At 47.4% G+C, this 288358-nt stretch overlaps 4 protein-coding genes and 1 long non-coding RNA gene across 12 annotated transcripts; 2 read left to right on the top strand and 3 right to left on the bottom strand.

Moving 5' to 3' along the window:
* Window positions 1-64644: 64644 nt before the first annotated feature.
* EZR (ezrin) lies at window positions 64645-112178 on the top strand. The gene is given in 16 exon segments (XM_059083534.2): window positions 64645-65034; window positions 65037-65262; window positions 65265-65329; window positions 66230-66316; window positions 88949-89032; window positions 93435-93530; window positions 94365-94639; window positions 95206-95289; window positions 96234-96380; window positions 103033-103129; window positions 108535-108698; window positions 109005-109135; window positions 109789-109949; window positions 110234-110326; window positions 111372-111623; window positions 111720-112178. Coding segments are annotated over 16 exon segments (2502 nt in total). The 5' UTR covers window positions 64645-64659; the 3' UTR covers window positions 111885-112178.
* A 1358-nt stretch (window positions 112179-113536) lies between these two features.
* On the bottom strand, window positions 113537-195074 carry SYTL3 (synaptotagmin like 3). Its single transcript, XM_067011109.1, has 15 exons — window positions 194499-195074; window positions 191490-191708; window positions 179542-179606; window positions 150394-150445; window positions 149283-149352; window positions 147552-147624; window positions 146057-146181; window positions 141376-141510; window positions 128697-128875; window positions 121914-122016; window positions 118776-118946; window positions 116607-116712; window positions 115589-115694; window positions 114443-114648; window positions 113537-113692 (listed from the first exon to the last, which is right to left on the bottom strand). Exons 1-15 carry the CDS (start codon window positions 194606-194608, stop codon window positions 113595-113597), a joined length of 1818 nt encoding a protein of 605 aa, XP_066867210.1. The 5' UTR covers window positions 194609-195074; the 3' UTR covers window positions 113537-113594.
* Window positions 195075-206510: 11436 nt separating this feature from the next.
* On the top strand, window positions 206511-213761 carry DYNLT1 (dynein light chain Tctex-type 1). The gene is made up of 5 exons (XM_059083551.2): window positions 206511-206603; window positions 209370-209411; window positions 212431-212554; window positions 212939-213016; window positions 213319-213761. The coding sequence occupies exons 1-5, from the start codon at window positions 206577-206579 to the stop codon at window positions 213387-213389; spliced, it is 342 nt and encodes a 113-aa protein (XP_058939534.1). The 5' UTR covers window positions 206511-206576; the 3' UTR covers window positions 213390-213761.
* LOC136792391 (uncharacterized) lies at window positions 212003-216892 on the bottom strand. Its single transcript, XR_010836114.1, has 3 exons — window positions 216791-216892; window positions 216425-216550; window positions 212003-214374 (listed from the first exon to the last, which is right to left on the bottom strand). It is a non-coding gene; the product is annotated as an uncharacterized lncRNA (long non-coding RNA).
* A 19-nt stretch (window positions 216893-216911) lies between these two features.
* On the bottom strand, window positions 216912-285696 carry TMEM181 (transmembrane protein 181). Of its 8 annotated transcripts, XR_010836112.1 has the most exons (18): window positions 264348-264518; window positions 253742-253845; window positions 242069-242124; window positions 240300-240390; window positions 238916-239037; window positions 236170-236280; window positions 227407-227487; window positions 225623-225722; window positions 224957-225087; window positions 224633-224724; window positions 223589-223646; window positions 222843-222945; window positions 222211-222262; window positions 220165-220247; window positions 219088-219177; window positions 218303-218369; window positions 217536-217937; window positions 216912-217122 (listed from the first exon to the last, which is right to left on the bottom strand). XR_010836112.1 is itself a non-coding variant. In XM_067011108.1 (17 exons), the coding sequence occupies exons 1-17, from the start codon at window positions 285533-285535 to the stop codon at window positions 217859-217861; spliced, it is 1599 nt and encodes a 532-aa protein (XP_066867209.1). In that variant the 5' UTR covers window positions 285536-285696; the 3' UTR covers window positions 216912-217858. The 8 variants fall into 8 exon arrangements, 6 of the variants coding, with proteins under 6 accessions (XP_066867209.1, XP_058939526.1, XP_058939530.1 ...); XR_010836113.1 differs by lacking the exons at window positions 253742-253845; window positions 264348-264518 and adding an exon at window positions 285405-285593; XM_067011108.1 differs by lacking the exon at window positions 264348-264518 and adding an exon at window positions 285405-285696 and having other exon boundaries at window positions 216912-217937; window positions 218303-218417.
* Between the last annotated feature and the right edge of the window lie 2662 nt (window positions 285697-288358).

Raw genomic sequence — 288358 nt, 5'->3', positions numbered from 1 at the left:
CCCACCAGCCTCTACCAAAGCAGGGAGGGGCTCAAGTGGCTTCTCTTCTTTTCTTTCTTCCTTTTTTTTTAAATGAAATATTTCAAACATATGGAAAGACGTAAAAAGGCATACAATCAATACCTTTTACTCCCCACCACCAACTTTTAAGAAATAAAACATTTCAAATAGTTCCCAGTGTAACCCTAATTCTCCTCTCTCCCTTCAAGAAGCAACTCCTGTCTTGAATTAAGTGTCCTCATTTCCATGTTCTTCTTTTACTAAGCGTGTATATACTACTAAACACTAGTTAGGTATTATTTTGTACATTTTCAAGACCCATCTGAATATGTCACTGCGGGGCTGCCCCAAGATGTGCAGGGTCCTGGGCAAATATTTTTTGCGGGGTCCTTGAGTTGCCCCAAATCGTGTGTCAGCACCCTGCAGGCAGCCCAGGCTTTTGCTCTATGAAGCTCACGGCCAGCAGGAACCATCTGTCCGCAGCGCCAAGGAGGCACAGTCCAGAGCGCCTCAGGGCTTCCGGTCAACCTTACACGCTGTGCAGTAGGCTGTGGGAGAGGGCAAGTCCATGGTCTCTGCCTAAGCTCAGAACGCCCTGCCCAGAGACCTGGGCCCAGGCACTGGAGAGGCGGGGTGGAGGAGTCCCTCCAAAGTGCAGGGACACCTAGACGGGAGGACCCAGGTCAGGGGCCCAACTTGCCCCAGTCTAAGACTGGCACTGGTTTACTGCATGTCCACTTCCGCAACTCATGTTTGCCACTCAACCCTGTGAGATCTCTCCACGTCGACCACCATAGCGCCAGCTCATTCATTTTCATTGCTATTTAATGAACAGATAATAATTTCTTTATCCATTCTCCTGATGATGACATTTCCTTTGTTTCCAGTTTTCCACTATAAAAAACTCAGTGTTGATTCAAACCTCAAACTCCAAACCCATACAAGTGGAGATGTGTGGTTACAAGGTCTTGGAAGCTATTTATTTTCCCCCCACTCAGAGCAACGGCAAAGACAAATTTCCTTATTATTTCTCTTTGCTAAAAGTCGGATTTTTGTTTTTCTTCAATTCAATTCAATTCAATTCAATTTCTTTCAATTCAATTCAATTCTACGTCCTTTCCCAGAGGACGTAGCCCTTTGAGGGTCTTGGAACTATGTGGAGTTCTCTTTTTTGTCTCCCTACTTGCATGGGCCCCCAAGACATTGTTTACGAAGCTCACGGCTCCAGTCCAAGCATCTAGGTTACCAGATTGGCAAACACTCCCCCCATGGCAGTAGCTTCAGCATTTGCTTACAACTCCCATTTCCAGCTCCCTTTCCATTTGTGACCCCTGGAAATTTCCTTGACCTTTTTCTGACCTCAGATAGCTATTGAAAAGGATATACGTTACATTTAACCTATAGCATTTCTAGGTATTTTGTGTTTGGGTTGTTTCCACCTGGTTGTGGTTTGTTTGTTCTGGTGGTAGAATTAGCAGAGGTTCCAGTTTAGTTAATAGCATTGTGTGTCTTGGGAGCAGGGCACAGGGCATTCGTTTTTGCTGGTAAAGTTCTAGCAGACCAAGCAGGGCTCAGGTTCAACCACTGTGGCAGTAGCTGCCCAACATCTAGAGTGAAGCTGACTGGGGCAGAAGTAGCAGCGCACCAGAGGCGCCGGTTCCGGTTCCGGGGTGCTGTTCTCAGAGCCATTCTTGGAAGCCCCACGTGGGTCCTGCTCCTTCAGTGACCTGGTCAGAAGCTAATTCCCTTTGTCAAAACTCTTCCTCCTTAAAACAGGAAGAGTGCTATTTGTTATCTCGAGCTGAACCCTGCCTGACACAGACATCAGGAGCCTAAAGATAGAAGTGATTAAATATATAAAAAAGGAATCAGCCATATTTGTAATTGAAGAAATGCAAATTAAAACAAGATACATTTTTAAAAATTTTCCTATTATTTTTTTAAAGATACATTTCAGCTATCACATTGGCAAATATTCAAAATATAATGCCCAGGAATGGTAGAGACTTGAGGAAGCAGAGATATCATACCATCATTCACTGCTGCTGCTAATACAGAATTAGTACAATCTTTCTGGACAAAAAAGCTTTAAAAATGTGTATGACGTCGGACCTAGTGATTCTACTTCTGAGAGTTTATCCTAAAGGAATAATTAGGATGTACACAAAGATCTAATTGCAAGAATGTTCAATGAATTGTAGGCTACCTTTTTTAAAAGGAAATTATGTCATGTTGAACAATTGGGGGCTGGTCAAATAAATTATGGCACGTACGTAATATAGAACACTATCCAGACTTTAAAAAACTGATAGTAGAAGAATGCTAACGACGGGAAACTCTTGCCAATATATTAAATGAGAAATATCAGTTGTAAACAATGGGCACAAGAGGATTCCATTTTTGGTAAAAAAATAAGTTGATAAAATAATGATTTCAAACTATTAACTAATAATATGGATGAATCTCACAGAAATCCTTTTTTTAAAAAACACATTTTAAATATTTATTTATTTTTGGCTGCGTTGGGTCTTCGTTGCTGCACGCAGGCTCTCTCTAGTTGCGGCGAGCGGGGCCTGTTCTTCGTTGCGGTGCACGGGCTTCTCACTGCGGTGGTTTCTCTTGTCGCGGAGCGCTGGCTCTAGGCACGTGGGCTTCAGTAGTTGCGGCTCACGGGCTCTAGAGCGCAGGCTCAGTAGTTGTGACGCACCGGCTTAGTTGCTCCGTGGCATGTGGGATCTTATTGGACCAGGGCTCAAACCCGTGTCCCCTGCATTGGAAGGCAGATTCTTAACCACTGCGCCACCAGGGAAGCCCTCCCAGACCATCATTTTGAACAAAAGGAGCCAGATATTAAAAGTGTACATTAAAAGAAATCAAAGTGGTGTTTACCTTCATGTGTGGGAGGCAGGGGTGCAGGGAGAATGGATGTTGACTGGGAAGGAACATAAGGGAAACTTCCAGGGTGCTGGAAATATTTTGTCTTGAGCTGGGGTGTCAGCATATAGGTGTCCACAAAAGTAAAACTTCTTTGAGTTGTGCACTTAAGATGAGGGTTCTTCATGCACTTTATTGTCTGTATGATAAACCTCAATTTAAAAAAGTAAAAATCTTTCTGCTGATGTGTCCCCTGCCCTGCCCCTAAACACCGCTACCACCATGTTGGAGCATCCAGTATGGTCAGTCACCTGTTCATCGTGTGGAGAGAGGTGTGAGAGCGCGGCAGTCCGAGCCGCAGCAGAGATAACGCCCAGGGCGTCCGTTAGGCCATCAGCGAGGTGCGGCTTCACACTGAGGCTCCGCTTAGTCTCCGACCCTACCCGTGACGATAACCCCACCTTAAACTGTCCTAGGGTATGAAAAGATGAGAGGAGAATATGCCCCAGGAGAGGAGGGGGGGATGAAGGTGAGAGGTGGGGAGCAGAGACACTGAAAATATCTAGTTCATGAGATTCCTAAGCAGAGAAAGTGATTAAATGCCTCCCATTGCAAAGGTATAAAGGAAGGAGGGAAGGAGAGAGGAAGGAAGGAAGGAAGGAGGGAGGGAAGGAGGGAGGGAGGGAAGGAAGGAGCAAAAAAGACTTAAAATATGTAGCTAAAATATAATTATGGATAATTTTTAAAATTTTCGCTTGTCTGTCTGTATTTTCTAAATTTTTTTTTTTTTTACAATTGTGTATTATTTTTGCAATAAGAAAAGGAAGCTGTTCGTTCGTGCTTCATGTTACTTACGCTGCATGCCGTGGTGGCAAGTCAACAGTTCCCAACAGGTCCTATTCAATTTTGACCTTAGGTCAATCCACCCTGGTTTTACGTGACCTCAGGTGGTCCCACCCTTGGCTATGAGCATCTTGGGTAATTTATCACCTTTAGGATTGTGCAAGAAACACGACTTTGTTGGGAGTCTTTTTTCCTGATGACAAATTACTGAAGACATAACCCAGAAAGAAAGTGTGCCGAGGCGCACGTACGTATGCACAGAGCAGGCTGGTTTCTCTCCAGCGCTACACGCAGGTGGGCCGTGGGCACAGAGCCGCAAAGGAGGGGGTGGGTTACCTTAGGCCACCAGGGCCTCGGCTTTGCATGCTTCTTCCCGCTTTCAACACTTGTTCCCAGGAAAGGTTCTGTAGTCTCTTTCATACTGAATTTAAAAGCACTTAGAAAGAGATCAGAGCTCTCAAGGGGCTCCAGAATCTAAGATCAGAATCTAAGCAGAGACGCTCTAGTTGCAGATTTCTGCAAAAACAATCAACCGCTGCACAGATGTTTTCATGATAGAACAGGAAGCCTGCATCAGCCCTTTAATAAAAGCTGCCACGAACGAAGTCTGCCACTCTAAGACCCTGACCCCACCCCATCTCCCACCCCAGTCCCTGCTCCAAGTTCCCTGTTCCTGCTTGGGATGGCCCGTGGTTGTTGGCACATTGTAAAGCCATGTCAACACTGACTGGACCCTATTCTACATTCAGTTTGGTGACCAGATGCCACTGAACAGAAAGTTTGAGGCAGGCTGTATTGCCCCAAGAGGCTTCTCTGGGGGAGGTGGGCTCATCAAGTAGCAGAAAGATGCAAGTACAGACGGACCTCAGCTTACAGTGGTTTGACTTACAATTTTTCCACTTTATGATGTTGCAAAAGTGATACACATTCAGCACTCGCTGTCACTGCCCAGCACCACGAGAGAGGATGGTCCAACATTTCCCTGGCCCACGAAAATATCCAAGTTCCAAACTGAAGTACGATTTCTATTGAATGTGTGACGACAGTCAACAAACCAATACCTTACAACCACTCTGTACCCAGACAAGCATTGTTTTTCACTTTCAGTACAGTATTCAAGAAATCACATGAGACATTTCAACACTTTATTATAAGATAAGCTTTGTGTTAGATGATTTTGCCCAACTGTGAGCTAATGTAAGTGTTCAGAGCATGTTTAAGGTGGGTGAGGCTAAGCTATGGTGTTTACTAGGTCGGCTATATTAAATGCATTTTTGACTTAACTATATTTTCCATTTACAACGGGTGTCTCAGAGTGTAACCCATTGTAAGTCAAGGAAGATCTGTAGTTGGGACCGGTAGGGATAGTTTGCATAAGTGATTGAAGGCAGGACAATGATGAAATTCATGTGGCTGGAGCAGAGACTCCTAGATGGAGCTCCTTCTCCCCAAAGGCTGGAGTAGAAACTGAAACACACTTCTTGATGGACAGATGGGATGGTAGGATATCAAAGAGTGAGCTGATTAATTTGTATGTTATCTTAAAAGTGATAGTGAGTCAAACAAATGATTCTGAGCAGCCCAGTGATAAGTTGAAATTGTACTTTAGAAAGATGTATCTGCAGGATGGATAAGGAAGGGAGAACCGGTGATGAGGAAGCTAGGCTGTAGCCTACTCCCCCGGAGAGAGAGCACTTAGGGAGCCAGCCACAAAAACAGACATTGTGAATTAAGAAGCATTGGACTTTAGTGCCTCGTTGCGTGTGAAGGGCTCAAATGAGGAAAGAATGGAAGACAGTGCTGAAATATAAACCTGGAGAAATTTGATACATCCCCTAGCTCTTCCCATTCATTCACTGAACACCAATTGAGCACTCACCATGTACAAAGAGCTAGAGATTTTTAAAAGATGGGTAAGAGAGACAGCATGTACTCTTGAGAAGCTCATAGCCTAGCGCGAGAGAAGACAGAATCAACAAAATGATGTGAAGATGCAGGACTTGCACTTGGCCTTGGGTGCTGCAAAGCATGGAGACGGGTCTTTAATTCTCATGACAGGTACTCTCATCGACATGAACCCTGCTCCCCCATGCTGGCTCATTCCGTCATGGCTTTAAATAGAGGCAAAGGCTGGAAAATTCCTAAGGGGCTGCGGGCGGGGGGGGGTGGATCTCTGGGACCAGTGAGAAGGAGAGCACTGCAGATGGGAAGGAGCCCCAAGAGGCATGTCTCCCTTTCCTGAGCACAAGGTGTGGTGAGTGGACCCCAACGGTACCAGGTCACCTCACATTTGGTTACATCCCTGCTTAGATTCTCATGTATTTTTCCTCTCACTATTCTGCAGATAACGCTGAGAGTCCTTGATGCTGGAGCTGGAAAAGATAGTTTAGTATATACAGCCTCATCTGTAGATGAAGAAAACTTCCCTTTCAGTGTTCCTTGTTCTTCAGTCCTCTCCATTTGCTCTCACTAACAAGACTTAACTATGCTGGGTCATTAGAAAGCTAAGTGGGGACTTCCCTGGTGGTCCAGTGGATAGGAATCCTCCTGCCAATGCAGGGGACACGGGTTTGAACCCTGGTCCAGGAAGATCCCACATGCCACGGAGCAACTAAGCCTGTGCACCACAACTACCGAGCCTGCACTCTAGAGCCCGTGAGCCTCAACTGAGCACGCAAGCCACAACTTCTGAGCCCACCTGCCACAACTACTGAAGCCCATGCGCCTAGAGCTCATGCTCCACAACAAGAGAAGCCACCACAAGGAGAAGCCTGCCCGTGCACCGCAACAAAGAGTAGCCCCCGCTCGCCACAACTAGAGAAAGCCCACGTGCAGCAACAAAGACCCGATGCAGCCAAAAATAAAATTAAATTTTTTTTAAAAAAAGCTAAGTGATAAGTATACAATAATTTTTTTTTAATTTATGGCTGCATCGGGTCTTAGTCGTGGCATGCAGGACCTTTCGTTGTGACACTCGGTCTTCTCTCTAGTTGTGGTGCTCGGCCTCAGTAATTGTGGCGCGCGAACTTAGTTGCCGCGTGGCATGTAGGATCTTAGTTCCCTGACCAGGGATCAAACCCACGCCCCCTGAGTTGGAAGGCAGATTGTTAACCACGGACCACCAGGGAAGTCCCCATAATAATGTTTTAATGAAGTCACAGAATGGTGTTAAGAGCTGGTAATGACTTAGTGTGTTTTTCCTTCTAGGGTCATTTACATTTTATAATAGAAAGCTCTTAAACACCCTTAACAACAACAACAACAAACCCCAAACAAATATTAATAAAAGCCAACAAACAAAATGAAAACAGATGAAGGTACACATGCCCCCAGGTGGACTATCAGATTAGAGCAGCAGAGGGTAGACAGGCTTTCTGCAGAGGGGAGTAACAGCTTCTCAAATTTCACCCTCCAAACCCAGGTTGCTGCCCCCTTGGCCTTCTATGAACGCAGCTGACCCTGTACATACAAATTCTTCTCACATGGACCAAGATGATGGATGTATGATCTAACTGGGAGAAAGGGGCAGGTGGGAGATAACAGTATGAAGGCAAGAGGACACCAAAGAAACACAAGACATGAGTGATGATAATCCCTCACTCCTCTTTCCTAATATTGGGATTTGAAATTATTTCACAAGCAATGTAAGGTATGTAATGTCACTTGCATATCAAAAATTTAGATCAGTGATTTGGGGTCAGAATCTCTAGGAATCATGAAAAGACAGGCCCTCTATTTTCAGTGCTGATGCTGATGAGCTGGGACCCACCTTCCCACAGGAGGTTGACTGTGTTCTCCAGTCTTCTGGCCTGACTTCCTCTCCAAACAATGTAGAAATGTGTGCACTGTACAGAGGCCCAGCCAAGGGGACAGAGAAGCTGAAATCTGGCTCATGCTCTGCTCACTAAGCCTTGAATCATGGGCAAGTCTGCACTGCACCAGACTTAGTGGTCTGACCAAAGAAGTGTCCGTTCCTAATTTGAACACAGGAATATGTAGGTTAGGGGCATCTATCTACTTTTTGTCTCCCTGGAACCTACAAAAGACTAAATTGATGTCTTTGGAAATAAATAAGGTACTCTCGGTCTCTCCAAGGGTCCATGTCAGACCATGCCAAACAAAACAGTGCTGAATTTAAAAGAATACTGTGAAGAGGAATCTCCCTTATCTTTCCAAGTCCCTTGAATGAGTGTCCACTATTACCCCATCTATTCAACATTGTACTGGAGGTCCTAAACAGTGCAATAAGGCAAGAAAAAGAAATAAAAGGTTTAAAAACTGGACAGCAACAAGTAAAACTATTTATTTGTAGATGACAGGATTATATAGAAGAAAATGAACAAATTATTAGAATTAAAAATAAATTCAGGGCTTCCCTGGTGGCACAGTTGTTGAGAATCCACCTGCCAATGAAGGGGACACGGGTTCAAGCCCTGGTCCAGGAAGATCCCGCATAACATGGAGCAACTAAGCCCATGCACCACAACTACTGAGCCTGCCCTCTAGAGCCCATGAGCCACAACTACTGAGCCCACATGCCACAACTACTGAAGCCCACATGCCTAGAGCCCATGCTCTGCAACAAGAGAAGCCACCATGATGAGAAGCCCACGCACCACAACAAAGAGTAGCCCCCACTCACCACAACTAGAGAAAACCCAATGCAACAGAGATGAAGACCCAATGCAGCCAAAAATAAATAAATAAATAGATAGATAAATAAATTCATCAAAGTCACTGGCAATAAGGTCAATGTACAAAAATCAATCATATTTCTAGATACAACAAAAAAATTGAAAATGAAAAATATTTAAACACCATTTATAATAGTATCAAAAATATAAATACCTAAGAATACTTCTAACAACAACAACAACAAAATGTGCCCAATCTCTACGCTGAAAACTGTAAAACATTCCTGGGAGAGAAATTAAAGAAGAACTAAATAAATAGATATTCCAACATAAATGAGGGAGAGTAATCTATATAGTAATAACATTTCTATATTCTACTTAAAGTGATAAAATATTAGTTCTAATTAGACTGTGAAATATTAAGTATGTACATTATAATCCCTAGAGCAATCACTAAAAACATATACAAAGAGATATAATTTTAAAACTCAATGAAAATTAAAGTGGAATACTAAAAAATGTTCAAATAATCTAAAACAAGGCAGAAAGGGGAAATAAAGGAAAGAAAAACAGAGAGAACAAACAGAAAAGAAATAACAAAATTTTAAAACAACCTAAATCCAGACATATCAATAACTACACTATTAAATGCAAATTATCAAAACCACAGGTCAGCAAACTTTTTCTATCAAGTGCCAAACAGTAAATATTTGAGGACTTCTCAGCTATATAGTCTCTGTTATAACTACTCAGCTCTGCTTTTGTAGGGGAAAAGCAACCATAGAAAAGATTTAATCAAATGAATATGGCTGTGTCTCAATAAAACTTTATTTACAAAAACAGGCAACTGGCAAGATTTGACCCACAGGCATAGTTTGCTGGCCCCTGGTCTAAACACATCAATAAAAAGATAAGAGATTTTCAAAGTGGATTAAAAAACAAGACCAAACTATATGCTGTCTATAAAACAAAACAAAACAACACATACACACACCTTGTCTTAAATAATAAAAGGATGGAAGGAAATGTACTGTTTAAATACTAACCAAGAGAAAGCTGGAGTGGCTAGGTTGATATCACAAAGTGGACTTCAGAACAAGAAAAATTACCAGGCATAAAGAGGAACATTTTGTTGAAAGACAATTCTGCAAAGGCTCTAACATTGTCAACATCTTGTGAGCAGAGGCAATGACTGTCTTGGATCTGGAGTATCTTTTCAAGGATGTTTGTATAGTCAGCAGCGCTGGAAGTAGAAATGGCCCTTCCCTCCTTAGCAAGGGGCTGGTTTGTTTTCATTCTAGTAGAATAAGGATAATGTCTCCCTTTGGATCAAAGGTCAGGAAAGTCTGCTGCCCATTATGATATTTGGGTGCCCTAATCTCAGGGATCCTCTGCTGTGATGCAGCCCACTGCATGTACAGGTGCCATCTGGTCCCCTTTGCATCATCCAGTGGGAAATGGGGCTCAAGGCAGTAGTGCACATGCTGAAACTGTGGCTACCGCTTTAGTGGCTAATAAAGTCCTGTGACATTGACCTGGGAGCCTGTGTCTTCTGTCGGTACCCATAAAACTGTGGCAGGATAGCTTGTTAGTTTGCAAGTAGGGTAAAACCTCAGGCCCTTCACTGTTCTTACAAATGATAAAAAGGGTCACCGTGATAACACAGCCATTCTAAACGTGTATGCACCTAACAACAGAGCTTCAAGATGCCTGCAGCAAAAAGTGATAACACTGAAAGGACAAATCCACAATTACAGATGGAGAGTTCAACACTCCCCTCTCAATAATCACTATAACAAATAGAGAATTAGCAAGGATACAGAACTGAAAAACACCATTAACCAAATAACCTGATTGATATTTCTCGACTATTTCACCAAATACATTTTTCCTGAAGAACATTCATCAAAAGAGACCATATCCAGGTCATAAAACAAACTTTGATAAATTTAAAAGAAATAAAATCATATAAAATATGTCCTAGGACCATAATGGAATTCAGAAATCAATAAGAGAAAGATAACTGGAAAGGGCGGGACAACTAAGCCCACAGGCTGCAGGTAGAGAGAAGCCTGCACGTCGTCCGTCCGTCCGTCACCAGGAAGACCGAGCGCAGCCAAAAATAAATAAATAACCCGACAACCCTCTCGCATGTATTTAATCTACAAAAATGAAAATGTATCTTTACATAAGAACCTGTACACAAATGTTCACAGCAGCACTAATTATAATTGTTAAAAAGTGGAAACAACCCAAATTTTCTTCAACCAGTGAAAAAACAGTGGTACATGCAACAACACAGATGAATCTCCCAGGCATGACACTGAGTGAAAGAAGCCAGACCCAAAAGGCTACCCATTATATGATTCTATTTATATAACATTCTGGAAAAGGCAAAACTATAGCCACAAAGAATAGATTAGTGGTTCCCAGAGGTTACAAGAGGGGCAAGGATATAACTACAAAAGGGCAGCACAGGGGGTTCTGGTGTGATGGAACTGTTCCCAATCCAGATTATGGTGGTTACACCCTACATGTGTCAAGTCCCGTAGCACTGTAATTTTTTTTTTTTAATTTAAAAAACTCAATGTTACTGTATGTTCACTTTAAAAACAAAACAAAATAAAGACACCATAAGAAACTTAACAGGCAAGACACAGACTGGTAGACTATATTCATGATACACGTGCCTAATAAAAGACTCATATCCAGAAAATATAAAACATTCCCATAAATTGCAGGGAAAAGACAGACGAACCCATTAAAAAATAGAAGATCTGGGCTTCCCTGGTGGCGCAGTGGTTGAGAATCCGTCTGCCGATGCAGGGGATACGGGTTCGTGCCCCGGTCCGGGAAGATCCCACGTGCCGCGGAGCGGCTGGGCCCGTGAGCCGTGGCCGCTGAGCCTGCGCGTCCGGAGCCTGTGCCCCGCAACGGGAGAGGCCACAACAGTGAGAGGCCCGCGTAACACACACACACAAAAAAAAAAAAAAAAAATAGAAGATCTGAACAATCATTTCACAAAAATAAGTAACCTAAAAGGCCAATAAGTTAGTAAAGGGGCTCAACATCATTATTCATTAGAGAAAAACAAATGAAAACCACAAGGAGATCTTGCTACATACCAAGAAAAATTTTTTTAAACTGTTAATGCCAACTGTTGGCAATGATGTGGAGTAACTAACTTTCATACATCAATTCAACTTTGGGGGGGAAACTGCTAAGCAGTGTCTATTAAAACGAAACATATACTTATCCTATGACGTGAAATGTCCACTCATCTGTATAAACCCAGGATTGTGTGTATTTACTCACCAAAAGACCATATGAATGTTCACAGCAGCTTCACTCCTAATAACTGAAAACTGAAAACCAAAATGCCTATCAATGGTGGAACGGATAAATTGTTGTATATTTCATACAATAGGATACTACCCAGTAGTAAACAAACTACTGCTATATGCAATACCATGGATGAATCTTACAGATATTATGTTGGGTGAAAGAAACCAGATGGAAGAAGGCACACTGTTTGATTGCAATCATATGAAGTTTAAGAACAGGCAAAATTAATACATAGTAATAGAAGCCAGAATACTGGTTACCTCTGGGGTGGTAAGTATTAACTGGGAAGGAGCAGGTAGACACCTAGGGTGATGAAAATATCCTGTATCTTGATCTGGGAGCTGATTACATGTGTAAAAGTTCACCCAGCCGTTCTCTTAAGATCTGTGCAGTGTATTATGTGAACGTTATACCTCAATTTTTAAAAAGGAAAGAAAGATGAGGAATGAAGGAGAAAAAAAAAGAAAATGAAGGAGAGAATGAAAGGGAGAGAGGGAGGGAAGAAAACGAGACAGAAATGAATATGATCTCCAGGGGAGCTCCTCAAAAGTACGTTATTGGGTAGGTACTGTTGTCTGCATCTTAAAGACGCGACCACGCCAAGGTTTGCTGATGTGTTCAGTGTTCAGTGTCACAGAGCGGGTGTGTGACGCGAGCAGAGGCTGGAACCCAGTGTGCACGACGCCAAAGCCTTTGTTTTTCCACCTCCTATCTCAAGTCACCTCCTGCTAGAAGGGTGACCCCAAGAAATGCCTCCCTGAATTGATCATTTCTTGGTGGGAAGGATGTCTTATCTTACATCCTTTTCGAACAGGAAAGCAGTTAAGAGGAGTGTAGCGCTGAGTTCTGTTGAAGTGGACCCCGTCAGCGCTGCGTCACTCACACAGAAACGCAGATTCCGCGGCTGCTGACGAGCCGTTGCGCACCACCCTCCCCGCCTACGACAGGCGGAAGCTGGCGCGCGAGGGCCCGGCCCTTGCCGCCCCTCCCCGCAGGTGGTAGGGCCCCGGCAGCTCACCTGCGAGCGCGCGACTGTGAGCTGGCCGCTCAGGCCCGCACGCATTTATAAGGCGCTATTTTGGTCGCGCGTCCTGATTGGCCGGCCGCGGCTGAGGACACGCTCGCGCGCGCCGCAGGGCGAGGCGGGGCCGAGACCCGGGGGAGGGGCGCTTCCGGCGGCCTGGAGGTCTGGGGCGGCCGCAGGGTGCGGCGTGCGGAGGTACCGACCATCCCCGAGGGTGATCTGGGGCCGACGTGGCAGTCGGTCGGTTGGTTTACATTCTAACGAAAGAGCCTGTGTCACCGAAAGGGGCTGCTAAGAATCAATTGATTCACGCTTTTGGAGGGAGTTGCCGGAAGCCCTGACACTCACAAGTCACATGGCGGGAACTGCGAGAAGCTTAGCAGACGCGAGCCCGAAGCCGCTCGAGTGTCAGTTCCTGTGTGAACGAGCGCTTGCCAGCTCCCTCTGCAGACCTTTCTGTCATTCTTACCTCGCCCTTTGCTAAACCAGCCCTCTGCGGCCGCCAGCCCTCTGAGGCCGTCGTCCGACCGCGGCCGGTGATCCATTCCTCTCTTACCTCGGTGCTGTCATTTACCCTTTTCAGAAGCAAGAGGAACAAAACACTCCCTAGACGTCGCAGGTGGATCTCATTTCCACCACATTCCCCTATCATGGTCAGAGCCACGTCTGGCCTTCCCTGCTTTCTGGCTGTCCATCAATCGGGTGGTATTAACTTCTCTGAGTTTCAAGGTTTTTTCTTTTGGTGACAGGCTGGTTTGAGCTTCTTTGGTGTAAGTTACTAAATAACTACAGAGTGTGATTCACGGAAAATCCTATCGTGCTTAAAAAGATAAGCAAAAAGGACCATCTGAAGGCACCACTACCTATTGGATGGGAACTTAGCTTGAAAGGGATTCTGTTTAGGAGTTCTGTTACCTCATTAGAATCACAAATATTACCTCTGGTTGCAAAACCCTTAAAGGCCTTTGAGATTTCCTGAGCTCACAGCCTGGAAAATCATTTGCATTCAGATATGTAGAAAGAATATAACTTAGTAGCTATTGAACACATCAATAAAAATTATCATTCATTATCTTTTTTTAATTGGGCTTTCTCTAGTTGTGGCGGGCGAGTGGGGGCTTCTCATCGTTGCGGTGTGCGGGCTTCTCATGGCGGTGGCTTCTCTTGTTGCAGAGCACGGGCTCTAGAGCACAGGCTCAGTAGTTGTGGCACACGGACTCAGTAGTTGTGGCTCGCGGGCTCTAGAGCTCAGGCTCAGTAGTTGTGGCACACAGGCTTAGTTGCTCCACGGCATGTGGGATCTTCCCGGACCAGGGCTCAAACCCATGTCCCCTGCATTGACAGGCAGATTCTTAACCACTGCACCACAAGGGAAGTCCCTCGTTAAGTATTTTCAATAAGCCAGGCATTGTAAATGCTTAACAGGCATTTCTCTTAATGCTTACAATATCCCCATGACTTAGGTACCATTATTACTCCCATTTTACAGAGAGGGAAAGTAATGCCAGAGGGATTGAATAATTTGACTGAAGTCACATATTAATCTGATGTCAGTGCTGGGATTTATACCCACGATGGTCTGATTCCAATGTTTGTGCCCTTAAGTACTAAGCTCTGTAGTTTCTTTTTTCCTTGTCTTATCTGATTAGGAATTCAGTCTTGTCTGGCACAAAAGGAGTTGAGGTCAGTCAGTAAGTGCTGCAACTTCTCAGGAAGATGTTTGTCCGGCTGCTGGCTTAAGAAAAGGATTGCTAGGAAGGGAAAATAATGGTGCCAGGGGTCTTAACATTCTCTGCTTCCTCTGAACAACAGACCGTATTCAACCTGGAGTACAGAGTTTTGGAAAAGATTTTGAATTCTATTGTGCCCCTTGATATGCAGACTGGACTGTTTACAAAGTGGCCTCACTTAGATCCACTTGGTTGGTTAGGAGCCAAGAAGCAAACTGGCCTTAACGGTGACTTTCAAACATTTTTCTACACATTCCCCCACAGAGCTACCAAAACCACCTGATGGAAGTTAAAAATGCAAGACCCGCAGTGGCTCCAAGGCTCCAAATCCTCAGCCCACCGCCCTCCTTCTCTGTCTGATGTCATGTGGGTTTCCAAACTTCTCTGAAACTCATTTTTCTTATCTGTTGCAAGGATTAACTGAGATCTGTGAAGTTCCTGGATTAGTGTGTGGTGTATATAGATACTCGATGTTTGTTCTCTTTCTCGCCCTTCTGCTTGACTGTTTTAAGAAGGAAAGCACCTAGTTGTGACGATTAGCCCTTTATTTCTTTTACAGAGCTACGTGGACAGTACTAAATTTCGTAGTCAAGTAATAATTTACATTAAGACCATTTATTATCATCTATAACTTAAAAAATCCTTATTGAAATTTCAGCAACATCATTTCCAGATAGCTTTCAGCTTTCTTTGTGTCTGTCATTCATTTAACAGATAGTTACTAAAAATCTATTAGGTATAAGACATGGTTATTCTTTAATAAGCTTTCTGAAAACATTTCAACAAAATAGCCTGTTCACAAGTAGGCATTAGGGAAATAGGCTGTATTTTATGGTAATAATAGCTTGTTCTTTCTTACTGGTCCTAAGCTTCAACTCTGACCTTAACTCTTATTGAAAACTATTTGGTCTGACAAGACAAAAAAAACCAAACAAACATAAAAACCTAAGAACAGGAACAACTAGGTGTTAACAAAAATTAAAGGCATGTTTAAAAAATATATAATGCAGAGGATGTTTCCCCTTAAAAGCCAATTCATTTTTGTTGATTGATCTTGCATAATCAATTAACAGATCGTTTTCATCACTGCTGATCAGTCAAAGAGACGCTTTTAAGTCTTCTTTTCAAATACAAAGTTATAAAATGTGCTGTGTTCGTGGTGTGTTGCACAGCGAGGTGGCAGTGGATATTACTACAAAAATGCAAACTTCACGAACCATTACACATCCAAATATGTTTTAAGTAAACTGAGCCTCCAGAAACTTGCAAAGCATTATGTTTAACTAAATGGTTTGAATTTAAGTGGAGCTACTTTTTCCTAATTCAGAAGGGTGTGTATTAGGCAACACGTACTTGATACACAAATACCTGTTTGGATTATTTGATTCAGTGAAACGAGCAGCCAATTCAGTTGAAAAGAAATGAGACAAATCCACTTTTTTGGGCCACTTTATCCTATACTTTTAGACTTAGAAGTCTTTAATAGAATTTGTGTCTTAGGGGTGAGAAATTAACATACAATTATATATGATATGAGAAATTAATATATACCATAATATACAAGATCAGCTATTGAAAATAACTAAGTTATTAACTGCAAAAATGTAGTAATATGAACTGAGCATGTAGTGTAATAGATGCCGAATGCCAATATTGCTTAGTATAATGGTTTCGATTCATCCTTTTAACTCCTTTCATTGCCAGCAAGAGTAATTTAGGGTGTGATTGGCTCAGATTACTTTTTTGCTCCAATAAAGGGCTCCTTTTGAAAACGTGCCTGTCCCCTAACTCTTTACTGTTGCCCCAATACAACATCTTCTGTTGACAAAACTGGGATACCAAACAGTAGCAGGTAATGGAAGTGCCCTCTACTATTGCAAAGCAAGTGAACATAGCCTCCACCACCCTGGAATCTCACCCAACGAGAATTTACATTTTAAATGGCCTTCTGAAGCATTCATTCACTCATTCATTCAACAAATAATTCTGGGTCTCTTTTTATGTCCCAAGCATACAAATAAATATGACAGTCATGGTAACTGCTATAACTGGCTTGCAGTCTAGAGGAGGTGAGACATGAACAAGCAAATAACGCAGCTGAGAACTAATTTCTACCACAGAAGAATTTAAATATGTGTGCAAGAGCATAGAATTGGAGAAAGCTACAGAAACTGTTGGCAAGACCAAACTCAAAGGCTTAGGCTGTGGGGGTATTGGGAGATGAAGACAGTCAGAGCACAACAGCCTGAGATCCACACTAAAGCATCTCATCACCAAACTGCAGGTCGTGTGGAGTCCAAAGGATTGAAGAGGATGTCAGAAAAGCTGCTTCCTGAAGTCTGCAGACTGGCTTTCCGTGCTCCACCAAAGGAAGAAAAATGGAAGACTTGGATCTGGTTTACGGTTCTCCTGAGTGGCGGTATTGCCCCGAATACATGCCACGGTTAAGGTAATTTACTATCTCTGCTTTACCCAGGATTAGAAGTTCAGCTGAACTTGTGGGTTTGGGGGGAAATTATTTTGCCAGACATCAGTCCTTGTTCTCTGAGAGTAAACGAATGGTTCCAGCAGCCTGAGGGATAATTGTCACAGTTAATACACACCATTATAATATGTTTAGACTTGGACTTTTGTCTGAAATCTGCGAATTTAAGGATTTTTACCGACATTGTTCACTTTACCGTGAAACGCGTGATAAGCCCCTTTGCTTTACTTGGGGGTTTGTAGTAACGCTCGTTCACGGTCCTATAGCCAGTTTGCATTCCAGGATGCCGCAGTCATGAAAGGGACACATTTTAACTAAGCACAGTCGATAAGATGAAGGCTGAGTTCTCCTGCCAAAAGAATCAGTAGAGCACAAGAAACGCACACGGTGGAATGAACACCTGGAGGTCAGGTCAGAGGTACCTCTGAGCTAGGAAAGGTGCTGGGTACTGATTCTGCAATGGCTGTGTTCAAAGACTGTGTAAGTCCAATTCTGTCAGAATGAAATACAGAAATGTTCCTCGCCATTCACTGTGTCTTGCGCTGGGGAATCTTGATTATTCCCTTGACAGTAAAACTAAGGAATTATACCGGGTGGATCTGGGCAGGATGGTTCATGATGGTAGCATTTTATAGCAGGAATCCTAAAAATGCCTGGAATGCAAGATAAAACCCTTCTCTGGCTAACATCAGCAATCATCAGATAGCTTCACATGGTCCTTGGTCACAAGCCCCTTCTTCAAAGCTCACTTCAGATGACAGAGATCACTGGCTGAAACATTGTGATGATTGCTGTGGGAATCTTGACTAAAGGGAGATAGCTAGTGAGATAGCTAGCGAGATAGCTAGGTAGATAGCTAGTGAGATAGCTAGGGCAGCTTCACCAGGTGCATGAAAAGCCTTTTAGGAAGGAGCTGTTTCACACCACTAGGGATAGGCTGTCAAGATGGGCAGCCTTTGAAAAAGCCTGATGTCTAGCCATTTCCTAGGCATTCTCCAAAAACTGGAAGTTTCCAAGGAAGAGCCAGTGGCATACATTCTAGAACTGGCTACATGACAACTCACTTGCCAGTAGAAGTGTAACTCTCAGAAGCATGCTGGTGCCTGCAGCCCCAAGGCTCTCGAGCTCTGCTGGCCAAAGACCAAGGACAAGACTCAAAATAGGCTCCAGCTCCAGTTCTGGCTCCAGCTGAGGCCTCCTAAAGGTGGCTATGCACCATAAAGGTCTCCGTGTGCCATGTGAGGAAAGAAGGACTGGTGTCTTCCTGGGCTGCTGTCTGCATGAGGCTGGCATCCTCCTGTGCTATTTGTACAAATAAACCTGAGGCAGGCGCTGTCAAAAAGAATTAATGTCACTGATAATGGGACAAAGAAAATTATGTGTCACCTGATGGGATGCGGTAAGAACATGAAGCACTTCTGTGAAATTCCTACCAAAAATGCCTAATCTGAATCTAATTGTGAGAACATTTCAGACACACACAAATTGAGGAACATTCTACAAATTAACTGACCTATAACCTTCACAATGTCAGTGTTTTGAGAGACAAGGAAAGACATATCAACCATTCCAGACTGAAGGAGGTTAAAGAAATTTGACAACGAAATGAAGTGCCTAATCCTGGATTGTATCATTTGTCTCTAAGGAATGCCATTTGGACAAATGGTGAAGCTTGAATGGAGTTGGTAGTAGTTGTAATGTTCCAACGTTGATTTCCTGGTCTTGATGGCGACGTCGTGGTTATGTAGAAGACTGTCCTTGTTTGTAGGCCATCTGCAGTAAAGTTTTTAGGGGTAAGAGGAAATCATGCCCGCAGCTTACTCTCAAATTGTTCAAGAACTAACAAGATCTTTGAATTATTTTTGCAACATTTTTGTATTATTTTTAAAATTTATTTATCTTATTTATTTATTTTTGGCTGTGCTGGGTCTTCGTTGCTGCACGCAGGCTTTCTCTAGTTGCGGCGAGCAGGGGTTACTCTTTGTTGGGGTGCACGGGCTTCTCATTGTGGTGGCTTCTCTTGTTGCAGAGCGTAGGCTCTATGAGCACAGGCTTCAGTAGTTGTGGCACGTGGGCTCAGTAGTTGTGGCTCTCAGGCTCTAGAGGGCAGGCTCAGTAGTTGTGGCACACGGGCTTAGTTGCTCCGCAGCATGTGGGATCCTCCCGGACCAGGGCTTGAACCCATGTCCCCTGCATTGGCAGGTGGATTCTTAACCACTGTGCCACCAGGGAAGCACGTATTTTTGAAATGGTTAAAACAACACAAAAGGGCTTCCCTGGTGGCGCAGTGGTTGAGAGTCCGCCTGCCGATGCAGGGGACACGGGTTCGTGCCCCGGTCCGGGAAGATCCCACATTCCGTGGAGCGGCTGGGCCCGTGAGCTGTGGCCGCTGAGCCTGCGCGTCCGGAGCCTGTGCTCCGCAACGGGCGAGGCCGCAACAGTGAGAGACCCGCGTACCGCAAAAAAAAAAAACAAAAACAAAAAAACACCACAAAAATCCAAGGACTTCAAGCATGCTAGGGTGAATACTTTGTATTCTACCATTCGTTCATTTACTACCATTTACTATTATTTACTACTATTCATTCAATTACTGCCATTCGTTCATTAAACATTTAGTAGACACCCACTAAGTGTGAAGCAGTCTGTCTAGTCGTCCTTGCTGAGCCAATTGTGCCCCACTTAAAAAAAAGGATTCTGAAAAGTTGGGCCTGGTAGCACAAATTTACTATTTATGGCTGTGTTGGGTCTTCGTTGCTGCGCGCGGGCTTTCTCTAGTTGCAGCAAGCAGGGGTTACCCTTCGTCGCGGTGCGCGGGCTTCTCATTGCGGTGGCTTCTCTTGTTGTGGAACACAGGATCTAGGCGTGCGGGCTTCCGTAGTTGTGGCTCATGGACTTAGTTGCTCTGCGGCATGTGGGATCTTCCCGGACCAGGGCTCGAACCCGTGTCCCCTGCATTAACAGGCAGACTCCCAAGCACTGCACCACCAGGGAAGACCCCAAATTTACCTTTTGAGATCAAGTGTCTATTAAAGTCAGAATCTGCAACACAGTGAACACAGCCCCTCATTCTTTCCACTGAAGCATCCTTACAGTTAGGAGCCATCTTGAATCATAAAATGCTTCCTTAAAAATTGCCAAGGCTCTAACTGCTTACTGCTCAAGATTAATGTCATCTTCAGATTGGAAATACGCCCAGGGGCAGGTCCAGGTTTTATTTATGCCCCCCCTAGATAAATAATAAAAAATTATGAATTAAAAAATTGGCACGGACCTTTGCAGGGGGCCAGGCAAGTGAGGTGCCTGAAACTAATGCTCCACTCTCTCCATAAATCCACCCCTGACTCCACACAAAACAGACAGACCACCCTATTCATGAGAGTCAAGAGGTCACCTGACTGAGTGACTTCCTCTGTGGTGGTGTCTTTTAAATCTAGTGAATCAAGATTCTTCTAGGACTTTTGTCTCCAGATAAACCTGAGCTTTGATTTGGGCTGTCGCCTTAGACACCCTCTTGGTATCAACAGAATGGCCATACCCACATGTGAAGGAGACTTGTTCAGTGGAATGCCAGAGTTCTCATGGGTTTGTTCACGGGGGGGGGGGGGGGGGGGGTCATGCTTCGTGCACAGAGGTCGTATGATAAGGCCACAGAGAACGACTGTGGACTTTACAGTGTAATTTGTATAGTCATTCTGGAGAAAGTCACAAGGCTGTTAAGTAGAGTAACCGTTTACTGCAGTATTTTTCTCACCTTTACCACGTAGGGAGTGTCACCTACATAATGAAACCTGCCAAGTGCCTGGGCACGTGTGGTACTTCATGAGATACTACGGACCCTTCTCAACAGGGAATCCCTAAGCCTCGGCCTTATGTGATCCTCCATGACACGTCCCCACCTCCGTTCGATTCTCAGGGTCCCATCATTAGCGCCACCGTGGTCCCCATTTAGCTCCTTACTGCCCACGGGTCAAGGTTTTGACTCCTTGGATGCACACAGGCCCTCACACCAACCTCCACCGTGCCTTTCCCGCCCCCCTCCCCTTGGCCCCATTCCCTCCTCCACCCCAGCCAGCCCGGATGCTCTCCCGAAAGAGGCCCCATCCTTTCACACCCACCACCTATTTGCCTCCACATTCTTCTCGCAGTGCCCAATGCATCCTTTCACCTCTTCTCCCTCCGGAGCCCTGAAGAAACAGCCTGTCTTAGTCGGCTCAGGCTGCTATAACAAAATACCACAGACTGTGTGGCTTATAAGTGATGGAAGTGTATTTCTCACAGCTCTGCGGGCTGAAAGCCCAAGGTCAAGTGGCAGCATGGTCAGGTTCTGGTGGGAGCCCTCTTCCTGGTTCACAGCTGAGGCTTTCTTGCTGTGTCCTTATGTGGTGGGAGGGGTGAGGGACGGCTCCAGAGCCTCTTTTGTAAGGACACTGATCCCATTCATGATAGTCCTTGCCTCCCAACCTGAGCACCTCCCAAAGACCCCACTTCCTGATACCATCCAACCCTTGCGCACCCCCAGGGATATCTGGCAGGCCGCTCCTGCCCTTGAACCGGGAGCGGTTGCTATACGCCATGAGGGTTGCCCAGGTCACCCACTGCCTTATGGCTGATCCGGGGTATTTTTACTCTCCTTCCCATCCATCTCTATCCCTCATGCTCCAGGAAACCTCCCTGACTCTACCAGGGTCCACTGACCAACCCCCCTCCAGAGCTCTCTAGTACCCCAAAACTCAACATATGAGTTTTGGGGGGGACACATTCAGACCATGGCACAGCCCGAATGTCACCTCCCCTCTCAGAGAGAGATTGGGCACAGAGTGTGCTATTCTTACTTCTGCCTCCATCACCTTCAGTTTAATAATGCATTTTTGGTCAGTTGTCCACAGTGGCCCGGAAACAGCCAGAGGCAGCAGGGACCACATCTTACCCATCTCTGTACACTCAACACCCTCACACCGCACCTGGTGTATGTTTGCTACTCGGTTGTTTCAGTAAGCTTCAGCTATTAATAACAGCAGCAAGTATTCTATTCACTGACTGCTTATTCTCTGCCAGGTTGAACCAATACATGCAGCTGCTAAAATGCATATGTGACCCGAGGAGCGGGTGGGGCCTCTGGGAGGCCTCCTCCCTCCAGTAAATGAGGGTGAGATGACTGAATTGTCATCTTGGACTGAGACCTGGGATCCAGAGGTCCACGGGTGGGAGGGCCTCCCAGCTGGCCAACTTTGGTCAGCCAGAGGCCACTGTGGGAGGCTCCCAGATTAGGGGGGGGTGCTCCCTGAGGTGGGGCTCCTCAGGAGGGCAGGGCAAGGAGAACAGGCCATAGGTGTTAGGGCTCTCCAGCCAGTGCCGGGGAAAAGAGGAGACACAAGAAGTGGCCTTGGGTCTCTTTACCTCTACAGCCAGGAAACATCTTCGCATGTTGGCTAAATCCTTGAAAGAACAGATGAAGAACTGGAGTAGCGTTGACGCACTAATAAGGACCATGTAAAAACTTCATCGTTTCACATACAAATCCACCTGAGGAAAGCGCAAAGCTCAGCCAAGTGGCCTTAAAATTGCTCGTCGTGCCCTGTTAAAGAGAAAGGGAGGAGGAAGAAAAGGAATGAAAAGTGACAGAGACTGTGGAAAATAAATCATTGCTGTTTAGATTCTGCCCGTTTCATCAACATTCCCTGTTGCTCTTCCAGAGAGATCTGGCCTAGCTGGAGCTTGACATTGCCTGATACCTTCCATTTATCTCTTGGTTTATCTCTCAAAGGGAAATATTTGGGAGAAGTGAACTCCACACTCTCTGCTGAAAGTGCCTTAGTGACTGCATTCAGCGCGGCTCTCGCTGTCGTGGAGGGCTAGCGCATGTGGCTTAGCAGGGCCTGGAGATAACCAGCATTAGAAAACCTGCCACTAGGACATTCTGATCCTGGATCTGGTCACACCTTGGGTTCGAACATGCCCAGGTCCACTGTAGCTGAAATAGAGTCGCTGTATGGTGACATTTCAAGGTAAGGACAGGGTTGTTTAGAATATTTTAAAGTCACTTTTTCCACCAGTAGATTAGTCCTGAGCACCTTTCCCCTGTTTATGTCCAGGAGCAGGCACAGTCTCAGTCCTTCCTAGGCCCTGGGATCGAGGCCCGTCTGCCCTCTTGTCAAGACCATGCAATTCTCCCACCCATCCCAGCATTCTGGGCTACCCCGCACCCTGAGGGCCACTCATGGAAAGAACGGGGCTCCTGCTTTACTTGGGAGCCCTCCGTTTCGGGATATGTTGGCCCAAGGCTCAGAAATAAATAGGAGACCTAAACTCTTCTGCTTCAGCTAATAATAACAACAACAACAATATTAACAAGTGTTCTAGCTACAGATTGCTTGTGCTGTGCCCGGCTTTACACTAAGCCCTTTATATATCATCTCATTCCACCCTCCCTCCAGTCCTAGGGGATTGGTGTTACTATCCTCATTTCTCAAACCTACCTAGTCTCCCAGCTACTGAATGGCAGAGTCCAGTTTCCAAGCTCCTAGCCTCTCCAACCCTTGCGCACCCCCAGGGATATCTGGCAGGCCACTCCTGCCCTTGAACCGGGAGCGGTTGCTATACACCATGACGGTTGCCCAGGTCACCCACTGCCTTATGGCTGATCCGGGGTATTTTTACTCTCCTTCCCATCCATCTCTATCCCTCATGCTCCAGGAAACCTCCCTGACTCTACCAGGGTCCACTGACCAACCCCCCTCCAGAGCTCTCTAGTACCCCAAATACTCAAAGTGTGATCCACAGACCAGCAGCCGGGCACCGACAGGGCGTTATGTGGGCCTGAGACCCTATATCCCAATCCATGTTGTAACAAGACTCCAGGTGACTCCACTGCATTTAGGCTCTCCGTCATCTATGTCTTCCTCACTTATCAATGGCCTTGTATGGTTGTAGAGCTGTTTCTTAGGTGGCCCCTTTGTCTTTCTGGAGAGATCGTAAGTGCAACGTGGGTTAGCCGCAATCACCGGAGGCAGTCTAAATTGGATAGCTGGAACAGAACAGGTAATTTGGGGTCCTTGCCCCCAGAGTGATCGTATCGTAAGCCCTGTTGAATGGCGTCTTATACATCAGTATTATCCCAAGGATCCCAGTGGCCTTTTGGACACCACCTCCCCTTGACTTTTGTTTGGGTCCTGGAGGTGCATAACCATTCATTGATTTATGTAGGGGTTTTCGGGCACTGAGGTTCTTGGAAGAAGTGACACTTTGTTTTTTTTTAATGCTGAAAGAACCCAGCCCAAACTCTGGAATTCTCCCCTAGGGCTGTCTCTCTGACCCCACGTCTCAGGTGTCCCAAGTGCCCCAATCCTTACTGCATACTTGGCAGCCCAGCTACGCTGAATCAAAGAGGAAGCCACCTCCTGCGGGCTCTGGAATGTCAAAGCCCTGTTCATAAAAGAGTTCATAGGAATCCTGCGGTTTCTACCGGGCTACCACCAGGTCCCCTGACACACTGTACTCCTCCAGAGCTGTCACTACCTCTTAAACAGCTCTCACTTTAAAAAATCACCTATTTAACATGTGCATCAGTGCTGAGAGAAAAACTATATATATATATATATATTTACTCTTTCTCACTTCCTGGGGGAAGGGTGGGACCCACGATGACTACTCTTTAGCAATTGCTATGACTCACTCTGGGAGTGAGAGCCTTTTAGCAGGGAGGGAAATGATTTGTGTGGTCTTTGGAATGCAGGTATGGGCTGTACTTTCAGGAGTGTTTGCTGATAAAGGATAGTTGTGAGAGGCAAACCTGTTACCTAAAAGCACGTAGTGTGTGTGTGGTGTGTGCCTGCCCCCAGCCCCCATCCCTTGGAGGAGAGGGCAGTTTATGTTAGGGCAGCCTTTGGCAGGGCTGGAGTGCCAGAAGGTTCTCTCTGTAGTGAGAGTCAGTGCATCTCCTTGGGCGCAGCCCCAGGCCTCTGCCCTCGCAGGGAATGCCCCTCCTCTTGGCAGATGCCAAGTTAGACGCTCTTGAGGCTGTAAGTATGCAACTGAGGCAGGTGGTGTCAGAGCACCTTGCCTGGCTCTCCACGAAGACCAGTCCCAGGCTTTCAGGGCGCAGGTCTGGAGCGCCGAGGATCAACTCAAGGCCAGGGAGAGGCCCGCTCACCCACCGCGTAGGCTCAGCTCATGGACAAGGGAGCTCTGGGCTGGCTCTTGCATCCACGAGGTTTGCAAGACCCTTGAGCCTTGGCGCAAGTGAGCCAGTGGCCTTAGAACAGCCCAGAACAAGGCCAAGGAGAGTGCAGTTGCGGAAGGCAGCAGTTGGGTGGAGAGGCCTGGTGTGGTGACGATTTGTGTGTTGGGCCATCCTTTCCCCTTCTCTGTTTCAGAGGTGTGTCATAGAAGGGTTAGGACGGTGGAGTCGAGCGAGCCTGTCAGGGTTCCAAACTCAGTTCTGCTGCATACTAGACGTAGAGTCCTTAGGCAAGTTACCAAACCTCTCTGTGCCTCAGTTTCTTCCTCTGTAAGATGGACCATAATAGCATCCACCTCATACAATTGTTGTGAGGATGGAAGGGGTTAATTCATGTAAAGAGTTTAGAACAGTGGCTTAATGAGTATACCATTATTCTCGGGGAACAAAACTCAACGTCCTAGAAGGTGGCAGGGGTGGGGTAGGGGGAGCATTTTAATCTTCTGAAACCTAAGAGACAAACTTCACCCATAGATTTTTCTATACTGTCAAAAAGAAAGACCAGCACATATGTCACTTCCTATTGTCAGGGATACCATTTCAGATTATGTTGTAACATGGTAGCAAAGCCCTAACTCTGCCTTAGGAGAAATCATACCTTAAGAAAAAAAAAAATTGAACATTGAACATGGGGCTGGCTCTCAAGCCATTTCCATTTTTAGAATTAACTCTATGGTCTCTTAAAATTAAAAGAATATCAGTGTTCTGAATCTATAGCTGAGAGGTTTTGATGGATATTTCTACGTAAAACATATGGTTTTATGGAGGAAAGACAGGTCTTTAACTTAAGTGTATTTAGATTTCTGCCTCTTTTTACAGTACCTGTAATACCCATCACCACTTCACTTTTTTCAGGGTCTGCCCTGAATCTATTGATTTGTGCATCTATCTATTTGTGCATCCTTTCATTCATCTGATATTCAGCAAGCATTTATTAAGCATCTACTACATCCCAAGTTAGATGTTGTTATCACTGTAAGGATGCAAGAGATCCAGGGACCTATCTTGGGAGACTATAATACAACAGCACACAACACACATACACTAAATGAGGATGGAATCAGTAAAAGAAGGAGAAATATAGAAGACACCACAACATGTTCACATCAGGATTAGCTAACTAGTTTAAAATTATAAAATCAAATCCAGTAACATTTCCAAATGTAGACATGTTCTCTGTTGAGTAGCTCAGAAGCATACTGGCTACTCAACCCAAGGAGTTTAGAGGCTTGGAGAGAATCACAGTCACAGAAACCACAGCCAGACAAGCCAAGCAATGGTAATCGGATGAGAAAAGGAAACATCATGTCTCTTTAAGCAAAAGATTTCGCAGGTGGCAATGAAAAGCAAACAAAAGAACAAAGATATAGACTAGCATTCCCTTTCATAAACACTGTTTACTATAATTTTACGAATTAATATAAACTCCATGTGTACTTCTTGTACTAAGAAAATGCTTTCATGAAACAAAAAGAGCGTTCTGGGTTTTTTAGAGAAAGGGAATTGTTGTCACATAAAACCTATTGCCTAGCAACAAAACAGCAACTCATCACACCTTTCTCCCAGCCATAGACACACACATTTGTAAGTCATGCCTCCTGACTTACAAACACAGGATTCTTTTAATAGGATCTGTGGTTACGGTAACTGGGTGTTAAGGTTCTAGTTTAAAACGCAAATCAGTATGAAGTCCTGCCAATTGCTAAGAAGTTAGTCATATAGTCAGAGCCTCTGAAAAAGCCATGATGTAATAAAACTGGGTTCCTTTGGACTGGGTTCCCTTTCTTTTTCTTTTCCTATACTGAAAGTTTCTCAGAAGTGTCTCTCTCTCTGTCTTGCCCCTTAGCCAGGGGCACTGGGATGGTCCTTCGTCTCTGGCTCTCATGCTCTGTGTGAAAATGGAATCATGCAACACAACACCTCTCTTCAGAGTCTAAATCTATTGCTGAAAACCCAAGCCCATTTCAATGTCAGATTTGTTTCATTGCCTGATGCTAAGTCAAAATGAACAGCTCATCTCACTTTCAAATGTTGTGTATAACAGAACCAGTGGACTCGAAGTTTGGAAGTGAGTTGCTTACCAACATTCTGTAGAATAGAGTGTATTCAGTGATATGACTCACAGATAAATTACTTCACCCTCATGGACCTCAAACTAGGTGCGCCGTTTGCTGTAGATTAACTCAGTGCTTAACCCTTCCGGGTATAGAGAATTTCCACTCACCTTCTTTCTCCCAAAGTCTCAAATGTTTCTGAGAGGTGACAAGGGTGTCCGTGGGAGGCACAAACTGCTGGCTTGGGAAGATGGTGGCACTCGGGGGCCACCTCACCTGAGAGCTGGATTCATTGTTTCTCACTATGTTCCAGCTATCAGTAGGGGCATTAATTACGGGAAAATGCAAATCTCAGCAGTTTGGCAAGTAGGGGTAAACACTGGAATACCTTTCATCTCTAGCTGTGTAGGCAGTTTTACATTCAGGAAAAGTTCAATATTCCATGAGATGAAGCACGTTATCCCATCCCATTTATTGCCTTTTTGAAATAAACATTTAAAGTGTATTTTTCTTGTCAGCATTCCAAGGTCTTAAATCTCTAATGCTAGCTGAAGGCTGTGAATAGGAGGGAGAAGTCTGTACACCTGCTCTGTGTGTGCCCCATCTAAATGTTTATAAATGTTTTCTTGTGCAAAGAAACGGGGACATTGCTGTGACACCAATAGGCATACATTCAGCTTCAGTCATCAGGGGCTTTGTGATTTGAGGATTTGTCATTTTCTTCCAATCTTTTTTCAACTTAAGATCAGTTACAGTAGGAGTCCAATGACTTGTGATAACAGCAAAGGTAAAATATTTAATCTGAGCTCTGAAATGTTGCGATAGTCTTATTACCGCTAATAGAGGGCTGATGATTTCTGCAAGAGTTTAGAAGAATCTAGAGTGACAAGCTGAAACAAGAGACTGAGAAAGTAGGGTTTTTATTTTTTTTTAAGACATTCATTTTTTAGAGCAGTTTTAGATCCACAGCAAAATTGAGGGGAAGGTACAGAGATTTTCCATATGCCCCCTCCCCCCACCCGACTCCCCCATTGTCAACATCCCTCACCACAGTGGTACATTTGTTACAACTGATGGACCTTCATGAACACATCATCATTACCCGAAGTCCATAGTTTGCATTAGGGTTCATTCTTGCTGTTGTACATTTTATGGGTTTGGACAAAGACATAATAACATGCATCTACTATTACAGTATCATTCAAAGCAGTTTCACTGCCCGAAAACTCCTCTGTGCTCCACTTATTCATCCCTCCCTCACCCCAAACCCTGGCAACCAGTGATCTTTCTACTGTCTCCATGGTTTTGCTTTTTCCACAGTGCCATATGGTTGAAATCCTACAGCCTTTGCAGGTTGGCTTCTTTCACTTAGCAATATGCATTTAAGTTTCTTCCACATCTTTTCATGGTTTGATGGCTCATTGCTTTTTAGTGCTGAATAATATTCCACTGTCCGAATGTACCACACTTTATCCACCACCTAGTAAAGAACATCTTGTTTGCTTCCAAGTTTTGGCAATTATGAATAAAGCTGCTATAAACGTTCATGTACAGGGCTTTGCGTGACATAAATTTTCAACTCATTTGGGTAAATACCAAGGAGTGTGATTGCTGGATTGTACGGTGAGAGTATATTTAGTTTTGTAAGAAACCACCAAACTGTCTTCCAAAGTGGTTGTATCAAAGTGAGGAAGGAGAGTTCCTGTTGCTCCACACCCTTACCAGTATTTGGTGTTGTCAATGTTTTAGATTTTGGCTATTCTAATAGGCGTGCAGTGGTATCTTATTGTTGTTCTAATTTGCATTTTCCTGATGACAAATGATGTGGAACATCTTTTCATATGCTTATTTGCCATCCATATATCCTCTTTAGTGAGGCGTCTATTCAGGTTTGGGCTGAATTTTTAGTCAGGTTCTTTGTTTTCTTATTCTTGAAAGAAAGTAGTTGTAAAGAGTAAGTTAGTCTCTTCATCACCTAAACACCCAGATATGTCACTGTGCCTCTGGACCCCATGGTGCAGTAACATTCCACCTTCCAGAACAGCCCTCATGCTGCCACAAAGGTGACTCAGAGGCTAAGGGGACAGCCTTGGAGACCCCAACTCTGTACCCTTCCTACTAGATGACCTTAGGCAAGTTAATTCACGTTTCTTACACTTAGGCTTCTTTTCCATAAAAATTAAGATCATAACAGTCCTTATGTCTAGGAGTTTGTACAGACTAAATAACATTGACAATGGTCTAGCACAGTGCCTGACACATAAGGTAAGGGCTCAGGAAATATTACTTGTTATTAATAAGAAGGGAACCATAGTATGGAATTGTTAAGTGAAACTGGGCTTTAAGAATAGGAGTGTTGGGCTTCCCTGGTGGCACAGTGATTAAGAATCCACCTGCTAATGCAGAGGACATGGGTTCGAGCCCCAGTCCAGGAAGATCCCACATGCTGCGGAGCCCCTAAGCCTATGAGCCACAACTACTGAGCCCATGCGCCGCATCTACTGAAGCCCGCGCGCTCTAGAGCCCATGCTCCGCAACAAGAGAAGCCACCACAATGAGAAGCCCGCATACCTCAACGAAGTGTAGCCCCCGCTCACTGCAACTAGAGAAAGCCCGCACACAGCAATGAAGACCCAACACAGCCAAAAATAATAAATAAATAAAAGTAAATAAATTTATTTTTTAAAAAAAGGAGTACTGTTTTATTTCCCCTTTGATTTCTTCAGTGATCTCTTGGTTATTTAGCAGCACACTGTTTAGCCTCCATGTGTTCGTGTTTTTTACAGTTTTTTTCCTGTAATTGATTTCTAATCTCACAGTGTTGTGGTTGGAAAAGATGCTTGATATATATGATTTCAACTCTCTTAAATTTTCCAAGGTTTGATTTGTGACCCAAGATGTGATCTATCCTGGAGAATGTTCCATGTGCATTTGAGAAGAAAGTATATTCTGCCGCTTTCAGGTGGAATGTCCTATAAATATCAATTAAATCCATCTGTTCTATTATGTCATTTAAAGCTTGTGTTTCTTTATTTCTTTTCTGTCTGGATGATCTGTCCATTGGTGTAAGTGAGGTGTTAAAGTCTCTCACTATTATTGTGTTACTGTCAATTTCCCCTTTTATGGCTGTTAACATTTGCCTTATGTATTGAGGTGCTCCTATGTTGGGTGCATAAATATTTATAATTGTTATATCTTCTTCTTGGATTGATCTCTTGATCATTATGGAGTGTCCTTCCTTATCTCTTGTAACAGTCTTTATTTTAAAGTCTATTTTATCTGATACAAGTATTGCTACTCCAGCTTTCTTTTGATTTCCATTTGCATGGAATATCTTTATCCATCCCCTCACTTTCAGTCTGTATGTGTATGTGTCCCTGGGTCTGAAGTGGGTCTCTTGTAGACAGCATATATATGAGTCTTGTTTTTATATCCATTCAGCTAGTCTGTGTCTTTTGGTTGGGGCATTTAATCCATTTACATTTAAGGTAATTATAGATATGTATGTTCCTATTACCATTTTCTTAATTGTTTGGGGTTTGTTCTTGTAGGTCTTTTTCTTTTCTTTTGTTTCCCACTTTGAGAAATTCCTTTAACATTTGTTGTAAGGCTGGTTTGGTGGTGCTGAATTCTCTTAGTTTTGCTTGTCTGTAAAGCTTTTGATTTCTCCATCAAATCTGAATGAGATCCTTGCTGGGTAGAGTAATCTTGGTTGTAGGTTCTTCCCTTTCATTGCTTTAAATATATCCTGCCATTCACTTCTGGCCTGCAGAGTTCCTGCTGAAAAATCTGCTGATAACCTTATGGGGATTCCCTTGTATATTATTTTTTGCTTTTCCCTTGCTGCTTTTAATATTTTTTCTTTGAATTTAGTTTTTGTTAGTTTGGTTAATATATGTCTTGGTGTCTTTCTCCTTGGGTTTATCCCGTATGGGACTCTGTGCTTCCTGGACTTGGGTAACTATTTCCTTTCCCATGTTAGGGAATTTTTCAACTATAATCTCTTTGAATATCTTCTCAGATGTTTCTCTTTCTCTTCTTCTTCTGGGACCCCTATAATTCAAATGTTGGTGTGTTTAGTGTTGTCCCAGAGGTCTCTGAGATTGTCTTCAATTCTTTTCATTCTTTTTTCCTTTATTCTGCTCCTCGGCAGTTATTTCCACCATTCTGTCTTCCAGCTCACTTATTCATTCTCTGCCTCAGTTATGCTGCTATTGATTCCTTCTACTATATTTTTCATTTCAGTTATTGTGCTGTTCATCTCTTTTTGTTTGTTCTTTAGTTCTTCTAGGTCTTTGTTAAACATTTCTTGTATTTTCTTGATCCATGCCTCCATTCTATTTCTGAGACTTTGGATCATCTTTACTCTCATTATTCTAAATTCTTTTTCAGGTAGGTTGCCTATTTCCTCTTCGTTTATTTTGTGTTGTAGGTTTTTACCTTGCTCCTTCATCTGTAACATATTTTTTTGTCATCTATTTTTTTTTTGATGGAGGGCACTGTGTTCCTGTCTTCTGGTTGTTTGGCCTGAGGCTTCCAGCACTGGGGTTTACAGGCAGTTGGGTAGAGCTGGGTCTTGGTGCCAAAATGAGGACCTCCAGGAGACCTCACTCCATTTAATATTCCCTGGGATCTGAGGTTCTCTGTTAGTCCAGAGGTTTGAGCTTGATGCCTGACCCCCAGCCCATGAACCAAGATCCTGCAAGCCACACAGCACAGCAAAAAAAAAAAAAGAAAAGAAAAAGAAAAGAAAAACAAAGGAGCAGAACAATAACAAAGAATAAAATATAAAATAACATTAGAAAACTAACAGGTATATTAGAAAAAACTAAAAATATAAATGAAACAGCAACTGAAAGGTAAAACAGAACCACAATAGAAAAAAAAAAAAAGCCTGGAAAAGGCCTTGGCTATGGGGGGCAGGGCTCAGGCAGGGGCAGGACCTAGGCTCAGGACCCACGTGGCCAGAAAAGGCCCTGCAGGGGTCAGGGGCAGGGCTTGGGCTCAGCACAGCCCGAGGGGGCCCTGGAGTGCCTTCAGCCTCGGGAGTGTAGAGGATCAGGCCCTGGACTTCTGCAGGCTTGCCAGCACCCAAGTGGGCAGGGGAAATTCCAGCCACATTTCCCTGATCCTCCAATCCCAGGGGGTCCCTCCTTGTTCTCCTCTATTCTTCCTCCCCACCTTGCTCCCTCCCATGCCCCCAGGACCCACGTGGCCAGAGGGGGCCTCAGAGGGCAGAGGACCAGGCCTGGGACCTAAATAGACATTTTTCCAAAGAAGACATACAGACAGATGGCCAATAGGCACATGAAAAGATGCTCAGCATGGCTAATTATTAGAGAAATGCAAATCAAAACCACAATGAGGTATCACTTCACACTGGTCAGAATAGCCATCATCAAAAAGTCTACAAACAATAAATGCTGGAGAGGGTGTGGAGAAAAGGGAACCCTCTTGCACTGTAGGCGGGAATGTAAATTGATACAGCCTCTATGGAGAACATTTTAGAGGTTCCTTAAAAAACTAAAAATAGAACTACCATACAACCCGGCAATCCCACTACTAGGCATATACCCCGAGAAAACCATAATTCAAAAAGAGTCATGTACCACAATGTTCACTGCAGCACTATTTACAATAGTCAGGACCTGGAAGCAACCTAAGTGTCCATCAACAGATGAATGGATAAAGAAGATGTGGTACATATATACAATGGTATATTACTCAGCCATTAAAAGGAATAAAATTGGGTCATTTTTAGGGACGTGGATGGACCTAGAGTCTGTCATACAGAGTAAGTCAGAAAGAGAAAAACAAATATCATATGTTTAATGCGTATATGTGGAACCTAGAAAAATGGTACAGATGAACCTACTTCCAGGGCAGGAATAGAGACACAGACGTAGAGAATGGACATGTGGACATGGCGGGGAAGGGGAGGGTGGGACGAATTGGGAGATTAGGATTGACATATATACACTACTATGTGTAAAATAGATAGCTAGTGGGAACATGCTATAAAGCACAGGAAACTCAGCTCAGTGCTCTGTGATGACCTAGATGGGTGGAATGCGGGGGGGAGGGAGGCCCAAGAGGGAGGGGATATATGTATATACATAGCTGATTCACTTTATTGTACAGCAGAAACTAACACAACATTGTAAAGCAGTTATACTACAATAAAAAAAAATAGGAGTGTTGGCCAGTATGGTCTGTATAGTAGTTTGCTAGGAATGTGATAACAAAATATTAAAGATGATGCAGCTTAAATAACAGAAAGTTATTTTCTCACCTTTCTGGAGGATAGAGGTCTGAGATCAAGGTGTTAGCAGGGTTGGTTTCTTCTGAGGCCTCTCTCCTTGGCTTGTAGATGGCCACCTTCTCACTGTGTCTTACACAATCTTCTTTCTGTGTTTATCTGTGTCCAAGTTTCATATTCTTATTAGAACATTGCTCCTATTGGATTAGGGCCCAACCTGATGACCTCATTTTAACTTAATTACCTCTTTAAAGACATTTTCTCCAAATAATCATATGCTGAGGTGCTGGGGGTTAGAATTTCAACATATGAATTTTCAGGGGACACAATTCAACCTATAACAGTCTGGAAAATTCATGTGCTTTAGTTGGGCTTTTCAGGGAAATGAGATACGTTTTGAAATGACCGGGAAAAAGAATTCTGTCTGCTCTACACTCTGAAGTCTGCTTTCTAGGGGTTAGCACGTGAGGGAGCTGGCACTGTTCAGTGGAACAAGCAGAAACTGCCTTGTCACATGGAATCCTCTAACACCAACTGGCCACCCAGATTCACAGCCCCATGTGTTATAGGTTGAAATGTGTTCCCCCCAAATTCATATGTTGGAGTCCTAATACTGACCCTAGTATCTCAGAATGTGGCCTTATTTGGAGATGGGGCCCTTCTAGAGGTAATCAAGTTTAAAATGAGGACCTTAGGGTGTGCCCTAATACAATATGACTGGTCTCAGAAAAGGGGGAAATTGGGACTTCCCTGGTGGTCTAGTGGTTAAGATACCGCTCTTCTACTGCAGGGGGCATGGGTTTGATCCCCGGTCAGGGAACTAAGATCCCACATGGCCACAAGGCTGAAAAATAGAAAAAAAAAGAAAAGAAAAGGGGGAAATCTGTACCCAGAAGCACACATTAGGAAGATCTAAAGACATATCTACGAGCCAAGAGGGAGGCCCAGAACAGATCCTTCCCTCAGTGCTCAGAAAGAACCATCCCTGCTGGCACCTTGATTTAGGACTTCTAGCCTCCAGAACTGTGAGAAAATAAATTTCTGTTGTTTAAGTAGTACTTTGTTATGGCAGCCTTAGCAGACTAATACACCATGCTTCCTTCATTTACTTGACAATCATTTAATCTGTTTTTACAGTGTGTTAGGCCTAAAGATACAATCATGAATAACGTACATTTCTTACCCTTGTAGAAAGCTTGCAGGCTTTGGGGAGGAGCAAGTACATTAAAAAATCAGCGTGGCTGGTGTTTCATTTCCTCGTTGGTTGGAAATACATTTTCAGCTTTTATTTTACTTTGGTGTCAAAACACTGATTTTGCTAAGAAGGAGTCATTCTCTGTGGGGTGGGGGAAAGGCTCGGCCTCCCTCAAGTTCCTGCCTGCAGCCCTAGTCCCCTAATGCCCCATCCAATCTAGCCACCCCCAGTCCTCCCTCCACACAGGATCTTTGGGAAGGCAAATCGCTCATGCCACAGCTCAATCCACGCCATCCCTCTCTGGCTGAAAGCATTTCGGTGACTTCCCATTTTCCCAAGATCAGCATCACTCCACTGGTCTCCTGCTTCCGCCACGTTGGCCTTGCTCCCCCAAAGGGAGCTTGGCTCGCTGTTCCTTCTGCTGGAACCCCTCTTCCCTCAGTTCTTGACCTGGTCAATCTACCTCCCTTCAGATCTCATTTAGTCATCATTTCTCCTAGAGAGCTTTCTTTGAGCACCCCACTTAGGACAAATCTCCCTTATAACCCCAGTACCATATCTATCTATATCCTTATCACCACTGAGATTTTTTTTTATTTGTGCAGTTGTCTGATATCTCTGAGCTTTGTAAAACTGCGTCCAAATCCATTCACTATAATATCCTCAGTGCTTGGACACATAGTTGGGGCTCAGTAAACACTGGTTGAGTAAATCAATGAATAAATGAATGAGCAGGTCAATACCGACCCCTAGAATTTTCAATTTGGGAAGCAAGCTGTAGTATTTGAAAAATAGTAAAGTATCAGTGAATATGGGCATAGTCAGTACAAATTTGAGTATTATTGTGGAAATAAACTTTTTGCAGTTTTTTAATGTTAAGAAGCTCTTCTTATCTCTGAAAATTAATTTCCTCCTATTACACTTGGAATAGATTTCCTGTATATTTACTAAATATTCTATTTACTAAAAAATCTCTCATACATGTTTAGAGAATTTTTAATTCTAATCCTCTCTTTTTAAAACAGTTGGACACCGGTTGACTGGTGACAGATTAGTAGATTTCATTGCTAGACTAAGGATTTTCAAGGTCTTCTGAGTTTAATTTAATTGAATATTGAATGATTTTGAAGGACTATAGAGCAAAGGTATTTCTGCTCCATAATTGATCTACCAAAGTTTATTGGCTTTTGCTGGTATAAAGAAGATTATGAGTCTAGAGGCCCAGCCCTGGAGGATTTGTTGATCTACCCCAGGACACAAAAATGTAAACAGATATTACAGTGCAGCAAGATAAATGCTCCCAGAGGAATGTACAAAATGCTATTAACTTCACACAGCAAATGGAAAATACAGATTTACACAATCACCCCAACTTTCCACATTTCAATAAGTATCACAATTGGAGAAGGAAATATGATGAATAGGACAAGACTTAATTACGCTGTTTGTTTGTTAGGACAAATGATTTTATATTCATCCTTTTTTACCTTTTCGCAAGAGTAAGCTTACATGTTTCTTTATTTTGTCGGCTTTCGTGAGAAAATCGCTTCCTTTCTTCTTGTCATTTCTCCCCCTTCCTCTGTCCGCCAGTGCCTTCCCCCATGTATAATTATTTTTTCACTTTATAGTTGGTCTTTTGGTACTGGGTTCCCTAAGGGAGACAAATTAGTATTCCCTAAGTCACCTGACTTTTCAATGTATCCTCCTCGATTTCTAGCTTTCTTAAAAATATAAAATAACTAATTTCTTATCTAGATATTTAAGAATTTGGAGTGAATGGGGAAGCTAGAATCTTAAGATACAAGTTCAATTTTTCAATTAGGTTTGGAGTATATATAATGCAGTTATCTAAACAACATGGAAATTGGTGTAGTAAATTAAAAATGTAACCCATTCAACATAACTTTTCTTTTAGCTACAAGCATAATTTATTACTAGCTGCTTCCGTTCTGACCCTACTGGGTTAAATTGTTCAGATGAGTCAAAATGTTTTCTGAGAAACATTTTTGATATATTTTAAAATCTGATATATTTTTTAATCTATCAGGTCCAATTAAGTTCTGAAAATATTAGCAAGTAAAGCTATTGTAAAGTATCTGCTTTCATAATTTATAGAAAGTAGAATATCTTGTTATGTAATTATTTAACAAAAGACACCCCTTCCTGATAGTAGAGGAGCTATATAGGTGACCTGCTGGTGGGTTATGGCCTCTTTTGCTCACTAGGTGGCTGTTTCCTTAGACCCCAGCAATGACTCTTTAGCCAATCATATATAGAGAGTCATATGATAAGCCAAATGGTCATTCATTCAACCATTCACTCATTCAACTAACTTTTATTGAGTTCCCTCTGTGCGCTATAGCCACTGTTCCAGGCCCTGGGGAAACAGCAGAGAACGCAGCTGGCTAAGTGCCTGCCTTCGTGGAGCTTACCTTCAAGTAAGCAAAACAGACCATAAACACATCAATAACCATATACTCTAAGGTCCAGTGACATTCAGTGTTACAAAGAAATAAAAGCAGAGGAAGGGGTCAGAGCTGATGAGAGGTGATGTTTTAAATAGAGTGAACAAGAGAAAGACAAATACCATATGATATCACTTATATGTGAAATCTAGAAAAAAAGCGATACAAATGAAATTATTTACAAAACAGACTCACAGTCATAGAGAATGAATTTATGGTTACCTGGGAGGAAGGATGGGAGGTGGGGTATATTGGGAGTTTGGAATTGACATGTACACACTGCTGTATTTAAAATAGATAACCAATAAGGACCTACTGTAAAATTAATTAATTAATGTAAAAAATGAAAAGATTAAAAAATAAAGAGGATAACATAGTATCTATCCCCCCAATAAATAAATAAATAAATAGGGTGAACAAGGAGGGCTCTCTGAGGATTTGACATTTAAATGGAGACCTGAAGGAAGTGTGAGCCGTTAAATATCAGGGGAAGAGTGTCCCATGGAGGGGATACAGCAAGCACAAAGGCAATGAGACAAGAATATGCTCAAGACCAAGTGCAGAAAACTTTTCTTTTTTAATCAAACCAAGAACAGCACATTCTAAGTTCATTTCAAACGACAGAAAACGTCTTCTCTTGTGAGTTACTCAATGATTCATTAATTATGAGACGAGTTCAATAGGGATTTGTCAACCTGGAGAGACTTAAAATATTTCTTTTCTACTAATTTATACCTTCCAACAGCTGGTATGTATGTATGTGCAGAGAAGGGTAGGAAATTAGAAGATATTCAGGACAAAGGGAGGGAACAGAATTTTCTAGGTGGAGCTGCTGAGTGGACTCTTTTAAAAGGGAGGCACTAGGGCTTCCCTGGTGGCGCAGTGGTTGAGAGTCCGCCTGCCGATGCAGGGGACACGGGTTCGTGCCCCGATCCGGGAAGATCCCACGTGCCGCGGAGAGTCTGGGCCCGTGGGCCGTGGCCGCTGAGCCTGCGCGTCCGGAGCCTGTGCTCCGCAACGGGAGAGGCCACAGCAGTGAGAGGCCCGCGTACCACAAATAATAATAATAATAATTTTAAAATTTAAAAAAAGGGACACACTCAGCTGGCATGTGCCTCTTGTCCTTTGCCCTTCCTCACTTTGTGTCCTGAACACAGACAGGTTGCTAGAGGTGGAGCATTTATCTTGCAACCACCTGGCAAGGAGTATGAGGGACAAATGTCACATACAAAGGAGCATGAGGGACAAATGTCACATACAATGGATTGCTAAACCAAAGGCTAGAAGCAGCCCAGGATCCTGATGGCTGCCCTGACCCACCAGAACCACCAATCCACAGGCTTCTTGTGTGCGGGAAAAGAAACCGAAAGAAGCCTGATGTGCTAAGCCAGTCCGTGCAGCGTTCTGTTAATTCTCAGCCAAGTGAGATGCCCATTTATATTACACAGCAAAGTTTTCCTCCAGATTTGAAGATGGACTTGATTATTAATAGAATGTGTGGGAGGGTTATTGAAAAAAGTCAGCCCCTGAATCAAAATTCACTGGCCACACTTCACCAGGAAGGAAAAAGTTCTTAAAGGGAATCTAGTTCTTGCTCTTCCATTTCCACACGGTCCAGGGAATAGTCATTTGTGTTGTGAGAATAGGGCCCTGGGGCCTGACAACCTTGACCTGGACCCTAGAGTTCCGCTTTGCCATCTGCAGATGAAAATGACTCAGGCCCAATTCTCCTGTTATTTTTCAGATATCTAACTGTAGCTCAAGGTTTAATATGATTCATGTATTATAAACCTGAATGTATACTTGTAGATACTTATAGCACTTTTGTCATGTTTAAGTCTTCAAGCTGTCTTTGCACAACTTTCCACATATGAAGAGGTTAGGAATTAAGGTCTGTTCTCACAAGTGCGTGAGATGAGAATCTTGCTATAAATGTCAGCAAAGCACTTTGAGATTATTCTGCATAATATTCCAGAAAATTCCTGGAAATTCTAGGTAATATATAATCAACACTCAATGATTTGTACCCCCCCCTTTTTTTAGAAGATGTTGGGGGTGTAGGAGTTTATTAATTTATTTTATTTATTTTTGCTGCGTTGGGTCTTCGTTTCTGTGCGAGGGCTTTCTCTAGTTGCGGCGAGCGGGGGCCACTCTTCATCGTGGTGCACGGGCCGCTCACTGTCGAGGCCTCTCTTGTTGCGGAGCACAGGCTCCAGACGCGCAGGCTCGGTAGTTGTGGCTCACGGGCTTGGTTGCTCTGCAGCATGTGGGGTCCTCCCAGACCAGGGCCCGAACCCGCGCCCACCACGTTAGCGGGCAGATTCTCAACCACTGCGCCACCAGGGAAGGCCCGACTTGTACCCTTTTTTAAAAGTTTCTCCTACTGCTCAGTCATTGCTCAGAGAATTCAAACTAATTGAAATCTGAGCCCAGTTATAAATTAGGAAGCTTATTTGCTAAGAGAAAAAAATAATAATCATGATGAAAACCAAGGGACATAACAGATGATCTTAGGCTTTGGACTATACATACAGTTAAATAATATGTGTGAAGTATGTAAAGAAGTTCAAAGTACCACAGAAATTTAGGTTTATTTTTATTGTTGCTTAGTAAATTCAAGGTCTAGAATATTTTTTAAAGGATAGGCTGCCTTTTATCCTTCAGATACCCTAGCAATGGAAGGAATATTGGCAAAATAGGATTCTTTTAAAATTAGTAATTTATTTTTCTAAGTGCTTTTCTTTCAATAAAAGCAGTGATATGCATTCTAAATGTTCTTTCATAGAACCTATCAGATGTATTACTTACATATCACAGTTTAGAATTTTTTAAAGAGGGCTACAAAATGCTCTGTATGTCCTGATGATGTTTCAATGGTTGTGTGATGATCCAAATTTACATTCAGGTTAATATCAGTCACAGTGATCTATAATTAGTTGAATTTTAAAGGCATTGTACTGCTCCGGATTTTTGGTGGTGATTGACAGAAAACCCAACTCAAAAGGCATAAGAAAGAGAAGGGAATTTCTTAGTTCACTTAACTGAAGGATTCAGGGGAATTGGCAGAGTTAGTCCCAGGAGTTCAAACAATGTCATCCAGACCCAACCTTTCTTTCTTCTCTTGGTTGTGGTTTCTTCCATTTTTACTTAATATTTGGCTGTGCCAATGTCACATCCTAATTGTAGGAAGTCCATTTTTAAGTCTCCCAAGAGTTGAAAATCTAAAATAAAATAACATAACCCAGAATTGAGTCCCATTGGAGGAATTAAGGATCACATGAAGCTAATCATTGTGAATAGGGGACTCTCACCTTCTTATTGGCTATGTTTGTGTCACATGCCCAAACTTGGAGCTAAGGTTTGAGTCAGCTCACCAAACCACATGGACCAAGAATGGGGAGTGAACAGATGTTCAAGGCAAGTATTGATTCTGTTACTGGAGGAAGGGGGAAAGAATGTTGGGTAGTTAAAATCAAGAAATGTCTGTGATTGGCTCAAATAGCACTTTGTGTATCCAAGACCTCTAATTGTACTGTTTTGTCATTTTTTTTTCTCTATTCCCTATTAGACTGTAAACTCCTTAAAAGAAGGAAACATGATTATTTGATTACGGCCACCTTTCCCCCTTTACTCTCTACTTTGGACAATGCCTAACATTTAGCTGGTACTCATCAAATGATTTTTGAATGAATGAATGAATAGCAATTGATACCAGCAAGAAGTATTTAAATTATTACAGCAAGTAGCAGTGAGATGAGTGCTATTAAAAGGTTTACTTATTTTCAGTTCATACCATTTACTGGTTCTCTGTAAGGCAAGTCTGAGCCTCCTAAGTGTAGTCTGAAATTATCTAACGTTTATAAGTTATATGATTCCTTTATAGGTTGTGTACACTTAATATTCCCCAAACATAGGACAGAATTAAATACCCATATTTGCACTTAATGACAGAACAAAAATAGACAAGGACAAGAAATATATTAGGGAATAACTTTACAAATTGTTTATTTTTTGAGGTTTTTAAAATTGTGGTAAAAAGCACATTATGTAAAATTTACCATCTCAACCATTTTTAAGAATATAATGCAGTATTGTTAACTGTATGTACATTATTATGCAACAGATCTTTACAACTTTTCATCTTGCAAAACTGAAACTCTGTACCTTGAAGAACAACTACCCTTTTCCCTCTCCCCCACAGCCCCTGGTAGCCACCATTCTACTTTCTGTTTCTGAATTTGACCACTTTAGATACCTTAGATAAGTGGAATCACTTATGTGTATTTGTCTTTTTGTGACTGGCTTATTTCACTCAGCATATAAAGTCTTCAAGGTTCTTCCGTGTTGTAGCATATGACAGGATTTCCCTTTTTTTTTTTTAAAGGTTGAATGATATTTGATATTTCATTGTATGTATATACCACATTTTCTTTATCCACACATCTGCTGATGGACATTTATCTTGCTTCCACCTCTTGGCTATTGTGAATAATGCTGCAATGAACATCAGTGTGCAAATATCTCATCAAGATCCTGTTTTCAATTTTTTTAGATATATACACTGAAGTGGGATTGCTAGATCATACAGTAAATTATGTTTTTGATTTTTTGAGGAACCACTATACTGTTTTCCATAGCAGCTGCATTATTTTATTTTCCCACCAACAGTGCACAAGCTTTCCAATTTCTCCACATCTTCACCAACACCTATTGTTTTCTTTTTCTGTTTTTTTCTTTTGTTTTGTTTTTTGATAGAGGCCATTCTAACAGGTGTGAGATATCTCATTTTGGTTTTGATTTGCATTTTCCTGATGGTTAGTGATGTTGAGCATCTTTTCATATGCTTGTTGGCCATTTGTATGTCTTTTTTGGAGAAATGTCTATTCAAGTTCTTTGCCCATTTTTAAAATCAGGTTGTTTTTCTGTTGACGAGTTATAGGAGTTCCTTACAGATTCTGGATATTAACCCCCATCAGATGTGTGGTTTGCAAACGTTTTCTTCTATTCCATAGGTTGCCTTTTCACTCTGTTCACTGTTCTTTGCTGTGAAGAAGTTTTTAAGTTTGATGTAGTCTTATTTGTCTGTTTTTGCTTTTGTTGCTTGTGCTTTTGGTATCATATTTGAGAAATCATTGCCAAATCCAATGTCATGAGGCATTCCCCTTATGTTTTCTTCTAAGAGATTTATAGTTTTAGGTCTTACATTTAGGTCTTTAATAGGTTATTTTTTGTATATGGTGTAAGGTAAGGTGTAACGTCATTCTTTTGCATGTGGTTTTCCAGTTTTCCCAACACCATTTGTTGAAGAGACTATGCTTTTCCCACTGTGTAGCTTTGGCCCCTTGTAGAAGATCATTTGACCATCTACACAAAGGTTTATTCCTAGTCTCTGTGTTACATACCATTGGTCTATGTGTCTGTCTTTATGCCCGTGCCTCACTGTTTTGATTACAGTAGCTTTGTAATACACTGTGAAATCAGGAAGTGTGAGGCCTCCAGCTTTGTTTTTCTTTCTCAAGGTTGTTTTCATTATTCAGTGTCCTTTGAGATTCCATATGAATTTTAGGATTGTTTTCTATTTCTGCAAAAAATGCCATTGGTATTTTGATAGGGATTGCATTGAATCTGTAGATCACTTTGGGTAGAATGGACATTTTCACAACATTAATTCTTCCAATCCATTAACACAGAATGGCTTTTCATTTATTTGTGTCTTCTTTAATTTTTTTTTTTTAACAATCTTTTGTAGTGTTAAGTGTGCTAGTCTTTCACTTCCTTGGTTAAGTTTATTCCTAAGTATTTTACTCTTTTTGATACTATTGTAAATGGAATTGTTTTCTTAACTTCCTTTTTCAGGTTGTTCATAGTTGGTATAGGAATGAAACTGATTTTTGTGTGTTGATTTTATATCTTGCAACTTTGTTGAATTTTTAAATTAGTTCTAACTGTTTGGGGGAAGGGAATCTTTAGGGTTTTCTACATATAAGATAATGTCATCTGCAAACAGAGATAATTTTACTTCTTCATTTTTATAAAAATTTTTATTTATTTATTTACTCTTTTTGCAGTAAGCGGGCCTCTCACTGTTGTGGCCTCTCCCGTTGCGGAGCACAGGCTCCGGACATGCAGGCTCAGCGGCCATGGCTCACAGGCCCAGCCGCTCCGCGACATGTGGGATCCTCCCGGACCGGGGCATGAACCCACGTTCCCTGCATTGGCAGGCGGACTCCCAACCACTGCACCACCAGGGAAGCCCTACTTCTTCATTTTTGATTTGCATGACTTTTATTTCTTTTTCTTGCCAAATTGCTCTGATTAGAACTTCCAGTACTGTGTTGAATACAAGTGGCAAGAGTGGTCATCCTTGCCTTGTTCCTGATGTTAGTGGAAAGCTTTCAGTTTTTCACTGTTGTATATACTGTTAGTTGTGAACTTTTCATATATGGCCTTTATTATGGTGAGATGATTTCCTTCTATTTGTAGTTTGTTGAGTATTTTTATCATGAAAGGATGTTGAATTTTGTCAAATGCTTTTTCTGCATCAATTGAGATTATCATGTAGGTTTTTTTCTTCATTCTATTAATGTGATGTATTACATTAATTGATTTTGTTATGTTGAACCATTCTTGCATTCCAGGAATGAATCTCACTTGGTCATGATGTACAATCCTTTTAATGTGCTGTTGAATTTGGTTAATAGTATTTTGTTGAGTATTTTTGCATCAATATTCATCAGGGATATGGGTCTGCAGTTTTCTTTACTTGAAGTATCTTTGTTGGATTTTGGATTTCAGGGTAATGCTGCCCTCATAAAGTCAGGTTGAAAGTGTTCCCTCCTCTTTAATTTTTTGGAAGCATTTGAAAAAGATTATTGTTAATTCTTCTTTAAATGTTTGGTAGGATTCTTCAGTGAAGCCATCTGCTCCTGGCCTTTCCTTTTTTCTTTATAAATTTATTTTATTTTATTTATTTTTGGCTGCGTTGGGTCTTCACTGCTGCATGTGGGCTTTCTCTAGTTGCGGTGAGGAGGGGCTACTCTTCTTTGTGGTGTGCGGGCTTCTCATTGTGGTGGCTTCTCTTTGTTGCAGGGCATGAGCTCTAGGTGCACGGGCTTCAATAGTTGTGGTGTGCGGGCTCAGTAGTTCTGGCTCGCGGGCTCTAGAGCATGGCTCAGTAGTGTGGCGCACAGGCTTAGTTGCTCTGCAGCATGTGGGATCTTCCTGGACCAGGAATCAAACCTGTGTCCCCTGCATTGGCAGGCAGATTCTTAACCACTGCACCAGCAGGGAAGTCCCCTGGACTTTTCTTTGTTGGAAGTGTTTTGATTACTGACTCACCTCCTTATTAGTCACAAATCTGTTCATATTTTTAATTTCTTCATGATTCAGTCTTATCGTTTGTTTCTAGGAATGTATTTACTTATTCTAGCTTATCTAATTTGTTGGCATATAATTGTTCTTAATAGTCTGTTATGATCCTTTTTCTTTTTGTGGCTTCAGTTATAATGTCTCCTCTTTCATGTATGATTTTTGTTATTTGAATCTTACCTTTATTTTCTTAATTAGTCTAGCTAAATGTTTTTCAATTTTGTCTTTTCAAAAACCAATTCTTAGTTTTAATTTTTTCTATTGTTTTTCCATTCTCTGTTTTGCTTATTTCTGCTAATCTTTGTTATTTCCTTCCTTTTGCTAAATTTGGGTTTGGTTTGTTCTTTCTGTAGTTCCTTAAGGTGTAAAGTTAAGTTGTTGATTTGAGATCCTTCTTGTTTCTCTAATATAGGTATTTACCACTATAAACTTCCCTCTAGTATTGCTTTTGCTGCATCCCATAAGTTTTAGTATGTTGTATTTCCATTTTCAGTTCTCTCAAGATACTTTCTAACTTCCCTTGTGATTTCTTCATTGATCCATTGGATGTCCAAAAATGTGTTATTTAATTTCCACATATTTTTGAATTTTCCTGTTTTCCTTTTACTATTGACATCTAGTTTTGTTTCATGTCAGAGGAGATACTTGGTGTGATTTGAATCTTCTTAAATTTGTTAAGACTTGTTTTGTGGCCTAGCATGTGATCTATAGTGGAGGATGTTACTTGTGCACTTGCAAAGAATGTGTATTCTGCTTCTGTTAGATGGAGTATTCTGTGTCTGTCTGTTAGGACCAGTTGGTCTATAATGTTGTTTAAGTCTTCTGTTTCCTTATTGATCTTCTGTCTGGATGTTCTACCCTTTATTGAAAGTGGGATATTGAAATCTCCTATTATTGTGTTACTTTTTATTTCTCCCTTCAATTCTGTCAAAAATTATGTTTGCTTCATATATTTGGGTGCTCTGATATTAGATCCTTATATGTTTATAATTTTTATATCTTCCTAGTGAATTGATCCTTTTATCCTTCTATAATGTCCTATGTATCTTGTGACAATTTTTATCTTAAATTCTACCTCTGCCCTCTTGGTTACCATTTATCTGGAATACTTTTCCCATCCTTTCATCTTCAACCTATGTATGTCCTAAAAGCTTTAGTGAGTTTCTTATAGACAGCATAAACTTGGATCTTGTGCTTTGTTTTGTTTTGTTTTAATTTATTCAGCCACTCTGTGTCCTTTGATTGGGAAGTTTAATCCATTTACATTTAAAGTAATTACTGAAAGGAATGAACTTACTATTGCCATTTTGTTCATTGTTTTCTGTTTGTTTTTTAAGTTATTTTGTCCCTCTTTTCCTTTATTGATGCCATATTTTGTGTTTTGTTGATTTTTTCAAGTGACATGCTTTGATTCCTTTCTCATTTTCTTTTGTGTATCTCCTGTAGATATTTTCTTTGTGATTAATGGAGATTATTGTTATAACAATCTATTTTAAACTGATAAAACTTAATCTGAATCACATACAATAATTCTACTCTTTGACATCTCTCCCCCAATTTATTGATGTCACAAGTTACATCTTTTTATATTTTGTATCCATAACATAGTTTTATAGTTAGAGTTTTTATGCTTTTATTTTTAAATTCTACAGTAGAACTAAATTGATTTATGTATCACCATTACAGCATTATATGATTTTGTATTTGTCTATGTATTTACCTTTATCAGAGAGCTTTATATTTTATATTTTCATATGTTTTCATGTGCTGTACAAGTCATTCCCTTTAAGAGGAAAGTTGTGTGTTTGTGTGTGTATTTTTTTTTAATTGGCAGTACTCAAAGTCCCGGTACTTTAGTAACCTCAAGGTTTGTTTTTGTTCTTTCTTATTGCTATTGTCTTTTTTAAAAAAGTATTATGATCTTTTCCTTTAAGCCTGAATCACTTTCAAGGTGCTTTCAGTCTCTTGCTGGATTTTTTCCAGCACTTCAAGAAACTCAAACCTAGTCTCTGAACTTAGCAGAGCTAAATCCCCATCCTCAAAAAGACCTAACAATTAAGGGTTTCAAAGCAGTTGTTCTCTCTCCAGCCTATTTCTCTCTTTGATTGTTCAACCCAGAATCCCATCAAAATGTAACATCTTCCAAAATCCATTTATAGTGAGCACTTGGCTGCATCATGCCTGACATGGTGCTCTGCAGTGGTATGTCCTGTCTCTAAAAGCAGAGGTCCTGGAACCCTGGAGATTTTCTGCAGGGGAGCTTTATGACCTCACTTCCTAGAGTGATCCCAGACTGGACAGTCCCTCATTTAATGCACCTTGTGGAACTCAAATGGGAAACCCAACTTTCTCAAAGCTTCAAAGCAATTACGTTATGCAGATAATGAAAGATTTACACAGTTTGAGTTACTTTTAGTCTACTTCAGATCACAAAGTTATAAATAAAAAACATAAAGGTTCAATGCTGAAAATATATTGAAATAAATTTCTAAAAGGTGTTGTCATGCTTACCGAAAATATCACTGTAGTATTATCATTTTTTAGGTTTTGAGGACCTGCCAACAGTAGAGTCCATTTTCTGGCTGCCATCCAAACTACACATGAAGTTTTAGGTACTTTTTACTGCAAATTAAACGCTCTCCAATAGTTTCTGATTAGTCATGTGGTTTACTGGTGAAATTATTGGACAGCTTTTGCTAATAATTATCTAGGCTTCTGAACTTAGAATTCAGCACTTTTACAACATTCTGTTATGGTTGCATAGCTCACTGGGCAAGATAAATGCATGCCCTGTATTGCAGACTGTCTTACCTGGGTAAATGCAAATACAATAAATAAATAGAGAATCAGAATGGAAACTGAATGTGGCAATCAACATACAAATTAGGATCCAAGCCATGCTAGTTAGTGCTTGATTTTCTACCCCGCATCACCTGCTTACTGAAGTTTTCTCCCTTCTCTTGATCCGGCCCTGATCTCTCCCGCATTGGAAAAAGGACATCAGGTACTTCTCTTATTGCCCTCAGAGGGTGTGAGCTCTTTATTCTTTGACCTCATCACATTCTGTACCTCTCACAGAGGTCCCCTGGATCTGTGCTGTGCCTTGGTTATCGGTGCGTTTCTTTTTCTTGCCTTCACCAGCTATGCTCTAAGATGTAAATTTAATAATAAAACTACCAATGTTTTGCAGTGTCTCTCAGTGTTTATCACCACACATGTCACCTGGTGCAATGATGTCTGACTCTTAGACGTGTGGTGCCTGGATGAAATTCCAGCATTTCCTTCTTTCCTAAAAATCTACAACTCACTTTGGTATATCTCCTTGAAACAATTTCCTCATAAACTTCAAGGAGGTGGTGATTAGTTTTTATGGTGGAAGTATTTGTCTTGTTTAAAGTCTAAGGAAGCCATATGCCAGGTCAGGGTTTGTTCTTAAGAAAAGGAAACCCCTTGAAACAGAAGCATAAAACCTCAGTTGTTAATGAAGTACGGAGCGGAGAAGGGATGCTAAGTTTGATCCTGTGGCAGAGGAATGTGTCCAAGCCTTAGACATATTCTCTTTTTTTCTTATAGTAATTTATAAATTTTTCACTTTTTGTTGTAAAAATGAATCAAAACAAAGCAAAGCTGTGGCAGTGCTTTGTAAATGCTGATGTACCCTGGAAATGTATCTCCAAGGGCTGGCAAGAGTGGGACATAAATACTCGTGGCTGGCCTTTGAATCCTGTTCCTATTTGATAGGGCAGGTTTTATCAGCCCCACCTGATAGAAGAGAAAACTGCATTCACTGAGGTCACCCCAGCCACTCCAAGGTCTATTTCTCTGTCCGACGCAGGTCTCTGATTCCCTTCTGCTTGTCTGTGCCCCTACCCGCCATCTTTCTGCAGGAGAATCTCGTCTTCACAGAAATCAGGAAGGTCCCCAGAGCTGGAGGTTATGCTCTGGCTGCCATCTTTCATTCCAGCCTGAATATATGCTTTCAGAAAAATGCTTGGCTCCCTCCCCCAGTGCGAGTACACACACACACACACAAACATACACACACACACACACACATACACACACACACACACACACACACACGGCCTAGAGGACGAAGAGCAGGGTGTGCAGTCCCCGCCTGCTCCACGTTCACACTCCCACAGAGCCAGCCAGGATTCCGTGCCATGGGGCTGGGGGCCAGAATCTCCCTGCCCTTCAAGCAGGCATGGGCAGCTGCCACATTGTCACCTCGGCAGTTCCCATGATGCCAGGAGATGGAATAGTCTCCAGGGCTTGTTGGCCACTGCTTCTCCTGCCCTCTGGAAAAAATCATCAGGTCTGCAGTCCTGCCACTTTAGTAAATATTTTTTAGAGGAAATGGTGACTAACATTTATTAATTGATCATCTGCTCTGTTCAACACACAATATTAATAATAATAATTACAGTTTCCTGGGTACTCACTGTATATGTGAACTGACTCTAATAAATATCACGATAACTCTAGGTATTATGGTTATTTTACAGATGAGAGAAGACTGATAGCTTGAGGATATTGCTCAGCTTATACCAGAGGGTGAGTGACCAACCGAGGTCTGTTTCACTCCAAAACCACCAGCTGTAGGCAAGGCGCTTGGGATATTGTAAAGAAGGTCGGCCTGTGTACATTTAACTACCATACCAGGTGTGATGGGTTGAATTGTTTTCCCCCAAAAGATATGTTGAAGTCCTCATCCCCAGTACCTCAGATTATAACCTTATTTGGAAATGAGGTCATTATAGATATAATCAAGGTAAGACAAGGTCAGGTTGAAGTAGACTGAACCCTTAATCCAATATGACTGATGTCCTTTTTTTTTAAATTTTTCAATTTTTTAATTTGTTTCAAAGTTAAACCCAAGACAAACTGACTTCATAGGAAATCCACTGAGAAATGTTTTTCTAGGCTGAATGTCTGTTTCCCCTCAGTCTCCCCCAACAGAGCATGTTCTGTTAATTACTTTCATTTTACAATCACTGCAGTCCTACCACTATACCAAGATCACCTAAACTGTGTGTGTGGTATTCTGAACGTTCTTAGTTATACCCTAATTTCACTAACTGCAAAAGATTTTCTGGAGTAAACTGTCACTTGAATTCTGTGGCTACTTTTGACGATGAAGTCCAAATAACTCTTTTTTTTTTTTTTTTTTGGCGGTACGCGGGCCTCTCACCGCTGTGGCCTCTCCCATTGCGGAGCACAGGCTCCGGACGCGCAGGCGCAGCGGCCACGGCTCAGGGGCCCGGCCGCTCCGCGGCACGTGGGATCTTCCCGGACCGGGGCACGAACCCGTGTCCCCTGCATCGGCAGGCGGACTCTCAACCACTGCGCCACCAGGGAAGCCCGGGAAGCCCCCAAATAACTCTTAAATGATCCTCCTTTGCAGAGGGGTGTTACTTTATAGGCATTAACAACTAGCACCTGGGACTGTGCTGGTCCCATTTGGCATCACTGGGAGACCACTTGTAAAACCAAAGAATCATTTGATGCAAGAGCCAACTAAGTGACTCAAAACTGAAGGTTAAATTTAAAGAAAAAACTCATTTAGAGGGAAAAAAAAGGCAGTCCTAGAGGAACTCATTCTAAGCTATCAGTCAATCATTAGGCGCACGCGCGTGCGTGCGTGCGTGCGTGCGTGTGTGTGTGTGTGTGTGTGTGTGTGTGTAAGGCACAACCAGATCAATTCAGTGCAGGCTGGTGGGTCCCAGGTGACTCTCCTCTTTGGAAGACAGTGGCCTGAGGGAGCAGAACCTGGCAAGTGGCCAGTAAAAGCAGCCATGAAGTACTGGGGACATGGACGCTCAATCCCCCTCTGGAGTCAAACCTACAGGTTCACTTGGGTCCCACAGAGCAATGACTGATGTTCTTACAAGAAGAAAAGAGACAGAGAAAGAAGGCAGCCGTGTGTTGACGAGGCCGAGACTCCAGTGAGGCCGTCTCAATCCAAAGAGCGCTCGGGGCCACCAGAAGCTGAAAGCAGCAAGGTAGGATGCTATCCTACAGCTTTCTGAGGGGCCACGGCCCTGCTGACACCTTGATTTCAGCCTTCTGGCCTCCAGAACAGTGAGACAATACACTTCTGTTGTTTGAAGCCACCAAGTTTGTGACACTTTGTTCTGGCAGCCCCAGGAAACCAATATACCAGGCAAAATGAGGAGTGTTTTAATAGGGGTATAGAGCAAGTATTATAGGAATTTGTCTGTTCTATAGGAAAACTGACTGGGGAGGCCTGGGAAAGGAAAAAGAAAAGCTTGCTGTCTTTGCACCTGCTCTTAAGGGAGAAGTGGTCTTCAGGAAGAGAAAGTGGTGGTTGGAGGGGCTGGAGAGCACACCTGGCCAGTGGAAAGGTGCAAACTCAGACCCAGAGGAAGGCACGTCTGGGATGGGCCTGTGAGAGGGAGTGAAGCGGGGGACTGGGGAGAGACGAGGGCGGTGATGCAAAGGGTTTGCAGCCCGGGTGGGGGGTGATGGTCAGGCTGCGTCTGCGCCCCAGCATCTGCCCGGCAGCCCTCCTCAATGAGGGGCCCAGGTCGCCCCCTCTGGGCCCAGGACCCATCTTTCCGTGAAGCGCGCGTTCCTCTGCTGGACGTGACGCCAAGCTAGCCTTGGTCCCCCCCCACCCACTTTCTGCCTCTTTTTATAACGGCCCTGCCCCGGTCCCCGGTCTCCATCTTGTCACACTGTCTAGCAGCTGGGTGTTCTGGGGCAGGGCCCTCCATTCATTCGCCGGTCCCCTCACAGGGACTCAAGCCCTTCTTCTGACCTGGCCAATGGGCCCTGGGCCTTCCCTCAGGCTGCTTGGCTCCAGCCCGGACCTGCATCCCCTCACCCGCAACCACCCCCCTCTGAGCCTCCGGGACACCAGCCCGCCTGGCTGTGCCCCCTGCCCTGCCGGGCCCTGCCCCTCTGGCCCCGGGGGAGGCCCGGTTCCAGGTGCCACCGCTTCCTGGCCGCTCCAGCAGGCTCTGCCCTGAGCGAGCCCCAAAGGTCTGTGAGCATGACACGGTCCAAGCTGGAGCTCTGGCTGCTCTGTCGATGCTGAACTGAAAAATCGATCCTGTGGAAGCTGTCTGACAGGAGCGGGCTGCTTGATGAGCATTTGTTTTGTAAATGGACAGATAAAGGGGAGACGATGTGAGGATTATAGTGATCGTCCGGGAGAGAGGCGCTGAGCACCCCTGCGTGGCCTTGTCCCGCTTCAGATGCAGACGGCAGCAGGACAGGGGGTTGAGGTGGGGACTGGGGGCCGGGGGTCTGTGACGTAGAGGGGAGGGCGAGGGCTTTGCTGTTCAACAGTCTGGCTTCAGTGCTGGCTCTGCTGCCTTCTGGCCTCTGAGCCTCAGATTCTTCCCCAGGGCATCCACCTCTCAGAGTAACAGGAACAGGTGATTTGTAACGTTTGTGGTGATCTGCATCCAGGAAATGGGTCGACAGGTGGTAGGACCCTCACCCCAAATTCTAATTCCTTGGAAGTGGAGTCAAACGAATAAGGCAGCATCCAGGTTCTCAAAGGGTCTGGAACACCTGGAGAAGGGGGTTAGCTGGCAGGCACACAGGCTCAGGAGATAAGCAGCACTGGTCCAGTGCCTTGCATAGGACTCGCACTTACTAAGTAAAGATGGAAACAGTAGAATATCGGACTTTCACCCAACAGTTCTCAAAGTGGGGTGCTGGGTCCCATAGAGGTCTCCATGACCCTTTCAGTGGGTCTGTGAAGTCAAAACTATTTTCATAGTAACAGTAAGGCCCAATTTGGCTTCTACACTCTCATTCTTGCATGAGCATACAAGGACTTTTCCAGAGGCAACCTGACATATATCATGTTGCAACAGATTGGATGGGGCTCCTGAAATGATTGTCAAATGATGAAAAGACACCTGCAAGCTTTATTCTATTGAATCTATTCGACTGAATGCAAAGGTGGAGATGAGAACCCAGCTGTCCTCTGCCCAGCTAGCTGTTAAAGAAAGTTGAAAAAAAAAAAAAAAGAATTTTTTGGGTAATTCTATCATTCCCTAGCATATTAATAAAATGGATTATTATCAAGGAAGTTTTAAAAAGATGGTTGAGAAGTAAGATCAGTTACACGAGTGACCAGATCTGGGGTGCAACACGAGAACAAGGTGTAGAAGCCCAAGGCCGGCTGGCCCACGCGGACGCATGTCGTGGCGCCCAGTCCCACGGTGTTGCGCGCACACTGACCCTTGGGGTCACAGGCTAGTGTGGACCCAGTGGCTCTAGCTGGGGGAGCAAAGGGCTGTAAAGGCTGGAAACTGGGCTGGGAAAATAGCAGTGGGTGTCGGGCTGGAACAGAAGAGATGGGTAAGGGTGGCATTGTCAGGGATTAGGCCAGAGGATGTGGGTGGGAAGGAGGAAAGAATGATTCAGACTTTATAACCAGTATGAGTCCCAAGCAGGCACTGAGTGCCCTCAGCGGTAACCTGACTTGTGGCCTGCCAGGCGGAGGTCTTGGAGGCGGAGCAAGGGTTCTCGTACCATTCCCAGAGTGACCGGGGCGCAGAAGGCTAGTCTGCTCGCCCGTTTATGCACACGATGGGCAAGCCAGGCCCAGTCGCGGTCCCTTAACAGCTAAGGTGCCCTTCTCAGGTGACACAGCTACATTCACCTTTTTAGAGGTTTGTGCAAAAAACGTTCACAACAATTGTAACTGAGTAGAAGTGAAATACCGCTCAGAATTCTATAACAAAAACTTAAAATTTGTAAAGAATCCTTCACATTTCATGCTCAAACGAAGACCGTGATAGTAAGAGGCCAAGGTTAAGATACAATATCTAAGTGGAGCAACTCCACCCATTCTGGATGTATTCCAGCAGAGATCTTTATGAGATTCATTTGTTTATAATGGGATCTCATGAAGACCTTTGTTGATAATAGGGGAAATTTGCCCTACGGGCTATTAAGATGCACTTACTACAAAGGCATCCTGCAGGAGGATGCAAGCACGCGCAGACTGATGGAGCCGAACAGAGAACCCGTAGACCCAGGAACGCAGGGGAACTTCACACACGATAAAGCTGACACCACAAGTCAAGGGAAAAGGAAGGATGTTGAACTGAATGAGCTGGGAATACTGCTTCTCTGGATGGAGAAAAATATAACTGCATCCCTATTAATTGCACGAAAGGGTGGACTCCACTTCCAGGGAGATTAAACACCTACATGTGGAAGGTAAGGCTAAAAAGCTAATGGAAGAAAATGAAGGAGAATGTTTTTCTGAAATTGGGGCAAGAAAGTGCTTCTAAAACTGAAGGTTAAGAACACAAAACTATAAAGGCAAGAAAACTGATGAGTTTGGTTAGAAAGAACACCATGGACAAAAATTAATTCAGCTGATGGAGAGCATATTCGCAATGTCTAAAACTGATAGGGGATTAATAACCAGAAAACATAGGACACTCTCGCAAACAACAAGAAAACCCCAACGAAAATAGGCAAAGGAAAGGACCGGTTTCCAAATAAGGAAATCCGAAAGGCCGGCAAACACATAGAGACGTCAAACCTGTTAGTGATCAGAGGGAATGCAGATTTCAGTAGTACTGGGGTATTTTATAGTTACCGTCATGGCACCAAATAAGTGTAGTGGGATGTGGAGACGTGAACTCCCCTGCCCTGCGGGGGGAGCGCAGGCGTGGGAATCATTCTGGGAGGTCCTTGTTCCGTGTACACGTACTCAGACCTTTTGACTAGAGTGAGCACGCATCTCTGTTTGCCCGAGACAGTCACGGTTTATGCTTCTTGTCCCCACGTGATTATTAATAGGGCTCCCTTTCGTTCTTCTAGACTGTCCTTGTCTGGATGATAAGTTACAAGACCATCTTCCTGGGATCCAACAAGTCCTCTTAGACCTGAAATTCTCAGGTCCACAGGGTTCTGTATGCAATATTTGTGGCATCGGTGGAGGTAACTTGAATGTCCAATCTGGGAGGGGGGACAGGTGACATGTGGTGGACACATGCACAAAGGATTATGCAGGTGCAAGGAGCAAGGGTTTAGATGAACCCGCAGCAAGCTGGGTGGGTAGTAAAAGCAGCGCCGAGTGGGGAAAAGTGAAGCAGAAGGAGATACACAACTTTATATCATTCATATAAATTAAAAGTCTGTGTACACAGAACAATATACATTGTGCAGAAAACACATATAAACAAAGAGATATGCATTGAACACATAAGCATGATGAGGAAATGGAAAATGGGAATAAAGAAGAGTGATTACAACCTAAAGACCTGGATTCCATTTTAATGTGTAGAATGTTCTGTGAAAGGTCTCTGGGAGAAATGTTCAGTGAGTCACGCATTGCAACATCTTGGTTGCTACTATTTGCTAAGAACTCTTAGTGCTACGGGGAGTCGCGAAACAAAACATCCTGGTCCATTCAATCACACTGATGGGAGAAAAGTGTAGATGCCAGGGAACGAGGACAAATGTCTTCAAGTTGCCATAACCAAGTTCCTGCCTCAAACTAAAACACTTTTACTAATGAAAAGTTCTCTTTGATGTAACTAGCCATAACATAATTATTTGGACCAAGTAAGTCTCAGCTCCAATATTTTGAGAGTTGGTACAGTATTTAGAGAGAACGGAGTCCAATTCATTATTCAGGGGCAGCTTGGGTCCTGAGTAGTGTTTTAAAAGAAGGGAGAGATACAGCTGCTGAAGATGGGTGTCCCTGACGGAGAAAGTGACAGAAGCAAAGAGAGAAAGGAGGTGTTTTCAGGGGCAGTGGGGAAATGGGAGGGCAGGGTGCGAGGCGTGCGTGGATAGAACAGAGCCCAGGCTCTCACTCAGATATTGGGGGGATGAAAAGCATTCAGATAAAAAGCCTTGTTGTCTGAGAGCACATTGAAGTCTTTAATAAAAGGACATTTTCATTTGTTTCAGGAGGCATAAAGAGAACAGGAGCAGGAAATTTATGGCACTGAAATGACACTTGAGGGATGATCATTCTTTTCAACTTGCATGGGACAGACTGGGGGAGAGAGATTAGAGGCACGTGTTGCAACCTGAAGGCGCCCAGTAAAACTGCTCTTCTCCTCGTCCCAGTTCTGAAAACCCGGGAGCTTTATTGCTGATAAAGCCGCTACCGGGGAATGTGGCCCAGATCTGTGAGCGAGAGGACATTCTCAAACCGAACCACAGGATTAAACAAATGTGCCCCCGCACAGGGAGCCCTGAACCTCACAGCTCTCCCAGACAGGCCAGGCCCTGTAACATGCATGGCTTAAAGGGGCAGAGCAGTCCTCTTTGCAGGCAGGCGGACTGGACACACACACACACACACACACACACACACACACACAAACACACACACACAACACACACACCACACACACACACAAACACACACAACACACACACAAACACACCACACACCACACACACACAACACACACACACACATACACACACAAACACACACAACACACACAGAAACACACAACACACACACACCACACACACAGCACACACACAAAAAAACACACACACAAACACACACAAACACACACAACACACACACACACACACAGAGCCAGGCTGCACGTGACCAGGTTCTTCCCTCCAAACACACCAGTCAGATCACGTGAGGCCTTCTCCATCAGAGTTACAGGGGAGCCCTACATGTTCCCCTCGTCCCTCAGAGGCAAGGAAATAGTCTGTCTTCCATGTGAAAGCAGGAAGGGGTTCCTTAGTTAAGGGGTCTTCTCGGTTGCAAGTTCTAGAAGACTACAGGCCAGGCATTGGGACAAGAGGAAGAGAACAGAGGACCCCAGAGTTCGGAGCTTCAGGAGCTCAGCAGTCCTACCAGCTTCACCCCTACCCACCAGTTAGCATTGTGCCCCAATGCCTAGGAAATCCAGGATGTCAACCCTGGCAAATTCCGCCCTGAGACTTAAAATAGCTTTCTGATTGCCGGTGGACTGCCTTGCTTTTTCTTTCTTAAAAATCGTTTCAAAATGAAAGCAAGTCTTAGGAGACACGTGCCTGACGTCCCAGGCTTGCTGTTGGTGGGCCCGGGAGAGAAACGTGTTCTAAGGAGGTCAGGTGTCTTGAGAAGAAGAAAGGGGCATGCAATGGTGGTGACTCTGCCCTCAGCACCCACTAGGTGTTGTGCTAGGTCGTCTTTCAGAACAGGTTTTGCAGCGACAGCGATAAGCAGCCAGAGGAGGTGGCCAGTCCCGAGGGTGTGGGGCATTGCTAGTCTAGATGCAAAACACAACCGTCTGACAAGGAAACGTGCGGAAACGGGAAGCCCCTCTCTCTTGCCGAGCGAGTGTGTGGGAGGGAGAATGGGAGGGCAGGGCTGGGCGTGCTGCTCAGGACCGGCCCCCCCCCGGGGAGGCAGAAGGGAGGATGAGCCTCGGCCAGCCATTCAGGCGGTTGTGTCCACCACAAACAAGGGGAAATTCTTCTCCAACATCCCTTCGGTGTACAGCCTTGAGCTGCCAGCTGTGACAGTTCTCAGCACGGAAAGCGTGACCCCGAGAACTGACGCTGTGTGTGTGCGGGATGCAGAGGTTGTGCGCCAGGGCCTGGGGCCGGCCTGTGCGTTTTCTAGCCCACCCAGACCCCCAGAGGGCAGCCCCACAGGCAGCATGCCCGCAGCGCCGGCGCTTTGGAGCCGAGTGGGGTATTACGGCCCCGCGGCGAGCCCCCGTGAACACAGACAACAAAGCCGGCCTGGAGAGCACAGATTGCACACACCCAGCCTGCAGATGTGTTTTGTCTGGCTTGCCTAGCGTTTTGAAAAAAAAAAAAAGTTAACTCATTGCCAACATTTAAAAGTTGGGAAATGTCATATGAAAATCAGGATTTCAAGCTTTTCTTGAAAGCTAGACGTGTGACAGGGCAGGGCCCACACTCCAGCGTGGCAACAGCCGGGAGCAAAGGCTGAGGGGCAGCCGGCGCACCCCGCCTGCAGCGACCACCTTCCTCCAGGGCAGCGGCTTCCCTCCTGCAGCTGAGCTCTGCTGGCCTTGTGTCTGCAGCGTGGTCCGAAGCCATGTGCCACCAGTCGCGGTTAGCGGCAGAGCTGGCACCAGCTGCAGGCTGTACGGTTGTCTTGGGACTCCACCGCCCTGCCGTCCGTGCATTCCTGAGTCAAATTGTCGGGGGTCACTTGAGGACCCCGTCCGAAGAAGTAGCTTGGAATTGCAGATTGGCCAAGTGGCACTGCCAAGTTCATAGAAATTCATGGAGAAGCTGGTAAATTCCAAACAGCTGAAGGCCAAGTTTAATTAAGTGTAAACTTCAGGGGGTTGTTTCATCTGTTTTGCTCCCCCTATAGCTAATTGCCTGACAAGGGGTAGGAGCTCAATAAATATTTGTCAAATGAAGAATGTGGTCCACGTTTCAGCCTAAAGTATTCCTCAAGATGTTATAAAGATGAGTTCATTCCGGAGTGAGTCTTTTGCTATTCAGTAGGATCCAGCCGGGTCAGGTGACATCTATCATCTGCTACAGAAATTTGCCCTGTTAGCAAACAGCTTTATTTTTTCTTAAGTGCCAGTTTTCCAGGTTACATGTCAAATCTCTAGGATTCAGACCTCTTAATACTCAGTGAGATATTGTAATCACTACAGAGAACACCCAGGGCGCCTCTGTGTTCGAGTCAGTGCAATAAATATTTACTGAGCTCCTGCTACGTGCAAGGCTCTCTTCTAGGTGCTCGAGATACCGAGAAAGCAGAGAATGGCCCAGCCTCCGAGGAGCTCCTGGTGCGTGAGTGGACGGCGGTGCAGACGTCCGTGGAAAAGTCTGTATCGCGCCGGGCATTCCCCAGCACAGTAACTGCTTTATTGAGTGAGCTTTTGACAATCAAAAAAAAAAAAAAAAAAAAAAAAAAAAAAAAAAAAGAAGAAGGGAGGAAGGAAAGAGGGAAGGAAGAAGAAAGAAAAATTCATGGTGATTTTTAAATGTTTATTGTTTATATTCTGCAGCCAAACACCCAAATTAAAAAATCTAATTTATTTGGGAACTAATTTGTTTCACATAAGTGGATTTTTTTTCGTATAAAACATTGAACCGCGCATAAAGGAGATACAGCAACTTCAGAAGGAGGCCTCCTCCTCAGGAGGGCTTAGTGGGTTTTACTGCTTTTTCTTTTTCTCTTTTTAAAAAAATCTGAAAATAAGGTGATAAAATATTACCAATTGTTAAATCTGGATGGTTGTACATAGTCGTCTATTGAATTATTTTATGATGATTTTCACCGATTTTAAAAATCACAAAATAATATGCTTCCCGGTAGCATAGACCAGACATAACTAGACCCCTTTCCTGAGAAAACTGCCCATGTGAATATCAGTCAGTGGCCTGGGCTCTACTTTGTGCGCTCGGGACTCCCGAGGAATGTAAAGCTGTGTCTGAGCTACTTGACTCCAGCTGGCTGTATCCTGAGTTACTGTCAGTTTTGTGTAGTTTTTCTGCCTCTTTGCTGTCAGGGTGTCTGCTTGTCCCTTGCACCCTCCCTTCTAATCTGCTGTGCCCAGAAAAGAGCTAATCAAACCTGTTAGAATCCCAACTAAAATTGGAATGAATAAACTTTAAGAGAAACCTAGAAAGTTTCTAAATAGATGGACTCTTTTTTCTTATATTTTTTCCCCCCCTTCATCTGGCTTTCAGTGGTGTTTTGGACAGTCGGAATCTAGGTAAGTAAACCGTTTCCATGGTTAGCAATCGGGGAGACAGCAGTATGGTATGTTGGGAAGAAAACGAATCTGAGCAGCCTGGCTTTGGTACTAACTAGCAGTGTTCATTCCTTCATTTATTTGTTCAGCAAATACTTGTTGGACAATTATTAGGTGTTTGTTTCAGCTGCTGAGGGCACAGCAGTGAACGAGAGAGCCAGGAGCTTCGATTCTTGTGCCAGACCCAGGAAAAAAGACACAAACAAGCAAGTCTATAGCAGAGAGTGCTAAGTGCTCTCAACACAGTAGATCAGGTGAAGTGGCAGGGAACGATCCCGAAGGCAGCACTTCACGTGGAGAGCTGGAAGTACTCAGAGGAAGTGGTATCTGGGCAAAAAACTGGACCACTGGAAAAGGCCAGGCTGGCAGAGATGGGGGAAGAGCATTCCAGGCAGAGGGAACCTCAAGTATGAGACCCCTGAGGTAGGCACCTAGAGCCCATGGAGCCCGGGGAGGATGGGACACGGAACTGGGGAAGCAGGAAGGGGCCCGGCCACACGGGGTGGTGGGTGGCGAACAAGGAAGGGGTTTGCGTTTTACTCTAAAACCCACCGGCAGGGGAGAGACTCCATCTGGTGTACTCTCAAACAGGGCTGTTAGGTCTGCTGGATTGGATATGCACAACGGGTGGAGGATGGAGTGCAGTCAAGGCAAAGAGAGGAGGAATGCAGGTTGACCTCTAGGGTTAGGGCCAAGGGGAAGGTTGGGAGGGGGACAGTTTTCAAAAAATCCAGAGTACTGGAGATACCAAGTACACAGTTGTTGCTCTAGGGAGAGGTCGGGGCTGGAGATGTTATTTAAGCCTTGGAGCAGATGAGATGACCTAGGAAGGGAGTGTGCATAGATAAGGGCCCAGGAATGAGCTGGGAGCCAAGTCTACAGGGAGACGGCGGCGGAGGAGGAACTGGAGAGGAGAGCCAGCTTCAGAAGGGGGAACCAGGAGAAGGGGGGCAGGAGAAAACAGAAACGCTAAGAACAGAATGTTCCCAGGGAGTCCTACGTGTGTCCAAGGCTGCTTAGGAGAAGGGTAAGGCGAGGCAGAGAAGTCTGGCCTCTTGATTTAGCAAGATGTAGGTCACTGGCTATCTTGACAAGAGAAGTTTGGGTGCAGGAGTACAGACAATTTAATCTCTGTGGGGCTCTTTCCTCTGTTAAATGTGGGTATCTGAATAGAGGACGTTGAAGGTCCTGTCCACTATGTCATCATACAACATGGGTGTAAACTGGAAACTTTTTTTTTTAATCTCATAAGTTGATCAAAGATAAGAAAAATAATACTAAAAGAAGCTACAATAGTTGGGAGTTTATTAGTCAAACAAGTGTTGTCATTAGTACTCTTTTACATAAAAACTATTAAGGTTATTTATGCCAAATTTTTAAAAAGCCAAAGAAACAATTACAGAGCAGCTAGGCCCATGAGCCATGGCCACTGAGCCTGCGCGTCCGGAGCCTGTGCTCCGCAACGGGAGAGGCCACAGTAGTGAGAGGCCCGCGTACCGCAAAAAAGAAAAAACAAAAAACAATTACAATAGAACATCTAGTGGCCAGAATTATTCTTAGTGGACTCAAACTATATAAGCCAGTCCATCAATATAATGCCAAGAGTCTCCTAGATTACTGTCCTGTAAAGCCCTTAAAAATCATCTCTAGGCACAGGGGAGAGCGGCCCCTCTCAGGCCATCTGAGTCCTTATTCATTCTCGTGCCCTTTCACCCACTGTCCTGAATCTTCACCCAAGGTTACTGAGTCCTGCAAGATAACACAAACCATTGTTTTGCCAAGGGTACTCTATTTCCCTATTGCCTATTGACTGTTCTTAACAAGTGATGGAGGCTAGAGACTGTCGTGCTATTTGTGAGCTTTTTCTTGAGATTAGGCTGGCACCAGCATGGAGATAGGTTCCGAGGTGACCTGACAGGGAACCTGCAATCAGGGGGTGTGGATGCTCTGTGCAGACGGTTCTCCACCTTGTCTGCGTCTAAAGCTCCTGAGAGGGCTGCCTTAACTCAGTGTCGTGTAACCTTGCCTGAAGAACTCCAAGCTGTATACCAACAAACAGCCTTTCAGCTGGGCTCATGGGTAGACGTTTGATTTCCCTCCTCTGGCTGAAAAACCAGAACCCTGAAATGAGGCACAAGTCGTTCAAGGTCAATAGCTAGTCGAAACGAGAGCAGGGATTGGTATCTAAGACTCCCGCCTCCAGGTTTCTTCACTTCCTGCCAGGGCAGTGATGATCATACGTGAACAAAACCATGACTTACAAAATGGGGGAATAACTTCACCAAAGAAGAGTGAAGGGTGAGGCAAGGTAAGTAACATTTGTCAAGGTCCTGCCACACCTACATCAGTGGTTCTGCAATCTTTGGGTACATCAGGCTCACCTGGAGACTTGTTAAAAACAAGATCCCAGGGTTTCCTAGAGGGGGAATCCATGAGTGATTCTAATGCACACCTGATTCGGTATCACCGCCCTAAGCAACTTGCAGAGATTCCTTGGAGTTCAGTCTTGTGTGTGTGTAGGGCAGAAAGGGGTGGGGGGCAGCGGTTGGGAAGGGGCTTAGGTTCTACCTTCAGGTGAAAATAAATTACCCTTGAAAAATCCTTTTAAAACATTCATAAGTTTGACAGTATAAATTTTTTGTTTTTGTGGGGAGATAAAAACCTGTACAGTAGGACTTCCCTGGTGGCGCAGTGGTTGAGAGTCCGCCTGCCGATGCAGGGGACATGGGTTCGTGCCCCGGTCCGGGAAGATCCCACATGCCGCGGAGCGGCTGGGCCCGTGAGCCGTGGCCTCTGGGCCTGCGCGTCCGGAGCCTGTGCTCCGCAACGGGAGAGGCCACAACAGTGAGAGGCCCGCGTATCACAAAAAAAACCCCCAAAAAACAAAAATAAAAAAACCTGTACGGTAGCATGTAGTATAAGATTTAATGCTTTCAGTAATGTAAGACATGAGAAATGCATATGCAAAATATGGCTGTACTATTTTGTTTTTATTAAGTTTATTAATATAATTTTCCGATTTCTGTAGTGACCATTCTCTTGTAATCATTCCTTGCCTCTGTGTATATTCTTCTTTTTTATTGAAGTATAGTTGATTTACAGTATCGTGTTAGTTTCAGGTGGACAGCACAGTGATTCAGTTACATATATATATATATATATATATATATATATATATACCTCCTAATTTATCCCTGCCCCCACCTCCCTTTCCCCTTTGGTAACCATAAGTTTGTTTTCTACGTCTGTGAGTCTCTTTCTGTTTTAGAAATAAGTTCATTTGCATCTTTTTTTTTTAAGATTCCACATATAAGCAATATCATATGTATGATATTTGTCTAGCTTACTTCACTTAGTATGATCATCTCTAGGTCCATCCATGTTGCTGCAAATGGCATTATTTCATTCTTTTCTTTATGGCTTAGTAACATGCCATTATATTATATATATGGAATATATATGAATATATAGTAATATGTAGTAATATTATATATATATATATGTGGCACATTTTCTTTATCCATTCATCTGTTGATGGACATTTAGGTTGCTTCCATGTCTTGGCACTTGTAAATAGTGCTACAATGAACACTGGGGTGCATGTATCTTTTAGAATTGCAGTTTTATCTGGATATATGCACAGGAGTGGGATTGCTGGGTCATATGGTAGTTCTATTTTTAGTTTTTTAAGGAAACGCCATACTGTTCTCCATAGTGGCTGTACCAATTTACATTCTCACCAACAGTGTAGGAGGGTTCCTTTTTCCCACACCCTCTCCAGCATTTATTATTTGTAGACTTTTAAAAAAATTGAAATATAGTTGATTTACAAGGTACTATTTTAACTTATGCAAGAAAGTTATACCTAGAAGTTGCATTTGAGTTAGTTGAATGCTCACATTATACGATTCAGTGACAGAAGAACACTATGAAACATACATTATTAGCTCCAGTCTATAGATGGAGAGGTGGGAGTTCAGTCAGGTTAAGAGACTCGCCCAAAGTGACCAGCTTGCAAGTGCTGGAACCAGGATTTAGACTTAGGTCTGTATGCTTCTGAAACCTGTGATCTTTTCATTCTTATGACACTGCCATGGGGCCAGTTCATCTTTTAGCATTCCCCTGAAGGGTAAAGCGCAGAAATGCTCCAGAAGGTCTTGGGCTACTGTTATTTCAAACATCCAGTTAAAACAATATACTATAAACTGGGTGAGAGAAAAAATTAGATTACAGTCATATCCTATCAGTAGAGTTGGGGACCAAAAATGGCTAACAAGGCTCCAGGCAATGATAAGAGGTGGAGATAGAGTGTGCTAGGAATGACATATCCAACCTGAACCTTTATCACTGTAGGTTAAATATCTTTCATAGTTTCCCTCCTCATGCAGTTCCCTTTACATTTTCACTTTAAAATAGAAAGTCAGTTTTCCAGAGGGAACAGACTTGCCCAAATAGAGGACCAAATCTCAAAAAAGGCCTCCCTACTCACCTGGACTTCTGAAATACTCCCTACTCACCTGCAGCTAGGAGAGGGTCACAGGAGACAAGGAGTACCCCAGAAGTAGTCCGTCCCAATGACAGGTTAGGCATTACTAGGAGGCCAGAATAGTGCTAAACACTTTGCATACATTGTCTTATTTAATCCCTTCAAGCCCATGTAGTGGGTGCTACTAGTATCTCTATTCTACAAAGAGGGAAACTGAGTCTTAAGAGTTTGGTGCTTTGCCCAAAGTCACTAGTTGCTCTCAGTACCAGGATAGAGTTGAGTGCTTACTATATGCCAGGCGCTGTTCTAGGCATCTTATATGTAGCGACTCCTTAATAGGTGCCATAATTATGCCACTGTACAGATGTGAAAGTTAAATACCTCACTCAACTCAAACAGGGAGTTAGTGGTGAGTCCAGGAAAGGAATTCAGGAAACTCTCCGGTCTCAACCCTTAGCCTTTCACCTTGCCTTTCACCTTTCCGACTACTGGGCGCTAGCCCTAGAGTTTCTGAATCCGTAGGTTTCGGGGCAGTACCTGTGAATTTCCATTTCTGCAAGTTACCAGGTGATGTTGTTACTGGTAGTCTGGGAAGCATGCTTTGAGAACCACTGCTCTAGAGCTACCTCTCAATCACTGCGCAACAAATCCCAATGGCCGCCAAAGTCCGTGTGTGTGTGTGTGTGTGTGTGTGTGTGTGTGTGTGTGTGTGTGTGTGTGTGCAATTCCCCCTGAGAAGCATTTGTCCGTGTGTGTGTGTGTGTGTGTGTGTGTGTGTGCAATTCCCCCTGAGAAGCATTTGCAAATATATATATATATATTTAAAATAATTCCTAGAATTTCTCCCTATGGAGATTTCTTTTCCAATAAGCTTTGTGCTAGTAAAATCAAAAGAGGACACAAGTGTGTCCTTTAACCAAGAGCCTTCGGCGATGGAGTGCCTTCTAATGCTTGTGTCCTTCTCCGCCGAATCCGAGCGCGGAGGCGGCCACGTGCGCGGAGACACAGCGGCCAGGTCCCAGGTTCTCAGAAGCCCGTCTCGGTCCCGGGGCAAGGACAACAAAATGACCCGACCACGGGACAGCCCGACCCCAAACGGCCCAGCTCCTCCTCGGTGGCTGCCGGCCAGCTCCTCCAGGATTATTTACATTTTCTTGCTCTTCCTCTGTCCACTACGGAACAATCTCACACTTCACATCTACCCTCAGGAGCTGAGTCGAACTCGGCGAAGTTCTTCTCCAAGGGCAAGTGGAAGGGCAGCGAAGCGGGAGAGGTCTTTACGAGCGTGGGGTGGGGGGAAGGAGCGGTGGGGAGGCGGAGGGCGCCCCCTCCTCTGGTCTCCGCGGCCCTCGGGGGCGCCGGGCGGGCGGGTCCGGGGAAGGAGGGGAGCGCCCCCAGGCGCCGGGGCCGGCCGCAGCCATCTTGCCCGCGAGCCGCACCTCGCAGGTCGGGCGGGCGGGCAAGCGAGCGAGCGGGCGGGGCGGTTAGGGGCGCCGCCCCGGGGCCCCGCCCCGCCGGCGACTCTCCGGAGCGCGGGCCGCGGGCGCACTGCACCGACGCACAGACAGCGGGGAGAGCAGCCGTTCTCTGCGGGAGCCGCGGGTGAGGCAGCCGCGCGGTCCGGGGTCGACGGGCTGAGGGGCCGGGCCGTGGGGTTCACGCCGCGCGCTCCGCGGAGGGGACAGTGGCCGGAACTCGACGACAGGTGCGGCGGGGCGGCCTGTGCGCGAGCCCAGGACCGGGGGTCCCGACGGGAGCCGGACTCGGTCTGCCGCCGGCTCCCGGAGTCTCGGGCCGGTGGAGTCCCGACCACGCGGTTCTCCCTGCGGCCTAAACACACGTCAGGTGAAGCTGAACCTGCCCGCGTGGCCGCCCCGCGGTTGCTCCGCAACCTTCCTCTTTCTGCTCTGTCCCCTCGGGTCCCTCTCCCAAATGCCACCGAAGCCCGGGCTGCGTGGGTGCGCCCCCTTCCTCCTCGCCCGGCCGGGCGGCCCTCGCCGCTCCCGGGCGGGGACAATTTTTTAAAAGTGTTTGACGGTTGCGGTTTCAGCCCTGGGGCAGACGGTTGCTTCACAAAGTGAAACTTGCAGTATCCTGGGCTCCAGGCTGGTTTCCCGAAAGCCCCGAGGAATACCTCGGGGGACCCCCGCCCCGGCGCCCTTCCGGCAGCCCAGGCCCAGCGGCCCCGTGCCCCCTCGCCGCCGGCTTCCCCGCCAGTCCCCGCCTGCCTGCGCGCCTTGCGCTGAGGTCCCCTCCCCCGCCTCCCAGGCTCCGCGCTCCCCGCCCCGCCCACCCGGCCCCCTCCCCGCGGTCCCCCGCAGCCCCTCCGCGCAGGTCCCGCCCGCCCGGCCCGCCGTAATTGCAGGTTGGGCGGTGACTCATCCCGGCGCCCGCCCAGCCGGTTCTTAAGCAGCAGCGCGGGGTGGGCGCCGAGTCTCGGGGCGGCGGCGGGAGCAGGAGGAGGGCTGCTGGGCGTTTTAAAGGGGTTTCCTCTGCCTCTAGGTCGGGAAAACCGTTTCAGCTGCTGCTGGAGAGTGTGTTTGCAGGAGTCTGAGAAAGACCCATCAGGAACCGAAAATGCCGAAACCAGTAAGTAACGCAGTTTCTGGGCGGGGTCGGATGCTTCGGGCATTATTTTCAAGTGGAGTTACCTGGGCGAGGTGTTGGGGCAGTTTTTTTTGTAGAATAGCGCTGTTTTCTAAACGGACGAGAGGGCAGGAGTAGGGAATTGTCTACTCTCTTTGTTATTAGTTGGTCCTTTGTGGAACTCGAGGAGAAAACAAGATTATGATGCTTTTCTCTCTACAGTCTTGTTTGCGAGCCACCCGCCCCGCCCCCAGTGGTTTGGGTCTTCTATCAAAATTAGAATCCCCTTTTACGCGGTTTCGGTCTGTTTAAAACCTGTATTCTAATGCAACTTGGAAGTTTCTTAAGAAGAAAAGTCGTCTAAATCGCAGGGAGAGTCAGGTGGCTTCCGACGGAGCACGCCAACTCCCTTCGAGGGTCTGGAGCCAGCTGCAGCCCAGCTCTTTCTTTGGCGCTTTAAAGGGCATCCGGCAGAGAAGACGCTGTCCTTCTGGGAGCAGCTTCGTTCCAGTCCATTTTACGACAGGCCCGTGAAGCTGTGCTCTGTTAACCCGGGAATGTGCTGGTGGCAGCAGGATTCCTATCTGAAAGAGGTTTAGTGATAAATTTGAATTGCAGATGAAGGAAGGTAGCCCTGGAGTTTGATTAGGAGGCTCCTGGGCCCTCTAGTCCTGCACTGCCCGTGCACGTCGTAAACGTCAGCTGACTGGAGCGCTGCTGTGCCCCCATCTCTGTCCCCCTGCATCTGATTATGTTGCCGTCTCGGGTAGATTGTGGCCAGGCTGGGCTTTTATATAAGGTTTTCATTTAAGTTGTGGGAACGAGGCAGGTTCTTTGTGACCAGCGTTTCTTAGAAAGTTGTATCTGTTCTACCAGCTTTAACACAGGTGAACTGGTGGCTAGATATTGGGGAGAAGATTTTGGAGTTTTGAATCACGGTGGAGAGAATATCTGGATTCATGAAAAATTGCAGTAAAAGATACATGTGGAATTTATTTCTTGTTTTTCAAACGAGTTGGTTCTGTAGTCAGTGCTTATGTGTTTTTTTTCTACTGTTAAACTTTAGATTCTCTAAAAGGAGCTCTTTATTAATAAAGTTTTACTTTATTGTTAGGTTAAATAAATTACTATGTTAATATGCTAAAAGATTCAGAAGCCAATAGAGCTTTTGCCTAGGTTACATCATCAAGATGATTCATTCGTGATGCAGAAAATTTTTTTCCTACACAGAATTCTTCTTTTCATTTACAATTTGCAATTGGCATGTGACGTTCAGGGTTTACAATTCCTGTGATATAAAACAGACCCAAGCACAACATCTTACTCAGGGCACAGTCCTGTGCTGTGTTACACAGAGCAGTGATCAGGAGATTACCTTTCCTGGTGTAGTTTTCTTTATTTTATTAAAAGAAAAGATGCAGAGTTCAGCTTTTAAAATATCACTCAGAAAGAAAGTCAGTAAACCTGTTTCCTGTCACTATTTTTCTTTTTCATAAGGATCTGTAATTTCTTTTATTTTTCTAGCTTTTTTTTGGTAGTAAAATTTACATTAACATACAGTTTACCATCTTAATTATTATTATTATTATTATTATTATTTTTTTGGCGGTACGCGGGCCTCTCACTTGTGGTCTCTCCCGCTGCGGTCCGGACGCGCATGCCCAGCGGCCATGGCTCACGGGCCCAGCCGCTCCGCGGCACGTGGGATCTTCCCGGACCGGGGCACGAACCCGCGTCCCCTGAACCAGCAGGTGGACTCCCAACCACTGCGCCACCAGGGAAGCCCTACCATCTTAATTATTTTTAAGTTACGGTTCAGTGTCATTAAGTACATTCACATTGTTGTGCACCCATCGCCACCATCGATCTCCAGAACTTTTTCATCTTTCCAAACCTAAACTCTGTACACATTAAACACTAACTTCCCATTTTCCCCTCCCTCCAGCCCCTGGCAGCCACCCCTCTACTTTCTGTCTCTGAGTTTGACTCCTCTAGGTGCCTCATATAAGTGAGACTACACGGTATGTATATGTCCTCTTGGGGCTGGCTCATTTCACTTAGCATGATGTCCTCAAGATTCATCCTTGTTGTGCTGTGTGTCACAATGCTCTTCCTTTTTAAGGCTCTCATTTTATTTCTTAGGGCAGGTGTGTTTTCATTTCATTTGGCTTTGAATTTCCTTTATGATGGATCAGAAACTTGGAAAATGTTCTTCCAACAAAGTGAAGATAGTTGTTGAACTGTTAAGGAAGGATGGCAGCCATCCTTAACTTGTAACATCTTTGTATGTTAGGGTCCCAATAACCAGAGTAAGATTTTGAAAGACTATATTTTGTATAATATTTACAGTTATTTCCAGGTGGTATTGTGAGGTCCCCTTTTACGTGAGCCACAGCTGTTTTCCATAGGAAATTTCTACCTAATTTTGGTGGGGGAGGGTCTTGGAGATTTTGCCTTGTAAAATGAATACACTTAAGTCTTTCTCCATGTGAATCCTATGAGGGCCACTCCAGAGACCACTAAGAGCTTACTGGCTGATAGGCACTTCTAAGGCTGTTATATAGAGTATCTAGTTTTTGTTACTGTTGTTTTTGGCTCCCTCCTAGTTGTTAAAGCTGAAGCATCCAATAACAAGCTCTACAGATGCGTCCTTTGAACAAATGGTTATTGATTCCTATTATTCAAGCCCAGATTAAGAATTTTGTTAGGTGGCTTCCCATGACAACAGGATTGAAGGCAAGCCATAAAGATGGCTACGTCTACATAGTCACGGTTGAGTCTCCTCCAGACCTCTTGAATTTGTCAGGCAAAGTATTGTTGATTGGTATGTCTGAACAGAGTCAGTGGATGACTCTATTTGTAAAACAATTATATAAGTGAAATAATATTTACTTGCTGCGTTTTCTCTTAATACTGCTTCTGCGATCACCACTTGTTAAAGACGTTGCACGTCCACAAGTTCAGTGAGCATCTGTCGCCCCGGCGCCAGGCACAGGGTATCGCACAGACGGTTGCAACAGATCTTGTCTTTGGGGAGCTTGCAGTCTGGGACCCAAGCCCAGACACAGGCAAACACTGGAATGGGAGCTGGAAAACCCTCTGGGAGCCATCCAGGAAGGAAAGAGACTTAGGTAAAGTGTGACACAGCTGAGAGGAAAGCCACCGGTGCAGAGATGGGCAGGCAGACTGAGAAGTCTTGCTCGATCCCCCGGGGCGGGTGTCCTCCATCCGCGCCTCCCCCCGCCCCCCCGCCGGCGCTCCAGGGCTGTGGCCCATTGCTTTCCCAGCTGCTCTGGGCTCTACTCTGCTGTGATGGGTAGACTTTCAAGGAGGATGGTTTGAGGTCCAGAAGGCACCACGCCCTCTGCCCAGCTGGCCGGTTTGGCCTGGTGCATCCCTGTCATCTGGGGAGGGGCACAGGCTTTGTGCTCAGGGCTGTGGCTCAGGAAGCAGCCCTTGTGCCCAAGGTTTGGCTGAGGGTGACCAGCGGGCTCCTTTCCCCTTTCTTCCTCCTTTCCCTCGTACTCGCTTTCTTCATTGTGATGGAGAGGAGGCGTGGGGCGTCAGGAAGGAAAACCACCGCAGTCAAGCTTGGGGGTGAAAAGGGTGTTGTGCTCAAGGCCAAGCTCTCCTAAAGCTTTTTTCGGAGAACTTTAGCCTGAACTGCCTTTAAGTGGCACCCGTGAATGCCTTAGCTGTTCATTCCTAAAGTGTCGATATGGAAATTTCTAATGTAAAAGTAAGTTTTCTCCCTTCAGTCGGAAAACTCTGAAAGTGTGTTCAAAATTCTGCCCCATGCCAAAATCTTAAGATAATTTCTGAGATGACCTTGCCTCCTGAGAATACGTAGCCTCTTCCACTTAATATTTTAACACAGTCAGAATTCACTGAATATCCTAGTGCATCCCCCCGCCCCACTGCGGAGCACACACGGGATCTGTTTTCCCCGAGCCCCTCCTTCGCTGCGCGCAGCTGGTGAGTTAGGCAGCTAAGGTTTTCCCATGTGGCGGTAGGGGCGCTGGCTGGGCTTAGTCATTTGTCGTCACACTGGAAGGCACAGCGAGTGTGTCTGTGCGTTCACGCTCACGTTCACGCGTCCGTTCAGCAGACGTTTACTGCGTTACTGTGCTGCATGTCGAGGCTGTCGGCACAGACCGTCCCTGTCGTCATGGATTTACAGTCTGGTGAGAGGGACAGACTGTAGTCGTAGAATAACGTGAATGTGTGCGATGGCGTGTGCGTAGGGGGAGTGCTCATCGGGGGTCAGGAACGCACCCCGACGCACGTCGTGACCGTGCTGGGCGATGTGAAGAGTGGAGGGGCGTCCTCCAGGTGAAGGAGGGAGACGGGGGACATACCCTTCAGCGAGATGGGAAACGGCTACATGGGGGCCTAACTCTCGCGGAAGCGCTGAAGGGTTTTGACTGGAAGGAGGTGACCTGATAAGATCAGCCTTTTGGAAGGTCACTGCAGCTGCCGTTCCGGAATCAGCAGGAGGTGCTGGGCTGTGGGAGGTGGTGGTAGCCTGGACCAGGGCCGGGTGGGTGGAGAGAAGCACATGTGTGTGTCTGGGAGGTGAACTTGATAGGACTCGGTGACAGATCGACGTGCAGTGTTGGTGTCCAGGCTGCCTTCTGGTGTCTGGTTTGCATAAGTGTTTGGATGGTGGTACCATTCACTGAGATAAGGAACCTGGAAAAGGATCGGCTGTGGGAGGGGAGGTTGAGGGTTTGGTTTGTACATGTTGTTAATAAATTCGTGACTGTGATTGATGAAAGAACTCCTCACCTTCTTTCAGTATTGTAACCACTGCCCCCTGCCAGAATATATACAAATACCAGACTTATTAAACAACAGTATTTTTAAATCCACATAGACTAAAAGTGATCCAGCAGCTTTCTTATGTTCCTCCCGAGTGTATGTACGCACCATAGACACCGTAGTTCAGAGTTAGCATTAATTTACTACAGCATTCCCACATTCGGGTTACGCGATTATCTGGAGACGTGAAGCTTCCTGGTCCCTCACAGGACTGCTGAATCCCCATCTCTAGGGCTGGGAGGACTGGATGTCTGTGCTTTAGGTCCCCAGATGGTTCTGATGCACCCCAGAGTTTGGGCACTGATGGTTTCATAGGAAAAGGACAGATTTTGTATATTCCTCTCTCTCGGTGGGGTTGATGCTGGTGGTCGTGCGTGGGCAGCGAAGCCCAGTGCGGTTCTGGAGCCTCCATTCAGGCGAAGGCTCTCACGCTCTCACGAAGGCGGATACGCGGTCCCAGCTCCTAGCGCCACGGGTGCCCTCATTGGTATTTGGAACGCGGCCGAGGTGGGAAAAAGGAGATGGGGCTCAGGCTCCAGAAAGACAGGACCAGCTACGATGCACGAGAGAATCTCTCTGATTTGAACTTCTGTCTGCAGGGTGTCCAGTTGCAGAGCTTAATTTGGCAGTGACCAGCGAGCTTTCAAATTTTGGCTCTCTTTGTTTTTAAAGGGGAAAAAGAGGCCAACATTTCCTATTAAATGGCAGGGAACAAAGAGACCCCATTCCTTTGTCTTCTTTTCTTTCTTCTCTTATCCTTCCATGCCGGCCTCTCCTTTTACTTACCATCCTAAATGATATTGTGATTTCTAACAACATTTTGAATAATTTTATTCATACTTGCAGTTTGGGAAAGGAAAGCAACATCACTATTCTTAGTGAATTATCATAATTCTTTAATTTTTTTTTAACTTAAACTTTTGTGAATCTGACAATTTGGAGATTCTTTGGATGATTCAATATGCCTCTTTCTTACAGTGTTTAGACATTTCAACTCTAATCTGAAGTAGTAGAATTCAGTCTTTTTTTCAAAATCAGTGAATTGAATGCATTTTGAATTATCCTCTGTATTTTATTTAATTTCACTACACTTGGGATTCTTCAACTACTCCAGTTAGTTTTTAATTTAAACAGTACACACTGCTGTAAAGCAATTATACTCCAGTAAAGATGCCACAGATGTATATATATTTATATCATTTAAACACTTAACTGTGTGTCTGCCACTATTAATTAAATATGGAATACTTACTGAAGAGACCAGGAGGTTGCATTATTTTCCTTCTAACATGCTTAGTATCTATGGCTTTTGATGTAAAGAATAAAGATCTTATTCCAGACTTCTGTAAATAGATTTTTTTTAAGAAATAAAAATAAACATTGTGCTGTGATGTTAGAGACTTCTGGCTATAAAGTGAAATACTTAATATTTAATTAATATACATAATTTTTCCAAGTAAAAATGCAAAGAGCTGTAAAAAGAATAGTTTCATAATTAATTTACTATTTACCTGTGCTTTGGCAAGCCATTTAGTTTCTGTGAACCTCAATTTCATCATTTGTAAAACGGAAGTAAAAAAAAGTTTTTAAGTGAAAAGAATGTGAGATAAACTGAGACAAAGCTTATACCTATGAAATCCAAACAATTTATCTTCAGATGCTGTAAGCTTTATTTCCTGTGTGCTGTTTTCCCCTGAAACATATTTTACAAACTTTTCAGTGCAACCTGTAGCTAAAGCTAAGGGCTTTAGTTCCCGAGTTTTTATAAACCAGGTAAAGTTTGTCAATAGATCTTCCAAGGGAAACAGCAAAGTGAAACATTTGAGTTATTTAGTAAAAAGGAACACTATCTCCTCATCCTGTATGTCTTCTGTGTCTTCTAGTTGTCAGTATTCCCTTGTAGGTCACATGGGTTCCTTCCTCATTTATTGAAGCCCTATTATATGTGCTAGGTGCCAGGTCTATAAAAATAAATAGCATAGGCTTTTGCCTTGAAGGGATTCTCAGTCTAATAGGGGAGTCATATATGTAACCAAAGAATTGCAGTTCAGTATAGTAAGTGTGGGAATAGAGATACAGAATATTGTGTACCCTAGAGAGCCAGAGAATGCCTCCCAGCTGGGTGAGATTCTTCAGGTGGGTGTTGAGGGGTGCATAGGAGTTACCCTTCTGCCTTTGGGCACTGGTGAATTCAGGCAGCAGCAGTGGTCAGTTCTGTTTTCCTTGGATTATGATTCACATTGCATTCTCCAAGCCCTTTTAAACACCTATAGATAAACAGTAATGCTGTTCCAAAGGAAATGGAAAAGTGCATTAACATAATAATTATCTTTTTAACCTAATATACTTAAGAAAACAAACCTTAAAAGCAAAATGAAAATTTTCTGACCTTGAGCCAACTTTTTTTTTTTTTTTTTTTTATCTTCCCGGTATGCGGGCCTCTCACTCAGCGGCCGTGGCTCACAGGCCCAGCCTCTCTGCAGCATGTGGGATCTTGCCGGACTGGGACATGAACCCGCGTCCCAAAGCCGCGTCCCCTGCATCGGCAGGTGGACTCTCAACCACTGCGCCACCAGGGAAGCCCTGAGCCGACTTTCATTGATAAAAGAAAGGGTGAAACTGTAATAAACAGTGTGAGACTTTGCTTTCCATTCTGTTAAATTTGAAGTCACTTTCCACAACCTAATTTTCTTTTCTGTTTTTGCCTGAGAGATGATCAGTTTGAAACTGTCAATACCAAAAAAAATTGTCATATCAGATATTGTAAATAATTGTTTTTACTTCAGGGTGGGGTAGGTAAAGGCCACATCTGGCTGTGGCCTGGTTTTTTGTGGGCTACCTAGCTAGGATTGGTTTTTTTACAATTTAAAGGGATTTCTCAAACAACAAAAACATGCAGCAGGTGCCAAATAAGGCCCCCAAAGCCTAAAATACTGTCTGGCCCATTACCGGAAAGATTTGCCAACTTTAGGATAAAAATAATTGTTGTTAAGCCTTTGTTACAACCTTGTATATATTTAATGACTAAGCTAATAATATTTGGAAGTGGATCCACCCCATTGGTTCCAATTTTTAAAAATTTTTTGCTAAAGTACAGAGAACCTGTTTTGGGCGTCACAGGCCTGAGCCTGGATGTGGACTGAGTGCTGTCAGCAAGGAGCGGGCATGGCTGGGCTGAGGTCATGTTTTAAACAAGGCTGCTGTTCCGCGGGTCTTGTTTCTATAGAGAAGGTGGTAGTGTCTTGTGTCACATTTGCTAAGCCATTGTATAATGACAGATTTCTGGCGTATGCTAAAAGAAAGCAATTTGTACCTGATATTTGAGTTGGAAAGAGAAGGTTAGATGAGTGAGTTGCGTTTTTGTCACTGATCGTTTAAAATTAACTATTGTCTGTGTCTGAATGTTTGAGTGTAGATAGTTTTATAATTTGATCCCCGATTGAGACCATTTTATCTAAAGTAGAGCCCCTCACTGTCCACCCCTTGCTGCTTTATTTACTTCAACTTCTTTCTACCCATAACAACGATAGATACTTGTTTCTTTGCTTTCTATCTTTCCTGGCCACAAAGTGAGAAGCCGAGTGGTTTGGAGGAAGAAAAAGCATCATTATCTACTTCTAGAACAAACTTTAAAGGCTTGCTTTATTGGCAGGTAAATAGAGGGAAGGAGGATGAGCGAGCAGGTAAACAGGCCTGCCCTTGAGCGGGTGACCTCGGGCGGGTCCCCCAACCTCCCCGAGCCCGGCTTCCTCACCTGGGCAGCAGGATCCGAGGACCAGCCTGGCACAGAGGACGGCGTAAAAGTGGCCAACTCCACTTGTAACTACCGAATTCTAATCTGATTAAAAGCTTTCATACCTCATGATGGGCTTTTTTTTTTCCTGACTTAGACTAATAATGTAATAGATTGGGCCTCCCCTTTTTCCTGCTCCCACGGTGAAGACCACCACATCCCGGCATAAAATTCATTTGTTCGTTCAACAAATAGAGTACCTACTGTGCGCCGGGTCTTTTAGGTCCTGGGGATACATTGGTGCACAAAATGGGAGCAATACCTGCTTTCAAGACGCCCTCACTGTAGGGGAGAAGACAGATACCTGCTGTCAGGGAGTGGTGTTCTCATCCCGGCTTTGCCAAGAGGTACAGGTGGTTTTGTTCTTTTCACTGACTCTTGTTGAGTGAAGGGTTAAAACCATTGGGCAGAGTGACTTAGGAATGGGCAGAGGGTGACATATTTTGGGTTGTTTTTTGGTAAATCACTTGACATTGCACCACGAGCCAAGGTGATATTTCTCCAAGGACCTGTTTTCACCTAGTTTTAGTGATAAGTACGTCGTCGTTTGCCATACCTGCTTGGATTCTTCCATCATTTCTCAAGCATGTGGTTTGGTGAAATTTATACCTTTTGAATAATATTTTGCTTATTGTACCATTATTGCATCTATAGGTTTTTTTAAATAAAATAAGTCTTAGAAGGATATCCAGTCTTAATCCTTACTTTTTTTTTTTTTTTTTTGGCGGTACGCGGGCCTCTCACCGCTGTGGCCTCTCCCGTTGCGGAGCACAGGCTCCGGACGCGCAGGCTCAGCGGCCACGGCTCACGGGCCCAGCCGCTCCGCGGCATGTGGGATCTTCCCGGACCAGGGCACGAACCCACGTCCCCTGCACCGGCAGGCGGACTCTCAACCACTGCGCCACCAGGGAAGCTCCAATCCTTACGTTTTTAAAGAGAAAACTGAAACACAGATCACTTGGTAAAAGCTTAGGACAAATTTTAAATTTGAACCACCTCTTTATTTATGAAAATGTAATATGTATGTTAGCCTAGTATCCTTGTTGAGATGTTTCATTGCCTTGGTTATTGGTAATAACCAAGTAATTATGGTTGTTGTTGGTAATTATGGATGTTGTTTCTTGGGTGTTCAAGTATCTGCTTACATAATACATTGCTATTTGGGTGAGACACTTAAGTGGGACTTAGATGGGGAGATAAGGTGGGGAAAACCTGATGTTTATTAAGAAACTGGCCAAACAGGGCAGTTTGGAAATATAATGGCATGACAGAGCTCCAAAGGGCATTTTATGATTTGAACAAATCAGCTGTAAAAAGAGAGTTTTGAGGCAATGGGGAACAGTTGAATATTGACTAAATTTTAAATACTAAGGAATCGTTTTTAATTTAATTATGTTGGCTATGATAGTGGCGTGGTGTTTTTTTTAATACGTGTATGCTTATATATGTGTGTGTGTAAGCTTAAAATATATTCATGTTTAAAGTCCGTTAGGGCTACATACCAAAGTTTTTACAAGTGAAATGATACACAATGATCTTAAAATGTGCCAGCGTGTCTTAAGTGGTCGAAAGAGAAAATGAGTCAAGAAGGCTAGAAGCAGCCGTGCGGTCGGTCGGTGGATGCAGAGCACCCCGCAGCCCGCCGCACTGTTCCCTCTGCTTTTGTGAATGTTTCAAAGTTTTCAGAATAAAAAGGTTGTTCTTTAAAAGCACATTATAGGGGTGGAAGGGAAAGATGCTGTCACTTTTCAGGTCACCAAATCCCCGAGTCACTAGAGAGAGAAGGCGGGAAGGGATGCTCCTTCCCCTGGGGTCTGGGTTCCCGAGGAGCCCGCCCTGCCTGCCGCTGGGTCCCAGGGAGCAGTTCTCCGTGGATCCCCGGAGCAGAACCGCGGTTCTTAGACCTTTGGTGTTCTGATCAGATGAGGGACTGATTTAATCCCACCTGGGCCCTCTCGCCCTCCACACACCTTTTATTAAAGGAGAGCTCCAGTCAGAACTGCAGTCGACTTGGAAACACACAGAACTGTTTGTTCCCGGCTAGTTCCTCTACGGCTCTGTATTCCCACGATTTTTCTTTTTTTTTTTTGATGGGGGAGGGGGTGACCCAACTAGAAATGGGTCATTGTCTCAATAGCAGCATTCTCAAAGCTGAAAATTGGAAGCAAGCACACTCAAGTGTGGGGCATTACTTAGTGGAATTGTATGCAGCCGTTTTAAGAGATGAGTATGCAGCCTGTGCCGGGACCGGGGATGGGGGCAGGGTGCGAGGGGCTGAGACCTGCAGTAAATGCGACAGCCTGTGAGCCGCAGGGGCTAGGTGGGCGAGAGGGTTACTCTCAATCAGGCAATTAGGTACATAATTTTAATCCCACTCGGGATGTAGCATACTTGATTGTGACAGAGTACAAATTGAAGAGGTCTTTTTTTTTTCACTTCATATAATTTCAGAGAGTGGTTTAAAAAAGCATAAATTAAATAAATTAAAGCATGAAAGCATAAATTCAGTTGAAGTGGGCTTATTCGAGCAGATTTAGTTAGCTGGCTGATTTAGCTTGGGCTTTTAAAAAATAAAACTATTGGGGTCTTACTCTATTTTTGATAGATAGCAAAAGTGAAGGCTTCTTGGTGAAGTTCAAATATATCTTATCTAAGCTCCTTATAGGAGAAATGTTCTTTAATACTGCAAAATATTACGGCACATGTGATCTTAACTAGGGGCAAAGATTTATTTCAGAAATGGCGCAGGTTTAAGTGTGGCTTATTTTATATGCCCCTCCCTAAAACAGCAGGTTAGCAAAGGAATTACTGTTGTTTTGACACTTTCATTCTTTCATAGGCTTTCCTCCCACCAGATTAGAAAACTCTTCTCAGACTTCTAAATTTACAAAGAAAACAGTCCACTCCAGGTGGAATGAGATTTAGTCTTTAGGCCTTTAATTTCCTGTTTTAGGAGCCTGGAATTAAAATCCATTGTACCATGTGATAGCCCTCTTGGCCCTGTCCCTTACTTGGCGTCTTTTATGGGATCCTAAGTTTGTGGATATAATTAACCTCACTTTTCAGTGAACTAAATCGGTGCTGAAGTATGTATGACACACCTAGTAAAACTGAAATGACATACTACAGAATCAAGACTTCACAAGCTTATTAGATAAAGTGACCTTGAACGATAATTTATTTTGCCTCCCTTGGGGCGGGGAGAGGAGAGAGGGGTAATGATTATTTGTGTTTCTGGAAAGGAACAGTTTCTTTTGCAGAATGTAACATTCTCTGATTCTGTATTTACCCCTTTCTGTGGAAAGTGGTGTCCAAGGTGTCCTTGTTTAAATTTACACACAGGGTGTATGTCATTCCCAGTGTAGAAGAAATCAGTTCCTACTTACAGACACTCCCCAAAAAAGATCTTAAAAATCGACAGCCAATGGGTGTTAGGAATATTATTTTCACATGCCATTAGCAGGTAAGGAAATCCCCACCAGTGTTACCCTGCAGCACGGATTTGGAACTTGGGTGAGAATGACAGTCCTTTCGTTTGTCAGATGCTTGGAAAGCAGTCTCTTACTGCCTTCAGTTTCCTCCTTCCAAAATTAGTGCCTTAGCCTGGTGAACAGTGGGGAGGGCTTAGCACAGCTGTTTCCAAAACCCCGGTTTTACAGTAGAGGAGGGAACTGTGACCCTCTTTTTAGTGGGACTGTTCAGCTCTAAGGTCATGATTTTTCTCTAGTCATGTTGAGCACAGACAGGACTGGTTTGTTCACTTTTTGTATTGTTAAGCAGGCTTGGCTGACAGGAAGTGGGTCTGGGGGCAGGAAGTGGCTTGCTTTCAGAGGCAGAAGGAGCTGTTTAGAAAGACTTGGGAGTTCATTTCACGTTCTGGAAATTATGCGATGGGTATTAGTGGATCTGAGCTCTTCCTTCCTATCTATATCTATCGGTATATATACTTCACATAATTGTCATCCTGGAATTTGGAAATACAAACTTTTCAATTCAAAAGTTTAAAGTCATTGACTTACATTGAAAGATACAACTTTAGGACTAACATTTAAGAGCTATACAAATATAAATAGTTTTAGTAGGTTAGGAAATCGCATAGGCCTTTCTAGGCCGCAGTTTCTCAGCCTTTAAAAGAAGGTAGTCAGACTAGGATAACTTTTTACCTCTCACCAAGCAATACCCATTTAGAGTCACTCTACGAAATAGTTACCCCTCCTCCCTTTTAAAATTATGCTACCTAGAACATATACATGTATATAACATAAAAACAGGGTATGGAAGTATCACACGATGTAGATACCTGAAACAAAAGTTGTTGGGAAATTCCGAGGCCCGGCTTTCATGCTTCACTCTGCCCTGTTATTGTCCACAGCATGTTAAGTAAGGATTTAGCTTTTTTACACTGTAAGCTTAGCCTCATGGTGGTGGAGGAGAGCAGTTTGGAAAAGGAGATGAGGGGTGTGTAGTGTTGGTTTTCATGGTTAACTTTAAGTTATCCTGAGTACTCCTTAAAGTGTTATTGAATTCTCTGTAAAATGAGCTAAGTGCCTACCCTAGGGCGACGTGATTCTCGGAAGACTTGAGCTAAGAAACTGCTTACAGCTAGCTGTGTGGTTTATACTAGTCAGGTTGGCTCCTTTGATCTTGAACTCTGTAGTTATGACCTTACTTTTCATTAGTGATTAGCAGCTGGGCGGACACTAATCCACGGCTGCTTTTTTACACCTGCACGGAGAAGGGGTGGGAGGGGAGGGCAGGACTGTTGGAATCCCAAAGGTTGATGACCTCTCCTGAGGCACTCGATTGTGGTAGGTTAATTCAGTTTCTTGATAGATACTACCTGCGGGGCATTTGGAGTTATTCTCATTAACTGTGAGCATCAATCCACACGTAGCAGAGCTTGAATTTTCCTGCTGGGGGGGTGACCACTGTCACAAGGGTTGGAGTATGTGGAGCTCTGAGATGGACGGCAGGGAGACTGGGAGCAGCCAACACAGGCATCCCCCGCTCCTCCTCTGACTTTCCGGACCCCGTAGCCCGGGAATAGCACCGGTCCGTGACTCCCCGGGACCTACGGGCCAGCCCTTGACCGCCGTAGGAGTCGTCTGAGTGGACTCTTGTCAGCCCTAACGTTCGATGGTTTCATTATTGCTATTACTAGGCAATAAGAGGCTGGTATATTTATTATCCTGGTATCATACAATTAAATGAATACTTGATTAGAATGTGAGTGTGTGTCTGTCCTGCCCATCTATCTGTCTTGGTTGCCTGTGCCACAGACAAAATGATGGTGCACGGAGTTCTTACTGCATCGCCTGGCACTTTGTGTTCTGATTAATTCCGTAGACTTTTTGCAAGATTTGTGGAGCTAGATGGCCAGTTTTCTTTGGCATTTGAAAATTTTTCCTAAGCCTAACAAGCCAGTTTCTTCACCTTCACTCAGTTTCTTCTTTAACCTCAAAAAAGAAGACTAGATAATGATGTGATTGTGTTTAATTTAAAATTAAGATACAGAAGAGCTTGAAAGAAAGGACTAATTTTATTTTATTATTATTATCTTTTTTGCGGTACGCGGGCCTCTCACTGTCGTGGCCTCTCCCGCTGCGGAGCACGGGCTCCGGATGCGCAGGCTCAGCGGCCACGGCTCACGGGCCCAGCCGCTCCGCGGCACGTGGGATCTTCCCGGACCGGGGCGCGAACCCGCGTCCCCTGCATCGGCAGGCGGACTCTCAACCACTGCGCCACCAGGGAAGCCCGAAAGGACTAATTTTTAAAAGTTATTATCCATTGGTGGTCAGGTTTGCCATAGCATTATTTTATTAGTAAGATATACTGTTATTCACACCATCTCTAAAGGTCAGTAAACCTCAAGAAGTCTGGTGTTAAGAGCTCGAACTTACACATGTACCCCTGAAGTTTCTAACTTTGAGTCCAGCTTGCCTTCAGGCACGTGGTGACGTGTGGCTACTGCTGTTGTTGGCAGCGTTTTAGAGAGAGACCAATCAATGCCTCCCTCTTGACTGACAGCAGAGTTGATGTCTGCCAGTACAGTCAGTATCAGGTTACTATGGACTTGACTCCATTTAATGAAAAATTGTGTTTTAAGAACCACATTTCTATTTTACTTGTCTTCTCTCTGTATAGTGTTTTAATATTTTGACATATTGGTTTTTATTTTGACCTCTCCATGCTTAAAAGAATGGTGTACAACAGGGTGTTTTCTCAGCTGCCTTTCTTGAATAGAAAAGGACACTTTAAAGTGGACACACTAAAGTGTCCACTTTAGAAGTTGGACGGTTCTAAAGAACTGTGCTTATTAGAAACCATAACGATGTAAACTATGGTCATTGGATTTTTAATGGCCACTACTTTTATAGAATTTTGTTGTTTATATAAACAGTGTTACTGGGAGCAGTGTTGCACATTTAACTAAGACAAACATTCATTTTATTTAATAGATAGAAACAAACTTACCTCTATTAGCCGTTACTGTGACAGCCTGTAAAGGGTTAGTGATATGGACAGAGAGGAGCTAAAAACCAAAAAATCCACTTGCCTTTGGGGCTTTCCAGCTTTGCCTTCTAAGTTGGCTAAATTCACAGGTCCGCATTTCTACACTAAGCTGATTAAGGTTTGCTGAGTTAATGGTAATATTTTACAGAGGGTGGTTATTATTTGTAAATGACCACTGTGTGTCATAGCTAATGCTGTGATTTATTGAGTTGGAGTATGTTCATGATACTGATTTTTATCTTAAAGATAAGGAGATCAGGATCCAAAGAGAGTACAAAAATAGGCATCCCTCTGTAGAGATACAGTTTCATTAAGAAAAACCTGTCTCTGCGAGTTTAGGTCTAGTACTGAACGAAAGTCTAGTAAAGGTATTTTCACATAATGGAGTATATATAAATAGTAGCAGTACATACATTAATCTTGCCAAAAGGAGTTGTGGCTGTTTGCTTGTTCGGGATCCTAGCTGGCCTAGCCTCTTTCCCCGGGAGCAGGGTCTGTGTGGGTGTGGCCTTGCTTACAAGCTGGGAGGAGCTGAAGATGGATGGGGCCATCCCAACCTCCGGAGTCAGAATCTCTGGGCCTCGGGCCCAGGAAACTGTTTCGACAAGCTCTCCAGGTAATTCTTCTGTGTGTTCAAGTTTGAGGAACGCTGAGGGCCTGGGGAGAGTAGCGTATGAGATGTGGCTGGCCATGCTTTCTGTGCACTTGCGAACAGACCCCAGCCTTCAGGAAGCATGTCTGGTATTGCCGCAGTGAGCAGGGCTCTGGAGGGGTTAATGTTAATCCAAGAAAGCAAGATTCAAAGATAGTGTTCCGTTAAAAAAATTTGGGGGGGGGTACGTTAATTGGGTGCTGGGCGATGACGAGCTCGGCACCAGTTGGAGTTAAATGTGAAACAAGACTCAGTTTGCTGTTCAAAATTTACAAGAGCCTGGGCTCTCCCCTCTGCCGGTGGGAGGGCTGCTCCCCCGAGCTGGCTCCTGGTTTGTTAGGGGAAGGGGCCTGACTACAATTCGTGCGGCTGGAATTACTGCGGGCCTCGGGGGAGGGTGAGTGTGCAGGTGGAGGAGGCGTGTTTCTTGCTGTGGTCACAGCAGTTTCTTTGGCAGCTGGCACCTTCTTCCTGAGAACGGAGCATATTTTTACTCACAACTTAAACGAAACAGCGAACTTGAGTTGAATTTTAGTTTTAAAAAATCCATTTTCTTTCATCTTCGTTTGCCCCTAAAATTTTTTTCTTACCAATTTGAATACCAAATTGACCATAGTTCTAGTTCAAATGACTTGTTTTCTAGCTGTTTCATATTTATAATCACTAAAGCAACACATAAAACAATAAGGTCCTCAACCCAAATGTCCATCAGCAGTGAATGTATATAGAGACAAAAGTGAGATATCCAGATAGTGGAATATTACTTGGCAGTAAAAAAAAAAAAAAAGTAATGAGGTGCCTGATACACGCTACAACCTGGATAAATCTTGAAAACATGTTAAGTGACAGAAGCAAGTCACCAAAGACCACATAGTGTATGATTCTGTTTATATGAAATGTCCGAAATAGGGAAATCTCTGGAGACACAAAGTAGATTCTTGGTTGCCAGGCTTGGGGGGAAGGAGCACGGGGTTTCTTTTCGGGGGGATGAAATGTTCTAAAATTAGACAGTGGGGTTGGTTGCATGACGCTGTGAAGTTGCTGAAGACCCCTCAGTTGCACATTTTAAATGGGTGAGTTTTATGGGATGTAAGTGATATTTCAACAAAGCTGTTGTAAAGAGTAATGACTCGATGATGAAAATCAAAATACAGTGTCGTCTCAATCATTATTCACTTAAGTGAACCAAAACAGCATCTGAAGAAGGTTTTATAATTCATTTCAGTTGTGAGAATTTCTCCTCATCCTACTCCCCTGCATTTCTTCCCCCATTTATGGGAGAAAGGTTACCATACTACTTCCTGTCAGAGCCTTTCCAAGTATTTGAAAGGTCTTACCCAAATATTTGAAAGCTGTAGAAGTTGCTGAAGTGGCACCTTCAGAAGAGGGCTGGAATGTTGGAAAACAGCATTGCCATTTTAAATGATTATGAAAGGTCAAGCTCTCAATGTAATCTTGGTGGTGCTTAGATCTTTCTACTCAGACTAATTTTTGAGTAAATGCAGGTGTGATAATATAGGGATTAATCTGTTATCACTGAATCCACTGCCTGCAATTCAAACATTCAGATGTTACTATTTGAATTTCCCTTTCATGGTTTTCCTGACTCTGCGTACATAGGAAAATCACTGCAAACTTTTATTTCCCTTGCAGTGTTCTGGCTTCTAAAATTACCTAAACCTGGTTAGTCTAAGAAGATGTAAAATGGCTGCTTGTCTGTAAAGTTTGTGGAAGAACTGGTCTTGAACTTTTCCCTCCTGTCTTGGTCTTTAGTGTGGTGTGAATTTATTCTGTAAAAAGTGTGATGGGGGCGGGAGGTTTTCTCACACGTAGTTTAAAGTAGTTCAGGAGGAAGTAGTCATCTCTCAAGGGAAAAATTGCAGAACTAGATTTATTTACCAAAATGAGGAAAGTAATGAGTGAGATAATTTGACAGCCAAAAATTCAGCAATCATACATGGATTAGAAGTAAAATACAGTATTTTATTGTCAACTCAGTATCTTTTCTACATCTCTCAGACATTTAGAAGGCATTTTAGATACCAGTTTGATCAAATTAAACCGAGAAGACTCAAATCATGTTCTTCCAAAGTGTATTCTGAAAAATACTGGTCCTTTGGGATATTCCATGGAAAAAAACCTGTAAGCAGAAGAATCTGGGAGACCTAGACTAACTAAGGCACCGTCTTGGAATTTGACAATTTGCATAAATACAGCAAAGACTCTCAAAGCCTTTCAGTTAAAGAAAGAAAAAAAAGAGATAGAGAACCTTAACCTGTGTGACCTGAAAATACTGCCTTCCCACCCCCCATGCTTTGTCCCTCTCTCTTTAAATTCAGATAATTTTGCAGAAACTACACAGCCACTGATTTGGATGGTGTCAGAAGCCACTCCTATAATTAAGCCATAGAATGTTAGAAGATCCGTTACACATAGTCATTTCCATTTTATAAAGGAGCAGAGAGTGCCTCCTTCAGACTGGGGCTAGGCCCGGAGGCGATCCTTGCCCACAGCCTGCGGTCGGGCCAGTGTTCGTGACGGCCCAGCACAGTGGGGACGGTGGATTTATTTGATTTCAGTAGGGTGAATTGTTGTTATTGAATTTATATTTTTCAAGAACAGATTGGGGTTTGACACCTTTAATTCCCTTTTTTATTGGGAAAAGAGCTGTCAGTCGCCTTGGAGCAATAAAACCTGTACTATCCTGTGTCTGGTTAGAGAGTTACATCCCCGTCCTTGGAAATGTGAAAACAGGTGTGAGCTTTTCCTTTGTCCATGAAAACAGCCTCCCAGCTGGGCTCGTAATAGTGTCACGTAGTTACTTATTTTCTCATGAACCTTCCCATTCCCTCTGCACGGGCACAGCTCTGGCTCGGATTGCATCTCACCTTGGGCCTTTGGACTTTAGACCGAGCATTTCAGAGCTGGAAAGGACTCAGTCATCTAACCCAGACCCTCTCTTTGCAGACCCGGGGGCTGAGGCCCCAGGGAGGAAGGCCTCCGCAGCTCATCGTTCCATGGGGCCTCGGGGCTCCCGTGCTTTCGCCCACTGTTCCAGGGATCAGTGAACCTGGCTGGTTCTCAAAATCATTTGAGTGGCTTTTAAAAAATACAGGTTCTTGGGGCTTCCCTGGTGGCGCAGTTGTTGAGAATCCGCCTGCCGATGCAGGGAACACGGGTTCGTGCCCCGGTCCGGGAAGATCCCACATGCCGCGGAGCGGCTGGGCCCGTGAGCCATGGCCGCTGAGCCTGCGCCCCTGGAGCCTGTGCTCCGCAACGGGAGAGGCCACGACAGTGAGAGGCCCGCATATCACAAAAAAAAAAAAAAAAAAAAAAAAAAAATACAGGTTCTTGGGTTGAGGCCCAGAAACTCAGGTGTTTGGGAAGCTGCTCTGGGGATTCTAATGGTTAGTCCCGAAGGACCGGGGTGTGTGGCATCTATTTGAGGACCACCTATTTAAGTCGTAAGCGGCAGGGCCCCCCCTGCCACCCTGGAGGCACAGACTCGTGTTTGTGGAGGGCTTGAGCCCCAAAGGCATGCTCGGTGCCCACCAGCTGGAGTGGGCTGGGGCGGAAGGTGGAAGCTATTGTGGTTCATCAGCGTGTTGATGGTACTTTTGAGCTGAGCTAACCCATAATGAGAACAGCAAATAGAATTTTTAAAAGAGTAGATTATTAAGCAGAAGGAGATTGGGGAGTATTACAATTAGGTATTCATCATCTTCATTAACTAAGGCAAAGGTGGGTAGGTTTAGGTGTTGAATCCTGATATTAAATGAGATACGCATTACATAGTTAAGTGGCCTGGTGCAAATACCTGTGAAACACCAGTCATTATATTCATGAAAAAAAAAGTGCCTGGTGCTTTGCTTAAATTTAAGAAGTTTTACTGGCTAGTTTCATTAGTTCTTGTTTTAGAAATAAAATGAAATTCATTGCTATTTTTGTTTTTAGGCATTTGTCTCTTGCATATACTGATATTTTAGTAATAGATCAGAAACTTCCTCTCTTATTGAAATGAAAACTCCTTCTAAGCTAGGCGACTATCAGAGGCAAAAAAGAGGAAAGATTTTTCTGCTAAATATGGTCAGTGTGAGAAACACACAGATACTCATTAAAAACCTCAAGGGGTTCAGACACCTTCAATACCAAGTTTTGTGTCTAGGATACATTATCTTACTCTAAAATTCTGACCTAGTATATAGCTGTTAAAAAAAACCCCTTGTTATTTATTTATATCTGTAGAGTGCTAATGTAACTCTCATACTGAAACTTAAGAATTTCCATTATAAATAGTGCAGTATGATTATGTCCGGTTCCTTTTAGGTTCTAACATTTTGGAACTCTAACTGCAGCTTTGTGCCATAGCTTCAAAAGGAGTAGCGTTTGGAGGAGAGACGTGAATTACTAAATTATCATCTACACCAACCACATGGTTCTATGTGTGTACGTAAGGGATTGGGGTACATGGGCAGAATTAAACTTTTATCACCACTGCCCCCACCAAACAGAGCAGAATGTTAGAAAGGGTTTCAGTATTTTTACCAGCCTGGCATAAACATTGCCCTTTTGGTGGGTAGATTTTAAATGGCTAACTGCATACTGTACACACCTGTACCGCACATTACTGTGTGATTTTGCTGCCTTCAGAGAATATTGCTTTTGAGAAAAGTGTGTGATCTAGGGGGAAATACGAAGGCAATAAAAATTGCAAACCATGTGCTTTTCTCCAGCCTTTGCACGTGGTTTGGGTTTGTGTGATGATACATCTTTACCCTGGACCTCCAGCTTTTCGTGGGACCATTCTCACATGTATCATGCATAACCATATCATCCCACTTTATTTCTGTGGCACAACTGCAAACACGAGTGCTAACTTTTTCCAAGTACACATTGAGTTCACTAAAAACAATTGAGGGGCTTCCCTGGTGGCGCAGTGGTTGAGAGTCTGCCTGCCAATGTAGGGGATGTGGGTTCGTGCCCGGGTCCGGGAAGATCCCACATGCCGCAGAGCGGCTGGGCCCGTGTGCCACAACTACTGAGCCTGTGTCTCTGGAGCCTGTGCTCCGCAACAAGAGAGGCCGCGGTAGTGAGAGGCCCGCGCGCTGCGATGAAGAGTGGCCCCCACCTGCCACAACTAGAGACAGCCCTCGCACAGAAACGAAGACCCAACACAGCCAAAAATAAATAAATAAATAATTAAGACCACATATTGTGAAAAAAAACCCAAAAGACAAAACAAAACAAAAAAAACAATTGATTACCAAGGAAACCTAACAGGATAATAAAAAGGAGAGTTGGGATTTAGGTATGTTTCCTTAATATGCCAAAGCCTGATTTCTTTTTTTTTTTTTTTTTTTTTTTTTGCGGTACGCGGGCCTCTCACTGTTGTGGCCTCTCTTGCTGCGGAGCACAGGCTCCGGACGCGCAGGCTCAGCGGCCACGGCTCACGGGCCCAGCCGCTCCGCGGCACGTGGGATCTTCCCGGACCGGGGCTCGAACCCGCGTCCCCTGCATCGGCAGGCGGACTCTCAACCGCTGCGCCACCAGGGGAGCCCCCTGATTTCTTTTAAAGCCCCTGGATAAATGGACCAAAACATGAATATAAATGGTCCTGTCATCTGAGTAAGTGTTCCATCTTAAACTTTGATGAAAGTTTATGCTGTATTTCAGTACATTATTACAGATCTATAAAGTTTAAAAGAATCTTAATAGTCTTTCTAAACATGGACCTGCTTAACATGCTGCTGCTGAAGGCAGTGCCGTTTTGTGGTCCTCAGTCAGGGTAGGAGCATCCCCTTTATCCAGAGGGCATTTTGGGGGGTGTGTGTGTTGGGGGGTACTTTTAGAGGACTGGGGATACCTGGTGTTTAGTGGGTGGGCTCAGGGATGCTAAACATCCAGCAGTCCTTGAGGTAGGCTTGCAGAAGGAACACTCGTGCTGGCCCAGAATAGCATTTTACCCCCGACCCCGTGAGAGACACGAGTAGGCTAAGGACTAGTTGAGGGACCCTTGCCCAGTCCTGCACGGCAGCTTGGCTGGAGATCATTAACATGCCGTTCATTCGAGTGTTTAGCTTTCATGAGTTCTCCCATCTCAACCTTGGTCTCAAGATTGTAGACCATAGGGCTTCCCTGGTGGCGCAGTGGTTGAGAGTCCGCCCGCCGATGCAGGGGACGCGGGTTCGTGTCCCGGTCCGGGAAGATCCCACGTGTCGCGGAGCGGCTGGGCCCGTGAGCCGTGGCCGCTGAGCCTGCGCGTCCGGAGCCTGTGCTCCGCAACGGGAGAGGCCACAGCGGTGAGAGGCCCGGGTACCGCTAAAAAAAAAAAAAAAAAAAAAAAGATTGTAGACCATGCACTGTAAATGAAATACACATATATTGATTAAAATTACCTTGATTTTGTAATTTTAGGGGGTGTCTGAAAATGAAAATTTTGGTGCCTCCGCAGATCAGAACTGGGCGTTGCTCTTTCTGACGGGGCTGGTGGGCACAGCGGAGGGAAAGGCTGCCTGCCTCCCAGCACTGCCAGCCGTGCCTGTGATTGCAGCCTGAAGAGCTTAGCCTGATCCCTGGCTTGACGGCTTTTGTTTGCAGCCATACACCAGACTGCAGGATTGCCTGGGTGTTGCAGCTCTGGGAAGGAAGTCTGTGGAAAGACCAGAGCAAGTGAAGCTTGGCGGAATGTCTCACTGGAGCTGCTGTTTGCTTATTTTTGGCTGCGCTGGGTCTTCGTTGCTGCACGCGGGCTTTTCTCTAGTTGCCGCGAGCGGGGGCTACTCTTTGTTGCAGTGGGACACTCAGAGATGATTAAAAACACCCGGTTAAGTGTAGCGTGTTCCATTCTGTTTTCTAGATCAACGTCCGAGTTACCACCATGGATGCGGAGCTGGAGTTCGCCATCCAGCCAAATACAACAGGAAAACAGCTTTTCGATCAGGTTGGTTTCTGTGAACTTAAGAGAGAGGGTTCCCAGGTAGAAAAAAGCGTTTGCAGCATCAGAATCACTTGTTTGCTGAGCATATTTATTACCTTGGTTGGCTGCTAGCTTCTCGCTGTGGAGTAGACCATTTTTTCCCTCCTGCCAGCGGGATTCAGCTGTCGTAAACACTCTCCCTGGGGTGGCCCCTGTTCGCAGTCCCGAGAGGAAGGGGTGCCGTGCAGTCTTCATGAGCCAGAGCCTCACCCGAGAGCTCTGGCTGCCACCTCTCCCGCTGGGGTCTCCACGGTCCCCCAGGCCATTTCCTGGCATCTGGTTCGTGGCCGGGGTGCAGTGGAGGACAGCATAGGGCCCGGCGGCCTCTCCCCAGCACTCCCTGCAGCCGCAGCGTCCCGAGCCCCTCGGAGGTCAGCGCACACCCTTCCCTCCAGCCAGGTAACAGCCCAGCCGCGCTCCTGCCCCTCTCTTCAGGAAAGCTGAAGGTGAATGCAGAGTTTTAATAAGCGCGGTGCACCACCGTGAGGGCCGTGATAACTCTTTGTGAAACAGTTCCAGGCTTTAGACAGAGCGAGAGCTACCCTTCTGGGCTTTGCAAATTCTGCTCTGGGACTGAGGGCCCAGTAGGGCGCCGGGGCAGGGGGTGCCTTCCCAGCCTCCTGCACTGTCGGCGGCCTTCCCGAGAGGCCCCGCCGGAGGGCCAGGCCATGCTCTGCGTCCCAGCACGAAACTGGAAAGCGGAGCAGAGTCCTGGCAAATGCAGAAACTATAGGTGACTCACCCTGGGCCTGACGGGGTCTCCCTTTCGTCCCCAAAGTCAGCGCCCAGCAGGTTAATGTCCCCGAGCCGGTGAGCAGGGCCTGGGCGCTCCCACCTCCAGGGGAGGGTTCGAATGCAGCCTCCGCTCTCCCTGTGCTGTCATTTTGAGATCATTCCCTGGCTGTGCCTCACCCGGTAACGATAAAGACATTTACTGCCTGGGGCGTGGCTGGACTTGGGGTGGAAATCTAAGGGTTTCTCCTGAAAGAAAATCTTGGGCACCATATGGGACAGTGGTCAGCACGGATGGGGAGGAAGCCGGGTGCCTGGGTCAGCTCTGCCTGCAGCTAGCGCCTCCCTCAGTCACCAGAGTTAGTGTTTGGATTTTTTTCAGTATTGTGTATTCCTGTTGTGAAATACTGTGTAATCTGAGGACTTGAGGCTGGAGGGGACCCGTGGAACCGCTCGTGGAACCGCCCGTGGGTCGGCGGAACATGACTCGGTCTGTGTTAGAACTGTGGACGCAGAGGCCTGGCAGGAAAGGCCGTCTCCACAGCCTTGACCCCAGGTGCACCTCGCTCTTTGAAGATCCGCTTGTTTATCCCTCCGTCGTGGTACGTGAGGCGCGGATGCTCGGGCCTCGTCGGCACAGGCGGGCCGGGCGCCCCTCCTCCCGTGCGCCGCGCCGGGCGTGTTTCCTCCTGAGCGGACGTCCGGGAGGGGCTGCGGGCAGCACGGGGCTCTGCGTCCTTCGCCGCTCCGTCCGACGCGCTTCTAGGTCTCGGGAGCTCATTCGCAGGCCCGGCTGCCAGTCGCCAAAATGCGGCCCTTCACCGGCACCGGCTGGAGGAGACTTGGGAGGCGGTTGGTCTGTCCGCTTCTCTGCCACCCCCTCTGTCACTTAAGTCTCCTCAGCAGTAACTGTCCCCCAGCCCCCGCCCCAGTGCTGTTGCTTCGCCTGTGACTAGATTCTAGTCCAGGGCTCCGAGGGGACGGAGGCCCTCACAGAGACCATCGCAGAGGCCGGGCAGGTTCCTGGCGGGGCCGTGGTGCTTTCCCGCTACTGCAGCTGCCGGTGAGCTGAGAAAGGAGTTCCTGCCACATGACTCCCTGCTCAGTTTTCATCACCAGAAAGTATCAAAATGTTTTCCAGCTGTCGCTTGAGACTGAGTTAAGTAGACACATCCCTGCCTTTTCCTTTCCCAAAACCTGCCATTTAAAACACCACAGAGGGCCTGCCTTGGTGGCACGGTGGTTAAGAATCCACCTGCCGATGCAGGGGACACAAGTTCAAGCCCTGGTCAGGGAAGGTCCCACATGCCGCGGAGCAGCTAAGCGTGTGCGCCACGACTGCTGAGCCTGCGCTCTAGAGCCCGCGAGCCGCAACTACTGAGCCCACGTGCCACAACTACTGAAGCCTGTGCGCCACAACTACTGAGCCTGCGCTCTAGAGCCGGCGAGCCACAACTATGGAGCCTGAGTGCCACAAGTACTGAAGTCCGCGCACCGCAACGAAGACCCAACGCAGCCAAAAATTAAAATAAATAAATAAATAAAATAAAATAATAAAAATAAAACACCACAGAGGCATAGATAAAGGAATGGACCCCACATCCGTTCAGATTTGGCTTGCATGCTGTGTATCAGCTTAAGGTTAAGGTAGAGACGTTGGAGGGAACGGTGATTGTGTTTTTCTAGGGATGCTGGGTTTCCCTCGCAGAGAGGGACGACAGGTCAGTTTTTAGCATGGACTGCAGAAAGGAAACTTGTTTACTTCTGTTGTGTTGTTGTGGGGGAGCCGTAGGGAGAGAAGTAGGGCTTTGAAACACGCTGAGGACAGTTGTCCTGGAAGTAGACGGAAGAGTCACACGTAAAGATGGGTGGCCGATCGGGGAACCCAGGGACAGGCTTCCACCGAGAGCGTGAGGGACCCGGGTCAGGTCCACGGCCCCAGGGTCTGATCGGCTCCGTGAAGGGGGACGGCCACATCGGGGCAGATGGAGAAGAGGGGTGAAGATCCGCGAGGGTCCGACAGCACGGGGCGGGGAGGTCAAGTGGACAGGAAGTGGTTTCACGCCGGTCAGACCCAGGCTAAGGCTGCAGTTGGGTGGATGGGGTGGAAGGACTGGACGGGAGAGGTAGAATGGCTTCTGTACGTGGGGCTTTCTTGTGTGGCTTTGGACAGCCCGCAGAGGAAGGCGAGGCAGGTTTCGTATCCGAATGTTGAGATGGAGGTTTAGGAAACTAGCAGGATTGGGTACAGAAAACCTGGTCTTTCAGTCAGCTTCCTCTGTACTTGGCTACCACGAAAAGCGGACCTGGGGCTTCACCAGACTGGCCGGGAGAGCGCTGGTTAAGAGTCAAAACCGCCCTTCTGGCGCTTCATGATGAGGAGTCTCGGGTCTAGCCCCTCCTCCCCTTTTTTGGGTGAGTGAATGAGCGGGTCATTCCCTGGCGTGTAGTAAACGGAGACTCGGGAGCTCCCGCGAGCATCCGGCCCCGCGGCCGAGGCCGACACAGAAACAGGCTCAAGGCAGACTTTGTTTGGTGTTTCAGATTTTATCGTCAATAAGTGCTCCAGATACCCGATTTTCATTTCTAGTGTGTCCAGCCCTCTTTCCCTTTAAATATGATAGAAACCATATATTTGAAGAATAGTCACCTTTTTTTAAAGGTTTAACATTATATGTCATGGAATTTAAAACTGTGCGGCAAAGTTTTGACAGTATCAAGTGTCCACGGCAAGTTGCTTTTGGACTTCAAGACACAAGAGTAACCATCGTGGGGCTGTCGATGTAATGGACCACAGGAGACTTTAGTCCTAGTACTGGAGAGAGTTTTTAAAATGTGAAACTCACTGTGACCTAGGGCTGAGTTCTACCTTCCTGTATCAGAACTTCACGTTTCTGGAGGTTGAAAGGGTGCTCGCCGCCCCTTGGCATGTATGCAGCCGAGCACTCCCCCTCTTCCCTGGAAGCTGGTTGCCCGCGGCCTTCTATACCTTTCCGGGACTGCTGTCTCCCTGACTCTGCTGAGCAGAGGCCTGGGCCAGCTGCTGAGGAACAGACGTGGGCAGCCAGGGGAGGCTCTGCTTCCCGCTGGTGTCTTTCAACGCCTTTTTCATGGGGGCTCCCCGACAGGTACAGCCACACCTGTGACACACACACACTTTTACCGGTGTACCTGGGTTACGGCCCATTCCCTGTGGCCCACCTAGCTGTCTTTACTCAGAAATGCATAATGGAGGACAGAGGAGTAGGGGGTGACATTTTATAAGATTTAAAGTTAACCCTAAATATGCTCAAATTTATATCAAAAGTAAGTGGTTCAGGGACTTCCCTGGCGGTCCAGTGGTTAGGACTTGGTGCTTTCACTGCAGGGGCCTGGGTTCGATCCCTGGTCAGGGAACTAAGATCCCACAAGCTGCACTGTGTGGCCAAAAAAAAAAAGGAAATGGCTCATTGGTTCATGTCTGTTAGCAACAGACAGCGTGTAGCGGAGGCCCGCCCGGGGGTCTCAGCTGGGACCTCGCTCTCCTGGCAGCTCCGCTGCACAATGTGATAGTGGTGGCCCAGCGCCACTGCCCTCCAGAGAGTTCCTCATGACTGTTCCCCCCACCCCCCCCCCCCGGGTCTCTTTCACACAGGTGGTTAAGACCATCGGCCTTCGAGAAGTGTGGTACTTTGGCCTCCAGTATGTGGATAATAAAGGATTTCCTACCTGGTTGAAACTTGATAAAAAGGTAAGTCATGTTAACTATTTACAGGCTATTAATTGGGTTTGGTCTACTCTGTTGACATTGAAACTCTGTCTTTTGTTTTGTGTTCCTTTCTATTTGTGTAAAAGTCTTTAAAGACAGAGAGCTTGCGGGTTTCCAGTAAATGGGGATAGTGGCTGGAAATTAGATCCTGGTGTTTCTCCTTACTGCTCCCTTATTGGAGTGTATGATGCTTAAGTGCTCAGCTTTTAGTTGACCTTAGCTTTTTTTTTTTTTTTTTTCCAATGAGATTGTTAATCTTATAAACCATGAATCATCCACTGTTTTGTAAGAATCTGTTATTGCTCTGTTTGAACCTGTGATAAAGAGTTTCAACTCCAAAGACTGGATAATTCCATTAACAATTACAAAGAAAAGCAGTAAGCTTAATGTGTTTTCTCCAGACAGTTTCTCTCTTTTCTCCAACTCCTGCTTTCCTCCCATATTACTGGACCCGTCAGGAGGGTGATTGGAGGTGTGGAAGCGGGTGGGGGGAGCGTGAGGAATTACTGAGAGTGAGTTCATGGTCCAGGCGTGGCCTGGCCATGTGGACAGAGGCCGGATTCGCGGGTCCCTCAGGCAGTCCCCCGGAGTTGATAGCACCGCCCCCAGAAAACCAAGGCTGGGGCTGGTGTGAGGGTGTAACAGGACTCTCACTGGCCTTCTGTCTTCCATGCTAAAAAGGTGACTTTCAGAATAAACATTATCTTCTGAAAACTGGCCTGAAGGACACTTTTGAGTCAGTGGTTAAAACCTGTGTTGGGAAGGCAGGTCTGAGTCTTTCAAACTTGCAGTGAGGGTTTGGCCTCTGCCGCCCAGGTGTCCGCGCAGGAGGTCAGAAAGGAGAACCCTCTGCAGTTCAAGTTCCGGGCCAAGTTCTACCCCGAAGACGTGTCCGAGGAGCTCATCCAGGACATCACACAGAAGCTTTTCTTCCTGCAAGTGAAGGAGGGGATTCTCAGTGATGAGATTTACTGCCCGCCCGAGACGGCGGTGCTCCTGGGCTCCTACGCTGTGCAGGCCAAGTTCGGAGACTACAGCAAGGACCCGCACAAGTCCGGGTACCTCGGCTCCGAGCGGCTGATCCCCCAAAGGTGAGCCGGCAGGGGCCGGGCCCGCGTGTGAGCGTCCTGTCAGGAGGGTCGGGAGGCAGAAGGGCTTTGTGAAGGGCGAGTGTTCCTGCAGGCCGGGGACTCCGTCTGCAGTCACGGGCCGGCCTTCCACAGGCCCTGCCACCCCTCGGTGGACCCTGGAGTGGCGTCTGCGACAGAGGGACTCAGCAGGGGAGGGGGCCCTCCTCACAGGAGCCGCGGGTGCCAGAGCGGAACCTTCTTAGCTCTCCCTGGTGTATGGTAAACCGGCCCCCGTTCGATCTGTTTTTATTTACTGGCGGTCACGTAAATTACCTTTTGGAAGGAGAGGCCACTTAAAATAAAACACCTTTTAAAAGTGTCCCTAGCAAGACTGGGTTTGTCTCATTCCAGGTTCTAAATCGTCCAGGCTGTTAATTGTCATAAATAGAAATGCAGCATCTTAGGAGGAAGTAGATGGTTTTATTTGAAAGAAAAGTCAAGCTTTGTGTGACGGTGCTCAGTGGCCGGCCGCTCGCCTCTCCCAGCCCTTTGGGGTGACGGCTCTGCCCTCTTCCTTTGCGATCCAGGGTCATGGACCAGCACAAGCTCACCAGGGGCCAGTGGGAGGAGCGGATCCAGGTGTGGCACGCCGAGCACCGCGGGATGCTCAAGTGAGTGCTTCTTTGCAGGGGGCTCGGGCCCTTCGCGTGACTCACCTGGAGCCCTGCCTACAGGGCAGGGAAGGTGAGGAGCTGCCGGTGGGGTTTCTTCCTGAACGAAGCCAGGGGTTCCTCCCCAGCGCCACCAGGGCCAGAAGCGGTTCAGTTTACACCTTCAGTCCCTCAAGCCTTCTCTCCTCCTTGTTCCAGAGGAAAGAAAAGCTTGTGTCTGAAACTTCATTTGAGTCAAGGGGGCCAGAGCATTGCTCGCAGCCCACCGGGCATTTTCTTTTCCCCGTCACAGAGGTGCCGATTCGTTCATCGTCCATAAGGTGGTTGCCTTCAAAAGGTTGTAAATGTAAAAAAAAACAAAACAAAAAAGTTCCCCAGTGAGAAACACTTGCTAATAAAGAAGCACCAGCAAGGCGTGGCGGGTGGGAACGAGGCGGCCAGATGCCGTGTCCTAGAACCCTCCTCTCGGGAGCCGGCAGCAGCTCTCGGCACGATGTCCCATCCTCAGAAGTTCATTTGCAGGCTGGGCCTCAGAGACTTTGTGTCCTTAGAATTTCCTGCCTGACCCGAGCATCTTCTGTGGAGGGAAATAACTCAAAGCCCAAGCAGTGGCCCCAGGTGAGGCAGACGGTGGGCTCCCTGAAGCACCGTGTGGGCCACAGAGGGAGAGAGAGGAGAGAGAGGTCGTGCCCGGCCATACAGCTTCCAAGGGAAGCCCTCTGCGTCCAGAAGAAGCCCCACGAGCCAGTCCGGCTCTTTGCTAACGCGTGAGGCACGCCCGTCCCGTGGTCAGTGTCCAGGACGGCTGGGCGCCCACTTGGGGTGCAGGCCGGCAGAGGGGCAGCACAGAGATGCCCGGCCGTCGGCCCGTCCTGGCGGCGGCGTAACTGTCGAGTGCGGGGCGCGTGCTAACGACGGTGCGTGTGTTTGTTCTCCCCGCCCAGAGACAGTGCTATGTTGGAGTATCTGAAGATTGCCCAGGACCTGGAAATGTATGGGATCAACTATTTTGAGATAAAAAATAAGAAAGGAACAGACCTCTGGCTTGGAGTTGATGCCCTTGGACTAAATATTTATGAGAAAGATGATAAGTGAGTTGAACTTTGTATTATCTTTAGTTGGTGGGGTATCAGGCCTGGAAACCACGGAGAAAATGGCAAATGTGCATACGGGTTCCTTTCAAAGTATTTATCTAGTATCTAGCAACTTACTGGCCCAGCGTCTTGGCGCGTAAGAGCTTTGCGACTGTGACGTAGCCATGTCGGAGGCTGGTTCAGAGGTGAGCGTTATTTCTCTCTCAGCCTGTTTATTGGCACGTGCCGAGGGGCCCAGCAGGGGGCCGCGCCGGTCCATGACCTCATGGGCTTTGGAGCTTGTGAGAGAAGGCAGAACAAGAGCTGCAGGAAGCCGTCTCCCACCCCGTCCTCTGAGGCCGCCCCAGCTGCCTGTAGGTACCAGCACGCCCATAGCTAACAGGCAGGCAGTGCTGATCCGACCCAGGATGTTTATTATGGTGCTATCAGAGACCTTGAGATTCTGTAAACAGTAGCCTTCACGTGCGGACAATCTAGCTAAACCCTCGGAACCTGCAGGAGGTACCGGGTTGCCGCACGGTGTGTTACGTTTGTGGAGCGGGCTCTCCTGCAGTTCGGTGCAGGCAAGCTGGCCTGCCCCGACTTCCTTTGCCCATCCCCGTGGTTACCAGTTCTGCACGGATGCCTTTTTCCTGCCAAGGGGCTAGATAACACACACACAAAAATCATTCCGATTCGGCGAGGACGAGTTTTCCGCGGCGGTTCCCTGTTCCTTGGGCTTGGAGTGGCAGCTCACCTGTCTCGCCTGCTCTCAGACGTCAGTGCTCTCGGCTCCCCCGGGCCCCAGGTTCCCACCCCTACCCTGACATGCATGAGGGGAGCAGCGCCGCTTCTGACACTTGATAACCTGCATAGAGTCCACCATAATCCCCGCCACAGGCGCTCTGGCCAGGACCCCCAGTCCAGACCCATTTCCCCTGGGGTGGGCACCTCTCCACCACGCACCCAGAGTGGGTGGAGGAGAGTGTCTCCGCCGGGAGGCGCGGTGCCAGTCGGACGAATCCAGTGACACTTAGGACGCGGCGTGCTTAGCGGAGCATCGCGGACACTCGCCTGAGGACCCCGAAGTGAGTTACCGGGGACTCTTGGTTTGCTCCTTCCCCGGCGTGCTAGGCCCAGTGCTGTGGACGAGCAGAAACAGTCTGCGTGAGCCAGGGACTCGGGAAACTAGCCCTCATCCTTGTGGGGGCCCCCTGAGCTGGAGGGCGGTAGCTGGTCAGCAGGGAGCACCGCGGCCTCGTTGGGGGGACATACATGGGAAACCGCCTTCCTGAATGAGCAGATCTTGTAACATAGCCAAGGCCAGGGCTGTCTGAACAGGTTTTTCAAGCTGCTAGGTAAAGCCAGAGGCAGGGACCTGCTGCTGTCAGCTTGTGACGACCCTCACCCACGCAAATGCCCGTTTCCTGCGAGTGAAAATCTGAGCCGCTTGGCTCTTTCAGTCCTGTCTCTGCTCTCCTCCCATCCCCCAGCTTAGCTGCGAAACGGGCAACCTCTCAAAGGGTCTTCTCCCCAAAGAAAAAAGCCTCGGGGTCCATTTTTCACTGCACGTGTAACAGTCAAGTGGGAGCACGTAGGACGGGAAGCGTTCGTCTTGTCTTCCTTTCTGTAAACCCTTAGATCCGGAGAGGAGAGAGCATCGAGAGGGAGGAATTAGGCAGCTTCCCTGCACGCTGGTGTCAGCGTGGGACAGAAAAAGTTGAGATTAGCTGCGTTATAACCCTACCCAGCATCCTCAGGCCAGAACAAAAACTAGAGGCTGATCCTGCGCCAAATTCTTCAGTCCTTCGAAAGCACACTTCTCCCCCAGCTTCGTCCCTCCTAGGGCTCACTCCCCTAGTCCTTCCGTCCGGTCCCTCCGGAGGAGTTTCTGAATGAGCCGGGGGCCCAGGGCTCCAGCAGGGAGGATGCTGGAAAAGGGCTGTAGACCAGGAGGGGACGAAATGAAGGCCACGTGTCTTTTCCCTTAGATTCCTTACCCAGGGTTGTAAATCACGTGGTCTGATTTACATTTGTTTCATTGGCATTAGAAATGATGTTCTTCAACCATTTAAGTACATTACTTTTTTCCAGTTTCTAAAATTATGCTCACAGGCAGATTTCTTAGGCGGGCGCGGGGGAAGGTTACATCTTTGTGCCTTACCGTCAGTGGCTTACCTGTATCACAAAGGAGGGCAAAAAGCGATTCTCTGGATCTCCGTGTGCTTTGTTTTAACAAATATGTCCGATCACAGCTGTCAGAACATCCTCCTTTCTGTCTTTGGTACCCTAACCTGAACACGGAACAGACGGAATTTTTGAATGACTTCGTTTCTTGCCGCTGCGAGGACTCGGGTTGGACCACCTCTAGGGGGCGGTTGAGAAGCCCGGCTCAGATTGGCCGAGAAGAGAGGCTGGACGCGTGCGGGGAGGGCCGGAGGAGAAGCCATGGGGGCGTCTAAGTGCGGCTGGGCGCGGCTGGCAGGAAGGGCGGCTGTGGGGGGAGTCTTCCGCCCGAGAGCAGGCGCGGAGGCCCAGGCCCCCAGTTAAGCGCCTTTTCTCCCACGTGGAAGTGTGGGAAGAGCTTCAGCCGGGTGGGCGGGGCGCCTGGCCCCTCTTCTCTGTTCTTCCCCCTCCGAGATCTGCTGCCCATCCCCCCACCCCAGACCTTTCTAACCTCTTCCAGTGAAAACGTTCACAACACTGCAAAATGAAAAGCACTTCACAGTGAAGCCCACGTGCCCGCAGCCACGAGCCCCCCGTTGGCATGTCGCCACGGGCCTGGTCACGCGCCTCCCCGTCCTCATGTCACGGCCCTCCTCCCCACTGGCCCCCCCGCCCCCACGTGGCAGAGTAAATCGCAGGCATCGGTGTACTTCCCCCAAAACGCATACTGTTCGCCAGAGCTCGGTATGTCTTGATTGTCTTTTGATGTAAAATTTAATTACAACGAAATGCACAATTCTGAGTGTTCCTTTGCTGACTGACGTCAGACAGACACACGCCTGTGAAATGCAGACCCCCGTTGAGAGGTGGTGCGCCGTCCTCACTCCACCGCACGTTCTGAATGTCAGTGTTTTAACCATTCGTTTGTTCGTTTTGAAATCATTTCAGACTTTAAAAAGGTTCCGTACAAAGAATTCCCATGTGCCCTTCAGCAGCTTCCCCAGATGTCAACACAGTTGACACAGGAACATAAACACGGTCCAGGTAGCAGAGTCAGGACGGTCACCTTGACACGTGATGCCGTTAACGCTCTCTGGACCGTGTTCCCATCTTACAAGTTGTCCACCAGTGTCCCTTTCCTGCCCCGGGATCTGCCTGGGATCCCACCTACATTGAGTTGTCACACTCCCCAGTCTCCACCCACCTGGGACAGTCCCGGATTCTGTCTGTCTGTCTGGCACAGCCTTGACACTTGTGAAGAGCACTGACCATTGACTCTTTGGACAATCCCTCACCTTGGATCTGTCTCATACCTTCCCGTGATAAGATTTGAGGTTTGCGCTTTGGGCATGAGTCCGACAGAAGTGCTGTCGCACCCTTGCAGGCAGCGTGTGGCGTCCGAATATCCTGCTTCTGGTGTTGACTTTGATCTCGGGTCAGGATGGCATTGGCCAAGCTTTCTCTGCAAAGTTACTCACCTCCTCTTCGTAATTGACAAGCGTCTTTAGGGGAGAGTCTTTGAAACTATATGAATATCCTGTTTCTTAAACTTTCATCTATTCTACATCCATTGATGAGACTTGCATGAAACAGTTATTGTAGTATTTGAGAAATGGTGATTTTTTAAAAAAAAAATCATTGCATTTACACATATTAATGGAATTCTATAAGGAAGCAATTTCTCTTCTCCATTTATTGTTTAGTTACTTATGTTAATATGTGTTTTCTTCTATGGGCCATAATCTATACTGTTATTTTGTAGCAAAAATCGTTTGAGATTTGCTTTTTGGAGCCCCTTTGAGCTGGCTCCTGGGCCCTCCTGACCCCATTATTTTCAAGGCACTTCTTACATATCGGTACCTCCAGATGCTCCAGCCCTGGAATCAGCTATTTCTCCAAAGAGCTCTGGTCCCCCATCATTCGAGAATTACACTTTTAAAAAAATTTGTGACTTATAAATCCTTTAGAAATCTTCTCTGTGGGTCCTTCACTGTTTGTGTCCTCTAAGTGAACTCAAAAAAATAATAATAATAAAAGAGAAAGAAAACCTTGTAGACTTTAATCTTCCAACTGTGGTCAAGAATAAAAGGAGGTTCTTTAACTTAGGGGTGAGTCACAATTTTCCTGTTTAGTCCTCATCTTTTGATACTGCAGCCATGCTTATGGAGGCTATAAATTGTCATACGACGTTTCACAGTCTTAAAAAGACAAACTTTGCAGGTACAGCAGAAGCTGGAAGCTGTGGTGACAGGATGCCCAACCCTTGAGAGAAAGATGTCTGTCTAGCCTGAAGGTCCAAGGTTTCTGGGTTAGAAACTACTTTGAGAGACTCGTATAAAACTGGGAGACAGAGAACAGACCGTTGCGTGGGAAGTCTGGCCCACGGTGCTGACTGCATGGTGAGGACTGGGCAGCACTGCTGGGTCCTGGCTCTGCTCTTCCCAGCACGTTGGCCTGTGTTTTGGAGGAAAGTGTTCTGAAGCAGCAAGTGCCTACCCGATGTCTCTCTTTTATGGCCTTTCCATGTAAGGACAGAGGTTACGTCCATGGCAGGACCAGGTGACATCCTGAGTTCCTTTCCAGCGCTCAGAGACCTATATACAAAATTACTTCCTTAAACGATATATGTGTGTGTGTGTGTATATACATACATATATATATATATATATATATATATATATATATCTCCCATATACAACGGGAGATAAAATAACTGAACAAACTCCCTGCATGCTTTTCTGAGTGCTGTGAAGCATGTTAACCAGATGTATCTCAATGGGCATTGGTGATCCTATAGGAGAAAACTAAAAAAAGGATGTATATCAAAAAGGTTTGACACTTAAAACCGCAGCCTGGCCAGCGCCCTGACTATTGGGTCCCGGAAGTCTGTCGGGCTTATAGGTGCCCCACTCCTGGCCTTCAGAGGCCACGCCCACTGCCTTGACCTGGCTTGTGTTGTCGTAACAGAGCCTACATTGCCCACCAGTTTTTATTTAAACATGTCGGTGGGCAGTAGATTCCTCCCCACTCGTGCTCTTTTCTAAATTGGAAGTTGTCGTGGCTCATGGGCAAGGACTGTTTTTCATGGCAGCATCTTTGAAGGGTTGCTTGAGGATCTGTCATTACTTCTGGAATGGTGGCATCCATGGGTAGTGTGTTGGAAGAGTGGGGTGGAAATTATGAGGTAAGTAGAGCAATGTGGTCTTGAAATCATACCATAAGCGTTCCCAGAAATGCTAATTAAAAATCAGGAGTTTCAGCCAGTAGTGGCCTAGTAGTGATTAAGTGGGACAGTAGTAGGGCTTCTGTTAGGGTGTGTGACCTGAGTGAGCACTCTCTCGGAACTTGGAGGATGACACGGGAAGGCGTCTGACCCGCCAGGAGAGCATGCGTCACTAAGATGAGAACTAGAGGGGCAGAATCCATATACCAAGCCCTCAGCTCATCAAGAAGATGTAACAGTTGTGAATATACATGCACCCAACATTCGAGCACCTAATATATTAAGCAAATGCTAACAGTTTTCTGAAGGGAGAAACAGACAACAATACAGTAAGGAAACCTTGGACTTGAACCATACCCAGCCCTTTCCTTTTCCATTAGTGAATAGCTGCTCTGGGTATAGCATGTATAGGAAACATAAGGTGTGATCTTTGCCATCAGACTGCTAACCTGCCTGGTTTTCAGAGAGCTAAATAATAATGCAGTAATTTAAACAACACAAGAATAGTTTGTATGGCATAAGGGGGACTGCACGTTGAGAGGGGAAAGGCTGCTGAAAGGGAGAGTGAGCTGGCCCGATGGTTCAGGTCTGGGAGTGGCGGGGGAGGGGGGCGGGAGGCCCTTGCATGGGGGTGGGGGCGGCAGTGAACCCAGTCTTGAAAGGTGGGCTGAAACAGGCTGCTGGGTCTAGGTTAAAAGGCTCTTGGATGAGAAGTTCAGGACTATGGATTTCATCCTGTAGAAACGGGGCGGGGTATTGGGGCGGCAGTGTTGACATTTTTCAGGAGGGGCATGGATTGACCCAAAGGGACATTAATCAGACAAGCGGACCGGAAGTAGGGTTCTGGCAATAAGGAACTTGGTTGGCTAGGCTGCTGGCCTGTGAGAGGTGGGATTAGGGAGGTGATGTGGGAATGAATTGCAAAAGACGGTCACGAGAGATACTTTGAACAAAGGACGAAAGGATGTGCCTGGTTAGGAATCAAAGCTGACCTCAAGATTACAAGCCGGGTTGACTGGACGTAGTAACTGAGAAAGACGGACGTGAATGGGAGCATATCAGGGCTTCCTAGAGCTGACCTCACTGACACCCACCTGTCAGCTAACCTAGCACAGGTAGCAGCTATGCCGTTATGATGTACATTATGTAATATGCTTCTTGGGCTAGCTTTGTACTTTTAAAAATTAAAGTGAAAGAAATTAAGAATAGATTTACACACTTTTCTTAGCCAATCCAAGTACACATCTAACTATCCCACCCTTTTTTTTTTTTAAACCTTAGGTTGACCCCAAAGATTGGCTTTCCATGGAGTGAAATCAGGAACATCTCTTTCAATGACAAAAAGTTTGTCATTAAGCCCATCGACAAGAAGGCTCCCGTAAGTTCATAACAGTTACAGGTTACTGTTTTTCATTTTGCAGCCAAATACGTTTCCAAGATAAAGGTCAGATTTCTCTGTGTGACAAGGAGCTGGTGATACTCAGAATTACCTGGGGGCGGGGGGGGAGAAGTCCTAGTAGGTTACATGGAGGGTTAAGGCCCCCTTGGGCCCGGCCACTGGGCATTGCAGTAGGAGGTTATGGTGAAGCCCAGCGGTCCGTCAGAAGCCAGCTGACTCTTGTCATCTAAGTTTCCAAACGGTCTTCATTCCTTAGGAAGAAAAGGGCAGTTCTGAGTCATCGACCTTTGCTAAAAGATAAGCATTTCACAAAGTGTTGCACTTCTGGGCTTGTGAAATGTTCATATTCGTGTGGAAAACCAGCCTGCCTCCAGGCAGCGGGCGCTCACGGCGGCACTGCCCTGGTACCTCCTGGAGCAGGTACCGTGATGGTCAAGCCTTGGGGCCGGGCTTTGACTTGGTGAGCTGTCCTTGCAACTTACCCACGTTAGGACAGATTTGCTGCCCCCCGCGTACCCCCCTCCTCCTGGTACAGACTGCGCGTTGTTTTTCTCCAACTGCCCTGTGCCCCGCAGGTGGTCCTCACGCTGGCACCTTCACATCGGTGCTGATGTGGGAAACGGCCCCTCACAAAGAGCCTGGTGGGCAGGCATCCTGGGAGGACGTAGCTAGAAAAGGAACGTCATATCCTAGAATTAGAAGAATACCGATTGTTAGCTAATAGCTGTAAAGACCCGTACATTGTGGAAATTATGTAAACTTTCAGCTGAGTTTGCTCAAAAGGTTAAGACAATACATACATACATACTGTAGAGTGGTGGAATGGGTGAGGAGTTTGTGTTTTTGTTGTTGTTGTTGTTGTTTTTTGAAAAGACATGGAGGAATTTTTTAAATTTTTTATTTATTTTTGGCTGCATTGGGTCTTCGTTGCTGCACACAGGCTTCCTTTTGTTGTGGCGAGCGGGAGCTACTCTTTGTTGCGGTGTGCAGGCTTCTGACTGCGGTGGTTTCTCTTGTTGTGGAGCACGGGCTCTAGGCATGTGGGCTTCAGTAGTTGTGGCTTGCGGGCTCTAGAGCGCAGGCTCAGTAGTTGTGGTACGTGGGCTTAGTTGCTCCGTGGCACGTGGGATCTTCCCGGACCAGGGATTGAACCCGTGTCCCCTGCATTGGCAGGCGGATTCTTTTTTTTTTTTTTTTTTTTTTTTTCTGTATGCGGGCCTCTCACTGCTGTGGCCTCTCCCGTTGCGGAGCACAGGCTCCGGACGCGCAGGCCCAGCGGCCATGGCTCACGGGCTTAGTTGCTCCGCGGCATGTGGGATCTTCCCGGACCAGGGCATGAACCCGTGACCCCTGCATCGGCGGGCGGATTCTCAACCACTGCGCCACCAGGGAAGCCCTGGCAGGCGGATTCTTAACCACTGCGCCACCAGGGAAGCCCAGGAATGTGTTTTCTAATCAGAAGTCTATTCTTTAAAAAACTGCCACTTGAAGAAATTCTCTTATCCTTCTTGGAGCCTGTTGTGAATTTTACCAAAATTATAGTTCGGAAAGAACTTGGTGTCTCATGTAATTTGGTTCCTTAGTTACAGTGTTCGGCTCAGAGAGGCACGTCTGGGAGCCCTCCAGGGCTTGGGCACCGCATGGTGACCGTTAACGCTCAGGGGACAGCGTGTAGCGTTGCTGTCCAACTGCTCCTCCCGCGGAGGGGTTGGTCCCGCGTAAGGGAAAACCAGAGGTCTGGACGCTGTGTGTAAAAGTATTGTCTCCATGGAAAGACACTTTCAGTATTTCTGCTGTTTGCAAACTCTTGACTCCTGCTCCACGGGTAGTTGCACAGCTATTTTAAATTAAACAAGCGCTTAATACGGACTCTCAGGCTCCATGGTAACAGGTCACATTAATATGCAGCACCATGAACCGAGGGTCATAGTGTTACGTGGGCAGTGAGATGGGGCCGTCAGAGCGAGAAGATCCTGCGATCCTGTGTAGGCGACTGTCTGTTCATGAGATGTTACTGATTGTTCAGAACATTTTTTAAGAAGTGACAGAAGCAGGAATTCTGGGTAGACTGTTTAAGAATTAAGTGGTGGGCTTCCCTGGTGGCGCAGTGGTTGAGAGTCCGCCTGCCGATGCAGGGGACACGGGTTCGTGCCCCGGTCCGGGAGGATCCCACATGCCGCGGAGCGGCTGGGCCCGTGAGCCATGGCCGCTGGGCCTGCGCGTCCGGAGCCTGTGCTCCGCAGTGGGAGAGGCCACAGCAGTGAGAGGCCCGCGTATCGCAAAAAAAAAAAAAAAAGAATTAAGTGGTATGTTTTTTTCAAATTTGGTTTAAGTTTAGCTTCCGAAAAGCTGAAGAATATTGTATAATCACAAGCTCCCAAGCAAAGGCAGCTGGAATACATCTGGTTGAATTAGCCGAGTATACTTTTGCTATAATCAGGTTTTATGTGAAGCCATCATTTGAAAGGGGAAAAAGGGAGAGAGAAACATTTGCTGGTCACGTGCTGCGTGGTGTCAGGCGCGATACCAGGATGGTGTGCACGCCGGAACAGGACAGGTCCCACCCCGTGAGGTGTACACGCCAGTGAAGAGATGGGTGAAGACAGACAAAACAAGTAACGTGCTTTCTGGCAGAGAATTTAACAGCGCAGCTCTACTGAGTGACAGGTCGGGACGCAGATGGGAGGTGGGGTGGGCGATGGCTTCCGGTGGGTGGGTCGGGGGACCTCACAGAGGAGGCGTCCTCTGCTTGGGTGCCTTATGGTGGGGGGCTTGCTGGGGGGACGGGTCCCTTGGGGCCCGCACACCTCCCAGGGCTGCTCTGCGCAGCCGCAGGCAGGCTTAGCGCCTGGGGCAGTAGAACACCACATGTCCAGGTTCACGCCTTTATGTAGAAGACGGAAAAGGAGACCCGAAAGGTCGCGTCACCACACCGGGGGAGGGGTTCCTGAGCTTGCGTGGAGGGTGGTCAACTGGGCAGGCCCCCGGCTGAGCCCCGGCCCCGCTCCTCAGCCAGGCAGCTTCTGCCCCCGGCCACTTGGGTGCTGCGGTTCGGGGCCGTGATTTTGACTCTTGTGCTGTTCAGTGCCTGCCTGGGTGGCTCATGGGGCCGGGACAGCTGGCTCCCATTTAGAATGGGCCTTTTGTTCCTGCCCCACGGGAGAGGCGGAAGGATGGAGACCTGCAGGTGACAGCAGCGGGCCCGGCCCAGCCCGCGCAGAGGGCAGCCCCGAGGCTCCCGTGTTCACCCGACAGCTCGCCAGGGCTTCCCTCCTTCCTCCCCCGTGTCCTTGGGGACTTGGGTTCACTTTCCTTGGGCCCGGTCTCAGTTTTTAGGACGTCGTTCTCTGCCACTTAAGACGGCCTGCCCCAGGTCTCATCAGGAGGCCTGGGCTGCAGACGTGGATTTAAAAATCTCTAAATAAAAAGTTTCTAGTTTTTGTTTGTAACTTGAAGTCAGGAACTGGCCTCCTTCAAAGGCGGCACGAGGGATTCCGCCACCTCCCGCGAAGCCATGGATGCTCTCATTGTCCCTGGTGTTCACAGGCTCTGTCTTCGGGCAACCCGATGCTGTGGGGAGTGTCACCTGCAGTTCTGACCCTAGATATTTTTTTAAGTGACATTTTTCTGAAGAGGAGTTCGTGCTAATTAGAGTTTCTTTACAAATACTTAGGAACCACAGTCAAGACCCATTTGGGCAGCATGGCTGTGCTGCCGTAGCAAGAGATTATTTTCTCTTTGTGTAATAAGAGACAGGTGGGTAATAAAAATACCCGTTTCTCCCAGCTCCGCAGACACCTCCCTGGGAAACCCGATGACTTAATAACAAGTGTGTGAGAAACCCCAAGGAGAGGCCCCCCGCCCCCCAAGGAGGTCCGTGGGCTCTCGGGCTTGACATTACTCTCTCCCTAGCATTTTTGGACAGGTGTACAGACTGAGGCACTAAGCAGGCCCTCCCTGGGCCTGTTGGTCGGCTCAGCTCGCCCGGCGTGTTCCTGTAGGTTTCGGAAGTCGGTGTGGGCCGTGCAGCACTGCTTCTTGGTCTCAGCCACCCTCTCCCTGTTGCAGTGCTCGGCACCTGGATGCTGGAGGCCCTGTGCCTCAGAAGAGAAAGGAAAGCAGGACGAGGAAGCAGATGCGCCTTTTCCAGTAGCTTTTAGCAAGAGTTTCTAAACTGTACTGCCCCTCTGTCGCCTCTGTTAGTTACACGGGGTAATCAGGAGCTAGGAAACAAGACCCTGTGTCATCCGCGTCCCAGACTTGCGCGGTCACAAGTCATGAAGCTCTCGGATGCTGTGATTTTGTTCTTGGTTTTAAGAAGGCTTTCCAGTAGCGGTTTGGTAAGGCCAGCCCGAAGTCTGAGCGAGCGTATTGTGTACCAGCCAGCTTTCATTGTGCCAGACACCCTTCTGAGTCCTTGTCCTCTGAGGACATTTTCTGATTTAATCCTCACAACAAGACCGTCGATTGTATAGCTGAAGGTGCTCAGGCTCAGAGCGACGGAGCGACCTGTCCAGTGTCTCAGGGTCGGACGCGACGGCGCTGCGCGAACCGTCACTCACCAGCAGATGGTTTGGTCCTGGGCACAGAGAGATGAATGAATGTGGCCCAGCTGTCCAGGCAGCTGACGGTCTAGTGGGGGAGGGAGGGCGGAACAAGCCAGCGGGGTAAGGCACCAGCAACGCCGTGGCTGACCTCTCCGTCAGGGCCCAGAAATGACAGCCACGGAGGAGGAGAGATCTCGTGGAAGTGCTGTGGCCTCGGGTCTGTAGGACTGGACGTGACATGCCAAGTAGGAGGGACTGTGTGAGGACGTGCTCACAGTGTGAGAGAGTGCAGTTTAGGTGAACGAGGGGTGGGTCAGGGCCGGAAGGCCTTCACCTGCGCCAGGCCAGGGCGTTCGCACCTGGTCCTGGAGCTGACGGGCTGGCGTCGAAGTTCCGCCGGTGACCCTAGCGGTGCGCTGGTAGTAGCTTGGGAGGCGAAAGGTTGAGGCAGAGGAGACGGAAGCTCAGTGAAGTAGGAGGAGCTGTGCTGTGCGGGCAGGAATCGGGGAACGGACGGGGCTGTGGGGCTGGAGAGGCCAGGCGAGGGTGCTGGCCTGAAGGCCAGCTGGAACTGGGCCGGAGCAGCTTTGCGGTCCAGCCGTGGGGTTCAGTGCACACATCACCTCTGCTCGTCCTGGGGAACGTGCGCCCCGCGGCACCAGGAACATCTCTGTCATTCGGGGCCAGTGGCTTTACCCTGAACCCCCCTTTCTGGCCCCTACTCTGCTACGTTTGTCCTTTTTGAAGCGGTATCCAGAAGTGGGTGAAGTCGGGTTTGGAAGAAGAAAGCCAAAGGAAGGCGTTCTCCTTGTCGCAGTGCCCTGTTCTCTTCTGCAGGACTTCGTGTTCTATGCCCCCCGCCTGCGAATTAACAAGCGGATCCTGCAGCTGTGCATGGGGAACCACGAGCTGTACATGCGCCGCAGGAAGCCCGACACCATCGAGGTGCAGCAGATGAAGGCCCAGGCCCGGGAGGAGAGGCACCAGAAGCAGCTGGAGCGGTGAGCGGGGGCGGCGGGAGGGGCGGCCGGGCGCGCGCTCGTGGGCCTGGGGACAGGACGGCGTGTCTGCGCCGCTGCCTGCAGAAGGGCTGGTGGTCACAGTCTGCGGGGCAGGGCCTGAGCCCCAGGCGGAGAGCAGTCAGGGCACCTGGGGTCAGGGCTGTCGCCAGTGTCCTGCTGGACGGCGGGCCCGGGGCCTGGCCTAGGCGCTGAGGGCAGCCGCCCCTCGTGTGCCTGGGCTGGGACGGCCAGGCTGCAGTGCGGAGTCTGAGCCTCCTGTGCCGCCGCTTCCCCTCCCGGAAACAGGCAGCAGTTGGAAACCGAGAAGAAAAGGAGAGAAACCGTGGAGAGAGAGAAAGAGCAGGTGACGCGTGAGAAGGAGGAGCTGATGCTCAGGCTTCAGGACTACGAGGAGAAAACCAGGAGAGCCGAGAAAGGTGGGTGGGGCCGCCCGCCAGACACCGTTCTGTCCCGGTGGGCTGAGGCGGCAGGGCCAGACGGCCGGTACACACGCAACCAGCAGGGAACCCTGTCCAAGGATACACGTCCCAGTTAAGCACATACCCAAAGTGGAGACTTGCAGAAGAGACATGATAAAGTGGTTGTCTGGATCAGAAAGTAATTCTGTATTTTATTAACACCTGTGTGGGTTCTGTGCTGAATGCTTTATGCACAACAATCCTCTGAATTGCCCCCGGTCCTGTGAGGTGAGGGCTGAAATATCCCCCGTTCCTGATGAGGACGTTAAGGTTCCGTGAGATAGAATGCTGGGCCTGCGGTCACGGGAGCTGTGCCGCATCTCCTCTGCCACGAGCTGAAACCCGGGCGAGCGATGCAGATGCGGAGTTTCTGGGGAGAGCAGCACAGCGGCCGGGCCCTGGCCGAGGGAGGGCAGTCCCACCACCGTGAGCGTTCCCTTCAGGGTCCCGGGGAGAAGAGGTCGCGGCACCGTGGAACTCGGTCCGCCGCTTTGCAGCTCGGCGTGTTCACGCTCGTGTCCCGTCCGGTCCCCTCTGGGTGGGAGTGCGGGGCAAGACTGCAGGGTCCCCGGCAGGAGCCTTGAGCAGCTCTGGTTCTGCGCTGTGTCTAGAGCTCTCGGACCAGATCCAGCGAGCACTAAAGCTGGAGGAGGAGAGGAAGCGGGCGCAGGAGGAGGCCGAGCGCCTGGAGGCCGAGCGCCTGGCCGCGCTGCACGCCAAGGACGAGCTGGAGAGGCAGGCGGCGGATCAGATCAAGAGCCAGGAGCAGCTGGTAGGGGGCGCGGCCTCACGGTGCTCAGTTACAGAGAGGCTGCCTCTGGGGATTGAAAAAGTGACACCTGCCTTATAATAATTGGTATCGGGGCTGTAAGGTGACCTGCCCGAGGGTGTAGGGTGGCCCGTGGGGAGGGGGCCCTGCGGCGGTTGGCCCTCGGGCGGCGGGTGGACACCGCTGGAGGGGGGCGCGGCGCCGTGTACCAACCACGTGACCCTTCGTTCGCGAGTGGCCTGCCGGAAGCGTCCCGGACGTCACCTCGGCTCCTGCTCCTTTCCCAGGCCACGGAACTCGCCGAGTACACGGCCAAGATCGCCCTCCTGGAGGAGGCGCGGCGGCGCAAGGAGGACGAGGTGGAGGAGTGGCAGCTCCGGGTGAGCGCCGGCGAGGACGCGGGTGGACCAGCAGGGGAGCCGAGCGCCGCCCCCCCTCGGGAACTAGCTTTGTATGGGATCACGGGGGGCCCCCAGCGGCGGCGCCGGTCCCCGCGCGTGGCAAGACCAGGATCCTGGGGGGTCTCCGGGCTCTGCCGGGCCGGCCTCGCCTCGGAGGCTCGGTTTCCTTGCAGGTCGCGACGAGCAACACCCGACTTGTAAGGACCCCCAGGGGTTTAGTCAGTTTTCGCTGTCAGAGCGAGAACCGCGTTCGTTCTGGCGTCGGGGCGCCCGCCTCCACCCGGGAGACCCCTTGCGTTCCGGGACTGCGCTGTGGGTCGGGTTCAGAGTTAGCTGTGTGCACAACACCTCAGTCCCTAGGTTTTCGGAGAAAGTGCTCCTTATAACGTATGAAATGAGAGGAACTGGTTACAAAACGGGTACGAGCTAAAGCACGTCTCGGGGTCAGGCTGGTGACGAGGTGGGCGGGGTTGAGTGTGCGGACCCCCGGGAGTTGCTGGAAGGGCCGACTATTGGGTGGCGGGTGAGAAGGGCTGGGGCTGGAAGGCCGGGAGGGGCTTGATAGCGGCCGCGCAGGAGAAGAACAAACCGAACGCCAGCACGCTGCAGTTGCTCTTCAGTGGCGGGAGGGCTTGCTTAACAATTTTTTTTTTCAAAAGTATATGCAGCGAACATAGACAAGGTCCTCAGACATAAAGAAGTTACAGTGCTTAGAAAAATGTCGAGACCCCTGGCGTGGCCGTTTCTGTTGGGGCCGTGGGCACAGTTGACAGCTGCCCGGGGGACCCGGGTCCCCAGACCTGGAAGAGGCTGCACAGGCCAGCGCCACCTGGTCAGCCACGGCCGTGGCCCCTCGGCTCCGTGCTGCTTCCGCCACGCGCCTCCAGCCCCAGGAGAAGGCGGTGGGAGGAGGGAGGGAGGGAGCGGAATCCTTCCTCTCTTAGTACGGACAGCGGGCCTTCTTGTGGAGCAAAGGCGGCTCTTAAGAAAATGGTCCAAGCTGCCCTTGAATCTGCTTTCAAAGGCCAAAGAAGCCCAGGATGATCTGGTAAAGACCAAGGAGGAGCTGCACCTGGTGATGACCACGCCCCCGCCGCCTCCGCCCCCCGTGTACGAGCCCGTCAACTACCACGTCCAGGAGAACCCGCAGGAGGAGGGCACGGAGTACACGGGCTACAGCGCCGAGCTGTCCAGCGAGGGCATCCTGGACGACCGCAACGAGGAGAAGCGCGTCACCGAGGCCGAGAAGAACGAGCGCGTGCAGCGGCAGCTGAGGGTGAGCGCCGCGCGGGCCGGGCCCCCCTGCCCCCGGGAGGGGCGGGCTCTGTGCGGGGTGGGGCGTCCAGCTGACCGAGGCCGCTTCGCGCTGCAGACCCTGACCAGCGAGCTGTCCCAGGCCAGAGACGAGAACAAGCGGACCCACAACGACATCATCCACAACGAGAACGTGAGGCAAGGCCGGGACAAGTACAAGACGCTGCGTCAGATCCGCCAGGGCAACACCAAGCAGCGCATCGACGAGTTCGAGGCCATGTGAAGGGCGCCGCCGGCCCACTCGAACGCGTACTTGCATCGATCGTCCTCCAGGCCCTTTAAAGAGAGAGTAGTCACTTCAGTGGGAATGTTCTAGGGCTGGGAGTTTTATTTTTACCAACTGTATCATAGTGCCAAACAGGCCTGATTTTTATTTTTATTATTATTGAATCACTTCCTGTTTTATGCTTTGGAGCAGGACTGAATCAATTAAGATGCCTGTAACGTCTGAATAACTAACTCCGTGCTGGCATGTGTGATATGAGATTCCATATAATTAAAACCACATCGTGGCTTATATTCTGTGCCATACTTTTTTCTATTTGAAATTAGCTGAAACTGATTTCTTCTTGATTTCTATGAAGGATGCATCTCTGTATATTTGGTTTGTGAAGAGTGAAATTTTTGAAAAGTCTGAAGCACTCTCACACACACGATTTCCTTCCTCCAGGCCTTCAGTTCAGTTGATGAAATCCTGTGATCATTGGATCACTCGGGATAAACAATGCAGGAGACTGTTCTTGGATAATTTTTTTTCTTTTTTTGCTTAACAGTTAGAGGGCTACATTGTTGGACTTACCCACCTAAATAATGATCAGCTGTAGAGTACGGTATTTATATGTAAGTGATGATATGGGTTTGTAACATTAGTTTAAAAAAGGGAAAGTTTCATTCTGTATATTTTGTTACCTTTTACAGAATAATAAAAATTACATATTAAAAACCATAGCACTTAATCTGATGTGACCTGAGGGCAGTAATGGAGCTGATTAACTGCTATAATCTCATCGGGGAAAATCGCTTTTTACTTTTAGTGTTCCCGGTCCGTGTAATCGACTATGCACAATTTTGAATCTTCTGTCAGAACTGCTTGGTTGGAAAGAAGGGGACTTGCAGGCCGTTCTGATAATTCAGACTCCAGCCGTGAGGGACCTTTCTGACCCGGTCAGCATCTCAGTCCCTGCACAAAGCAGAACCTGCTCCGACCTCCTTCCTCTCCCGACCTCGTCCTTGAACAGGCGGCAGGTGTCCGCGCTCTCGCGGCGCCGCTTCTGCCCACTCGCGTCCTGCCCTTCCGCGCTCTGCTCGGTCTTCTTCCTTCCAGCCGTCCTGCGAGGATGAACCCGAGGCCTGCGGGAAGCGGCGGCAGGTGTCTCCGCGCAGCTGCTGCCGGAGCAGCCCTTCTCGGACTCGGCGTCCGCGCAGCCTGGCAGCCGCGCTGTGTGGGGCTGGGCAGCCCTCGGGTGACCTTAGCACTGACCCACCGGAAGCGGGCATCGCTCAGCACCCCGTGGGGACGGACGGCTGACCTCCAGAAACGGTTTTCCACGGCAGAATGGTAGGAACTGAGCACCCGCCACGTTCTTCTTTTTCCCTTTGAAACGCACATAACAAGGCCATAATTTTCGCTTTTTGATAAGCACAGGGAGACCGGGGTAACTGTTGAACATTTACTGCAATCGGGTCATTTTCCACATCTCTCAAAGCACAGGTAAGCACCCTGAGGCCATACTAACGTAGCATCGATAATAGTTCTGTCTAAATAGACACAGAGGAACGTGGAGGAACGTCCCAGTGGCAGGATGGCTGCAGACGGGGAGAGCTCACGCTCCCCGGGGCCCTTCGCCACCCTCCGCCCCCGCGCGCACGCCCGGCCCCGCAGCCGACCCTCGGGCCCCGGCACCTGAAGCCCCGCTGCGCCCGGAGCCTCCGGTCAGTGCAGGGGGAGGGTCACGTCGGTCCACCGGTTGGGGCTGGAAAGTACTTTCTGCCATTGGAGCTTTGAGTCTGCGCCGCCCGCCGGCTCTTCCGCTGTATGTGAGCAAAGGGACAGGTCAGCGATGGCGGCCAGGGGACACTCACTGTCCTTTCGCAGCTTTTTTAAAAAGGACTAGCAGCAAAGTATACGGTAACTTTTCACCGGAACTTAAGACCGTATTAAAATGTGCCCCGCCAGTAAGGAGATGAGTTCCTTAGAGGAAAGGGTGTTCTTGGGACAGTGTTCCTTTTTCAACAAATGGTAACTTAACAGCGAGTCTCGTTTCTCTTCAGTGGTCTCGGAGGCCCTGGGAATGGGTGCGGGCGTTTTGGTTGTGACAGTGTTTGGGGGGCCCTGCTGCCCCCCCCCCAAGGAAAGCCAGCAGCACTCCTGCTGAGCGACACTGAAAAGCGTCTCTAGTCCCTCTATTAATGAAATACTTTCTGAATTTCCATTTGTTTGGGTTAAGAAGATATTCTCCTTTAAGAAAATAATCCTCTTATGATTGATGGCCAGAAACAAAAGCAAATACTGTACCCAGCCCATTTTGAGACCTTGAATTGGTGTTTCTTTAGCAGATCAAAATCTCATTTAAATCGTTGAAATGCTTTGCTGTATTACTGCTCAGTTGTAAAGTAAAAGCTAGACTAAGTAATTTCCATTTATGATGGGTTAGGCAGTTTCGCAGCCAGTAGAGTCACCTGCCATCTGGAAACACTTTTTATTTGAATGGTATCCATGGAGGTAGGACGGTCAACTAAGGATCACCGATGCAGCTTGGGCCTTATAAATATCAGACTTACCGGAACCAAGCCTGGCGCCTCCCAGCAAGCGGTCGTTCACGCCGAAGGTGGCCTGGTCCCAAACGGTTAATTCTAGGGTGGACTGCCTCAGCTGAGAAGCGGTGACCCCTTTGAAAACGAAGGAGTGCTTCCACTGGGGACAGGCTTGCTTCTTCAGGACGGGGGACTTCAGTCTCAACCTCCGCTGGTCTGGCAGAGTGAGACAGCTGCACAAGGAGACAGATTCAGACCCTGTAAGCTCTGCCCGCCACACGGCCCCCTCTCTCTGTTGGCACTTGCTCCTCAGCGAGAGAAGTGCTCAGAAGAGTGCTAAACCCACTGCAGAACAAAAATCGTGAGCAAGGAACAAGAATGGGAATCTTGAGACTTGGCCGCGTGGCCTCTCGCGCGCTAGGATGCTCCAAATCTCTCAGAGCTGGATTCTGTTCCGAGTGCCCCATAAGGGAACTTCGGGATTCTGGGCCGCGTGGCCCTTGTCTTAATCCGCCTCCTTGATATGACGACCACCAGGCGACAGCGAGGCCCGTTAGAGCTGCTACCCAGGGACCAGGACTCTGCACACACGTTATCTCCTTTAACCCTGTTCCCAGGAAGATAAACGCAGAAGGGCTAAGTCACTTGCTCAAGGCCCTACCAGTAAGCGGAAGGAAGGCCTAGGAGATGAACTCAGTTCTGTCTGGATGAGGTAAGCCGTCGTTTTTCCATTACGTCACTGACTGGGGATTTGGCAATCCTACATACTTATTAATGGTGTTTGCTTTACTTCTGGAGACACCATGACACCGGAAGTAAGAATGAAGCACGCGGAGTCACCGTCTTACCGTTAACGCAGACGTTACGACGTTACGCTGAAGGAGCGCTTACCGACCACACCGCTTTCCCCTTGCTCCACTCAGGCCCCGGGGCTGGTTTACTGATGTCACGAGGGCTGATAAGATTTGGGTTTAGTTTAAAATGTGGTGTCCCAAAGCCAGCCTCAGCACTCCCAAGTCCCACGAATTCTTGGAAACTCGTCTCTAACACGCATGGTGTCAGATTTTCATAGGAAAGCTAAAATAAGTTTAAAATGGCTGTGTTCCCTTTTTTAGGGACGATGCCACATAATAGATCGTCAGTAATTCATATTTGATTACATGTAATACTTACCCCTTAACAAATGAGTTTAAGGTACCGTCTGAGCGCACAGGTAAATTCTTGGCTCCCAGCACTACCAAACAGAGCTGACCGTTCCGTGATGGCTGATCTGCCGTCCCTGGAAGGAAAGCTGGCGTTTACCGTCAGCACTACTTCTGCGGCGCACGGCGGCACCACCCCAAGCTGGCAGCTTAGGCAGAGGGCGGGTTACAGGGCTCAGATCCCGCGAGCTCGCGGGCAGAGGAGCAGGCGCCCCCGCTCGCACGCTGCCCCAGCGCACGGCCGGCACGGCGGCAGCAGGGAAGGGCTTAAAATCCAGGGAACCGGAAGCTGCCGAGAGTAACGAGGGACCGAGGAGAGGAGGAGGCAGGGGCGGCTCGGCTGTGGCCAGCGGGTTGGGGAAGAGACCTCTGCCGAAGGGGGCTGCCGCGGACCACAGGGGGGGGGCTGTGAGCCCGGCAGCGGAATTCCCTCTTCCGTCAGATAGGAAGTCGCGAATGACGTGGTGGAACTGCTGCTCCTCCCGTCTTCACTCTCCGCCCTCGTCTCTTCCGCGTGCCCCACGTTACGGGGCAGTGACATCCCCTGAAGCTCCTTGACCTCGATCCTGCCATGCAGCCGCTGCTCACGTGGCGCCGGAGCAGGGAGCTGGGCACCCGCAGCCTTGCAGCCGCCTGAACCTGGAGTTGGGGACGACCTCCCGGCCGTCACGCAGGTGGTCGGTCCGCGAGGGGGGCCCCAGCGGGACTGCTGGCCCAGGCAGGCCAGGCGATCCGGCCCCCTGGGAGGAAAGCCTCGGGGCAGGTGTCCTAGGAGCCCGTGAAGCAGGCACCAGGGGCCTGGCTTCGGTCGCTCGTTTCCCTTCTGAGCCGAGGCTTCCAGAGACCCCGCCTCCCAGGCTGGGCTTCGCGGGTTGGGTGGGAGTTACTGGAGCACAGGGGGTCGGGGGCAGCGGGGGGAAAAGCTGGGAAACTGCCCAGGCTCTGGGGACAGTGACAGGCAAACGTGCGTGGGGCTGGGGGCCACCCACCTTCCTGAGCCTCCTGGAGATTTCTGGGCCCTGCAGGGAGGACCAGCTTGGCCCGGACTACAAGTTCTCCGTTATTGGTGGGAACGCTGTCTTCGTCTTTCTCTGCCTGCGGGGAGAGCAGGGTTCCCCAGACCCAGAGTCGCCCGGGCTTCTCTCACCGCCTCCGCTCTGTCCGTGAAGTGTCCCCTGCCGGCCTCCCCCCGCCAGGCCTCTGCGGGCCCGGGGAAGCCCCAGGCGGTGTGGGCACACCTGTGGCGGGGCTGGGCGTCCTTCCGTTTGGGGGACGTTTCACTCCTACCCTCACCAACCCCAGCTCTGCCACCCTGGCAGACGCAGCCCGGCAGAGGCGGAGGAGCCGAGGAAGCGGAGGGGCTCCAGGGCCCCGGCGCGTCCCCGTGGGATGGCCTCGAGAGAGCCTGGGCACAACCCAAAGCTGGAAAAGTGAAACGAAACAAGCCCACATCGATCCCACCCAGGTTGGTAAAGGTTCGAGCTACCCGTCCGTGCCAGGGACCGCGGCAGGCACGGGAAGCCGCGGGGCCCGGAGCTCGGTGCCCCCGGCGAGGCGCCCCCACCCCCCCACCCCGTCTGCTGAGTCGGCCCCGCCCACCCCAGAACCACACTGAGGACCCAGGTGGCTTCTCCGGTCGTGAGTGACTTCTGCCAGAAAGTGAGCGAAGGAGGGGCTTGGAGAGGGTGACTGTGACCCCATCAACCTGTCACCCAGCGGGGTGGGGGGGGGGAGACGCTGGGAAGCATCTAGATTCGTCCTGTCCCACGGGCAGGGAGGAGCAGGCTCCACCCTCAGCATCCACACGGTTCCCTCCTGTCAGGGCCGAGGGGCCAGGCCCGTGAGTGGACCCCCCGCCCCGATCCAGCGTGGGCTGTCACTACCTATTGGCTGGGATTAGGAGGGACACCTTTCATTCTGGTGATTTCTGTTCCTCGCCTGCTTATCAGAAGTTGACCAGCCTGGGTGGCAGCCTGCCTTGACCCGAGTAAGGGCTCCCGGGGGGAGAAGGCGGGAAGGGCCCCTCGAGCGCAGGCGAGATCACATCTGGCAGGGAAAATCAGGAAAGCCTTCACGGAGGAGGTGGGATTTAAGAACCGTCCTGGGCAGACCTTAGACTGCAGAAAGCATTCCAAGCGGAGTCCTGAAGACGGACTCAGGCTCTGAGAAGAGGAAGTGCAGGGCACGGGGTCGGGGGGAGTGTGTGGGCTCACAGACCCCACAGAGAAAAGAGGCAGGAGGCCCCGGGCTTAAGCCTGTAGAAACCAGAGATGCTTCTCAGGAGGGGCATCGTGAATCAGAGCCTCCCTGGCTTGGGAGAGGGAAACGGAGGCAAACTGGCACCGGGGACCCTCGTAAAGAGGGTAGAGAGCCTCGGAGAGACTCAGCCTCCCTGCCAGGCTTTCACCGGTGGGACTACACATCCTGCTGCCATTTCTTAGGAGGTGGCAGAGCCCACGTTTTCGCCCCCTTCACAATCTCACATCTTGGATCTTGGCACAGAAATGCACAAAGCAGCCGCCCCAGGAAACGCTACCCTTTCTCCCCTGGCTCTCCCTCTCACCTGCGTGGCCGCCAGCCAGCTCTGCTCCCCCAGCCTATCGGACACGGAACCCCTGGCCCTGACTTCCTGAGGGCATTGGGTCCAGTCATTCTCGCCTGTTACTGATTGGGGAACGCTGCTTGGTTGGGAGTGAAGGTAGAATACACGAGAGCCTGCAGTCCGAGGCAGGTCCCACCAGCAGGGCAGCCGGCTGGCTCCAGGTTAGACTTTGGCCCAAGAAGGTCAAGACGTCTCTGCTGGCAGTAAGTGACCCTGAACTCTGGGAAGCGCGTGGACCCACCAGGCCGGATCCATGCTGATGTTTGGGCCACACTGAGGGTGGGACTATTCTGGACCTTGAACAAACCTGAGCAGGTAAGAGTCCCTCAGGCCAACCCCGCCCCCGGCCCCACACCCCCCGGGGGCCCGGCCGTGAGCCTCTGCTCCCCGGAAGCTCCCACCGCAGAGTCACAGGCCGGCAGGTGTGCACTGGGTCCTGGGTCCCAGGCTCCGCAGGTGGGTCTTCTCTCCCTGGATCCCCTTTGAAAAGTGGGTTTGGTTCTCGTGGTGGGACGGGGGTAGGGGCTGCCCAGACATCACCCAAAGCAGACATCACCTTGGCCTGGAGCGGATACCAGCGGGCAGACTGGGTCGTGCGGTCCTCAAAGTCCCACGTGGCCAGAGGGATGATCACTTCTCCAAGAAACACCCGCCGGGCGAGCCTGCCCAGGTGCCACACAGACACCCACAGCTGCCGGGTCGCCAGCTGGGCGGGCTGCACCTGGTACTGCGGAGGGGGAACGGGGACGGTCAACCTGCGCACCCGAGCCGCAGCTCCCAGGCGGACAGCATCCAGGCCCGCAGCGTCCGGGCCCGCAGCTCCCACGCGATTTTTAGTCTGTTCCCCTCAATTCCATGGCCCATTTCCAACTCTGCCCCTTGTTCCATACTCTGTCTTTAAACCCTAAGTTAATCTAGTTATTTCCTTCATGCCTACCTGCCCCGTCAGTCAAGTCCAGGCCAACAGTGCACCGTGCTGTCTGCTCCGTCTCAGAACGAGCTACTTTGCGGAGGAAAGCTGGCCGTCCCTGCAGGTCTGCCCTCCTTGGGGCAGCTGCATGGCCTCCACCCGCGCCGCACGCTGGGCAGCCCTCCTTGACTCCCTTGGAAACACAGGCCTGCTTCTCTTTGGGTCCTGACTACTTCCTTTGGTTGACTGAGTCTGCATTTTAAAATTAGACCTAGAGGCTTCCCTGGTGGCGCAGTGGTTAAGAACCCGCCCGCCAATGCAGGGGACACGGGTTCGAGCCCTGGTCCAGGAAGATCCCACATGCCACGGAGCGACTAAGCCCGTGTGCCACAACTACTGAGCTTGCGCTCCAGAGCCCGCGAGCCACAACTACTGAGCCCACGTGCCACAACTACTGAGCCCGTGCGCCTAGAAGCCCGTGCTCCGCAGCAAGAGAAGCCACTGCAATGAGAAGCCCATGCACTGCAATGAAGAGTAGCCCCTGCTCGCTGCAACTACAGAAAGCCCACACACAGCAACAAAGACCCAATGCAGCCAAAAATAATACATAAAATTAATTTTAAAAATTTTTAAATAACATAAAATAAGACCTATTTTCCATTGCCTGTTAGGTCCACAAGGCCGTGCCAGCAGACCCTGGATTGCTAGCTTCCACGGGGTACCAAGTGTAACCGATGCCAGAGAACAAGGCAACAGCCAACGTCACCCAGATCTGGTGTCTTGTTTCATCCTTCCCAGGCCCCCCACTGAGTGGTCTTCAAGGGGTGCACCAGCACCCCTTGGAGTGCAGAAAGCCTCCCCGAGGAGTGTTCTACTTAGAAAACTTGGAGGGTCAGTTTCCAGACCCTCAACTTTCACATGCACTTTTCTCAAATTGTGAAGGTGGTTCTCACAGCTGGTATCTCACTCGGGTGCCCTGACCCAGGGGTGCAACCTCAGGGGGAATTTGAAACACTGCTTTTCTGCCAAACTGTTAATGATCGCGCGCTTCTTCATCTTCCCATCTCTGCCGTCTTATACATATTTCTACAAAGTGGCTAAGCCTGGCTCTGTGCTGAGATGTTCTACATTTAGAATGAAAACACTGATTCTTTGCAATGTATCTGGAAAGTTTTTCAGGATAACCAAAATATTCACAACGTACTAGATAAAACCAATGGATAAAAAAATTGTAGGTGATTTCTTTGAGATTCTGGGTGCATTTTAAATAAGGTAGTTAAAACTTTACAAATCAAAGTATATAATGAAGTATTTAAAATATAGTCAGTCCTCATCTTTGTCTCATTTCATAAAATAGGAAATATTTGTCTGCCTCTGTTTAGTACGAAATACCTTAAACCTGTGATGAGTAATTTTATATATCAGCTTACACCTTTGAGAGGGTACAGAGCTTTTCAAAATTCTGTTAGCAGGTACATGAGCAAAACCACATGAAGACTAGCGTCCAGTAATTCACTATCAGAGTGTCCCAGACAAGCAGCACCTCAGGCCCCGCCCACACTTGCGGAGTCACAATCTGCTTAAAAAAAAAAATCCCTTGGGGAGTCCTTATGAACATAAACTTTGTGAAGGACTGCTAGCCCATCATGGGTCACAGCTGTACTTTTAAGTACTCTCTCAGCCTCAGTTTCCCTATTGCTAAATGAGGATTCTAACACCTGGCTCAGAGGGTACATAACATACTTGGCCACAGCAGGTGCACGGAAAACAATGGCTGTTTTCATGCCTCGAACGGGACTCTTGTGCCAGCTACCCAGATGGCCCCTGGCTGGGAGTTCACAAATGCTCCTATTGGCCAAGGAAGGCAAACAAAAGTCCTCTCCTTTCTCAGGCTTGACACATGGGGTCCCCGGGCTACCCCGCCTTGAGTGGGTCCATCTCTGCATCTGGACTATTCTTCCACCTCCCACACCTACCTGCCATCTGCACTCCCCAGACATCACCTCCTATTTTCCATCCTGAATCCCAGCAGGAGGCACTCCCTCCCTGATCTCTGCCCTAAACCACAAGTCACATTTCTTAGCACCAAAGAAAATGAAAACCCAAACAATTCCTATAGACTTTTCTTTTCATAAAATGACTTTTCATAAAATAAGAAATCTAGGTATACCAGATATTATCTTCATAAAAGTACTTCATCACAATAACTCAGCAGTTTCATTTACAGGGTCCCTTGCTTGAGGATACCTCTGATAGTCATAAAAATCCAACAGGACAGGGCTTCCCTGGTGGCGCAGTGGTTGAGAGTCCACCTGCCGATGCAGGGGACTCGGGTTCGTGCCCCGGTCCGGGAGGATCCCACGTGCCGCCAAGTGGCTGGGCCCGTGAGCCATGGCCACTGGGCCTGCGCGTCCGGAGCCTGTGCTCCGCAACGGGAGAGGCCACAGCAGTGAGAGGCCCGCATAACGGGGGGGGGGAAAAAAATCCAACAGGACAAACTAATTTTAGAAATTGAGAGGCAGGCAGTTTCTTTTTTACCATTTTCTCACAAATCATTAGTCAAAGGCCATTCTCAAGTCCAGCAGACTCTGCACTTTTTCTGTACAAAGGCTGATATTTTCTACCACTTGCCACTGGTTGACAGAGCCCTGCAGAAATGTTTAAGTGTCTGCACTTACATTTAACTGACTCAAGAGTTTAGAAGAACCATCCACTGGACTCTGGCCCCAGGGGCCCATCCCGGGATGGGGAGACTCAGCACATGAATATTTGTCCAGCAAGTACCTTCAAGGTCTCCTGAAAGGTCGGCTCCACCGTGTTCCTTTGGACTCCAGTCTTGCGTTTTCCCTGGGAGGATCTGTCAGGCAGCAGATAGGTCTTTACATACCTAGTGGCCAAACACAGACAGGACAGGGTGAAAAGCTCAGCGTCGGGGGCCGACAAAGGGTTCAGGAGGAGAATCACACGTCAGCGTTTTCTTTACCCTGCTTCCCGCTGCATTTGGGGTTCACAGAAAGGGCTTGGTGGCCGCCACCGACAGTGAACAATGACAGTGCTGGGTGCACAGCCCCGGCTTACACGGTCTCGGGCTGTAACCCTCGGGAACGTTCCTGGGGCTGTGGAAGCTCCCCTGCTTTCCTCATGCCCTACTTCTGGAATCTACTCATCACACTCCATCACCTGTCCCTGGGTGACGACCAGGGAACCAGAGGCCCCCAGGGCTCTGTGGGTGGCAGGTTTCTAACCCGCCCGGACGCCGAGGCCGTGTGCCAGCTTGTCCTCGCCCTCCACGTACCTCTTCTCCCCAACCCGCAAGAAAAAAAAAAGTTGAAATGGAAAGGGTATGTCTCACACTTTGGTTTTCCTTGTGTGGCCTCAGACACACTGCGTCCTGCCTGCTGAGGACCCGTGTCCCCGAGCCCTCTCCCGGGGTCTGGAGGCCACGCCAGCAGAGGAAGCCTGGCCGAGGCCAGCCCCGCACTGCCCCCTGCCCACTCCGGGAAGCTCCGTCCCAGGCCGGTCCCTCCGCTCAGGTCCCAAGCCTGCCCTTCCTGGCTCTTCCAGCAGCTTTATGGATGCAGTGACACCACTTGCCCAGGTCCTGTCCCCACAGGCTAGAGACAGGCTCAACTTTCTCAAAGCAACAAAGAGCAGGAACCCTCCCTCGACCTGGGTTCCCCTTGGAGCCCCAGTCGCAGGCCTCTTCCCCCACTTTCAGCAAACTTCTTGGGAAAGTACTCAAGGCTCATTGTCACCAATACCTCACTGTTCGTTGACTCTTAAATTGTTGATCATTACGAGACCCCTCACACATGTAAAACAGGACATATAAAACATACCTGTATAGCTTAAAGCATTACAATAAAATACATGCCCGTGTATCTAGTAGTTAAGTCCTCTATTTCCTTTTTTATCCTCTGGATGTCCTATCCGTTACGGAGAGTGGAGTACTGACATTTCCAACTATGATTGTAGAACTATTTCTCGGGCTTCCCTGGTGGCGCAGTGGTTGAGAGTCCGCCTGCCGATGCAGGGGACGCGGGTTCGTGTCCCGGTCCGGGAGAATCCCACGTGCCGCGGAGCGGCTGGGCCCGTGAGCCATGGCCGCTGATCCTGTGCGTCCGGAGCCTGTGCTCCGCAACGGGAGAGGCCACAGCAGTGAGAGGTCCACGTACCACAAAAAAAAAAAAAAAAAAAAAAAAAGAACTATTTCTCCCTTCAATTCCGTCAGTTTTTGCTTCTTGTATCTTGATGGTCTGTTATTAGGTACACAGACATTTGTAATTGTTATATCATCTTGCTGTATTGAACCTATTATTAATACAGAATGTCCTTTATCTTTTGTAAGCTTTTTTGACTTAAAGCCTATTTTGCCTGATATTGGTACAGCCATCTTGCTCACTCTTGGTTACCATCTGCATGGAGTATCTTCCATTTGTGTCTCTGGGTCTCAAGTGAGTCTCTTGTAGACGGCATATAGTTGGATCTCATGTTTTTATCCATTCTGCCAATTTCTGTCTTTTGACTGGAGAGTCAAGTTCATTTGTATTTAAATTAACTACTGATAAGAAGTACTTACTTCTGTCATTTGCTGTTTCTTTTGCCTTATAGCTTTGCTGACCCTCACTTTCTGCCTTACTGTGTTCTTTTGTGTTTAGTTGATTTTCTGTGGTGAAATGTTTAAATTCCTTTCTCATTTGTTTTGTTTTGGTTTTTGTTCTATAGATATTTTCTCTGAGGTTACCAAGGGGATTACATTTAATATCCTAAAGTTACAACACTAATTTGAATTTATACCAACTTAACCTCAGTAACATACAAGAACTGTACTCCTTTTCAGCTCCATCCTCACCTCTTTCCACTGCTGACGTCACAAAAATACATCTGTATATATGTGTGATGAAAAACACAAAGTAAGACTTCTTTTAAATGCATTAGTCTCTTAAATTATCACGAAAACAAAGTGTGGAGTTACAAACCAAAATGATAATAAGAGACCAATAATCTTTTAAAATGTCCTAAGTCATATAAAAAACAAAAAGTGGAATTACTTACCACTGTTACAATAATACTTGCCTTTATAATTGCCAGTGTATTTGCCTTTATTGAGATCTTGTATTTTTTTCATATGTCTTGAGTTACTGTCTAGTGTCATTTCATACACTCTCACCTTTTGTTTAGCTGAGGATGTTGTAATTTCTCCCTCACTTTTGAAGAACAGTTGTGCTGTGTTTTTTTGTTTCTCCTTTTAGCACCTTGAATATATTGACTCACTGCCTTCTGGCCTCTAAAGTTTCTGATGGGAAATCTGCTGATAATCTTATTGAGGATCCCTAGTACATGACTATTCACTTTCTTGCTGCTTTCAAGATTCTTTGTGTTTGTCGTTCAAATGTTGGTTTATAATGTGTCTCGGTGTGGGTGTCTTTGAGTTCATCATACTTGGAGTTCAAAGAGCTTCTTTGATGTTTATATTCATGTCTTTCATCAAATTGGGGTACTTTACAGCCATTATTTCTTCGAGTATTCTCTCTGCCCCTTGCTGTCTCTCTTCTCCTTCTGGAACATACATTGCACATGTTGGTCCACTTAATGGTGTCCAGAAGGTCCTTTAGGTTCTGTTTGCTTTTCTTTAATCTTTTTTCTTTCTGTTCCTTAGACTCAGTAATTTCCATCATCCTATCTTCACATTCACCTATTCTTTCTTTTTTAAAAAATTTATTTATTTTTGGCTGCATTGGTCTTCGTTGCTATGCGTGGGCTTTGCTCTAGTTGTGGTGAGCGGGGGCTACTCTTCATCATGGTGCAAGGGCTTCTCATCGCGGTGGCTTCTCTTGTTGCGGAGCATGGGCTCTAGGCGCATGGGCTTCAGTAGTTGTGGCACATGGGCTTAGTTGCTCCATGGCATGTGGGATCTTCCCGGACCAGCGCTCGAACCCGTGTCCCTGGCAGGTGGATTCTTAACCACCGCACCACCAGGGAAGCCCACCTATTCTTTTACCTGCTCATACCTACCTTTGAATCCCTCTAGTAAATATTTTGTTGTTGTTTAAGGTTTTCTATCTCTTTATTGATATTTCTGTTTTGTTCATACATCATTTTCTTGACTTTCTCCACATCTTTCATTAGTTCTTTGAGCATCCTTAAAACAGTTGTTTTAAAGTCTTTGTCTAGTAAACCTACCATCAGATCTCTTTCAGGGACAGTTTCTGTTGATTTATTTTTTCCCCTTGAATGAGCCATACTTTCCTGTTTCTTTATATGCCTTGTGATTTTTTTTGTTGAACACTGGACATGTGTCTAATAATATGTTAACTCTGGAAATCAGATTCTCCCCCTTCCCCAGGGTTTGCTGGTTTTTGTTATTGGTTTTTTAATTGGGTTTTTCATAAATTTATTGATGCAGACTGTCTCTATGCCAAGGATCAGCCTGAAGTATAAAATTAAGATCTTCTCAGATCTTTTCTGAACCTGAACCCTTCCCTGGGCATGTGTGGTCACTTTTTAATTTTTCTTGTATATCCAGTTACTCTTGAATGTGCTGGTCTTTAGTATCCAGTTCCCAAGAAGGGGAAAAAGAGAAAAATGAAGAAGGGAGACAAATAAGCTCACTGGCCCTTTAAATACTTTGTAAATCACTTCAGCCCAAGGAGGAGGGGATTGCAACAATGGGGGGAGGTGAAACAACAATGGCTGCCTGCCTTTTTTTTTTGTACCTCTTCAATCAGAACTGGCAATCACAGAACAGGTCCCTGATATTTGGAGGACAGGATCCTTTGCCCATCTGGTTCTTACAAGCTGTGCTCAAGCTGCTCTAGGAACATATGCACAGCTGCCTGCCAAGGGGTTGGGCATAGGGGGGATGGGTAGTTAATACTGCGCTAAGAGCTGGAATTGACTGACATTAATCTCAATTTACCACCCAAGACTTCCCCTGGAAGTTGAAAGCCTTCAAAAGACTCCAGAATTCCAAAATAGTTCCATCAGACAGATTCTGCCAGTGCAGTTGTCTACAGGGGGAGATGGATTCCTGAGGCCTCCTACTCTGCCATCTTTCAGAATCCTCTCTTGACCATGTGTTTCCTTTACAAAGTATTGAGTTTTGTTCTAGCAGGCATTTCACTTACTGGAAACTCAGTTTGATCCTATCAAGGATTGATTTTGCTTAGTTAGGGTGGGTTAGAGAAGCACTACTACTAAGCTTTTCTTTTCTGGGGTCCACTCAACGCCCCACTCCACTTTGACTGGTCTGAACGCCAATCTTGGGACTTCCCTGGTGGCACAGTGGTTAAGAATCCACCTACCAATGCAGGGGACATGGGTTTGATCCCTGGTCTGGGAAGACCCCACATGCCACAGAGCAACTAAGCCCGTGCACCACAACTACTGAGCCTACACTCTAGAGCCCGCGAGCCACAACTGCTGAGCCCACACACAACTACTGAGCCCACACGCTACAACTACTGAAGCCCACGTGCCTACAGCCCATAGTCCACAACAAGAGAAGCCACTGCAGTGGGAAGCCTGTACACCACAACGAAGAGTAGCCCCCGCTCGCCCCAACCAGAGAAAGCCTGCACGCAGCAACGAAGACCCAACACAGCCAAAAATAAAATAAAATTAAAAAAAAAAAAAAAAAACACACCAATCTTTCCCAGCACTGTGCAACTCCCAGATTTTTCATTCAACTTACCACCCTCCAGTAGCTATCCTCTGACAGACCTCATGAAATCTTGTCCTGTATCTGAACAGCTTAGTATTTGGCCAAAGCCTCAAGGGATCCCTATGTGGATTTTAGGTCTACTTCTCTATGCACTTCCCACCTCACCTGCTTAAGAATAACATTTGTTGAATGTTTATTATGTTCTCAACACTGTTCTGAAGACTTAATATGGCTAGTTCAGGGAAACACCACAACAATGCTTTGAAGTAGGTGATAATATAACCTCCATGTTATACAGTGAGGACACCAAGATATGGAGAGGTTGAATAACTTACCAGAGGTCAAACCCTGTAGAGAATTATGAGAGAGACCCAACATGCTTGGAAGGTCAAGGACTGAATAAATGGAGCTGATGGGACTGGAAATGAGTCTGAAGAATGGACAGGATTGCGATTTCCACTTATGGGAGTAGCACGGGGAAACAGTCTCAGAACAAACATGAGAAAAGCCTCATATTTGGTAAAAGTCAGGGGATCGTTTTGGAACAGTGACTATTCCAATTTCTCCGGAGCAGAAGGTACAGATAGGGGAATAAAAGAAGACTAGAAATATCGGAAGAATCTGTTATGGAGAGCCATAAGTGCTATAGCGATGCACCTAAGTTGTCTGGCACTGAGGAGCTACTGAAGATTCCAGAGCAGAGGAGAGTCGGATTGGACCATCAATCCATTCCTTTCGCCTAGCTGGTCCTGAAAATAGTGTGCTAAAAACGTTCCATGGTGGGGGAAAAAAAAGGCCAAAATGTGGTCCATACCTTAAACCATGCACAGAAAATCAGTTCCAGCTCTAATATGAAAGGATCTAAGTGGGAAAAAACTCTAATAGAAGAAAACAGAGAAGAACGTATTTATAACCTTCAGGTGGAATTCTCCTACAGACTCAAACAGCAGACATTTTAAAGGAAAAGAAGGATAAATTGGACATTAAATTCTTTATAAGAAAAGTCATCATAAACAATGTCAGAAAACAAGTAAAGCTAAGAGAAGACATGTGCAATATGTAGAACCAATGGAGAATTGTCTTGAAAATGGATTTTTAAAACGCCAAACTCCTGTAAATAAATTTTTAAATGACAAACAATTTGATAGAAAATTGGACAAAAGATATGAAATGGGGAGTTCACAGAAGGGGAGTGTATCTTAAGTGATTAATTCATATATATAAAGTCACTCATCTTTGTTATTAATCAGTGAGATGCATGTTAAAATGAGACATCATTTCATATCTACCAAATGGAAAAAAATTAATCTCTTTATGGATTGTGTGAGACAGGATTTTAATTTCATTTTTCCTACATGGAAAGTCAAATTTCCCAGCGCCATTTATTGAAGTTCATCTTTTTTTTTTTTGCGGTACGCGGGCCTCTCACTGCTGTGGCCTCTCCCGGTGCAGAGCACAGGCTCCGGACGCGCAGGCTCAGCGGCCACGGCTCACGGGCCCAGCCGCTCCGCGGCATGTGGGATCTTCCGGGACCGGGGCACGAACCTGTGTCCCCTGCATCGGCAGGCGGACTCTCAACCACTGCGCCACCAGGGAAGCCCAAAGTTCATCTTTTCTGCATTGATTATTAATAGCCTCTTGATCATTTAAGTTCCCATGTATGCTAAGATCTGTATCTGGACTTTTGATTCTGCTCTATTGACCTCCTTGTCTATCCTTGCATCCATAACACATTGTTTGAATTACTAAGCTTTATGATAATTCTTAACATGTCTTTTTGTTTTTATTTATTTATATATATTTTTACAATTACCTTGGTTATTCTTGGACTTTCACTTTTCCATATGAACTCTAGAATCAATATGTCTGTTATCACGTGCCAAAACTTAGACAAAGAAACTTACGGATTGCACTTTTTCTTCTTTTCCTCCCCATAGGCAAGGTTCTTACAGGCCTTGATGCATATCTCTAAGGAATGAGTTCTGAAGCAGTAGCGAATGGCAAATTCTATCTCTCCAGTGACATTAGCGTTGTCAAAATTGCCCATCTCTGTACACGTGCTGTTAATGCTAATTAAACTTCCCTGAAATCAAGAATGACAGATATAATGTTACTTCACAGTTAATCATTTTTTTTGCAGTTCCGGTTTCAAGATAGCAAATAAATCAAAATGTATCCAGAGCGTGCGTCCTGACTCATGGTAAGTTAATAACACACCAGCCAGCTTGTACTCTGCAAAATAAGTTGCCACATACTCTGTCTTAAGGAGACGAGGAGTCCTCAGGAGGGCCTGTCTTGCCCAGATACGGTGTTTGCCTAGCAGTATGGGTTGCACAGTCTCATTCTTGAACACAAACCACTTGGGAGGAAGCGGACTATCTCCCGTGCAGTTCTGCAAAGATAAATCTCCAAGGGCGGATGATAACAGCCACGGCAGGAAGAGCCCTGTGGAGAGCAGCGCGGTGCAGGGGGCCGAGGGACCGGGACCACAGGGAGCTGGACTCAAAGTCCAAGTGGGAAAGTCAATCCTGTTCTCACTGGGTTATGGTGAGGCGTACATGGACGAGAGTACGTACAATATGCAAAGACGACGATGAATTGTGTTTAACTTTTTACGGGTCCCCAGAATGACCAACAAAACTACCATCGTAAGTTAGGCCACTCTAAGCTGAGGTGATGTGGAGAAGTAGCCCGAGTGACAGAACAAACCGCCTCATCACTGTTAAATTTGCTTTACGTATTCGCCACCCTTTGCGTGCAACCAATCTCAGTGACGACTCCATAGACGGAGGGAACCCCACGTGACTCCCACTTTCCCAGCTGGTTCCTCAACACTGTAAAACATCCTGGAAACAAACTAAGAAGAAAGCGCGAGTCTCTCCTGCCTAGAGAGAGATCAAAACAAAACCAACAACTTAGAGGGCCCCGAACCTGAACTAGCTCATGCCCAGAACCCGACCACTCTCACCACACCCACTCACTGGCCCTGAAAAATGTGATCCACCAACACCCATGCAACTGTTGGGATGGGAAACAGTTTTTAAATTTCACACACCTGGAAGGCGTGGAGTGGTGAGACCGCACGAAAAGAGTGCAGACAGAAGGTGATGGGGACGGAAGCTTGGCAAGAGGGGTGAGCTGCTCAAGAAAAGCTGAAGGCGGGTGTTAAAAGTTCTGATAGGGCTTCCCTGGTGGCGCAGCGGTTGAGAGTCCGCCTGCCGATGCAGGGGACACGGGTTCGTGCCCCGGTCCGGGAAGATCCCACATGCCGCGGGGCGGCTGGGCCTGTGAGCCATGGCCGCTGCGCCTGCGTATCCGGAGCCTGTGCTCCGCAACGGGAGAGGCCACAACAGTGAGAGGCCCACGTACCTAAAAAAAAAAAAAAAAAAAACAAACCACTACATGGGGACTTCCCTAGTGGTCCAGTGGTTAAGACTCCACACTGCCAATGCAGGGGACCCAGGTTAGATCCCTGGTCTGGGAACTAAGTCCCACATGCTGTGTGGCTCGGCCTAAAGATTAAAAAAAACGCAAACAAAAACAAAAAAAGCAAAAAAACCTATATGTAGGCACATCATAATAAAATTGCTGAGAATCCAGGACAAAGAGAGAAATCTTAAAAGCAAAGGCAGGGCTTCCCTGGTGGCGCAGTGGTTGAGAGCCCGCCTGCCGATGCGGGGGACACGGGTTCATGCCCCGGTCCGGGAGGATCCCACATGCCGTGGAGCGGCTGGGCTTGTGGGCCAGGGCTGCTGAGCCAGCGCGACCAGAGCCTGCGCTCCCCAACGGGAGGACCACAGCAGTGAGAAGCCCGTGTATCACAAAAAAAAAAAAAAAAAAAAAAGCAATGGCAAAAAAGCTATGTTAACTTCCATGGAAGAAACCAGGGCAGGAGAGGGTGGGGTGCAAGCATTGCTGGGGAGACTGGCATCTTCTGTTTGGGTGGGGAAGGACAGTCACGTGGGTGCAGACTCGAGGAGGTTAATTTCGGTATCAGGAGGATAAGGGAATTCCAGGCTCACTCTTTTTTTTTTTTTTTTTAAGAAGTGGGAAGGGAGGTTTATTTGTTAAGAATGAGGAAGAAACATGGGAAGAAGTTTTGAAAAGAGGTTTAAAATGACTGAAGAAGGTGTGAAATGATTGTTTTGAGAGCAGGAACCTGAGTCGCTCAGAGAAACACATCAGAAAGGCTGGCACTGTGCGTGCATCTGGAGCTGGTGACACAGCAGGGCAACCTAATCCCGTGCACCCACACTGGGCACTAGGTCTGCCCTACTGTGTGCACAGCTGTTCAGGTGCAGGTACAGAGAAGGTGCACAGCTGGCTCATCTAGCTTGGCATCCAGAATTAGAAATCATCCAGGAAGCACTAAAAGTACTCATCCTTCATTTTATAAGATAAGCAGAGGTGAAGACAGGTTGAGAACACAATCACAGTAGGGGACATTAACACCCCACTTTCACCAATGGACAGATCATCCAAAATGAAAATAAATAAGGAAACACAAGCTTTAAATGACACATTAAACAAGATGGTCTTAACTAATATTTATAGGACATTCCATCCAAAAACAACAGAATACACTTTCTTCTCAAGTGCTCATGGAACATTGTCCAGGATACAGCATATCTTGAGTCACAAATCAAGCCTTGGTAAATTTGAGAAAATTGAAATCGTATTAAGTATCTTTTCCAACCACAATGCTATGAGACTAGATATCAATTACAGGAAAAAAATTGTAAAAAATACAAATACATGGAGGCTAAACAATACACTACTTAATAACCAAGAGATCACTGAAGAAATCAAAGAGGAAATGAAAAAATACCTAGAAACAAATGACAATGGAAACACGATGACCCAAAACCTATGGGATGCAGTAAAAGCAGTTTTAAGAGGGACGTTTATAGCAATACAATGCTACCTCAAGAAACAAGAAACATCTCAAATAAACAACCTAACCTTACACACCTAAAGCAATTAGAGAAGGAAGAACAAAAAAAACCCCAAATTTAGCAGAAGGAAAGAAATCATAATGATCAGATCAGAAATAAATGAAAAAGAAATGAAGGAAACAGTAGCAAAGATAAATAAAACTAAAACATGGTTCTTTGAGAAGAGAAACAAAATTGATAAACTATTCGCCAGACTCATCAAGAAAAAAAGGGAGAAGACTCAAATCAATAGAACTAGAAATGAAAAAGGAGAAGTAACAACTGACACTACACACATACAAAGGATCATGAGAGATTACTACAAGCAACTATATGCCAATAAAATGGACAACCTGGAAGAAATGGACACACTCTCTGAAAAGCACAACCTTCCGAGACTGAACCAGGAAGAAATAGAAAACATAAACAGACCAATCACAAGCACTGAAATTGAAACAGTGATTAAAAATCTTCCAACCAACAAAAGCCCAGGACCAAATGGCTTCACAGGCGAATTCTATCCAACATTTTGAGAAGAGCTAACACCTATCCTTCTCAAACTCTTCCAAAATATAGCACAGGGAGGAACACTCCCAAACTCATTCTATGAGGTCACCATCACCCTGATACCAAAACCACACAAAGATGTCACAAGGAAAGAAAACTACAGGCCAATATCACTGATGAACATAGAAGAAAAATCCTCAACAAAATACTAGCAAACTGAATGAAACAGCACATTAAAAGGATCATACACCATGATCAAGTGGGGTTTTTCCCAGGAATGCAAGGATTCTTCAATATACGCAAATCAATCAACGTGATACACCATATTAGCAAACTGAAGGAGAAAAACCATATGATCATTTCAATAGATGCAGAAAAAGCTTTTGACAAAATTCAACACCCATTTATGATAAAAACCCTCCAGAAAGTAGGCACAGAGGGAACTTACCTCAACATAATAAAGGCCATATATGACAAACCCACAGCCAACATCGTTCTCAATGGTGAAAAACTGAAACCATTTCCACTAAGATCAGGAACAAGACAAGGATGTCCACTCTAACCACTATTATTCAACATAGTTTTGGAAGTTTTAGTCACAGCAATCAGAGAAAAAAAAGAAATAAAAGGAATCCAAATTGGAAAAGAAGCAGTAAAGCTGTCACTGTTTGCAGATGACATGATACTAAACATAGAGAATCCTAAAAATGCCACCAGAAAACTACTAGAGCTAATCAATGAATTTGGTAAAGTAGCAGGATACAAAATTAGTGCAAAGAAATCTCTTGCATTCCTATACAGCAATGATGAAAAATCTGAAAGAGAAATTAAGGAAACACTCCCATTTACCATTGTAACAAAAAGAATAAAACACCTAGGAATAGGGCTTCCCTGGTGGCGCAGTGGTTGAGAGTCTGCCTGCTGATGCAGGGGACGCAGGTTCGTGCCCTGGTCCAGGAGGATCCCACGTGCCGCGGAGCAGCTGGGCCCATGAGCCGTGGCCACTGAGCCTGCGCTCCGCAATGGGAGAGGCCACAGCAGTGAGAGGCCACGTACCGCAAAACAAAACAAACAAACAAACAAAAAACCCAAGAAACCTAGGAATAAACCTACCTAAGGAGACAAAAGACCTGTATGCAGAAAATTATAAGACACTGATGAAAGAAATTAAAGATGATACAAACAGATGGAAAGATATACAATGTTCTTGGATTGGAAGAATCAACACTGTGAAAATGACTGTACTACCCAAAGCAATCTACAGATTCAATGCAATCCCTATCAAACTACCAGTGGCATTTTTCAGAGAACTAAAACAAAAAAATTTCACAATTTGTATGGAAACACAAAAGACTCTGAATAGCCAAAGCAATTTTGAGAAAGAAAAACGGAGCTGGAGGAATCAGGCGCCTGGACTTCAGACTATAGTGCAAAGCTACAGTAATCAAGACAGTATGGTATTGGCACAAAAACAGAAATATAGATCAATGGAACAGGATAGAAAGCCCAGAGATAAGCCCACACACACATGGTCACCTTATTTTTGATAAAGGAGGCAAGAATACACAATGGAGAAAAGACAGCCTCTTCAATAAGTGGTGCTGGAAAAACTGGACAGCTACATGTAAAATAATGAAATTAGAACAGTCCCCAACACCACACACAAAAATAAACTCAAAATGAATTAAAGACCTAAATGTAAGGGCAGACACTATAAAACTCTTAGAGGAAAACATAGGCAGAACACTCTATGACATAAATCACAGCAAGATCCTTTTGGACCCACCTCCTAGAGAAATGGAAATAAAAACAAAAATAAACAAATGGGACCTAATGAAACTTAAAAGCTTTTGCACAGCATGGAAACCATAAACAAGACGAAAAGACAACCCTCAGAATGGGAGAAAATATTTGCAAATGAAGCAAATGACAAAGGACTAATCTTCAAAATTTACAAGCAGCTCATGCAGCTCAATATCAAAAAAACAAACAACCCAATTCAAAAATGGGCAGAAGACCTAAATAGACATTTCTCCAAAGAAGATATACAGACAGCCAACAAACACATGAAAGAATGCTCAAAATCACTAATCATTAGAGAAATGCAAATCAAAACTACAATGAGGTATCACCTCACACCAGTCAGAATGGCCATCATTTAAAAATCTACAAACAATAAATGCTGGAGAGGGTGCGGAGAAAAGGGAACCCTCTTGCACTGTTGGTGGGAATGTAAATTGATACAGCCACTATGGAGAACAGGATGGAGGTTCCTCAACAAACTAAAAATACAACTACCATATGACCCAGCAATCCCACTACTGGGCATATACCCTGAGAAAACCATAATTCAAAGAGTCATGTACCACAATGTTCATTGCAGCTCTATTTACAATAGCAGGACATGGAAGCAACCTAAGTGTCCATCGACAGATGAATGGATAAAGAAGATGTGGCACATATATACAATGGAATATTACTCAGCCCTAAAAAGAAATGAAATTGAGTTATTTGTAGTGAGGTGGAGGGACTGAGAGTCTGTCATACAGAGTGAAGTAAGTCTGAAAGAGAAAAACAAATACCGTATGTTAACACATATGTATGGAATCTAAAAAAAAAAAAAAAAAGGCTCTGCAGAACCTAGGGGCAGGACGGGAATAATGACGCAGATGTAGAGAATGGACTTGAGGACAAGGGGAGGAGGAAGGCTAAGCTGGGATGAAGTGAGAGGGTGGCATGGACATATATACACGACCAAACACAAAATAGATAGCTAGTGGGAAGCAGCCACATAGCACAGGGAGATCAGCTCGGTGCTTTGTGACCACCTAGAGGGGTGGGAGGGAGACGCAAGAGGGAGGAGATGTGGGGACATATGTATATGTATAGCTGATTCACTTTGTTATAAAGCAGAAACTAACACACCATTGTAAAGCAATTATACTCCAATAAAGATGTTTAAAAAAAAAAAAAAAGACAGGTTGAGACCCACCCAAAAACTACGTGGCAAATCAGAAGTAGAGCTGGAAGTGGGCCTTTGTTCATAATCCCCTGGGCCATCGACTAATGGTAGTGTCTCTGAGTAAGTCAACTGTGTATCTGCTTGGCCAGGCAAAGTGCAGCCTCAGATAATGAGAGGACTGCAGAGCACGTCCTTTGGTCTACCGCATTCCCTCAGAGATAACTTGTGACTTCACCACCATTGCCCTGGGAGGGTTTTCTGCTTCTATTTTCCCTGTAGACAGAGCAGAATCTTCAAGCAAGCTGAACCTTTGAGCAGCAATCAGGGTTAATCAAGAGGTCCAAGCCCAGAAAAACAACTGAGAGCTCAGCCTGACTTTTATTAGAGCCATGGGCTCTGTCTGATTGTGAAAGAAAAGTAAATCTGAGCCAAAGCGAAGAAGAACTACTTTAGTCAGGCAGGGAGCATTCAGTGACTTTCTCTGAAGGTCACGAGTTATCTATTATAACCGCAAGCAAGGCCTGATGCCCTCTGATTTTACAAAAGCAGAAATCAAGGAAAGTCAACTGAAACCACAGCTATACTAAAAATAGATAAATAAATCTTGATCCACAAGAGCACGCGGAGAGCATTACTACAGGGAGGTCAGATGGCCGCTGTTTAACAACGTTTATGCACAACACATAAATGTTTCTGAAACCGCAAAGTTCTTTGATAATTGCAATATTGTTTTCAAACAAACATGGTAGAACCTTAAATATTATAGCATTCAGATGATTTTTTCGAGAGACAGACCTCTAAGAGATCACTTCAGTATGTCTATTATTTACTCTGGTTTTTGTTCTTAATAAAAAATAGATTAATATGAGTCTATAGCTAAATACAACACTCTTCTTTAAAAAGTCACTGCAGCCAGAGATGTTCAGAGATACTAAAGGAAAGTGGAAGTTTCCAAAACCCCAATGAGTGCTGTAGGCGGGGGCGGTGAACGCTTTGAGCCACTCCCCCCTTAGAAGTGACCCAAACGCCACATCTCAAATCGATGTTTAAGAGAAACAACTAGGGAGCTGGATTGTTGCTTCAAAGATTAAAAGCCCTTCCAGCATCCAAGCTCCTGCCCATCTGTGTGCAAGGAGCCCCGATGTGTATGCCCAGCATGTGGTCACTTCGCCAGTCCGAGGGTCTTCACTGCCAGGGAAAATGTCAGCTGCATGAAAACATGGATAGAAAGGCATTCCTTTTTAGATTTTTTAAAAAAACAGAAGTGAAGGCAAAATGGAAACTCAGACGAGAACTCTAATGATTTTTTTCCCCCCCCAGGGAATCGCTAAAAATTTACCACTCTACCAAGTTCTAGCTCTTAATGACTGGAGGGGTGTTTTTGTTTGGTTTTTTTTTTTTGTATGTCTTTTTCTTAAAAACACAAATTGGGGTTTTTCTTCTCACAAACATTACATGTTTATGGAGAAGATACAGAAAATACAGATAAGACCAAAAAGTATTTAATGAAAAAGCATAAGCCCACCATTCTCAACCTCTTGGTATAATCCTTTCAGTTGTTTTACAGTGTCTACAGTATAATCATTTTGTTTTTATAAATATGGGCTACTACATACTATTTTGTAACTTGATATAAGATTCTTTTTTTTTTTTTTTTTTTTTTTTTTTTCGGTATGCGGGCCTCTCACTGTTGTGGCCTCTCCCGTTGCGGAGCACAGGCTCCGGACGCACAGGCTCAGCGGCCATGGCTCACGGGCTTAGTTGCTCCGCGGCATGTGGGATCTTCCCGGACCAGGGCACGAACCCGTGTCTCCTGCATTGGCAGGCGGATTCTCAACCACTGCGCCACCAGGGAAGCCCAGATATAAGATTCTTTAACCACATTATTTTTAATAGTTGCAAGGTATTCCTCTGAATAAATGTACCATAATCTATTTAACCATTGCCCTATTTTAGACATTTTTGGCTATTTTCAATGTTTCAAAATTTAAAAAGATTATAAACAATGCTGTCTTTGACATCCACATATACACAGTTCTGGCAACATTCATGATGATTCTTAAAGAATACTTCCTGTAACTAAAATATTTGGATTAAAGAGAACATGCATTTTAAAGCCTTTGATGTCTATCGCTGGTTGCCCTCCGGTTCACCCCAGCAGTTCACATGAACACCTGCCTCTCCCACATGCTGGCCAACAGTAAGCCGTGCCACTTTTTTTGTCTCAAGATTTTTTTTTGATGTGGACCATTTTTTTAAAAGTCTTCATTGAATTTGTTACAATATTGCTTCTATTTTATGTTTTGGTTTTTTGGCCATGAGGCACGTGGGATCTTAGTTTCCTGACCAGGGATCAAACGCGCACCCCCTGCATTGGAAGGCAAAGTCTTAACCACTGGACCGCCAAGGAAGTTGCTGTGTCACTTTTAAAATTTGCTAAAATGGTCCCCAAATAGCACTTGCTTTAATTTCGTACTGATTTAACTACTCAGGAAGTTGAGTGTTTCCCCTATTTATTGCCCATTTGTATTTCTACTTTTGTAATAAGCAGAGACTTAATAAGCTTTTTCTAGCCTCAACTTCCTGTTTCTCAGAGAATATAAATGTCTCTCAGAAGAGAAGGCAACATCTTTGGGCAAGAAACAAAATGTATTTGCTTCGTGGGAGTTTAGTTTCCTTAAACAAACACTGCTTCAGACTAAGGGGAACAGGTTCGGATTGAATACGTAATAATTCAATCTCATAATGATAAATGTTCTGGGCACAAATCGGAGAAGAGTTTAGAAGAAAGGGAGCTGAGAGAGCCGGGTTGAATTTGCACGACAGTTTGGACGTACTTCCCTAAGAAACAGCCCGAGTAAGACGCATACACTCGCCACATCCTCTTACCCGAGCATCCTTCCTGACAATTCTGAAAGATCTTCTAGGTGTGGATCAGCCCCAAGTGAGCAGAGCCGAACCAGGGTGTGGGGGGCAGTTTAAGAGTTCATCAGCTCCCCTGGGATAAGACAAAAGACCTGGGCTTTGACTCACAGTCAGAGTTCTGCAGTGACTGCGTGACCTTAGCAAGTTACGTAACCTCCACGAGCCTCAGTTTTCCCATTTGTGAAATGGGAGAATAGCATTTATTATTACCCCATTTCCACGGACAAGATCATTGTGAGAATGATCGGGAGGGGAAGCTCCTAGCTCTGTAGTTAGCACACAGTAGGCTTTCAATAATAGCTCTGATAGGAATGAATGCAACCATGTCACGAATATCGGGCGCCACTCTGGGCACCTGGGTATTACAGCAAATGATAAACCGCAGGCACGCTAATTATATAGCCGTAGAAGGTGATAAGAATGCAGACGAACACAGACAGGAGAAGGCAAGGCAAGGCAGGCGGGCAGGGCGCAGAGGTCCTGAGAAGGTGACTTTGGAGCAAAGACTTGAAGGGAGGGAGGGAGGGAGCTTGGGACCTGGGAAAGGGAACAAGCCCCAGGAAGGCCCGGGGCAGGCGGGAGCCTGGCTGCTCTAGGACCAGTGCTGCTGAGCGGAATCAGCAAGGGGGCAGCTCGTGTAGGGCCCCAGGGGGCGCTGCGGGGCGGATCCTGGCCCGCGGCCCTGCCGCTGCATTGGTTCCTGGGCCTCGAAGGAGCTCAGAGGCCAGTCTAGCGGAGCGTGGACAGTGTGAGCTCCCCTCATCCTCCCGGATCAGCCTTATAAAGGCTCAAGCTAGCTGGAGTCTTTGGCGCCCGCATGTTACCTGGAGTGGAAGCAAACCTTCCCATGGATCTCGGAAAAGCTCCCAGAGGCCACTCCTATGCTTCGCCTGTCTGTACCCACCACGGGGTTCAACCCTAGGAGAGAATGTTCTGGAGCCGCCCTTGCTTACCTCCCCCTCGGGGAAGCATTTCCTCAGTGCTTGCACCTTTCTCAACTATTCTCCAGTATAAACAACACCGAGGAAGGTGCTGAGTCGTACACCAACACCAGCTCTCCAAGACACCCCGGCAGGACCACCCCCAGACTCTCATGACCTGCTAGGACCGCCGTGCGACACAGGACAGGAGGCTGCCCTCAGCACGAGTTGGGAAGGGTTCACAAGAGGAGCTGTGCGAACCGAACAGCTACTGCCTTGGACAGCACAGCCCTAGACTGTTAAAGAATCCTTAACAAACACCATACTTTACTTGGGTTTGAAGTTGCCAGGGCCTAACCTGTGTGTTTCTGAAACCTCACCGTGCATATAAACCTCCTAGGGCTCTTGTTAAATTGTAGGTTCGGACTCCAGCAGGCCTGGGGTAAGGCTGGAGATTCTGGTTGCTGACAAGCGCCCAGGTGGTGCCAGCGCTGCTGGGCCCCACATTTTGAGTAGTGAGCGTGCAGAGCAGGGGTCTTCATGGAGGCAGGACCACCCGCAGGAGACAGTGGTTGGAGCCAACAGATGGGCTGGAGCTGCTAGCATTTAGTGCATTGAACCAAGGATGTTAGCTATTCTTCGAGGTCTAGCCTGCTTCTGCCGTGACTTCTGAATATTCGACTGGACGTTCGTGGGGACTGGGGAAGTTTGTCTGACGTGAACACCATGTGCCACTAAAACACAACCACCCCGAGGAACAGAGAGGTTAAAGTCCTAGCTGTGGACCGCACTCCTTGCCACTAAAGGAGCTGGAAGGTGAACCAAGACGTTGGTTTCTAGAAGCTGAGGTCTTAACCACTGTTATTACGCCACGGAATGTGAGCATTCATTTGATTCCCAAAGCAATCCAGTGAAATAAAAAGAACAACTCTTCAGACTTCCCTGGTGGTCCAGTGGTTAAGGCTCCATGCTTCTAATGCAGGGGGCGCGGGTTCGATCCCTGGTTGGGGAACTAAGATCCCACGCGCTGTGCGGTATTGCCCCCCCAAAAAAAAGAACAACATTGATACCATCTCCTTGATGAGGACTCTGAAGTTTAGGGAGTCTTTATGATGGTTTAAGATCACTGAGTAAGTTGAAGATCCATGACTGTAATTGAAGCCTCACGGCCCCTCACCCAAGGCTCCATCTAACATATCAAGCACATATCACACGTTTAGGCCCAGAGTAAACATTCATTCAATGTTTTTGAATAATGAATAAAGTAATAAAAAGGCCTGCCTATGAACAGACACTACATTTAAAACACCACAAAGCAATCTCAAAAAAAAGAAGAGCAGAGTTGGAGTACTTTACTCAACTTCGAGACTTCGCACAAAGCTACAGTAATCATGTCAGTGTGGCCTTGGCATAAGGACAAAGAGATCGGTGGAGCACAATAGAGAACCTAGGAAAAGATCCACACTTATACGGTCTTTTGACTTTGAACAAAGACACCAAAGTCAATGGAAAAATGAGTCCTTTTTTTTTTTTAAATGGTGTTGGAATAACTGTGTATTCATATGGGGAAAAATGAACCTCAATCTGTACCTTACACCATTTGCAAAAAGGAATAAGCGGGAGCATGAACCACACATAAAAGCTAAACTGTTATAAAGCTTCTAGAAGAAAATATAGGAGAGTATTTTCATGACTTACGGGTAGATAAGACAGAGAAGTAACCGTGAAAGAAAAATCTGACATATCAGACTTCATCAAAACTAAACACTTCTCGGGTTTCCCTGGTGGCACAGTGGTTGAGAGTCCGCCTGCCAGTGCAGGGGACACGGGTTCAAGCCCTGGTCTGGGAAGATCCCACACGCCGCGGAGCAACTAGGCCCGTGCACCACAACTACTGAGCCTGCGCGTCTGGAGCCTGTGCTCCGCAACAAGAGAGGCTGCGATAGTGAGAGGCCCGCGCATCTCGATGAAGAGTGGCCCCCGCTTGCCGCAACTAGAGAAAGCCCTCGCACAGAAACGAAGACCCAACACAGCCAAAAATAAATAAGAAATAAATTTTAAAACTAAACACTTCTCATCCAAAGACACCACTACTTATTAATTATTCTCTGTATAAATGAAAATGTTCACAATAAGATGTGAAAAAGAAAACCACCATCAGAGTATAGCCAGGCTTTTCCCAGCTCTCACTCTAAGTAAAATATCACCTCTGCACTCTATATTACGCTCCAGTTTATCCCACAAGACAACACGGCACTCGTGTTGCCTAACAATGCAATTTGACGTCACGGCGACAACCACACGTCACGTGTCAAGGATATCAGACAAGACTCACGTGTCTCAAGCCTCCTGAGGATAAAGTGCTGGGCGCTGGACGGGATGAGATATCCTCTTTCTTCAAAATCGGGCTAGTAGGGCATTTGGGACTCTCTTGATTAAGCGGTTTCAGAATACCTGGTGTGCTGGCCTCCTGAAAAAGAAAACACAGAATGAGTATAGTACAGCCTGCATCCCAGTTTGAGTTTGTTCAAATGTGATGACTTCAGTGATCATGGGCTGCGTGTCACTCACACGCAGACTTCCGGGTGCTGAGTAAGAGGCCACACTTCTGTTTGCATAAATGCATACACACGCGGGGCCCCAAGGCAGACCTCATCAAGCTTGGGGACATTCACGAACGGTGATGGGTGGGTTACTTATGGATTAGTACAAGTCTTTTTTTTTTTTTTTTTTTTTTTTGTGGTACGCGGGCCTCTCACTGCTGTGGCCTCTCCCGTTGCGGAGCACAGGCTCCGGACGCGCAGGCGCAGCGGCCACGGCTCACGGGCCCAGCCGCTCCGCGGCACGTGGGATCCTCCCGGACCGGGGCGCAAACCCGCGTCCACTGCATCGGCAGGTGGACTCTCAACCGCTGCGCCACCAGGGAAGCCCTAGTACAAGTCTTAAAGAAACTGAAGTCCACATTTGACCTTAATAATGACGCAGGCATTTAATCACATGAAATATAGTATTCAGCCTGACAGCCTCTAATGTGCTCATAAAAAAAGGAAAAAAAATCAAAATATGTCTCTAAATTTTATAAAAATATTTTTTTTAACAGTTGGTACTTCTTCTATAACATGTACATCTTGTGCTTTCTAATATGGTAGCCACTAGCCACATGGGGCTACTTAAATTCCAATCAGTTAAAATCAAATAAAATAAATTCAGCTCCTTGGTTACACTAGACACATTTCAAGTTCTCAGTAACCACGTGCGGCGCTGGCAGGAAAGGTCTGTCGGACAGCGCGAGTACAGAGCAGGGAGGTAAACCTCTTCCTAGTTGAAAAGACAAAGTTTCCAAATCGAGACTTTAGGTTTTGACACCGGGTTGGAAGTAGAACTTGGAAATATAAACAGCTGCATTATGGTCAGAATTTTCAGGAATAAAAAGCTAAGACTATTACAGAACAAATGAAAGACATGATTACCTCTAAATTATTGTTCATGCTCTCGATTCCCAGAACTCAACTCAATTCCATCAGACATTTGTTAAGCAACACTCTACTCTATGTGCCGCTGCTCTATGTCCTGGGAGTGGGAAGCGGGGGGAGGGGAGGAAGGAGGAGAAGATGCTTGTCTGTTCTCCAGAGGCTCACTAGCTCATTAGAAATACACACCATTAAAACGGAAGTAGGAGCCAAGTCAACGGGAAAGAGTGGGAGACCTTATGCAGAAGAGGCACCCGGGATGGTCTTCAGTGGGAGTGTGACCTGAGTGGGTGTCAAGGGCTGGCCGGGGAAAGACCCAAAGGTAAGGCATCCCGAGTGGAGGGGCTGCCGTGATGGTCAGGTATGGAGCACGTGCTTAGACCTGCCAGAGGCCAAAGCAACTGCAGAGACGCAGGAGGCCTGGCAGAGACTCGGATGTGAGATCACACACGCACAGTGACGCGTGATGTCGTCCAGAGGACACGTAGCTCGGGGACACTAAAGCGTGGGCACAGGGGAGGAGACATAGGGCCGCAGGAGCCGGAGATCCAAAGGGAGGATTTCAGAAATGAAGGTGTTAGGAAAGGTTTTTCGTATAGTTCAAGAGCCCGTGTGCTACACCTACTGAAGTCTGCACACCTAGAGCCCGTGCTCCGCAACAAGGGAAGCCACCGCAATGACAAGCCCGCGCACCGCCACGAACAGTGGCCCCCGCTCGCCGCAACTAGAGAAAGCCCGCGCGCAGCAACGAAGACCCAACACAGCCAAAAATAAATACATTTATTTTTAAAGTATTTTTAAAAAATAAAGATGTACTCTTTATACTCCAACCCTATAATTATTTAGCATTTATAGATCATGCCATGATTACTGAGTACTTTATAAACATTTGGCTAAATTTCTCTTAAAACAGCCTTATTGGGCTTCCCTGGTGGCGCCATGGTTGAGAGTCCGCCTGCCGATGCAGGGGACACGGGTTCATACCCCGGTCCGGGAGGATCCCACGTGCTGCGGAGCAGCTGGGCCCGTGAGCCGTGGCCGCTGAGCCTGCGCGTCCGGAGCCTGTGCTCTGCAGCGGGAGAGGCCACAACAGGGAGAGGCCCGCGTACCGCAACAACAACAACAAAAACAGCCGTATCCTCAAGTGGGGAGAGAGAATGCCTACAAAAAGTCACGAGCATGTCCTGCCAAGAGTGTGGTGGTGAAGTGGACACACACTGGCCAGAGGGTCTACACAGAGGAGGCTCTCTAGCCACGGACCCCCAGTTCGTCCCCACTTCTACCCTTGAGCACCACCAGCCCTTCAGAGAGCCCTGCACTCGTCCGGCAGGCCCGTTCCGCTGCACTGCAGCCCGGGAGGGTCGACGCCACAGGTGCCACGTTAGGTCAGCACCAGAACATCAGGAGCTACGCCTACAGATACTTGAGAGGCCCCAGCATCGGCACACGACGCCAGAGGTGGGAAGCGCGCCAGGATGCAAACGCTGCTGGCATCTCCTGGCAGGCGTTACAGGAATGGTCCTTGGAGCAGGCTCCCCCTGGCCCGGCCACCCTGACCACGTTCCCTCCGGGTCATCTCTCGGCCCCAGAATCCTCATCTTTAATGGGACAATAACAGCACAGACCTCACAGGGTTGTTTAAGGATTTAAAAAGTTAATTTGTCCTCCTATGTGGGGCATATAATGAAGAGGTTAAGAGTTTAGAATCATACAAACCTGGGTTCTGTTCCTAGCTCCACCTTTTACAAGCTATTGCTATGAGACACGGTGGGTAACCTCTCACTAAAACTCAGGTTCTAGATCTTTATCATGGGAGTAACAATAGGAATTCTCAGGAACTCTGTAAGTATGAAATGTAATAAAGTAGGTAAGAAACACTCCATCATGCCCAGAACACAGGGCCACCTAAACGCACACTGACCCTATCCTCCATCCATTGATTCAGGGACAGCAGGTCGGGTGGTGGAGACACAGGAACTCACACTCGTGTGCTCTCGAGGGTCTCAAAGACCTTCCGTACACACATCATGCACTCTCCAAGCCCTGCTCCCACAGTGAGGTCCGAGGACCACGGCAGCACTGCCTGCTCACCAGCGAGGGCCTTAGAAACACACCTGAGATCCTGCATCTCGTGCCCATCCCAGATCTACCCACTCGGAATCTGTATTTCAACAAGACCCCCAAGTGACTCACATACGCATTAAAGTGGAGAATCACTGCTCCAGAGCTCGGCCTCCAAACTAAGACTGCCCACCATTTCCGGTTATGTCACCAGGTCCACGTGACAATCTCCCTAAGCCTCAGCTTCCCTAAGTGTAAACAGGGTCACATGCACTATCCACCTTGAGGGGTGGTGTGACGGCAAAAAGAGGGTCCAGGGGCTTCCCTGGTGGCGCAGTGGTTGAGAGTCCGCCTGCCGATGCGGGGGACGCGGGTTCGTGCCCCGGTCCGGGAGGATCCCACGTGCCGCGGAGCGGCTGGGCCCGTGAGCCGTGGCCGCTGCGCCTGCGCGTCCGGAGCCTGTGCTCCGCGACGGGAGAGGCCACAACAGTGAGAGGCCCACGTACTTGGAAAAAAAAAAAAAAAAAAGAGGGTCCAGGTAAAGCTTTTAGCAAGAGCCTGGCACACAGTAACAAGCGCTGGCAATTCAGGTTTATGTTTGGGTAACTTAGGTAGCAGTTCAGCTTACTAAAGTTAGCGGGGGGGGGGGGGGGGGGGAGGGGATGGGGCATTCGGAGGCTCAGGGAGTTCAAGTGATGTGATGTGGACGGAGGCTGGATTTAGCATCTCGAGAGCAAGTGGAAGTCCCGGCAGGACAGTAAGGCTGTGCTCACCCCCTTGTCTACAGAACAGCCTGTCTGGGGACATCCTGAGCAGAGCCCTCTGCTGCAGAAAAGGGCACTTGTCCTGTCCAGCTAACCAACGCTGTCACTCCAACCCTGAAGACAGCCAGGTCCCCTCAGCTGGACTAGAACCCTAGGGTCCGCTTCCCCTCACACTCCAGGGCGTCTGCTTCTGGCTCGGTCATCCCTGGTGGAAAGAGTAATCCTTTCCCTAAAGGCCTTCATCAGGTGAGCTCTCTTGCAGTTTAGGTACCTGGAGAGTCTCCCTCACCATCACACCTGAACGTGCAGCGTTGATGGTTTCAATCAGAGATCGGGACAGATTTTAACCAGACAGAGGTTCTGGGAAGCAGGACATAGGACAGAGCGAGTGTATCCACAGACCGGGAATAACTGGGCACACGGCAGGCCTGCCTTGCCTTTGCTGTGGCCTTGAAGCCAGCAGGGAGCTTCGGGGGTCACGTGGAAGCCCCGGGGGCTTGGAATGAGGTGGAAGCCTTTCCCTGTTCTGACCCACTTTCCAAATTCAATAAAATTGAGTTTCAACCCTCATTTGGCCTGTACCCGCACCCCAGCCAATGGACGGGTTTATAAGGACGTCTTTCAGACTGCTTGACGGCTAAGTATGAAGTTAAAGGACGAAGAAATCTATGGAGAAAACGGGCAGAAGGGTGGTCTTGGGGCGGCCGGAGGCCGGGGATACCCTGGTGGTGACGTTGACCGCGGTGTCGGACTGGCTTCTCCTCTCCGACCAGCCCTCACACTGCCTGGGACCCACAGCCGGGCGTCGCGTGTCAGAGGTCACGTCATTCTGCGACTTGGAGAGTTCTAGAAAATCAATACAAGGATGACAGGTGAGAGCGCGCAGCTTTGCCAGGACCTGTGGGAAGCCTCCTCCGGGATTCCTGCACCCTGAGCTCTGGGGCCAGGAGGCCAGTCCCCGACACCGTGCAGGACCCGGGGCACCTGCACGGGACCGAGGGGCTGGATCCCGAACGGGGCTGACTCTGTGTCCCCACGTCTCTGCAGGCAGGCGGAGCCACCGTCAGGGCGGGGTTCAAGGGCGACCTCCCGACCCAGGTTACTCTGCATTCAGGGCATACATCCCGAGCGTCCGGTTGTCCAAATGCAGAGAAGGCAGCCGAACAAACCAGCTGGTTTTTTTTAGGGGTTTCTTACAAAGATTGTATAACTAGATACCACATCTTGCAGTGAAAGCAAGACTTGGGGTATCCTTATAACCATTTCGGGAAAGCAAACCCTGCAAAGATGACTTAAAATTTTTTTTGCAGTGTAATAGTCTAAAGATGAGTGAACGGAAAGAGGAAGGACCCGCACACAGCGAGAGCCTCTCAAAGGTGAGCGCGTCCTTTAAAAAGGGCTTCCTTTTCCCATGAGATCCTTGTCTCTATCGTGACACTACCTTTAGAGTAGCGCCGTCCAACAGGGAGATAATACAGCTCACATATGTCATTTTAAATATTCTAGTAACCTGATTTTAAAAACTAAAAAGAAATAGGTAAAATTAATTTTAATACTATATTTCATTTAATGCAAAATATCCAATGGATTGTGAAAATACATAATCGATATTAAAATTATTAATGAAAAATTTCACTCCTTTTTTCAATACTAAGTCTCCGGAATGCACTGTGTATTTCACTCCGGCCACATTTCAAGAGCCACGTGTGGTCAGAGGTTACCATATAGGACAGCGCAACTCCAGAGCACCCGCCTGCCTTCGGATGCACCACGAATCCTCATGCTTTGCTATTTATTAGGTATCTCCTGCATGCACCGAGCAGGGGTAAGGCTGTGGATCATCTCTTTTCTCTAGAGGAGATCCTGCACGTGCCCCGCCAAAGTGCCCGGGGATTCCTCTTTTCCCCCAAGGTGTGTCAGAGCCTCTCCTCTCCGAGAGCGGCGCCAACCACACTGTTCTCAGGTCTACCGTCTGGAATCTTTGGGGCCTCCTTCTACACCAGGCAGCTAGAAAGGTCCCAACACACACCAGCCCCTCAGAGCCGTCGTGATGCAAATACAGGTGGAGGGGTGAAGGGCCCAGGGCTGTGGCTTTCCCCAGGAGCCAGAGACAGAGAGTGGCCCTTCCCCAGCCAAGGTCACCGGCCAGGCCTTGGCCAGTGGGAATGGTTGGCCTGGACGGTGGTAGAAGAACCCCTGGAGAAGCATCCACTTACTTTTCATGTGGGTGGTAACAGACAGAAACAAATTTTCCACAGACTTATTAAATCCTTTAAACTGACCAAATTCCTGGAATTAAAACAGAGACAGAAGGAGAGAGAATGAGAGTTATGTCTGATGACCTGTGTTTGCCCTGGCCGCCTCCAGGCCGCCAACCCCCAAACCCTGGCACGTGTGGGTGAGGGCGGGTGTGCGTCCTTGGGCTGTGTGCAGACGTGCGTGTGTGTCTGGGGCAGAGGGCACTGTCCTCTCTTTACTCAGCTTCTCTCCTCTGAGTTTTGACACCTGCACTAAAGGCAGGGGCATCACCATGGGGTTGTTGACAAGGTAGCAACTGTCTCATAGAAATAACAGCTGACACTTCATGGGCTCAAAGACTGTACCAGGTAAATTCCTGCCTCTTTAGCCTCCTTCTCTTAGGACCCCAGCTCTGCACAGAAGGGACGCCAATACAGCAGAAAGCACGTGACACAAGGGCTGAAGGTGGTACCAGGGACAAGGTAAGCAGACTGGAGCCAAGGGTTAGCTCCACCTCCCAAAACAGAGGGAGAAGAAAAAGGAAGAGAAACAACAGAAATGGGATCCCTCCCCTCTGCAAGTCTCATCCACTCACCCGTCCACCCGTCTGTCCGTCCGTCCATCCGTCCACCCATCCATCCATCCACCCGTCCATCCGTCCACCCACCAACCCATCCACCCATCCGTCCACCCACCCACCCACCCGTCCGTCCGTCCATCCGTCCACCCATCCATCCGTCCATCCGTCCGTCCACCCATCCATCCGTCCTTCCGTCCACCCACCCACCCACCCATGCATCCCAGGAATATGTCTTGAGCACATCTGTGCTTGAGTGACTTCAGAGCACTTAAAATCTCTCTTTAGGAGAAAGCAGAGCAGAATTTTGAAGGTCACTCCGGGGTCTCAGTTTGAAATTGAAAAAAGAATACATATTCTCTCTCTCTCACCAGCAGACATGTATATCCTCCTTTGTACAGATATAGTTACTCCCCTTAATACACAGAGTAATAACAATGAAAATAATCAAGACCATGTGTTTCCATGGCACTTTACAGTTTCCAAGTATCAGCAGAGACGTTGTTTTGTTAATTTCTCACACCAGCCATGGGAGGTGAACCAGAGGAGAATTATTTCCGCCTCCCGGGTGGGAGCCCAGGTAAGTCCCCCATGATCACACAGCTAACTTCCCGGGACGGAAACTGTCCTGGTCTTCTTTATGTTAGCACCTACAAACCCTCAAAGACACACACGCACATTTCCACAGATACTCCCAGGCCTGCGAATCACACACCTGTGCATCAACCTGGATTTCCCTTTCCACCCCCAGAGACCCCTGACACATGGCAGCCCATCCAGAATCCCACACTCAAGGGCCCAGTTAGGGGAGAGAACCAACAAAATGACAAGAGTAAAAAGATGGGGAGGTGGGGTGCAGGCGAGGACATGGGGTACAGGCAGAGGATGCGTCCAGTGACGGTGCGGGGGACGGGGGGATGGTCCCACGGCCCCCAGAGCGTGATGGAAGCGCAGACACCAGGCAGGGCCCAGCACTCGCCAGCCTCTCATCGGGGCCCCCATTCTCTCCTCGCCTTATGACCCACTCCAGCCGGATCCCTCTGCCATGAGGCTCAAGCTCGCAGGCCCCCTCTCTTCCTCTACTTCTCTCCCATCTCCCCTTCCCAGGAGGCACACAGAATAGGCACGTTACCCGGCCAGGGCTGCCGCCGCACTGGCTTTCACTGAGAGGGGGTGGAGTAGGAGGAACCACGGAAATATTGCTGCCGAGGAAAAATACAAGGGTAAGAAAGGAGTTATGAGTCTTAAAATATTAGTCTCAGAAATACACAACATTTGTATTTATCCTATAATTCAAGTTCTCTGCCTTTGTTTTTAAAAAACACTGCCTCACTTTTCAGAAGAGGGGTCAGCAGCCTGCCTGGATCTGCTCTGCACAGGGCCTGATTCCCTGGGGGCTGGATGTGGGAAATGGGCGTCCTGTGGTCTAAGGTCTGGGCACTGCACTCCATCTGTGTGTTGCAAAATAGGTGGGATGCTCGGGACCGGCTCTGTGGCCTGGCTGCTCTGGAATCCAGACTCTACACGACGTGTGTGCCGTGTGGACTTGAGCGTCCTCTCAGGGGACGCCACGCAGCAGAAGGCCCCAAATGTCATGGATGTAAAAATTGACCATAAGAGCAATTAGAAGTTTGTGCTAAAAGAAGTGGGGGGGGGGGGATGGAGTAAAAAAATGAAGAAGTCCTGAGATTGGAAAATCTCACCATGAGCAAAAAAAAAAAAAACCTGCTGGTGGAGAGCTTTCCATAATACTTTAATAAATTCAGGATAGTCAGGTGTGTGAATTACTGCTAGCTTCAGGATGGCTGGGTGTTCAGTAAAGTTACTAGCTCTCAGGCCAATATTCAAATCCACCAATGTTTAGTCCACAAATGTCTCCAAGGTGTCAAGCACCGGGCAAGATGTTGGCGACATGAATGCTTCATAAGAGCAAATGCTTGGTTTAGAATCTCACTGGACGTGCCATCAAAAACAATATTTCGTTTCCTTACAAGACTTCAGAATTCAAGAAACAAAATGTTTTGTGAGAAAATCCTATGCTAGCTCCTTCTAGCTTTTCATAAGAATCTGGAAACATCTCTGAATCTTTCTCAGGGGCTTTTATCATCTTTTTAAAAAAAGTTACATTCCAAAGCAGTGACATCTGAAAGTCAAGAGATCTGTAAGTTCTGTCAGAAGGTCCTCCGTCCTTCCTGCTCTAGCCCCTGAGGGCCCAGGACGGCCTGTCCTTTGACACCACTCACCTCAGCTTCTGATAAGATTGCAAGAGCTTTGCTCCAGCGGTCTCGTGCTTGCCTGGAAGAGATAACAATAAAGGTCATTTATTACTAAGAATATAACTCAGATGATGTAGATACAGGACATAATAAAGTTATTTTTCTAATATCACATCTTGTGATTTAAAAGTAAGACACCATTTTGGGGTGACAGAGATGCTCTAAAATCAGACTGTAGTGAGGCACAACTCCATACATTTACCAAAAATCATGAAATTGTACATTTAAATAGGTGAATTTTGTGTTATATAAATTATGTTCCACTAAAGCTGCTGTTACACACACACACACACACACAGAGTAAGACACCATACTTGCTGGAAATGACTGCTTTTATTGAAAGTTGATGCTGGATTAGATTTTTAACTTCTGGATAATTTGAAAACCAGTTCATGCTTCTAAGCTTCCATTTGTCCTTTGGAAACATTCCATAATGGAATGGCTACATTCCTTTAAACATTCTTTGTTATGGAAATTGAATTAATCTTTAAAAAAATGTAATCTACTTATTTCTAGTTATAGAGGCTAATAAGTTCCTAAATAAGACTCCATCTGATATAGTACTCTTTTTGTTTCAAGGAAAGGGGATTTTATGATGTATTAAGACGCCCAAAATAGAATTCTCCAAGTCCGAGGTTCTGTGAACACAATGTTTCCTGGCCCAATGCAAAGGGAGGTCAGCCCACTGCCGCCCGGAGCCCAGCTGGAGGCCCCAAGTGGATCCTGCTGCTCCGGGAAGTCCCCTAGAGGCTCCGCAATGCCCGACACAGCTGAGAACCGCCACACCTGCCATCCTAGGAGGCCAGTGGAGCTCGGGTCTGCGTGTTCGGAAGGCTTTAATCCAGCCCAAAGACAGACAGGCATTCACGTCTTCTCCATAAGACAGGAGGAAGGGCGGGGATAGTAAGACAATCAGGAATTACAGGGAGGCCTTTGGGAGGAGGGCATATGGCTCTGATATCAAGTCCAAAACCTTCAAGCCGGGGACAGCTAACACCTCAGCTGACCTTGAGCAGACCGCCTCCCCTCCCCATCAGGGGTCCTAAATTAGGGGGCTCAGGGAGCACAGAGGCCCTGAAATCCTATCTCAGATTTTGAGTCCACCTGTCCGGGTGCATTTTTCTGGGGTTCACAAGGGTGGTCACCAAATTCTAACAGGAGTCTCTGAGCCATGTCCCTGCCCCACCACAAAATAATTCTTTAAGAACAAAAAAGGCCTCACCCAAAGGCCAAGCGCTCAACTAGTAGAACCAGCTGGTAATGGGTGAAATCCCATATCTGCGGGACCCACAGGAAAGAAGAGAGCCAAGCCAGAAGCAAAAAGAGAGCCACCCTAAGTGCACTGGAGTTGCGAAAGCAGAGACAAACAAGGCAGAGAGAAAGGAGAGAGGAGAGAAAGGAGAGAGAGAGAGACTCCGTCCGTCCGGCCTGTCCTGGGGGAAAATGCGGAATCCAGGGGACAGGGCACTCGCGCGGGGTGGGCTGTGTCACAGCTCGGGTGCTGCCGGCCCCTCCCCTCTGCCCTGCCACCTCAGTCCCTTGTCCTCTCGGCCCTGGACTGTTGCGGCCGCTTCCCAGAGGCACAGCCACCAGCTATGCCCCCCACCCCAAGATGACGCCCCCCACACACACACACACCCCCGGGCCTTCTCCACTTACCCCGCCCCATCTCCCCGGGCTAATGGCCCTTCTACCTCAGGCCCGTACCTCCCTCCTAAACCCCAGCTTAGGCGCCGATGCATTTTCTAAATTCCCCTCCTGAGCCCCGGGGAGGCCCGGCCCACGCGCAGGTCTCTGCTGCGCCCTGCCGGCTGCACCGGGCCGCACGGCCCTCGGGGCCGACGCATCCCTTCCGCAAAGGCCAGATGGCAAACATTCTAGGCTCTACGCCTTCTCTGTCCCATGCACTCAACGTTGCACTTGGGACAGCAGCCACAGACAACGTTAAAGAGCGGGTGTGTCTGTGTTCCGATAGTGGACATCGAAATGTGAATTTCCTGTGCTTCGTGTGTCACAATTATTCTTCTTTTGACCATTAAATAATGTAAAGCCCGCTCTTAGCTCATGGGAAGTACGGAAACAGGCAGAAGGATAGGTTTGGGCCGTGGGACCTAGTTTGCCCCCCGTCCTTGCTGCTCCAGGTGCGGATGGCGGCCCTCGGCAGGGCACCGGCGGGGAGCTTGTGGGCAATGCAGAGTCCCAGGCCAACCTAGCCCTGCAGGGTGGGGCCTCTCTGCTCGCTGAAGGTTGAGGAGCGCCGCCCTGTGGCTCTGTCCCTGGTTATTGCCATTTTGCTTTTTTCCCCCTTTCTGTTCCTCAGCCATTTCTTATCAGAGGCTTCCTTAAAAAGCACTAAATATTTACTTAATTTTTTTTTTTTAAATGCATGTAACTACTATGAGGAAATGCTTGTGGAAAGACGCCCCCCTCTCCCCCAAGGTCTCCTGACAGGCAGGCTGGGGCCCTGCTCTGGCTGCCTCGTTAGGCTTCACAGGGAGCAGCTGTGGGTCAGGGACCCCCAGATCCTAGGCTTTGGGGCACATTCAGGGAGGCGCAGTGGCGTTTACTAGAAGCTAACGGTCCACCAGGGGCTGTGCGGGGCACTCTGCGTGCATTTGCTCTGTGGTTCGTCAGCAGGTGTCATCCCAATTCTGTAAGTGAAAACCGAGGCTCGCGGGTATTGTGCAACGAACGGGTCCTGGGCTCAGCTCTCCCTGCTGCCACCCACCCTCCGGAGCACACACGATGTCCTGTCCTCTGCTAGCAACTCACAGCCCAAGTGGCTACAAAAGAAACTTTGACCAGCATAAGAAAGCTGCTTAGGGTTGAGCTTGTCCCCTACGAAAAGATATGTTGAAGCCCTACCCACAGGCAACTGTGAATGTGACCTTATTTGGAGATAGAGTCTTTGCAGATCAAGTTCAGGTGAGGACATTAGGGTGGCTCCCGAGCCAATAGGACTAGTGTCCTTGTAAAAAGGGAAAACTTGGACACAGAGGCAGACAGGCACAGAGGAAAGGTAAGGAGGCGATGGCGGTGTCACAACAGAGGCAGAGTCTGGACTGGTGTGTCCACAAGCCAAGGGACACCAAGGGTCGCTGGGAACCGACAGGAGCTGGAAGAGGCGGCGAGAGGTGCTCCCTCTGACAACCTGACTCTGGACTCCCAGCCTCCAGAATTGTGAGGCAGGACGTCTCTGCCGTTCAAAGCCACCGGTTTGTACTTCGTTTCAGCAGCCGGGGAAATCTCCTACAGAGGTCCCGTGTGATTCGGTCCCTACCAACCTGTCCAGGGCCCCCTGCTGTCACCCCCGTCCCACTTGCAGGTCCAGCTGAGGCTGCACTTCCCAGATGCCCCACACCCACGAGACTGCACCTCTTCCACACCACCTGCTCTGTCCTTCTCGTGGTTTATTCTCCAGATGCGGGGCCTGTCCTCACCAGGCTGGTGGCCTCAGGGTTGCCATGCAAACTCGCTTTGAAATTCCTCTGACTGCACTGGGATCACTGGCATATACGTCTGTCTCCCCCACTAGACGGTGAGAACTTTGAGGACACGGGCCTTGCCTTATGCATCTCAGTGTCCCCAGCACCCAGCAGAGGGCTTGCCACGCAGAGGTGGCTACAGTAAATGACAACAATAGAAACCAACAGTATTTTAACAATAAGCGTGACATCATTTAATAAGCCGCACCAAATATGTATGAAACAAGGTCATCATTTTTTCACCACTTGGCCTAATTTCATCCATTTGTTCACTTTAATTGCATGTAATACACAGGGGCTCTTTACAGAGCTAAGGATAAGGGGACACAACGTCTGCTCATAAGCAGGAGCTTACGACGCTGCGAGCCTCCCCACGAACCACAGGACGAGCAGAGGCTCTTCTAGATCAAAAGCCAACCTGCAACGGGCACACGCACATCCGCGGCATCGTTCTACATCTAAGTACTTCCGTATCTACCGTATCTCCTTCTCTATCTACCTCTCCATCTAAAAACAATAGGGATAAGGCAACAACATACTTCAGGTGCCCATAAAAAGTCCTCTAGAATGGACGCCCGTCTTGAGCCAGGCTCCACTGTGACACTGGCCGAGAACACCAGCTGCCTACCAGCCAGCACCCTGGGCCTCAGGTCCTGACACAGATGCCATGCCCTGTCACCCCGACACTCCTCTCTGCGGTGACGTGGTTCCCAGGAAAGAGGGCACAGGGCAGATTCCCTGGAATGCCCCAGTGCAACTCTGTCAACCAGCCACATCACGTGGTCATAGGTGACTGAGGGGCCTCACATCCTGAAGCGTGGGATCTGTGAAGCTTAGTCTTTTTCCAAGACATGATGGTTAACTTCCCCTCCTACACTGTAAGACCCCACAGAAGCCCTTCACTACGGAAAGTCACGGACACCCAGAGAGCCATGTCGGACAGCTGTGGAGCAAACAGACAGGGCCAACAAGCGGAAGGGTGGCCTGGCCCAGAGCTGCCTCTCTGCTGGGGCCCATGGTGCAGGAGAGAAGCATCCTTCGTAGGAAACCATACCGTGCCGTTCCAGGTGTGACCCAAAGGAAAGCGCAGGAAGGTCTACCCACACAGAGCCTCCCTGGGAACTATACAAATACACTCCTTCATCAACATGCTTTGTCCACCCCTAAGAGGTGGTTGTAATATATGGATTTCATTAGAACAACACATTTTGCTGCATCTTCCAGAAAAATCATCACACTAAACACACAAACCCAGGATGTCTGTGATGTGAACAGTAGCCCCTCAGATGTGGCTCCCTTGTACAGTGCCCAACCTGTACAACTGTATGTGACAGTCCTGAGGGTTGGCCCACACTGGAGCTTAAGTACCCGCCAAATGCTAGAAAAAGGTGACTAAAACCAGAGGTTCGGTGTGTGTGTTGGTGGGGGGTGGGGGATGGGTATTGGACAATTATTTTCCGTTTCAGGACTTTTTTCTTCCATAGGAAAGAAAAGGTCTCTAGGACAATAAAGTTTTAAACCAACCTTTAGCTCATTTACGCAAAGTGGAAAAATCTCTCAAAAAAATTGACCTAAGGCTTCCCTGGTGGTGCAGTGGTTGAGAGTCCGCCTGCCGATGCAGGGGACACGGGTTTGTGCCCTGGTCCAGGAAGATCCCACATGCTGCAGAGCGGCTAGGCCTGTGAGCCATGGCTGCTGAGCCTGCGCGTCCAGAGCCTGTGCTCCGCAGTGGGAGAGGCCACAGCGGTGAGAGGCCCGCATACCACACACAAAAAAATAAAAATAAAAATTGATCTAAAAAAATCCCTCAGAATGTGAAGAATCTGGATATCCTGTCATAAAGGGTTTCAGAGCTGGATTCCAGAGCCTTTTTTGGTATATTTTAGCCCTTATAGAAGTTTCAGCTTAGATAGCATTGGGGCCAAGACATCATTCCAGGATGAAAGGAGATACAGTGCACAACTGTGAGTCAGCCACCAATACCTTCCAGAAGAACTGAAATAATAGATTTATAATCCTGTTGGCAGAAAGTGTATCTCATCCAGTGTCCTTCTGCCACTAGACATTACTCTTCTGCTTAGCTGCAAGAAAGTAAAATAATTTTTCCCTTTAATTAAGCTCCCTGTATTCTATCACCAGAAATTCTGGATGGCTTCTGTGTTAATAACAATCCTCAAGATCTGGGCAGTAACTCTTCCACAAAGACACTTAAGGTTGAAGGGTAACTGGCCCAGGCATGGTGCGAACCTGGGGATAACGGTATAAACTGGTTTTCCACAGCCTTTAATTTTCTCTAAAACTTGAATGTGGGTTTTAAGAGTTCTCTATCCTAAAGATTCTAGATATTAATCCCTTATCAGATATGTGATTTCCAAATATTTTCTCCCATTTCATGGGTTGACTTTTTCTCTGTTGATAATATCCTTTGCACAAAAGTTTTTTTTATTTTGATGAAGTCTAGTTTATCTATTTCTTTTTTCTGTTGCCTGTGCCTTTCATATCATTTCTGAGAAATCATTATCCTCTCAGACTTCAGACAATACTACAAAGCTACAGTAATCGAAACAGCATGATATTAGCACAAAAACAGACATATGGATCAATGGAACAAAATAGAGAGCATGGAAATAAACCCATGCACCTATGGTCAATTAATCTTTGATAAACGTGGCAAGAATATACAATGGAGAAAAGACAGTCTCTTCAGCAAGTGGTGTTGGGAAAGTTGGACAGCCACATGTGAATCAACGAAGTTAGAACACTCCCTCACACCATACACAAAAATAAACTCAAAATGGCTTAAAAAGACTTACATATAAGACATGACATAACAGAATCCCTAGAAGAGAACATAGGCAAATATTCTCTGACATAAGTCATAGCAATGTTTTCTTAGGTCAGTCTCCTAAGGCAGTAGAAATAAAAGCAAAAATAAGCAAATGGGACCCTGTCAAACTTGATTTTTGCACAGCAAAGGAAGCCATAAACAAAAGACAACCTACAGACTGGGAGAAAATACTCACAAACGATAAGACTGACAAGGGCTTAGTTTCCAAAATATATTAACAGTTCATACAACAATATCAAAAAAAAAACCAATCCAATGAAAAAATGGGCAGAAGACCTAAACAGACGTTTTTCCAAAGAAGATACACAAATGGCCAATAGGCACATGAAAAAATGCTCAACATCACTAACAGAGAAATGCAAATCAAAACTACAATGAGGTATCACCTCACACTGGTCAGAATGGCCATCATCAAAAAGTCTACAGATAATAAATGCTGGAGAGGGTGTGGAGAAAAGGGAACCCTCTTGCATTGTTGGTGGGAATGTAAATTGATACAGCCACTATGGAGAACAGTACAGAGGTTCCTTAAAAAACTACAAATAGAATTACCCTATGACCCAGCAATCCCACTACTGGGCATATATCCAGAGAAAACGCTAATTCAAAAAGATGCATGCATCCCAATGTTCACAGAAGCACTATTCACAATAGCCAAGACACGGAAACAACCTAAGTGTCCATCGACAGATGAACAGATAGAGATGCGGTACATGTATACAATGGAGTATTACTCAGCCATTAAAAAAGAATGAAAAAATGCCATTTGCAGCAATGTGGATGGACCTAGAGATAATCATACTAAGCAAAGTAAGTCAGACAGAGAAAATGAATAACATGTTATCACTTATACGTGGAATCTTTTTTCTCAATTACAAATGACCTTATTTTCAAAACAGAAACATATTCACAGACATAGAAAACAAACTTATGGTTACCAAAGGGGAAAGGGGTATAGGGAGGGATAAACTAGGAGTTTGGGATTAACAGATACACACTACTATATATAAAATAGATAAACAACAAGGACCTACTGTACAGCATAGGGAAGTATATTTGATATATTATGATAACCTATAATGGAAAATAATTTGAAAAGAATTATATATATGTATATATATGAAACTGAATATATATATGAAATTGAATCACTTTGCTGTACACCTGAAACTAACACAACATTGTAAATCAACTATACTTCAATTAAGAAAAAAAAAATCATTGTCAAAGCCAATGTCTTCTTTGCCCGTTTTAAGAGTTCTATAGTTTTAGGTCTTATTTTTAGGTCTTTGATCCTTTGCATTAACTTTTGTTTACGTTGTTAGGTAAGAGTCTAACTTCATTCTTTTACACATACACGTCCAGTTTTCCCAGCACCCTTTATTGAAAAGGCTGTCCTTTCCCCATTGAATGATATTGGCACCCTTGTCAAAAATCACTCGACTATACAACACAGGGAATATAGCCAACATTTTATAATAACTATAAATGGAGTATAACCTTTGAAAATTGTGAATCACTATGTTGTACACCTGTAACTTATATAATACTGTACATCAACTATACTTCGATTAAAAAAAGTCAATTAATGGTATGCGCAAGAGTTTTGTTCTGGGATCTCTATTCTATTCCACTGGTCTACATGTCTGCCCTTATGCCAGGGCTTCACTCTTTGGATTACTTTGGCTTTGTAGTAAGTTCTGAAATCAGGAAGTATGAGTCTTCCATCTTTCTTCTTCTTTTTCAAGAAACAAACAAAACAACCCAATTCAAATATGGGCAAAGACTTGAATATACATTTCTCCAAAGAAAACATAGAAATGGCCCAATAAGCAGATGAAAAGATATTAAACATCACAAATCATTAGAGAATGTAAATCAAAACCACAATGATATAGCCACTATGGAAAAACAGTATGGAGGTTCCTCAGTTTATTTCTTTAAAAATAGAACTACTACATGATCCAGCAATCCCACTTCTGGGTACCTATCCAAAGGAGATGAAATTACTATTTCAAGGAGACATCTGCAGTCCCATGTTCACTGCAGCATTATTCACAATAGCCAAGACATGGGAACAGTCTATTCATTCATCTGTTGATGGTTACTTAAAGAAAATGTGTCATACACACACACACACACACACACACACAGGATGAAATATTCAGCCATAAAAAAGGAAATCCTGATATTTGCAACAACATGGAAAGACCTTGATAGCACTAAGCTAAGTGAAATAAGTCAGAGAAAGACAAATATCACATGATGTCAATTATATGTGGAATCTAAAACCACTGAACTTGTAGAAACGGAGGAGAACGGTGGTTGTCAAGAGCTGAGGGCTGGGGGAAATGGGGAGATGTTGGTCAAAGGCTACCAACTTTCACTTATAAGAGGAGTAAGTTCTGGGGATCTAATGTATAGTGACCACGGTGACTATAGTTAACAATACTACGTGTACACTTGAAAGGTGCTTTGAGTAAAGCATTAATGTTCTCACCATGACAACAACAACAAAATGGTACTTATGTGAAGTGAAGGATGTGTTAACAAACTTTATGGTGATAAACACTTGAGATATATATACACACATACACATATACACACATACACATATACACACATACACATATACACACACACACATACACACACACATATATATATTAGTGAAATCATCAAGAAAAAAAAAGAATCCATACACAGAACTGAATAAATGTCAGGCTTGTAGATACCCAATAAAGGCAGACTGAATGACTAAAACAACCACCACAATTAGATATCACCTCATACCCATTACAATGGCTCTTCAACAACAACAACAACAAAAAAAGAGAAAACAAGTGTTAGCACAGATATGGAGAAATTGGAACCCTTATGAATTCCTAGTAGGAACATAAAATGGGGCAGCCACTAGGGAACAAAATGGCAGTTCCTCAAAAAATTAAACATAGAATTACCATTTGATCCAGCAATTCCAATTCTGGGTAAAAACACAAAAGAAGTGAAAGCAGGGAGTTGAACAGATATTTCAATGTTCATAGAAGCATTATTCATAAAAGCCGAAAGGTAGAAGCAACCCAAGTGTCCACTGATACATGAATGGATAAACAAAATGTGGGATATACGTACAATGAAATATCATTCAGTCTTGCAAAGGAATAAAATTCTGATATATGCTACAACATGGATAAAACTTGAAGACATGCTGAGTGAAATAAGGACAAATATATTATGATTCCACTTATATGAGCTACTTAGAGTAATCAAAATCATAGAGACAGAAAGTAGAAGGGTGGTTGTCAGAGGCTGCAAGAGGGGGACTGAAGGGACGGAGGAGTTGTTTAATGGGTACAGAGTTGCAGTTCTGCAAGACAAAAACGTTCTAGAGATAGATGGTGGTAGTGGTTAAAGAACAATGAAAAGTTACTAATGCTACTGAACTGTACACTTAGAAATAGTTAAAATCGTAAATTTTATATTATGTATATTTTACAACAATAAAAAAAATGAATCTGGAGTTCTTCAATTTAAAATGATTTCTTGGATAGCCTCATCCACCAGAGGGCAGACAGCAGAAGCAAGAAGAACTACAATCCCGCAGCCTGTGGAACAAAAACCACATTCACAGAAAGAGAGACAAGATGAAAAGGCAGAGGGCTATGAACCAGATGAAGGAACAAGATAAAACCCCAGAAAAACAACTAAATGAAGTGGAGATAGGCAACCTTCCAGAAAAAGAATTCAGAATAATGATAGAGAAGATGATCCAGGACCTCGGAAAAAGAATGGAGGCAAAGATCGAGAAGATACAAGAAATGTTTAACAAAGACCTAGAAGAATTAAAGAACAAACAAACAGAGATGAACAATACAATAACTGAAATGAAAACTACACTAGAAGGAATCAAGAGCAGAATGACTGAGGCAGAAGAATGGATAAGTGACCTGGAAGACAGAATGGTGGTATTCACTGCTGCAGAACAGAAAAAAGAAAAAAGAATGAAAAGAAATGAAGAAGGCTAAGAGACCTCTGGGACAACATCAAATGCAACAACATTCGCGTTATAGGGGTCCCAGAAGGACAAGAGAGAGGGAAAGGACCAAAGAAAATATTTGAAGAGATTATAGTCAAAAACTTCCCTAACATGGGAAAGGAAATAGCCACCCCAGTCCAGGAAGCACAGAGAGTCCCATACAGGATGAACCCAAGGAGAAACACACCAAGACACATAGTAATCAAATTGGCAGAAATTAAAGACAAAGAAAAATTACTGAAAGCAGCAAGGGAAAACCAACAAATAATATACAAGGGAACTCCCATAAAGTTAACAGCTGATTTCTCAGCAGAAACTCTACAAGCCAGAAGGGAGTGGCATGATATACTTAAAGTGATGAAAGGGAAGAATCTACAACCAAGATTACTCTACCCGGCAAGGATCTGATTCAGATTCAATGGAGAAATCAAAAGCTTTACAGACAAGCAAAAGCTAAGAGAAGTCAGCACCACCAAACCAGCTCTACAACAAATGCTAAAGGAACTTCTCTAAGTGGGAAACACAAGAGAAGAAAAGGACTTACAAAAACAAACACAAAACAATTAAGAAAATGGTCATAGGAACATACATATCAATAACTACCTTAACGTGAATGGATTAAATGTTCCAACCAAAAGACACAGGCTTGCTGAATGGATACAAAAACAGGACCCATATATATGCTGTCTACAAGAGACCCACTTCTGACCTAGGGACACATACAGACAAAGTGAGGGGATGGAAAAAGATATTCCATGCAAATGGAAATCAAAAGAAAGCTGGAGTAGCAATACTCATAGCAGATAAAATAGACTTTAAAATAAAGAATGCCACAAGAGACAAGGAAGGACACTACATAATGATCAAGGGATCAATCCAAGAAGATATAACAATTATAAATATATATGCACCCAACATAGGAGCATCTCAATACGTAAGGCAACTGCTAACAGCTGTAAAAGAGGAAATCGACAGTAACAATAATAGGTGGGGACTTGAACACCTCACTTACACCAATGGACAGATCATCCAAAATGAAAATAAGGAAACAGAAGCTTTAAATGACACAATAGACCCAATAGATTTAATAGATATTTATAGGACATTCCATCCAAAAACAGCAGATTACACTTTCTTCTCAAGTGCACATGGAACATTCTCCAGGATAGATCACATCTTGGGTCACAAATCAAGCCTTAAATTTAAGAAAACTGAAATAATATCAAGCATCTTTTCTGACTGCAACGCTATGATATTAGAAATGAATTACAGGGAAAAAAAGTAACAAAAACACAAACACATGGAGGCTAAACAATATGTTATTAAATAACCAAGAGATCACTGAAGAAATCAAAGAGGAAATCAAAAAATACCTAGAGACAAATGACAATGAAAACACAATGATACAAAACCTATGGAATGCAGCAAAAGCAGTTCTAAGAGGGAAGTTTATAGCTATACAAGCCTACCTCAAGAAACAAGAAAAATCTCAAATAAACAATCTAACCTTACATCTAAAGGAACTAGAGAAAGAAGAAGAAACAAAACCCAAAGTCAGCAGAAGGAAAGAAATCATAAAGATCAGAGCAGAAATAAATGAAATAGAAACAAAGAAAACAATAGCAAAGATCAATAAAACTAAAAGCTGGTTCTTTGAGAAGATAAACAAAATTGATAAACCATTAGCCAGATTCACCAAGAAAAGGAGGGAGAGGACTCAAATCAATAAAATGAGAAATGAAAAAGGAGAAGTTACAACAGACACTGCAGAAATACAAAGCATCCTAAGAGACTACTACAAGCAACTCTATGCCAATAAAATGGACAACCTGGAAGAAATGGACAAATTATTAGAAAGGTATAACCTTCCAAGACTGAACCAGGAAGAAATAGAAAATATGAACAGACAAATCACAAGTAATGAAACTGAAACTGTGATTAAAAATCTTCCAACAAAAGTCCAGGACCACATGGCTTCACAGGTGAATTCTATCAAACATTTAGAGACGAGCTAACACCCATCCTTCTCAAACTCTTCTAAAAAACTGCAGAGGAAGGAACACTCCCAAACTCATTCTATGAGGCCACCATCACCCTGATACCAAATCCAGACAAGATACTACAAAAAAAGAGAAAATTACAGACTAATACCACTGATGAATATAAATGCAAAAACCCTCAACAAGATACTAGCAGACAGAATCCAACAACACATTAAAAGGATCATACACCATGATCAAGTGGGATTTATCCCAGGAATGCAAGGATTCTTCAATATACGCAAGTCAATCGATGTGATACACCATATTAACAAATTGAAGAATAAAAACCATATGATCATCTCAATAGATGCAGAAAAAGCTTTTGACAAAATTCAACACCCATTTATGATAAAAACTGGGCATAGAGGGAACCTAACTCAACATAATAAAGGCCATATATGACAAACCCACAGCAAACATCATTCTCAATGGTGAAAAACTGAGAGCATTTCCTCTAAGATCAGGAACGACACAAGGATGTCCACTCTCACCACTATTATTCAACATAGTTTTGGAAGTTCTAGCCACAGCGATCAGAGAAGAAAAAGAAATAAAAGGAATCCAAATTGGAAAAGAAGAAGTAAAACTGTCATTCTTTGCAGATGACATGATACTATACATAGAGAATCCTAAAGATGTCACCAGAAAACTACTAGAGCTAATCAATGAATTTGGTAAAGTTGCAGGATACAAAATTAATGCACAGAAATCTCTGGCATTCCTATACACTAATGATGAAAAATCTGAACGAGAAATTAAGGAAACACTCCCATTTACCACTGCAACAAAAAGAATAAAATACCTAGGAATAAACCTACCTAGGAAGACAAAAGACCTGTATGCAGAAAACTATAAGACACTGACAAAAGAAATTAAAGATGATACCAACAGATGGAGAGATATACCATGTTCTTGGATTGGAAGAATCAATATTGTGAAAATGACTATACTACCCAAAGCAATCTAGAGATTCAATGCAATCCCTCTCAAATTACCAATGGCATTTTTTACAGAACTAGAAAAAATCTTAAAATTTGTATGGAGACACAAAAGATCCCAAATAGCCAAAGTAGTGTTGAAAAAAACGGAGCTGGAGGAATCAGACTCCCTGACTTCAGACTATACTACAAAGCTACAGTAATCAAGACAATATGGTACTGGCACAAAAACAGAAACATAGATCAATGGAACAAGATACAAAGCCCAGAGATAAACCCACACACCTACGGTCAACTAATCTATGACAAAGGAGGCAAGGATATACAATGGAGAAAAGACAGTCTCTTCAATAAGTGGTGCTGGGAAAGCTGGACAGCTACATGTAAAAGAATGTAATTAGAACACTCCCTAACACCATACACAAAAATAAACTCAAAATGGATTCGAGACCTAAATGTAAGGCCAGACACTATAAAACTCTTAGAGGAAAACATAGGAAGAACACTCTTTTTTTTTTTTTTTTTTGCAGTATGTGGGCCTCTCACTGTTGTGGCCTCTCCTGTTGCGGAGCACAGGCTCCAGACATGCAGGCCTAGCGGCCATGGCTCACGGGCTTAGTTGCTCCGCGGCATGTGGGATCTTCCCGGACCAGGGCACGAACCCGTGTCTCCTGCATCGGCAGGCGGATTCTCAACCACTGCGCCACCAGGGAAGCCCAAGAACACTCTTTGACATAAATCACAGCAAGATCTTTTTTGATCCACCTCCTAGAGTAATGGAAAAAAAAACAAAAATAAACAAATGGGACCTAATGAAACTTAAAAGCTTTTGCACAGCAAAGGATACCATAAACAAGACCAAAAGACAACCCTCACAATGGGAGAAAATAGTTGCAAATGAATCAATGGACAAAGGATTAATCTCCAAAATATGTAAACAGCTCATGCAGCTCAATATTAAGAAAACAGATAACCCAATCCAAAACTGGGCAGAAGACCTAAATAGACATTTCTCCAAAGAAGACATACAGATGGCCAAGAAGCACATGAAAAGCTGCTCAACATCACTAATTATTAGAGAAATGCAAATCAAAACTACAATGAGGTATCACCTCACACCAGTTAGAATAGGCATCATCAGAAAATCTACAAACAACAAATGTTGGAGAGGGTGTGGAGAAAAGGGAACCCTCTTGCACTGTTGGTGGGAATGTAAATGGATACAGCCACTATGGAGAACAGTATGGAGGTTCCTTAAAAAACTACAAATAGAATTACCATAGGACCCAGCAATCCCACTACTGGGCATATACCCTGAGAAAACCATAATTCAGAAAGACACATGCACCCAAATGTTCATTGCAGCACTATTTACAATAGCCAGGTCATGGAAGCAACCTAAATGCCCATCGACAGACAAATGGATAAAGAAGATGTGGTACATTTATACAATGGAATATTACTCAGCCATAAAAAGGAACGAAATTGGGTCGTTTGTAGAGACGTGGATGGATCTAGAGACTGTCATACAGAGTGAAGTAAGTCAGAAAGAGAAAAACAAATATTGTATATTAACACAAATATATGGAACCTAGAAAAATGGTACAGATGAACCAGTTTGCATGGCAGAAATTCAGACACAGATGTAGAGAACAAGGGGGGAAAGCCACGGGGGTGGTGTTGGTGTTGGTGGGATGAACTGGGCGATTGGGACTGACAGGTACACACTGATGTGTATAATGTTGATGACTAATAAGAACCTGCTATATAAAAAATAAATTAAAAAATAAAATACTGTTGTCTATCAGCTTCAGAATAAAGACTAAATACCTAAAAAAATAAAATAAAATGATTTCTTGTTTAAGCATATGTGTCTGGTCTTTTAAAAAATGTATTCATATAAATAGTTTACTGTCCGATTGTCAAGATACTCCCTGGAAACTACCCTAGTCGGTAGTTTAGTCTAAACATGTAAACATATGAATTCTGAATTCAGAAACCCTATTCAACTATTTCACCTTGGTTTCCCATTCTGTTCATTTAAATAGGAAAAGCGATGACCGAGAGCGCGCTGGTCTTGACAATTCAGGACCAAAGATGTGGGCTGCCTAGACGGTCTCATTATCAAGGGGTGGTGGACGGAGCACGGAGGATGGCGGGAGCAGCAGAGACAGGGAAATGGTCCTGATCGGAGCAGTGGGGCTCAGAAGGCAGCAGGGAAGCCCTAGTCTCTTGGCGAATATTTGAGATACAAAAAATATGTATCTGGGGTGAATCGATAGTTTCAAAGACACCTGGACAGTCTAAACAATTCAATTTTTTGAGTTGCTGCTATGGACGAAGTCAAAGGCATCACGAAACCAAAGACAACCAAACTCAAGAACCTGCCTCCAGAAGATTATCACCTAGAAACACTGGTTGAAAACAAAGTTCAAACGTCAAGGTCTAAAACAAACAAACGTCAAGGTCCTACTTCAGTGCATGAACCATAATCTGACTTGACAGTTTCTGTTCTAACCAGTTTAAATGGACCAGACTAAACATCTGTCAGGGACGTGACAAGAAATGCATCAGCTGGGAAAATCACTTCTTCTGAAAATCATTTCACCACACTCTTTTCTGGGTACCTATTTTGTCTTTTCCTTCTAAAGAGAGTAGTGAGAAGAAAATATTCAACCGAGTAAGATGCCACATTTTCTTTAAAATAAGACCAAAAAGTACATGCAAAATTTTATACCTGGAAATAAACATGACTTCATAAAGACACCCTCTCATGAAAGTAAAGCACCAGACACTGCATTTGTAACTTACAGAAAGCTTGCCTCAGTCATTTTTGTAGAATCCTCTAAATTGCGGGTGAAGGGCTTTTCTGAGCCACTAAGTAGAGAGGCGATAAAGGCAGAGCCTTGTGATAGAGTCAGTACATATACACTGGTACCCACTTCTTTCAATTCACAGACCTGAGTGTTTCAGGCACACACAGCCAGTCAGATGCTGTCATGATGGCCCTGCAATCAGATGGACTACATCCAAGAATAACTCTGAAAAGTCACACGAAGAACTGAATCACATTCACCACTGAGAAGGGGAGAGAAAAGTTATTTCCCTTCATAATTATTAGGCGTAGTATCATCCTGGTTAGTTATATAGTAGGTCCCCAAGACCATTAACAGAGGCTCTGTCTAAAGTGAAGCCTTCCTACACGATTTCCCCAATTATCGACAATAGAGTAAAACCCGCAATATATTGTTTATATGTCACATTTGATCATTTTTAAACTTGAAAAGTACTAGTATTAAAAGTATTAGTACCATGACTTTTCTGCTTTTAAGCTCAAATATCAAGTCATAAAATGTCACGGTTGTAAAAATTTTTTTTGTAAAGAATAAAGTAAAACATGTACCTGTACAGCAAGGAGCCAGAAGAGGGCACTATCTTTATATGCTTAGCAGATGCCAAAAGAGTAAGTAAAGATGGGTTTCAGTTTGTTTTCTAGTTATTAGTGATCTAGAAAAGTTCCATCACAATTGTTCATTAAATCTGTTACTTTACCAGCGCCTCTCAAACTTAAAGTGCATAAGGAGAATTACCTGGGGACTTGTCAAATATAGTCAGACCCTGTGTCCACGGGGTCTACATCTGTATTCAACCAACCTCGGTGGAAAACTTTCAAAAAACAAAAATTCCAGAAAGTTCCAAAAAGCAAAACTTGAATTTGTGGCACACTGGAGACTATTTACATAGTATTTACATTGTATTTACATAGTATTTACATTGTATTAGGTATTGTAAGGAATCTAAAGATGATTTAATATGGGAGCCACCAGGGTCCCGGGATCCAGGGACTGCTTCCCCGGGAGAACGCGCGGTGCGCCTCGGGCCGGTGCAGCGTCACGCCGGCCTCTGCCGCCGCGGACTCGCCCCACATCCGTGCCCCCCCCACCTCACCCCCCCAGTGAGCCAGAGACCACGAATCAGCTGCTCCGTTAACCCCGCCCTCTCTGAGCGAAGGGCAGACGCCCTCGGACGACCTGCGCGCAGAGGCGGGACCAAGTCCAAAGCTGAACCCCAGGAGCTGCGCGAACAAAGAGAGGGGGTGGTCCCTCCCAGCAGCCTCAGAAGCGGCGGGTTAAAGCTCCACAGTCAGCTTGAAGTGCCCTGCATCTGTGGAAAACCTGAATAGACAGCGAAATATCCCAGGTTGAGGAGGTGGACTTTGGGAGCAAGATATACTATTATTTTCCCCTTTTTTCTTTTTGTGAGTGTGTATGTGGGTGCTGCTGTGTGAGATTTCGTCTGTGTAGCTTTGTTTTCACCATTTGTCCTGGGGTTAGACCGACCCCCCCCTTTTTTTCTTCTTTTTTTTCTTTAATAGAAATTTTTCTTAATAATTATTTTTTTATTTTAATAACTGTATTTTACCCTACTTTATTTTGTCTTCTCCCCTTTCTTTCTTCCTTTCTTCCCTCCTTTCTTTCCTATTTCCCTCCTTCCTTCCTCCCTTCCTTTCTTCCTCCCTCCCTTCCTTTCTTTATTCCCTCCTTCCTTCCTCCCTTCCTTCCTTCCCTTTCTATTTTTTTCTCCCTTTTGTTTTGAGCCGTGTGGATTAAAGGCTCTTGGCACTCCAGCCAGGTGTCAAGGCTGTGTCTCTGAGGTGGGAGAACAAACCTCAGGACACTAGTCCACAAGAGACCTCTCAGCTCCACGTAATATCAAACGGCGAAAATCTCCCAGAGATCTCCATCTCAACACCAAGACCCAGCTTCACTCAAGGACCAGCAACGAACAGTGCTGGACACCCTATACCCAACAAAGAGCGAGACAGGTCTACAGCCCCATCCATTAGCAGAGACAGCCCCATCCATTAGCAGAGAGGCTGCCTAGAATCATAGTAAGGCTACCAACATCCCCATACACGCCACCAGATGTGGACCTGCCCGCCAGGGAGACGGGATCCAGCCTCATCCACTGGAACAGGGGCACTAGTCCCCCCAACCAGGAAACCTACTCAACCCACTGAACCAACCTCAGCCACTGGGGACAGCCACCAAAAATAGATAGAACTACGAACCTGCAGCCTGCAAAAGGGAGACCCCAAACACAGTAAGATAAGCAAAATGAGAAGACAGAAAAACACACAGCAGATGAAGGAGCAAGATAAAAACACACCAGACCTAACAAATGAAGAGGTAATAGCCAGTCTACCTGAAAGAGAATTCAGAATAATGATGGTGAAGATGATTCAAAATCTTGGAAATAGAATAGACAAATTGCAAGAAACAGTTAACAAGGACCTAGAAGAAATAAAGAGGAAGCAAGTAACGATGAGCAACACAATAAATGAAATGAAAAATACTCTAGACGGGATCAGTAGCAGAATAACGGAGGCAGAAGGACGGATAAGTGACCTGGAAGATAAAATAGTGGAAATAACTACTGCAGAGCAGAAGAAAGAAAAAAGAATGAAAAGAACCGAGGACAGTCTCAGAGATCTCTGGGACAACATTAAACGCACCAACATTCGAATCATAGGGGTCCCAGAAGAAGAAGAGAAAAAGAAAGGGACTGAGAAAATATTTGAAGAGATTATAGTTGAAAACTTCCCTAATATAGGAAAGGAAATAGTCAACCAAGTCCAGGAAGCACAGAGAGTCCCATACAGGATAAACCCAAGGATAAACACGCCGAGACACATAATAATCAAACTGTCAAAAATTAAATACAAAGAAAACATATTAAAAGCAGCAAGGGAAAAACAACAAATAACACACAAGGGAATCCCCATAAGGCTAACATCTGATCTTTCAGCAGAAACCCTGCAAGCCAGAAGGGAGTGGCAGGACATACTTAAAGTGATGAAGGAAAAAACCCTACAACCAAGATTACTCTACCCAGCAAGGATCTCATTCAGATTTGATGGAGAAATTAAAACCTTTACAGACAAGCAAAAGCTGAGAGAGTTCAGCACCACCAAACCAGCTCTACAACAAATCCTAAAGGAACTTCTCTAGGCAAGAAACACAAGAGAAGGAAAAGACCTACAAGAACAACCCGAAACAATTAAGTAAATGGTAATAGGAACGCACATATCAATAATTTCCTTAAATGTAAATGGATTAAATGCTCCCACCGAAAGACACAGACTGGCTGAATGGATACAAAAACAGGACCCATATATATGCTGTCTACAAGAGACCCACTTCAGACCTAGGGACACTTACAGGCTGAAAGTGAGGGGATGGAAAAAGATATTCCATGCAAATGGAAATCAGAAGAAAGATGGAGTAGCAATTCTCATATCAGACAAAATAGACTTTAAAATAAAAACTATTACAAGAGACAAAGAAGGACACTACATAATGATCAAGGGATCAATCCATGAAGATATAACAATTGTAAATATTTATGCACCCAACATAGGCGCACCTCAATACATAAGGCAAATACTAACAGCCATAAAAGGGGAAATCGACAGTAACACAATCATAGTAGGGGACTTTAACACCCCACTGTCACCAATGGACAGATCATCCAAAATGAAAATAAATAAGGAAACACAAGCTTTAAATGATACATTACACAAGATGGACTTACTTGATATTTATAGGACATTCCATCCAAAAACAACAGAATACACATTTTTCTCAAGTGCCCATGGAACATTCACCAGGATAGATCATATCTTGGGTCACAAATCTAGCCTTGGCAAATTTAAGAAAATTGAAATCGTATCAAGTATCTTTTCTGACCACAACGCTATGAGACTAGATATCAACTACAGGAAAAGATCTGTAAAAAATACAAACACATGGAGGCTAAACAACACACTACTTAATAACGAAGTGATCACTGAAGAAATCAAAGAGGAAATCAAAAACTACTTAGAAACAAATGACAATGGAGACATGACGACCCAAAACCTATGGGATACAGCAAAAGCAGTTCTAAGAGGGAAGTTTATAACAATATAATCATACCTTAAGAAACAGGAAGCATCTCGAATAAACAACCTAAATTTGCACCTAAAGCAATTAGAGAAGGAAGAACAAAAAACCCCCAAATTTAGCAGAAGGAAAGAAATCATAAAGATCAGATCAGAAATAAATGAAAAAGAAATGAAGGAAACAATAGCAAAGATCAATAAAAGTAAAAGCTGGTTCTTTGAGAAGATAAATAAAATTGATAAACCATTAGCCAGACTCATCAAGAAAAAAAGGGAGAAGTCTCAAATCAATAGAATTAGAAATGAAAAAGGAGATGTAACAACTGACTCTGCAGAAATACAAAAGATTATTAGAGTTTACTACAAGCAACTCTATGCCAATAAAATGGATAACCTGGAAGAAATGGACAAATTCTTAGAAATGCACAACCTGCCAAGACTGAAACAGGAAGAAATAGAAAATATGAACAGACCAATCACAAGCACTGAAATTGAAACTGTGATTCAAAATCTTCCAACAAACAAAAGCCCAGGACCAAATGGCTTCACAGGCGAATTCTATCAAACATTTAGAGAAGAGCTAACACCTATCCTTCTCAAACTCTTCCAAAAGATAGCAGAGGGAGGAACACTCCCAAACTCATTCTATGAGGCCACCATCACCCTGATACCAAAACCAGACAAAGACGTCACAAAGAAAGAAAACTACAGGACAATATCACTGATGAACATAGATGCAAAAATCCTCAACAAAATACTAGCAAACAGAATCCAACAGCACATTAAAAGGATCATACACCATGATCAAGTGGGGTTTATTCCAGGAATGCAAGGATTCTTCACTATACGCAAATCAATCAACGTGATACACCATATCAACAAACTGAAAGAGAAAAACCATATGATCATCTCAATAGATGCAGAGAACGCTTTTGACAAAATTCAACACCCATTTATGATAAAAACCCTGCAGAAAGTAGGCATAGAGGGAACTTTCCTCAATATAATAAAGGCCATATATGACAAACCCACAGCCAGCATTGTTCTCAATGGTGAAAAACTGAAACCATTTCCACTAAGATCAGGAACAAGACAAGGTTGCCCACTCTCACCACTCTTATTCAACATAGTTTTGGAAGTTCTAGCCACAGCAATCAGAGAAAAAAAAGAAATAAAAGGAATCCAAATTGGAAAAGAAGAAGTAAAGCTGTCACTGTTTGCAGATGACATGATACTATACATAGAGAATACTAAGGATGCTACCAGAAAACTACTAGAACTAATCAATGAATTTGGTAAAGTAGCAGGATACAAAATTAATGCACAGAAATCTCTGGCATTCTTATACACTAATGATGAAAAATCTGAGAGGGAAATTAAGAAAACACTCCCATTTACCATTGCAACAAAAAGAATAAAATATCTAGGAATAAACCTACCTAAGGAGACAAAAGACTTGTATGCAGAAAACTATAAGACACTGATGAAAGAAATTAAAGATGATACAAATAGGTGGAGAAATATACCATGTTCTTGGATGGGAAGAATCAACATTGTGAAAATGACTCTATTACCCAAAGCAATCTACAGATTCAATGCAATCCCTATCAAATTACCACTGGCATTTTTTACAGAACTAGAACAAAGAATTTCACAATTTGTATGGAAACACAAAAGACCCCGAATAGCCAAAGCAATCTTGAGAACGAAAAATGGAGCTGGAGGAGTCAGGCTCCCTGACTTCAGACTATACTACAAGGCCACAGTAATCAAGACAGTATGGTACTGGCACAAAAACAGAAATATAGATCAATGGAACAGGATAGAAAGCCCAGAGATAAACCCACACACATATGGTCACCTTATCTTTGATAAAGGAGGAAAGGATATACAGTGGAGAAAAGACAGCCTCTTCAATAAGTGGTGCTGGGAAAACTGGACAGCTACCTGTAGAAGTATGAAATTAGAACACTCCCTAACACCATACACAAAAATAAACTCAAAATGGGTTAAAGACCTACATGTAAGGCCAGACACTATCAAACTCTTAGAGGAAAACATAGGCAGAACACTCTATGACATAAATCACAGTAAGATCCTTTTTGACCCATCTCCTAGAGAAATGGAAATAAAAACAAAAATAAACAAATGGGATCTAATGAAACTTAAAAGCTTTTGCACAGCAAAGGAAACCATAAACAAGACAAAAAGACAACCCTCAGAATGGGAGAAAATATTTGCAAATGAAGCAACTGACAAAGGGTTAATATCCAAAATTTATAAGCAACTCAGGCAGCTCAATAACAAAAAAACAAACAACCCAATCCAAAAATGGGCAGAAGAACTAAATAGACATTTCTCCAAAGAAGATACACAGATTGCCAACAAACACATGAAAGAATGCTCAACATCATTAATCATTAGAGAAATGCAAATCAAAACTACAATGAGATATCACCTCACACCGGTCAGATCGGCCATCATCAAAAAATCTAGAAACAATAAATGCTGGAGAGGGTGTGGAGAAATGGGAACACTCTTGCACTGTTGGTGGGAATGTAAAATGATACAGCCACTATGGAGAACAGTATGGACGTTCCTTAAAAAACTACAAATAGAACTACCATATGACCCAGCAATCCCACTACTGGGCATATACCCTGAGAAAACCATAATTCAAAAAGAGTCATGTACCAAAATGTTTATTGCAGCTCTATTTACGATAGCCAGGACATGGAAGCAACCTAAGTGTCCATCAACAGATGAATGGATAAGGAAGATGTGGCACATATATACAATGGAATATTACTCAGCCATAAAAAGAAATGGAACTGAGTTATTTGTAATAAGGTGGATAGACCTGGAGTCTGTCATACAGAGTGAAGTAAGTCAGAAGGAGAAAAACAAATACCGTATGCTAACACATATATATGGAATCTAAAAAAAAAAAAAATGTCATGAAGAGATTAGTGGTAGGATGGGAATAAAACACAGACCTACTAGAGCATGGACTTGAGGATATGGGGAGGGGGAAGGGTAAGCTGTGACGATGTGAGAGAGTGGCAGGGACATATACACACTACCAAATGTAAAGTAGATAGCTAGTGGGAAGCTGCAGCATAGCACAGGGAGTTCACCTCTGTGCTTTGTGACCAGCTAGAGGGGTGGGATAGGGAGGGTGGGAGGGAGGGTGACAAAAGAGGGAAGAGTTATGGGAACATGTGTATATGTATAACTGATTCACTTTGTTATAAAGCAGAAACTAACACACTATTGTAAAACAGTTATACTCAAAGATGTTAAAAAAAAAATAAAAAATAAAAAAATAAAAGCTTAAAAAATGTATATATATATAAAAAAAATAAAAATGGAAAAAAAAATAAAGTATATGGGAGGATGTGGATAGGTTATATGTCCCACCTGGTCCCACTGAATCAGAAACTTTGAATTTAATATGAAAGAGCCCTCAGCTGATCCTGGAGCAGAGGGGCCTCAGAAGCAGCAGTAAAGCCCTCTGCGGGGAGATTCCAAATGCCCGAGAGTGGAGGGGGAGGTAACAGTGCCAGAAGGGCAGGGCGCTGCCTAAAGACGCCCTGGATGCCCTTGAAGATCTGTGCATTTTGATCATTTTGATATACCACAGATGAAATGTGACTATGGCATATAAGGCATTAAGACAACAAAACTAAATATTAAATTACAAGATCTTAGAGGAAAAAAAAAAGCCAGTCTATAATCAGAAAAAAAAAATTTTAAGGAAAGCAAAATATTTAAATACTTTTCATACCTCCCTGCAAAAATGGAGAATTGGGGCTCATTTTCTGGTTTTAAATCTTTTTAATGGTTGGAAAATTAGCAAAACAAACTACCACAATTAATACCTATTCCTCTTCATTGGATTATTACTTACACCTTATCTATTTTCGAGGGAAATTTGGGGAGCATTTATCTTAAATGGCACATATCCAACAGGACCATTAAAAGAAAAGAGATAAGTAGAAGCATAAAAGAAGGAAATTGGGTGACAGAGGGCATACTGATTCCTGGAATTACTTCAACTGGACATTAAATTTAGCTGTAGGTTTCTGGATGCCAAAAAGGAAAAGAACTCTAAGTTTTCGTTCTCAGGTGCCGAGTCTGTGCCACCACTGGCAATGGGTACTACTACAGACAGCAACACCTTTTATCTCCAAACAGCTCTATCCTTGCTTCATTCACTCACGTACTCATTTGCTCATAGCTCACACCCTCAAAGAATTCACAATCTGGGTGTGTCACCCATGTGGTCAACCGCAGCACCCTGCCGGGGCTCGGGGCTGGGGTACAAGGCGAGCGGCGCCCCGAAGCTGTGCACATCAATGGCCCTGGGTTACAAGCCAATGGCGAAGGGACCGATTATGGAACAAACTGTACTGAGAAAACTGATGCTTGGGAGAATAAAGTAAAATTAGATCCGGCCTCCTGATGCATTGTGAAGAGATGAACGTAAATAAAACACAGAAATTAGAAGTAAATATGGATATCCAACCGATGGCAGGATAGGGAAGGAGACTTTAAGCATAAAAGAAAGAACTTATACAGGAAAAGGTAGACGTGACTATCAACAAGGAAAAAACAAATCTCTATGTCAGAAAACATAAAGATACATATTCAACTTACAAGCCCAAAGAGGGCAAACACCCTTAATATGAAGAACATCTACAGAAGGTCAAAAAGGTGGAAAATATTCAACCCCATTAGTCATTACAAGAATTTAACGTAAACAGCAAGCAACTATTTTGGATGACAAATGTGGTTTTACCAGATGACAAAGTTGCTGTTGTTTATTTTTAAGGACAGTTCCTCTTGGTGAGAAGGGTACAGACACCCTGCCTGGAGGCAACGTTCCAACCTTTCATCTTGTCCTGCTTCTGGAAATATTCAGAGGCATGACAAAGATTTATCTAGCAGCGTGTTCACTGCACTTTTATTTATTATTTTAATAATATTATAAGCTCCCCAAAATGTAACAACAAAACTTGAAATTCCCTAACTTTACAACAATAGCAATTTCGTTAAATAAATGCTGCCGCATTCCAATGATGGAATGAGATGCAGTCACCAGAAATCATATAGTAAATGACATTTAAGAATGTGAAAAAAAATGTTCTTTGTAAATTATTAGGTGAAGAAATATCAGTATAAAAGCCTGTATACCATTTGATCCCAATTTTGTAAACACATTAGCTCAACTCATGAAATTGCCCCTATTCAATTTTTTTTTTAACCTAAGAACATCTCAATTCCTTATGGCTTAGTCTAAATGCTTTTTTAAATGTGTGTGTGGAGAGAGTTATCCATATATACACATATATGGATACATATATTCACCAAATAACAGAAATGACACGCACCAGCTATAAACAGTTCTCAGGGTGAAGTCACCATATTTTTAACATGGTTATGCTTTTCTTCATTTTTCTTTCTTTTTTTTTTTTTTTTCAATGAATGTATATTAGGTTTACATTCAGAACAAAATCACAAATATAACTTGAAATCATGTTCAAGACGACAGGATGTAATGGGGGCCAGAGTGTGGTGAGGGGGCCGCGCTCGGGCCCGAACCTGCCAGGGTCGGGTGAATGAGCACACGTTTCCCCGAGGCGAGTCTGGCGAAACACGTCAGCCTCTCAAGTGTTCACACGTCTGACCAGTCACTCTCCTTCTAAGAATCTGTCCAAAGGAAACGAACAGAGATGCCAAGATACCTGTACATGCTGTTCATTGCAGAATTATCTATAATATGATAATCGGAATACAGTGATACACGCACAGACAAGAGGGAACAAGTTAATAAATGGTAGTACATCTGATATCTGATATATGTTATACAGTCACGAATGTATGTTGGAAGGTCTTAATAGCATGAGGACATGTTTATGCTAAGCTGAATTTTAAAAGCAAGACAAAAACCTACACATACTCTGACCACAAACACACTTTAAAAATTGTTAATTCTGGGGACTTCCCTGGCGGCACAGTGGTTAAGAATCCTCCTGCCAATGCAGGGAACACGGGTTCGATCCCTGGGCCGGGAAGATCCCACATGCCACGGAGCAACTAAGCCCATGCGCCACAACTACTGAGCCTGCGCTCTAGAGCCCACGAGCCACAACTACTGAGCCCTCGTGCCACAACTACTGAAGCCCATGCACCTAGCGTCCGTGCTCTGCAACAAGAGAAGCCACCGCAATGAGAAGCCCGCGCACTGCAACGGAGAGTAGCCCCAACTCGCCACAACTAGAGAAAGCCCACGCACAGCAACGAAGAACCAACGCAGACAAAAATAAATTTTTTTTTTAATTGGTAAGTCTGTATGTGCACCCACATGCACAGGATCACCTAGAAAGAGGGCCAGGAGAGTGTGTGCATGTGTGTGTGTGGTGCGTGTGTGTGTGCAATTAACAGTGGGTTTTTTGTTTGGGGGTTTTTTTTGTCTGTGCGCGTGACATGTGGGATCTTAGTTCCACCACCAGGGATCAAAGCCACGTCCCCTGCAGTGGAAGCGCGGAGTCTTAACTACTGGACCTCCAGGGAGGTCCCTAACTAACAGTAGTTTTAACCAGTGGTGGGATTTTTATTGCCTTCTGTCTGTTGTTCTGCATTTCCCAAATATTCTGCAATGAATAGGCATCACTTCTATAATCGGAAAACAACTTATTTTAAAAGAGAAAAGAAATCTCCCCCCTCACAGAGGATGGAGTATGGAAAAGCAGGTGGAGTCATGGAGATGAGCTGGGGCTGCAGCACTGGAAGAGAATGAAGGGCCAGAGGAAGATTCAAGAGACGGGGGTGGGACAAATGGCGGTATTCGCCGCCTGACTGGATGGGGGGGGGGCGAGAGCGGAGTGAAGAAGGATTCTGAGGTCCCAGGCTCGGGATAGGGAATGCAGGCTGTGGTAGTCCTCCTCCAGGGCCCCAGGGAGTCCTCCCTCCTGGTGTCCACACCCTTGTGTGGTCCCTGCCGCCCTGAATAGAGCTGGCCTACAGGATACAGCAGAAGTGACAGGGTGTGACTTCTGATGCTAGGCCATAAAGATATTGACGGAGACAGAAAATAGAAAGTAGGATGGCGGTTGCAAGGGGCTTTGCAAGGGGAGAGCGCGGGATGATAAATTCTGAAGACGGGCAGTAGCGACGGTTGCAGAACAAGTGCAAGTACTGCATGGCATTCAGCCGTATAGTCAAAAAGGGTTAAAATAGTAAATTTCATATCACGTATAAATTTCACCACGATAAAAAGAATTTTTTAATATGAAGATGGATCGCAGAGCTCTGCCTCGGTCTATCTGGGGTCACTTGCCCTGGGGGAAGCCAGTCGCCGTGCCGTGAGGGCTCTCACACTGCCCCGTGGACAGGTCTAGGCGTGGAGGAACTGAAGCCCCCTGCTAACAGCAGCACCAGCGAGCCAGGTACGCGCGTGAGCCCCCAGAAGGCAGAGCCCCCAACCCCAGGCAAGCCTTCAGCTGAGGAGAGAAACCATATAAAATGGTAATGTTAATCGTTTTAACCCACTAAGTTTGGGAGGAACTTTTAACCCAGCAATAGGTAACGAACGCCTAGAGAGAGGCACCCATTTGAGCTGCCTTGTCCCCTTTCATGGTTTAAGCCACCATCTCATTCTCCCAGCTTCCACTTAGGATGCAGAAGGCTGGAAGGAGCCGTGCTCACACCATTACGACGAACACACTAGGTGATACGCAGAATCACACTTTTTCTCAAACCCATCAGAGCACCTCGGCGGCCGCCGGCTGCCTGTTGGGGCCCAGCAGGGAGCGGGAGAGGCAGCCGGGGGAGGGAGAGGGGGAGGGGGAGGGGCCTGACCCTTCCTCCTCACCAGCACCCACTGAGCAGCGGACGGGGTGTACAGAGCGTGCTGCCTCTGCTCTATTCTGATGACACGTGCGTGCGCCTTTGCCTGATAAGTCACCCTCTTCTCTGCACAGCTCACATGCTGTGACGTGACACTTCTGTAGCCAAAGCATGACCCGTTTTCTCCATGGCCTCGAGTCCCAGTTACTAATCACACCATTATGTCAACTTTACAAGTGCTTTATAAGACATCCGGGGTACACAAACCAAATACCCACCTCCACTCACATAGTCACACGTGCTCACTTCACAGTCACCAGTATCCGCTAAATTCTAACGCAGTTCACTCACTGTGGTCTTCAGTCCTTCGTTCAATCATTTAAAAAAATATATTTATTTATTTGGCTGCACCGGGTCTTAGTTGCGGCATGCGGGATCCAGTTCCCTGAGCAGGGATCGAACCCAGGCCCCCTGCATTGGAGCGCCGAGTCTTAACCACTGGACCACCAGGGAAGTCCCATTCAGTCATTTTGATCAAGGTTTGGGGCTGTAAGGAGCTAATAAGATTTTAAAAGCACAGTTTGTGGAGAGAAAGAGAAGGGCACAAATAATGATATAATATGAGGCATTTCAACAATTATGGAAGAGATGTATTTACAAACCGGGGTGTCGGGAGAGGGAGACATCACCCCCAGAAGCAGAAGTCAGGGAAACTTCGTGGAAAACAGGTGGATTTCAGCAGGGTTAGGGTTAGGGTTGGGGTAAGTGCGGGTACAGAGGGAAGCCCCACAAGCGAAGGTGGTAAACCGCATGAGCTGAGGGACAGAGGCGGGAAAGTTTAGACAAAAGGAACAGAAGGGCTGACCGGACAGAAGCCCACCTACCACGCCTTGTTAAGTTTTTCATATTCAAAATCTTGATACCAAATGGAATATGTCATTTTACTTTAGTAAACATTTTGAGAGCATTTACCTTCAGTTGGAAATTTCTTGGCTCGTTCCTCAAAGAACCATTCTCCGGTTTTTATTTTCACGTTTCTGAAAAGCAAGCAGAAAGGAAGCCTCAGAGAGAGATGTGGGTGGTGCCGTATTTGGCTCATACAAGACAGGGAGATATCATCAAAACATCAGTCTAGCAGAGGACCTCAGAGTTCAAATTTCTGGCCCAAATCCCTAACTGTACAGACTTCCCATAGAGATTAAGTGATCTGACTAGAAAGCAGCAAAGCTGCAAATCTGAAAAAGAATACATATAAGAATACATTTTATATATATATATATATACACACACACACATATATATATAAAAACTGAATCACTCTGCTGTACACCTGAAACTAACACAACCTTGTAAATCAACTGTACTTCAGTAACAAATAAAAATAAGTAAAATAAAAAGAAAGATAAGATTTTTTAAAAAGCAGCAAAGCTGGAGTTTCTACTTGGGTACATTTTACCCTGCATGTCAATGTAATGTAACACAATAAATATACAAGGAGAAACAAGGCTGCCATCAAAAGGATCAATTTATCATGTTTATGGTGGGGAGCAATGGCGGGAAGGAAAATCAACAAAGCAATTCAGTGCTGTCTATTGAGCTAAGCAAGAGATCATCCTTAGGTGAGGCTGAGGTTAGTTTGAGCTCAGTACAACCCTTACCAAGAGCCAAAAGAGCAGATTCACCTGAGAAGTTTCCTGGGAGCGCCTGAAGTCTGGGATATGGGATCAAAGGGCTTCACTGGAGATTTGGGGACCACTTGAGAGACAGGGGACGTGACCTCTCATTGGGAAGCCGGTCTGGCAGCGGCTTCCCGGGCATCTCTACACCCCCTCCCACCCTCCTCACAGGCACAGCAGCACGGGAGCACTTGGTATGGTCACCGGTTGAAACTGAAGTCCCAAAGCCTGCTCTCCTCTTGATAGTTTCCAAGTTTCCCAATTTCTAAAGAAACCACCCTCAACCTCAAAGAGCCTCAGAAAGGTAGAACTAACTGTCAATAGCCTTTCAGGACATAAAAAGTTAAACACACAGATACTATAAATTATTCACACCATTAAAATAATGTGCCATAAAACTTGTCAATTCCTAGGTCATGCAAGTTTAAGAAAAATGAAAACTTCAGTGAAATTCTCTTCTATAAGTACTTACTGAAATACATTCTCCATTAGGTTCTTTCAGGCTATATATGATCTCAAATGGATGTTAAGTTAATGCTTACAAATGCAGTAAATTCACAAATATATTGCAATCTACATTTTTTTTTTTTAAAGTATCCTATCTTTCTCTGTGGAGCTTTAGTAGCTGTCAAAAGACATCAACCAACTCCCTCTCCTTCATCTTGTTAACAACTATTATATTCTCTGATTAGTATGCAAACGATTATTCCCAACACTTAGTGACCAGGACAAGGAAAACATACGCAGACCATTTATGAATTTTGGCAACAGAATTCTGATAATCAGTCACTCTCATTCAGAGCCAAAGATATATAAAATATGCAACTGTGATATACCACTGGAGAGACGGGAAACTTCATCCGTAAGATCAGACACTCAGATATCTAATCTACTAAATCGACACAAAACACATGAAGGAGAACTCAGCATCTCAACGGAAGTTTTCCCCTCTGGTACTTGAAGACAAGCAGAGGATCAAAACCCAGGGAAAGTTCGCAGAGATTCACGGGGCTGGGGGGGGGGCGGGGGGGTGCATTCACGCTCCTTTGACTTGCCAGACCCACAACTGCTCTATTTCTGAGGAGGCTTCCTTCATCCTTATACAGCAGGACAAAGCCTAAGGGGAGAGCAGGAGAGGACAATCAAATGTGGAAACAAGGAGGCCTCCATCTGATAAACAAACGTCACTTCCTGATGTTTATTTTCCTGGGGGTGGTGACCCTTCCAGCTCATCTACTCTCTCACACTCTCCAGCCCATTACCTGTGACCAAAAGCATTTACATATGAGACAGGTGCTGGGGGCGGGCGTGGCCTCCGACTGGACCTGAGAGAGATCGGAACTGAGAATTCAGCGGCGAATCAAACCATGAATTTACCGTCAGCTGAGCTAGGCGGACACGGGCCACCGCTGAGTAATCACACCCGCAGAGGCACATTCAACAGCTAAGGGGACGGGGGAGAGGAAGGTGAAAACGCCAAATAAACATTTCGTTTTTATTACATTTTACAACATTTGATCACAAAGTCCTCTTCTAACCCTGGTTTCAGAACCTATATGAGAAGCAGATAAAGTAGAATGTTAGTATCTCTTAGTGCTACAGCCATCTAACGTTACCATCTAATCATCTAACCCCAACGGGTTACTTGTGAAATTCCAGCAGGACCTTCCTTGGCAGGGACAGATTTGAACACAAACCCACAGGTCTCGTAGGCTTCTCTGTGACTAAAGAATGGAAGGATAAACGTACCACAGGCCTAAAGCATACGACGACAAGTACTTCTTGCATTTGAGGCTGTTTCCTTTGAGAACTAGACTGGAGCTGGATCTCCATAAACACTTCTGCAGAATCAGCTGTTTCCTAAGCATTTATTCCCTAACGGTTTTCATAAGGGCTCCCAGTCCACACAAATCCCAAGTGTTATTAGAAGGATCATTTATGGCTGTTACTGTCTAAGACAGAGGTGAGCGGATCTTGCAGTGTCTCTGCCCTCATTAGGGCCAACCCAGGGCATGACTCACCGTAACCAAAGGAAACATTGATTATTTCTCCCCCCCCACCCCCCCCCCCCCGCCGCCGATGACTCAATCAGAATTTGGAACACTTTCTGAACCCAGCAATAGATTAATGGTTTTAAATTTCTCCCACAGAATCATGACTTGTTTCTTTAAAACTTTTTCGATCAGTTGATAAATCCATCTCAGAAAGCAAAATCCTAGGATGGCGAAGAGAGCAAGAGACCTAGAGTTCTATGTCTGACTTTCCATGAACTCTGCATGAGGATCACTGAAACTAGAAACGCCAAGCACAGGGTACATCGACAGCTCTTCATAAACTGCTGGAGGTTCCAGCATCCATTTTCATAGCCTTGAACTCTGCTAATGCTGTCATTTCATTAGCAAAAGAAAAATAACTGTTGAAAAGCACTTCGCAAATTCCAGCAGCAAACGTTCAATAATACGATGAATGGGGGACCCTAATAGAAACGTATTCAATAGTCTGACCTCAATACTGTCGCAAGCAGTGAGCCAAAGAGGCCTGCTGGACCGCACTTTTACTTTGCATTCAAATTACTAGCATCTGCAGGTGGGTAAGCTGCAACATCCAAAGCACATGCTTTATGCTCCGAGAAGAGTCAGCATCATGTCCCTAGAACTGCTTAATGTATTTCTACCATTCAATGAACAAGAGGTAGAAAATTCATCTGTATGCCAGGATTCTCTGAATGCCTTAAAGACACACATCTCCCAGGCAGATCTGTGCTCTAACCAGTGCCCTGAAGGCAAGGAAGCCTCAAGAAAAGCCTTGGTGGCTTATCAGACAAACAAGCTATAAAAACACCAAAAGAAGCAGCCAAATATTGTAAAACTAAGATCCACCTAATTTCTTTGTACTGGCTTGTCCAACCACTTGGTAATTCCCAGCTAAAGTGGTCCGATGCGCCCATAACCGTTGAAAAAAATTTTTACTTCAAATAATCTTACACCTCAGGCGGTTTTTAGTTACAAGGCAAAATAATGCGGTTTTTTTTCCCCTCCATCAACTATCTCAGTTGATCTGATTTCAATGTTCTTACAGGGGAAAAAAGACTGATCATTGTGATTAAATCCTAGGTAACCAGGAGTCAGAATCAAGATGAAGATAAAGAAACGATTTCAAGGAAGCAGATACCATCACTTCTTGCAAAACGTGAATAACTCTACTTAACTGCAGAGAGGAGGCAGGTCCTCCCCCACCTCCCCCACCCCCTGCATCAGCCAGGAGCACAGCCGAGGGACACGGTGGGGGTGGTGGTGGTGGGGTGGTGGTGGTGGGGGGTGTGTGGGGGTGTGTGGGGGGGTGTGGGGGGATGGGGGGGGCTGGTGACTCCGTGTGGGTTGATGAATGAATGTCCCCACCCCTGCAGGGAGCACCTGACAACTGAAGGGAGAAGGTGGGACGACACGGGTGGAGCCCTGGTGGTACCAAGGCACGACGTGCCTCACACCCGCTATATGTGTAGGGGCAGCGATCACAAATGCAGGCACTGAGCAGACGCTCTAAACGAAGAGAGCGGCTAAGGAATGAGACAAGAGAGAGGGGCGGGCCCTGTCCTGGGCTGCAGAACCCAGGCCCCGTCTTAAGGCATTACAATGATCAGCATCAGACGTGGAGCAGAGGCCACAACAAAACAAGGCCTGTGGGCTGCCTGCAGCCTGCCGGCCGTGAGTTTGTGATTCCCGGTGTGTTACATCAGATAATTAGTCAATGAAACAAATAACAATCCCACTGCAGCTGGACAGAGCTGCACTCGTTAAAGCCTCAAACAGAAATCGAGTTAGCCGTCGTGCATTACCCTGTCTTCCCCATAGATCTAAGAAGGGGCTCCACCACCCCCGACAGGCCACGAGACCCCAGAGACAAGGAGCGTGTACTCTGTTGGCAAACCCTGACCCTGGATGTCTGAAGACAACGCAGAGCCTCTGACGGAGAAAAGGCCACGGGCACGAGAAAAAGAGTCCCGCAGACCAGGAACGGCTGCTCCAAGTGCATCACTGCGGAAACCAGGGAAAGTCACCGAAAGCAGGTGTCTTCAAAAGCATTTTGAAAAAACCACCTCCATGAAAAGGAAACAAAGCCACGCTGAAGTGAAGAGACAATAGACTAGAATAAAGGAAGACTTACAAAACGAACAATGCGAACGCAGAACAAGCTGTTTTACCCACAGGAACGAGCAGAATGGAGCGTCTGGAAAGTTGACTCAGTTACGCTTTCGCAGAACATGAGAGAAAAAGACATGAAATATTGAAGGAGAAAATAATACAAAGGTAGGATAGAGAACAAGGCCAACCTAAGTTATTTCCGAAGAAGCCAGGGAAAGTGACATAGAAGAAAAATCAGAATAACTAGACCGGACTGAAGAAAATGTTACTGAGTCAAAAAATAAGCAAACTCCCACCTCACACCCATTACCGGCTACCATTAAAAAAACAACAACAGGGCTTCCCTGGTGGCGCAGTGGTTGAGAATCCACCTGCCGATGCAGGGGACACGGGTTCGTGCCCCGGTCCGGGAAGATCCCACATGCCGTGGAGCGGCTGGGCCCGTGAGCCATGGCCGCTGAGCCTGTGCGTCCGGAGCCTGCGCTCTGCAATGGGAGAGGCCACAACAGTGAGAGGCCCGCGTACCACCAGAAAAAAAAAAAAAAAACAAAAACAGGGCTTCCCTGCTGGCGCAGTGGTTGAGAGTCCGTCTGCCGATGCAGGGGACGCGGGTTCATGCTCCGGTCCAGGAGGCTCCCACATGCCGCGGAACGGCTGGGCCCGTGAGCCATGGCGGCTGGGCCTGTGCGTCCGGAACCTGTGCTCCGCAGCGGGAGAGGCCACAGCAGTGAGAGACCTGCGTACCGCAAAAAAAAAAACAAAAACAAAAAAGAAATACTATGTGACCTAGCAATTCCACGTCTGGGTATATATATCTGAAAGAACTCAAAACAGGGTCTCAAAGAGATGTTTCTACACCCACGTTCACAGCAGCATTATTCACACAGAGCCAAAGGGTAGAAACAACCCAAGCACCCATCAGCAGATGAAATGGACCAACAAAATATGATCCATACACGCTAAGGAATGCGATGCAGCCTTAAAAAGGAAGGAATTCTGCAATATGCTACAGCACAAATGAACCTGGAAAACAGTATACTTAGTGAAATAAGCCAGTCACAAAAAGACAAGCACTGTATAATTCCACCAATGTGAGGGACCTAGAGTAGCCAAATTCACAGAGACAGAAAGTAGGATGGGGGCTGCAGGGGCTTGGGGGGAGGGAGAAATAGGGAGAAATGTTTAACGGTTACAGAGTTTCCGTTTTGCAAGATGAAAAAGCCTGGAAACGGGGCTTCCCTGGTGGCGCAGTGGTTGAGAGTCCGCCTGCCAATGCAGGGGACGCGGGTTCGTGCCCCGGTCCGGGAAGATCCCACGTGCCGCGGAGCGGCTGGGCCCGTGAGCCATGGCTGCCGAGCCTGCGCGTCCGGGGCCTGTGCTCTGCAACGCGAGAGGCCACAGCAGTGAGAGGCCCGCGTACCGCAAAAATTTTAAAAAAAATGTAAAAAAGTCTGGAAACGGATGGGGCTGACGGGCGCATAATAACGCGAATGTGTTACCTGGCCGAGTTGGCTTGCCCGTCGCGCAGCAAAGCCGAAACGCTGGGACGCTGAGGTTGGCAGCAGACGGCGCAGACAGGGAACAGACCTCAGATCCACCTCCGGGAAGGCAAGGGGCTCCAGGCATTTAGGGGATGAAGGATAAAGAAGCAGGGCGGTCGGAGCGTGGGAAGCGTGGGGAAAGGTGATTGGAAAAAGCTGGGTCATTGCCCTTCTGCGCAGTAACTAGGCTACAGGTCTATGCACGTGGGAAGATGGAGGAGGTCAGCCCAACCTGAGGACGGAGTTTTCTGCGCTCTGACGTCAAAAGGTCACTGCCGGGACGCTCGCGCATGCCCAGTTGGAGGGTTGGGCCCGTCTTAACCAGTTGAGCTCAAACTAGACGCAGCTGACTCCAAGTTCCCGGAAAACAACTCTGGCAAACATCTCACTGTTTAGGACGATCACCGAGGGCTTGCAGGGCTTGTAGATGACCTTGATGAGTGAAGGCCGGTGCGATGGATTTAACTAACGATTACCCATGGTTTCAAATGTATTTAATACCACTAAACTGCACACTTGCAATGGCTAAGATGCTGAATTTTAGGTTATGTGTATTTTGCCACAGTAACAGGTGATTTTTAAAAAACCAAACAAGCAAATCCAAGAGACAGGCAGCTCAAAGGAACTTTCCTTATTCCATAAAAATCAATGTGGAGAGACTCAGACCCAGGCATGTACTGGAAACTGTTTTTAATTACAAGGATACATGCTTCTAGTACATAAAATCCAGATGATCAATAAAGAAATAAAAATAAAGCTAGTCTCCAATGTCTCTGTCACATTAAATTCCAAAAGACAACGATAACACATTAACGGAACTTTGAGATGAAAGTTGGGACTTGAGATTTAAAAGCCAGTGAAGTCCTTACACCTGAGAAAAGGCTACCGAAGGGATCCTCAGATAGGCAAAGGCTTAGGACACATGCCACCCACATGCTCTTCTAGGAAGAAAAATCTTTGAAGAGACACTTCAGTTCACTGAAAATGAATCAAAATAAAGGAGCTGCAAATTGGGAAATCATGGTCTCAAAGACACTTGCGTTCATGAAACAGTGCAGCAGGGAAATCGTCTAAGATCGGTAAATGCACCCATGACTTCTGTTTGGCCCTGGAATGCACTCTTGGTCTGATCTATGGACATGGGTCTGTTATTGTAGAAATTCCTGTGAACACGTGACTGGAAAGGACGTACAAGCCTGTCTGGTATCCCTACGCCCCCAGTATCCTTAACTCTCGCCTACATTTCAGCCCAGAGTTTTAACCAAGGCAGCACTTCACCACCACGCTGAGTGCCAGACTGGGAAAATGGCCTCCTGGCACTGGCCTTCCTGCAGGGCGAAAAGTTTCCGCTGAACTGAGTGAGCTGACAACTTCCAGTATGAATTCAAGGGTATGGAAAGCTTACTCATCTCAAAAAGGCTTGAAAAGCAAGACCTGCCATGACTAATCAAGTGCTGACCACAGAAGAAATTTCAACTTCAACAGCAACGATAAAAATGATACTCAAACTACTGTGAAAACATTCCCTTCAGTAAGCACAAACTAAGCTTTTCAAAAATAAACTTTTTCAAAAAGTATCCCATAAATTTCCACTTTTTCACTATATGTTTGGTAACATAAGGCTTCAAAGGCTGTTAAGTAATCTTTACTCTCATTTGGCCAATGGATAAAAACAATATCATGATCCTTTATGTAATTAGCATCTATCCTGTTCCCACAGAAAGCAGTGTACCTAAGCCATGTGAAACAGCCAAGCTTTCTTGTGAGAACTAAAACGGATGCTATCTCCAAATGAGAACTAAGAAGAAAAAACTGTATTTCAAAGAACAAAAGGCTTTTTCTCTGTGAAGTTAATCTTAGTGGCTAACCTTTTGAAAATTTATGGCTAACCTCTTGAAAATTTATAATGTGAAATATTTTACTCAGTATATTTTACTCAGTCTATGTACTTTTTCATGTGAAACGAATTAACATAGTTCCTATCGACAATGCTAAAACTCAGATTAGAAAAAAAGAAGTCAAGTTTTGAAACAAAGAGAAGCAGTAGCAAATGTCACTTTAACCTTGGCACCAAGCCAAAATCCTTCCTTGGCCAAATCTGTTAAACCATACCTGGCATTCAGTTTCTTTTCCATCTTTTATAGAGTTACACCTTTCACTCACTTGAAGAGCAGAAAGATTTACAATCTAATGAGTTGGAATTATTCCCTTCTTGTACATTCGTTATTTGCCTTGTGGATATAAAGTGGCGATTCGGTATTTTACCGAAACATGGGATTATGAAAATACTGGGGGTATCAGTCTGAAATTTGAAAGATTACATTTTCCAAATTCTAGGAATCTGACTCTCTCTTCTTTCCTTCTCCCACATCACCCCTCTTCTGATGGCTCCTGCTAAGGATAACACACGGCCCCCACCACTGGAAGCAACTTTCAACCAATCTTCCCTTCTAAGTCCTTTCCAACTTGCCTTTGTTTACCTAGTTCTTCTGTTGCTTCTCTTTTACTCTCTATTTCCTTTTGTTCTTCCAGTTAAGCACGAAGAGCTATCAGTTTTGCTAGTCCTCAGAACTTGTTTTCACTTTTCCCTCTTTCATCCCCTGTGACCAAGTTCCATCACCCCTTTGTTGAACGGTCCCTCACATCCCCCAACTCTCCTGCCGCCAGCCTCATCCCTTCACGCCTCGTTCACTGAAAAGACTTTCACCTGCGTCATACCTTCCTCTTCCCCTCCTGAGTCTGTCCTGCAGAATGCAGGCAGACTTTTACCTGGCTTTCTTCTGGCAAAGTGTGTATGCTTACACCCCATTTCCTACCGCCTCCAATCCAAACTCTTCCGAGTGGCTTTTAAGACCCCATCCCTCCAGGCAAGTCTCCCAGAAGGCAGGAGAAGGCGGAGATCAAGAAGGGATGGGATAAATTAGGGGTCTGGGATGAACAGATATACACTACTGTATATAAAAGAGATAAAACAACAAGGACCTTAGAAATTTAAAAAGAGAGAGAAAGAGAATCATCTCTTTGATATATATTCTTCCAGATAACTTTGCTTATGTATCTTTTTTAAAATGAAAGAAAAGTGTGCCACAAGGTTTTATCAGCTGCTCTTGAAACTCACAACAGCTGGTATGCATCTCTGTGTTAACAGAGCACCACATCACATAGTTAATGGCTCTGTAATATTCTACTTGATTGTATGTGTTCATTTTTACCATTAAAAATAATTTGGGATCACTCGCAGTGATTTAAATTTAAAACAAAAAGAAGAGACGGGACTCCGGAGACCTGGTTCTAGGCTTACTGACCGCATGGGCTTGGGCTCCCTTGTGTCTCTAAGCCTCCGTTTCTTCCCCTATAAAATTGGGATAATGGCGGTAGCTGTCATGTAAGATTGTTTGAAGATTTAAATAAAACATTTGGTGTCAAGAAATGCTTAACACAGCCTCCCACGTGGTGAGTGGTCCACACTCATACCCACGATGTTCCCTCTCCCTGACAGTGTCTGTCTCCCTCTCTAATCCCAGCCCGCTTCCAGAAATGCTCCCACCTGGGTGCTCTGGGAAGTCACCTTGAGCCAGTTCAGCCCTTCCTCACCTCTCCCTCCTGTGAGCTCCTGGGGTCCTCAGCAGAAAACCTGCCCAGCAGGCAGAAACCTCAGGGGTCTCCTGGACCCTCAACACAAGCCCAAGGCCAGCGCTGGCCACAGGACTTTGGCACTGACTGCAGCAATCTGTACATTGGTTTTGCTTGTTTAAAATTGCTACGCTAGAGCTTCTTCTTTCTTGATTTTAAAACCTATTTTCTCTCCTGTTCCCACAGCAAATCCACTTCTTGACGAATGAGCTTAGGCTGAGGAAGAAGCAGGGAGAGGAAAATGATAGGGTCAAAACCCTGTCCAGGTCCCAGTTCAGTTGTGACTATCGCCTGTCCTCAAGGTTTACCAAGCCTTTTCTTTGGTTTGGCCCCAGGATTGGAAGGCAGCCCAGCGTGGACAAAACGAGAGACAGAGAGCGAGCAGACGGCTTCGAAGAAAGTAGGCAGGGAGGGGGGAGTTGGGTTATAAATTACTAGGCTCTCTCCCCCAAAGATTTCCTACCTCAGTTCACTCAGAGCAATGCAGTCATCTTAGATAATTTGAAAAACATCCTTATTTCAACATAAGGAAGCTGGGGTTTCAGAAAGGAGGCTTCGTTAGCTTAGAGCGTAAAGTTGCAATGCCCCGGGCATGGTGCCCTCCAGGGCGGACATTTCAGCAGGGCCAGCTTCCTGGGAGGTTGCCTCAGCCCCCGTCCTACAACCCTGTGGCTTAGAGTTAACCACCAGATGAAGAAAAAGTGCTGGAGAATGCAATACCTTACGACGCAGTGTTTCTCAACCAAATCTGTATGGTTGACTGGAGATCTTAGGGCCTTTCCTCCTCTCGCAAGAGCCCAGACCTGCTTGAGCACAAGTGCGGCCAGGGGCTCACAGTAAATCTTGGTCTTTCCCTCTCAAGCTGAGAAAAGCCTGCAGGGCATTGGCTTCACAAACTGAGCAAACACCAGATGTGTGGAGATAACTCTGACCCCGTGGGAGTGACCTGTGCTGCTTCAGAGGTGGGGGAGCTTAGGAACAAGGAAATCTGGTTGAACAACCTGCCTTGAATGACTGACTGAAATACATGAAGCCTCGCAAAGGGATGGGAGCTATAAGGAGATTAATATCAGGATGCCCACAGGCACAATCCTCCAGATTTAAGGGGACAGAACACCCAGCTGCTGTGCCCACACTGTGTAAGCACCTCTCAGCCTCAGTCCCCGGGTCACTCACGCATCTACAGCAACATTTACAAGTTGTTTGCAAATCTCAGTCTCTGGTTCCACTCGCAGCTTCGCACCAGACGAACGTATCTGCCTCTCATAAGTTCTGTGATGTCCTCGTGCACGCTACCCTACGAGAGGCAGACGCTCCCCGTGTTTCCAAGGGATTGAGGACCAGCCCGTTCGTGCTTCGAACGGTGCGAGATCAAGCCACAGACGTTCTTTATCATTTTCAAAAATGCTAATTCCATGGTTAAAATATTTTAAAACCTCACAACATCAAAAGATGAGAAGAAGTGCAGATTCACGCTATCACTGATAGAAAGCATACCCATTTCTTTAGTAGAGCATCCAATACAGGTCAGCTTGCCTCCTTCAAAAAGGCCTTAATACAGCTGCACAGGACACTCTAATATTCTCTATGTTACAATTCACTCCACTTTTCCTCAAAGAGATAAATTAAGCTCTAAGAAAACTAACAAAATGAACCAGTGAAGAAATCGAAAGGGATCTTAACTGCTCCTCAGCCATTACAAACAAACTTGTAAATTAAACAACAAAACAAAACACAACCTTTTTCATATAACAAAACGCATTTTTGCATTCCAATAACTTCCACTTCTAAAAAGGCGGCTCCATATTAAGCGCTCTGCAGACATCTCCCGGTTACGTTTGAGGAGTGACAGCTGTCTTTATCAACAGTTTGTCCTGGACCATCTCGGAGGCCCCCTGGCCCATCCTCACCCGCCCCCCCATCCTCACCTGTCCTCAAAGCACACGGTGCACTTCCAGGCCCGGGTCGTCCTCAGGAACACTCGGCACTTGGCGCACACGCGGTGGCTGCAGCCCTGGCACACGGCCGCCCGGTTCAGCAGGAGCCCCAGGGCCTGCTGGCAGCGGGCACAGGACTTCTCTTTGTACTCCTGGCTCCCGCTCTTCGAGCCTTTCCATCTGAGATGCTGCAAGTGTGTCTTCAGTTTCCTGTGGCCCAGAGAGTTAAATGATAGGAAGCAATTGGATGGAAGGACAGATGCCAGCCAAATTCCTACGTGGCAAGGGCCCCAACGGCACCACCCATGGCGAGAAAGAAGGGGCTTTGGCATCCAGCACCCCCGGGTTCCGACACGGCTGTGTGAACCAGGCTCTCTTGCAGCATCTTGGAGCAGAGGCTCAGAGGTTCTCTCGGCTGTGCAAGCCTCACCTCCCAGGGTTGCTGTGAGGATTAAATGGCAAAGCAAGAACGCTGTGGCTGGCACGGAGGAGTTCGCGGATGATTTTGCTCTAGGTTCATCCCTCTGTGCCCAAAGGGCATTATAATAGCAAGAACAGCGAAAGAAGAGGAAGAATGCAGAAAATGGCATCAATTCGAAACTGCAAGGCAGGGAATGATCTATAAATATACCGTATACATGCCTGCTATTGTCTTAAGTTCCCCAATAAAGTTATTTAACTGATGTTATGCTTTTTTTTAATGGAATAAATTTTAAAAATTTTTTTATTGGAGTAAAATTCCTTTACCATGCTGTGTTAGTTTCTGCTGTACGATGAAGTGAATCAGCCATATGTGTACCTATATCCCCTCCCTCTTGGACCCCCCTCCCCGCCTTTCCCCCACATCTAGGCCACCACAGAACACTGAGCTGAGCTCCCGTGATGCTATGCTTTTGCTACTGTTTTCTATGGGTGGTCAGTTACTTTCAGTCCCTATTTCCCCAGGACAATAGCCCTAGTGCAGAGGGACATTACATTGGACCCCAGAAGCTATCATTAGCCAGAATACTCTTTTATGAAATGTCTTTGTTACTTACTTTTATTATTAAAAAAATTTTTTTGGAGTATAGTTGATTTACTGTTACTTACTTTTTTTTTTTTTTTTGCGGTTCGCGGGCCTCTCACTGTTGTGGCCTCTCCCGTTGCGGAGCACAGGCTCCAGACGCGCAGGCCCAGCGGCCATGGCTCACGGGCCCAGCCGCTCTGCGGCACGTGGGATCTTCCCAGACAGGGGCACGAACCCGTGTCCCCTGCATCGGCAGGCGGACTCTCAACCACTGCGCCACCAGGGATGCCCCTCACTTACTTTTTTTTTAATGCTTGCTCACATGTCCTTTCTTTTTTAAAACATTTATTTGTTTATTTTTGGCTGCGTTGGGTCTTCGTTGCTACGCGCGGGCTTTCTCTAGTTGCAGTGCATGGGCTTCTCATTGCGGTGGCTTCTCTTGTTGCGGAGCATGGGCTCTAGGCGCACGGGCTTCAGTAGTTGTGGCACTCAGACTCAGTAGTTGTGGCTCGTGGGCTCTAGAGCGCAGGCTCAGTACTTGTGGTGCACGGGCTTAGTTGCTCCACGGCATGTGGGATCTTCCCGGACCAGGGATTGAACCCGTGTCCCCTGCGTTGGCAGGAGGATTCTTAACTGCGACACCAGGGAAGCCCTACTGTTACTTCGTTTTAGAAGAGAGAAGCTAACCCCAAGAAACAAGCTTACATCCAACTTTCAGGATTTGCTCTAGAATCAGTACCGTTTGGAACAAAACCTTTTACCACAGTATCCATGTTACTTTGTTGATATTCAAAACGATGCTTCTAAATCACCGGAAGATCTTGAATCATCAAAGAAAAATCCATTTTGTTCAGTGTATTTTTTTAGTGGAAGAAAATATAAGTACACTTAGGGAGCTTTGGGATAACAGGGGAGGGTAGAAAAAGAACATTGTACCTTCTAGTTAACCAGAACTTTTCGCTCCTTCCTCAGACATTTGGTGATCTAAAGTTTTATTTTATATGTTTATTTTTCTTGGCAGACTCTGAAGGAGTTCTGCCATTAAAAACAAAGCAGGGCTTCCCTGGTGGCGCAGTGGTTGAGAGTCCGCCTGCCGATGCAGGGGACGCGGGTTCGTGCCCCGGTCCGGGAGGATCCCACGTGCCGCGGAGCGGCTGGACCCGTGAGCCGTGGCCGCTGCGCCTGCGCGTCCGGAGCCTGTGCTCCGCAACGGGAGAGGCCACAGCGGTGAGAGGCCCGCGTACAACAAAAAAAAAAAAAAAAAAAGGGGGAAAAAAAAACAAAGCAAAACCAAAAATCCTATTCCATTTACTTATTCTCTAGACCTCACACTCTTCATAAACATCGATCGATAAACAAAGCATCACCATATTAAAGATGGATCTTGACAGCTAACCACGGACACCGCCCAGCCCTGCTTTGTTAAGTGTTAAACTAATGTCCAACAGCCGCCGCGGAGCTCAGAGAGCGGAAGGAGGTTCTCTGTCGACAGATCAGTCAGAGAACAGCAGGCTGGGCAGGTTTCCCCTTCCCTCAAAGCTGGCTGGGAAGCAAAAGAGAGCAAAGAAAGGGACAGGAATGGATTCCAGCAGATTTGCTGTTTCTAAGCCGCTTTCTTTGTGCCTTTGGTTACCACCAAAAATAATTTAGGAAAACCCTTAGCCAGAGGTCTTTCCCTTGAAGGGCGTATGAGAAGCCTGAAAGCTTCCCTTGAATTATTCCTGCCAGGTAGGCAAATGGACAAGCTGACAGACAGCAAACTTATCACACAAAAAGGCATTATTTTAAAGGAAAAACAGAAGTCATTCTTTCCCTTACCATCCCCGAAGCTTAGTGACACAGCAAAGGTCACCTCCCCCTATAGCCCTTAATTCCGACTCTTGTCAGACAAGAAGCTGAGTAGGAAGCAAACAGCAACACGCCAGGTAGAAGCAGCCTCCAAGCAGAAAAAGCCAGAAAAACGAAAGAATCCCACCCACTAAATGACAGCATACCGTATCCTTTCCGCCTCGATGCTTTGAACCTCCCGGTCCCGGTGCAGGACCTGGAGGATCACCTCGCGTTCTGATTCCCGGAGGGATTTCAGGCTGACTTCTTGGGCCATTTCTGTCTCTTCCTAGAGCCACGCTGAGCTTCTACTCCCTGGCCTTGCGCTCCTGTCCCGTGGATGAGCTCAGAGAGTCCAGGGAGAGCCCCACGTGCTTTTGAAAGCAATCCCTTTCCTATTTCATTGGCAGCTGTGTTGCTTGTGGCTCTTTTTTTTCCCTCCTTTTTAACTGTGTCACACTCCTCAGGAGAAGGAAGTTCCAAGAGGCCGTCCCTCGGTTGGGGTGGTCACTCCCAGAGCCTCATGCCACCTGGAGAGCCTTTTCCCTGGGTCCTGCTGCAGCCGCTGACATCCGGCTAAGTCAAAAGCATATCTTTTGTCTGAGGTTTTGCCAGAGATTGTTATCTGAGGGAATTTACGAAGAGCAGTAAGAAGCGTATCAACGACTTATAGCAGTTAACCTTCCCTTTGATATATTTACAGGTAGCAATAATGATGGTTAAAAGCCCAGCCAGTTCAATACCTGTAGAAAAGACAATAAAAATGGCATCATTTTTCCTGGCCGATGTACCTGTATTTCAGCATTAGTCCAGAAAAGACAAAATGCTCTACACAGACAGATCTTTGCAGAATGCATTTGCTGCCCTGATGATAATGTAAGATTTTAAATTTTATTAAATTGGCCTTCTCATGTTTCTAAAAGCCTCAAACTTACACACTTGGGTTTTTCTAATATGAATTCGGTATCTTGAGTGATTAGAGGCATATAGGTCTATATTTAACGTACATCATCCTAATTGAAAATACATTAGAACAACCACGTTCTCAACTGCTAACTGTAATTTTTCCAGTTAACTTCAAAACTCAAGAAAAATGTTTAATCAATTAAGGATGTATAAAGGGATATCACCATAACCTCAGTCTACCCATTATTTATGGTTTTTAATGGTTTTCGGTGACTGCCTTATGCCTGGAGTCTTGTTTCTGGTTAATGCCAGTTGCCAGGTTCTGCATACATTCCTCCTACTTTCTTTTGCCATCAATGACTCTGGACACACATCACCTTCAATCTGTTCTTCCCCCCAACCAAGCAGATGGCATTGAATTGATAAAGCACTGGATAGATGCATGTCAATGAAAAGCAGAAAATACGGATCTAATTGATGCACTTCCTATAATACCATTTTGTTATCAAATCTACATGAATTCCTTAGTAATAAGACTTCCTTTCAATTCTTTAGAAGCTAAACTCCCTTTGTTCGGCTTCAACAGAAATTCACATTATATTAATTTATGATTCATAGCAAATCAATGAATGAGAAGTTAATAGAACCCTAAGGAATCATTTCTTTAAGCAGAGATTCTTAATCTTTGGTCTTCTGGTAAAGCTTCTGTATTTAAGTGCATAAAATAAAATACATGATTACAAAGGAAATCGGTTATACTGAAATTTTAAAAAATTATAACATAGTAATATATGAGTTCATTGATGCATGAAATCTAGCAGTGACTAACAACGACTGTAATTTCAGAGTAGCGATGATTGTAAACAATGTTTTCAGATTTCTGCAACATACAATGTGGCACAAAAATATCTGTGATTTCTATTTGTGGCAGTCACGAGTCCTGCCAGTTCTACTGTGGTTCAATGCCTATACTCATAATTGCAGGAAATGCTAAATTTTAGTTATGGGTTAATGAAATCAACGATGTAAAATTTTTTCATGTCCAAGGTCATGGACCTACAGGCTAAGGACCCCTGGCTTAAGGGATTCTCTATCTGTCAGTTTCTCTATTGTAGGATAAAGTTAAAATACGTGGCCCACCCAAATTGCAGAGGTTGCATGAGAAGTAGGAAAGCCCAGGGCTGCAAGAGGACACTCCTGGCCTCTGGTCTCCAGCCAAGCATTCCTAAGTGCCTACTCCCAAAAGGTCTCCTATGTAGATGGCGGGAAAATGACAGGGACAAGGACTTGGGGCTCCAGCCCCACCAGAGTCAAAGCCACATCCCTCCTTGGGCCGGTGTTTCCAGATGAACAGATGGAGCTCCCCAAGGCTCGGAGTCTCTGGGAAAGAGGAAAGCGCTGGGAAACAGCGTGTGATCAAGTGCTAAGTGGTAAAGTGCAAACTAGCCACCGTCTCACCAACGTCGTGAGCCTATTTCTTCTAAACACGCCCTCGGTTCTCCCTGCTTTTTTCTTATTTCTAACCTATTAACCATACTACTAGGCCAAGTACTATCCTGTTTGTCTGATTCTCGAGTGTTTTAAATGAAGATTTTTGCACTTGGCTCAAAACACGTGATCTGTGCGTTGAGCTTTCTCCCCGTGCGGCCTTTGGACTCCGCTGTCTAGCAGAAGCAGGACCAGTGCAGCCCAGGGCTGGACAAGAGTACTCCTGGAGTACTCAGTGTTCACTCCTTCAGGGGGAAAGGCCTTACCCATTCCAGAAATTCAGGATTCGGTTATTTAAACACACTACTGTTCTCTACCCAACGCATGCCTGGGGCCTCCGAGAGCCCTCTGCAGGGAGGAGTGGGCGCTCTTGCTCCCCCTAGTGGCCATCCACTGCTATTGACAGAAACGTGAAAGGAGTTCGTTGCCAGCATCCATCCATCATCCATTCATTCACTAAATGTTGATAAAGCACCCAAGTGCCAGGCACTGTTCAGGTGCATCCTTCAGTCCACAAAATGCTGCAGTGCTCCCAAATTAAACACATTCGAGACTGCTCCCTGAACACGTCATGCAGTTTTCTTTTTCCATGCATTCGTGCCTGTTCTCGTCGCTCCCTACCAAAACCTAATTTACTCGGAGGCAGTGAGGGGAACCGTCCGCAAAGCAGGATTTGGAGCCCGACTGGGTGAGTAGCTCTGTTCTGCCCCGTACTGACTACTGAGATACTGGGCCAGTTACCTCAGCCCCTTGGGATTTCATTTCCTTGCCCATAAAGTAGAGAGAATGACAACACCCACCTCCTAGAGTTGCTTTGAGGATTAAACGTGTTGATACGCGTAAGGGACTTAGATCACAGTGGTGAGCATATAATAAGCCGTTGACAAATGTTATCTGTGGTGGTAGTAATAGTACCATCATCATCATCATTATTATTAATCTTTCAAGGTCCAGATTAATTGCTAACTAATTCAGGAACTTTCTCCTTATTTACAAGCACAGTAAATTGCTCCAGCATTATGACCCCTTTCTCCTTTGTGTATTTCTCTATCATGACTCGGACTTCTTTCTGTCTGATTCAAGTGTCCTTCTAGTGGTGACATTGGTTTTTAGTGACCCCTCATCACCCAGCAAATAGGTCCTTAATGTTTTGCTGGGGTTGAGAAACCCAGTGAATATCGTAACATGCGGGTCTGCTTGCCAAAGCAGGAAGCATGGATTCGAGTAGAGCAGGAAGGAAGGATAGTCAGGTGAGCAAGCAACACTCCTCTCAGAAAGTTCCAGGCTTCAGAAATCTGCAAAGCATCGAGAAATCTGAGTCATTTCAAATTTGAGAAGCATACTAAAGGCATTTTATTTTAATGATCTCATGCAGAAATTGACAATCTCACAGCTTGAATAATGAAATCTCCCAGATCCGGTTTTTCTATGATGATATTTAGTCACTCTCTCACGCACCCAACAGATTCTTAAATTGTGTTTTTGTCCCAAGAACTGGAATCAGGCTCTGTCCTCACCCACATGGAGCTGAGTCTAGCCCCCAACCTCCTTCCTCAATTGCATTTTTGTAAATTTGTAACGGGGACTGCCTTTGTTTTACAGTATCCCATCTACCAGTCTAATTTTATCTAACAATTAAAAAATAAATAGGGCTTCCCAGGTGGCGCAGTGGTTGAGAGTCCACCTGCCGATGCAGGGGACACGGGTTCGTGCCCCGGTCTGGGAAGATCCCACATGCCGCGGAGCGGCTGGGCCCGTGAGCCGTGGCCGCTGAGCCTACGCGTCCGGAGCCTGTGCTCCGCAACGGGAGAGGCCACAGCAGTGAGAGGCCCGCGTACAGCAAAAAAACTAAATAAATAATAAATAAATAAATAAATAAAACCTACACCAAAGTACCACTTTGAAGGAAAAAGCCTCCCAGAGCCACTGGAGAAGCACTGCACTGCACAGCAAACCATCCCATCTCAGCGTGGGTTTGGGTGTCGGACAACCTGGGATCAAACCCCAATTCTGGAATCATCTGGGTACAGCCCGAGAGCAACAGCTGGAACAAAGCAAGCAGCACCCAGAACTAGTCCTCTCTGTTCCCCATCTTCCCCTTCAAGAAGGCCCCAAAGCAGGACTCAAGCCATTTCTCTGGGACCGATAGGGACTGAAGACAGCAGGGGCCCCTCCTAAGGCCAGCACAGTGCTTCAGTCCGCATATTTCCATCTCGTCGGTAGCCAGTCAGGCTGTGTCCCAGTGGAACTTTGCATCCAGACAAACGCAGTTTTGTTGTGGTGATTAGTGCACTGAGTCACAGCACTGATTTCATTGGGCCTTGTGTGTGCCAGGGATGTGCCAGGGATTGAGGATATAAAATAAGTAGGAGCCAGTGTCTGCGTTCAAAAAGCTCACACTCCAGCCAGAAAGTGGACATGCGAACAAGTCAGTTTTGACATGGCAGGATGAGTATAAACACAGAAGGATGTACAGAGGAGGATACTCAGAGGAAGGCGTGATTCACTGCATATGGAGAGAGCAGAAATGGCTGCGGGGCAGGGGAGGGGGCACGGAAAGAGTCCCAGGGGAGAAACGTGTGGGACCCCTTTTGCCAGGGGAACGGAATATCCAAACATGTGTGTTTTTAAAATTTTTTTGACCGAGCGGCTTGCGGGATCTCAGTTCCCCGACCAGGGATCGAACCCGCGTCCCCTGCAGTGGAAGCGTGGAGTCTTAACCACTGGACCTCCAGGGAAGTCGCTAAACACGTGTAAGGTTTTTTTTTTTTTGCGGTACGCGGGCCTCTCACTGTCGTGGCCTCTCCCGTTGCGGAGCACAGGCTCCGGACGCGCAGGCTCGGCGGCCACGGCTCACGGGCCCAGCCGCTCCACGGCACGTGGGATCTTCCCGGACCGGGGCACGAACCCGCGTCCCCTGCACCGGCAGGCGGACTCTCAATCACTGCACCACCAGGGAAGCCCACGTGTGAGTTTTGAAACCACGCATGCTTTCTTTCTTCATCCTAACAGCCAAGATTGACTGCGGCTTTTTAGATCTGACGAGGGGGAAAAGTACAAGAAACGTGAAACTGAGGGCCAGAAGAGAAAAGGAGGACAGGAAAGGAAATGCTCTTTATCTGCAGGCCGTCCCCACGTCCTTTCATCTAAATATCCATCATCTCTGAGCAGCTGGTCATCACATCAAAGGAGCGAAAGCACCACCCCCTGCCAGTGATGGAGGGACATGCGGCAGATCAGGCGACATGCCTGACGTGCCTGCGTGTGGACACGACTGTCATCGCCACCCAGACTTTCAAGGCAAACTAGAGACGGTGCCCAAGGCTGAAAGTCACAGCCGAGCGAGGCTCACAGCCCCCGTCGCTTCAGAGACTGCACCCTCTGCTGCTGTGTTTTACCACAGCTGTTTCCTTGAGAAGCTGCAGTTTTTTCCGAAGGCAGCCGCAATACTTTCTGCCTCGAATGCAGGGGAAAAGTTGACTACGCAGACCTTGCAGCTTCACCTGAAAATGTCATCTCTTTTTTGCACGTGGACTTTCCTTATGGACGCCTGGAACAGCCGCGAGGACCACTAGTCCGTCCTCCTAAGGGAGAAGCTGAACACAAGGCGGCTCTTGTGTCTGTGGTTCCGGCTCAAGCGGGCCTCATGCTCACAGGCTTGATGGACTCCTTTTTGCAAGGGTGAGACAACTCGCCTGTGTGTCCCCCAGGAAGTGTGACATGGAAATAGAGACAAGCCTTTTCAAATTCTTTGTCTCCCTGGTCACTGAACCAGAGGTGGATTTTCCAGGAAGCCAGTGACCTTGGGCTTCTGGCCCCTTCATTTGCAATTCCTGATCTTGTATTTGTTTTCTTAATGTCTCCAGACATCATATAAGCTTCAGGTCCCTCAAAACTCTGTCCTTAATATATGGCGTTGTGTGTTTGTGGGTTTAAGTCTAGAAAACTTGACACCTACAAGAGACAGGAGAAGGTGGAAAGGGTGCCCTTCTGGAAGGCTCCCGCCATTCACTGTGGAGTCTATTCTTTCTCATTCACATAGACATCTTGCCACCAAAAAAAAAAAAAAAAAAAAAAACAAACCCCCCAAATGCCTTTTTAGAATCAAAGTTTAACACTGAAATAGAAATCCATGATATTTCAGGCTTAAACTTGACCTTTTCTCATGGAAAGGTAAAAAGATGAGAATTAATAATATCATATTGTTATATACAGGAGGTACTACTCATAATTGTTGCTATACTTTTTTTCTACCAACCGCTACTATTTATTGACATTTGTCACTCTGGACCAGACAGTTTGACAAGTTCTCCACACACACAATCTCAGTCCTTGCTGCAACCTTATGATGTAAGGACACCCATTTTACAGAGAAGGAGAGTGAGGCTTGCGGCAATTAAGGAATTTACCTAAAGTCACACTCTAATCTGGGTCTGTTTAATTCCAAAGTCTTATGCTTTGTTTAGACAGGAAAGTTAGGAACATAGAATCTTCTACTATCTTGGCTAAATAATCTTTTTCTATATCAATTCTAACTTCTCAGTAGATACTTAATATCTAACATGCATTTTCTTCCCATAATCTCTCCTCTTGTCAAGAAATTCTGTTTGGGGGTTAAGGAGGCTGAATTGCAAGACATTTAAATTAGACCCCAGCTAAGTTAATTTTCTTAATTTTAAAATTACATTTATGTTCCATCTCCAAACTAAAGATTATGGGGGATCAAAAAATTGGAATCTGTGAAGTAGATTCAGAGCCAAACAATAATAAACTGTATGTATAAGAATATACAAACCAAAAAGGAAATCAGACAACACCCTCTACCCCCTCAAAAAAATTCACATTGTATAGCTTTCGGATAGTGTTCTTTGGTTTAGTTTGGTTTAGTTTTTTAACTAACTCTAAAGTATTCCTAGGGCTTCCCTGGTGGTGCAGTGGTTGAGAATCCACCTGCCAATGCAAGGGACACGGGTTCGTGCCCCGGTCCGGGAAGATCCCACGTGCCGCGGAGCGGCTGGGCCCGTGAGCCGTGGCCGCTGAGCCTGCGCGTCCGGAGCCTCTGCTCCGCAACGGGAGAGGCCACAGCAGTGAGAGGCCCGTGTACCGCAAAAAAATAAAAAAATAAAATAAAAAAATAAAGTATTCCTCTTTTCCATTTAAATCATTCTTATCCTACATTTAAAATGAATGCTATTCAGTAAAATTACAAGTTATCCTTTGTCTGATATATCATTGCTTTTATTTACTACATTTTCAAAGCCATTAGTTTAAGAGAAGTTATATAAACTGTAATCTCTATCCACCCCACCCTTAAAACAAGCTGCCCGAAGGGCTGGATGCAGGTGCTCAGCCTACCTTTGCCTCAGCTTCAAGAGAGGAGACCAGAAGAGCTCGTTCTGGAGAAGGAAGTCAATTTTTCTTTGTGCTAGAACAACTGACGTATTTCTCTTTCCTTCCTGTCGGGCTGGCGGGCCCTGAGTGCCTCTGTGGCTACTAACCCCCATTCGCCAAGGACCCCGGGGAAAAGCCACCTGAAACCACACCCAGGCGCTCTTGTACGCCAACAGTGTATGTTTTGTTGAGGAAAGACCACGCTAATGCTACTGCAATGTTTCACCCGGACCGAAGAAACCCCCAGAGACTAGAGGCTTCAATTAGTCAAACGTTCCCACGTTTGCAAGGGGTTTCTCCATTGACCTCAAGTGTAAATGACTAATGTAATGACATCTCAAAGAAGAGCTGTTAATTCAGGAGTTGATTTATAACAAGACTGGCACGGACTTTTGGGGGGTAAATTTCACTGAAGTATAGCTTACGTATGGAATATGATACAAATCATAAGCACAGCTTGATAAATTCTCCCAAAGTGAACGCATCCCTATCAAGAAACAAAACTTAAACAGCATCTCGGGAGCCCCTCATAGACCTTCCAGTTACACCTTCCCCCCACAAAGGTAACGATTATCCTGACCTTTAACATCATTCATTAGTCCTCCCGATTTTGCACTTTGTGTAAATGGAATCATACGATATTAACAATTTTTTGCCTGGCTTCTGTTGTTCAGCGTGTTTATGAGATTCATACTATTGCATGTAGTTTTAGTTTGTTCATTCTCATTGTGGTGTTGTATTTCATTGTTTGAACAGATTAAAACATTTGTTTATTGTACTGTTGTTGGACATTTGTGCTATTTGTAATTTTGGGCTGTTATGAATAGTGTTGCTACAAACGCTTGGGTGAATATTTGCATACGTGTCTGCTGGTTATGTGTCCGGGAGTGGAATTGCTAGTCACAGGTTAGGTGTATGTTCAACCTTTGCAAATGCTGCCACACAGTCTTCCAAAGTTGTCGAACTAATTTATATCCTCGACTGGCAACAAGTTCCGGAGGCTCCACGTCCTTCCAAACACTTGATATTGTCTGCCTTTCTTATTTTATCCATTCTGGTGGGTGTATAGTGGTATCACATTACGGTTTTAATTTTCATTTCCCTGATGTATAGAGTAGCTGCGCAATTTGGCATCTTTTTTTTTTTTTTTTTTTTTTTTTTTTTTTAATTTTTGTGGTACGTGGGCCTCTCACTGTTGTGGCCTCTCCCATTGCGGAGCACAGGCTCCGGACGCGCAGGCTCAGCGGCCATGGCTCACGGGCCCAGCCGCTCCATGGCATGTGGGATCTTCCCGGACCGGGGCACGAACCCGTGTCTCCTGCATCAGCAGGCGGACTCTCAACCACTGCGCCACCAGGGAAGCCCATTGGCATCTTTTTATATGTTTATTGATCATTTGGATATCTGCTTTGATGTAGGACCTGTTCGTGTCTTTTGCCTGTTTTGCTGTTGGGTTATCTTTCTGTTATTGATTTGTAGACGTTCTTTATATATTCAGGATATGAGTCCTTTGTCAGATATTTATATCACAGATATCTTCTCTCTCTCTCTGTGGACTTGTCTTTTTTTCCTCCTTAACGGTGTCTTTTGAGGATCTCAGACTCACTCTCTAGGGTGAACTAGTATAAACTCTAATTGAGAGACTATGATTCAGGCGAGTCAGCTGATGACCAAGATTAAGGTAAGTTTATTTTCTTCTCCATTACAACATTACTTTCCTCACACTTGAGTGTTTTGCAACTGCCATCAGCAGCAGCAGCATCTTCCTCCTCATCAGCATCATTAGTGACCTATCATGACTCCACGGTACATCTCAGTAACACTCCTAAGCACAGGGAAAGGAAGGAAGCTCGCACATCTTCAGGATTGGATTTGGATGGCAAATGGCCGCAGAGCATAGACAGCACTGGGGACCCCGCGGTGGCTGTGGGCATTATTTGTTGAAGTGACAGGGCTATGATTATTTGGCCCACACTTGCTAAATAAGGCATTGACAACAACAATCCTTATTTCTAAAGAGTGTATTTAAGAGACTCGACTCAGAGAAAGAAAGCACACAACATCTGCCAACTTACGGCTAAGCCCCAAATTGAAAAGCAAATCCAAGATCCACTCCACTGACTCGTTGCACAGAAACCTAAACGTTATTCTAAAATATGGCTAAATACGGGAGATTCATGAGCAGCTCTGAGTCAGTGTGTTTATACTCCAGGACTTCTAATGGACATTCATCATTCTTGGCAGTCAGGGTGCTGGAATGGCAGCTAGTCAACTGCCAAATGCCATAGTGATTTTAAATTCCCTAGCCCTGCAGAGTGTACATCAATTGGGCAGAATACAACCCCTGCACTGCATTTTTCCAAGCACTGCAACATCATTGAGCCTAGAGAATTCAAAGCCTCCCATTGACATAAGTTTTTCAAGTTTGTCCATCAAGGCCGTATCCTCGGCAACTCTGTAGCTTCCACTCCGGCTCAGAGGCTGCAGCAAAGTGAGTGCTCACTGTCATGTGTGTTGAATAAGTGAACAAATAGTTCTGAAGATAAACAGACCAACTTATGCATTTCTGGGGCAGACTCACTCTAACTATGGCATGTATTATGATCATTTAATGAATGTTCTTTGATAGTTAAAATTGGAGAGTGGTACCCAATGCAGATAAGCTAAAGTCATGTAAAATCTTTTAAAATTCACATTTACATGTTTTCTGTTGATTTATGCACATGCTGGTGATTTTCAGTCACAGTATAACTTAAGATCTAAGCATTACTAATGCACTATCCCAGCAGCCATTCAGGACACTCGTTTGAATTAGGAAGTCCTTAAAAGGCTATGGAACAATTTAGAAAAGATGTCCCAAACCTCACTCAGAATTGTTCCCTCTTGCTTCGCACGTAATTCTAGCACACTTAGCTAGTGGGCCTCCGGGGCCACCCTAGGAGAGCAGAAGAAAATTAGAAGAGGGTGGAAAGGCCCCTGATTGGCTCAGGAGTGTGGTGATGCTGAGGGGCTGGAACTGGGGTCAAGTGATAGAGAAGGACACCTGATAAGGGATCTTGGGATCTCAGGTGAAGCTGGGAACGTGAGGAAGACAAAACAAAGAAATGCCGGACTTAGAATCCCATGTAGACTGAGGCTTGAGGCTGAAACACTGGACCAGGTGAGTCAAAGCCAGACAACAGGAAGGGAACAAAGCTCAAAAGGTAGAGTTCAGAATCTGAGAAGCAGAAACCAGGTGTGAGAAGGCTGCCGGTTCCCACCCAGCAGGCCCCCTTGCTCAAGCCAGGTGTCCAGGGCAGGGCAGCCTTGTGACTTTCACCCTCCCCCCCTCCCCCTTTCCCAGGAGGCAGGCGATTCCCCCTTCCTCCACCCCCTATTCTCTGCAGCTGGGTATGAGGCAGAACTAATGTGTAGGGAAATCATTCATTCAGTAAGTTGTAATTGTGTCCCTACCACGTGCCGGGTACAATGGAAGGAGCAGGGGACACATTAGTGAATAAAACGGATTCTGCCAGCATGGAACTCAGATTCTATAGCACAGAAACAAGGGTTGCAGATGACTCTGCAGCTTAATTCTACCAAGTCTCAGGGTCCTGTGGTCAGCCCTTCCTGGGGGGATGGGAAGTGGGTTTTAGCTACTGGTCTTTGGAGAAGTAAGAAGTGACAGACTGACTTTGAGGGTGTGGTAAAAACAACAGAAAAAGTAGCCCCCAAAGTCAAAGGTTTTAGCCTCAGATCACATGCAAGCAAGCAGGTACATAGACCCCAGCCCTTCTTGGAGAGCGCCATACCAGTGCCCAGAGCCATTACTAATTTTTATAAAGACCCTTGTAGACAAATTAAGTGTATGTCTAGGTCATTCTGGTTAAGGCAGCCAGGAAGTGTGCAGCATTTTACAATGTTTTCCACCCCCCATTTTTTTTTTTTTAATGGTGACTGTAGGGAAAAAAAAATCTCATTTATATGGAAAACTTACCTCCCCAAAGGAAGGCTTCGTTCACAGCTAAAGTTTCCTAACCCTGGATCCTTTAGGGGACTGCAAACAATATCTCAGACAGCCCATCATGTTCAGAAATCACTTTACAGTTTGCTACCAGGTGTCCAAACTCGTTTGAACTTTCAAATTAACCCACACAGTACGAAGCGGAGGGAGGGGCCAGGACGACTCTTCCCCTCCCGGACTGGCTTTGTCCATTTGTTTTGTTTTCGTTGCTGAGGTGTAGGGAGCTGCCGGGATTCCCTGGCGGGTTGCCGCGGAAACCGTCGGGCCCGGGAGCACAGTAGAAGGGGCTAATGCCAAGCGGCCGCCGGGCTGGTCGGAGCGCTACCGGCAACTGAGTCTGGGCGGGAGTGGGCGGGGTCCCCATAGGTGGGCGGGGCCAGGCGCGAGGGGTGGGGCCTGAGTGCGCCTGCGCAGTGGGCTCTACTCAGGGAGGCGGAGGCGAGGCGCCGAAGGAAAGATGGAAGACTACCAGGCTACCGAGGAGGTAACAGCTGGGTCGGCGACGGGTCGGGTGGAGGCCGGGAGTTCCGGGTGCGGGTGGGTGGCGGCAGCCAGGGGCTTGTGCGGGCACCCGGGCCGCGTCTAGACGTGGGCAGAGGCCGTCCCCGGCGCAGGCTGACGGCACCGGCGCCCTGCCGAGCGCTTCGCGGTGCCCCACCGCCGGGCCGGCTCAGGGCGTCGTCGCCCTGCCCGGGGCGGGGCTCGGGGGGCGGGGCGTGGAGGGGGCTCCGCAGCCGCGGGACGCCTTCCGCCGGCGGCGCCCCCGGGATCCCCCACGCCGCGCCGCTCGCCTCCCAGGCGCCCCCGGCCCGCCACGCCCCCGACCCCGAGAGAGCGCCGCCACTCGCTCCGTTTATTCCGTGATGCAGACCCCCGCCCGCGGGTGGGGAAGACTGAAGGCCGCCGCTTGTGTGTCGCTGATGCACTCAGGACTCCAGTGACCCGCACGTACACTCACATCTCTCAAGTCTCTTCAGTCAAGGATTGGATCCTCTGGCTGTGGGCAAAAAGCAGACGTGCCCAATAGGAGAACCTGCCTTTGTCTTCGTTTCCACACCTGTTCTTCCGTGCTGCGCGCGGCGCCCACCGAGGCCACCGTCGCTCCCGTTTCATTTGAGTTTGAGACGACAGTAAGATAGCTCCTATTTCGGGGGGGGGAGAAGAGTCATCTCTTACTGCCCCAACGAAGAAGCAGGGGAGCGCATACAGTTATTTACCAAGCAGAAGACATGGCTTTCCTTCAAGTTTACGAGCATTCAGGGAATATAGCTGATGGATGCGCCTCTTATAGAACAGCTGCCCAGTTTTCTTCTCGCTAAATAATTCTTGTTGAAATACAAATAAATGGAGTCCTATTTATTATGCAGCCTGTCAAAAATAACAGGTTATTTTACCATTTTTGAAATTTAGTCTAAGCAGGAATGTTTTGAGGGAAATACATACATACACACACACACACACACACACACACACACACACACACACACACACACACACACACACACACACACACACACATATATATGGCTTAAGGACTGATCTTAAGAGTTTCAGGTTTTATCTAATTTCCAAACTAGCACAAACTGTCTATGGTAGTGTCATCATCAGTGTCTGAATGCTGGCAGCGATCAAGTGAATAATTAGGAGAAGTCCTAGTCCAGGAGCAGGGAGCCAAGGAAGAACTTTTCCCTGCAAACTGTGCACTAATATAATGTTGGAAAATGGCTTGTATTATAGGAACATTGAGTAACTTTTAAGAAAGGAAATGGCAGTATAGAGGAAGTCCTTAATGCTGGCGTTTTAATGCTCTGCACTCTCATTCTGGCTGCCACCAAGGAGGCGGCTAAGGGACTTATTTCAGGCCTCAGCTGCATATCTGACAAATGAAAGGGCTCAACAGAGTGGTCCGTGTTTTACACAGATAAAGCCCTGGGAGGCTGAGACCATGACTCTCTTCTTTGTAGTAGGTCTGCTTTGGGCGTTTACTCATCCACTCCCCTCCTCCTAACAGCCTCTGCATATCCCCTAACTTCATGTAGATACCTGGATCTTTGTATTAATAACTCTGCTCTCCGTTCATTGTTCATCTTCCCTGTAGAAACTGAAACTGCCCAGTGGATTCTGTACAACTGCTGTACTTGCACGAAAAGTCCATTGAAATGTCCCTGACCCTTTTTCATATTTTAACCACATGGAAAGTTATACAGGGACTTTCCTGTATGGTTTAGGATTACTGAAGTCTCTTGGAAGGATCCTTTAAACTTCGAGCAATAATTTAATCTAGGATACTGCAGATTCTCATCACCTTGGTGGGTTGGCTGTGTCTCCCAGTATGACTTTGGAGTACAGCAGGCGGGCTTCAGGCAGTCAGCTCTCCGTCCTCCCGGGAGGAAAGGGGCATTGCTAGCACAGGGCCACAGTGGTCAGCAGCCCAGCAGGGAGGAAAACGCCCTGCCGAACTGAACTCTCTGCCTTTACTCCACCGGGATGCACACGGACTGAGGGCCTGGGGCTGCCCTCTGGAAAGCGTCTGCAAAGCTCAGGCAGTAAGGTTCCCAGGATTCAGAGGGAACCTTGTACCCATTCAGATGTACCATATGTAAAAAGAAAGAAAAAAGACGGCCATTTATATAAACTCCTGGCACTAGATTCCTGCTGACAGCCCACCTCCCAGCTCACCTCAACACACTGGCAGGGAATGGCTGTGCCAGCAGCTCGCTGTACGGTCCTGAAGTAGGACAGCAAATGAGAAAGAAAATAGTAAAATAGAAAATGGTAAATCTTACCACAAATAGTGGTTAAAAACAAACCCCCCAAACCAAAACGTCTTAAGTTTCAAGCCTCCTAACAAGTTTACATTAGGGAAAGAGTCAGTTAATTTATATAAAAGTCAAGTAACTCATTAAACTTCTATAGTAATGATCCTAGTGGCCAGCTGAAATGGATGGAGAAATTGAGTTCTAGTTTAAGGTGAAGTCAGTCTTTTGGGTCATGGCATGATTAAAACAAAAACAAACCGAAAAACCTTTAAATTGTATACATGTATCCTAAGTCTCCTGACAGCCTCTCACTAGCTCTGTGATCCTCAGAGAGCTACTTAATGTTTTCCTCAGTAAAATGAACAGCCTGGTTAGATTATTTCTAAGGTCTTCATTTCTAAATCATGTTCATTACCTAAATTTGCATTAATCAGTGCACTGGAAAAGGATCTTTTAAATCAATCAAACTTAATTAATTTTCTTCCTTACAGACTGTGTTTGTTGTCGATGAAGTGAGCAACATTGTAAAGGAGGTAAGAGGAGAGATACTCCCTTTTTCAATGTTTGATTAATGGCTCATATGAGTGAAAATAATGTGTTTTAAATACTGTCTTGGAATTGTTTCAACTCAGCCTGTGTGTTTTGGCATTTCAAATAACAGTTTTTACTTCAATGAATATCTAGATAAGAATTCTCCCATATTATGTAAATTATATATTTTAAATGAGACAGGACATTATACTAGCATTATTACTGAATGTTACTAAAGCTTGATTCTATAACCTTTTAGCATCAAACACTCATGGTAATAATCACACTGGAAAATGTAAACGTGCATTCCCTGTGTGGTAAGTGCCACGGTGTGTGGTGCTTTGAGGGATTAACCCACCTAGTGACTTCTGAGCTGGAATCTGAGAAAGTGGGAGGAGTGTTAACTCAGTGAAAAGAGGGGGACAAATATTCCAGGCAGTGGACAAGTGCAAAGGCCCTGTGGTAAGGAGTGTGCGTGGTGTTTGAGGGATTGGAGGGAGGTGGGTGTGGCTGGACTAGTGCTGAGCACTGGGGCAGCCTGGGGCAGGAAGGAGGCCAGAAACGATTTCCTAGTCAGTTTCCCTCCCTGGGTACACTGAGCACATAGTGAAGCCAGTGGCTAAAAGATGGTTATTAGATGATCTAAGTTTACCAATACCATTTGAGGTTATATATGTGATTTGGAATTGACTCCAATGCAAATTATTATTAATGCAAGTTGTTGACTAACGTCAGAGTGATGAAGAACCGCAACCTATTTTCGTGATCATTAAAAAGCAAAGTGATTTTGTGGCCGTATGTATTCTTCCTCATCAGGCATGATTTCCTACTTGTTTTCAGGATCTATAACAGTTTGCTTGTCATTGTTTTTCTTTCTTTTTTTTAAATTTACTCATTTAAAAAATGTTTTACGTTTGGCTGCGTTGGGTCTTCATTGCTGCGCACTGGCTTTTCTCTAGTTGCGGCGAGTGGGGGCTACTGTTTGTTGCGGTGCGCGGGCTTCTCATTGTGGTGGCTTCTCTGTTGTGGAGCACGGGCTCTAGGCACGCGGGCTTCAGTAGTTGTGGCACGTGGGCTTCAGTAGTTGTGGCACGTGGGTTGAGTAGATGCACGGACTTCAGTAGTTGTGGCTCACGGGCTTAGTTGCTCCACAGCATGTGGGATCTTCCCAGACCGGGGCTCAAACTCGTGTCCCCTGCATTGGCAGGTGGATTCTTAACCGCTGCGCCACCAGGGAAGCCCTTGTCGTTTTTCGAAATACAGTGTTTCTTAGGAACATGGTAGGGAGCGGGAAGATGGGTGAATTTCACTGGAACTCAGAAATGGAGTTGGCTTGTCATGAAGCCTCCTTGGGCCTCGCTTGTTTTCTTCACTGTCTTTGACTTGGTTCCCAGGCAGCAAGTACCATTGCAAGTAGACCTTCCCAGTCTCTGGAAGCATAAAGTTACAGTGTGGTGTTACTTTCACATTGGCCTCTACAGATTTTTTTGCCTCTAGGCAATAGGTTAATTCTGTACTCGAGCTATTTTAAGTATTGGGTAGTAGTAAATTTGGATGGGTCCAGAATTAGCAGAGGGTTTTCCTCCCTCCCTGAAAAACAGTGAATTCCGAAGCATGTGTGGAGAGACTTGCCAGAGTGAGAGGTTTAGCTTGAGTGCAGCCCCTACTTCTTTGAGGACACCCAGAGCTATTAATACCCTGGTCCCAGGTTTAGCTCTGAGCTGGGGAGGGAGCAGGACTCGGCCGAGGGTGCGGAAGAGCTGTGACAGTTTTTGGGGGGGGGGGCAGACCGCTCACAGTCCCAGGAGGACTAGGAATTTCCACAGCTAGAAATATGGCATGACTGTAGGTAGCTTTTGTTCCTCAAAACCAAGGTCTCTGGGCTAGGCCCCAGGCAGTAGACCCCAGTCTGTCACCATTGTATACAACTCAGGGACTTTTTCTCTCCACGTCTGAGGACAGAACTTAGCCCTCACTGAATGTTATTATTTTAGGTCATAAGTGTCATAAAAACTCAGTTTTCTGGTTGCCAGAACAAGTTAGAAAAGGAGTAGAAAAGAAAGCTGCTTAGAAGCAGGCACACAGGCACCAGCATCAAAGGCCCAGAAAACCGTAAAATGGGACCAGCCTCGTTAGCAGCTGGACCAAGAGTTGGGGCCAGCGGCCGTGTGTGTCCCTGAGCACCCTCTGAAGCACGCAGCGTGAACCCGAATACAGCACAGAGAAGGAGACAAGGCATTTCATAATGAAGAAAAAATTCATCACAAGCTAAGTTTTGGAATAGATAGAGTTCTTTAGTTTTCTGAAAAGTGTACTTCCGTGGTAACATATTCCCAGAAGATGCTGGGTAAAGGAAGTATTTGTAAATATCAATACATGATTATTTGGATAGGTTTGTACATTGTCAGTTGTACAACCGACAGAAGATTCCTCTATCTCTAGTGTACTTTTAAGAAAGAAATAGGCAAAGGAAGATATTTTCTAGCCTCAGTAGGAAGAAAATGTGTTGCTTATCTCCAGACAGTAATCACAAGAGCAAACATTAAATTCAGTCAAAATGTTTAAAAAACTTGACAGATCAGATGCTATATAATTACTTTTTAAAAAAAATTTATTCATTTGGCTGCACTGGGTCTTAGTTCCAGCATGCAGGATCTTCGTTGTGGCATGCGGACTCTTAAGTTGGTGGCGTGCGGGATCTAGTTACCTGAGCAGGGATCGAACCCAGGCCCCCCGCATTGGGAACGCAGAGTGTTAGCCACTGGACCACCAGGGAAGTCCCATATAATTACATATTTTTAAAAAATGAATATAAAGCATTCAGATGAAATACAACACTGTTAGAACAAAAGGTACATTTGCAAATGAGTCCTCATGGTTACAAATAAGCTTATTTACACTTTATGCAAATTGTATCTCGGCACTTCTTAGGGTGCAGTACTAACTGTGCTGACCTCAGGAGTGGCTGGAAGGAGTTTGGTGTGTTCTGCTAACAGTGACCAGCTGTGCTCTGTCTTCCAGGCCATAGAAAGTGCCATCGGTGGCAACGCCTATCAGCACAGCAAAGTGAATCAGTGGACCACAAACGTAGTGGAGCAAACCTTAAGCCAACTCACCAAGCTGGGGAAACCATTTAAATACATTGGTAATGAATTTTTGCCTCTTGCTTTTATTGGTGGTGGTTCTTTAAATACTGATCAGAGGCGAGTCTGTGTCAGGAGAGCAGCGTGGCCTGAGCTCAGAGGAGGTTCCTGGTAGGAGCAGGTCACTCGGCTTGTGCATGTTACCACCCACCTGGCCTGTGGGGCTGCGAGGACGCAGGGACGTACGAGCATGTCCGATCTGATGCTTTTAGAACAAGCCTGTGGTGATCTGCTGATGTCCCAGGACCAGGCACTCTACCCCTAGAATTTGTATCATGGACATCAGCCACGCGATCTGTCTATCTATCTATCTATGCTGAAAGTGGACAAAAAGGAATTTGTGTTGCCAAGTATATTTCTCTGATAAACGTCTGTTTTTATTGAAGTGACCTGTGTAATCATGCAGAAGAATGGAGCGGGACTGCACACGGCAAGTTCCTGCTTCTGGGACAGCTCTACTGACGGTACGGTTTTCATTCCTTCCGTGAAGCCTTGTCACGGGCACTTCCCTGAAGGCTCTGCAGTGCCTGGACCCTGCTGAGATCCAGATTATTCAAAGCGTTGTACGAAATATGTGCTTGGATGTTTCCTATCTTTGAATGCATGTTGATTAGAGTCACCTCACCTTTTAAAACGCTTTATAGAAAAGAGACCGGCCAGCCTTCTTTTTTGGCCACAGAGAATTATTAAGTACATGATCGTGAGAACTCGGAAGGCCCCCGTTCTTCCCCGTTTTCTGTCCTAACCTGCCTCCTTCCTCCCGCAGGGAGCTGCACTGTGCGATGGGAGAACAAGACCATGTACTGCATTGTCAGCACCTTCGGACTGTCCATTTGACCGCCCTGTCCAGCCTGTGGTCTTTCTCCTTTTGTCCCAACATTTCTCTTCCGTCTTCTAACCACCAGCCATCTAGTCAGTGATCACCTGTCTCACTCTCTTTGTGTTTTTGCGGCGCTCTCAAAATGTAGAGAAAAAAACCAAATAACCACACTGTTCTGTGACCTGCACACCCTAAATCAGAGGAATCATCACCGAAGGTAGTCAGGAGCCTGTCCTGCCACTTGTCTTAACTTCGAATGTTTCTTTTCAAAGGTGCTAAAAGCCGAAATCTGCTAGTGTGAAGCTTTCTCTACTCTCTGAAATGATTCAAATACACTAATTTTCCATACTTTGTACTCTTGTTAGAATAATAAATTATTCCAATTTAAAGTGTGTGTTTTCTTCATAGTCTAAATAGTATCACAGAGGAATTCTCCATATTTAGTTAGTGGCTTTAGAATCTATAAAACTGTAAAAAACAGAAGAAGTTGCAGTTCAGCTTTGATCCTCTCCAGTACAGCAATTTGCCGATTCACCCGTGGGACCAAGATCTTGACTGCTTTGCTGTGTTCTGGTTGGAATTCTACCCTTGGGCATCACATCCTCCCCTCAAGGTCTTCTCTCCTGGAGCTTAAGGGGTGGCAAGTGGGCAAGCTGGTCTCTTCCGGTAGCTGCAGAGCTCTGACTCACACTGTCGGCCCAAATCTGCAACACTACAGCCTCTACTCCTGTGTTCTCTTCTTTTTCAGTAGCAATCACAACAGAAATGCTTTAGTACCTTATGGCTTACACAGTGCTTTCACAATTATTCATTTTGTGTCCACAATAGTTAGACCATTATTTATGAATCAGAAAAGGTGTCTGGAGGTTTTCTGACTGATTTAAAGTCATATCCAAGTAAGTGGGGAGGTGGGCCCCAAACCCGGTGAACCTCACCTTCAGGGCTCGTGCCTGGGCCACGTTAGCATTGCAATAAAGACAGACACACCGCCGCGTCCACCTGCTGAAATGAAAAAAACCCTGTTCTTGTCCCTAAAGCACCAATGCCTGAATGATGGAGTTCACTCCACTCCACATGCAAAGAACAAACAAATCAATGTGCATAAGTAGGGATCAAATATTAAAAATTTATTAGCATCTACCAGAAAGGTAGTCTCTTAGTAAAAGGTGAAAGATTTATACGATCTGAAGAGAAACCAGAGTATATATAGCAAGGGAGTCTCTTAATGAAGCCATTCCCGAAGTGTGAATTTGCCACAAATAAACATTCATTCACTTTGACTGACTACACTGATGATTCTGTGATCAAGCACTGCTGCGCTCGCTGGCACAGCTCCAGGGTCTAAGACATAGCTTTATCTTTCCTTTTGAGCTTAAGGTTTAGAGTTGTTTTATTTTACAAATATTTAGTCTCTTTGTAAAAAGGCAGTTTTCAGTAGCAGAAAATCCTGTGTTTCACAGTCTGGTATTATAGTTCCCAGTATACCTAAAACACGTCAAATCAAGATAAACAGGGTAACAAGATGTCACAGACTAAAAGCAACTCCCCTTTGGCCTGCGGAAAAGATTTGTACCTCTTGTTTTTCAAAAGCCTAACCTCTAAGGCAACTGGTTTTTAAAACCCTCAAAATACATAAATGTACTTGTGTTCTAAGTCTAGTCTTCACTAGAGGTCCCTTTTAATCATCCCTTCTATGAGCCTCTGTGTTTTTCCCTGTGAAAAGGATTCCAGGAAATAAGTTACTGACCACATTATAATCTACTGAACGTAACTGTACCTTCAGTAAATAGCTCATGGAATTCTTGAGGCTGGTGATGTCTGTCTTGTAACCAGACCATTTAATGGGTTGGGTTTACATAATGCATCTAAACTTTTATTGCAATCTGTAATTATGTACAGGAACAATCTTACAAACCTTGAATATATTTTATATATCCTCTTCTTTAGCCTTTCAAATGGGGCTTAAGAGAGAGAAAACTGCATCACTGCACTGCTTTAATGATTTAATAATAAATCAAGCAGACCTTTATCCACATGGATAATGAAGCTCTCCCTAGGGAAACTGTGAAATGGCTATGGTCATCTTCCAGGTTCCCCTAGACTGGACCAGTATAAAAAATTATCCCAGATATGATGTTATTCAAGCCGTTACCATGGAAGAACGAAAGTCAGCCCTTTATAATTTAAGTTTGCAAAACTTTGATACCCTCCAAGACCAAAAAATAATCATAGTAATTTTCTTGCTGCTGTCTAAAGTTTCTGGCAGACTTTAGTGTTTTAACCTGATACCTATGGCACATAGAATACACGCATTTATGCTATACATTTTAAGCAAATTTTTACATGTAAGATGTAATATGTTGACATATATGATACGAGAGAAGAAAAACTGAATGACTTAATAACCATTTCCCTCCTCGTTTCCAACTTAGTTACAAAAGGTAAATAAATACTCCCATATTTTTCATTTCACTTGATTTGATGCCAATAAGAATCAAAGGATGAAGATATCAGTCATCAGTTAACAATTACACTATAGGGTAAGTTTTAAAATGTACCTAATGTGTACAGCTAAGTGCCTCAAATACTTTACATTTACTGATAAGTAACAGCATTCCAAATTATGGACAATTATTTTATAATGATTAAAACTTGTAAACTATATCATACGAGGATACATTAATCAGCACAAGTAAGTTTTCATCAATTTATGTAAAATTACTTAGTAGAAGTTGTAAAATTTGGTAACAGAAAATTTCTTCAATACCTCTGAATACATAGAATCAAAAAAAGTAGTCACGTCATTGCAGCAAATGTAAAAACCATGTAAACTTGAATTACCCTTGCAGTAATACAACTTTTAATTCAGACTTTCTTATTTACAAGGTTTTAAAAACAAATATAAATGGTGTTTATATTTTAAATATGTGCACCTCTATATTAAAGGTGCATTATCATTAAAGTTTAAATTAAAAAGAAAGATATGAAGTCATAATGAATAGTCTCTCATGAACCTCTCTAAGGTCCCAGCACTACCTAAAGTGGAATATACCTTTTAGCTCTGAATGGTAATTGGAGAGTTAATGTATACATGAAGAAAGTGCAGGGGCTGTTTGCAGAGCAGAACAGTCACGTCCCATACCTCTGTGCTCTGCTGAGATGGCATCAATCAGGATGTCTGCAATGATCACAGGTAAACCATTCAAGAGAGAGATTAGTATGCATGCCAAAGGAAAAGCAAAGGAGCTATCTCTACCTCCTATAATTAGTCTTTGACAAAAAGGAACTGGAAATCTCCAGGGCCTTCTACGATGCCACAGATTCAGCCGCCCCAGACGGCTCTTACACAGAGCAATTCATCTGTTGACCTGACGACCGTGTGAGACACACAGGGCCAGAACGATTCCCAACAAGTTACCTTCTCCCCAGAGATGTTCTTCCGTAAGCCGTCTAAAATGTTTTACCTCCTTTCATCTGGTGTCCAGATGTGAAGCTGAAGAACTTTTTGGCAATAACGAATCTGCAGTAGAGTACACCAATCACTTGTTTAACTTTTATTAAAAAAACAAAACAAAACAAACAGAGCTCTACAAGGTATCATCTTTAACAGAGTTGCAGAAACTCCTGCTTACTGGAATTGTAATGGATACCCGCCTCCCCACGAATATGAATGATGTCTCTATGCACAGGGACATCATTCGTCTTCATTATGTAACGCTCACACGCATTACTCACGTGTGCACACAGGCCCTTAGAAAACTGGCAACAAGACCCTTCCTGTGGGAGCTGACAACCTGTCAATCATCTTACCCTTTCTTTACAAGCCTTCTCAGACGCTCCTCAGAACTCCAAGACACCAGCTCTGCTTTGGTGGCAGCGAAGGGCTAGGACCTGCCCACCCTCCTCCCTTTCCCCAAAGAGCCATTACATACGTACACATCGCACACAGCAAGCGACACAAGTTACCCCTCGCTTGAGATGCGTGATCATCCAGAGCACAGGTCACTCGGTGGGGAAGCGCTGCCCTCATGGGGCAGCCACAGAAACAGGCTTCCCTTTGGGTTTCAAGGGTCAAAAGTTGGTACCACGGGGCAGGGAAGAAAGGAAGGGAGCAGAGGACACCACCGTGCTGTGGACCTGATTCATAAGGGCCTTCCAGGAACGTGAAATTAGTAAAAATGTTTTTAAGTACATAATTCTCTCTACAAAAAACAGCAGTAATTTCCTTCTCACCACTGAAAACAGCTATATCTCATATGAAATCTTTGAAAAATGATCTGGCTGTTTAAACTTTTTGCCAGTGCTTCTCTTCCCAAACAAACGCAGTCAGTCTTAACGGTAAGTCTGGCCCAAGGTTTAAATTTGTCCTCAGTTTTGGTTTTCCTTTCAAAAATATGTAAACAAATAAGGATCAGGAAATCTCTGCTTGTAAGAGAGGTCTGCGTTCAGGCGGGTACAGGGCAGGCCGGGAAGCAGGCATGGGGGCTCAGTCACTCTCGGAGCCCTCCTGGTACTGGGCCCGGATGGCCTGGCCGTTCTGCAGGGGCATCTCTTCATAGTCACTCCTGTCACAAAAGAGACCTCTGACACCGTTCGGCTCTTGACAGCACTGGATCTACGCTCCTCTCCACGCTGACCCGCCGTCCTCACACGAGCCCGTGTCCTCGCCTCGCTCTCTCCACTTGTCACCGACTCCCGCTCCTCCAGCCCCACCAGCCCCACCCATCACCAGGGTGTCTCTTCTTCCAGAAAGAACTGCTCTTCCCGCGGTCACCACTCACTCAGGTGTCCAGCAGGAAGGGACACTACCCACCCAGGCCTGAGGAACGCGACCACCGAAAACCAGGGGATCACGCGACTCTCCAGTCGCCTGGGAACGGGCTGCGCGCTCGCCTCGGGGCGGCCTTCGGCGCCATGGGGACTCACTCACCCGTAAATCACGTCGTCGTCCGAGTCGTTGAGCATGGAGAAGGCGGGATTGTCCTTCAGCTGGGACTCTGAAAACCACAAGCATTTTAAGGTCACGAGCGCAGGGAGGCGGCATGCTGTTCTAGAAGAAGGGCGGGAGTCAGAGCGAGCTGGATTCCAAGCCCCGCGTCCCCGTTTCCCGCCCGCGTGACCGGCGGGTCGTTCTGTCCCCCGGGGGCCGCCCGGAGCAGCCGGCGGGCGGGCTCCCCGCGCCCCAGGCTCCCGCACCTCCTCACCGGGAGCAGGGCCGGGAGACCTGGTCTGCCCGCCGCACCCGCCCGGCCCGGGCCTGAGCACGGCCGCTGGTCCGCAGCCCGTCACCCGTCACCTCCGCGCGGACCCTCTGTGCACGTGCCGAGAGCCCCCTCCAGGGACCGCCGGGCCGCACGCCGCCGCCCGGCTCCAGGGAGCCCTCACCCTTCTCACGCCGGGGCGAGAGGGCTGCTTTGGTTTGGTTCTTTGGGGAGGTGGGGCGGGGTGCACGTCTGGCTCTCTTTTGATGGGCACGGCACTCATTTCCAGCAGACTTTATTTCGCGGGCCTGACGGACACGCTCGTGTCCGGACCCGCGGACACACTCCGCTCCTGCATCTGGGGCTGTAAGGCCGCAGCACCTGCTGGGCTCCACCTGCGGCTCGGGGCTCCCTATCCGAGCCCGCCTGGTCTCCCCGCTAAAGAGGGGGCCGCGGAGGCGGGGCCGGAGCCGCTGCCCAAGCTCCCTGCTCGCGGCCCTGGCCGCTGGCTTACCGTACAGGGCGTTCTTCGAGGGCGAATACACAAAGGCCAGAGTGTAGAGGTAAAAGTTCAACAAGCCGTAGAAAGATAAGAACTCAGCTGGTGACACCGGTCAAGGGAAGCAGCAGAGCTGGGACACCGTCTACCTGGACACGGCGGCCGGCCCCTCCCCCAACCGTCAGTGACCAATGAGCAGCAGCCAGGAGCCCGCGGGCCACGCCCAGACACCAGGGCAGCACAGGGCAGGCCCACGGCCGGAGGCTACAACGACCTTCCAGGGGCACCCGGAAACCACAGGTGAGCCGCGCCCTCCCCTCTCCACGGAAGCCTCTGGAGGTGGCAGGACCTGATGGGAGCAAGTCACACGCAAAGGGCAGGAAGGCCACATAAACACGGGTGAGTCAAGAATAAAAGGAAGAACTGGAACCAGACTCTCAAACTAGTCCTTCTTAATCTTTTCTGGATTACATACCCCTTTGAGAATCTGATCAAAGCTTTGGGTGAAATTCAGTCTCAAAAATGTGAAAGATCACGCATTGATTCGAAGGATGTAAGTAAGAGAAGAGGCCCCACGGAAAGAAGCCAAGACGTGAGGGATGAACCCCAAGGATTCCCCTGATGGACGCCATCACTGAAAGCGGGAGTGGGAGGCACACACTTGACCCGATTATGCATCCAAAAGAGGAGTTTACTGCCAAGGCAACGGGGCCTCAGGGAACCGAAGGAGGTGCCGCTGTTCACAAGCCCTCCCCGGAGACGCAGGCGTCAGCTGCAGCCGGACACATCTGGGAGTCGGTAAGGGATGCCATCTGGGGAGAGAGGACCCTCGAATCAGGCCTCGGCCTCTCCCCAGTGCCCTGCAGGGAGAGGTGGGCAGCCCTGGCCTGACCCGAGGCTTGGATGGCGAGCGGACCCGTTCCAGTCCCTGCCCCACAGAGAGGAGAGTGGGCCGTGGGGGGCGGGGGGCAGGCGCTGGGGCCCCTGGGCCTCTCATTCACAGGGACAGGGGTGAGGCGCCCAGGGCCTGCAACGCTACCCACTCCCCCGCGGTGTGTGCCTGACACCTGACGTCTTCCCACGAAAGGATATAATTCTGGTAGTGAGTTGACAGTTCAGCTACAAAATTGTCCTGTAATACTTGCGCTCCGAACCTCAAATAAAGGATGACGATGCTGAAAAAGAAGGGGGTGGACAATACATAAAAACGTACCAAGAAACAGCGCTAGCTTCATATAACTTGCCACGTTCACTGTCTAGTCATGACTTTATCTGCATGGAGACTCGTACACGTGCACACAGCGCCTCCACTGGGCTCCTGGTCGCAGATCCAGGGACAAGGTCAGCGGGTGCCGACACAGACCTTGTTACAGCCTCGAATCCAGGCCCCCGGGCACGGGCTCCTCCTCTTCTCTTACTCAGTTTGTGCCTTTTGGACCATCTCCCCCAACAGGCCACCAGCCCCCGGGGGACAGCCTGCCCCTCCTTGTCCTCTCCCCCCCCCCACCCCGGGCAGTGGTTCACATACCTGTCTGACACCTGCCCACCAACGCACGTGCCGACAGAGGGCTCCGGTACTGGGGAGCCCGCTTCCCCTCCCTGGGGTCCAATCTCCACTCCAGCCAGACAGACCGTTTAATAAAATGTGAACCAGGTCCCTTCACCTCCTGGCTTAAAACCTTGCGAAGGGTTCCCACCACTGAGAACGGAACCGAGACTCCTCACCTCGGCCTGCGAGGCGACCTGACCTCTGGGCGGCCACCCTCCCTCACGGCCTCACACTCTGCGACGTCGCTGTCCCTGAGCCCAGGCTTCAGGGCCCTACTTCAGGCCCCAGGCCCCCTGCTCAGAGAGCCGTCCCCCACGAGCCCCATTAAAGCAGCCATGGCCCTCCTGCCGTCGTCCACCCTCTGCTTTCATTACGGCGTTTAGGCTATTTTTAAATTTTTTATCACTGCCCTCCCGCACTGGACTATAAATGCCATGACAGGAAGGAACCTGTCTGCCCAGCTACCAGAGGAGGCACTTCCTGGGTATCTGCTGCACGCATGAATCCCCCCGAAACTTAGACGAAGAAAGATCACGAAAGCATAACAGCTTCTAGACAGACGTAGAGAGGTCACTACAAGGAGACAGCAGCTCCCAGCCCGTGGACTGGGGCAGCCTGAGGGCGAGGCTGTGTGAGGGGATGGGAGGGGTGTTTATGTGTAAAAAAGGAGGTGAGGGTGTGCATGTGAGGCTGGACCAAGGGCTGAAGAGAGACTGAGTAACAACACGTGAACCTCCGTTTTCAGGTGAATTGAGATGCTGAATAAAACCAAGCTCATTTTGAAGACCAGGCCAAGTTCACACGCTTTGGTGAGGGATGAACACAACTGCTGCAGGGGCGGGTGAGCGAACCCAGACGCCTCCCGGATCGCCCGTCCGACAAGGCCGGGGCCCCGGCGCGGCGGTGGAAAGCCAGCCACTCGGAGCCCGGAACGGCTCCCCCCAGGGAAAGGGCTGACGGCCACTTATTCGCCATCCAAACAACCGAGAAAGAAAGGCGGATAACTAGATGTTATTCCCCTACGGGATTCTGATTTCAGGAGAGAGCGACAAAGCAAAAACAAGCAAGCAATTATCTGGAATTCATTCAAAGATCCGGCTCTCTGCGCGCCCTCAGGCCGGCCCGCGAACCCAGCAGAGGCCTCGGCACCTGCTCTGCTGCGTGGCCTCTCCTGCCCGCTTCCCTCGGGCAGCAGCGCGTGTGCTTCAGTGATGCCCGCTTACAGTCCTGTCCTTGGGGCAGCAAAAGGACCCCAGGCGCCAGGCATGTCACCCAGGATTCTAACTCTCTGACTTGTCTCTACTGCGTCTGCTGCCTTCCAGGGCACGTGTCAGGGCAAGGGGGGAACTGGAGCAGCGCTGGGCCGCGGGCCTTCGCCAAGCTCTTCTCTCCCCTGGCCGTGAACAACAGAACACGCTCCCTCGGCCACCACACGCTCAGGGCCCTGCCGGGGGAGGAGGCCTCAGACCAGTGGATACAGCTGGCTAGAAGCACCCTAAAATTAACCCCATAAAACGGGAGAAAAGATATTCATGACAGTGAAATAAAAACTCACAGTTTGCTTCTTTTAAGAAATTAAGTCTTCTTACCTAATGATAAGCACTACAAAAGTCAATGCTGTCAAAAATTTCAACCTGAGATCTGAAAAAGAAGTAAATACTCCCATTAAATCACCAAATTGGAATTAAATTCCACTAATCCCAGAGATCTTAAAAATAAAGACAAAAATAAAGCCAAACCTTCTGAACAAAACCCCTCTTCCCTCTGGACTTTAAACCTGTTAGTACCTGAAGCCCAGGAGAAATGCTGTCTCACCTCCCCCGAGGCCAGGAGGGTCTCCAGCAAGGCTGTGGCCACTATTATTTGCTTGTGACAGACTGGGGGAAAGGATCCTATGACATCAGGTGACTCGTCCCGATTCAAGGACAAGGAAAACCACCCCTGCCGCTTTGTAAGGTGCGATTCCAGAAGGATCCAGGCAGCTCCAACAGCCACACAGACACCTGGGGCCCCAGCTGGCTTCCACCCCACAGGCCTCCCTCCAGCGTTGGCCCGAAGGACTGTCCAAATGGCCCAGAGTCACCCCTGCAGCCCTGGGCTCCCTGGGGCTGAAGGCGCTGCTCCAGCCGCTGGGTCTGCCCTCCGGGTCAGGCCGTCGTCCCCCGCAGCCCGTGCCAATGCGGGCAGCCCTGCACCAGGGGGGTCTGAGACCAGAGCTTACCTACATAAGGCATGTGACGCAGCTCGGAGCAGGCCCGCACGATCAGGAACAAAAGGTATAGGATGTACGTGGCGGCCACCACCATGAAGAAAACCTTCATTCCCTGGAGCGAAACCAGACGGGCGCTTGAATGACAACAGGGTCTCAGCGTTGCTTCTCCCTCCGGTAACATAAGCAAGACAGCCAGAGCTTTCTAAGAGGGACCCGGAGCCCCGAAGGTCACAGCCTAGAGCGGCGCACAAGAACACGCGGCTGCCGCTCTGAGTCTCCTCATCCCGGCTCCCCCTCTCTGCGAGCACAGGCGGCCAGCTCACCCCAGGGGGACACCCCGGGCCCTGCTCAGCGGACGAGCAGACGCCTCCGTGACACACGGAAAGCTCTGAGCATGGGGCCTGCAACGTAGGAGGTGCTCAATAAATGGCAGTGGCTCCTACTTGTCTCTCCCTGGGGTGAGGGCCTGGCTCCCTGCCGTGCTTAGGAAGACAGTGCTATGTGTCCAAGAAAGCATCCAGGCCTGGCTCTCAATTCTTCTGGACCTTGGTTTTCTTTTCTGTGAAATGAGGGGTTGAACTAGATCACCTAGAAGACAGTGTGTCTAAACCACACGTGAACTTTCTATGGACTTCCCCACATAACCAGTTGGCAAGCTTGTATCCACAGCACAACTTAAGTTACAAAATTCAGCGACTTTTTAAGACAGCAGTCAAAAAAAAAAAAATTCCTCTGGCTTCATTAACAATCCTTACCTGAAAATTTCCTGTGTCAACTCGATACTGGTACATTGGATCATGTAATTCATTAATTCTAGAAATATGATGTTATAAAAAAAACAAACAGATTAATAACTAGTTTACTTTTTATTTTATACTTTCTCTCACTTGGCCTTTTAAAAAACTTATTAACATAAACTACTTGCTGACCAACAGTAAAAGATTTTTAAAAAGTAATCCTCAATTTATGAGAACTCCCGAATTACCTAGTGGACACGCGCACCGCACCACTGAACTCACTGCCCGCAGTCCTGAGTGTTGTGAAGCACAGTGTTTATCATGAAGAAAATCCCCACCCTACTTCCCCTTCCATTTTAAGAGCTGTTTTCCAGGCACCTTTTCGACGGGCACGTATGGGCACCAGGAAATGGATGAGCACACAAAGGAAGCAACAGAAGTAAACACAAACTTCTCTGAAGAGCATTTCAAAATGACACTGCGCTGCTGAGACGACAGGCGCGTGCGAAGAGGGAGGTGGAGGCGTGAGCTGAGCCCTGTCATTCCTGTGCCAGGTGCCAGCATCATACCCCTGCGATGGGGCTCGTTTCTGCGGAAAATCCTCCTCGGGGGAATCAGGTTGTTGCTACGTTAGGCTTCTGCGGCGGTGCCATTTTACAGACGGACGAAAAATACTAAAGATCAACCCTGGGAGCTGGTATAAGGATGGGAAGGTTTAAAGACACAAGCCAAAGGAGACACTCAAAATATCTGGGGTCAGTGGCGAACCAGGAGCCGACCTGAGCGTCATTCCTACAAGTGAAGTCTCTGCCTCTCCGAAGGAGGGATCTGAGAAGACGTGGCCTTTCTCGTTTTCCACCTTAGACTAGAAGAATCGTGTACATCTCTGCATGCCATGCAAGCAGAAATGAACCCTCAGTTTAAGTCACACTACCAAGTCATGAAACACTGGGTGACAGATTCCCTTCTGGATGAGTTCACAAAACACGGTCAACTTTGGGCCCGTCCGCCTCGTTAAATGCTTCCCAAGACCGAAGTCTCACACACAATAAAATTACTCACGTCTGCCATATTCCGAGGGTAACACAGGCCAACCACAATAATCCAACGATGAAGAATTTGGGCAAATAGAAAGTCAAGCACTTCCTTTCTCCCTTTAAAAAAAAGAAATAGAGAAGTTAGTAATTCTAGCAAACCATTACCCCCTCACAGACCACAACGGATCACAGACACTCCATTTCCGCACGGCACGCCCTCTTCCGCTGACTGTGAGGCTGGAGACAGGTCCCCAAGGACAAGCTCACCCTACGGATTGTCACCAGAATCTGGAGCGGAAGGACTGAGTCCCCTGCCGCCCCCCCCACCCCGGCAGTGCTGACGGCTCACCTGCACACGGACCCCGTGGTACACGCACAGCCAGAAGAGCAGCAGGGCGCACAGGAACACAGACTGGAAGAGGTCGTCCAGCATCCCCGGGAACCAGCTGTTCACCAGGAAGGAGAGGGGGAAGAACGGGTCTGGAAGGCAAAAGGCAGACAGGCCTGCGGAAGGCAGACTTGCCAGCACCCGGCAGGGCACCCCGTCCCCCTGTGAGGGCAGAACTCGTGATCACTTTCCCCCCGGCCAGAGCCACGGGGAAGGTAGTGAACTAAGGGCTGTCTTGTTTTTCAAAAACACCGAAAAGCCGAAGGACGGATCGCTCCAGGAATGCGTGCCGAGTGCCTGCCGCCCGCTCCTGCCGGCAGCGCCTCCCGCGGGCCCGGCAGCCCCAGCGCCGCGGCTCTGGAAGCAGACGCTTTCTGGAGCAGGGCGCGAGGGGCAGCCCGCGCTGCTGCCGCCCTCAGCACAGTCCCAAGATGGGGTCTGCGGCCCTTCGGGCTTTAACCTCCAGGCAGCGGGAAAGCCGCGGGCACCCGCCGCATCCGGGAGCAACGTCCCTCGGGCCGCACGGCCGCTACCACCTGTTCCTTCAGGGGCCCCCAGGCCACCTCCAGGACGCCTTTCAGCTTTCAACGTTAAAGGGGAAAGGGCCAAAGTAAAGATGGCACCTACCGTTGTAAAGTAGCAGCAGAGGCAGGAGAATGGACATCCACTTCTGCTCGATGCCCCAGTCTCGCATGGAAAACTTCCGGAGGGAGTGAGCAAACAGGCACTGCGTACCAGACCAGGCCCCCGGTCACCGTCTTTGCCCGCCCCGCCGAGCATCACCTTACGTCTGTCTTCCTAAATCAAAGGTCTCAGGGCCAGCCAAGACCTGATGAGCCAAGCCCTTGCTGAACCGACCCTGAGACCATCGGTGACAACTGGGAGAAGACGGTGAATTGCTGCAAAGGAGCCTCGATAAGACGGTCACGGCTGTTCTCACAGGGGCAGGAGGCGATGAGGAATATAATGGCCATAGCCCCCCCCCCTCCGGCACCCCGGCCTCCTCCTGGGCAGGCTGTTTCTACCAGGCCGGCTCCCACTGAGCCGCAGGGAAGGATCTCTCCGGGCACAGGCCACGTGCTACCAGAGGTGCGACTTTCACAGATGACACCAGCTTCTAGGGAGGCATCAGGGCTCCCAGAGGAAAAGCCAAGGAATGAGGCTTATATATAACCATGGTCAGAAGACGTGCTTCTTTTCAAACACCTCCCTGAAGGGGCAGTGGCCCATGGGAGAGGTTTCTTTAAACTCTAAAACATCATACAATTTGTGATTTTTAAGCCTGGAGTCGTTTTTTTTGTTTGTTTGTTTTTTTTTTTTTCTGCAGTCTAACATAAGCCAATAATTTCCTAAGCAATTTGGACTTTCTGGGCTGATGGACCATTTCCCCCAGTCTATCTGTCAGAATCAGGCCCATTTCTCTTGTTTGAGAACGTGGGGCCCTGGGTACCAGTTCCCTGGGCACCAGAGTACAGCAGCAGAATCCCAGGCAAGAGAACTCCTTCAAGGAACAGCAAGGATTTCTGCCCAAATATAAACAGCAGTTTTCCGCTTTCCTGTAGTGAGTTCACCAGGCCCTGGCCATCCCAGCTCTCAGGGCACTCTGTGGCCACGTCCCGCCTACCAGCCACACCCAGGTCACCACCCTCTGGCACTTTCCTCAAACGTCCCCTGTGAGCCCGTGTCCTTCTGTATACAGTTAGTCTGCGAAGCAACAAGTTCCTCGGGTGGCAACTGGAGTGGCCACCACTGCTAAGAACGGACGTCCTAAACATCACACCCTCCGCGTCAGCACAGGGCAGGCAGCTGACGGGGGCAGGATACCCTCCAGGCGCACTTCCTTTTCCTCCAATTTATAACTTCCCACCTTCACTGGCCGGGCCTCTGTGGGGACTGCCTGTACTCTGTGGGTTATCACCCCCCAAAGACAAGGTGCACCAGTGGACAGAGACCTCGGATCCCAAATGAGTCGAAAGCCTACACGTGCAAAGCCCCTCATCTGCACTCTCCTGAAAAAGCCCAAAGACTGAGAGGTCTGGTCCACTTTTCCAAATGTAAAAACCCAAGAACGTGCTGTATCTGCACTCAAAGAAGGTCATTCAACTGAGGCAGAATCCCTCCACACAGGTTAAATGGCACGTTCCACTGCACACCGATGAGAATTCACTTACAAGGCAGTGACCTGTAATTACTGTGACACTACGCAGTGCTTACTTACTAAAGACACCACAGCATTCTTGCAGCACAGCACCCCAGCAGAAATACAGAATATTTAGTACCATCAGGTCAGCCCACTGGATGGAGTGTCTCAGAGTTCGGGCAAATCTCCCGCACTCCAATAACCATAATTTATGAACTAACTTTGCCCTTGTTTGGATTCGGACACAGTCTGTTAGGTGCATGGTACTTACAGTGACAATGAAGGTTAGCACCACAAAGACGAATCTGAACCAAATTTCCAAGTGGGAAAACGCAGGGTCGTAAGTCTTCCACTAAAATGGAAAGCAGGAAAGCAATTTGAAAAAAAAAATTCATCGAAAAGGAAGTACACCGCATTCTTTATTTATTTTTTCCATGGTGTGCCCGTACAAAGGAATACTATTTTTTACATGTCTTCTATTTATTTATTTATTTTTGGCTGTGCTGGGTCTTCACTGCTGCGCGCGGGCTTTCTCTAGTTGCGGTGGGCAGGGGCTACTCTTTGTTGAGGTGCGCGGGCTTCTCATTGCGGTGGCTTCTCTTGTTGCGGAGCACGGGCTCTAGGCGCGCGGGCTTTGTTAGCTGTAGCGCTCGGCCTTAGCTGCTCCGCGGCATGTGGGATCTTCCCGGACCAGGGCTCGAACCCGTGTTCCCTGCATTGGCAGGCGGATTCTTAACCACTGCACCACCAGGGAAGTCCCAACCACATTATTGATAATAGTTATCTCTAAATGTGAGACTACAGGTAGTTTAAAATGTTCTCTTACACTTTCTTACGTGTTCTAAAACTTTAACACTTAGTACATTTTATTTTTTTTTTTTTTTTTTTTTTTTTTTTTTTGCGGTATGCGGGCCTCTCACTGTTGTGGCCTCTCCCGTTGCGGAGCACAGGCTCCGGACGCACAGGCCCAGCGGCCATGGCTCACGGGCCCAGCCGCTCCGCGGCATGTGGGATCTTCCCGGACCAGGGCACGAACCCGTGTCTCCTGCATCGGCAGGCGGATTCTCAACCACTGCGCCACCAGGGAAGCCCAGTACATTTTATTTTTATATTAAAGAACACACACCTTGTACCAAGAATTGAAAATAACTTTAAATGGTGGCATACTAATGATCAATCTGGCAGATCAATTATTCTATAATAATAGTAATAGCATTTGGCTTTTAAATCTCATATCAAAGATCAATGCTGTCAATCTCTTTATTAGACAAAGCCACGCTGTCCATTAAAAGAAACAGAGTTTTAAACGACGCAAAAATGTTACGTATGATGTTCTAAAAAAGACTGAGTGAAACGTATAGATATGAATCCGAGACAAAGGAAACGCTGTGGGAGTAAGGTTGTCAGTTCTCACGCTGAGCAGTCTCGCTCATATCAAGTGCACGGCTAACAGAGAGAGCGTGAGGCCCCACGTGCTGAAAGCAGGTGGCAGGCAGCCCTTCCCACCTCGGTTACCAGCCAGATTCATCACCAGACCCCAGGACACGGCGCTGCACTGGGCTAGGGAGCCCCATCATTTTAATGCACTGAATTAAAGTCATCTGAGCAATTTAAAAACTGTAACAGATAGAGTTAAAGACACCAGATTCACCTTATTTGCCTCAAACATTAAATGTATACACACACACACACACACACACACACACACAAAGACATCGGACACGAGGCAATGAAGGGCCATAATCTCTAGCTGATGGGGGACAGGTGCACCCTCTGGTCACCCCAAGCCCTGGGGGAACCCGAGCAGAGCGCAGTGGTCTCTGAGTCGCAAACACACCGCTGTGAGTGCAGGGACACAGCTCACCGGCTGTGACTCACAGGACAGAGCGCTAACAGAGGCACAGAGCGCTAACAGAGGCACAGAGCAAGCTCCAGCCACCTGCCAAAGGTCGCCCTCCCCACGGCTTCCCCTGAATACTGATCCGCGCATGAGAGTGAGTAAACCCCCCCGAGGCCAGGAGAAAATGCCTAAAAGCATCACTGGCACTCACAGAAGGCCAGTAACAGTGAGGAAAATGCACAGTCAGGGGGGTGTTATTGTAGAGCGTACTCCAAGCACTTTTAGCTCAGTGGTGGGGAAACATCAGCCTTAGACTCAATGCTGCTTTGGTCCCACCTAGCAAAGTTTAAAATCAAGGCCCGAAAAGCACAAACTGTTTCCAAGTAACCTTACCACATCCTAGAACAGAGCTCAAGGATATTTATCAAAACACAAAACTCTAGCAATCAATCATGTCTGACATTGAATCAAAAATACCAGACGTGTAAAAAAAGCAAGAAAATACGAAACATGATGAGAAAAAACTAATCGATCAAAACTGACCCAGAAATCTCAGACGACAGAATTAGTAGATAAGGACGTCAAGAAACTAGAGGAGAGTTTGCATATGTGAAGCAGAGACCTGGAGGGTGATCAACAGCAGATTAGACGTCACAGAGAGTATAAACATGAAGACAGCCAAAGAATCCATTTAAAATGCAACAGAGAGAAAAATGGACAGAGCATCAGTAAGCTGCGAGACAACTTCAGGTGGCCTAGTAGATGTACATTTGGAGTCCTCAAATTTCTACTGGCGGGAAGAAGGCAGGAGGATAGAAAAAAAATTTGTAGAAATATCGGCCAAATTTTTCCCAAGTTTGTTGAAAATTATAAACTCACAAATCCAGGAAGCTCAATGTACCCTAAGTACAAGAAATACGAAGAAAAGTATACCAAGGAACCCCACAATCAAACTGCTTAAATAAGTAAAAGAGAAAAATCCTAAAAGTGGCGGGAGGGGGCTGGAGGGGAGGAGAACTGTTACAGAGGACAAAGATAGGATGATAGATTTCTTGTCAAAAAATGCAAACCAGAAGACCAATATTTTCAAAGTACTGTAAATCAAAACCACAATGCAATACCACTACATACCTGTTAGAACGGCCAAAACTAAGATGACTGCCCTACCGAGTGTTGACGAGATGAGGATGTGAAGCAACTGGGACCCTCACACTCCGCTGATGGGAATGTGAGACAATACAGCCACTTTGAACCCAGGCTGTCAACGTCCCAAACAGTTAGACCCCTGACACATGACTCAGCATCCCATTCCTAGGTATTTACCCAAGGGAAGTGAAAGCACATGTCCATGTAGAGGTTTGTACACAGAAGTTCGCAGCGGTTTTATTTATAACAGCCCCAAACTGGAAACAATCCAAATATCCATGAGCAGGTGAGCAGATAAACTAACTGTGCTATATCCACGCAGGGAGTGTCACGCAGCAACACAAAGGAATGAACTACTGACACAGCCGACATCATTCATCAGTCTCAAAGTAATTACACTGAGTGCAAGAACCCAAACATATTGTCTGACTCCATTTACATAAAATTCTAAAAACTACAAATGAATCTGTAATGCAAGCAGAACTATTAACAATTGATGTTAATGGGAAAGCGGAAATCACAGTAATTAAGATCCTATGACTTGTGAAGTCAGAGATTCGGATTTCCTTAATCTCATTAAATCTCAGATTTCTCCTCCATAGAATAGCTACTCTGAAGAATTATCATAACAATCATAACATTTAAATAAGAGGATGCATATAAAAAGTTTAGTGCAGTGCCAGGGAAAGAGCAAATATTCAGTAAATAATAGCTGCTATTATAAATCCAAAACACTACAGCTATTATGATTATCGCTATACTGTTTACATTTTACAACCGTATCATTTACAAAACGATCACAGTAGTGATTATGAGCAAATGACGGGGGGAGTGTTGATGTGAACATAATATTCAAAAAGAAAAAAGTATAATACATATCTTAGTTATAGATTTTAAGGCATGATCAAGAAGAGAAAAAAGAAGTGCTACCGTCAAGAAAAGACTCATAAAATATGTATAAAGTAACAGTGAAGAAAGTACGTATTTTTTTACCCTCAAGGGACTCTAACTCTTAAGAAAGAAAATAACCATGGATTCCCCAGAAGGAGGGGGGATTCAGTCTTAGGATTCTGTCAGAGGAGCACGAAATAATCAAGTCGCTCACTTCAAAAATTAGCACTAGAAAACAATGCTTTACTCAATAAATAAATAGCTAAACCTAAAACATGCATTTTATAGGGTTGGCGGAAGAGTTTGTTCGGCTTCTTCCGTAACATCCTGCGGAAAAAGCCGAACGAACTCTGGCCGACCCAATAGTTCTAAAATGTGAGTTCATAGGGGAAAGGAGGAGAAAGAGGAGGAGCTGGGGTGAAGAAGAAAGACAACATTAAACCCCGGCTTCCCCCGTTGGATCCTGGGCTGGCATCTGCCGCGCGGTGGGTGCTCAATAGCTTGTGATGGCGGGGCCCGTCTTACTGCTCCTGTGGCCCTTCCCCTGCCCTTTCCGCCGTAGGGAAACCACAGCCACACCGGAGCTCCCTCCGGGAGGCTGCCCTTGTCAGCAGCTGCTGAGCAGAAACCCCTTGTGTCCCGCCGAGGCCAGCGCGGCCCCACAGCTCCATCTGGAGTTCACTGGTGCCAAGGGTTTGGACAGTCCTTCCTTTCCCCGGAGCGGGCCCGAGAAGAAGGCGCGAAGCTCGGAGGACAGGGCCCCAGCCCCTCCGCTACGGACAGCACGGACAGCAGCCCTTCAGCAGCTATGGGCCCGGTGATGCTGGGGCCAGGAGGGCAACGGTCCACAGGGATCCATCCTGCCAAGCAGTGGTCAGTGAGCCCTCACAGGAGAGCAGTCACTGAATGGACCCAAGTCTATGGGTTTAAATATAAGTCTTTTAGTCAATATATTATGCATTTCCGTTGCACCAATTTACACTTTCACTAGCAGGGTATGAGAACTCTGACAGCTCCACACCCTTGCCAACTTTGACATTTTTTTGCCTTTTTCATTTTAGCCATTTTGGTGGGTGTGTAAGAGTATCACTAAGATACTCCAAAGATGTATTGTATTCATTATACTTCGTTTGCTTCCAAAAAGGAATGAAGGTAGTTTATAATAAAAATCCAGTCTAGACAGAAAGCATTTTAAAGGATTTTTCAAAGGTAAAACGGTGAAGAAAGAGTGTAATTATACCAGCAACCCATGCCAGGATGTTAGTAATTACTACAATTCAGCCTAAAACATCTTTTGGAGATTTGTAGCAGCTAATACCAAAAGAGAAATGTGAGGAGCTATACAGCTTTCATTCTCTAATAAAAGGAGTTAAAACAAATGGTCAAAGGAATTCTGTTTGAAGGTTTAGATGAGAGCTGACAGCATAATGGATAATGCCTTCAACAGCAATTTAATAAAAGATATAGAAACACTCTGCATAAGATTCTCTAACTGCTTAACGCATCTCTGGACAAGCTGTAGACATAATGTGGACCTGTGACTCTCTCAGGTAGCTCTGAACTTCTCGCAGCGAACGGCTGGACTGTGTCTTAGACTTCCTCTTTCAAATACCAGTCGCTTTTTTAAAAACAAATAATTTTCCCTCCTGATTATAAATATAATTAATAAAAGCTCATTATTAAAAATAGAGGGGGAAAAAAGAAAATAAACATTAACCCCAGGGCTTCCCTGGTGGCGCAGTGGTTGAGAGTCCGCCTGCCGATGCAGGGGACACGGGTTCGTGCCCCGGTCCAGGAAGATCCCACGTGCCGCGGAGCGGCTGGGCCCCGTGAGCCATGGCCGCTGAGCCTGCACGTCCGGAGCCTGTGCTCCGCAAAGGGAGAGGCCACAGCAGGGAGAGGCCCGTGTACCACAAAAAAAAAAAAGGAGAAAAACATTAACCTCACCACCCAGAGATGGTCTTCAGTTTTCTAAAATACAAAATTTTAATTAACACTTTTAATTCATGTACTTTAAAAAAAAATCAGTATGTGGTTTGTGCTATCTATCCTACTTTGTGACCAGTTTATTATTTTAACAGGTACAGAAGAACAAATTTATTTATTTAACCAGAACATTCCTGTTGAAATATAGATTTCTCCCAACTTCCTGCTATGAGGAACATGTTTGAACATAAATCTTTGTGGACATTTAAAATTATTTCTTTAGGGCTTCCCTGGTGGCGCAGTGATTGAGAATCCGCCTGCCAATGCAGGGGACGCGGGTTCGTGCCCCGGTCCGGGAGGATCCCACGTGCCGCGGAGCGGCTGGGCCCGTGAGCCATGGCCGCTGGGCCTGCGCGTCCGGAGCCTGTGCTCCGCAACGGGAGAGGCCACAACAGTGAGAGGCCCGCGTACCACAAAATAATAATAATAATAATAATAAAGATTAAAAAAAATAAATAAAATTATTTCTTTAGAATAAACTCCTAGAAGTAGAACTACTAGGTCAAAAAGAACATACATATATAGGCTTTGATACATTGCCAAACTGGCCCCCAAAGTTGAACCAATTTACACCCCATTAACCTGTATGAGAACTTGTGTCCTTACATTTCTCCAACACTAGATGTGATTTTTCTTGTTGGTGTTTTGACTATTTGCCAGTTTGATAGGCTTAAAAAAAAAGACATTCCTTCTTGTATTACCTAATGTTTCGGTTTGCATTTCAAAGGTTTGTCGGCCATTTGAATTTCTTACTTGGTGAAGCGCTAGGCTGTTATTCTCCCATTACAAACCTAACTGTTGCCAGGCCCTCTGCTGTCACTGGGAATACAGAAATGTACCAAAAATGGAGAAAAACCTTAGGTGACATCCCTCACAAACCCAGAGGTTCCTACGTCTCAGCTTTGTGGATGCTGAGGAGAGCTATCAGGACAAAGCTCTGGCTGTTGGCAGCATTCGAGGAGAGCTGCTCCGACGGCAGCTTCCTTATTGAGCCCTAAGATGAGATCACGTGGCCTGCCTTCGCCCAGCAAGGGCGGAATGACATGAACCAGGTCTATCTGAAACATGTATCGAATTATTTAGGAATAAGTTTAAGAGGAAATGTAAACAGATACAAAGGATGGACGGAGAGAACCACAATCAAAACCAAACAAAACAGTGGCGCAAGCCCACATAATAGGGCTGGGGTGAGGTAAACCCTGGGGGGAACACTGCTGAGCACTTTGATAAAAGGGCTTGTAGGAGACGATGATCCTATAAAGACGACAGAAAGGAGAGATCCCTCGCTGGGAAAACGTGGCTTTCTTTTCTTTCCGCATTCTCCAATCAGAAGGATGCGAAATAGCAAAGTCTAAAGCGCAGATGTTATCACAAGATGAGTCCAAAGAGGGCCTGAGCTCACGGCATCTGTCTGAGGCCCCATCTGGGTTCAACCTCTGCATTGTGAACCTGAGGACACAGGCAGAATGCTAATCAGATCTTCTGAAAACAAAGTTTGAGGAAGTCATTTGCACAACAAGGAACAGAATCCAGATTCAAACTCAAAAGATCGGGAGAGACTGGGGAGGAAGCTAAAAGCATTGAGAAGAAATTCAGGAGCAGAGTGTAGTGAGAAACCCACCACAGGAGGCAGCAATGAAGGAGACCAGGCTGAACCGCAGAATATGCCCACGGGGTCCGACAGGTGATGCCGCTTCTAGAGGAGCTGGCACCTGGGGGGCCACCTGCTCCCTCCCCAGGGGGGCACCCCTCTCAGCCAGGCTGACTCGGGGCTACAGGGAGGAAACCTGGACTCTGAGGGGTCCAGAAGTCACACCCCCGGGGCTTTGTGAAGGAAAGGAAAAACCTCAGAGACGGCCATCTTCAAACAAACACCAGCGGAGCGATCAGGCAGATAAAGAATAAACAAACTCGCTTTGGGTAGTCCAGAGACAGACACGAAGAAAAGGAGCAAGCCTGTAACGACGGCTACCGTTTGTCAAGCACACACGACCAGCAGGCGCTGGCCGTGACCCCAAGCCCAGCCGACCTCCAGAGGCCTCCCAGGAAACAGAGAAAATCGCAGAGGTGGGAGTGCCCGTAAGGGTGCAGGAGGGCTCCCACACACCACGACGTCTCAGCAAAGGGGACCCCTCTGTCCAAATAAAAACCTGTGTATAAACGTTCATAGCAGCGTTATTCACAATAGCCAAAAAATGGAGACAAACCGAATGCCCGTCCACCGATGAATGGATACACAGAAGGCAGCACACATGTAACATGAAATGTTATTTGGCAAAAGAGGAACGAAGCGCCGTTACCGGCAAAGCACAGATGAACTTTGAAAACACTGTTTAGCGAAAGAAGCCATTCACAAAAGAGCACAAAGTATATGATTCCATTCATATGAAATGTCCACTACAAGCAAATCCATACGGAGAGAAAGCAGATTAGTGATTGCCAGAGGCTGGGGGAGGGAGAAGTGAGAAGTGTCTACTAACAGACTGCTTTTATGGCGTGTGACTTACACCTCAACAAAGCGTAATTTAAAACAGGAACCCACCGGCACCTTCCTTTAACAGTCACAGCGGTATGAGGTAGCTATTTTATGATAAGGAAACAGAGGCACAACAGTGTCAAACTGTAAACGGTGGTGCTGGGATCTGCATCCAGCTCTTCTGGCTGATCTAACACCCGTGTCCCTAGTCACCCTGATGATTATTCTGACTCCCAACAAGCAGCAGGACCAAGGAGGCTGATTTCAGCCGGACACGAGACAGGAAAGTCTAACCATCAGAGCTGCATGATTGGGGGCAGACAGGCACGTGAGAGCAGGGACCCTTCACCAAGAGGTCTGGCAGGGTCTGAAGACCACTCACAGGCCTGGAGAAGGGGGTCCTGCCTTCCTTGGAGGGCACACCTGGCAACTTCTCCACTACCTCCCAGCTGGAAGGCTACTCTCTCCTAAACCTCAGAATACCATGGTTTTCCAATTCCATGCTGTTTCTTTAAGCAACTGTGGTCCCATATACGTAAGAAACTGTGGTTTTTCTACAGTTTTTAGAACTGTACATGTCTTCCACTGCCCAAAATAACATGATTTTGATGCTGTGATTTACTTCAGTCATTCCACAAAGAATGCAAGCTAAACAAATGAGCCACGGAAACGCTGTGGTCAGCTGGTATACTTACGGTGAAGTTCATTTCCTTGATGCGTTCCTTCAGGTGTTTGAATCCCACAGTCACTGTATATTGAGTGTAATTCAAGTAGCTGAGGTGAGCCACAATAATTTCTGCACATTTCTGCAAATGCACAAGGAAGATCTGTGTCTTTAAAGCAAGCAAGACTCACTCTTGAACCAACTGACCCACGAAGTAACACATTCCAACAACAGATGATCCAAGAGATCATCTCCAGGGAACTTGCCAGAAGCTCAGAAAAATTCAGATGCCAGCCAAAACCAGTTCTTAGAAAGAAAGAACCAAATGGATATATTTAGAAACAAATAATACATGGTTTACAATCATTTGAACCTTTCTACTTCATACAATTCAAAATAATATGTCACCTAGAGAACAGACTTGTGGTTGCCGAGGGGGAGGGAAATGGGGGAGGGATGGACTGGGATTAGCAGATGCAAACTATTACATATAGAATGGATAAACAACAAGGTCTTCCTGTACAGCACAGGGAACTATATTCAATATCCTGTGATAAACCATACTGGAAAAGAATGTACATATATATAACTGAATCACTTTGCTGTACAGCAGAAATTAACACGATATTGTAAATCAACTATATTTCAATAAAATAAATTTTAAAACTAATAATGTCACCTGCATAAAAAAGTAAGTTAATGCAACACAAACCTGACGCTTCCACAAATACACTAGCGCGGGAGGCACGTAGCTAAGACACAACAGATCAGACCCCTCAGCCTAATTTTCCTCCTTGGCCCACTTCTGCACCTGCTGTAATGATGCACCGAGTGGATTACGCATTTCTTTTCCTCCACTGGCCTGTCGTTCCCATGCAGAGTCCCCTGCGACCTCTGGAAGTGTGTGGTACGTGTGCCCACTGGCCGGCTGAGCCCCTTGCTTTCGTCCTTCAGAATTAAGAATCGGGTCTGCTCAGGTGTCCTCTATTTCAGAGAGGTGAGGGGAAGGAAACCCACCCTCCAGGTGCGAATGTAGGCGTGGACTCCGTGGCCGGGCCAGCACGCCCCTCGGGCCCTGACAGAAGGCCCCTCCCTGTGCCACGAGGAATCTGGACACGGCCCAGAACAAGCAGGCCGTCCCGTGGCACTTGTTGGAGCCTGGGGTCCGAACTGGGCAGTCACCCTGCCGTTGAGCAAAGGCTTTCCAAGCCAGGACTGCCCAAGGTCGGGTAGGAATGTCAAGGAAGTGAGTGTCAAGTAAGAAGGCTTAGGAAGATGTGAAGGCAGTGGGCGGGGAGAGGGGGCTGACGCAAGGGATGGGAAAGAAGGCAGAGGGGAGGCAAGAGCACAGTGCGGGGGCTGGTGGGCCTCGTGGCCCCGTCTGCTCGGGACAGAGAAGCCCCTGCTGGGGCAGTGGTCCCTTCAGACCTCACACCTGTCGTCCCTCCTGTCTATTCAGTACGGTGGGGGTGCCGGGCCCCCCACGCCTGCGCGAGCAGCGCGCGCCCTCCCCTTCGTAACCCACCTCCATCCTCACCACTCTCTGCCAACTCCAGGGCAGGCGTGACCCCCGCTTAACAGACGAGGAAAATACACTTTAGAAACTGGCACGGCCCCGCGCACGGGCGATGAACGGAGGACGCGGGAGAGTCGGGTCACTTCTGCTGCTTCCCTGGGCTCCGCTGCCCAGGTCCACCCAACGAGCCAGGGCAGAGCCCAGGGCGCAAGCAGATGCTGCCGTGAGTGTGCTGGGCGGGGCGCACGGTCAGCTCGGCCTTCCTGCAGCCCAGGCCCCGCGGGCCACAGCTCGGACCCATCTCAGGATCTCCTAGCAGACGTCGACACGGAGCGGCCAGAGCCGGCGGCCAGCCTCTGAACGGGAACCCTCCCTCTCCGAATTCTTTCTCGCCAGGAAAAACCGTCCAGTATCTGTTACTAACCAGGCGCTGTGCGCAGCTGTTAAGGGCACAGGCTTCAGAATAGAAGAGGCTGGGCTGAGGGGGCCTGGTCCCATCCCTCAGGATCTGTGTCATCTTGGGCAAGTGCTTTGACCTCTCTAAGCCTCAGTATCTTCGTCTATGAAGTGGGGCTCTAACAACAGTTCTGCTCGTGGGCCTGCCCTGGGGAAGGAATGAGACCATGTATGGACAGTACCCGCCACGAGGCCATTTCCTAATCCTATAACAAAACGCAATCCCTTTGGACGCTCCCACCCATGCTGTCCCACGACCCGTTAGGTCCCAACGGGGCCTCCTTGCTACAGCAGGATCTGCTTCCGACTCTTGGGGTTCTGACAGAATACGGCATCAGCAAAACCTAGAGTGAGGGCTCCTTTCCCACTGTGGCCCATCGGTCTCCTAGCCCAGAGCCACATGCTGCACCCTGGAGTAGACGCTCAAAAAAGGAGGCCACTCTTGCCAAGAGGCCTGGGTCCCAGCGCCCCGAATGGATCAGGGAGTTCATCCCACAGCTGGAAATAAACCAAGGCCCCAGCAATCAAGATAGACCACAGGACAGTGGCAGGCCACCCTCCTGTGAGACAGGCAGCCAGTCAAGTCATCTGCGGATGCACCAGGCAGTTGGCTACACTGACAGTCAGAGCAGGCACCAGGGTGTATGTGTGTATACCGTGTGCGCGCGCGTGTGTGTACGTTCGTAAGAATTTATAAGGTATCAGTGCATACAGTTCGAGGGGTTCTCCATGCCGTCATTGGTGTGACTCCGTTTTTGACCTGAGAGAGGAGCACGATGATTCGCCGCGGACCAAACGCACTCACCCCTGCACACGTGAGGGTCCTCGTCCGATTGTGAACTTTGTTATGAATGAACATGGTGGTCCCGTCCTGAGCTACACCATCGACCTTAACAGTCATGGTGAAGTTTGTCCGAATAGCTGTTTCTACAAAAGAAAGAAATCCAGCGTTAAGAGACCACGAGAGGCCGTCACACCTGCAGAAGTGCCCGCCGGGCTGTGTGTCGGACTGGGGGAGGTTCTGTGACGCATCAGCCTCGCCATATCTGCCAGGCCCACACTCGCCAGCCACGTCCAGCCCTTCTGTGAACTTGTTTCTCACCCACCCCCAAGTTTCATTTCAGATATAAGGGCAAATATTTCATGGCTAACAAAGTTTTATTTTTTAATTCCCATATAAATTTTAATTTAACTTCATACCAAAATAAAAACAGGTTTCTTATTTTTTCTGATTATATAATTCATTATTTTTCCGATTATATGCTCATTGTTTAAAAATATCAAAGACCGAAAATATAAACATGGTATTAAGCACATATAATCCCACAACCAGAGACACTATAATTTCATGTTTGTGTCCATCCTTCCAGACTGTTTTCTAGACACACAAATATATAGTGATATCAAATTTATTTATGCTTTTTAAAATGTTACAAAAAGAGGTTAATTTTTTTGTAATATGCATTTTTTTCACTTAATTTACTGCAGTCTTTGGGTTATCTTTTCAAATTCTTTCAACCGAAGTGCTTCCTCTAAATCCCAGTACGTGGAAAACGATGCGGAGCGTCTTCTCGGCTCTCAGGGAGGGTGCTTGACAGGGCCGCCCTAGGTGGACATAGCGAGGCCATTATAAACTGGGAGTGCTTTGGGCAGGGCTTCTCAGCCTCAGCACCAAGGCAATTTGGAGGTCAGACGACTCTTTACTGCGAGGAATTTGCCCCGTCATTGTAGCACGTTTAGCAGCACCCCTGGCCTCCACCCACTGGACACTGAGAGCACTCCCTGCTCCCCGGTTGTGACCCAGCCATGTCACAAGGTCTCCAGACACTGCCAAGTGTCCCTGCGGGACAGAACCATTGCCTTAGGACACCGGGACTTAATCCTCTCCCAGAAGCCCGCTGGGAAAGGCTGCTGCCACAGAACCCACGCTGTGCAGCCGCGCAGCTGGGCGTCACCGCTATCCCGAAGGATGACCGCTATCCCTGAGGGCCGTGACGGGAGCTCCCCGAGCGCTGCAGCATGACTTTCCTTTAAGGGGCTCCCGACTTGCTGGTACTAAAAAGGATAATCGCCACCTTATAATCCTTATAATCTTTGAGCACTTGTTGAAAGATTTGAAAGCTCTTTAAACCTTTCAAACATGGGGCTCTGTACAAATAAAAGTCATTCTAAAATGTCAGGCTTCATACCTTTGGAATGCTCCAACTCAACAACACATGTCAGCCATAGTTGCTGATTATATGTAGACAGCGGGTTTGAAAGTATCTGAACTGGCTTTAGCTGAGGCAAAAAGAAAAAGAAGTTAAAAAATCCATGTGATCTCTTCAGTTGAGTCTACCCAATGTCTCACCTTAACATACAAAATCTACATTTACAAAAAAGGCTGGAGTGTTAGCTCTGAAACAGAGACACGTAGCTTTCCTTTAGTCAATATAAGTAAAATTCTGCCTTTCAAAAAAATAAAGGGCTGACTTTGTGCTGCAATTCACTTGTCTCTCATGAAAACTTCGAAAGCAGGCAGTCTCCACTACCTATAGCCTTGGGACAAGATACCTACCTAAATACCAAGAACAGGCCATCTTGGAGAAAAAAATTAAAGTGCATAAGGTGATACATATAATAAGATAATAAAGGACACCAACCAATATTTTCATATTCACAAGAATCATTTTTTTTTTAGTAACAATATGCCAGACATGTCACTGACATCTGTCATTTTCAGCTTTAACGGCCCTAGAGAGAAAAATTAGAGGGGACCACAGTGCCAGTGACGTTTCTGCAGTGTCTGCTGAAAAACACAATACTGGTGCCTAATAGCGAGGGACACAGAAGAAGTTGCCAGAGGAGCCCGATCCTAGCTCCAAGGACAAGCACTATTTGAACATACATGGGTAGTTTTTGTGTTTTAATGCTCCTGGCAGACCTCAGTGAAACTCTCTGTGCCCGGAGACTTGCCCCAAAGCCACCAAGACAATGAAACCAACTGGAGGATGATCTATAACCTTTTAGAAGTGAGGACCATCTTTTGGAAGCGAGTCAGTTCCTGGGGACGGCTGCTATTTTCAGTGTCAAAAAAGGACTTACATCCTGAGACAGAAATTTTAAAAGACCAAACTACGGTCAGGAAACCCTATGGCGGCACCTCTTCAAACAGGGCCCAAAAGGTACGTTTACGGACATCTTTCTCCTTTTGCTTTTTTGAGAATTGGCGGTGGAAACCTAGCAGGGAGCTGGGAGAACGAAGACGGGGGTGGGGTGGGGTGGGGTACTGGGTCAAATAATCAGATTTAAGTCACACACCGTACAAGGCAGTGAGAATGTGGGACGACTGCTTTCAGTTTATAGATGAAGATACTTCAATATCAGAAAAAGAAAAGGCTTAGTTGTTTGGGCTCTCACAAAAGTTAGCATTTATTAAAGAAAACCAAAATTTTCCAATTGGAAGGACCTCTGTTTTTATCTAAAGATGGTGAAGAATCAAGGCATATTTTATTTTTTAAAAAAGAAAAGAAACAGGATTTTTCATTTAAACTGAGTTCATGCAAGAAATGCCAAACAATCATTGAAAAAAACTGTTCCCGTTAGAAACGTGATATAAAGACCACTTCTTAACTTAGGCAAATATAAAAAAAAGAGCCAGAAACCTAAGTGAGCATAGTTAGAATTTATAATCTAATAAGTCTTGTACACAGGAGGAATCAGGAGGAGTTAACCAGCCTTTGGAAATGCATTGCTCCTCCCTAAGAGGTATAACATCACCATCCTTTCTCAGCACTGAGGTAACTATTACAGCAGAAAAGGTAATTTTAGCAAACAAGGACCCAGAGGCCAGCAGCTGACGGTAGAGTGAGAAATGTGTGTTGCCCAAGAAGCAAGCTGCCGGGTAAGGGGGGTGGGTTTGACCTTAATGACGCTTTAGGCAGGACCATTTCTTAGTGACTCTCAGACCCAGTCTTACCTCTTTGCTATTATTTAGTGAAAAATTAGCTGCAGAAGTCTGGATCACTTTGGGTCCTAAAGTGTAACAGGGAAAGAAAAAAGCAGGTTATAACTATATTGATAATTAATGTTGATTATTTTCAAATGCCAAGAAAGACTCATATATTATACAGAGGTAGTCTTTTTCCTGGTCTATCTTTAAAGGTTTTATATATATATATATATATATATATATAAAATATATAATTATATATAATATATAATATTATATATAAACCATATATAATATACATATAATATATATAAACCATATATATGTGGTTTATATATATATAAATATATATTATATACGGTGTTTATATATATAAACCATATATATAAAAAACCCATATATATATTTATATATGGTTTATATATATATAAACCATATATATAATATATATTATACACATAATGATATATAATATATATATATACATGTACATACATAAATACACACACACAAATGTACGTGTAAAACATACAAACACAGGAACACAGGCACACAGTACCCACTCTGCTGCACGTGCTGACCGCCCAACGCAGGTGAACACAACATGACCCCAGGCAATGCACACGATGTCCACGGGGCTCTGTGTGTGCAGACCCCCTCCCTTGCTCTCTGGGAAGGCTCTCTCTGGAGGGCGTGGATCCAAGAAAGCATTAACGACACAGACACTATCTACATATTTTGTATAAAGATTTCTGCTAAAAAAATTAAGACACATTTACCCATTCATCCAATTAATCCAATCTTCCAAATTATTGAGGATATTAAAAAAAGAAGTATATATACTAACAATAGACTCAAGGCTTTTCCCAAAATAACATAAACACGCTTCATAGAATCTTACACTGTAATATTTCAGAGCTTTGACCTTAAAAGAAGTCGTCAAAGGGAACACTGTGAACCTGATTTCATTTACAGCTGGGTTTGTCCTGAAGCAAACCCTCGCAGCTGTGATGCCGGTGTTCCGCTGCCTCTGTGGCCACACCCAGCCTGTTGCCAACCACCCTCCACTTGGAGGAGGAGATACCTGAGTACAAACCTCAACCAGTGCAGGAGCATGTCTCTGGGGCACTTTCTTGCAGGCTGAGCAGAGATGTCTCTGTGTAGGAAGGAGGCGTGCACCCACAGAGAGGCTTATTTCTTTTTTTAAAAAAAATAAATTTATTTATTTATTTTTGGCTGTGTTGGGTCTTCGTTGCTGCTCACAGGCTTTCTCTAGTTTCGGCTAGTGGGAGCTACTCTTCGTTGCGGTGCGCGGGCTTCTCATTGTGGTGGCTTCTCTTGCTGTGGAGCACGGGCTCTAGGCGTGTGGGCTTCAGTAGTTGTGGCACGCAGGCTCAGTAGTTGTGGCTCGCGGGCTCTAGAGCGCAGACTCAGTAGTTGTGGCACACGGGTTTAGTTGCTCTGCGGTATGTGGGAACTTCCCGGACCAGGGCTCAAACCCATGTCCCCTCGCTTCTTTTTTTGGTGTGTGTGTGTGTGTGTGTGTGTGTGTGTGTGTGTGTGTGTGTGTTACGCAAGCCTCTCACTGTTGTGGGCTCTCCCGTTGCGGAGCACAGGCTCCAGACGTGCAGGCTCATGGGCCCAGCCGCTCTACATCACGTGGGATCTTCCCGGACCGGGACACGAACCCGTGTCCCCTGCATCGGCAGGCGGGCTCTCAACCACTGCACCACCAGGGAAGCCCTGGCAGGTGGATTCTTAACCACTGCGCCACCAGGGAAGTCCCAGATTTCCAACGGATTCACAATCGGAGTGCACTCCTATCCCAGGAAGTAAGGCAGCCTGGCTTCTCAGGAAGAACTAAGAACTGGGAGTCAGGCAAGTCTAGACTCGAGTCTCAGCTGACAGGCTTTCTGGACCTCATTTCCTCATCTGCAAAACGAGGTGACTGACCCAGTGGTCCCTTGGGCACTCTGAACTCTGAAATCCTAATAACCTTACTACAGAAAGTAATCAGGAGCAGAGGACTTGTGTGTCTACTCGACTGGGCCACACGGTGCCCAGATAACTGGCTAAACACTACTCTGGGTGCGTCTGTGAGGCTGTCTCTGGATGAGACCACCCCTTGAATCAGTAGACTACGTAAAGCAGACTGCCCTCCCAATGTGGGTGGGCCTCATCCAAATCGCTGAAGGCTTGAGCAGAGCAGAAGGCTGAGTAAGGGAGAGTCTGCTCTCTTCCTCGGGGCTCTCTGTCTTCAGGCTGGTACAGGAGTCTTCACCTATCTTCAGACGCAGGAACACTCACACCATCGGCTTTCCTGGGTCTCCAGCTTGCCGACTGCAAACCGTGCAGCTTCTTGGCCTCCATAATCATGTGAGACACGTCCTTATAATAAAATCTCTCTCTCTCATCCACCCCACCCATCTCTCTCTCTTTACCTCCTATCGGTTCAGTTTCTCTGGAGAACCCACACTAACACAGATTTTGGTACCAAGAGTGGTTCTAGAGGAACAGCATGTTAAGGGTGAGTATTCTATACTGGTTCTGGGGTTTCTGGAATTGGTTCTCTGACCTGATTAAAGATGCTAATGACTATATGTTCAGTAGTAAAGAGAGCACTGGGAGTTCATGAACATATGCAAAATATTTCCATTAGATACTCCTAATCAACCATTTATTATGAGAAGCAAGGAGGTAAGTGACTCTGTTTACGAGACTTTAGAACATTCTTGGAAAACTAACAGATGTAATGAGGCTCGCTGGTTGCTCCTAATGTCACTGGACAAAGTGGTGAAAGAAAAGGATGAGCTCAGGAATTTGAATTCCCACCCCAAGTGCCACACCCAGGATCTGAAAGCTTCTACGTGTGCCCTGAAGGAAACCCTTATTTCCTATGGCCACAGTGCTGAGACTGCTGAAAATCAAAACGGAATCTCATCCAGCGACTGGCTGAATTACACCACTGAACTCCCAGCCTCGCAGGGTGTCTCGATGCTAACGTCGCTGCACCGACTGGGAGAGAATGGGACCCCGTTCTGGGGACGTGCAGGAAGGTCCTGACGAAGCTGGGGACACTGAGCTGCTGAATTCTCACGGGTCCTTTCCCAGTGGACGTTCTCCCCATTCCCCGTGGAAGTGGCCTTCCCACCTCCTTCTGTGGGATTAGGCCTGCATCGCCTAAGCAATCAGTAACGGCCCCCACTTGCCGTGCAGGACGATGCTGACCCTCCTCGGGACCCGCCCCCCCACCCCTCTTCACCTCTACACCTATAACTAGACTCACATCCCAGCAGGCCCAGAGGTGAGGCACGTGACCCACGAGGACGTGTGCTACACTCCAAAAGAACTACTTGAGTCTTCTGATTTATACAGAGAGAAGCCCAGGGAACACATATGGGATCATGGTGGAAGGAACATAAAACTGTCTCAGGCCAAGCTTACTAAAAAGGGGTTCTGCACTGAAAGTTGTAGCTCAGGTAGTCGGAAAGGACTCTAACAGTCTGACTGGGTGGTTGGCTAAAACGTGGACCACAAGGTGGTTCCCAGTGAGTGAAGCAGAAACGCTGCACCTGCCCAGGTTTAACGCAGAGGAGGGGAGTCAGAGGCTTAGCGAGCTGGATTGCTAGGGTGGCTCTGTCATTTAAGACCTACTGGGAGAGTCCAGAAGACATACCTTTCACCACTACTGTGAGAAGTGAATCTGCGAGGGGAGACCTGAGCGTCCTTAAAGAGCTCTATGACCGCCCTTCTCTGCAGGCCAGGCCTTACCATGGGAACTGCAGTCCCTGAGTCGGGAAAACAGCATGCCCTGGGAATAAGTGGCTCCCAGCAGGGGCGGGGCCGTGTAAGATGAGGCGGGTGAGCTCACGTAATGGGCGGCAGAGGCACAGCAGCCGTCAGAAGAGCCCGGTCCCTGCAGACCTACGGTGCTAGCTAGCTGCTCATGGGGTCCCTAGAAGTGAAAGACACAGGAAGCCTACCAAATCATTACTTGATCTGCATAAGCAGGAAAGTTCTAGGTCAAGTGAACAACAGCCTAACCTGTATCATAAAAACAGAGAATGACAACTCATCAGTAGTTTCCAGATTTGAGCCAGTTTACAGACCCAAAGGTCCTTGAACAAAGGGAAGGTTGGGTCCCCTTAGGGAAGCACCCCAGTACACGGCCGAGCATTTATACTGTTAATCATTCACCCAAAGAAACCTACAGCCTTTTACCAGGACAAATGCATCAAGGGAAAAAGATCAGACGTTTTTGGAGCTACTGGACACTGGCTCTGAACTGACACAAATTTCAGGAGGTCCGAAACATCACTGTGGTCTACCGGAGTAGGGACCTATGGAGCCCAGATGATCAGTGGGGTTTTAGCTCAGGTATGTGTCACAATGGGTGCAGTGGGTCCCCAAACCCATCCTATGGTTAATTCTCCAGTTCCAGAATGCATAATTTGAATCGAAATACTCAGCAGCTGTCAGACCGCCACATTGGTTCCCTGACTTGTGGAGTGAGGGCTATTATGGTGGGAAAAGCACTAGAACTGCCTCTACCTATGAAAATACTAAACCAAAACAATATCGCATTCCTGGAGGGAATGCAGACATTAGTGCTACCATCAAGGGCTTGAAACATGCCCACTACATCCCCATTTAACTCACCTGTTTGGCCTGTGCAGAAGCTTAACCAGGTGGTGATTCCAATAGAGGCTGCTGTACCAGATGGGGTTCCACTGCTTGAGCAAATCCACACATCCTCTGGTGCCTGAGATGCAGCTACCGGCCAGGCAAACGCCTCTGTCTCCATCCCTGACTGTAAGGCCCACCAGAAGCAGTTTGCGTCCCGCTGTCAGGCCAGCACTACTCCTTCGCTGCGCTACCTCAAGCTGTATCAACTCTCCAGCCCCACGTCACGGTTTAGCTCACAGAGATCTCAATCATCTTTCCCTTCCACACGCCATCACACTGGCCCATTACATCGATGAGATCATGCTGACTGGACCTACTGAGCAAAAAGTAGCAGCTACTTTGCACTTACTGGTAAAACATTTGGCGTCAGAGGGTGGGAAATGAATCCAATTAAGATTCATGTGCCTTCTACCTCGGTGAAATTGCTAGGGATCCAGTGGTGAGAGCCATGTCGAGAGATCCCTTCTGAGGTGGGAGATAAGTTGCTGTATCTGGTCCTTCCTACAACCAAAATGGAGATACAGTGCCTAGTGGGCCCCTTTTGGATTTCGGAGGCAACGTGCTCCTAATGCGGGTGTGACACTGGCCTATCTACCTAGTGACCCGAGAAGCTGCCGGTTTTGAGTGGGGCCCAGAACAAGAGGAGGCTCCTCACGGGTCAGGCCACCATGGGAGCTGGGCTCCGCCCGGGTCACGTGATCCGGCAGATCACGTGGTGCCTGAAGCACCAACGGCAGAGAGGGCTGCTGTCTGGAGCCTTTGGTGGATGAATCTCAGTGCACGCCCTTAGGGTTTTGGAGCAAAGCCCCGCCAGCCTCCACAGACAACCACTCTCCTTTTGAGAAACAGCTCGTGGCCTGAAACAGACCGAATGCTTAACCACGGACCAACGAGTCACCGTGCGACCCGAGCTGCCCATCAGGACCCGGGTGTTACCCGATCCATCAGCCGTAAGGCCGGGCGTGCACAGCAGCACTCCACCATCGAACGCAAGCGGTACACACGGGATCCGCCCGAGCAGGCCCTCGGAAGGCTCAAGTCCCACGAGGAAGTGGCCCCGATGCCGCGGCCCCCACTCCCGCGACACTGCCTCCTCCTCCCAGCCCGCACCTATGGCCTCACGGGGAGCTCCCCGCCATGAGCGGCCCGGGAAGAGAAGACGGGGCCTGCGTTCTGCCCGACGTGCGGACAGCGCCCCCTAGTGGACGTGAACAAAGGGGCCACGGCGGCGGGGATGGAGGCGACACATGGGCTGGGCGACGTGGACGTCACTCACCAAGGCCGACCTGGCGACGGCCACCGCTGAGTGCCCAACCCGCCGGCAGCAGAGGTCAGCACTGAGCGCGACGTCACACCCCTCCCCGCGGCCATCAGCCAGCGACCCGGCGGCAGGCTGATCACTGGACCACGTCCATCGTGGAGGGGGCAGGGTCCCGTCCCGACTGCAACGGACACTCTGGGTACGGATCTGGTGTCCCGTTACATGGAGCCAATTCTCCCGTAGCCGGTGTACCCAGGTCCGGGAACCAAGGGGTGGAGATGGGCATGGCGCCACTATTACCCCAGGGGACCCACTAGCTAAAGTTTTGCTTGCTGTTCCCACAGCCCGATGCTCTGCTGGCCTAGAGGTCTTAGTTCCACAGGGAGAAATGCTTCCACCTGGAGACACTGAACTGGAATGAGCACTGCCACCCGGCTACCGTGGGCTCCTCATGTCTCGGAATCGACAGGCGAAGCAGGGGGTTCCTGCGCGGGCCGGGGTGACCGACTCTGACCCCTACTCCACACTGGCGGCAGGGAGGAGCACATCTAAGGAGATCGCTTAGGGCACCTCTCAGTCTTACCAGGTGCTGGGATTAAGGTCAATGGAGAACTACAACAAACCAATTCAGGCAGGAATAGTAATGGCCCAGACTCTTCAGGAGTGAAGGTTTGGGTCAGCCCACCAGGTAAAGAACCACGACCAACGGAGGTGCTTGTTGAAGGCAAATGAAATGTGCCACAGGTCATGGCATAAGGTGGTTATAAATAGCAGCTATGACCACCTGACTACTTACAGACACAGGGACTTTAGCTGTCATGAATATTTCCTCCTTACTTTGTCGTGAGTCTGTTTGTGTACATAAATACATATAATAAGCAAATACCTTTGTTTTCTTCCCTCTCTTAGTCCCTTGTCAAGTAACAGAAGCTGTATTATTGCCTCTGTGTCACAGTATTTAAGCTACAGGACGCGACGAAGAGTGAGCGCCATCAAGGACCCCGCCTGCTCTCCCGCGGAAGGGGTGGTGGGCTTTGCGTTATATGCAGGGTAGCTGTTATCATGTCAGAAGGGACAATGACCTTGTTATCGTCTTTATTTGGAGACCAGGTATGGTTGAAGGAGGTGTGCGTGGATGCCAAGCTGACAGGGGTGGATTTGTGAGGTTTATGCGCCATGGTGCGCCCAGATACCTGGTGAAACGTTATTCTAATTGTGCACGGAGGGTTTCTGGATGAGAAGAACATTTGAATGCGTAGCTGAGTAAAGCGGGCTGCCCTCCCCAGTGTGGGCAGGCCTCAGCCCATTCACTGAAGGCCTGAATACAGCACAAAGGCTGCTCTCCTTCCCTGACTGTCTTCAAGCTGGGACATCAGTCTTCCCCTGCATTTGGATGGACTTGGGCTCAGACTGGAACTTACACCACTGGCAGTTCTCGGTCTCCAGCTTGCTGAATGCAGATCTGGGGACGTCTCAGCGTCCATAATCACGTGAGCCAATTCCTCACCATAAAACTACATACCTGAATCTATATCAACAGATCTGGTTCTGTTCCATATATACACATCGGTCTGTTTCTCCGGAGAATCTGCTAGCGCTAGCGCTCTACAGAAAGAAACGGGTATGGAAATCCTGACATGGTCTTTTTCATCTCAGCCTTGGTGCAACACTTCTCATTTCTGCAAGAGTGGAGAAGGTTTCACATAATCATGGATGTTGGTGCTTAAGGAAACAAGAGTGGACTGAAGGGCTGTGACACTGGAAACCCAGGAGAATACTAATGCCTCCCCGACCACTCTTAAAGGACAGTTGTGAAAATCAAGTAAGATAACCGAGGTGTCTCATGCTGTGACTCATGTCATTGGGATTTCTTGGTGAATTCACGGGGAGAGAAAGAAGAGGCTGGACACAACTGCTATTGTCGCCATCCTCATCTTCATCAGCAGGAGGCAAATGGCACCTAAATAACCACCCTCTCCCCCAGCTTCCTCAGCCCATTCACTACCTAAGCTTCAGTTCAGGTCAAGAAACCAGACTTTTGAGGCACAACTGCCTCTGGGAGAGGTTAAGCCCAACTGTCATTCACACTTTAATGTTAAGTGCGGTAGTTAAATAAACTACCCTCACTGAAAAAGGTACTTAGGAGGGCAGGAGGGACAGCCTAAGCAGGCTCCCGGTCTCCTCCCCCCTGCACTGAAGAGACCTGGGTTTCCGGAAACCTGACTTTGGTTCTCCGTTTCCCATCTGTGTGAAAGGGGGCTGGACTGGATGATTTCAGAGGCATTTTCGAAGCTCAGACGGTGATGGGGGGCTCTTCCCCTCAAACAGCACCTGCAGACTCCCTCCTGCTCCGGGGTGATGGGTGGCTCTTCCCCTCAAACAGCACCTGCAGACTCCCTCCCGCTCCGGGTGTCACCACAGCAGCCTCTCTGCTCCTCAGTGGCCTTCCCCGCCCGGGCTCCCAAATCAGCCAGCATGTTCTGGATTCCCCAGCACCCAGGCAGGTCCTGGAACCCAACAGACTCTTCCAACACAAGGTACATGGTCAAGGCCGCCTGGCGCTGCCAAGCTGAGTGTAGGCCCTGGCTGCTGTGCAGGGCAGGACCAGGGTCACCCCTCCGTGCGCCACCCTCCATGATGGGGCCGTTAGGGGGTGAGAGCAAGTGGGTACAGCTGGGCCGGGCTGAATGGCACTGCACCAAGGTAACCATAAATGGTAAGATGGTCAAAAACTGTTCCTCACCTCAGGGAACAGTTCCAAAGTCATTCTATGAAGACACCACCACAGAGATACCAAAACTGGACAAAGACACCACCAAAAAAGAAAATTACAGGCCAATATCTTTGACGAATATAGATGCAAAACTTCTCAACAAAATATTAGCAAACCAAATCCAACAATATATAAAAAAGATCATACACCATGACCAAGTGAGATTCATCCCAGGGTAACAAGGATGGTTCAACATACACAAATCAATCAATGTGATACTGCACATCAACAAAAGACAAAAACCACATGATCATCTCAACAGATGCAGAAAAAGCATTTGATAAAATTCAACATCCATTCATGATAAAAACTCTTATCAAAGTGGGTAAAGAGGGAACCTATCTCAACATAATAAAAGTTATTCATGGCAAACCCACAGCCAGCATAATACTCAACAGTGAAAAGCTGAAAGCTTTCCCACTAAAATCTGGAGCAAGACAAGGATGCCCACTCTCACCACCTCTATTCAAAAGAGTACTGGAAGACCTAGCCACAGCAATGGGACAAGAAAAAGAAATAAAGCATATCCAAATTGGAAGGGAAGAGGTAAAACTGTCATTATATGCAGATGACATAATGCTATTTATAGAAAACCCCAAAGATTCCACCAAAAACTATTAGAACCGATAAACGAATTCAGCAAGGTAGCAGGATACAAGATTAACATACAGAAATTGGTTGCATTTATTTACACTAACAATAAAATACCAGTAAGGGAAAGTAAAAAACCAATCTTTTAAAATCACATCAAAAAAATAAAATACAGGATTTCCCTGGTGGCGCAGTGGTTAAGAATCCGCCTGCCAATGCAGGGGACACGGGTTTGATCCCTGCTCCAGGAAGATCCAACATGCCGTGGAGCAACTAAGACCATGCACCACAACTACAGAGCCTGCACTCTAGAGCCCTCGAGCCACAACTACTGAGCCTGCGTGCCACAACTACTGAAGTCCACAGCCTAGAGCCCGTGCTCCGCAACAAGAGAAGCCACCGCAATGAGAAGCCCACACATCACAACGAAGAGTAGCCCCTGCTCACCACAACTAGAGAAAGCCCACACGCAGCAACGAAGGCCCAATGCAGCCAAAAATAAAATAAAAATTAATTAATTAATTAATTAAAAAACATACTCAGGAATAAACCTGACCAAGGAGGTAAAAGACTTGTACCCTGAGAGCTATAAACATTGATAAAGGAAACTGAAGATGATTTAAAGAAATGGAAACTATCCCATGTTCTTGGATTAGGAGAATTAATATTGTTAACATGGCCATACTACTCAAAGCAATCTACTGATTTAATGCTATCCCTATCAAATCACCCATAACATTTTTCACAGAACTAGGACAAATAATCCTAAAATTTACATGGAATCATAAAACACCCAGAAATGCCAAAGCAATCCTGAGGAAAAAGAAGAAAGATGGTGGCATAACCCTCCCAGACTTCAGACAATACTATAAAGCTACAGTAATCAAAATAGCATGGTACTGGCACAAAAACAGACATATGGATCAATGGGACAGAATAAAGAGCCCCAAAATAAACCCATACACCTATGGTCAATTGATCTTTGACAAGGGAGGCAAGTACATACAATGGAGAAAAGACAGTCTATTCAGCAAGTGAGTGGTGCTGGGAAAGTTGGACAGCTGCATGTAAATCAATAAAGTTACAACACACCCTCAAACCACACACAAAAATAAACTCAAAATGCCTTAAAGACTTAAATATAAGACATGACACCATAAAACTCCTAGAAGAGAATAATAGGCAAAACATTCTCTGACATAAATTGTAGCAATGTTTTCTTAGGTCAGTCTCCCAAGGCAATAGAAATAAAATCAAAAATAAACAAATGAGACCTAATAAAACTTATAAGCTTTTGCACAGCAAAGGAAACCATAAACAAAATGAAAAGACAACCTATGAACTAGGAGAAAATATTTGCAAATGATGTGATTGACAAGGTCTTAATTTCCAAAATATACAAAGAGTTCATACAACTCAATAACAACAACAACAAAAACCCAATCGATAAATGGGCACAAGACTTAAATAGATATTTCTCCAAAGAAGACATACAGATGGCCAATAGGCACATGAAAAGATGCTCAACATTGCTAATCATTAGAGAAATGAACATCAAAACTACAATGATGTACCACTTCACACCAGTCAGAATGGCCATCATTTTAAAAATCTACGAATAACAAATGCTGAAGAGGGTGTGGAGAAAAGGGAACTTACACTGTTGGTGGGAATGTAAATTGGTGCAGCCACTATGGAGAACAGTATGGAGGTTTCTCAAAAACTAAAAACAGAGTTGTCCTATGATCCAGCAATTGCACTCCTATGCTTATATCTGGACAACACTATAATTCAAAAAGGTATATGCACCCCTATGTTCATAGCAGCACTCTTTACAATAGCCAGGACATGGAAACAACCTAAATGTCCAATGACAGATGAATGGATAAAGAAGAGTGGAACATACATACAATGGAATACTACTCAGCCATAAAAAAGAATGAAATAATGCCATTTGCAGCTACATGGATGGACCTAGAGCTTATCATACTAAATGAAGGCAGACAGAGAAAGACAAAGACCATATGCTATCACTTATATGTGGAATCTCACATATAACACAAATGAACTTATTTACAAAACAGAAATGGTCGCAGACATAGAGAACAGGCTTGTGGTTGCCAAGGTGGAGAGGAGGCATGAGAGCATTGGATTGGGAGTTTAGGATTAGCAGATGCAAACTATTACATATAAAATGGATAAACAATGAAGTCCTACTGTACAGCACAGGGAACTATAGTCAGTATCCTGTAATAAACCATAATGGAGAAGAATATGAAAAAGAATATATAATATGTATAACTGAACCACTTTGCTGTACAGTGGAAACTAACACAACGTTGTGAATCAGCTTCACTTCAATCAGAGAAACAAACGGAAAACTGCTCACCTCTGATCCCGACGAAGACGGTCAGGCCGAAACAGACGAAAAAGACGGCGAACACGAGGACGAAGTGGCGCTTGGAGAGCGTGTACAGCCGCATGGGCGCCAGCCTGCGGGGAGAAGCCGGGGTGAGGGGCAGCAGGGCGAGGGCCTCCCCCACCCGCGAGCCCTCGCCTCCGAGGAGGACCTAGTCTCAAACCAGGTGACTCGGCTGACAAAACCACCTAGATAGCGCTTCCCTGGTGGCGCAGTGGTTGAGAGTCCGCCTGCCGATGCAGGGGACGCGGGTTCGTGCCCCGGTCCGGGAGGATCCCACGTGCCGCGGAGCGGCTGGGCCCGTGAGCCATGGCCGCTGAGCCTGCGCGTCCGGAGCCTGTGCTCCGCAACGGGAGAGGCCACAACAGTGAGAGGCCCGCGTACCGCAAAAAAAATAAAAAGTAAAATAAAAATTAAAAAGAAAACAAAAAACACCTAGATAACCTCAGTGACCACTGCTGGGGTGGGGGCCGTGCCGGTATGTTCTGGGCCTGGCATGCCATGCCGCAGGGGGCCAGGCAAACCCCACCCTCGTGGCAGGAGAAGGCGCTTCAAAGCCCACTCGGGGCACGTTCGCCAGGACACAGAGTGGGGCTGAACCCCTCCACACCCCCGTTTTCGGCAGCGAGAGCAGAGTCCAGGCGCGGGGAGGACCCTAACTCCTCACACGCAGATGCCACAGTCAAGCCCAGCCTGGGGGTTCCAGGCGCCCCAGAATCGTATGTCCAAGACGATCTTCCCGCCAGGCCCCAGCTTTGTGTTTCCTGTCCAGGGCTCCCCCCTCGACTGGCTTCACCCGTCGTGGTGAAGCTCAGCCTGGCCTTCACTTGGGGTCTGCTTTTGATGCAACTCAGCAAGCTGCCGCGGTTTTCTGCGAGTGACACAGATACGAAAGTGCTTCAGAGGATCCGTCCTCACACCCTAGCATCAGCTCCCTCCTATCCATGCCTACGCCCTTCTTTGGTCAGAAGAAAATGGTGGTGGGGTAGGTCCCACTTCTCTTTTAGAACTCCCTGTGCCAGGAACCGGGAAACAAAAGGGAAGTCTGGGAAGGACAGACACAAACGCTGGAGAATGGCAGGTCCTCAACGCTGCCCCTACAGGCAGCCCCAGACAGGCTGGAAGGCAGGCGCGGGCCCAGCTCCGATTCCCCTGAGACATAGGGGAGGCCGGCCCCCCACCCTGTAGCGCGCGAGGAGACCCAGAACCCCGAGATGAGAGCCAGTGGGGGTTCTGTCTTGCTGTGCTCCCAACGTCCTCTTGGGTGCCCAGCACTGCCTGGTCTGGGGAGCTGAGCAGGAGGAATTTCTGGTGCCTGCCTCTCAGGAAGGTGAACACAGCCCCCCACCGGGAGGGGGAGAATCGGGCTCTGAACCGGAAAGGGAGGGCAGGCTGTTTGCTCTTGCGGTATCAAGTTCACGGCCGTGTGCACACGCACGGCCACTCCCTTACACGTCCAAGGCAGCCGTCCCGAGCTGGAAACCAGCTGGGCGGCGTCACAGGGCAAAGGTGGCCCTAAGTCTCTCCGACGTGGCTTTGCTAACACTGAGTCAGCACTCTCCGGCCAGGCCCGGGTGAGGGAACTTTCAGACTGGCATCCCCGTGCTTCACTGGGTGACGGGACCAGCGAAGAAATAAAGGAACCAGTGTCTTTCCCTCTGGGACTCAGGTCTGAAGGCTGGATCACCAATGACCCCGCTGTGCGTGGGGAGCGAGAGCTCGTGAATTAATTGGCTTGATCCCAACTCAGATTTTGGACCCTAAAGATCCTAAGAGGCCCGAAAGCCTGACACTCTTAGAGCCAGAAATCACGTCAGGGAGGAAGTCCGGCTCCTTGGATTTGCACACGGGGAGCCCGAGGTCTAGAGACGGCAGGACTCTTGCCCAAGATGCCACGGCTCTGCCCTCGGCGGTCCCGGCGCTCCGGAAGGAGGCTCTGGGAGGCAGGACGGCAGCGAGCGGACCCCGCCCCCCCCCCCCCCCCACGAGGGCCTCTGTGGAAGCCGGGTGGAGTGCAGGGCTGGCCCGAGGAAGGGCTCCTGTGTCGCTTCCCTGTCCCCTCCTCCCCCTCCCATGAGAGACCTCAGCACACCCTGCAGAGCGAAGACTTCCTCGAAGCTACGCGTCTCCACGTGGAGCAACAGCGCATGAAGCTAAACGGACTAGATGCTGGGGACGTGCAAACACGGTCAGGTGTGAACAGCACTGCCCCGATGCCGACCTGAGCGCTGACAAACGTGCCGGGGGTTCTGGTCACCGACACAAGGGGAAGCCCTGTGAAGGGTGTGCAGAAACACTCGGTTCTGTCTTTGCCACTCTTCTGTAAATCGAAAGTTGTTTTAAAAAATTACACAGGGCTTCCCTGGTGGCGCAGTGGTTGGGAATCCGCCTGCCGATGCAGGGGACACGGGTTCGTGCCCCGGTCCGGGAAGATCCCACGTGCCGCGGAGCGGCTGGGCCCGTGAGCCGTGGCCGCTGAGCCTGCGCGTCCGGAGCCTGTGCTCCGCAGCGGGAGAGGCCACAGCAGTGAGAGGCCCGCGTACCGCAAAAAAAAAAAAAAAAAAAAAATTACACAAAGTCATTCACGGCCCCCCCCTCCCCCAGGCTGCTCTCGGGGTGACCCTGGGGCTCTGAGGGGCACCGAGGGCTCCCCAGCAGAGGTGAAAGCACAGAACAGAGGGCTTGGAAAACAGAATAAGAAAAGTTATATCTAAAATCTGATTTTTAAAACATTATCAACAAAACGCATTATCAATGATTTACTATAAAAAGCACAGCCAGGGCTTCCCTGGTGGCGCAGCGGTTGAGAGTCCGCCTGCCGATGCGGGGAACACGGGTTCGTGCCCCGGTCCGGGAGGATCCCACGTGCCGCGGAGCGGCTGGGCCCGTGAGCCATGGCCGCTGAGCCTGCGCGTCCGGAGCCTGTGCTCCGCATCGGGAGAGGCCACGACAGTGAGAGGCCCGCATACCGCAAAACAAACAAAAAAAGGCACGACTACTCAGCAGGTGAGGAGTGCTGAAGAAAGAGGGTTCAGAAAGACGACGGCACAAGGTCAAATGCCGCAGCGCACGGACCACCCAGGGTACTTTTCCAGTTTTCTCCTCGGGCGGGAACTCAATAGAGGTCCGTCGTTTCCCCTTCCTTAAAACGTGCACTTCAATCCAATTTATGAGACACGTTCCTGCTTCGGCAATCACCCAAGTGGACAAGAAAAGACACGGGGGCGGCAGAAGAAGCCCCCGCGTGAGCGGATGTCGGCGCGCAGCCAGCCCCGCTGACCAGGGCTCGCTGGGGACAGGCTGGGCGACGGGCCTCGTCTCCCTCCGCCGCCGTCTCCCGGGCGGCAGGACACCTCCTCGGGCAGCCTCACGCCGCGGGGACGCGGCAGCCGCGGGGCCCCGGGCGGGGGGCCGGCCGGCGACGCCCCCTCTCCACCGGCCTGCTCACGACGCGTCCCCGAGAGCTGAGGCCGGTCCCCGAGCGCCCAGAGGCTCCGGGCACCTCGGGGGCCACACCCGATTCCCGACACCCGCAGGCCCACGCGGGCGGCGTCCTGACGGCCGGAGGAGCCGCGGCGGGGAAGAGTCACGGGGAGCAGCCCGGGACCCCCGCGGCCTCGCCGGCCCTCACGCTCCCGCCTCCCGGCTTCCGGCCCGACGCGGCAGCCAGCGGCTCCTCGGCCCGCTGCACCGCGCAGCCAGCCTGAAGCAGCCCGCAGCCGGCGCGTCCCGTGAGCAGGCAGCCCCCACGCCCTGTGATCGGGCCGCCGGCGGGAGGGGCGCCTCTGCTCGGAGGCCGGACTGCGACGCGGGAAACAGACGCGGCCGAGCACCGGGGGCTCCGAGCCACCCCCATCGCCTCCTCGACAGTCGCCCGTCCCCTTCTGGGAACCCTCCAGCCCGGAGTCAGGACCCCACGCGGACCCTCCGACACCCGAGGACCTCCTGCTTCCTCGTTTACGGTCCTTCCGCCGCCAGGACCGTCCCCAGCGTCCTGCCTGCCCCGACCCCACTCAAAACTCGTGGCTCCCAAGACACTTTCCCTTAGGAGTCCTACATCCCGTCACGGTCAATAGGTTTAAGACTGAACCCATTAAAGAACAAAATAACATAAACGGAAAACCTGCTTCCACTGCCCATTTCCGGCCTCTCCCCTTTCTCCATGGCCACATCCGGAAACCCTGGAGTCACCTCCGACGTCCGTCTCTCATTCATCCCGTACAGCCAGCCCGGAAGAGGTGACAGCTCTCTCCTCTCCACCCCCAGCACACCAGTGCCGCAGTCCAGGCCCTCATCACCTCCCACTCAGCCCCTGCAGCAGCCTTCCAGGTGCGCCTTCCTGTGCGGGTATTACGGCACTGTGAACATGCTACCCCGACACACAGAGCAACTCGACTGAGTTTAAGTGCCTTCCTGTGGCCTTCGAGGCCCCCAAATCCGCCCCTAAATTCCCACCGTCCTGCATGTACCCTGCGAGAATCACGACTTCCTTAGTCACCACAGCTGCCCTCTCAGGTAGTGACTACTCACAGCCGCATGTCACAGATGAGAAAGCTCAGGCTCAGCAAGGTCGGCGGCCTGCCCTAGATCTCACAGCAGAGGCTGCATCCAAACACAAGCACCAGACTCCAGGGCTTAGGCCTTAAATTCTATAAAGCTTCCCACCGTGGTCAAGCCTGAGTCCAGACTAGCCCATTCAGGCACTGCTCTCCTGATCCGAAACGCTCTCTCTTCTCCCTGCCAAAGCATCCAAATCAGACCCAGCATTCACGGCTCACCTGTGTGTCCCGCCTTCTCCATGAAGCTTTCCCTCACTTCCCCACCTCTCACGGCTGCCCAGGCCTTTAAACCACTACAACATGTGTGGCCTGCACTACATAGCTGAGTGCTTGAAAATAAAGCATCAATCTACCCACATAGAACCAGACAGACACATGGTGCACGTTCAGAAAACATCTATTCAACTCAACTTTTATCAGTTTTCTCCAAAGTGTTCATGTAGTTCCCTCAAACTGGTGGTGAGATGCTAGGGAGCAGGGAAAGGGCTCCCCATTACCCCATGCAACCTGGCCAGGTCAAGCACAGCTGCCGATGCAATCTTCTACCTAGATAACCACGGCAGGAAGACTTCCTACAAGACCCTGCCAGCTCATGATCAGTGTCTCTCTTTTTCTTCTCTTGATGGGTCCCATACATCAGTCTTCCTCTCCAGGTCCATGGATCTTTCCACATTCAGGCATCTAAAACACACACTCGAAGATCCTGGCCTCTTTGGAGCCCCCGCGCCCTTGGAAGGCCCTTCAAATGCAATGGAGCAGACTGTCGCCTTGGCAGCAGCTTGTACTCTTTAGGTTCCTGCTAAATTAATCTCAATTTTCAGGGGTAATTTACAACATCACAGACATATTTCCTAGAGAAACTAAAAACACATTTCTTGGAAAGCCAACGCCCCAAATTGCAGCTTTAATCCAAATCACTGTAAGCCCTGCCTTCCCTCCATGATGCATATTCATAACCACTTCCAAGAGACCGCTTCCAAGGAGGGTGAATCTCTGGAGACATCAATTCCCATGAGAGAAGGGCTGGAAAGCTATTCTGTAGGGCTCCCCACAGGCGAGCACCATCTTCAGCTTACTGGGGCGCCTTGGCATGAGGCTGCTCTAGGCCTCTCTTCTCTACTCTCACTCCCCAGGTGATCTCATCCTGCTTCAGGCTGTAGAGACAATGCACACGCGAGCAATTCCACATTCGCATCTCAGCCCAGCTGGGCTCTGGACTTACGTGAAAAGCCTACTTGACAGCTCCACGTGGATATCTGGCAGGCATCTCAAGCGTGACGCATCGAAAACCAGACCCCTGACCTCCCACTGAGGTCACACCCTTGGTCAGACGCCCCTTCCTTCACCGGCCAGCGGGAGAGCCCGTGTCCCCGTTAGGGCCATCAAGCACTGCCGACAGGCCACGGCCAACACTCCTTTTCCCACTAAGCACTTCTCCCTCCCACGCAGGTCTCATAGGAGTTAATAAAGCAGCACTAGAAAGAAACCGTAGAGGAGGCGAGCACTCGATGAGCCTCTTTATGGACATGGACAGAACTCAGGTGAGCAGAGAAGGCGAGAAAACGCCTCGAGGTGCGTCTCTAAGCAATGCGGAGAGCAGGATGGGAGGAAAGCAGCACCACAACCTCCGCCTTTGACGGAGCCCCAGGGACCACGAGCACGCCGCCGGGCAGGAGAAAACAGCACCAGGAGCCGCAGGGGTCTCGGAATCACGTTGTGGTTTTTTGTTTTCTTTTTTGAAAACCAAAGCAAGCACTGATGGATATTCAATCTGAAGACTGCTTTCCCAGAAAAATGCCATCGTGGATCTTGTCCCGTTTTGACGCATCTTTATGACACCACAGAATTACATAGTTGGTCTCAGCTCATCAAGTCACGGTACAGCAGGCAGGTAAGACTGAAATTGTTTGGGGATTACAAATTTTGCGGTTTGCTCACCTCACACCCAGATTTCCCACTTTAGAATTAAACAGTTAGAGTCTGGGCAGTGGAAAGGGATTTTTGATCTCTCAGTCTGTTCTCAAGTTTTAGTTAGGATTTTATTTTTCTCACAATCTGTATACAAATCATTTGTCTCCCGGGGTCCAGAGCACTGGCCTGGTGCCCGTCAGGCTGGGTTCAAATCCTGGCTCCCCCACTTTCCTGGGCAACCAGGTAACGTCTCAGGATGTCAGCATCCTCATCTGCAAACCAGACACAGGCAGAGTGACACCCACAGGACCAGTGGAGCACAGACGAAAGATGAAACACTTAGAACGGTGTAGTAAGCACAGACGAAGAACTCAATTGTGTCAGTTATTAATAGTAACGGTTGTGCTTTTGCCCTGCCCCCCCCTTTTTTTAATCTCAGTTTTCATCCAACCGATATCCATGATGATCCACTGTATAAAATGTCCCCTCCTCTGGTTCAGAACCCAGCCAACTGCAGGAAAGGGCAGGAGGGGTCAGTGTTCCCTAAGCACCTACTTGGTACCCAGCCAGGTGCTTCCCTGTGAGGCAGGTATCATCAGCCCATTTTATATATGGGAAAATAGAGGCTGGGGAAAGTACACACCCGCTGAGGTCCCGGTCAGCAGGCAACAGAGGTGGGATTTGAATCCACAGGGTCGGGGTGGAAAGGAGGCCCACCATTCCCTCAACTCTTTGGCCCCCTCACCAAACTTTTCTTTTTAAATAACCCACCATTTAATGGGGTTTGAGAGGGGTAAACTCTGACAGAATAGGAATTCTGAAATTTCAATCAACCAACTTGAATACATCACAGAAAAGTTATCTTTAGTTATTCAAAAAAGCCATTATACAAACATTCAAGGCCTAACGACCTCAAAAAGTATTTTAATGAACGATGTCCTAAGCTCCTCAAGGAACCACGAATTCATGTGTATCCCTGCCAGGCCGCAAGTCCGGTGACTCACTCTCACCCAGGAGCGCACTGGTCAGGTCTTCGAACACCCTTCCCACGGCAAACAGAACAAAGAAGCCAGCCACGTGCTGGGCAGCGCGGCCGGTGGTTAAGAGCTTGGGCTCTGGAGGCCGACTGCCCCGCACCACTGACCAGCAGGGAACAACGTCAGCTCCCGGGGCCTCTGGTTCCTGAACTGTAAAATTCAGGAAACTGGGGGACCCCGCCGCTGAGGGCTGCTGTGGCGATGAAGCGAGCGTGACAAGGGAGCCTTGCTAACACCCAGTCAGGGCCAGCTGTTACTGAGGCAGGGGGTATATGGACCTCAAGACTGTGGGCCCTGCAGCCCACTCCCGGGCTTCCATCCTCTGTGACTTCCTAGCCGTGACCTGGAGAAACGCACTTGACTTCTCTGCACCCCCTTGTTCTCATCTGTAACGCTGGGATAAGAGAAACTTCTTCACGGGAAGGGTGGTTACGAGGCTTACGTGAAATGACGTACGTGAAGTGCCGCAGCAGTACCTGCTACACGGTAAAAGCCATGTCATCTTTCACTAGCGTTAGAGATACTTCTGGCTCAGAACAAAAAATTATCCGAAGGGACGCGATCCTCAACAACTCTATGGCTGCAGGAACAGGATTCTGACCCAGGTCTGCTGTCTCCTCAAGCACCAGGACACCCAGAAGGCCTGGCCCGCAGCAACCGCAGCAGGCCTCCACGGCGCTCACCTGTGCCACCCCTTCGCCGCTGCAGAAAAGAAGTCTAGATAACACACTTCTGCACTTAAATGCGCCCAGGATGAAGGAGACACGTAAAACACACTCTTTGAAAACTGGCCGCAAATACCAATCAAGACACACACAAGAGGCAACCTGACTGAAGTTTGCAGAGAAATGCTAGTTAAGAGCAAAGGGACGAACGCACCTGAGGAGTCTCGGCCGCGCGGGGCCCGCAGGTGTTCCTGTGAGTCACACTCAGCGACTGACTGAGACACACCCTGCCCCGTCCTCCCCGCCCTGAACTCTCAGCGCCTCTTGCTTCCCTGGCATCGTCAGAAAAGGAATGGAGTTTGCAGAAAACTTAAGCATACAGTTTTCAGAACTGGGAACTCTTTTTTCTGACGGGTTTTGGTGGCAATCTCTCCCGCCCTCTTGCAAAGCACTGGCTGGGCTGCACCTGAACAGGGAGCTCCGTGCAGCCGAGCTGCCTCTCAGCGCGCTCCTGCAGGCCACGCTACTCTCTTCCAATCTCCCCCAGCCCGTTTTCTCCCGGCTTCTCTTCCCGCTCCTGTCCCTTCTCACCTTTGTCGCCACGGGACTCCCTGCCACATCTGCCAACAAGAGCACTTTGACCCTACGAGGCACTGAAGTCCCGTACACGCTTCAGATTTTCAGGCTTTGTTTGTTTTGGCAGGGTGTTTACTGGCTGCCAAAGACTTCTTGTGATTTGCAGGTCCATGCCGTTCTGAGTGCTGGACGATGGTCACTGGCTGACCTCCAGATAAGCACACCCCCGGCCCCTTGCTCAACAGGAGAGCATCTGCATGGCCTGCCCTCCGCGGGGCGGGGGCAACTCAAAAACTCCACTCAAGTCCTTCATTCAAACCGTGGTTTTACAGCTCCTCCGTTAGCTACTGGCCCAGCCTGGGATACTTGGCTGTCAAGTAACAGAGCACGGGACTCCCGCAGGAGACACGGACTGCCGTCGGCTACCACCCACGTGGCTTCAAACTCTCTGCCTCTCCACGTCCTAGGGAGATCACGCCACCACACGTCACCCCGGCTGCCGTGCAGTGCGGGCCCAAGGAGACTCGGTATGCGAGGACCTCCTAAACATGCTACGTGTCACCCCGCCACAAGGTCACGATTTCACGCAGTATTCCCAGGGGTGCTGTTCACGTATACCACAAATGAATGGTGCCCCCGGAGCTGGACAGAGGCAGTACTGCTAGCCTATCTCCGTCTAGAGTTTAATTAAAAGACAGACCTCTAAAACACCCATCTGGGACTGACATTTTGTGCAAGTCAGCTTTCCTATGTTGTGTTAAAGTGACCAAGTCAGAAACTCCTGCAGAAGCAGGAGGAAAAACCTTTCCTTCCACCACACGTGTTTGCATTCAGGCAACACGCCCAGATCTTGCGTCTCTATGTCCACAGTCAGAGAAATCAGCAAAGGTCCACTGCAAACCTCTAAAACCTCAAATGCACAGAGAAACTCACACAGTCCCGTCTTAAGGCCGCCTTCAATTGTGGGAACCTGCCCGCCAAACCTCTCGTCACAGATGCTGCCCCACGCTGCAGAGACTCCAGGCAACCCTTCTCTCCACCTTCTGCAACTCAAGTGCTAAACTTCTTTTTATTTCTCTCTCCTCCTTTTCCACATGTCCCCTGAGGGGCACCCAGGTGACTGTTGCATCAAAAGCAAGCTTTAGGGATGGCGTCCATGGGGCCCTGGACGGGGTTTTTCCTCATTAAAACCCCTGAACTTCACAGAAATAATAGGTCCGAAGTCAGCATACTGTAAAACTCATAAACCTCGGTATCCCCGAGATCTAAAGAGGCTGCAGCAGGCTCCCAACGTGGCAAAATCATCAAAAAGCCAATGGAGAGCGCCTCTCTCTACCTGGCGCTGGGCTCCATTACAAAAAGCAGTAGGGCACCCAGGGTGCTTTTCGTAAGAGGTGACGGACGAACAGGGCCACTGCCCGGGGCATGGGGTCACCACCTTTCCAGCGGGGAGGCCGGGCTCCGGGAGGGACCAGCCACTCCTCAGCCATCTCCTTGGAGCTGCCCTGGGGAAGGACGGGGGTCACCCGGTTCTCCGGGAACGAGCAGGGCCAGTGCTGCCTCGCAGGGCCTTCCTGAGATGCGCTCGGGCCAAGACCCGCCCCGGATCCCTGACCCCGTCTCCGCTGATAACTCCGGCCGAGCCGGCAGGCCCGTGGAGGGGCCCCTGAGCCGAGTCGCCCCAACGAAGCCCCGGCTGAGCCCCGAGCTCCACGTGGGCGGGGGGCCCCGCGGCAGGGCTCCCGGGAGCGGGACGCGGGAGTCCCAAGTCCGGGCCCGGGCGCCCCCGCCCCGCACCCCCTCACGCGCCGCCCGGGCCTGCACTCACGGTTCCATCGCGGGGCCCCGGCCCTCGGGGCCGGGCGGGCTCGGGGCACAGCAGCCGCGGCAGCCGCAGCCGGAGCCAGAGCCAGAGCCAGAGCCGGAGCGACGGCAGGCCGGGAGCAGCCGGCTCCCCGCAACTCGTCAGAGGCCGACGCTCGGCCGCGGTCACGTGCGCGGAAGCGGCTCGCGCGGCGGGGGGGGGGGGGAGGGGCCAGGGGAGGGAGGGGCGGGGGGAAGGGGCGCCGGCCGCGCTTTGAGGCCGCGGGCAGGGGCCCAGCGGCGCGTCCACCTCCCCTGCGCCCCGGGAGGGAGAGCCGAGGCCGCCCTTGCGGGGGGGTGGGGTGGCGGGGGTCAGACTAGGGTTCACAAGAGAATGAATGAAGGACCCGACTCTCACTCCTTGTCCCTAGCCGAGGGGACAGCACGTCCATTCAATCACCCTCCTGCAGCAGGGCATGAGAAAGGCCGTGGGAGTCCATGAATGCCCTGTCGTTGTCTGCATTTTTCTGGGGGGGAGGATATATAAGTTTTCATATTCCCAAAGAGGTTTGTGACCCCAAAGATGTTAAAAGCCAGGGCAAACCTCTGACACTCCCAAGTGATGACGACAGGGGAGCCTCCCCAGCTCTTTCCAGTAGCTTCTCCCGCAAACCTTTTCTGAATGACAGCTACCATAGCGTGCAGATTTTCCATCCGCTGTGAAAGCGCTGTCCCTCAGGAAGGATGTGAGGCGGAGGCAGGGCAAAGCAGCAGCCCGAATCCCAGGAATGACAAGACTCTTTCTCGAGTTTTTTTCAAGCACTCTGGAGTGGGGAGGAGAGGGTGCCTCCTGACCAGACCAGGGAACACAAACGCCAGTGGCTCTGGGGACAGGGGGCAGCAGCGTCTAAAGGGGCAACTGCCACTCAGCGCTTTGAGAGCGCCTGACTTCAAACATGACTGTGCGTGTGATATCCTTCCAATTCTAAAATGTTCGAAACTAATTCAAAGACGATTTTAAACTCTGAGGGTGAAAGCAAACACATGTGCTGGTGGCATTTGCCCAGAGGCAGCCGGTTTTTACCACCCAACTGAAGTGGGATTATCTGGTATAGAAATGCCTGCTCTGAGGACTGTGCCAGCCGCCTCGCCTCCCTGAGACATCCCCACAGAGCCCTTGCTGTTTCCCGGTGACTCCGAGCTTTCCAAGAGGTGACATCTTTGAGGCCTAAACTGCCTTCTGGTAGCTTCTCCAGGAAGTTGGTCCTCCCTTGAGCTGCGGTCCAGCGTCACTTCAGCCACTCTTACCCTCAGTTATTTGTTCTTCCAACATTAGCTGAGCTCTCAGTGTGGGCCGGGCACGCCTCTGAGCTCTAGAAGCACGAGGTGAACACATGGGCAAGTCCCTGTCCCCCTGGGACTAACCTTCTAGTGGAGGACACAGCCAGCGAACGAAGCATAACCAAATAATTACAGTCATCACTGTGATGGGAAAGGAAATGGACGGGTGCTGTGAGGTGTCTGCGACCAAGGGAGGGGAGCCATGTATTCTGGGGCCCGGAGGAAGCGGGTCTGATCATCAGCCACCCCTCGCAGGACACTCCTCCACGCCCACCTCCAGGCTCCCCTCCTCCCTCGTTAAGCTCAGAAGGGACCATGTGTCAGGTGAGGCCTGTATCAGCCTGAGAGTGAGCGCGTCCTTTTGGCAGCCTCAACCCACTGGGCCCGTTATTCCATTCTCAGGTCGTCCCCTCAGCTCTCCACTCGGGTTCACGCTCCCCACTGAGGATAACCGGCAATTGCTGAGCACCTGCAAAGCCTAAGGCCTCAGCCAATGGATTCTCTTAACAACTTGATGAGTTATCAGTGGTCCTTGTCCTCATTTATAGCTAGGAAACTGAGGCCTAAAGACGTAACCCGATTCTCTCAGGAACTACTGACGAGAACCCAGCATGACCTGACCCCAATGTGGGACCTCCGGTGCTGGTGTGTCATATGCACTGATGAACGTGATGGGGTTACAGTGACCAGCTGAGGTCAGATGCAAATGGGCCGCCAGCTGTAGTCTCTCTAACCACAGAGACACTCAGCCCACATTGACCAACTTTGTTCTCATTTTACAACCTTCTAAAATCCAGTTATGCTATGTCCGCAGTATTCCCCAGTAATTTCATTTAATTGGGAAATTTGACCCATGGGTAAATGAGGATATATGTATTTGAAACCCTGCCTTGCTTCAAAAAGGATCAAGATGTTAGAAATAAGATTGGCCTGACACCACTTATTCTTAGAAAAACTCTGCTCATATCTAATGGGCACTTCATTTTCTAAGGGCCAACAAACCATCCTTTTAAATAATTTCCTTCTAGAACAGGACCAAAGTCAAGCCCACCAGTCTGCAGCTTGCTGACTCCCACTCAGAGCTGTTTCTCAGAGTTGACCGCAACAACTCAAGAGGCCCAATCTGCAAATGCCGTGATACCCTAGGAAATCAGCTGCCTGTTCCAAGAGACGTGAACTCACTTCCCAATTCCGCAACTGACGTTCGTCTAGCATTTTGTAGATACCCTCTCGTGCTTCCCTTGCCTATCTTATTAATAATAATCAGTAATGGCTAACACTGAGGACTCGTGCTCCAGCTGAGCACTGAGTTAAGAAACAGAAACAGCTTATTCCAGTTCCCCCAGCCTACTGTCTTACCTGGGGCCGCCACAACAAAATGCAGAGCGAGCGGCTTACACAACAGAAGTCCATTTCCTCACAGTTCTAGAGGCTAAAAGTCCAAGATCCAGGTTCTGGCCAATTTAGTTTCTAGTGAGGGCTCTCTTCCTGGCTTGCAGACAGCCACCCTCCTGCTGTGTCCTCACCTGGCCTTGCCCTGGTGTGTGCTGGAGGGAAGAGAAAGAGCATGAGCTCTCTCCTGTCTCTTCCCACAAGGACATAACCCTATCAGATCAGGGCCCACACTTACGATCTCATTGAACCGTCATTACTTCCTTGCTCCTAATACAGCCACGCTGGGGGTTACAACTTCAACATATGAACTTTGAGGGGATACACACATTTGTTCCATAACCCTCCTAAGTGGAAGACTTCTTGAAAAGAAAAACTGATGTACACAGTACAGTGAATATGGAAGAATTCAGTGTCAACAACTCTAATTGCCTACTCTTTCTTCCAAGGCAAGAAAACCTCGGTCTTGACTTTCCCTTAAGCATGATGACAGTTGATGACGGTTCATGTTAGCAACATCTCTTGGCCTGCGGTTTTGACAGCTCCTGGACAGTCATGTGCTGCTGACTCATCTTCCCTGCAATAAGCAGAGGTACTTCCATGAGCGGCTCAGTTCTCTCTCCATGCTGCCTTCCCAGGACCACCACGCCCCCATCATTTGAAGGAGCGCTCGCGCCTTCCCAGCCCACTTGCTGCATCACACGTGGGAACTTACTTCTCATGGTCTTATCTGCTCCTAAGAACTGATCATTAGAAGCAAGGGTCTACAGCAGTCCCACTGCTGGGCACATACCCAGAGAAAACCATAGTTCAAAAAGACACATGCACCCCGATGTTCACTATTTACAATAGCCAGGTCATGGAAGCAACCTAAATGCCCATCGACAGACAAATGGGTAAAGAAGATGTGGCACATATATACAATGGAATATTACTCAGCCATAAAAAGGAATGAAACTGGGTCATTTGTAGAGCCGTGGATGAATCTAGAGACTGTCATTCCGAGTGAAGTAAGTCAGAAAGAGAAAAACAAATATTGTATATTAACACATATATGTGGAACCTAGAAAAATGGTACAGATGAACCGGTTTGCAAGGCAGAAATTGAGACACAGATGTGGAGAACAAACGTATGGACACCAAGGGGGGAAAGCAGCAGGGCCGCGGGGGGGTGGTGGTGGGATGAATTGGGAGATTGGGACTGACACGTATACACTGATGTGTATAAAATGGATAACTACTGAGAACCTGCTGTATAAAAAAGTAAATAAAATAAAATTCAAAACATAAATAAATGGCAAAAAAAGAAAAGCAGCACAGGTCTAAGTCTTATTGGTTCAAGTGCTTTCGCTCGCTTATCAAGTTCAGTAGCCCCAGGCGCAGAGGTTCTGCCCAGCACTTACTGACAATATAAGGCTATCGCTTTTGCTTTCTTATCTTTGTACTTGTTCCCGTTTATTGCTGCATGACAAACTGCCCAGACATGTAGTAACTGTTGTAGTTACCTATTGCCACATAACAAATTCCTCCAGGCCTTTGTGGCTTGAAACAGCACTTATTATCTCTCCGTTTCTGGGGGTCGGGAATCTGGGTGCAGCTTAACTGGGTCCTTCGGCTCAGGCCCACTCACAGGCTGCAGTCAAGGTGTCAGCCGGGGCTGAAGCTTCCTCAAGGCTCAACTGGGGAAGGATCTGCCTCCAGGCCCACATTATGGTTGCTGGCGGCGCCTGGAGGTCACACACAGTTCCTTGCCACGTGAGGCAGCGTACAACACGGTAGCTTTGCTTCCTCTGAGTGAGCAGAGAGCTCCGTGGAAGTCAGTCCTTTGTCACCTAATCTCACAAGGAAGATCCCCTCGCTTTGGCTCTATCCTTTCCTCTGGAAGCAGATCACAGGTCCGCCCCACGCTCAAGGGGTGGGGATCCTGCAAGGGTGTGAGTGTACCAGGACGTGGGGGCCAGTGGGAGCCACTGCAGACGGCTTGAAACGGCAGTTGATTATCTGTCACGGTCTGTGTGTTGACTGAGCTCAGCTGGGCAGTTCTTGCAGCGGGGGGGGGGGGGGGTCTCTCTCGAGAATGCAGTCAGATGACATCTGGGGCTGCAGTCACGTGAAGGCTCAACTGCGTGGGACATCCACAATGGCGTCTCCGCTCTGGGGGAGGCACGTCTGGTGCTTGAGCTGGGATGGCTGGAAAGTTGGGGGCTGGCCAGCCAGTCTCCCCTCCACGGGGCTTCTCCACATGGCTAGTTTGGGCTTCCCTCACAATCTCAGGGAAGTCGGACTTCACACACGGTAGCTGGTTTCTCCTGGGATAGATGCTCTAAGGCACCTAAGCAGAAGCTGCGGGGCTGCAATGATCTACCCTCAGGCGTCATTCAGCATCTCCACCACCACATTCTACTGGTAAAAAGAGAGCCAGAGCCAGCCCAGATCCGAGAGCAAAGGACCACGAAAGAGCAGGAATCCTGGGAGGAGGGGCTCTTTGGGCTGCCATCTTTGGAGCCTCGCTATCACAGTTCTGAAGTCCACAAATGAACGTGTTTGCTTCATCTCTTTTCTTCGTCTCCAAAGATAAGAAAACTATGCACCGAACTTTTGGAGTCACTTTTAAGTCTCCTACCGTTCTAAAGAGTTTACATTTCTATTGTCTCATTCTATCCTCTAAGCAACCATGAAAACAAACACGCTCTTTTGCATTGGCACCTGTTGGTACTTGGCAATAACGAAGGCTAGTGAGCCTGCCGGTGCCCAGCCCTGCTGTCTCACACGCAGCGCAGCACGACCCCTCCTCAGGGCCCCCCGGTGCTCCTGTCCATCAGGAATTAGCGGCCGTATACCACATCCTGCTCTGCCTTTGGTCGTTGGAGAGTTTTACGTATCAGTCCCAACTTGTTAAAGTGAAACGTGTCGTTTATTCTCGACCTCTGAGCAATGCCATCCCACCACCATCTCCTGTGACTTTACTCTGCTGACCTTTATTTGTCCTCAGCTTTCCAGGGCCTGGCACCCAGCCTGGTACAGAAAGAAAACCGACACATGTACTGAACAAATGGCCCCGCTGGATTTGTGAGATGGCTGGTAATACACCAGTGTGTTTTCTAATAGTTTAGAGAACGGCGTGCACCTTCCCACGGAAGGAGCGGGGAGGGGGTTACAGGGCAGTGATTGCATCCTTCGGAGACGGCATGTCTTCCAGCTTGAACAAATTGCTGGTCCTGGTTTTCCTGAGACTTTCCCGGGTTTAGCACTGGAAGTCGCCTGTCTGGGGACCCCTGAGTCCCAGGCAACCCAGGACAGTTGGTCACCCTACCTCTGGCCCGTATTTTTTCCTGAATTACTGGGCAATTGTCTTAAGGTTTAAAGAATGTCTTAGCTTGGATCCCTCAGACACAGACCCCGAGGCCAAAGTTTCCATGTTAACTTCATGGGGAGCAGGTTCAATCTCTGGGAGACAAGGAGGGGAGGGAACAAAGGGCAGCAGGGACGCGGGATGGTAAATTCAAGGAAGCGCAAGCTGCCCGCGGCTTCCCGACCAGCACAGCTGGTTGCGCGGTCTTCCGGGGTAGCTCGAGAGGGACAGACGGACACCACCAGGGTAGCTCCGGAGAGGCAGACAGAAACTACCGCGTCGGGAAGGAATCTGTTGGTTCTGTCCTGCCATCTGTCTCCCACGGGTCAGAGTCTGACCTACACACCCGGGTTATGTCCTGGGCCCCCGCAAGTGGCCACCGGGGAACCAGGGCCTGTGGGCACCAGTCCCGCCAGTGTGGGATGGAGTGGCCTCCCTAGTGCGTGTGGCGGAGGAGGCTTACGGCTGGGAACCACGCGAGCGTCCACAGGATGGCTCAGGTGAGGGAGCGAGGTATGGAGCCACAGCGGGGTTGGGATGGGTGGATACTGGGCAGGGCCCGGCAGCTCTGGGGACCTGCCAACGGGATCCAGGACAAAGAGCTGGCGGAGGCTGAAATCGCTGTTGCAGATATTGGGGAAATGAGCAGCCTGGGAGAACCTAGCAGGATTGGGGGGCTTTGTTGAGGCCCCAGCTAAGGCCCACGACCTCATTATTATTATTATTATTTTTTTGGCCACTCCAAGATGCAGGTGGAATCTTAGTTCCCCGACCAGGGATTGAACCCGTGCCCCCTGCAGTGGAAGCGCGGAGTCTTAACCACTGGACCGCCGGGGCAGTGCCCTGTGATCTCATATTAACGGTGACTTCCCTTAATGCCTGCCCGGTAGCCGTTGCCTCCTGCAACTGAGCACAGAGAAGAGATTTTGGTATTGATCAAAGGGTGGGGGCTCCCAGGCAGCTGAGACAAAAGGACAGAGAAGCAAAGTAGTTTAGGACAATGGACCTCAACATTTGCTGAAGTCAGAATCACTTGGAGGAGCTTTAAAATGTCCTAGTGGCCAGGCATCAGCCGTTTTTAAGGCTTTCTAAAGGATTCCAAGGCACTGCAAATTTGATAACCAGGGGTTTGGAGCACTGGAAAGAGAGATGAAAAAGATGGATCTACGCCGAATCAGTTTCAGTTCCTTCTTGAGATCCAGCTGCATTTTTGCTCTTTGGTTTTGTACATTATCTCTGTATCTCTGTCATAAATTCCTTCCTTTTGGCTGAAATTAATACTTGTAACCAATAATATTAAGTGCTACAGTACCGTATCTCTACGAAGTGACAATTAACGCCTCTCAGTGTCGCTTGACATCGCTCTCAACAAGGAGAACTGCAGCCGAGTTACCATTCTTACTTCAGCAAGGAATGGTATTTGAGTTTGTACGTCACCCTGCACAAGCTGAAGGCGGCCCGCTGTTGGGAGAATGCCCGGTCCGGAGCTCCTGGATCATTCACCCCTGGGCAATAGGCATGCTTGTCCTTTCCAAATTGACTTTTAAGTAATCTTTGTTGGCCTGACTCTGAAATTGAGGGCTCTCTTCACTCAAGAGCACGGGGTTACACCTCAGAAACACTGCCGTCACCACGCTGCATAGATCAACCAGGGGAGACTGTAATCATCTTCACGTAGAAACATAATCCCATTTTCAGGTCCTCAGGGACTTGATGGTTCGATTTCAACAGGACTTTGTTAGCTGCACTGCCCCACAAACAAATACAGCTAGTGGGCGCTCTCCCAGCCATGTGGGTGAATTAAGAAGAACGGAAAGTGCACCGCGGTCCCGGGTTGCAGCAGCATTATTTCCAGGTTTGCTTTGGTCCCGTCATTCCCTAGGAGACAGAGCGGGTGGGCAGTGCTCCACCCGCCCACGTTCCCCCCCATCCCGGGCGCAGCACACCTGGGGGGCCTGGCTCACCCCAGAAAGCCAGCCTTCCAGCAGGGAACCACCCAGCACCCAAGCCATGTCCTACACACCAAACCAAGCTGCTCAAATAAGGGCCACGATGGCAAGGTAGGGGAAATGCTGAGTGAGCAGTCCCAGGTATACAGGAGGCCATCCAGATGCAGGTCGGGGGTCACTGGGCTGCAGAAATCCTCTGCTTTGCCTTCGAATACACAGAACAAGGGGATTTATCCGGACTTCCTAGGTGTGGCCTAAACCACACAGCTCAGGTCGATATGGAGCAGTCGAGGGAGAGGGATGTGGCAGGAACGCGGGTGTGGAAAAGTCCAAGGGGGCGTGGCAGTGCCCTGCAGTCCCGCCTAGGCAACCGCGAGCCTAAAGCCGTGGCTTCCGAAAATCCCGCCTCCTGGTGCGTTTCCCTCAAGACACGTGCGGGAGAGAAGAGCATCGTCAGGTGAAAGGCAGACCGTTCACACATTCCTTTCACTGCTGTTTAGGTTCCATTTAGTTATTTTTTCTTAAGTTATGGGAGCAGGTAAGGTATTAACAAGAGATTTCATTTCAGGATTGGGAAGGAAGTGCTACAAAATAGTTGCTGTGAAAGAAAGGGCCTTGAGGGTTTTTGCCTTGAGGGGATTCTCCCTTGAGAACCACGGCCCAAAGGCCACGGGGCTGTCTCTATTGAATGCAGAGGGGGGACAGGACTATGGAAAGGGAATGAGCGAGCTGGAAGAAGGAGGGAGAAGCCTTCCAGAGTGGAGAGGCGCAAGCGTGTGTGTGCCCCAGTCACCTCTGCTGCTGACCCGGGCCGTGACACCCAGCTCTCGCACACGCGACTCCCAGTGCACAGCGCATCTACACAGCCTGGGGCCCTGCCTCCTCTGGCTCTACCTGGAGTCTCTCCTGGCAGACTGGTCACTTGCAGGCCGCCTCTCACTTCTAGGGTGACGAGCTGGCTCGGTTTTCCTGGGACTGAGGGGTTTCCCAGGACATTGGACTTTCAGTGCTAAAGCCAGGACAATTTGGTCTCCCTACCTCTAACCCAACAGCTCCTGGGCTGGCTGGGTTCCTCCCATACTAGAGGCCTGGGCCAGAGCTGTGTCCTCTGCCCACAACCCACACCCTCCTCTGCCCCAGCGCACACACGTACACATACCACACGCCACACACACACACACACACGCACGCACGCGCGCACGCACCCCTTTCCCAGCCTGAACCTGATAAACCTCAGGCAGTTCGGGTGACACAGAGAAGACTGTAGACACCTCTGCTGGGGAGACTGTCACTGGGCCACCCCCTTCAGACCCACAGCTGTCTTGGTTTTAGAGCTGGGAGGAATCTGAGATGATTCCACAAGATGCACAGACCTGATTCCAAGATGGCAGCAATGGATCCAAGTCAGGGTTCAGTCCTCCTGACTGACGTTCAACAAACATTCCGCCGCTAGTTTAGAAAGTATTTGCAGAGAGGAACCTAAATCCACAGCTCTCTGTCAATCGTGCCCCGCGCAAAAGATTCGGAAGTCCTAACCCCCAGTGCCCGTGAAGGTGGCCTTTTCTGGAAATAGGGTCTTTGCAGATGATCAAGTTAAGAGGAGGTCAGAGTGCGCCCTGGTCCAACATGGCTGGTGTCCTCATAATGAAGGGAAATTTGGATGTGAGACAGACATGCATAGAAGGAAGACGATGTGAAGACAGGCAGCCACCTGTGAGCCAAGGGACATGCGGGGCCACCAGAATCTAGGAGAAAGGCCTGGAACAGGTCCTCCCTCACAGCCCTCAGAAGAAACAAACCCGCCGGCATCTTGATATCAGAATTCTGGCCTCCAGAACCGTGAGACCATAAATGTCTGTTGTTTAAGCCCCCCAGTTTGTGGTATTTTGTCATGGTGGCCCTGGAAACTAACCCAGAGCCCCAGCTTTCATATTTCAGGGACAAGGCATGCTCCATGCTTTGGATGTCCTGCCCCAGCTTGGAGGCCTGTTCTCACCTGGCAAATGACGCTCTTGCTGCTGTAGCAGCTGAGTCATCACTGCAGCCAAGGACAGACTGGGGCCCCAGGGAATAGCTGGCGTGCTTACCCCTGCTCTGTTCCCTAGGAAATGAATATCTTTCTCGTCTCTTCTTGGCTCAGAGCAAGATGTAGCGTTAAAGAAAAAACAAAACAGCTCTGTTGCGTGGGCCACAGCTCGGCTCACATTAAGATACACATAAAAATAATGAAGCCGGGGTGAACCGCCAGGAAGAGCTCTGATAAGCATACGGTGCCTCCGCCGTTGAATTCCAGATGCAGTCCAAACACGGGCTGCCAGTTCAAGGCATTTCGGACCTCCCTTAAGCACAGAGCTGCGCCACCTGGACACGCCAAGTGGTGAACGAAGCACCATGACATGGGACTGGTGGGGACTGTCGGTCCAAGGAGGCCACCCCTCCCCTGGGGAGTGTGTTCCAAGCCTGGGCCAGTGATACCTTCCTCATGCTTCAGCGGTGGCGACGCGGTAGACAGATGTTCCGCACAGAAGTGCCAGCTAAGGAAGTGAGAAGGAAGGGACACGGTGCATGCACAGCGCAGGGATAAGCTGCACGCCGCCCAGCAAGCTGCCCCTCTCGCAGGCCTCCTGAGGTTGTACTCAAAGCACCTGATGGAAAGCTGTACTCCGTAGAAAGGAATCATTTTTCCAGTATTAAAGAAAAGGGTGCTTAGCCCTGCAGCTAAGACGGTACCCTTACGAGTTTGGAAAGCCATAACCGAGGTGCAGAGCCCAAGGGTGAGGGACAAAATGGCAGTGCTAGGACCGTGGGGGACGTCACCCAGGGCTGGCTAGGGAGAGACGGGTTGGTGCAGCCGTGTCGGGATCCCCTCGCTGGCACACAGCCCAGGGCCTTCATGCATCAGGTGTCAGCCAGGATCCTGGTGATGCTTAAAAGCAGAGCATCAGGGCAGTGTTTACCAGACGAACTGCCCAACCCATCTCTTAGTTTTAATGTTTTAATCGGCATTTCCCTGTTTCCAGAGTCGGAGCATTTCTCCATATGCCTTTTGGGTTTCCTAATCCGTACACTCTCTGTCCTGATGTTTTGCCCATTTTTGGATATTTTGCCATGTTGTTGTTGTGGTGGTGGTGGTGGTGGTGGTGGTGTAGGATTTCTTCATATATTCTAAATAGGAGTTCCAGGGACTTCCCTGGTGGTCAGTGGTTAAGACTCCATGCTCCTAATGCAGGGGGCCCGGGTTCGATCCCTGGTCGGGGAACTAGATCCCTCATGCCGCAACTAAGAGCCCACGTGCCGCAACTAAAAGAGCGCATGCTGCAACTAAAGATCCCGCACACCGCAACTAGAGATCCCACATGCCACAACTAAGACCTGGCGCAGCCAAATAAATAAATATTTTTATAAATAACAAACTAAATAAATAGTGGCTCCATATAAAGAATAGACCTTGAGAAGGAGAAATTTAAAAAACAATCCCATTTATTATTGCATCAAAAAGAATAAACTACCTAGGAATAAACCGTTCTAAGAAGGCAGAAGACCTGTACTCTGAAAACTATAAGACATTGATGAAAGGAATCGAAGACGGCACAAACAGACGGAGAGATATACCATGTTCTTGGATCGGAAGAATCAATATTGTCAAAATGACTATATTACGCAAGGCAATCTACAGATTCAATGCAACCCCTATCAAATTACCAGTGGCATTTTTTTCACAGAACTAGAACAAAAAATCTTAAAATTTGCATGGAGACACAAAAGACCCCGAATAGCCAAAGCAATCTTGAGAAAGAAAAACGGCGCTGGAGGAATCAGGCTCCTTGACTTCATTAACTAAGTATTTTCTAACGTAGTTTAATAATTTTCCACTATATGCTTTTAGTTAATTTCCTATGTTATATTGAGCGGTTGCTCTAGGGCAACCAATGCCCAGCAGGTTCTTCTCAGTTTTACTGGGAGCTCACATGGGACTCTTCAGTTAATAATTCCTACCTTTAAAAACTAGGGCAAAGTATGGCTGCTTGTAATTAGTGGAACCTCTTCTGTTTGCTCATTCATGTTTTTCATGCAGCAGTTATCAGTTGAGCACCCATTATGAGATGGACTTTGTATCAGGTGCTCATAACATAGAGATGGGTAAGATGTGGTCCTGCCTTCATGGCGTTTGCAAGGCCCTGGGAGAGGTACATGATGAGAGGTGATCCCAGTATGGTGGGTATGAGCTGTTACAGGATGCTGGAAGAGTAAAAGAAGCGGGAACTGCCCAGACTGGACCGGGCAGTGGGGTAGGGAGAGACTAGGGCCACAGTGAAAGGAGGTGCAGGTTGTCTACTGCTCAAAGACACCAGCCAAGGGGCCAGGTGAAACCCAGCCTATACAACCAAGATGGACTTGAGACCGTGTCAGCCTGCAGCGTAAGAGTCATCATGAGAGGCTTTAGGAAGGAGATTGCACCTGAGTTTGGCCTTAAGGGATAAGTAGAAGGGATCCAACCATAGGAGAAGAAGGGCGAGTGAAAAGAAAGAACTAAGGTAGAACACAAGCCTGCTCTCAATGTAAATGGGAGAGATTTGGAAAGCCTGTGATTCAGTACCATCAGACATCGGGGCATCTGTGAAAATGCAGATTCCTAGGACACAAAATTTTACTGACAAATTCAGAATCCCTGGGGGGTAGGACTTAGGAATCCTCATTTAGTAAACAAGTTCTATGGTAACCCTTATACACATTACAGTTTGAGAGCCCCTGACCTAACCCAACACCTTAGAATTCAGCTTCAGGCTGCCTTTGCTGTTATACTGGCCCTGGGTTGCCCTAATAAGACTCCTCATATGTTTTTTTTCAGACCAAGTTCTCAAAATGGGGCTTCTACCTTATTGCTTTTTCTTTCCCACCTTTGGATCCAGCTCTAATAACTGGAATTCTGTTTTATTCTCTTTGCTTGAGACCCTGACTTGGAAACCTTCTAGTAGCCCCAGGCCTTCGTAAACAGAGGTAGAAATGTCAAAAGCTTTGCAACTCAAAATGTAGTCCACAGACAGGCAGCATCGGCCTCACCTGAGAGCCTGTTGGAAATGCAGAACCTCAGCCCGGAGCCTGAATCAGAATCTGCGCTGAACAAAGCCCCCGGGTACGTCCTAGTTGGAAGAATGAAAGAAGATAATACAGGCTTTGTTCACGTCAGCCCTCTCTTCTATGAAGACTGGAGTCCTTTCTTTGAGACGCAGCGCAGGAGGGTGAGAACCATCAGGGATGCAGGCCTCCTGCCTTTCCTGCTGCCAGACACACCGTGGGGCCCCCAAACCCAACCTTTGCCTGGTCGTCAGCCTGTGGTCTCTCCCATGCTCCACAGAAGCTGCCCTCTGACCACTGGATTGGACTTTCTGTCAGCACCCAGCAGTTCTAACTCCACACCCCAGTCCCCCCTACTCCCCCAGCATACCCAAGCTGACCACAAGTGAATGTTCCATCCTAAGAATCAGTGCTCTGTTGGGGGCTGTAAAGATCTTTTTTCCTGAGTAATTTGAAATCTGAAATCGTCTACCGCAGGGGTTAGAGACAAGGACCGTGAGGACATACAGACTTGAGTTTGAATTCTGGCCATAAAGAGTAACCTTGGACAAGTTACTTGGTCTTCTAGACCTAACGGGGTTGTTGGGAAAATTATATAAGATGATACATATAACCTCTTAGCCCAGGGCTTGATACATAGTGAGTCTCCAATAGCAGGCTAGCAATTTTAATATCTGACAATATATAGTTCAAGGGACAAAGAACGGCATTGTAGACTAGCAAAAGGCACAACAGGGCAAGAAGCGATGTCCATTATAAACATATACGTACCCAACAATACAGCCTCAAAATATATCATCCTCTGGTTGTGGGATCAGAGGAATAGCTAATGAGATGATGACAGACTCAAGATTAGAAATGATGTCCAAAGGCTGAAGGGGGCAAAAGACAGTGAATGCAGTCTTGGGCCGTGTGAATAGAAACACCGTGTCTGGATCAAGGGAGGCGCGATACTCCTATTTCTGTGCAGGGCAGACCATCACTCCAAGGGATCGGTCCTGGATGCCATGCATTAAGTGGGGCTGTGACAAACCAGGATATTACTTCCCCTCCCAGTCCACAATCCCTTTCTTATGGTAACATCACCTCCTTTTTAAAAAAATTATTTATTTATTTTTGGCTGCACTGGGTCTTCGTTGCTGCGCGCGGGCTTTCTCTAGCTGTGGCGAGCGGGGGCTGCTCTTCGTTGCCGTGCGCCGGCTTCTCATGGCGGTGGCTTCTCTTGTTGCGGAGCACGGGCTCTAGGCACACGGGCTTCAGTAGTTGTGGCACGCAGGCTCAGTAGTTGTGGCACACGGGTTCAGTTGCTCCGCGGCATGTGGGATCTTCCCGGACCAGGGCTCGAACACGTGTCCCCTGCATCGGCAGGCGGATTCTCAACCACTGCGCCACCAGGGAAGCCCCGTTTAGTGCTGTTAATCATAGTGCCATGGCCTTGGGGAAAAGTAGGGTCCATTCTGAGCTCAAACAGTAAACAGAGACTCTCCCTAAGAAGCTTTGAAGGGTTATCTCTGGTGGTGCAGTAGTTGGGAGTCCGCCTGCCAATGCAGGGGATACGGGTTCGAGCCCTGGTCCGGGAAGATCCCACATGCCACAGAGCAACTAAGCCCGTGTGCCACAACTACTGAGTCTGCACTCTAGAGCCCACGAGCCACAATTAGTGAAGCCCGTGCGCCTAGAGCCCGCGCTCCACAACAAAAGAAGCCACCGCGATGAGAAGCCCGCGCACCGCAACAAAGATTAGCCCCCGCTCGCCGCAACTAGAGGAAGCCCGCGCGCAGCAACAAAGACCCAACACAGCCCAAAATAAATAAATAAATTTATAAAAAATGAAATTTAAAAAAAAGCTTTGAGACCGTGTAGAGGACGAGGTGCAAGAGGCGAACATGAGAGAAGGGCATCTCTGGAGCCCCTGGAGGGACAAGAGAGCTCTACAAGACAGTCCCAGCTCCAGGGGGCAAATCCTTCAGGATCGCACAGTGAGGGCCTGAAAGGGGCCACTGGATTGGATGCTTCGAGGTCACCAGGGCAAGAGGAGCGCCAGGACGGGTGTGGCGCGTGCCAGGGTTTCCAGGCAGAGACAGGACCACAAGGTGGCAGTGCTGCACAACAAGCTTTGTCGGGTGACAGCCGGACAGGTTGAACGCAGGGAGGTCCCTCTCGGCAGGAGGACCCTCCTCCCCCAGACGGCGGTCAGGGCCACTGCGCAGAGGAGGAGAGGGCAGGGAACCCCCAGAGGGGAGGGGGGTCAGCAAGGGGGCTGGTGTGTCCGGGTGGTGTCGCTCAGCAGCAGGCTGGGGAGACTGGGTCCGACGGCTCCCAAGGGGAACCATGATTCCGGGTCTTTTTACAGCCACGGCGTTTGTCGTACCAATGGCTGTGTCTATGGCTAGCAGATGTTGGGTGCAGTTTCACAGGTGTGCAAAGCAGGGACTCTGAGTGGCTAAAAGTGTGCTTCTTTGGGCTATATTTAAAATAATTGTGAGAGTTTGAGTTGGGTGCCAGTGGGAGGGAGTTAGGCATCTTCTACGAAATAAGTGAAAAAGCAAACAACATGGGAGCCAACGTGCCGGGACCATCTTTAACCCATTTATGGAAAAACACGGTGGGTGGGGGCAGAAGCCAGACCAACGTACGTCGGAGAAGAAGACATTGTTGCGTCCAGAGGAGGCTGGGCTGAGCGAAGTCTGTCTGGTGAAGCAGGTGGGAAGGAGTCAGGGTGGAGGGGAAGGCAGACCGGAGCACGGTGGGGGCAAGCTGGCGGAGGGAGACCCTAGAGCAGGGCGCGGAGAGCGGAGCGCTGGTCGGGGGGCATGGAGCCATGCGGGGGGTGCCCTGGCGTCCGCCGCTGGCCCCTCACGCATGTGTTTGCTCAGGTCTGTGGCCCGCGGCCCACCTGGGGCCTGCACCTTGTCCCAGATAGAAAACAACAGTGCCAGCCTCCGCCACTGAGCCAGATTTGTACCCGGTTCTAAGTTCTCAAGCATGTAAGCTTAATGAAATGATTTTTTCTATCTTTGAAATGATGGAGACAGAGAAGGTTTTTTTTTTTTTTTTTTTTTGCCAACGCACTGTGTGGCTTGTGGGATCTTAGTTCCCCAACCAGGGACTGAACCCATGCCCTTGGCAATGAAAGCACAAAGTCTTAACCACTGGACCGCTGGGGAATTCCCCAGAGAAGCTGGTTCTAATAACACAGTCTCATCAGGGACACTTATTTCCTCCCATCGAAAAAGAAACAAAAGACAGAGAGAGACATCCATGCTCAATAGTCCCAGAGTTGCTCCAGGAAGCTGAGAACAAGGAGAAAGTCAGCCCGCTGAAACATTAACACTCACATCAGTACCAATGGCACAGGGTGGGAGACACCCAAGTTTGCCTTAAATAGAAAAAAAATGGTTCTCAGACCTTTAAACCTGACTGCAACCTGCCCAGATGTATTAATTCAACAAGGAAGGTTGGTCAGCCTGGGAGCATGGTAAAGGGAGAATCACCCAACGTAATGGTCGACAGCGGCCACTGAGTTTGTGTAGGCGAGAGGGAGCCTTGACTAACAACTCCCAGTACTCCTGTCCGATGGCAAGTCCGTCCCACTGAGGAGATGGGTACACCAGGCTCTCTCAGCCTGATGCTCGTAAACCTTCCCCTCACGCACATGGCTTCTCCATCCTGGCTGAGAGTCAGCCCAGGCCAATTAAGTCAGAATCCTCGACGGTGGGGCCTGGGCCTCTGTGTCTTTCAAAGCTCCCCCAGATGATGCCGATGTGCGGGCGGCATTGAGAAGCCCTGATCTGACTAGTTCCCCTGGCTCTGACTCCATGCCCACCATTGCCTGTGTTCTCATGGGTCTGCATCGGCCAGTTAAACTGGCATTCAGATTCTGCACATTGATCCAGAGCTTGGTTAATGTGAAGGCTTCACTGAAAGCCGGTATTCTCCCAATGTGCTGGCGAAATTAAGCCAGCAGGACTGAGGGTCAGCCCCAGAGCCCTGATGAATCCACCGACGTGATGAAATGTTGCTTCCAGAAGCCTCGTGGGTGAGGACACCCTGGGGCACCACCTCACTGGCCAAGAAACCTCAAGTCCAACTTGCTCACTCCTATATTTTACACAGATAAAGTAATAACCCAAGAAAGAAAGGATGCATCCTCACAATGGCCAAACACAAATTCTCTGAGAGCTGAGCTCTAAAGGGTCACATCTATTATCCTTCCTGTTTCTTTAGCCCTTTATCCTTTATGCCGTGGACATAGCTGATTGCCTGCCCGGCATCCATTCCCCACATCTTCTTCTGAACAGAACCCCAGTTTGGTCTGGCTATTTACCCCTCCTCCTCCCTTGAAGACCTATGCCTTAGGCTAGCTGCCCCCCCCAAGCTCCTGGGGCACTCTGATTTGCTTAAGTCTAATGCCACCCTCTCTGCCAGCTTGTGTTCAAGAAGGGACGAGTGGCCCGATCTAGTCAATGAGACACAGGAGCTGGCGTTGTTTAAAGCTTTCTAATGAAGAATAACACACACACAGCAAAGTACACGTGTCATGTGTACAGCTTGATAACTGTTCACAGACTAGGTATCCCTGTGTAACCACCACCAGAAAACCCTCTTCTACCCCCTTCCAGTCACTGTCCCCTCAAGGATAACCACTATCTTGATTTCCAACAGTGTAGAGTCATTTTACCCATTTCATACTTCTTTATATAAATGGACTCAAACAGTGTGTGGCCTCTTTTGCTTGCATTAGGCGTGTGTGAGATTCACTCGTGTGTGTAGTTGTTAGTTGTTTACTTTTATTGTTGTATCCTACTCCCTTATGGAACAAGCCAAATTTATCCATTCTACTGTTGATGAGTATTTGGCTGCCTTCCAGTTCAGGAGTATTACAAATTGCACTGCTATGAACGTTTCAGTGCATGTGTACACATGTCTGTAGGGTACATACCTAAGAGGAGTTGCTGGGCCAAAAGGTATGTGTATGTTCAATGTTAGTAGATACTGCAAACTATTTTCCACGGTGATTGTACTAATTTACCCCCTGTCTGCAGTGCGGGAACGTTCCATGTCCTTGTTAACACATGTCTGTCTTCATTGGTACCATTTGGTGGGGATACAGAAGAGATTCTAGGAGTTTTGCTGTGGGTTTCAAGTTGATCCTCCTCTTTTAGAGAGCTGTAGAAAGCCAGCCAGTTCTCCCCATGAATATGAATGAGAAGCAATAGCCCAAAGGATTACTAGGGGCCAAGTGCAGCCAATTGCTACCGAGTAAAAAAAGAAAGGACTTGGTGACATCATTAAGCTGCTGGATCAACAACTCAATCCTTTTCTTTATTGTTTAGGCGGTTGCTTTGGTTCTTCCACTGTCTGTATTGGAAAGCACCTGTAGTGTTACCTTCAAAAAGCACTTGAGTCTCACAACGGCCTTGCTTCATTTCCTGATGAACCGATCCTCAGTGAAATTCAATAGTGCTGGGATTTCAGATGCCCAGCTTCCGGTTTCATCACCCACACCGCGCGTTGCCCCCTTTCTTAGCGGGCAGTACAACTGTCATCTCCCATTTTGTGAAAATGACTGTGAGTCCTTTGACGGCATGTTTTTCATGTAGATACCAAGTTAGCTACATACCAAGTTATGCAGCTAAGATGCAGACAGACAGACCACCTAACCGAGGGGCCAACCAGAGCATTAGCAGCTGTCTCCTTTCTACGCCCTGTTACGAGGAAACTGTCAGCTACACGAAGTGAATCCCTGGTCTTGCAGGGAAGAATGGACTGGCGGCTTTTAGTCATAAATCACTAATGAGGAGATGAAGATGGTGAGAAGAGCAGGAGCAAAAATTATAGTAGCAAGTTCATCTTCCAGCTAGAGACGCAGGAGCTGTAACTCTCAGCTTCCCACTTTAGAACCCCGGGAGCGTTTCACCTAGGTGTGTAAAGGTACAGTCCACCGATATAAAAATTCAGTGGAAGACAGCTCAGTGACCTGAAACATCTCCTCACTGTGAAAGAGTCTTTGTGATTCAGCGTAACGGCTCTGCCGGCCGACACACAAGACTGTAAAGCACTCCGCGGTTAACGTACTCTCAGGCCAGGGGGAGGGGGCAGAAATCAACACTGTCCCCTTCCATCCATAGTGCATTCCTGGTCTTCAAGATCCAACTCAACGAATGAAGTTGCTCCTGGAGCAAAGATTCAAATGCTTGAGTCGGACGGGCAACCAAACTGTTCCTGTCACTTCCCCACTTAAACCCTCTGATGGCTTCACCTTGGAATTCTCAGGAAACCCATATTCCTTAGTCCTCAAGGTGCTACGTGACTTGGCCCTGCCCCTCTCTGACCATTGTGCTCCAAACGTGCTGGTCTTCTGCCTGTTGCTTGAACATACCATGCTCTCATGGCCTCTAGGGGCTTTGCACTTCCTCTTCCTATTCTGGAACTTTCCTCCCCAGATCATTGTCTAGTGGGCAACTCATTCATCCCCTCTCGGATATGACTTTCTCAAAAGGCCTTCCTTGACCACCTTCTCTGAAGTAGCACCCCGTCACTCTGTCACGTCACGCTAGCGCTCGTTGCAGTGTGTACTCACTCGTTAATTACCTATAAGCCCCATGACATCAGGGACCCGTACTGTCAGGTCTCCTAGGGGGGCTGAATTAGATAGATGTGAGGCTCATCTAAAAGCTGCTCCATATGATCTTGAGATTACATGTTTTAAAATGGGCTTTCCCACTCAGTAATTTTATTACAAATATACTGGTCAGCAATATGTTGCTGATTAGCCGCTGGGAAGCCATTAGGCTTTTGAAAAAAATCTGATGATAAGCGTGATACATGTTCTTCTGAGTACATACTCACATAGGATTTTTAGTCCAGGATGGATTGTACAGAAATGACTACTACCACTTCAAAGATAGCTGTGCAATGCACCTGCCATCCTGAAGCACTGGGGGAGTGAATCGTCACTAGAACCCTCACCTTAAACAAACCTTCTGGTTCAAGCTTCCCATTTTATTGAAGTGCAGAGTTAGCAATTAAGTTTCTCAGGGTCACAGAGCTAGTTAGTAACAAAGTCAATCTAGGCTCCAGTCTCCAGACTCCTGCAGGGTCCTTTCATCACAGCACAACACAGCAGGTAAGTCCGGCCATTGGCAATGGACGCACTTCCCCATCAGAAAGGCAAAGCGAAGGGGGGAGGCTGCGGGTGCCCTGCCCGCAGGCAAGGGACTGCAGGCCCTCACAGCTCTCCCTCCGGCCGCAGGAGAGGGAGACACAGAGGAACGAAGCCAAGCCCAAACCAACAGCTCCTTGGGGTGCTGACACACGGCTTCCGCCAGCATCTTCACCCTGGTGGCGCTCAGCCCCGAGGCCATCTGCCCCCAATCCTCAGCAGCAGCCCAGCCTCAGAGATTTCCACCGAAGCCCAGGGGCCTGCGTACCTCAGGGGAGAGGCCAAGGCCCTCGCTGCCCACGCTCGAGGGCGGGTGGTGTCTCCCCAAAGCAGGTCTCAGCGAGGCCTGAGCGAAGAGCGCGGCGCGGCAGGCATGGGGGGGGGGCTGAGGGGGGAGGGGGTGACGGGAAGGGAAGGGAGAGAGAGGGAGGAGCAAAGCAGGGACTAAAGCCCCGTGGGTCCCTGTCTCCGGATTGGAGAACCTCGGCTCAGCTTGCGAGGAATGGAAAACAGCCCTTCGCCTCGGCTCCCCGGATCTGTCCTTGACCACCTTCGCCTCGGCTCCCCGGATCTGTCCTTGACCACCGGCGTGCGAGCCAGAGCGCAGCAACCAAGCCCCGCCGGCCTGCCGCCCCCTCCCCGGGGCTCCGCGCCCCCGCCCGGAGGAGAGGGCGGCCGAGGGCAGGACCCCGCCCAGCCCGGGAGCGATGCAGGCCGGGCCGGGCCCGAGCGCGGCGTGGGCGGGGCTGCTTTCCGAAGCCGGGCTCTGCCGCCCCCCGCCCGCCCCGCGGCCCGGCCCGCCCCTACCTGTAGTAGCGGTCATCCCTGAACGGTGTGAGGTCCTCCTTCAGCTCCCGGTACGCCTCCTGGAGCCGCTTGCACAGGTGCTTGAGCTCGCTGCAGAGCGGGGGCTCGAAGGCAGGGTACTCGGCGTCCATGCCCGCGCCGCGCCCGCCGGAGCCGGCCGCCGCCGTCCTCGCGAGCCCCGGCGTCCCCTCCTCCCGCCGCTCCGCCCTTTGTATCGCTTCCTTCGCCCCCCCCACCTCCTCCCAGCTGCGGGGATCGGGGCTGCCGGCGGGGCGGGGCCGAGAGGGGGAGGTGGGAGGGGGCGCGGAGGAAGGGGGCGCCCGGCGCGCTCAGGGCGCCGGCGTTACGACGCCGGGAGGCGGCCCCAGGGAGGGTGGGGATGGAGGTCCCCGCCCCGCCGAGGGGGGCCTGAGGAGGGGAGGGCGCCGCGCCCATCAGCCGCCGCCCAGCGAGTGGGGAGAAGGAGAGGGCGGGCTGGGGGTGGTGGAGCCCAGCACAGGTCGTCTGCAGCCCAGCACAAAAATGCAAAGGGCCGTCCTTGCTCCTGCTCCTGTTGGGAAAGGGAAGAAACTAGACAGGGGAACAGAAAGGGACATGGGGCCTGAGAGCCCTTTCTCGCTGGGAAGGTCAAAGGCTGGCGCGGGGTCTCGCCTTCAGCACCACGGGCAGCTCCCGGAATGCTTTTCCTTCTTCCCGGGTTCCCCTCGACCTGACGCAAAAACATTTTAAACGACACCCATTACGGTTATGTCTTAATGAATATCTTTTAATGATAAAGGAATGCGTCCAAATGAGATGCCTTTCCCATACGTTCTATAGCCACCAAAAATAAAAAATAAAGTCTGGGCAAAGGAGTTTCTTCATCCTCTACAAAGCTCAACACTAGTGGGTCAAATGAAACTCCCAAATCCACACGTCCTCCATGGGTCTACTTACCCAAAGATGGTGTCGTCTCCTCTTGTGAATTGCCCCAATAACAGGTGGAGAAACGGTTGTTCCAGATGATGTCAGTGTGCTTCCATACGAATTCAGGACAGGTTTCCATATGAGGTTGGTTGTGTATGCAGCAGAGGAGCATTTACACACATACGTTTCTGGGGTCCAACTGACCCTATTGAATCTAAATTATAGAATATGGTTCCCAGGAATCTGTATTTTTCAAAGCTCCTCAGGTGAGTCTAATGATCTCTCACGTTCAGATAGTCTCAGAATTCCTGTGTTTCCTGCTACTTTTACCTATCTTCTAATCTCACCCACTCTTCCTTACTCTTTGTTTTTTATCATCATGTTTTATTTCCTCCCTCCCCTTGCGTTTTGGAACAACTTTTTTGTCGGCTGGCCAGGCTGTCCACTCAGGTCTCGCGAATATTCCCGTCACTTCTGACCGTCCTGCACTGCGCGCAGTGAGGTTTCAGTCCTAACTCAATCATGTGAGCACTGTGTTTAACCATCTCAGGAGGACAAAGAATGGAGCTAAGACGAGATCTTTCAGGAAACACACATGCAGACTTGTTTTCTGTAATGTGGTAGAGATTATGAAACCAGCATATGCCATATTTCAATTATTTTATGACTGACTACAGAGAACTTATCACTAGGGGAAATATTAACTAACCTCAGAGATATCCCAGAGCCCTTAAAAATTCTCCAGGAATCCTCCTCTAGCTTCTCCAGCCTAAGCTTCGCCCCCCGCCCCAACTTTGAACTACTGTGGCCCCTAGAGGACAATGCAAGTCTTCTGGCTCTAGCACCGTGGGGTACTCGTCTACCTCGTTACTTCTTTTACCACAAAGGTCTGGAAATGCTAGATAAAATAGCACACATACACAGGTGTGTGTACATAGGTAACAGCTGCATAACCGTTACACACACTTGAGCCAGGTAGTATACTATGATTACTTTCCCTCTTCTGTACATTTCCTCTAGAATTAATAATTATATTTTACTGCCTAGTTTTCTATGTACTGATTTTTATTTCAACCTCAGGTCCCCCTCCAATTGTCTAATTCATTCCCCTCTTAAGCTACTCAGGCGCAAGATGCATTCTATCAGTTTCATCTTTGCAAAGTCTCGTCTCGGCCTTCTGACCAGCCGTGAACCGGTTGTCCTATGCCCGGTGCACAGCTGTCATCTAAGCCATCTCTTTACCATCAACCTGGGGGTTCTCGCCCCTCTGTTCTTTGGATCGAAAGGCTCTCTCTTTACTGGAGGAAGATATCGTCTAGAAGACATCTGAGAAAGGAGCCATGGAATGCAATTTTTTGAGGTCTTAAATGTAGAAAAAGGTCATTCGTTTACCCTCACACTTTCTTGATAGTGTAGCTAGGGACAGAACTCTAGGTTGGAAATAATTTTCCCTCTAAATTTCAAGGCATCTCTTCATTGTCTCTCAGATTCCAATGTTTCTACTGAGAAGCCTGAAGCCATGAGAAATCCTTTTTATATAATTTTTTTTCTCTCTGAAAGCATATAAAAGCTTCATTTTGTCCATAGTATGATGACATTTCAAGATTATGTGGGGCTGTTCTTATCCATTGGACTGGACTTTTAGAGCAATTTTTCCCGCTAGCAATCCAAGTACTTCAGTTTGGGGAAATTTGCTTGACTGTTTCCTTGATAATGTTCTTCCCTCTGTTTTCTATATTCTTTCTTTCTGAACTCCTATTAGTTGGAAGTGGTCATGCCGAACTGTTCCTCTAATTTCTTTACCAGTTTCCATTTCTTTTTCTATTTATTCTGCTTTTATTCAACATTGTGTTCCAATCCGTTAAGATCTTTGTTTCTATCAATACTATGACTCTTTTAATTTCTAAGAGCTTTGATTAGTTCACTGACTATTGCTTCTTAAAGAACATCCTATTCTTGTTTCATGGATGCAGTGTTTTCCCTCCCTCCCTCTACTCTTCTGCCTCCCCCTCCCCCTCCCCCTTCTTCTTCTTTCCTCTCCTTCTCCT

The sequence above is a fragment of the Kogia breviceps genome, chromosome 13 (assembly GCF_026419965.1).
Source record: "Kogia breviceps isolate mKogBre1 chromosome 13, mKogBre1 haplotype 1, whole genome shotgun sequence".
Taxonomy (NCBI): domain Eukaryota; kingdom Metazoa; phylum Chordata; class Mammalia; order Artiodactyla; family Physeteridae; genus Kogia; species Kogia breviceps.
This window is presented reverse-complemented; position numbering and strand designations above follow the sequence as displayed.

Excerpts from the sequence above, each read along its gene's own strand:
- SYTL3 (XM_067011109.1), bottom strand. The coding sequence starts at position 194,608 with ATGGCCCAAGAAGTCAGCCTGAAATCCCTCCGGGAATCAGAACGCGAG. Across the intron at positions 149,353-150,393 it reads CAATCTTATCAGAAGCTGAG|CAATATTTCCGTGGTTCCTC; the intron begins GTGAGTGGTGTC and ends TTTCCTCGGCAG. Across the intron at positions 146,182-147,551 it reads TGTTACCACCCACATGAAAA|AACTCTCCAAGTCGCAGAAT; the intron begins GTAAGTGGATGC and ends TTGATTTTCTAG.
- DYNLT1 (XM_059083551.2), top strand. The coding sequence starts at position 206,577 with ATGGAAGACTACCAGGCTACCGAGGAG. Across the intron at positions 206,604-209,369 it reads ACTACCAGGCTACCGAGGAG|ACTGTGTTTGTTGTCGATGA; the intron begins GTAACAGCTGGG and ends TCTTCCTTACAG. Across the intron at positions 213,017-213,318 it reads CTGGGACAGCTCTACTGACG|GGAGCTGCACTGTGCGATGG; the intron begins GTACGGTTTTCA and ends TTCCTCCCGCAG.
- TMEM181 (XM_067011108.1), bottom strand. The coding sequence starts at position 285,535 with ATGGACGCCGAGTACCCTGCCTTCGAGCCCCCGCTCTGCAGCGAGCTC. Across the intron at positions 236,281-238,915 it reads GGACCCTCACGTGTGCAGGG|AAATGTGCAGAAATTATTGT; the intron begins GTGAGTGCGTTT and ends GTGCATTTGCAG. Across the intron at positions 224,725-224,956 it reads ACCACGGGGTCCGTGTGCAG|GGAGAAAGGAAGTGCTTGAC; the intron begins GTGAGCCGTCAG and ends TTTTTTTTAAAG.